At 44.4% G+C, this 250772-nt stretch overlaps 3 protein-coding genes and 1 long non-coding RNA gene across 5 annotated transcripts; 2 read left to right on the forward strand and 2 right to left on the reverse strand.

Moving 5' to 3' along the window:
• Window positions 1-28946: 28946 nt before the first annotated feature.
• On the reverse strand, window positions 28947-230711 carry LOC142663916 (uncharacterized). The gene is made up of 6 exons (XM_075842760.1): window positions 230618-230711; window positions 227312-227390; window positions 222694-222791; window positions 222427-222541; window positions 210663-212076; window positions 28947-30650 (listed from the first exon to the last, which is right to left on the reverse strand). Exons 2-6 carry the CDS (start codon window positions 227325-227327, stop codon window positions 29579-29581), a joined length of 2715 nt encoding a protein of 904 aa, XP_075698875.1. The 5' UTR covers window positions 227328-227390; window positions 230618-230711; the 3' UTR covers window positions 28947-29578.
• Window positions 33040-71718, reverse strand: LOC142665157 (oocyte zinc finger protein XlCOF7.1-like). Its single transcript, XM_075844728.1, has 7 exons — window positions 71424-71718; window positions 57201-57355; window positions 56547-56720; window positions 56339-56462; window positions 42515-42612; window positions 39229-39307; window positions 33040-33080 (listed from the first exon to the last, which is right to left on the reverse strand). Exons 2-7 carry the CDS (start codon window positions 57276-57278, stop codon window positions 33040-33042), a joined length of 594 nt encoding a protein of 197 aa, XP_075700843.1. The 5' UTR covers window positions 57279-57355; window positions 71424-71718.
• LOC142664260 (uncharacterized) lies at window positions 72110-127605 on the forward strand. Of its 2 annotated transcripts, none has more exons than XR_012851245.1 (5): window positions 72110-72215; window positions 126516-126649; window positions 126738-126965; window positions 127060-127294; window positions 127391-127605. It is a non-coding gene; the product is annotated as an uncharacterized LOC142664260 (long non-coding RNA). The 2 variants fall into 2 exon arrangements; XR_012851247.1 differs by lacking the exon at window positions 72110-72215 and adding an exon at window positions 125500-126415.
• Window positions 116962-118377, forward strand: LOC142664156 (uncharacterized). Its single transcript, XM_075843166.1, has 5 exons — window positions 116962-117066; window positions 117156-117468; window positions 117551-117852; window positions 117973-118181; window positions 118259-118377. The coding sequence occupies exons 2-4, from the start codon at window positions 117205-117207 to the stop codon at window positions 118160-118162; spliced, it is 756 nt and encodes a 251-aa protein (XP_075699281.1). The 5' UTR covers window positions 116962-117066; window positions 117156-117204; the 3' UTR covers window positions 118163-118181; window positions 118259-118377.
• Window positions 230712-250772: the final 20061 nt, after the last annotated feature.

Consider the following 250772-nt stretch of genomic DNA (forward strand, 5'->3'; position numbering starts at 1 on the left):
CACGAGTGGGACTTTGCATTGGAGAATACGGGCAACTTAATAAGCAGTGATATTAACAAACCTGTGCCGTACTGGGGACTGGATCAGCGTAGAAATAGCATAGGTAGCGCTGCTAGCAATTAGATATGGCGACTTACCGCTCTTCAGGGCGCTATCAAACCCTAATTATTTGCTACCTGAAGTACACTACAGGGGGGAGCACCTATGAGTAAGAGCGTTCCTGATAGTTTGGAACGCACCGGTCAAGATGGCCGTGCGTTCCACCGTAGAGCGAATGTGAGGCGTGGAATGCATGCGCATGCGCAGATCACATATGGAGTCTACGAGGTCGCGGTGTTCACTGAGACTCGGTAAGGGGACGCAGTGTCCTAGAAACAACGATTAGTACCAAATGATATGTGCCATTGTCGAGGGTAAACTATAAAAAAACTCTATGTCAGGGTATGTATTTGGTAGTGGACGAAATTAAGCTCATATGGTAAGTGTAGATCGTAACATATGGATTAGTTGGCTCTAGTTCGCCCTATGATAAAAAGGATACCATGTCAATAGAAGTTGTACGCTGGTCAAGAAAGCAGTCCCCATGGTGGTACATTATAGGTTCAGACGGATTCATCGTGTCTATAGTGAAAAAGAAGATGCAGATTATACTGTTGTCAATCTATTAAATAACTGTACATCAATTTATACATGGACATAAACCAAAGAATTGCAGTTTAGGTATATCGTCGTAGTATTCCAAGTAGTGCGTAACTCAATGCCACAGTCCTGGTAGTATTAGATGAAACTGCGGATCTCATACTCCCTATTTAGACCCCTAGGTTCCAGTGTCTGGAGTTTGTGTATCCAGTAGGCCTCCCTGCGTTTAAGTTGATTTATCCTATCGCCCCCTCTTCTCGGTGCTGGGACGTGTTCTATGACCTGGAACATTAACTGAGATATGTTGTGTTTGTACAGGGCAAAATGTGCGGGAATGGGAAGTAATGTTTTCCCGCAACGTATGTTGGACTTGTGTTGTCCAATTCTTTCTTTAATCCGCTGGGTGGTTTCGCCTATGTAAGCCAACCCACAGGGACATTTGATCATATAGACCACGTAATTGGTATTACAATCGAAATGGTCTCGAATCTGGATGCTCTGACCAGAAAGGGGATGATGAATTTTGTCTCCCCTAATGATATGCAAGCATTGAAGACAGCATCTACATGGAAAGGTGCCCATCTTAGGTGTACTCAAGAATGTCTGTCTAGACTTTCTTATGGATGATCCAATGTCTGCCCTGACAATCTTGTCTCTGAGGTTTTTAGGTTTTTTAGAACAGGGTAGGAAGGGGGATTTGAATTCTGTTATTTGTGGGTAGGCCTCTTCCAATAAGGGCCAGTGTTTCCTGATAATATGATGGATCTTATACGCACATGGGTGGTAAACGTGCACGAAGGGGATCCGTTTAGGTTTTGGTTGGGTACGAGGGGAGCTAGGTAGTTGAGCTCATTCTAAGACTCTTTTAGGGTAACCTCTTTCCAGGAACTTTGACGTCATACTATCTGTCCTTTCCTTGCATAGTGACGGATTGTCCACAATACGGTTGACACGTGTGTATTGTGATCTCGGGAGGGAGTTTCTGGTAGCTAGTAGATGGCAGCTAGAGTAGTGTAAAAGGCTGTTTTTGTCTGTATCCTTGGTGAAAAGATCAGTGCTGAGTTTGCCATGTATGTCTTTCACGACTGTTGTGTCAAGAAAATTTATTTTGGATCTATCATGGCTCAAGGTAAATTGTAACTCTGGCCAGATACTATTGAGGTAAGTCGTGAAGTTATGGAGGCTAGCAGGTGTACCCTCCCAGAGGCAGAAGATGTCATCTATATATCTTTTCCACAATCGGGCATGTTGTTTGAAAAGGATGTTCGGATAGATGTAGTGTTCCTCAAAGAAAGCCATGTAACAGTTAGCATATGGGGGGGGCAACGTTGCAGCCCATTGCCGTGCCCTGTAGCTGTATATAGAATCTATCCTCAAAGAGAAAATAGTTGTCAGTCAATACTAGATTGAGTAGATCCTCACAGAGCTTCATTATGTCTGGATGTGTGACAGCGTTGGTCAGCATTTCGTGTACTGCTCTTGTACCCTTGGTGTGTTAGATGGATGTATAAAGACTACAGACATCAAATGTTACCAATATGGTTTCCGTAGGTAGTTGGTCTATTCTTCTAATGTATGTAAGGAATTCAGAGGTGTCAAGAAGAAATTATTTTGTTTTTCTGACCAGAGGTGTTAATAGTTTTTCAAGGAATTTGGAGATAGGTGAAAAGATAGAATCAGTGGATGCTACTATTGGGCGGCATGGGGGCTTGTCGAGTTTTTTATGGATCTTTGGAACATTGGACTTTACTGGCAAAATTTGCTCGATACATTAAGTATTTAATTGTGAAAAACAGCAACATTTTGCGAAAAATTGCAAGAATTTGCATTTTTCTTAATTTAAATGTATCTGCTTGTAAGACAGATACTAATACCACACAAAATTGTTGCTAATTAACATCACCCATATGTCTATTTTAGATTGGCATTGTTTTTTGAACATCCTTTTATTTTTCTAGGACGTTACATGGCTTAGAACTTTAGCAGCAATTTCTCACATTTTCAAGAAAATTTCAAAAGGTTATTTTTACAGGGGCCAGTTCAGTTGTGAAACGGATTTTAGGGCCTTATATATTATAAACCCCCCGATAAGTAACCCCATTTTAAAAACTTCACCCCTCAAAGTATTCAAAACAGCATTTAGTAAGTTTCCAAATCCTTTAGACGTTTCACAGGAATTAAGGCAAAGTAGATGTGAAATTTTCAAATTTCTTCTTTTTTTTTTGCAGAAATTCATTTTTCATCTATTTTTTTTGTAACACAGAAAGTTTTACCAGAGAAACACAACTCAATATCTATTGCCCTGATTCTGCAGTCTTTAGAAATACCCCACATCTGGCCCTAGTGCACTTATTGACTGAAGCACAGGCCTCAGTAGCAAAGGAGCACCTAGAGGATTTTGGGGCCTCCTTTTTATTAGAAAATATTTTAGGCACCATGTCAGGTTTGAAAGGCTCTTGTAGTGCCAAAACAGTGGAAATCCCCCAAAAGTGACCCCATTTTGGAAACTATACCCCTTTAGGAAATTATCTAGGGGTATAGTGAGCATTTTGACCCGCAGGTCTTTTGCAGAAATTATTGGAAGTAGGCCGTGAAAATGAAACTCTACATTCCTTCAAAGAAAATGTAGTTTAGCTTATTTTTTCTAATTTCCACAAGGACTAAAGGAGAAAATGCACCACTATATTTGTAAAGCAATTTCTCCCGAGTAAAACAATACCCCACATGTGGTCATAAAAGGCTGTTTGGACACACGGCAGGGCTTAGAACGGAAAGAGCGCCACTTGGCTTTTGGAGCTCAAATTTAGCAGGAATGGTTTGCGGAGACTACGTCGTATTTGCAAAACCCCTAAGGGACCAAAACAGTGAAAACGACAAAAAAGTTACTCCATTTAGGAAACTACACCCCTTTAAGAATCCATCTAGGGGTGTAGTGAGCATTTTGACCTAACATGTGTTTCATAGATTTCATTAGAATTGGGCAGTGAAGATAAAAAAAATCATTTTTTTCCAATAAGACGTAGCTTTAGCTCAAAATTTTTCATTTTCTCAACAAATAAAGGAATTAAAGAACCCCAACATTTGTAAAGCAACTTCTCTGGAGTACGGCAATACCCTATTTGTGGTCATAAACTGCTGTTTGAGCACACGGCAAGGATCAGAAGGAAAGGAGCGCCATTTGGCTTTTGGAGCACAAATTTTGCTGGATTGGTTTCTTGACACCATGTCGCTTTTGCAAAGCTCCTAAGGTACCAGTACAGTGGAAACACCCCAAAAGTGACTCGATTCACGAAACTACACCCCTTGAGGAATTTATCTAGGGGTGTAGTGAGCATTTTGACCCCACAGGTGTTTCATAGATTTTATTAGAATTGGGCAGTGAAAATAAAAAAAAAATCATTTTTCTTCAATAAGACGTAGTTTTAACTGAACATTTTTCATTTTCTTAACAAATAAATGAAAAAAAGCACACCAACACTTGTAAAGCAACTTTTCCTGTGTACGGCAATACCCCATATGTGGTCATAAACGGCTGTTTGGGCGCAGAGTAGGGCTCAGAAGGGAAGGAGCGCCATTTGCTTTTGGAGTACAGATTTTGCTGGATTGGTTTCAAGGCGCTATGTCGCATTTGCAAAGTCGCTGTGGGACCAAAACAGTGGATTCCCCCCAGAAGTGACCCCATTTTGGAAACTGAGCATATTAACCCCGCAGGTGATTGCCAGAAATTGGTGTGCACTCGATGTTGCAGAGTGAAAATGGGATTATTTCCATAGACATGCCAATATGTGGTGCCCAGCTTGTGCCACCATAACAAGACCGCTCTCTTATTATTATGCTGTGTTTCCTGGTTTTAGAATCACCCTACATGTGGCCCTAATCTTTTGCCTGGACATTCAACCAGGCTCAGGAGTGAAAGAGTACCATGTAAAATTAAGGCCTAATTTGGCAATTTACAAAGTATTGGATCACAATTGCAGAGGCTCTGATGTGAAATAATAAAAGAATCAGCTGAGAAGTGACCCCATTTTGGAAACTGCACCGCTCAAGGCATTTATTAAGGGGAGTAGGCCGCATTTTCACCCCACAGGCCTTTTCCATGAATGATTGCGCTGCGGAAGGTGCAAAGTAAAAATTTTAATTTTTCCCTAGATATGCTATTTCAGTGGCAAATATGTCGTGCCCAGCTTGTGCCACTGGAGACACCCACCCCAAAAATTGGTAAAAGGGTTCTCCCGGGTATGGCAATGCCATTTATGTGGAAGTAAACTGCTGTTTGGGCACACTGTAGGGTTCAGAAGGGAGGTAGCACCATTTGGCGTTTGGAGCGTGGATTTTGCTTGGTAGTAGTTTTGTTTGGAGTCTTACTGGTGTTTCAGTTTATAATGTGGGGATACATGTAAGCCGGGCGGAGTATATAAGGGGCATAGTCAGGTGGTATAATAATGGGGTAAAAAAAAAACAACATTAAAATAATGCATAGAAATTTGTTACGCTGTGACACAATCCTTTCTGCACAGGCCGGTGTCGCACTAATAAATGGTTCTTACTTATTTCCCATTTGGTCCACTCTCAGCATCTTTGCAGTTTGGGGAATTTTGCTAGGAAAGTGTTGTCCTGGTATAAAACGGACGCCCTCACTTCCAGCAGATATGTTTGGGCCCTCCCCTTACTGGTTCCCTAATGTTAGGGGCCTTGATAATTCACCACTTGAAACAGAAGAAATGTTCCCCTCGGGTCGGCACAACTGCATATTATTTCTTTCCTGACTTATTGGAGCCTTAACTAATTTTATTTTTTCATAGACGTAGTGGTATGGGGGCTGTTTTTTTGCGGGACGACCTATAGTTTTTATTGGTACCATTTTGGGAAACATGCGACTTTTTGATCACTTGTTATCCTTTTTTATTTGGGAGGCAAGGTGACCAAAAATAATGCAATTCTGGCGTATTTTTTTTAGTTGTTTTTATACAGCGTTCACCACGCATTATAAATTACATGTTACCTTTATTCTGCGGGTCAGTCCGATTCTGGCGATACCTAATTTATAGCACTTTTTTATGTTTTCCAACTTTTTGCACAATAAAATAACTTTTGTAAAGAGAATGGATTTTTTTTCTGTTGCCAAGTTGTGAGAGGCATAACTTTTTAATTTTTTAGTCGACGGAGCTGTATGAGGGCTTGTTTTTTGTGAGACGAGTTATAGTTTTTATAGGTACCATTTTTGGGTACATGCGACTTTTTTGATCACTTTTTGTTTCAATTTTTGGAAGAGAAAGTGACCAAAAAATAGCAATTATGTCAGTATTTTATTTTTATTTTTTACAGCGTTCACTTTGCGGAATAAATAACATAATATTTTTATAGTTCAGGTCGTTATGGTCGCTGCGATACCAAATATGTATGGCTTTATTATTTTTTTCAATAATAAATGACTTCATAAGGGAAAAAGGGTGATTGTGTTTTATTTTAATACTTGAAACTTTTATCGTATTTTTTACAACTTTTATTTTTACTTTTTTTACACTTTTCTTTAGTCCCACTTGGGGACTGAAAGGTCCAACTTTTTGTTTGATGTTCGAATATATTGCACTACCTATGGAGTGCAATGTATTAGAACTGTCAGTTGTTCACGGGGCCTAATCGGCTTCCGTAATGGCAGATATGAAGCCATTGTTAGGCCTCCTGTTGCCATAGTAGCAGTCGCCAGCCTTACCATCGCATGGCAGGCTGCCGATTTGATACAAACCACTTTGATGCAGTGATCGGATTGTATCGCTGCATTGAAGGGGTTAATGGCAGGAATCGGAGCTAGCTCCGGTTCCTGCCTTTACAGTGGGATGTTCGCTGTAACATACAGCGGACACCCACTTCTGATGACGCAGGCTCAGCTTCTGAGCCGGAAGCTGAGCCCGCGCCATCTTGCCGATGGTACCGGAAGCCTTTTGGGCCCCGCCGACGACGGGGCATAGGAGGATTTAGTTGCTGGCAGACCGGGAGGTAAGTATTAGGCCTCCGATCGCCTTTGCAGACACCAGCAACCCAGCGATCACGTTGCTCGGGTGACGGTGGCTATAAACTCCTCACATGATGCGATCACTATTGAACGCAGCATATGAGGGGTTAATCGGTTGAATCGGAGGCTAGCTCCGGTCCTGGACGATACCTTAGGGTGCCAGCTGTAACATACAGCTGTCACCCGGTGGTTATGTCGCTGGCTCAGCTCCTGAGCCAGCTCCATCTCCTTCACGTACAGTTACGTGGAATTGCCTGAAAACACCAACTCCCATCACGTATCTGTACGTGAAAATGCGGGAAGGGGTTTACTGTATTGAGACATAGCTTCTGTGTAAGGCACAGACAATGTATATACCCTGCCCCAAGGAGGTGTAGAATTGGTTACCAGGTCAATGGCACAATGGTACCATCTATTTGCATCCCAGCATTTGAAACACAATCCTGCCAGAGATAGGAAGAGGTGGGGAGAGCAGGAAGCAGTGGAAATAAGAGCCATATAATGTATGATATCATATTTTTTAGAGAGCTTAGTTCAGTTATTTCTGTCCCCCTCTTCATAATATTTAGAGATTCTCTAGTGATATAGTGCCAAGGGAATCGGGCAGGGCGAATGTGGTGCCTATTTTCAAAAAGGGCTCTAGGTTTTCCCCTGGTAATTAAAGACCAGTTAACTTAACATCCATCATCGGGAAAATGTTTGAGGGGCTATTGAGGGACTATATACAAGATTATGTGGAAAAAAAACAGTATTATAAGTGACAGCCAGCACGGTTTTACTAAGGACAGAAGCTGTCAAACTAACCTGATATGTTTTTATGAAGAGGTGAGCAGAAGCCTAGACAGAGGGGCCACTGTGGATATAGTGTTTTTGGACTTTGCAAAGGCATTTGACACTGCATAGACATCTAATGGGTAAATTAAGGACTATAGGTTTAGAAAGTATAGTTTGAAATTGGATTGAGAATTGGCTCAAGGACCGTATCCAGGGAGTTGTGGTCAATGATTCCTACTCTGAATGGTCCACAGTTATAAGTGTTGAACCACACGGTTCCGTGCTGGGACCACTACTATTTAACTTATTTATTAATGATATAGAGCAGGAGTCTCAAACTCGGCCGGTTAAGTGGGCCACATATAGAAAAAATGGGAAGTTGATGGGCCACATTACTTTCAAATTTGATACAATACAAAATTATTGTTAATCAATTAGTTATTTGAACTACTATAAACAATATTACATTACTATAATAATACCGCTAGGTTTAAAATTTGAGAGATTTCTCCACGTGCTTATTTCAACAATCCAGTTTTCCAGTTTAAGTGTCGCTAAATGCAGTCCGGCAGCTCAGTTGGCAGCGTTTGGCAGACACACAAATTACAAGATTGGGCAGCCCTTTTTTTGATAGTGCCACAGAGTCCTCTGCAGATAGTGCCACAGGGTCCTCTGTATATAATGCCACAGTGCCCTCTGTAGATACTGCCACAGTGCCCTCTGTAGATACTGCCACAGTACCCTCTGTAGATAATGCCACAATGCCCTATGTAGATAATGCCACAGTGCCCTCTGTAGATAATGCCACAGTGCCCACTGTAGATAATGCCACAGTGCCCTCTGTAGATAATGCCACACCCTGCCCTCTGTAGATAATGCCACACCCTGCTCTCTGTAGATAATGCCACACTCTGCACTCTGTAAATAATGCCACAGTGCCCTCTGTAGATTGTGTCACAGTGCCCTCTGTAGATAATGCCACTATCCTCTGTAGATAATGCCACACACTGCCCTCTGTAGATAATGTCACAGTGCCCTCTGTAGATAATGCCACACACTGAACTCTGTAGATAATGCCACACCCTGCCCTCTGTAGATAATGCCACACACTGCCCTCTGTAGATAATGCCACACACTGCCCTCTGTAGATAATGCCACACACTGCCCTCTGTAGATAATGCCACAGTGCCCTCTGTAGATTGTGTCACAGTGCCCTTTGTAGATAATGCCACTATCCTCTGTAGATAATGCCACACACTGCCCTCTGTAGATAATGCCAAACACTGCCCTCTGTAGATAATGTCACAGTGCCCTCTGTAGATAATGCCACAGTGCCCTCTGTAGATAATGCCACACACTGAACTCTGTAGATAATGCCACACACTGAACTCTGTAGATAATGCCACACACTGCCCTCTGTAGATAATGCCACACCCTGCCCTCTGTAGATAATGCCACACACTGCCCTGTGTAGATACTGCCACACACTGCCCTCTATCTACAGAGGGCACTGTGACACTATCTACAGAGGGCAGTGTGTGACAGTATCTATACAGGGAAGTGTGTGGCATTATCTACAGAGGGCAGGGTGTGGCATTATCTACAGAGGGCAGTGTGGCACTATCTACAGAGGGCAGTGTGGTACTATCTACAATGCCACATACTGCCCTCTGTAAATAGTGTCACAGTGCCCTGTGTAGATAGAGCCACAGTGCCCTCTGTAGTGCCATACTGCCCTCTGTAGATACTGCCACACACCCACTTGTAGATAATGCCACAGTGCCCTCTGTAGATGCTGCCACAGTGCCCTCTGTAGATAATGCCACAGTGCCCTCTGTAGATAATGCCACACACTGAACTCTGTAGATAATGCCACACACTGCCCTCTGTAGATAATGCCACACCCTGCCCTCTGTAGATAATGCCACACTCTGCACTCTGTAAATAATGCCACAGTGCTCTCTGTAGATAATGCCACTATCCTCTGTAGATAATGCCACACTCTGCCCTCTGTAGATAATGCCAAACACTGCCCTCTATAGATAATGTCACAGTGCCCTCTGTAGATGATGCCACAGTGCCCTCAGTAGATAATGCCACATACTGAACTCTGTAGATAATGCCACACACTGCCCTCTGTAGATAATGCCACACCCTGCCCTCTGTAGATAATGCCACACACTGCCCTGTGTAGATACTGCCACACACTGCCCTCTATCTACAGAGGGCAGTGTGGTACTATCTACAATGCCACACACTGCCCTCTGTAGATAGTGTCACAGTGCCCTGTGTAGATAGTGCCACAGTGCCCTCTGTAGTGCCATACTGCCCTCTGTAGATAGTGTCACAAACCACTGTAGATCATCACACATAAACACCCCCTATAGATAGTATCACATCCCCCCTATAGGAGTGGAATCCCAAGTCAGAGCATGCCGATGCACTGGCCTGGAATTCCTTTTCTGTAGAATGGGCCCAACACACCCCACCCTGCTGACAGCGCCACACGCCACCTCCATGTAGGTAGCTCCATTGAGACTCCCTCCTCGACTGGGGTGTGTAGAACTGTCAAAAGTGGGGTGTGTGGGCGCTACTACAGGGGGTTTCCACTACATGGGACATTCGGGCCACTGCCAGGGGCGTAACTAGGAAAGACTGGGCCCCATAGCAAACTCTTTTCCAGGGCCCCCCCACCCGGGTGCCACAAGCAGCCCCTCTTATAAATAGTGCCATACAGCCCCCCTGTAGACAGTCCTATATAGCCCCACCTATGGACAGTGTCACACCCCATTTGTAGATAGTGCCCCACCCCCCCTTCTGGATAGTGCCATACAGCCCCACGGTGGATATCACCATAAAGCCCCCACTGTATATAGCGCTATTCAGCTCCCACTGTATATAATGACACACAGCCCCCCTCCCTTGTATATAGTGCCAGACAGCCCCCCTTAGTAGAAAGTGCAGCACAGCCCCCCCTTTAGTAGAAAGTGCCACACACAGACCCCTGTAGACTGCGCCATACTCAGCCCCCTGTAGATAGAGCCACAGCCCTCCCCCTTGTAAATAGTGCCATACAGTTCCCACTTGTGTATAGTGCCACACAGCTCCCCCTTGTGTATAGTGCCACACAGCTTCACCTTGTGTATAGTGCCACAAGGCAATGGTGCATCCGAGAAAGTTGTTTCAGCCAGGGAGATGTCACTAAAACATGGAAAGGTGGGTTTGGAGGCAGTACTATGTGACTCCTCAGGATAGCGGCACCACCCCATGACCCTCTAATGAGTAATTAGCATATAGTGTGCACCATTTTAAAAGTTGATTTTAAGAATTTTGCTGCATCTGAAAAAAACATACAAGGGAATGTTTGGAAATATTGTCAGGTCATGTATTACCGCATGGTGGTGGTTCAAGGGGTTAAAACTACCTGACAGATTCCCATTAAATATACAATGAATCGAGAACAATTCCATCTGCCCTGCAATTTTGTTATTATAAATATATCCTATATAACTACAGATCCAGAACCAAGCTCTGACATATATACAGTACCACAACCAAGCTCAATACATAAATACAGCACCAGAACAAAGCTCAGTACATAAATGCAGTACCATAATAAGATCAGTACATAAATACAGCACTAGAACAAAGCTCTGACATATATACAGCACCAGAACAAAGCTCAGTACATATATACAGCACCAGAACCAACCTCAGTACATAAATACAGCACCAGAACAAACCTCAATACATAAATACATCCCCAGAACCAAGCTCAGTACATATATACAACACCAGAACCAAACTCATTACATATATACAGCATCAGAACCAAGATCAGTACATATATACAACACCAGAAAAAATACAGCTCAATCTAGTGCAAGCCCTGACGTATAGGTTTGTACGGTGTAAAACTACAGCTCCCAGCATGGCCCGAACAACGGTGAGGATATGCTGGGAGATGCTTTCACAAAAAAATATCATATCATAATCATCTCGTTGCAGATCTTACAGTGACTGCAGTGCTGATTAGAGGCAGAATAAACATTTACATTAAGTGACTCACCGGTGACGTCTCAGATTCTAGTTCTTTTCTTCTCCCTCTGGTCCAGACATCTATGATGGATTTCTACCGGCCATGACCCATTTCTGCATTTTTCCGCTCAGATGTCTTCAGCTTCTCACTTTTAAAACATTTATGCACCTATAAACAAAGTTAAAATTCTCAACACCTCTTACACCTCTAACTATAATAGCGCCATACACTGTGTCCCTGATTATAATAGTACCATACACTGTCTCACACACACACACACACACACACACACACTCCGTGCCCCCTGTAGATAGTGCCCCCATAGCCCCCTGTAGCTAGTGACCCCCATAGAGCCTCTGTAGATAGTGGCATACATAGAAGCCCCTGTAGATAGTGTCCCACATACAGCCCCTGTAGATAGTGCCCACATATGCACTCCAGAGCTGCAAGGCAATAGTGCTAACCGCTGAGCCACCATGCTGCCCTAAATATAGCTTCCCCTATAGATAGTGCTCCACGTATAGCTCACCGCTGTAGACAGTGCCCTACATATAGCCACCCTGTTGCTACTGCCCCACAAGTAACCCACCCCTGTATATAGTGTCCCACATATAGCCCACCCCTATAGAAAGTGCCCTAAAAAATAGCTCCCCTATAGATAGTGCTCTACATATAGCCCACCCCTATATATTGTCTCACATATAGCTCCCCTGTATATAGTGCCCCACATATAGACCACCCTGTAGATAGTGCCCTACATCCCCACATATAGACCCCCCTGAAGATAGTGGCCCACATATAGACCCCCCTGTATATAGTGGCCCACATCCCCAAATATAGAGCCCCCCTGTAGATTGTGCTCCGCATTCCCACATACAGACCACTACTGTATCTAGTGCCCCACATATAGACCCCCCTGTATATAGTGGCCCACATATAGAAGACCCCCCTGTAGATAGAGCCCCCACTATAAATAATGCCATTAACAGTTTTATGAGAAAAAAACAAAAACCTTTACATACTCACATGATCCCGCTCCCACGCTGTTCGCTAGCAATGTAGACAAGCTCTCTTCTGAGCGGGTCTGCAGGAGCTGAATGAGCGTCATCCAATGGCGCTGATTGGCGGGGCAGAATGACTTGCCCCGACAATCAGAGCCTTTCAAGCGTGGAAGCGGCGCGATGATGTCATCGCGCCGTTAGCCAATCAGAGTCAATGTAAGGTGCTGATGCATGTATTTGGCTGTCGCTACCACCGGGGCCCCCTCCGGTGCTAGCGACACCTACAGGCATTTGAGGGCCTTTGTTGCGCGGCCCATACTTGTTGAAGGGTCGGCGGCGCGGGCCCCATACTAGCGGCGCTACCGCTGTAGCAGTCATAACGGTTGCTGGCGGCGCCACCGAGCATATGGGGGGGCGTGTCGGCTGGCGGCACGGGCCCCCTCAAGCCGCAGGCCCCCCGCTACGGCTGCTACCGCGGTAGTTTCGCCACTGGCCACTGCTCACCAATGAGTTCGCAGTGCGGGAGGACTGACGTCATGAAGGAGCGCTCCTCCTTCCGACCGCTCTATCCTCTCCCTGCGGGCTCACCAATGCGTTCGCAACGCCGGAGGACTCACGTCATGAAGGAGCGCTACTCCTTCCAAACACTCTCTCCCCGTGGGTTGCAGGCCGCAGATGACTGCCTCAGGGGCCGCCTGCGGCCCGCTTGACTGAGACCCCTGATATAGAGGATGGGATTAATAGCACTATTTCTATTTTTGAAGATGAGACCAAGCTATGTAGTAACGTTCAGTCTATGGAATACGTTCGTGAATTGCAAGCGGATTTGGACACACTGAGTGTTTGAGCGTCCACTTGTCAAATGAGGTTTAATGTAGATAAATGTAAAGTTATGCATCTGGGTACTGTAACGTCCGCTGTCGCAGACCGCAGACTCTTCTCATCCTGCCGACGCCTTCCTCCCCAGAAATGCCAGCAAATGCGGCTGTCCTGGCCTGCAGTGACCACTAGGGTGTGCACGCGAGCTCAGTCCCGGACTTAAAGGGCCAGCGCGCACACATGTTTAGAATTGTCTAATCAACCCATAATCACTCTGGACTATAATAAGGGACCTGACCCTTCATCCATTGCCTGAGCGTTGTTGTGTTTTCCCGTGTCAGTCTAGCAAATGGTCCCTTAGTGTTTTCCTGTTCCCAGTGTTTCCCTTCCTGCTACCTGTATCCTGTGCTACCTTGTTCCTGTGCCTTAAAAGAGTTGGAGTCATGTTGTGTTACACAACGCCTGGTGTCTGCTGCCAAGGTCCCATCTGAGCCTAGTCATCACTACTCTCTGTACTACCACAGGTACCTTTGCTCGGACTATAGACTTTACTTGGTACACTGTTTGGCCAGCTGCTATCTCACTATGGAGGTACGGCCCAGTGGGTCCACATACCCACAGCTCGTGACAGTATGCTCAGGCCATGGACCCCGCTGGTCAACCCAAGACCGTGACGACATCACAAGCCATGCAGGCGGATATGCTAGTCTGCCAATTACAACAGGACCAGCACCTCTAGGCGGTGAACTCCATTACACAGCAATTGGATGCGCAAGCTGCAGCCATCAAGGAACCTGTTCCGATTACCCCGGCTGTTCCTCCTGCTACACCTCCTGGCAGTGCTGACCTCCCAACTACACCTCCTGGCAGTGCTAGCCCACGATTTTCTCTGCCACTACCTCATCAAATGATGGAGATGTAAGGACCTGCAGGTGATTTCTGTGCCAGATCCACTTCAGCCTACATGCCACAGCATTTTCTACTGACGGCGCAAGGATCGCTTTCATCGTCTCTCTCCTTACTGGCAAGGCCCTAGCATGGGCGAATCCTATCTGGGAACATCAGGGACCAGAGACCCGGGACTTCCAGTGTTTCCAATAGATTTTTATCAGGGTGTTTGCGGAGCCTGGACGAGTCTCCTCAGCAGCTGCATCTCTGCTGACCCTTCAGAGCTGCCCTGGAACAACGAGGCCTTGGTGGCTACATTCTTGCAGGGACTGTCTCCTAAAATTAAAGATGAGTGTAATGACGGGGGTAGAGAAACAGACAAGTGAGCCCTAATCTACTCGCCACTCAGTCCCTGCCAACTTGCAACGACCCGCCCTAGGCGATGGGGTACAACTTGGCGACGGTCCCTACGCTCAATAAGTGCACGACAGACAAAAAGAAGAGGGTACACAGAAGCTGAGGGAAATGGGGCAGTTGCCCACGGCAACACCGTGAGCAACAAGAGTGGTGAACGAGCCGAGTCAAACCAGGAGTGTACGAGGTACCAAACGCAGAGCAGGAGAGTAGTGAACAAGCCGAGTCAAACCAGGAGTGTACGAAGTACCAAACGCAGAGCAGGAGAGTAGTGAACAAGCCGAGTCAAACCAGGAGTGTACGAAGTACCAAACGCAGAGCAGGAGAGTAGTCAGTAAGCCAGGGTCAATATGAAGCAGGGTCAAATAGTACAAGAAGCTGCAGCAGGGCCAGGAAACCAAACGAGAAGAATCACAAGCAAGGAGGAACAGGAAAGGCAGGTATAAATAGACAGAGGGCGGGAGCTAGCTCCGTCTGGCCAGGCTGCGATAGGCTCTCCCACTCCTAAGCCTGCCATTCTGAGTGGTGGAAGATGGAGTCAGTCTCACAGACATAGAAGCAGGTGCAGACTGATTACCTATGGGCGTAGACACAGAACCTGTGCCCGGCAGATCCTTTACAATGAGCTTGCCGCTCGTGATCTGCCACCTACCCTGGATGACCTCATACTTCTTGCCACCCGGATTGACATGAGGATCCGGGAGCGATCCCAAGTAGTTCGCCGGGAGGCAAGATTCCCACCAGAGGAGCCTATGCAGGTGGACCTGTTTAAACTGTAAGCCCAGGAGAGACACCGCAGACATACTTCAGGACTTTGTCTGTATTGCGGCCTTGGAGGCCATGTTGTGCATTGGTGTCCGCAGAAGCAAACGAAATTCCCGTGCCTAGGATTGGTTGGAGAGACAACCCTAGGTGGAACGGCGCTAGAGAGAAATTTCTCCTCGAGACTATTCATTCCCGTGGCCATAGTGTCTGTTGAAAAGACGCACCGGCTCTCTACATATCTGGACTCAGGGTTTGCAGCAAACTTCATACGGAAAGACCTAGTGGATCTTCTTTAGTTGCCCACAGTTCCCCTGGCGACATCTTTGGCTGTTGCCTCGGTCAAGGAACTGCCTCTGCCCGACTCAATCATAGCGGATACTAAACTGCTGAAACTCCAAGTTGGAGCCCTTCATTCGAAGCTAATCTCATTTCTTGTTCTGCCCATCAACCCTGTGCTGCTGGATCTACCTTGGCTTCGACTACATGCCCCAGTTCTGGACTGGAGTTCCGGAGAGGTTCTCCAATGGGGTCCCAAGTGTCGCAATCGTTGTCTGTTGCAGATCCATCTGGCCCAGTTTCCTTTGCCTCAGTCGTCGGCAGGATTGCCTCCTCAGTACTCTGAATTTGCGGATGTCTTCAGCAAGAAGGAGGCTGAGACTTTACCTCCAGACCCGGCTTATGACTGCCCCATTGAACTGGTTCCAGAAGCGTCCCCTCCCCGTGGCTGGTTATACCCTCTCTCCTTGCCAGAGACTCAGTCCATGTCGATCTACATCAAGGAGAATCTGGAGAGGGGTTTCATACGGAAGTCTTTCTCCCCGGCTGGAGCCAGGTTCTTCTGCATTGACTATTGTGGTCTCAATCAAGTCACGGTCAAAAACAAATATCCGTTACCCCTAATCTCTGAACTATTTGACTGCATACTAGGAGCCAAGATCTTCTCTAAACTAGACTTGCGTGGGGTTTACAACTTGATTCAAATCCGTCAAGGTGATAAGTGGAAGATGGCGTTTAACACCCAAGATGGGCACTAAGAATAGCTGGTGATGCCCTTCCGTCTGTGTAATACTCCAGCGGTCTTCCAGGAATTCATCAATGATATCTTCCGAGACCTTCTCTATGTCTGTGTTGTGGTGTATCTATATGACATTTTAATTTTTTCTCCAGATCAGACGACTCATTGGAGACATGTCCGTCAAGTTCCGCTGCGACTAAGGGAGAATTGCCTCTATGCCAAGCTGGAGAAGTGCGTGTTTGAGAAAAATACTCTACCCTACATCATCTCAGATCAAGGAAAAGCCCGTCTTGAAATTGCCATGTCCTCAAGGCTTGAGGTCCATACATTGGTTTATGGAATTCGCTAAATTCCACAGTTTATCCCACACTTCCTTTCACTAATGGCTCCCATCTCCACCCTCACCAAGAAAGGTATGAACGCCAAGGTGTGGACTCCAGAGGCAGAATCTGCATTTAATAGCCTTAAGAGTGCCTTCACGTCAGCCTCAACCCTCCATGATCCCGATGTATCTCTACAGTTTTCTTTGGAGGTGGACGCCTCCTCTGTTGGTGCAGGCGCACTTCTGTTCCAGAGAGGTTCTAAAGGGAAGGCAGTGGTATATGGCTATTATTCTAGACTTTTTTTTTTCCGCAGAGCACAATTACTTTATTGGGGATTGGGAGTTATTGGCCATCAAATTGGCTCTGGAGAAGAGGAAACATCTACTAGAGGGTGCAGTTCACCCCATCCTGATATATACTGACCACAAGAACCTCACCTATCTCCAGTCGGCCCAACGGCTGAACCCCCGTCAATCCAGGTGGTCGCTGTTCTTTGCTCGCTTCTAGCTTGTGCTCCACTACTGCCCAGCCAACAAAAATGTGAGGGCTGATGCCTTGTCCAGGTCGTTCGAACAGAGCACACTGTGAAGTCTCCGCAAAATATCATTGATCCGTCTAGTGGATTGGAAGGGATTTGGTCCAGAGGAGAGGTCCTGGGAGCCAGAGGAGAACCTCAATGCACCTACCCTCATTAGGAAGTTCCTCTCTTGCTATGGTCCCAAGAAGAAGAAGGGTGTAAGATGGGGGATACTGTAAAGTCCGTGGTCGCAGACTCCTCTCCCGTGCTACCTTGTTCCTGTGTCTTAAAAGAGTTGGAGTCGTGTTGTGTTACACCACGCCTGGTGTCTGCTGCCAAGGTCCCATCTGAGCCTAGTCATCGCTACTGTCTGTACTACCACAGGTACCCTTGCTCGGACTATAGACTTTACTTGGTAGACTGTTTGGCCAGCTGCTATCCCGCTACAGTGGTACGGCCCAGTGGGTCCACATACCCACAGATCGTGACAGGTACCATACAGCTGCATGCATCATCTGTCCTAGGAAGAGCTATGCTGGGGGAGTCACTTGTTGAGAAGGGTCTAGGTGTACTTGTAGAAAATAAACAAAATAACAGAATGCAATGTCAATCAGCTGCTTCAAAGTCCAGCAAGATATTGTTGTGTATTAAAAGAGGCATGGACTCGCGAGACAGGGATGTAATATTACCACTTTACAAAGCATTAGTGAGGCCTCATCTAGAATATGCAGTTAAGTTCTGGGCTCCAGTCATAGAAAGGATGCCCTGGAGTTGGAAAAAATACAAAGAAGTGCAACGAAGCTAATAAGCGACTTGGAGAATCTAAGTTATGAGGAAAGATTGAAAGAATTACACCTATTCAGCCTTGAAAAGAGACGACTAAGGGGTGGGGGGGAGCATTATTAACTTCTATAAATATATGAATGGCACATACAACAAAAATATGGTGAAATCATGTTCCATATAAAACCCCCACAAAAAACAAGGAGGCGCACCCTCCGTCTGGAGAAAAAAAAATTTCAATCTGCAGAGGCGACAAGTCTTCTTTAAGCCGGATTCACACGAGCGTGTGCGTTCTGCGCACGCAAAAAACGCAGTGTTTTGCGTGCGCAAAAGGCACTTGACAGCTCCGTGTGGCATCAGCATATGATGCGCGGCTGCGTGGTTTTCGCGCAGCCGCCATCATTATGACACTCCGTTTGGATGTTTGTAAACAGAAAAGCACGTGGTGCATTTCTGTTTTCATTCATCCTTTTCACAGCTGTTGCGCGAATCACGCTTGTCCCACGGAAGTGTTTCCGTGTGGCATGTGTGATTTTCACGCACCCATTGACTTCAATGGGTGCGTGATGCGCAAAATACGCCCAAAGAACGAACATGTCGTGACTTTTTCGCAGCGGACTCACGCTGCGGAAAAATCACGCAACTGTCTGCACTGCCCCATAGACTAATATAGGTCCGTGCGACGCGCGTGAAAATCACGCACGTTGCACGGACGTATATCCCGTTCGTCTGAATAAGCCCTTGCTGTGAGAACTGGGAATCTATGGAATAGTCTACCACAGGAGCTGGTCACAGTAACTACAGTAGATGGCTGCAAAAAAGGCTTAGATAATTTCCTAGAACAAAAAAAACTATTAGCTCCTATGTGTAGAAATTTTTCTCTTCCCTTTTCCCATCCCTTGGTTGAACTTGATGGACATTTGTCTTTTTTCAAACGTACTAACTATGTAACTATATTCTAAAGGGAGGTGGAGGGGAGATAACCAAGTGTTCTGTGTACAAAATATCACACTAGTCAGAGATAAACACCGTAGTCATGGTCATGTGCACACAAGACCCAAAAAGCCTTTATCCACTTGTCCAACACAGATATTACCCCATTTTTTTCTGATGTCTTTTGGGAAAATGAGTTCAGGGTCAGGGCTTAAAATGTAGGATCCGGCTTCTGATTAGTGACAGAGCTCTCTGAGCAGTAAATTGCTTTACAGAAAGAGACAGGTTTGATATAAGTTTTCTGAGAAGGATGACAGAAATTGTTCTTTTCTTGGAAAAGTTGCAGCATGATTAATTTTAATTATTTTACAGTTTTAATAAGTTTATGAGGCAGGAGACACTCAAAGTGAAACTAAAGGAGTTTTTGTTCTTTGACAAGTCTGTTTCTCTCTCTTTATAAAAAGCTTCGCTGTTAACAAGTTAGAGACATCCCTCCGGGGAGGACTTTTGTAAGCCTGGTAGACAGCAGGCGAATCCTTCGCTGCGGACACCGCTCCAAACTGGCAGGGCACGTGCGTGCCCATAAAACCCGAGATCTGATTGCCCATCAGTTCTGGTGACCCACGCTGCCCAAAGACATCGTGGACTTTGTCTCATCCTGCACGGTGTGCGCAGCTAACAAGGTTGCTCACTCCAGGCCTGCTGGTCTGTTCCAGCCGCTGCCTGTGCCCAATGCCCCTTGGCAGCATATAGAAATGGACTTTGTCACAGACCTGCTTCCCACTGCTGGATGCAGTACAGTCTGGGTGGTGGTGGATCGATTCTCAAAAATGGCTCATTTTGTTCTGCTGACTGGCCTACCATCTGCTTCTTGACTGGCCAACCTCACATTTGAACCTGTGCGGGGAGACCCCATTGGATTTCAAGTCCAACGCCTTAACCTCTCGGCAATCACAGGTTACAACTTGTTCCTTTTCTTGGAAATCTTCTGGGAATATTCACGGGCAAGGCCTCAAATATTGGATCAGGCTTTTGATTGTTGAAGGTGACCCTATGAATGTCAAGGAGACCTCTTTTGTCTACATTTTTCTTGAAGTGACTTATAATTGGGGTACCCCAAGATAAAACAAATCAAATTGCCCCCCCCCCCCAAGATACGTTTTTCAGGGTCTTACCCGGAAATCACTAACATCACATTTTTAGGCCCCATGCGCGGTCTGCGATTACGGGCACGTCTGGCCACGGACATCCTCTTGCATTTTTAGCCCGTGCTCCCATACAAAGTATGGGAGCATGGCCCGTAAAAGGAAAAATATAGGACATGTCCTATCTTTTGCCGAGGCTTTTTACAGGCCGGACATCTTCCCGTAAATATACGGGAAGGTGTCGGTGGTAAATAGAAATTAATGGGTCCATAATTGCGGACCGTAATTATGGTCTGCAATTACGGACGAATTCTATGGTCGTGTGCATAGGGCCTAAATCTTTATCTTTAAATTAAAACAGAAAATCTAAATCCGAAGTTGGCAAAATGTGAACTCTTTTTCAAGAAGACACTATTAACACCTTAGTGACCAGCCGATTTTAAACCTTGATGACCAAGCTATTTTTTTACGTTTTTCCATCGTCGCATTCCAAGAGCTATAACTTTTTTATTTTTGAGTTGACATAGCTGCATAAGGACTTGTTTTTTGCAGCACAAGTTGTATTTTTTTAATAGCACCATTTTGGGGTACATATAATTTATTGATTAACTTTTATTAACTTTTTTGGGGCATAAAATAAAAAAATCCAGCAATTTTGCCACTTTTTTTGCGTCTTTAATTTACGCCATTTACCGTGTGGTATGAATAACAGAACTTTATTCAGCGGGTCATTACGATTGCGACAATACCATATACCAAGTTTTCTTATGTTTTACTACTTTTACACAGTAAAAATGTTTTTGTCTCCATATTTGAAGAGCAAGAACGTTTTTATTTTTCCGCCGATGCAGCTGTATGACGTCTTTTATGTTGCAGGACAACTTGTAGTTTATATCAGTACCATTTTGGAGTACATGAAACTTTTTGATCACTTTATATCACATATTTCTGACGGCAGGATGAACAGAAAACAGCAATTTCGGCATTATTTGTTATTTTATTTTTTACAGCGTTCGCCGAGTGGGTTAAATAACATAATAGCTTTATAGTTGGGGTTGTTATGGACGCGGCGATACCAAATAAGTGTAACTTTTTAACTTTTATTTATTTTTTCATAATAAAGCATTTTGGAAGGGGAAAAAGTGTTTTTTATTATTTTTTTTCCACTTATTTATTAATAACTTTATGAAACTTTTTTTTACTAGTCCCACTAGGGGACTTTACTATGCGATCGATTTTATAATACGGTGAAATACTTCTGTATTGCAGTGTATTACTGCCTGTCCGTTTACAACAGACCGGCATCTGCTAGACCATGACAGAGGCATCCACTACAGGCAGACCTGGGGGCCTTTATTAGGCCCACGGCTGCCATAGAAGACACCGGCAGCCTGCGATCACATGCAGAGTGCCGGTGGGGTGAGAGAGGGAGCTCCCTCCAACTCTGCAAAACCACTTAGATGTGGAGAACACTATTGAGCGCCGCATCTAACGTGTTAAACGGGCGGATTTCTATCCGCCTGCTTGAGCAGCGATGCCCCAAGTTCTCAGCTACCGGAGGAAGCTGAGAACAGGGAGTTTTAACTGCTCCCGGCGTTGCAGATTTATTCTGATGCAGCGCCGTGAAAAGGCAAATGCATCAGTATAAAGCCCGTTAGTGGCCGCCGTGAAAAGGTGTATTGGCGGTCACTAACGGGTTAAATAAGGGTTTATATTACACGTGTGCAGATAAATCTTTACTACAATTTAGTAGAACTGTAGACGTCACCTGAATAAGTAGTGAAACGTCTTTATGATTTCTAATACAATTCCAGTAGGGTTTTCCCCGTTACATGATTTTTTTGGCAGACAATGAACCTGTGACATGTAAACATTGATCTGACAAATGTCACCTGACACCAATATAAATCTATTTACTAGAACATCTTCACCATATGGAAAGGACAAGGCACTGCTGAGTAGGGATGTGACGATACCAGAATTTGGACTTCGATACCGATACTTCGTTTAGTATTGCGATTTCGATACCAATTTCGATACTTTGCCAACAGTAATAAAAAAAAAATCTTCAGTTTTCTGATGTGAGGCGCGACGTGTGACGAATTTTGAATGCGCCTCACATTAATAGTAATTAATCCCATCCTGTTTCTCAGTCATAATGGGTTAATGTGCGAGGTACATGATGGGGTTAATTACTATTAATGTGAGGAAGATGAAGGTTAAATTCATCGCACCTCGCGCCTCACATTAATAAGTGATAGAAAGCAGTGTTTATTTCATTTTTTTACAGCGCACACATCACAAATGATGCAAAAAAATTGTTGTGCGCGCCATTACTGAATGTGAATATTTTATGTATTGAGACTTATTTTAATGTTTATTGTAAAAAAGGTGAATGTGTATTTTTTTTTAAATTTAACAATACTTTGTTTTTACTTTATTTTTAAACTTTAATGTACTGACATATATCAGATATATGCCAGTACATTAGCCGGTGTATGTATAGCACACAGGCAGTTGTTAGGACATACTTGGGTATGTCCTAACAACATGAAATATGGTAAGACAGCCCTGGGGTCCGTCAATAGGCCCTGCGTTGTCTGCCCATATATGGTATGGCCCTCGATCGCGTCACAGGAATTCCCTGTGACGCGATCCAGGGGCATCCCCCCTTCTCATTTTCTCCTGAATGCTGCAGTTCGCTGTGATCCCAGCATTCAGGGGAATAACGGCGGAGATGAGAGGTTTCTCTGATCTCCGCCGTTATAGAGCGGGGCTGCGGCTGTGTAATACAGCCATTGCCCCGCTCCTGACAGGAAGTGCGCGCGCGGTCAGCATGAAGTGATGCGGCCGGCACTGCACTAATGAGCGGCAGTTCAGGCACTGGAGACAGAACATGGGGGTGTTTTGTAGTGCGCCCATGTTCTGTCTTCATTGCCGGCACTCATTAGTGCAGCGGCGGCCGCATCATCCTGACCCTGCGCACTTATCATGACTCAGGAGCGGGGCTGTGGCTGAATTACACAGCCGCAGCCGCGCTCCCATACATTCATGTATTACTATACTGAGCTGTGCGGATGCGCAGCTCAGTATCGAAATACAGGAAATAGCGGTATCGAACCGTTTAGGGATGCACAGTATCGAAACAGTATCGAAGTTTCGATGCACCGTGCATCCCTACTGCTGAGACATGAACTCGGGATCCTGTGTACTAGACCGGCGCTTTATCCAGGTCACAGCTCCAATATAAGGGTATGTTCACACGACAGCACAAAATACGTCTGAAATTACGGTGCTGTTTTCTGGAGAAAACAGCTCCCGAATTTCCGATGTTTTTGCATGTACTCGCGTTTTTCACGGCGTCTCTTACGGACGTAATTGGAGCTGTTCTTCAGTGGAGTCAATGAAAAACGGCTCCAAATACGTCCCAAGAAGTGTCCTGCACTTCTTTGACGCGGGCGTAATTTTACGCGCCGTCTTTTGACAGTGACTCGTAAAATTACACCTCGTCTGCACAGAACATCGTAAAACCCATTGCAGGCAATGGGCAGATTACGTCTGAAAATAGGTCGTGTGCACATACCCTAAGAGCCCGGGAGTCTTAATTTTCTGTTTTTCCACTTCTATTTTTCTAATGAAAGTCATATGTAGCTACAATGTTTGTGTCAGTTCCTCAACTTCAGGCATTTATCAAACTTTGTTTTTATTATCAAAACCCACATGGGTTTTGCTTCATTAAGTTTTTCTGTATTTTTCAATAAAAGACATTACATATCAAATCAGACATATAAAATGCCCTAACACCCCACCCCCAATACCAGTGGAGCTTTAATAAAGATAAATAATTTTTATATATGTATATATATATATATATATATATATATATATATATATATATATATATATATGTAGATAGATAAATAAATAGATAGAGAGAGAGACATAGGACAAAGGAACGGCACCAGGACTTCAATGAAGATGAAAAACGGTTGCTTTATTCACCTCAAGTGAGAGACGTTTCGGTTCAAGACAGAACCTTTCTCAAGCTACCACATAATGCAAAGTGTCAAGTTTATATAGGAAGTACATACAATAATTAATCACAATCCAAGAGAAGAGGCAGCACTCAAATGTAGTAGAAAAATCCAAAAAGTGCAGCTCCTATAACTTGTTTGTTCCGTACACTAATTGATCAATACTTATTATATGTATAATTAGTGAATAAAAATACAAAATCTTTACATTTTTAACCCATCCACAGAGTCAGTGAGATGAAGTGTACAAAATACACAATAAAACACCATATGACAATTGAATCATATATATATACTGTCAACAACTGTAAAAGTGTATAATCAGCTATCAGGACATAATTGGAAAGGGGCAGAGGCCAATTAATATACATAAATAATTTCAGAATAGTACAGTACCGAGTTGCAATGCTCCAAATTCGTGGCGTCTGTGCGCATCCACCGCGCATTCTCCAAGATGGCGCCCAAACCGGAAGGTCGACTGAATGGACCGCATCAGGTCATAGGAGAACCACCGCGCATGTGCACGACGGCGCTTGCGTTCCAGCACTAAATATGACGCTAATTCCCTAATTCTACATACATAATTGAGAGAGGACAATCACTGCAAAGAAATGTCATACTCCATTGAAATCGGTGGAGCATGACATATATATCACAGCTAGGACCAAAGTGTTTGTAAAAATTACAAAACACAGTGGGGATAATCCCAAAAGGCAAAACCAATGAAGATAAAGATACATAACAGAAACTATGTCCCAAACCAGGTTGTCCATCCAAACTGTTAAATACAGTGGTGTGATAAAATCCTAAAGAATTTAAGGGTTAAACGTAAAGTCAATTCCGCTGGTATGTATCATAACCTCATTGGTTGCCACATATACTTGTTCAAGGAAATAAACCTCTCTATGCACAGCAATCATATTTCCTAATGATAAATAAACATGTGTCCTCAAAATTTAGGGAAGGGGAAGTGAAAAGAAATGGATATTGACATAATACCCCACTTTTTGGAGAATACCATACAAAGAAATCAACGGCCTCTGCTCCCTTGCAACTAACGTCCAATTTGCTTCATAATAAGTGAATATCTGTGGAAAAATAGATAAAAAAGACCAGTGATTAATCCACAAAATGTATGGATGAATTACATACGGGATATACCATAAAAATACACCTGGAAAAAAGTCAATATAAGACTCAAATTCCTACATGTATATAAACTAACTATACTACAACGATCAGATACAAACCATAATCCCCAGCCAGTGCTTGTTCAGTGAGCTCTAAACTCCTCTCCAGGTTTACAATGCTCCTAACTGCTGCATGTTGAATATTTAGATCCAATACCTGGGCTGCCAAATACACAACATGCCGCATCTAGTGCACAGATATTCACCCTCAAACGGCTGTTCAAGGCACACATACATGCACAAGACACACCTGGTAGCATTGTCCATGGAGCACAATTTTAAATGGGATAAACAGTATAGTAACACAAATAATTAACTTCTGTTTTATACAGAACACAAAACAATGCACAAAGAAAATTGACCAAACCATAATAATCAGCAAAATCGCACTTTACTAGTGGATTCTAGGAGGATGAGCTGCCCAGGTCCTGATGCAGTTTAGCAGTCTCAAACCATAACATTTCCTCCACCATGATCTCAAGGAATTTACAGGTTTCTTTCTCGTGAAACCCAGTCTATAATTTATAATATTCATAATTTAACATGTCTTCTGATACTGGGGGACAAATTACTTTTTGATTCTTCTTTCCATAGCAGACTGTTCCAGAAGTCATGTTATTTGCCTAGCTGTTCACGAGCAAACTAAAGTCTAGATCTGATGTTTTTTTTCTGGATAACTAAGGTTTTGCTTTGGAGCACCCCATGTAGCTTTAATTTTTCCCGCATTTTTGGAATGGTAGGCATCAAGAGAATCAAAATCTGCAGTAGATCTTTAAAAAAATTCTGGGGTTCTCAGAAACTTCTCTCAGAATCTTGTGTTCTGCTCTCAGGCTGATCTTACTGAGACAGACTGGCCTGGACAAATTGGCAGTTGTCTGAAATTTCCACATGCAGATCGTTTTCTGGACAGTGGAATGATTGACATCTAATAGTTTTGCCATTTTCCCTTTCCTGAATCATAGACATCCATAACCTTTCTGAAGGCCTCAGAGCGCTACGGTTCTCGGCATAGTGATACCAGACATTTCAATAACAAAGGGAAACCAAACATCAGGGGATTAACCCCTTAACGCCGAATATATCCATCCTCAGCAGATGCTAGTTCGCGCAGGAGAACGGATATATCCGTCCTGTGATGGTGCGGGTGCTGACAGTGTACCCACGCGATCAGCGGCAGGAGCACGGCTGTTATACACAGCCTGGCTCCTGCTGCAACTGCCGGAATCGAAGCACGCTCCGATTCCGGCAGTTTAACCCATTAAATGCCGCTGTCAATAGTGACAGCGACATCTAATGTGTTTGACAGAGGGAGCACCCTCTGTCACCCCATCGTTGCCCCGGCAAAGAAATCACGGGTCACCGTCGGGTTACCATGGCAGCCGGGGTCTAACAAAGACCCCCAGGTCTGCCTTCAGCAAATGCCTGTGAGGCGATGCCGGAGGCATGCCCTAATAGATTGCCTGTCAGTTTTACACGGACAGGCAATAATGCTTTGGTGTACTAAAGTATACCAAAGCATTATATATGCGATCGGCAGATTGCATAGTGAAGTCCCCTGGTGGGATTAAAAAAAAAAAAATATGTAAAATCAGTTAAATAAAGTTCGTGAAAAAAAATAATAAAATTGTGAAAATCAAGTGTCAAAACAAATAACACATACACATATATGGTATCCCCGCGATCGTAACAACTTGAACAATAAAATTAACACATTAATTAAACCGCCGGATGAACGGCGTAAAAAAAAACGCAAAAAACTCTTTTCTCCCATTCCCCCCATAAAAAATTAAATAAAAATTAATCTATAAGTCCTATGTACCCCAAAATAGTACTAATGAAAACTACACATTGGTCCGCAAAAATAAAGCCCACATACGACCACATTGACGGAAAAATAAAAAAGAATTACGTCTCTTGGAATTCGGCGATGCAAAAACAAGTTATTTTTTTCTAAAAGGCTTATTGTGCAAACGTAGGAAAACATATAAAACCTTTACATATTTGGTATCCCCGTAATCGTGCCGACCCATAGAATAAAGTTAACATTTTTTTTATGCTGCATAGTAAACGGCGTAAATTTATAATGTGAAAATCAATGCTGGAATAGCTGCTTATTTTCAATTCTCTCCTAAAATAAAGTTAATAAAAGTTAATCAATATGTTATAAGCATCTAAAAACTGTGTCGACGGAATAAAAAAAAAAGTTACGACTCTTGGAATGCGACGGTGAAAAAACAAAAAATAATCCTTGGTCATTAACATGCAAAATGGCCTGGTAATTAAGGGGTTAAATGAGACACGTTCCTCCTGGATCCTGTCTAAGGCTGGAATCACACAGGTTTTTTTTAGGCAAATTAAAAAGTGTATGAAAAGAATTGGGAAATATAAATGAAGGACTTTTCTTTCCGGCTGGATCCACTTCTGGCTTTGAGATGCAGTTGGATGCTACAGAAACAACCCACTTAGATGTATGGAACTATTTACAGTTTCAGAAATTTATACTAGAAATCTGCCACAAGTGAATCTACCCTGAGGGTAAGAACAGACGGAAAGGCAACCACAACATAGCCACATAGGTGGCGAATGGACACGCGATTTAGCCGGTAAATTATTCAATTAGATAGTTACTTTGTTAGTGTTTTTTTCTTCTATTCCATCACCTTCATCTTTTTATGCTGTTTTAATGAAAGTCAAATATAAAATGTCCATATATGTTAAAAACAAAAACGTTTACATTGTCCTTACGGTCACTCTGGATTCTCCTTCAGTGTGGGGGAATTTATGAATACAGTAATAAGAAGCGAGATTCATGGTGGCAATTCAGCTTCTCTGCTTTGTAAGTAAACCAGGCACTTCTTTTCTTCTTTATATCCACAGTACTTTTTCTTCATAGATTCCGGTCACAGTTGAGCACAGGTAAATATAATTTGGGTGTTTGGCAGATCCAGGCTAATTCCAGCCAAAAAATAAACAAACACTCTTATTGGCTGTTTAACCCGTTACTGAACGCCAATACGCCTTTTCACTATCCCTGCTCGAACGGGTCAGATCGATATCAGTTTAACCCCCTCAGATACGTCACCCAAAAAGCGAGCACCGTATCCGAGTGTTTTTGGAGAGAGGGAGGGAGCTCCCTCTCCCACCCCACCAGCACCCTGCGCATGATAGCAGAGTGACGGTGTCTTCTATATCAGCCGGGGGGCCCAATAAAGGCCCCGAGGTCTGCCTGTAGCGTATACCTGAAAAAAATTAAAAAAACACCTTTTCCCCATACAAAATGTTTTATTATTAAAAGGACAAAACAAAAAAAGTTCAAAAGCTACATATATTTGGTATTGCCGCGTCCATAACGACCCCAACTATAAAGTTATTACATTATTTAACCCACACAGTGAACGTCATAAAAAAATATAATAAAAAAAACATGCAAAAATCCGTTTTCTATGAATCCTGCCTTAAAAAAAAATTTGATAAAAAGTGATCAAAAAGTCGCATGTACTCCAAAATGGTGCCGATAAAAACTACAAGTCTTCCCGCAAAAAAAAGCCCTCATACAACTGCATCGGCGGAAAAAAAAAAAAAAAAAAAAAAGACATCGCTCTTCAAATATGGAGACACAAGCACAAATAATTTTAAAAAAATAAAAATAAATTGTTTTTTACTGTGTAAACATAGTAAAACCTACAAAATCGATATAAATTTGGTATTGTTGCCATCATAACAACCCGCTGAATAAAGTTATTGTGTTATTTATACCACACGATAAATGGCGTAAATTTAGGATGCAAAAAAGTGTGGCGGAATTGTTTTTTTTGATTCCCCCCAAAAATGCTTTTTTAGAAAAGTTATTCAATAAAATTCCATGTACCCCAAAATGGCGCTGTTACAAAATACAACTTGTCCTTACAAAAGACAAGATCTAATACAGCTATGTCGACTAAAACAAAAAAGTTATAGCTGTTTGAATGAGACGATGGAAAAAACGTAATAAATAGCTTGGTCATTAAGGCCTAAAATAGGCGGGTCACTAAGGGGTTAAAGTCTGTGAATAATTTGAGGTGTTTCAAATATTTTTTTTTTATCTTATAGCATTTCCCACATTCTAAACGAGATTATGGTTTCTACTTCATGTGAATTCTCTGCAAAGTTCCAAAATGTAAATTTATTTTAAAAAACAAATATCTTCCACATATAGATCATCAAAATGGCTTCTCCCCTGTATGGTTTCTCCGATGAGCCCTCAGCTTTGCTTTAGTAGTAAAACATTTCCCACATTCTGAACACTACTATAATTTCTCTCCTGTGTGACTTCTCTTATGTATAACAAGACTTGATTTATCTGTAAGACATTTCCCACATTCTGGACATGAATATGGCTTCTCTCCTGTGTGACTTCTCTCATGTCTAACAAGATACGATTTATTTGTAAAACATTTCCCACATTCTGAACATGAATATGGCTTCTCTCCTGTGTGACTTCTCTCATGTATAACAAGATACGATTTATTTGTAAAACATTTCCCACATTCTGAACATGAATATGGCTTCTCTCCTGTGTGACTTCTCTTATGTACAATAAGACCTGATATATCTGTAAAACATTTCCCACATTCTGGACATGAATATGGCTTCTCTCCCGTGTGACTTCTCTTATGTACAATAAGACCTGATTTATCTGTAAAACATTTCCCACATTCTGAACATGAATATGGCTTCTCTCCTGTGTGAATTCTCTTATGTTTAACAACATAGGATTTTTTTATAAAACATTTCCCACATTCTGAACATGAATACAGCTTCTCACCTCTGTGAATTTTCTCATGTGTAACAAGAGCTGATTTATTTGTAAAACATTTCCCACATTCTGAACATGAATATGGCTTCTCTCCTGTGTGACTTCTCTCATGTCTAACAAGATGAGATTTATTTGTAAAACATTTCCCACATTCTGAACATGAATACGGCTTCTCACCTGTGTGACTTCTCTCATGTATAACAAGATGTGATTTATTTGTAAAACATTTCCCACATTCTGAACATGAATATGGCTTCTCCCCTGTGTGAATTCTCTCATGTCTAACAAGATTTGATTTCAATTTAAAACTTTTCCCACATTCTGCACATGAATACGGCTTCTCACCTGTGTGACTTCTCTCATGTATAACAAGATGTGATTTATGTGTAAAACATTTCCCACTTTCTGAACATGAATATGGCTTATCTCCTGTATGAAGTCTCTCATGTATAACAAGATTTGATTTATCTGTAAAACATTTCGCACATTCTGGACATGAATATGGCTTCTCTCCTGTGTGACTTCTCTCGTGTCTAACAAGATTTGATTTAAATGTAAAACATGTCCCACATTCTGCACATGAATACGGATTCTCTCCTGTGTGAATTCTTCTGTTTGTTAAAAGACCTGAGATTTTTTTGAACGGTTTACTACATTGAAACCTTTTACCCCCTTTCTGGGCTGTACTTGTGGTAACAATCTGTGATTGGGTAGAAGGTTCCTCATTATTAGTGAAATTATATGATAGGTCTTTACTGTGAAGTCCTGGATGTATATTAAGGGTAATGAGGTTTTCTCCTGAAGAGCGCTGGATGATATCTTCATCTTCTACTTTATAATTTAGCAATAACGTGAAGTTTCCCTCAGAGTTCTTACTGGGATTTTCTGTTAGGATTGAAAAAACAAACTGTGATTTTGTTTCACAATAAAAAAGTTGACAAATTTATAACATTTGTATTAGGCTGGAAACACACATGCCGTGTTTTGAGCCAAAGTCAGAAGTGTATCAAGCAGGAAGAAGTTTAAGCCAAGCCTTTTGACTCCATTCCAGCCGTATAACAATCCATGACAGTCCAGGATTCTGGTCTACACTCAGTTCTCCACTATTAATTTATTACATAAAGCTCGACATAATAAAATAATTTTTGGGAAAAAGCAGAACCTTGTCTGGTAATGAAGCCTGTTCTCTGCTAACACATTTGGACTTTTAAATACTAATAAGGCATACACAATCTTAACTTAATATTGTTACAGTCTAATATTGCCCACAGTCTACATTTAACAAGATAATGTGTCATGAGACAAATCACAGGATGAATTCATGGACATGATAATGAGGTCTGCATATCCAAATGGCTGAACAGTCACCGGATCTCAATTTTATAGATCATCTTTGGGATGTAGTGGAATAGACAGAGTGAAGTTAATAATCAGAATCTGTAATACAGGTTTCAAGTACATAGTAATATCATTCCACTAAGAATTCAGGCTGTTGTAAGGGGAAAGAGTGTCCTATCAAGTACTGATAATGTGAACCTAATGAAATGAAGTGGCCTCATTCAAGTTTTAGTCATGTGACAACTTAATAGCAAATTGTCGTTCTATTTCTCTCCAACCTATATGTATTTGGTCTTGTTTTTCTCAAAACATATAGGGCTTCGACGTTGTGTAATACAATAAGTGATATATTTAACTGTGATGGAGTGGGAGAGTCGGAGAGGAGAAAACTCAGCAGGATGTTTTAAAATGTCCATGCAGAGATAGGTGTGGACCACCAGGACATTTATAATCTATGGGCAGTCAGCAACTGGTTAAAATAGGTGCTTTCTAATAATCATGGATATATTTTTTAATCCAATATAAAAACCACATCTTTAAACCCACTTTGAAAACTTCTTAAAGACCTTTAAAGCGTACCTAATTTTAAGACGACTTTTCAGAATAATCTGTTATATGTGTGTACAGGAGGAATAACACTATTTCTGGCCATTACATGACTTGTATATGGCATTCTTTTAGCAGTTTTCCCTCTGCAGGCTCGATCTATAATTCTCAGTTTTCCCTGAGGTAGTGGGTGTAGCTTAACTGCCATCATGTCTTCTATACACTGCACACAGAGCAGAGAGCCACCCTGGTCTACTATCTCTCTGTAGCACACCCTCAGAAGCTGCAGCAGCATGGAGCACATCATACAGCAGTAAGGAGCAGTGTAGTGGAAAATCCAGCACAGAGGTGACATATAACTCTTACCAGAGGCCTATGTCAACTCTCTCTGCTTCTGCTCCCCCTCTCCTGTTCAAAGTCCTTTATTGACAACAGCATCTGTGTCTATGTGCTCCTGCTCCCTCATTCTGCTTCCCCTTCCTTTCCCATAGACTTCTATAAGCAGCAGCGTCTGTGTGTCTCTCACCTAGTGGCACTAACTTCACATAAAATTTTCATGGATAAAACAGCTAAACTATAACAGTAAGTGAATTACAAAGTTGATATATATCAGGAATACTATTAGATACCACAAGTTGTTTGAAAAGTTAGGGTCCATTTAAAGAAAACATGTTCCAAAAAGTGTATAGTAGATTACAGTGGAGATCTGATTGCTTGATATTGCAGCCTAAGGTTGTACTACGGAAATATCCTGAAGACAACATGCCCCCTTGTGACATGTGTGCAGATTTGTTATGGGGACCTTGTGTGTTTTCGAATAGCTCCTCAATTATTGTCCCAGGCTCATATTAAATATAGAACTATAATGAGGATCTTTCTTCTCAGCGGTTATTATTACAAGATTTGTAATGGAAGAACCAAATAAATAACAAAAGTATAAAGGAAATGACCAAAATGTATGTGTTTTTTCATTTCTATTGACTCTTAAAATGATGTTTAACCAGTTGAGGACTGCCCACTGTGTACGTATGCTGCTGGTTTAAGTTTGCTGCCTGAGTGATTGAGCAGCTAAATGTCGCGTGCCCGGTCGTCAGAGACAGCCAGGGACCCTGAAAAGAAGACAAAAATTGTTTTTTACCACTTGTCTTCTCTGCACTCATGTACACAACGCTCAATGAGCGCTGCGGCCTCTTTTGATCCCGGTGGTCATGTGACTAGTCACATGAGCGCCGAGATGCCGGTAGTAGGCGGCTGCTGCTGTATCTAACTAGACCCAGCACAGCCCTATCAGTGACAATAGTCACTATAACAGGGTTGATCTCCCCTGCTGTAAAGCGCCAGTTACAGAGGAAAAGTATAGTGTAAAAAAATAAAATGAAATAATAAAAGTTCCCCAAATGTCTTTTCTGATGGAAAGGCCATAAAAATAAAAGTTAAAAAATAAACAAAAATGAAGAAAAAATGACACATAAACCCCTACCCTAACGCATGGTCACCTACATGTACGTAAAAAGCGTTAAGGGGAAGTATGGAGCGCGCTCACGGGCAGAGCACGCTCCATACTCAACGGGTGTCGGCTGTGTAATACAGCCGACACCTTACTGCAACGGGTAGAATCCAAGATCAGTTGATTTCGCCCGTTTAGCCCCTTAGATGCCGCAGTCAATTGCGACTGCAGCATCTAAGGCATTAGAAAAAGGGTCCGGCCAGCTCAAAAACCTCATCGGTCTTCCCGAAACGTGATTGCACGAAGCTGATGGTTGTCATGGCAGCCTGGGGGCCTAATGAAGGCGCCCAGGTCTGCCATTTCTGTACTCCCACTAAGTCCTGCCAGATGCCTGTAAGAATAAATGATATACTGCTATACATTATCGTTGCAGTATACAGAGCAAGTGATCGCTAGTTCAAGTTCCCTGGAGGGGGGCTAATGAAAAAACAAAAAAAACAAAAAAAAAACTGTAAAAAATAAAACAAAGTTACAAAAGACCAAAACCTTTTCCCACCTGTTCTCTAAAGTAATGTTAACAAAAATGAAAATTAACATAACTGGTATTACCACATCCATAAAAATGTAATCTATTACAATCTAATGTTATTTAACCCGCACGGTGAACGCAGTACGAAGAATAAAAAAATGTAATTAAAGACGCCATAATTGTTGTTTTTTTGTCACCCCAAGAAATCTAATAGAAACTGAAAAAAAATTCACATGTATCCCAGAATGGTATTAATAAAAACTATCGCCCCACAAAAAATAAGCAATCACACCATCCAATCAAGCACATTTTTTCCAATAAGATGTAGTTTTATCTCGAAATTGTTCATTTTCTTAACAAATAAAGGAGAAAAAGCACCCCAACATTTGTAAGGAAAATTCTCCAGAGTACGGAAATACCCAATATGTGCTCATAAACTGCTCAGAAGGGAAGGAGCACAGATTTTGATGGATTAGTTTCCTAGCCCCATGTTGCATTTGCAAAACACCTTTGGGACCAAAACAGTGGAAACACCCTAAAAGTGACCCCATTTTGGAAACGACACCGCTTAAGACATTTATCAGAGGTTAGGGATGTCACGATACCTGAATTTGGACTTCGATACCGATACCAAAACGATACTTTGCCAAGAGTAATTAAAAAAATAAAAAATTCTTCCATTTTCTGTTGTGAGGCATGAGGTGTTATTGAATTTTGAATGTGCCTCACATTAATAGTAATTAACCCCATCATGTTTCGCAGTCATAATTGCTTAATATGTGAGGTACATGATGGAGTTAATTACTAGTAATGTGAGGCACATGGAGGTTAAATTCATCACACCTCGTGCCCCACAATAAGTGAAAGAAAGCAGTTTTTATTTTATTTTTTTACAGCGTACACATAATAAATGACGGAATTTTTTTTTGCGGAGGTTATTACGGCCGCGCTAATACCGAATATGTGTATTTTATGTATTGAGACTTAGTTGAATGTTTATTGTAAAAATAATGTATGTATTTTTTTTTATTTAATATTACTTTATGTTTTTACTTTATTTTTTAAACTTTAATGTACTGGCATATATCTATATGCCAGTACATTAGCCTGTGTACGGATAGTACACAGGCAGTTGTTAGGGCATACTGAGGTATGTCCTAACAACAGGAAATATGGTAAGATAGCCCTGGGGTCCTTCAATGGACCCTGGGCTGTCTGCCTATATATGGTATGGCCCTCAATCTCGTCACAGGAATTCCCTGTGACGCGATCGAAAGTGCATCCCCCCTGCTCATTTTTCCCTGAATGCTGCAGTCAGCTTTGATTGCAGCATTCAGGTGAATAACGGTGCAGATAAGAGGTTTCTCTGATCTCCGCCGGCGGGGCTGTGTAATACAGCATTGCCCCGCTCCTGACATTAAATGCATGTGCGGTCAGCATGAAGTGATGCGGCAGGCGCTGCACTAATGAGCGACGGTGCAGGCACTCAAGATAGAACATAGGGGTGTTTTGCAGTGCGCCCGCCATGTTCGGTCTTCATTGACAGCAATCATTAGTACAGCGCCGGCAGCATCACATCATCCTGACGGCGCGCAGAGCTTAGTATCGAAATACACGAAATAACGGTATCGAACCGTTTGGGGATGAACAGTATCGAAGTTTCGATGCATCGTGCATCCCTATTAGGGGTGTAGAGCATTTTGACCCCACAGGTGTTTTCCTGAAATGAATGTGCTCCGGATGGTAAAAAGTGAAAATTGCAATTGTTCCACAGATATGCCATTTCAGAGTCCAATATGTTGTGCCCAGCTTGTGCCACTAGAGAAACACACCCCAAAAATTGTTAAAAGGTTCTCCTGGTTATAGCAATACCATATATGTGGTAGTAAACTGCTGTTTGGGCACACTGTAGGGCTCAGTATTGAGGCAGCGTCTTTTGGCGCCTGGATTTGGCTTGGTAGTAGTATGGTATATGTAATATGTGAGGATTACATCAGGGTATATGTAATCTATGCCGAGTACATCAGGGTATATGTAATCTGTGCAGAGTACATAAGGGCATATGTAAACCGTGTGGAGTACATCAGGGTATATGTAATCTGTGAGGAGTACATCAGGATATATGTAATATGTGAGGAGTACATCAGGGTATATGTAATCTGTGAGGAGTACATCAGGTATATGTAATATGTGAGGAGTACATCAGGGTATATGTAATATGTGCGGAGTACATCAGGATATATGTAATATGTGAGGAGTACATCAGGGTATATGTAATATGTGAGGAGTACATCAGGGTATATGTAATCTGTGAGGAGTACATCAGGTATATGTAATATTTGAGGAATACATCAGGATATATGTAAATTGAGAGGAGTACATGAGGGTATATGTAATATGTGAGGAGTACATCAGGATATATGTAAATTGAGAGGAGTACATCAGGGTATATGTAATCTGTGAGGAGTACATCAGGATATATGTAAATTGAGAGGAGTACATCAGGGTATATGTAATATGTGAGGAGTACATCAGGATATATGTAAATTGAGAGGAGTACATCAGGGTATATGTAATCTGTGAGGAGTACATCAGGATATATGTAAATTGAGAGGAGTACATCAGGGTATATGTAATATGTGAGGAGTACATCAGGGTATATGTAATATGTGAGGAGTACATCAGGATATATGTAATATGTGAGGAGTACATCAGGGTATATGTAATATGTGCGGAGTACATCAGGATATATGTAATCTGTGAGGAGTACATCAGGATATATGTAATCTGTGAGGAGTACATCAGGGTATATGTAATCTGAGGAGTACATCAGGGTATATGTAATATGTGAGGAGTACATCAGGGTATATGTAATCTGTGAGGAGTACATCAGGGTATATGTAATATGTGAGGAGTACATCAGGGTATATGTAATCTGTGAGGAGTACATCAGGGTATATGTAATATGTGTGGAGTACATCAGGATATATGTAATATGTGAGGAGTACATCAGGGTATATGTAATATGTGAGGAGTACATCAGGGTATATGTAATACGTGAGGAGTACATCAGGATATATGTAATATGTGAGGAGTACATCAGGGTATATGTAATATGTGAGGAGTACATCAGAGTATATGTAATCTGTGAGGAGTACATCAGGGTATATGTAATACGTGAGGAGTACATCGGGGCATATGTAATACGTGAGGAGTACATCAGGGTATATGTAATCTGTGAGGAGTACATCAGGAGATATGTAATCTGTGAGGAGTACATCAGGATATATGTAAGCTGTGAGGAGTACATCAGGGTATATGTAATCTGTGAGGAGTACATCAGGATATATGTAATATGTGAGGAGTACATCAGGGTATATGTAAGATGTGAGGAGTACATCAGGGTATATGTAATATGTGAGGAGTACATCAGGGTATATGTAATATGTGAGGAGTACATCAGGGTATATGTAATATGTGAGGAGTACATCAGGATATATGTAATATGTGAGGAGTACATCAGGATATATGTAAGCTGTGAGGAGTACATCAGGGTATATGTAATATGTGAGGAGTACATCAGGGTATATGTAATCTGTGAGGAGTACATCAGGGTATATGTAATCTTTGAGGAGTACATCAGGGTATATGTAATCTGTGAGGAGTACATCAGGATACATGTAATATGTGAGGAGTACATCAGGATATATATATAATCTGTGCAGAGTACATCAGGGTATATATAAACTGTGTGGAGTACATCAGGGTATAACAAGAGGGTATAATAATGGGGTAAATAATACAATTATCCATAGATGTGGGTTACGCTGTGATGCAATCCTTTATGCACAGGCCGGTGTCGCACTGATAAATGGTGTCCTTACTTATCCCCCTCTGCGTAGTTTGGGGAATTTTGCTGGGAAAGTGTTGTCCTGGTAGAATACGGGCGCCCTCGCTTCCAGCAGATATGTTTGGGCCCTTCTCTTTGTGGTTCCCAAATATTAGAGCCCTGATAATCTCCTCCTGAAACAGAAGGAAAGTTCCCATCGGACCGGTTCATCTGCATATTTTTTCATCTTCGACTAATGGGAGCCATATCTTTATTTTTTCATAGGACGTAGTGGTTTGGGGGCTTTTTATTAATATCATTGAGGGGTACATGCAACTTTTTAAACACATTTTATTTGTGTGTGCACTGTTCTGTATAAATCACGTTACCTTTATCCTGCGGGTTATTTTTATTTTATTTTGTTGATTGAGCAGAGTAAAGGCTTATTTTTCGTGGGCGAGCTGTAGTTTTTATTGGCACATACGACTTTTTGATCACTTTTTATTACATTATTTTTTAGCGCTAAAGTGACCAAAAAAGAGAGATTCTGGCGGTTTCACGTTTTTTTTTTTTACGGTGTTCACCATGTGATTTAAATAATGTTATATTGTAATAATTCAGACTTTTTACGGATGCGATGATACCAATTTTGTTTATTTTTTACAATACTTTAAAAGGAAAAGTGGGAAAAGTATTTTTTTATTTTTGTACACCACTAAAAAAAATGTACTATTTTTAACACTTTTTATTAGTCCCTGCTGCCCCTCCCAAAATCTGACACTAAGCCTAGTGCATGACCGGATCCATAGATCACCTTGTAGAGAACTTCTATGTGCAGTCACAGCTCCCTCAGGTCCTGCACTATGTATAACACATTGTCTGACGTGTTACTGTAATGTAGAACTAAGGAGGAACCTCACCTTAACAAACCTCCCAATTCACTTTCTAATATCATTATTACTGACCTGTGGTAACACCTCCTGGAATTTCCTCCTCCACTTCACTCTTACATGGTTGATCGCCCCTCACCCGCTCTTCTTCTGCTTCATGCTCGGCTTTACTATTAGTCAGATCTTCCCCCTGATTTCACATTTGTAACAATTCAGTACAATACAGCAGAGAGTGCGAAGAATCTAACAGATCAACATAACAAACCACCAAAATCTATGACCCCATGACCAAAAAGCTCCACACCCCCTATATAGATCTGATATAGGGCTCAGCTTCATCTACCTGATGATTCTCTGGGACATTGTGATTTTCCTCTGGACAGTCCTGGGAATACAGAGGACTGGGACATCTCTCTGGTGGATTTCTCCTACTGGATCCATCTGTAGGAAACACGCAGTGGCGGAATAGATTATTTACATGGGATGATATGAGAGTAGTATCTAGGTGACCCTCAAAACAGGTTTGTCTTTACAACGAATGAAAGTCCCCCCCCCCTCTTACACTGCTGATCAGCCATTACATCCGTCTCCTCTTGTGCTTCATCTTTAACTTCAACCTTAATATGAATCAGATCTTCACCCTAAACAGACAAAAAAGAAAAAATTTAAAATGAAACTGGGTTCAATGACTTTATAGCAGAGGTGTAGTTTGGTTCTGCAGCACACGGGGCAAAGATTCAGTTTGCCCCCCCCCCCCCCCCAACATCTCTTTCTACCTCGCCATCTTTGCTTTCTCTACCAATCAATGAGGTGTCATTTTTATAAGTAACTCGAGTATTTTACATCGTACATTTTACAAGCGATATAAATTCTAGAAGGGAGTTACCAGAACAATAAATGAAAATAGAATAATTTAAAGAGGTCAGTGCCGGACTACAACAGATTGTATAACGGAGGCTAACGAGACTACATGGTGACATAATGAATAGCCTTCTCTCGTAGATAGTGTCACCCACCCCTGTAGTTACAAGGTTCGGACAGACTTAGGTAATGGTGTGGGTGCATTAGTAGGGGGCTAACCCGATCCAATAGAGAAAAAGTACTATGCACACCAATATGGAGTTATTTATCCAAACAAATAATTTATTTATTTATAGCCAGTGACAGTGCGACGTTTCGGTCAATACCATGACCTTCCTCAGGCACTATAGAATTAACAAAATTTATATAAGTATAGATTCCGTAATAAGTGGTACAGAATGTCCTCAGTAACAATAAAATCAATTATGTACAGATCACAGATGTATATAAATCTTCATATGAAGCAATATCAGTAGTAAGTGAGTACTGTAAGATCTATGTGACACAGGTTACCGTAGTTCAAACAAATAATGAAAACAAGAAAGAAAAAAGTAACGTTTTCACTGAGTAAAACACACATTGTAGATATTCAGCTATGCATAGAACAGTGCGTTTTGTACAGAAAAAAAATCTTACATTGCAAGGAGAGGTTGCCGGTCATCAGACAAGACATAAATGTTCAATAACAAAATGCTGGTGGTAAATGTGTAATAATTAGCAATGTATAGTAATCATCTGAAAAGGTGGAAAAGGAAAATACAGGCAGACCAAGAGATATATAGACCAGTATATATAGTTGACAAGTAACAGTGGATGGATCTAGGTATAGAAAGTCTGGTCCATAGTATAGAGATGTGTTATCAAATGAACCACATAATTATGTATAGGGAATTTACCTTTCGTCAATGCTTTATCCTGCGTGGATGGCGCTGTAAGCTTGGCGGGTAACCGCTATAGTGTGGCGCTACAGGAATGTCAGAAAACCCCTCTGTTATGTATCCAGCTGTGCAGTCACATGGCGTGCTTGGAACGCACATGTGAAACGCACCATGACCGGATGTTGTCTTTCAGACCGGAAGTTGTCATAGCTATATGCAACGTGCTGCTCGTAGCCTGTGTGTGTACACATGGCTAATTTTCATATTGCCTATGTTAGAACGGGGAGAAGAAAACCACAGTGCTGGGAGTACCAGCTGACTAGAAGGTAAGACAAATTAATGTCAGTTCAAACATGTTGTTGCTAAATGTTTGTTTGTGTAGTAGAGAGATAATAGTGCAGGAGTGAGTGCATGGAAGTATTAGATCTATTCAGAGATGATTGGAGGGATATAGAATCGGACTGTACGTCATCTAGGAGGAACCATGTCAGGTTGAAAGGATACATGGGTATGTAGTGTATTTTTCTTCCAGAGAAACCTTGAACAATGATTTTAAGTCTGCAAAAAAATTCTAGCTATATCATCTATACTAACTACTACCAATTTTTTTGCAGACTTAAAAATAATTATGTGGTTCATTTGATAACACATCTCTACATCTCTATACTATCAACCAGACTTTCTATACCTAGATCCATCCACTGTTACTTGTCAACTATATATACTGGTCTATATATCTCTTAGTTTGCCTGTATTTTCCTTTACCACCTTTTCAGATGATTACTATACACATCTACAATGTGTGTTTTACTCAGTGAAAACTTTACTTTTTTCTTTCTTGTTTTCATTATTTGTTTGAACTACGGTAACCTGTGTCACATAGATCTTACAGTACTCACTTACTACTGATATTGCTTCATATGAAGATTTATATACATCTGTGATCTGTACATAATTGATTTTATTGTTACTGAGGACATTCTGTACCACTTATTACAAAATCTATACTTATATAAATGTTGTTAATTCTATAGTTCCTGAGGAAGGTCATGGTATTGACCAAAGTGTCGCACTGTCACTGGCTATAAATAAATAATTTGTTTGGATAAATAACTCCATATTGGTGTGCAAAGTACTTTTTTTCTACCCCCCCCCCCTGTAGATACTGCCACACCCCCCCTTGTAGATACTGCTATAAAAACAGCCCCTACTTGCAGATCCTACCACACCGCTCCCCTTGTAGATACTGCCAGACACCCCTAGTAGATAGTACTACACCCCCCTTGTAGATAGTGCCAAACACCCCCCCTGTAGATAATGCCACACCCCCGTTGTAGATACTGCCACAGCCTCCCTTGTAGATACTACCACACAGCTCCTCTGTAGATACTGCCACACAGCTCCTCTGTAGATAATGCCACACAGCTCCTCTGTAGATAATGCCACACAGCTCCTCTGTAGATAATGCCACACAGCTCCTCTGTAGATAATGCCACACTCCCCACTGTAGATAGTGCCAAACACCTCCCTTGTAGATAGTGCTATACTCCCTCCCTGTAGATAGCGCCATTGGGGCTCCCTTTAGTAGTGGAATCCCTGCTCTGTCTGGAGGAGCCCCTGACGTCACTGTCCATATATGGATAGTGACGTCAGGGGCTTCTCCAAGAGCGGAATCCTTGGCCAGAGTGTTTTCAACGATCTGGCCGGGGTTTTTACTCCAGGAGGAGTCCCTAATGTCACTGTCCATATATGGACAGGGGTGTCAGGGGCTCCCTTTAGGAGCGGAATACCTGGCCAAAGCATTGGCAACTCTCTGGCCAGGAATTCCGCTCCAGGAGTAGTGAATGGCAGAGCAGGGATAGATTCCTGCTCTGCCATAATATTCAATTGTATCTGCGCCCTGAGGACGCAGATACAATTGAACATGGCAGTTGCCGGGACACGTCTCGGTAAATCTGGGACTCTCCCGGCAAATTCAGGATTGATGGCAACTATGCCCGTGCTGCCCAGCCCGGCGCCCCCCTACCTTCTTTCCTATTTGTGCCCAGGGCACATGCCCCCCCCCGCAGCTTTATAGATATATTTTAAAGAAAGCTTAGCGCCATCTACCTGATGATTCTCTGGGGCATTGTGACTTTCCTCTGGACAGTCCTGGGAATACAGAGGACAGGGACATCTCTCTGGTGGATTTCTTCTACTGGATTCATCTGTTGGAAACACACAGTGACTGAATACATGACTACTGTATATCTGTCTATATATCACACACTTCCCTCTACATCTGCAATTCCATGTTTAAATAATCAAAGTCTAAAAGGTCGCGTCCTGAGAATTGCAGATACAGTTTAAAGGATATTTGCAGAGGATATTTATTAAGAGCTCCCTGCCAACCAAAGAAAAAAGTGCCCTGGTACGCCATGGAACAATGACACCTCTGCTTATTAGGGAATTCTATATTTCAAGAGAGGGAACCCACAGTGAAGACACTTATCTTTTATTAGTCATACAAAGTACCTGTATTAAGGAAAACAACTACTCCAAGTTTTCTCTCCACAAGGGGTGGGAAACCACTGAGGTGTTGGAGGAAGCTCTACGGTTTTATAACACCAAGTTTCCTTTTACCTGGTGCAGTTATGAAGAATGAGAAAATAAAAATATATGATTACATTTAGTTAAAGAGGCTCTGTCACCAGAATTTGCAACCCCTATCTGCTATTGCAGCAGATCGGCGCTGCAATGTAGATTACAGTAACGTTTTTATTTTTTAAAAACGAGCATTTTTGGCCAAGTTATGACCATTTTTGTATTTATGCAAATGAGGCTTGCAAAAGTCCAAGTGGGCGTGTTTAAAGTAAAAGTCCAACTGGGCGTGTATTATGTGCGTACATCGGGGCGTTTTTACTTCTTTTACTAGCTGGGCGTTCTGACGAGAAGTATCATCCACTTCTCTTCAGAACGCCCAGCTTCTGGCAGTGCAGACACAGCGTGTTCTCGAGAGATCACGCTGTGTCGTCACTCACTTCCTGCCCCAGGTCCTGCATCGTGTTGGCCACATCAGCACCAGAGGCTACAGTTGATTCTGCAGCAGCATCAGCGTTTGCAGGTAAATAGCTACATCGACTTACCTGCAAACGCTGATGCTGCTGCAGAATCAACTGTAGCCTCTGGTGCCGATGTGTCCTCGCTCGTCCGACACAATGCAGGACCTGTGAGTGACGTCACAGCGTGATCTCTCGAGAACACGCTGTGTCTGCACTGCCAGAATCTGGGCGTTCTGAAGAGAAGTGGATGATACTTCTCATCAGAACGCCCAGCTAGTAAAAGTAGTAAAAACGCCCCGATGTACGCACATAATACACGCCGACTTGGACTTTTACTTTAAACACACCCACTTGGACTTTTGCAAGCCTCATTTGCATAACTACAAGAATGGTCATAACTTGGCCAAAAATGCTCGTTTTTAAAAAATGAAAACGTTACTGTAATCTACATTGCAGCGCCGATCTGCTGCAATAGCAGATAGAAGTTGCAAAATCTGGTGACAGAGCCTCTTTAATGACCAAGCTATTTTTTACGTTTTTCCATCGTCGCATTCCAAGAGCTATAACTTTTTTATTTTTGCGTCTACATAGCTGTATAAGGTCTTGTTTTTTGCGGGACAAGTTGTATTTTTTAATAGCACCATTTTGAGGTACATATTATTTATTGATTAACATTATTTAACTTTTTTTTGGGTGGGAATAGAAAAAAAAAAAAAATCGGAAATTTTGCCACTCTTTTTTGCGTCCTAAATCTACGCAGTTTACCGTAGATTTTGTATGTTTTACTACTTTTACACAGTAAAAACGCTTTTTTTTCAAAATTATTTGGTTTTGTGTCTCCATATTTGAAGAGCTGTAACGTTTTTATTTTTTCGCCGATGCAGTTGTATGAGGGCTTTTTTTGCGGGAAGACTTGTAGTTTTTATTGGTAACATTTTGGAGTAGATGCGACTTTTTGATCACTTTTTAATCACATTTTTTTAAAGTCGGGATTCACAGAAAACAGCAATTTTTCCATCGTTTTTTATTACATTTTTTACGGCGTTCACCGTGCGGATTAAGTAATGTAATAGCTTTATAGTCGGGGTCGTTATGGACGCGGCGATACCAAATATGCGTAACTTTTTTACTTTATTTTGTTTTTTGTAAGAGGAAAAAGTGGGTTTTTCATTTATTTTTTTTCAGTAACTTCATTAAACTTTTTTGAAACTTTTTTACTAGTCTCACTACGGGACTTTAATATGCGATCATCCGATCGCTATTATAATACACTGCAATACTTTTGTATTGCAGTGTATTACTGCCTGTCCGTTTAACACGGGCAGGCATCTGCTAGGTCATGCCTGCGGCATGATCTAGCAGGCATTCGCTACAGGCAGACCTGGGGGCCTTTATTAGGCCCCCGGCTGCCGTTGGAGACAGACACTCGGCGATCTTATCGCCGGGTGTCAGTGGGATGAGAGGGAGCTCCCTCCCTCTCTCCAAAAACCACTCAGATGCGGTGCACGCTATTGCGCACCGCTTCTGAAGGGTTAAACGGGTGAGATCGATACTAATATCGATCTCACCCAACAGAGCAGGGACGCCCCCAACCCTCAGCTGCCTCTGGCAGCTGAGAGCAGGGAGATTTGACAGCTCCCTGCTCTGTTTACTTTATTCTGATGCAGTGCCGTAAAAAGGAATATGCATCAGAATAAAGCCCGTTAGTGGCCGCCGTGAAAAGGCGTATTGGCGGTCACTAACGGGTTAAATGAAGACGATTCACACTGTTCTCCTCAATATATACAATAATCAGCCATAACATTAAAACCACTGACAGGTAAAGTGAAGCACATTGATGATCTTGTGACAATGGCGCCTGACAAGGGAGGAGATATTTGGAAGAAAATTAACAGTTTTAAAAGTTAATGTGTTGGAAACATGGGCAGGCAAAAGAATCTGGGCGACTTTGACAAGAGCCAAATTGTGATGGCTAGACGACTGGGTCAGAGCATCTCCAAAATGGAAGGTCTTGTGGGGTGTTCCTAGTATGCAGTGGTTAGTACCTATCAAAAATGGTCCAAGAAAGGACAACTGGTGACACGGTCATTGATCTGCGTGGGGAAGAAAGGCCAGCCCGGCTGGTCCGGTCCCACAGGAGAACTACTGCAGAATAAACTGTTCAAAAACATAATGCTGGCTATGATTGAAAGGTGTCGGAACACACAGAGCGCCTCTCATTGTGGCCAGCCGCGTCTACACAAGCACCATTTTGCAAAAGCGCCTCTCATTGCGTCCAGAGCATCTACACAAGCACCATTTCACAGGAACCAGCATACTACAGTGCCTGAGGAAGGTCAAGGATATGACCGAAACGCTACTGGCAAATAATAAATGTCCTTGAACCTTGAAAATTACTCCCGTTGGTGTGTATTGTACCTTCTTCATACCATACTGGGTTGGGCCCCTACGTATGCACCCACCTGAGGACCTGGTGCTATCTAGCCCTCGATAAACTGGAACACAAAGAGCATTTCAGCTCACTGTATTTAGGGCTGCATCACTGCGGACTAGTCCTAGTGCTGATACCTGTCCTCTGGCAAAAGCTTCTACAATTGGCATCAGAAATGGACCATAAAGCAATGGAAGAAAGTTGCATGATCTGATCACGTTAACTTTTACATCAAACAAATGGCCGGGTGCGTGTGCGTCGCTTCCTGGGGAAGAGATGGCACCAGGATGCATTATGGGAAGAACTACTATAGAACAAATTGCAGATTGGCTAGCGGCTGAGGAAGTGAGAAGCTTTGGGCAATGTTCTGCTGGTAAAGCTTCGATCCTGGCATTCATGTAGATGTTATTTTGAAACATACCACCTACCTAAACATGGTCATATATAGGGTAGACCCCTTCATGGCAGCAGTATTGTCAAGTGGCAGGGACCTCTTTCAACAGGATAATGTGCCCTGCCACACCGCAAAGATTATTCAGGAACGGTTTGAAGAACATGACAAAGAGTTCACGAACTTCATAGTGTTCAGTGCTCAAGGTGTTGACAAATTCCCCAGATTTCAATCCGATCGATCCTCTGTAGGACGCGCTGGTAAAACAAGTCCAATCCTTGGAGGACTCACAATTTACAGGACTTAAAGGATCTGCTGCTAACGTCTTGGTGCCAGATACAACAGAAATCTTCAGAGGTCTTGTGGAGTTCTATGCCTCGATGAATCAGAGCTGTTTTGTTGGCACGAAGGGGAAATACACAATATTAGGAAGGTGGTTTTAATGTCATGGCTGATGGGTGTATATCTTAGGCTCTGTTCAAAACTAGTTTTGAGCCTTCTGTCAGAGTTACACGTCAGTAGGACTCCCAACATATACCTTCCACGGAAGGCTGCAACGTATCTCACTGTATAGACTTACAATGAGACACGTTGCCTATGCAGCCCCTTTCCCCCCGCAGGCAGCGCTTCACTGAACAATACACGGTATAGGGGAAAAAGGGTGATTTTTACTACTCCCATGCGGAAGATGCAGTCAGTGTAACAGAGGTAAACAGTGATCACCGCACCTCGCCTTCACCTCTTCCATACTCCTCCTTGTTCCCCATATACTATGTATAGTTCATAGAAACAATGCCTATTATGCTGTATGTATTGTCGTTTGTTCCCCTCTTGCAGCCACCTCATTCGGGGAGTATGTATTGTGCCCAGCTATGAGGTACAGGCCGGAAGTGGGGAGTGTTCTTGTCTGCGGCACGAGCACACCTAGGTGGACATGACTAAGCATGAGTCGGGGGCACGATATATACTGCTGTGCTGGTGTGGCGAGGAGAAAGGGATCACATCCACCATGCACACTGCAGGCTCTATTGCCTCTGTTCTAGAGAAGGTTATTCAAGGAGCAAGCTCAGGTCAAGCCTATCCCTCTTCCGATCCTTGGAGGCAGAGATACACAGTATTGCAAGGATTGAGTTCTCCCAGGGAAGCTGCAGTGAGAACTGTTCAGTTAAATCACTGGATCTTCTCACCTTATCCGTTTAACAGAGTCCTGTGACGGATGGCATATAGTGCCATCTGCCAGCTATAGGCTCCCATTGCAAAAAAAGTATATGTTTAGGGTACATGTTTTTTACTGGACCCCGCTGGAAGGAATAGTGTAGTGTACTACGCTATTCTATACGAAGGATAAAAAGATGGTTCAGTGAGACTCCTCAGGTAATGGTTCACGGTTTGGCCATAAGATTTCTGATATACAAAAGTATTAAAATAATCCTATGGGCCAGTAAAAGATGTGTATCAACTATGAATAATACGGTGCCAATGTATATGGCAGATAATACAATAATGTTTATTTATCCAAATACACCCTCAAAGAGGAAGAGACAAACCTCTTTGCCAAAGGATTATCATTCTGCCCAACGCAACAAGCAGATGAATTCCAATTATTTTTAGACCTCAATAATTTTTATTAGAAAAGTCACATTACAACGTCATTTTGCCATCGAAGCTGGGAAGCCTAAACAGATGGAAAATAGAATCAATTCAGAAGATCCCTACACACACCACGCAGTAAAGGGCAAATCAAGTTTTTATCCATTACACCACAGAGGCAATTTCCTCGAAACATTCTATACATTAGTTTCAAATGATATGAAAAACATTAATAGGAAAATAGTACCCAGTCAAAGTAATCTCAACAAAGTGGAGGAAAAAAAAAATAAATCACTGAAAGATTTGCAAAACAACAAAAACATAGGAATAAAATCAGCAGATAAGGGAGGAGGAATTGTGATACAAGACCGAGAGGTTTATGTTCAAGAAGCAGATAGAATACTATCTGACACAAAATATTATGAAACATTAAAGTCTGATCCTACAGATCGATACGAGAAGGAATTCCTAAATCTAATAAAAATACATTTCGAAGAAGGTATTATAAATAAAACAGAAAAATCATTTCTAACAACAACAAATCCTGAAATACTATTCTATCACTTGCCCAAAATTATAATATCGGGCATAAATTCACTTACTAGCCAACTTTCACATTATATTGATTTACACCTGCAAAACCTTGTTATCAAATTACCATCCTATCTCAAAGACTCCACGAGTTTAATTAGAGATCTTCAAAAGTACAATTGAAAATAAAACTACATCCTGATGACCCTAGACGTAACTTCTCTGTATTCCAATATAGATCATACCCTTGGAATAAAGGCGACTCAATTCTTTTTAGAAAATAACGGCATGCTACCAAAGAAACAAAATGCCTTTCTACTGAAAGGACTACATTTTATTCTCACCCACAATATCTTCAAACACAACTCAAAACTGTACAAGCATATAAGGGGCACGGCAATGGGGACACGAGTAGCCCCAAGCTACGCCAATTTGTTTATGCGGCATTTTGAATCCCAAAATATAGAGAACGAGCACTTGTATAGAAACAACATAGTCTACTATCGTAGATATATTGACGATCTCTTTTTTTATATGGTCTGGTACGCATGAAGAAGCCAACTGCTTTGTAAACACTTTAAATAACAACACATGGGGAATTCAATTCACCCCGAGCATATCTAAAGAAAATATTGTATTTTTAGATCTAGAAATCAGTCATTTTATTAACAAATTTACAACAAAAACACATTTCAAGGATGTATACAAAAACAGTTTCTTGAATTTCAAAAGTGCACACTATTTAAGATGGACAACAAACATTCCACATAGCCAGTACAGAAGGATAAGAAAGAATTGTTCATCGACAGAAGCATATAAATATCTATCAAAAATTCTCAAAGAAAGATTTGAAGAGAAAGGTTATCCTTCAAACCTCATCAAACACGCGTTTCAGAAAAATTTAGTTACCTCCCCTGAAACATGTCTCATAGAAAAAGATCATTTAATAACACAATAAAGGAGCCCCGATGAAGGACTATTCCAGCAATTTCATAACAATTTATAATTATGATCACAACATCATTCGAGGTTCTTTACAAAAACACTGGGGTATCCTCCAAAGTGACATAATTTTGAATAAGATCATTCCTTCAAATGCAGGCATAACATTTCGTCGAGGGAGAACGATCAAAAATATATTGGCACCGAGTAGATTGAGGACAAAAACCTCCAACTCCATCTCTAGCCATCTTCCGAAACCAACAGGTATTTTCAAATGTGGAAAAAGAAACGGCTTATGTTGTTTAAGTATAAATGCAGGAAAAAAAGAAGTTATGTCTAATGTAACAAAAGAAACATTCCAAACAGATACTTTTATGAACTGTGAAACCGATCATGTAATATATATATATGATTGAATGTGAATGTGGACTACAATATATTGTCAGAACTAAACAGACACTGAGAAGTAGATTGAATGATCACCGTTTTAATACCAAAAACGGATTTCTGAAACACAGCCTATCGAGACATTTGCTACAAAACCATAAATCAAATTTCAATAACATAAAAATTTCTCCAGTCGAACAAATAAATTCAAAAATAAATAATAGAATTTCTACTTTGAACAAACGTGAATCCTTTTGGATCTTCAAATTTGAATCTCGGAGTCCAAATGGACTCAACGAGAAAATAGATTCAGTCTAAATTAATATAGTAAAATAAAGAAAATTAACTAAAAAATGGAAGATCTGAACAAAAACAATCTGAACCTACGAATTGTTCAAAATAAGGCAAAAGTCATAGACTGATACACAAATTACCAGTGACACAAGTACCGTCTCTTAAAGGCATTGTGTTGCCAGAAAAAAATGTTTTGTTTTTTTTAATTAAACATTTAGTGTGTGGGTGATTAAACATTGTTCAAATTTTTTTCACGAGTCAGGAAATATTATAAATTAATTCTAATTTATAATACTACCCATTTTTGGTCACTAGATGGAGCTATTCCCAAAATTGCAGCATTGCAACATTGGGTTAAAAGCCCTCGCTCTAGTGAGCTCTCAGCATCCCCCCCTCCTTTATCCTGGCTAGTGCCGGGATAAACGAGGGGTTTGAACGGTGTAACCTCCTACACTGTGTGTCGCCATTTTTGGAGCTAACACACAGTGTAGTAGGTTTACAAACAGTAGTAAACACACACAAACACGAACATACATTGAAATCTCTTACCTGCTCCTGCCGCCGCGGCTCCCTCCGGCCCGTCCGCTCCGTTTGCTGCCGCTGGTCCAAGTGCACAAATCCGGAAGCCGCGACCGGAAGTAGTAATATTACTGTCCGGCCGCGACTTCCGGTCCACAGGAAAATGGCGCCGGACGGCGCCAATTTCGAATTGGACTGTGTGGGAGCGGCGCATGCGCAGTTCCCACACAGACGCCGTACACGGAAGTCAATGGGACGGGAGCCGTTCGCAGTCCCTATGGGACTGTGGCTGCCGTATTCCATGTCTGTATGTGTCGTTAATCGACACAGACAGAAATGGAACAAAAAATGGCAGCCCCCATAGGGAAGAAAAAGTGTAAAAATAAGAAAAAGTAAAACACAAACACACAAATGAATATAAACGTTTTTAATAAAGCACTAACATCTTTAACATATAAAAAAATAATTTGTGATGACACTGTTCCTTTAAAGAAAACAATGTAATAATATTCATCTAATATATCCCCAATGGAGGGTAAATCTAACTAAACGAATCAGTAGAGACAAATTATGAAACCAGATACAGAATCTCTAATCAAAAATACCTTTTCCGACGTGCAGTCAAATGCCGGAGCTATATTTCCGGCGATTTAAAACCTATGAAGGTGAACCAGCAAGATTAAATGACAGTTGCGATCCCAATAGCGACATAAAAATGTAATCTATCGCAACATAAAATACAGAGATTACACAATATAAAATCACATGATAGAAATGAGATACCAACGGAGAAGAAATACGTACATTTTTGCAGACATCTAGCCATTTCCGTATTTACATAAATTTTTATTTAAAAAAAAAATGCATTATTTATCTAAACAAATACTGCTAATTGAACACCATCATCGGCATCAGTACAGGTTTAAAACTAAACAAAATGAAATAAAATGAAGTATTAAACATAGAAACTTCATAATACAAAAAAGAAAAATAAACAATGCATACGTACCTGTAATGAAACTCCCACAACGAACTCTAAACTAAAAATAAGAAAGGGGGAGGGAGAGTGGTTGAGTCAGCCGCCAGCAGCAGAGTGAGGGATTTGAGTTAGAATTTGCAGGAGACCAGCTGTCCACAGGAGTTACACAGACTCTACAGCAGCCAAGTGGTAGGACCTTTTTAATGAAGACTATTTAGAAAGTTGCTTAATTTTACATTTGGGAACCAAATAAACAATAAAAATAATTAGGTTGAAAGGTGTACATAGCCTGTAAGTAGTACAACATTAAATGACACCCGCTCATGATTAATAGCCAGTAAATTATATGATCCTACATTACTTCTTTTTTATTTTCAATGTCTGAAACTAAAGATAACAAGAAGTTGTGGCCCCATATCCTCAGTGCATTAGATCCAAACACAGATAATATCCAACAAAAGCTCCACCCAAAATGAAATGTGTTGAGAAAGCAAAATATTCTAATCCAAAAATTCAATAATAATTCTGAAGATAATTTAATTATTCAAAATTCAGGCAAAATGGACCAAGTGGCCCTTCCATAGTGAAGTTCTCCTACATTTCCCTCCTCCCATGATTCTATCACTTCATAAAAAAAGGTTTAGTAAACAACAAAGAGAAATTCTTCTCTTCTACTAACATTATTGCTTGATAAACAAAAAAAAAGAAAAAAAAAAAAAAAGGAGGAGGGAAATGTAGGAGAACTTCACTATGGAATAGCCACATAGCAGGTCAGAGTATAGAGAAAGCACCTTGATAGCCTGTGAGCTCTCCTCCTTATCTTCACTACGATACTAACAGCTTGTGGGATCACAACCCTCCGCTGCCATCTCTAACACTGAAAGAATGGAGGTGGAAGAGCACTTGAGTCAGCCACCAGGAGCAGTGCACTGACGGATTTAAGTTAGAATTTGCAGCAGATTAACTGTCTACAGGAGTTATACAAACACTACAGCAGCCAAATGGCAGGAAATTTTAAAAAGGACTATTTAGAAAGTTGCTTAATTTTGCATTGAGAAAGAAAATTAACAATAAAAAAAATAAAAAATTACTTAAAAAAGCTGTACATAGCATTTAAAAGGAACCGGTTAGTAGGTTTGAAGTTGCTAAAACACCAATATGCCATCATGAAGCAGGAGTTTAGCGCTCTAAACCTGCCTACCTAAGAAAAAAAAAGGACATTTAGGGAATGGTTAGTAAAGTAAATTACAACTTACCGGAAGAAGTCCAGCAGCATCGGGTGCATGCACATATGAAGCCGAGGAGACTACACCTCACTTTACTGTGCATGCGCAGTGAACAGTCCTCTGCTTCCTATGCGCCTGATGCCGCTCCCGAGCTCCTTTCGGTAAGTTGTAAATTACTTTACTAACTATTCCCCAACGTCTATTTATGAGGTAGGCAGGTATTGAACACTAGACCCGGTTGTATAACGGTATGCTGGTGGCTTAGTGGTTAAGTTCAAACTTACTGACAGGTTCCCTTAGTTATTATTTGTTGATCAAGGTTTCTTAGAAGGTGTGAACCTCTACTGTTTCGATATCAATGTATTTCTATGTTATTAATTATGGTATAAAATCAACTGCACGTCCCGAATATGTTATAGAATCACTGGTTGCACAATTCCAAAAAGTCTGCTGGAGACCGTCGGGAGTAAGCATGCAAATAAAACCGCAACCCCAAATCCGTCACAACACTGATCGACAGAATCTAAGGCTACTCTGAGGTATTCGGCAGAGCCCACCGCAAGGCTGGATGGTTTTTGATGTGCAGAACCCAGGTTGTTCTAACAGAGTTCAGTGTTGGATAAGGAGTGCAATGCAGGCTACACCTGAGCAGGTAACCAGACAGCCAGAGGGTAAACAGCAAGTCCAAAACAGAGCTAGTGGAAATCAGGTACACCAGAGGTAAGAACCAGCCGGGAGCAGATAATCAAAACCGGTAAAACAAGGGGTTAACGAGAGACAAGCCGAGGTCAGTTTCCAAGAAGTCCAAAACTCTAGTGCCCAGGGTAAGTGAGAGCTTGATCACAACACCTAAGAAAGGAGAAAATTCACAAGCAAAGAAAGAGGGAGGAGGCCAGGTATAAATACCCCACCCTACACCTGACAGGAAGAAGACAGAGAAGTGGGATAGACTCCGGAAGTAAATAGAACCCCCCAGAAGCTACATCAGTAGTCATGGCAATCTTAAAGACACAGACACTTCCTAACAGAATACAGTTAAGTCAGAACAGAATCTTAAGGGCATCTGGTCTCCTTACACAAGGTTAGAAGCTCATACCGCAAATGACAGGGGGCCGATATTAACCCCTTCCAGCATCGCTCCTTACATGTTCAGCACAGACAGGAGGTAAAGTAAGGAACGTCTGTTTGAAGCTCAGGCATTAACCCCATCAGGAACGTCTGTCAAACTCTCAGATTTTATGAGCAGGATGACAAAGGAAAATCATTCTGTGTGGGCGGGGGAAGCAGGACTCACAGCTTTTCTCTAGAAGTCCTGGCAGCATTTATACCGTTCTTTAGATGAAAATACTGAATGATATCATTGAAAACATTATATCCCAGATCTCAGCGTCTACCCACCCGATCCTATGCTGCCCTCTGATAGGGGAACATAAGAGACCTGACACATCCACACTAAATGGATCCTTCTAACTGGACAAATCTTCTCAAAAAGGAGGCTGGTCCAGAGAGTAGCCGTACGCCATGGGTCCTGCTGCTGAAAGATCCAAGAATCAGCTCATATCACCGAACTGCGGGCGGTCACATAATTAATATGTAAAGGATCTGCCAGACACAGCTTCTGTGTCGACGCCCGTGGTTAATCAGTCTGCACCTGCTCCTAAGTCTGATAGAGTTACTCAATCATCTACCACTCGGGCTGGGAGGCTGAGAAGTGGGAGAGCCTATCACAGCCTGGCCAGACGGAGCTAGCTCCCGCCCTCTGTCTATTTATACCTTCATTTCCTGCTCCTCCTTTGCCTGTGATTCTGCCCGTTTCCTGGCTCTGCTGCTGCTTGTACTATTGTACTGCTTCATATTGACCCTGGCTTTACTGACTACTCTCCTGCTCTGCGTTGGTACCTCGTACACTCCTGGTTTGACTCGGCTTGTTCACCTCTCTTGTTGCTCACGGTGTTGCCGTGGGCAACTGCCCCATTTCCCTTAGCTTCTGTGTACCCTTGTCTGTTTGTCTGTCGTGCACATATTGAGCGTAGGGACCGTCACCCAGTTGTACGCCGTCGCCTAGGACGGGCCGTGCAAGTAGGCAGGGACTGAGTGGCGGGTAGATTACGGCTCACCTGTCTGTCTCCCTACCCCGTCATTACATAATATGTATGTAATATTACACAACTCCCAATCACATGAACCCCAACAATATAATACAAGGGAAGTCTCTCTTTAACCCTCTCACTGCTTGTCCGGATCTGTGTTCATGCAGGGGGAAAAGTACTGCGCACAGCTCGGACAGTAGTGTTACTGCACGGAGAATGGCTTGTAATGAGCGGCAGCTTCTCTCTGCACAGTAAGGCTGGGTTCACACACACTATATACGGACGTAATGCGGGCATTTTAGCCCCGAACTACGTCCGAAAATGCGGCTCAAATGCGTCGGCAAACATCTGACCATTCATTTGAATGGGTTTTATGATGTACTGTGCCGACGGTCATTTTTTTTACGCGACGCTGTCAAAAGGCGGCACGTAAAAAAAGACGCCCGCATCAAAGAAGTGTCTGTCACTTCTTCAGACGTAAATGGAGCCATTTTCCATGGACTCCATGGAAAAACAGCTCCAATTACGCCAGTAATGGACGCAGCGAAAGACTCCTGCACATGCCATTACGGCTGAAATTACGGTGCTGTTTTCTCCTGAAAACAGCACCGTTATTTCAGCCGTAACGGATGCTGCCGTGTGAACATACCCTAACAGTAAAGTTTGACGGTCCATGACCACCCTGACCAGGTCTTCTACATTTCTAGCGTCCTGCTGCTGGATTCCTCTTGTTCTTGAGTTCGATTCCCCTGAAACTCTATTCCAATAAAATGTTTAAAATAAAATGTAACGGAGTGTAAAATAAATAAAGAAATATATCTCCACACACACATTGTTCAACCTGTTTTACTTACAATCGGACAGATCCCTGGATCCACATTCCTCATTACTACCAGTAACCCTGTGTATTGTGTCTTACAAGGAAGATCTTTAACCCTTTCTTATATCTCTCTGCACTGTACCATTACCAAATACTGTGGGAGCAGGTTCCATGACTTTACGGTTCGGACAGTGATGTGCGGCTTTAGGACTTTGTGATGAAATTGCACTTCCTTTATTTGTAAGCAGTGACCCCGTGTTCTCTGCGGGCCCATGAAAATAATAATTTATTACATTGTTTTACAGGGACGTTTCCACATTTATATAAAGATATCCCCTCCCCCTGAGCCTTCTCTTCTCTACAGGAAATACATTTAGTTTTGATGGTCTTTCTTCATAACCGAGATCTTCCATACCTTGTATTATCCCCAAATGGAGAAATGGTGGCAGAAATTTCTGTGATTGTCCAACTTATCTGAACGTGGTTACTAAAAATTCATGTACCAACTGCAGAAAGAACCACATTCAGATATATGGAAACTTCTGCGTGTGAACATAACCTAGTGCAGCACTGCAGCAAAGCGAGGAACGTATGATCAGAGATCAGGAATCCCATGTCTGTATATACTGCACATTACGAAATTAACACTTCAAAAAATAAACAAACAAAATATAATATCTATATCTTCTTACCTTGTGATGTGCGCGGCCGGTAGTTCTCCATCATGACCTCCTCGTACAGATCCTTGTTTCCTTCTAGATACTCCCACTCCTCCATGGAGAAATAGACCGCGACATCCTGACACCTTATAGGAACCTGACACACACAATGATACAGTCATCACCCAGACACCTCCAGTGCTGTTACTGTAGAATTTCCCAGCATTCCCAGCAGTGTCACCTCTCCAGTCAGCAGCTCAGTCATCTTGTAGATCAGTTCTAAGATCTTCTTCTCATGTATCCAGGAGTGAGGGGGAGGCTCTGTGATGGGGCTCTGACTACTGCTCCATCCTCCTGACTCATGGATGATGGGAGTCGTACAGTCACCCGATGTCTTCTTCACTATTGTGTACTCCTGTGTATGGGGAGAGACACTTAGAGAACTGAACACAGTATTCCCCCCTCAGTAGAGAGGGAGATTGTGACCCCGCTGTATAGAGCTCTAGTGACCCCCCCATCTGTAATACTGGAGACCTCACCTACAAAAAGACAATGAGAATATAGAACAAGGCCAAAACTAAAAAGTAAATAATATTGGGGGGACTAGATGGACCATGTGCTCTCCTCCTGCCGTCATCTTCTATGTTTCTATATAGATGTAGTCCTGATCCTCCTGGTTCCTGGTCATTCTCATTGCTCTACAACATTACTATTGCTGCATTGGTGACATGACACATAACTGACCATATTGGTGGCTGATCTTCAGCTTTTCTGCTGGTGGCTTCTTGATGTCACTTGGAAGGTCTGGACGCTGTTATACAGGACACCGGATTCTTCCTATTATGTATTGTCCCTTCCCTATGTGTGACTTGTTCTATAATGTAGAAAAGTTTACCTCTCCGCTCAACAGGTAGATGATCTCCAAGGTGAAGTCTAATATTCTTCTGCTCATCTCATTCCTGTCCTTGTCCATCCTTGGTGGGTCATTCAGGAGAAGGAACGTTATGGGGGAGAAGATGAGAAAACTGGAGGATCTAGTACTGCAGACGTCTTTATGAAGAAAGGAGAAGATGGAGATCATACAGTGGACAACATCATGTGTGACATACAGAACCTCACTTATTGATCATTGAGGGAAACATCTTCTCAGAGCCGTCACCACATGGAATAAAGGGGTATTCCCAACACGGACATTTCTCCCCAGGATATGCCAGAAACGTCTGATAGATGCGGCTCCACCTCTGGCCGTGCTCGGCTGTTTCTGGAACTCCTATACAAGTGAATGGAGAGAGTCGTGCACATGTGTGGTCACCTCTCCATTCATTCTCCACCTGGATGTAGTCATCACCTCACCAGGCGGGCTGGGGGACCCCCGTTCTCCACATAGAGGTGGGACCCCCATATATCAGACATTTATGGCAAATCTCTCAGGTGAGAAGAGTAAAATGAAGAAATTCCCCCCCAGACAATGAAGACCTGACTCCGGACAACCTGACACATGGCGGATACTGCGGAGACATTGCTGACATCTCACAAGACGTGGTGCACACTATGCAGTCAGTGTTTGATATGAGGTGTGAGGTTCTGCAGCAACTGAGGTGACATTATATATAGGGAACATGCAGTGTGATCTCTTTTCATCATATTACAGCGCAGGTGGAGCGGAGCAGAGTAATACATTGTTTTGTGGAATAAGATTCAGTATAAACTTGTATTTTACTCATTTAACCCCTTCCTGCACAGGACATTTACCGCTCAGGACTTGTTCACATGACATAGGGAAGACCTGACACCTGCTGCAAAGGCCGGAGACCTGAGGGAACGCCGACCCCGGGCATTTAACTACTTAGATGCCGTGGTCAATATCGACTGCAGAATCTAAGCTGTAAGAAAGAGGGGGGGGGGGGGGTCCTCTCTGACAGATCATCAGCCCCTCGCGACACGATCACGGGGTATGGATGGTTGTCATCGCAGCCTGGGGGGTAATGAAGTTCTGCCATATTTCTGCTCCTATTAACCCCTTCATCTTAATCACGATATACTGCGATACATTAGTGTTACAGTGTATTGTACCAGCGATCTAATCATCACTAGTTCACGTCCCCCAGGGGAGTAATACAATTTGCTAAAAATATTCAAATAAAGCGTTTAGTTCTCTACAAAATATTAAATATAAAATAAAACCTTTTCCCAATTTGTCTTTAACCCCTTCAGGACCATTTTTTAAAATCTGACATATTTCACTTTATGTGGTAATAACTCCGGAATGCTTTTACCTATCAAAGCGATTCTGAAATTGTTTTCTCGTGAGACATTGGACTTTATGATAGTGGAAAAATTTGGTCGCTAAATTCAATTTTTATCAGTGAAAAACTCCAAAATTTGGTGAAAAATTGCAAACATTAGCATTTTTCTAAATGTAAATGTATCTGCTTGTAAGACAGGCAGTTATACCACACAAAATTGTTGCTAATTAACATCACCCATATGTCTACTTTAGATTGCCATAGTTTTTTGAACGTCCTTTTATTTTTCTATGACGTCACAAGGTTTAGAACTTTAGCAGCAATTTCTCACATTTCCAAGAAAATTTCAAAAGGCTATTTTTACAGGGGCCAGTTCAGTTGTGAAGCGGCTTTTAGGGCCTTATATATTAGAAACGGCCAAAAAGTCACCCCATTTTAAAATCTTCACCCCTCAAAGTATTCAAAACAGCATTTAGAAAGTTTCTTAACCCTTTAAACGTTTCACAGGAATTAAATCAACGTAGAGGTGAAATTTTCAAATTTCATTTTATTTTTGCAGAAATTCATTTTTAATCTTTTTTTTCCTGTAACACAGAAGTTTTTACCAGAGAAATGCAACTCAATATTTATTGGCCAGATTTTGCAGTTTTTAGAAATATCCCACATGTGGCCCTAGTGTGGTAATGGACTGAAGCACAGGCCTCAGCAGCAAAGGAGCACATAGTGGATTTTGGGCCTCCTTTTTATTAGAAAAGATTTTAGGCACCATGTCAGGTTTGTAGGGCTCTTTCGGTGCCAAAACAGTGGAAATCCACCAAAAGTGACCCCATTTGGGAAACTACACACCTTGAGGAAATTATCTAGAGGTGTAGTGAGCATTTTGACCCCGCAGGTTTTTTGCAGAAATTATTGGAAGTAGGCCGTGAAAATTAAAGTCTACATTCTTTCAAAGAAAATGTAAGTTTAGCAAATTTTTTCTAATTTCCACAAGGACTAAAGGAGAAAAAGCACTGCAACATTTGTAAAGCAATTTCTCCCGAGTAAAACATTACCCCACATGTGGTAATAAATGGCTGTTTGTACCCACGGCAGGGCTTAGAATGGAAAGAGCGCTATTTGGCTTTTGGAGCTCAAATTTAGCAGGAATGGTTTGCGGAGGCCATGTCGCATTTGCAAAGCCCCTAAGTGACCAAAACAGTGAAAACGCCAAAAAAAGTGACTCCATTGAGAAAACTACACCCCTTGAGGAATCCATCTAGGGGTGTAGTGAGCATTTTGACCCCACAGGTGTTTCATAGATTTTATTAGAATTGGGCAGTGAAAATAAAAAAAATCCTTTTTCTTCAATAAGACGTAGCTTTAGCTCCAAATTTTTACGTTTCTCAACAAATAAAGGAAAAAAAGAACCCCAACATTTGTAAAGCAACTTCTCTGGAGTGCGGCAATACCCCACACGTGGTCATAAACTGCTGTTTGGGCATACGGCAGGGCTCAGAAGGGAAGGTGCGCCATTTGCTTTTGGTGTACAGATTTTGCTGCATTTGGTGTCTGGTAGCTATGTTGCATTTGCAAAGTCCATGTGGAACCAAAACAGTGGTTCCCCCTCAGAAGTGACCCCATTTTGGAAACAACACCCTCAAGGTATTCTCCTAGCGGTGTAGTGAGCATGTTAACCCCACAGGTGTTTTGCAGAAATTAGTGTGCACTCGATGTTGCAGAGTGAAAATGGGATTTTTTTCCATAGATATGCCAATATGTGGTGCCCAGCTTGTGCCACCATAACAAGACAGCTCTCTAATTATTATGCGGTGTTTCCTGGTTTTAGAAACACCCTACGTGTGGCCCTAAGCTTTTGCCTGGACATTCGACAGGGCTCAGGAGTGAAAGAGTACCATGTAAAATTGAGGCCTAATTTGGCGACATATAAAGTATTGGTTCACAATTGCAGAGGCTTTGATGTGAAATAAAAGAAACCCCTGAGAAGTGACCCCATTTTGGAAACTTCACCCCTCAAGGCATTTATTAAGGGGTGTAGTGAGAATTTTCACCCCACGTGTCTTTTCCATAAATGATTGCGCTGCCGAAGGTACAAATTAAAATTTTTCCCTAGATATGCCAATTCATTGTCAAATATGTCATGCTCAGCTTATGCCACTGGGGACACACACCTCAAAAATTGTTAAAAGGGTTCTCCCGGGTATGGCGATGCCATATATGTGGACGTAAACTGCTGTTTGGGCACACTGTAGGGCTCAGATGGGTGGAATTTGCTTGGTAATAGTTTTGTTTGGAGTATCACTGGTGTTTCCGTTTATAATGTGGGGGTACATGTGAGCTCGGCAGAGTACATCAGGGGCATAGTTAGGTGGTATAATAATGGGTAAAAAAAAGAATAAAATGATCCATAGATGTGTGTTACGCTGTGATCGATCCTTTCTGCACAGGCCGGTGTCGCACTGATAAATGTCCTTCCTTATCCTTTTGGTCCACACTCTGCACCTTTGCAGCATGGGGAATTGTGCCGGGAAAGTGTTGTCCTGGTATAATACAGGCACCCTCCCTAATTTTAGTGCCTTGATACATCGCCTTTTGAAACAGAAGAAATGTTCCCCTCAGGCCGGCAAAACTGGATATTTTTCTTTCCTGACTTATTGGAGCCTTAACTTATTTAATTTTTTCATAGACGTAGTGGTATGAGCTGTAGATTTTATTGGTACCATATTGGGGTACATGCAACTTTTTGATCACTTGTTATCCTTTTTTTGGGAGGCAAGGTGACAAAAAAACAGCAATTCTGCCATCGTTTTTTAGTTATTTTTTTTAATATACAACGTTCACCATGCGTTATAAATTACATGTTACATTTTATTCTGCGGGTCAGTACGATTCCAGCGATACCTAATTTATAGAACTTTTTGCACAATAAAATTACTTTTGGAAAGAGAATGAATTTTTTCTGTCGCCAAGTTGTGAGAGCCATAACTTTTCAATTTTTTTGTCGATGGAGCTGTGTGAGGGTTTGTTTTTTGCGAGACGAGGTATAGATACCATTTTTGGATACATGCGACTTTTTGATCACTTTTTATTTCAATTTTTGGAAGACAGTGACCAAAAAAAACAGTAATTATGGCAGTGTTTTTGAGGGTTGTTTTTTTACGGCGTTCACTGCGCTGGATAAATAACATAATATTTTTATAGTTTAGGTCGTTACGGTCGCAGCGATACCAAATATGTATGGCTTTATTATTTTTTTCAATAATAAATGACTTGATAAGGGAAAAAGGGCGATTGTGTTTTATTTTATTACTTGAAACTTTTATTGTATGTTTTACAACTTTTATTTTTACTTTTTTTACACTTTTCTTTAGTCCCACTAGGGGACTTGAAGGTCCAACTGTTTGTTTGATGTTCTAATACATTGCACTACCTATGTAGTGAAATGTATTGGAACTGTCAGTTGTTCACTGACAGCAAGCCGATCAGGCTCCGCCTCTGGGCGGTGCCTAATCAGCTTACGTAATGGCAGACAGGAGTCCATTGTTAGGGCTCCTGTTGCCATAGTAGCAGTCGCCAGCCTTGCCATCGCGTGGCAAGGCTGCCGATTTGCTACAAACCTCTAGGATGCAGCGATCACAATGGATCGCTGCATCGAAGGGGTTAATGCCAGGAATCGGAGCTAGCTCCGGTTCCTGGCGATAGATCGGGGTGTTCGCTGTAACATAGAGCGGACACCCACTGCTGATGACGCTGGCTCAGCTTCTGAGCCGGAAGCTGAGCCGGCGCCATCTTGCCGATGGTACCGGAAGCCTCCTGGGCCCGCCGACGACGGGGCATAGGAGGATTCCATTACTGGCAGACCGGGAAGTAAGTATTAGCCCTCCGATCGCCTTTGCAGCCACCGGCAACCCAGCGATCACGTTTCTTGGGTGCCAGTGGCTATAAACTCCTCACATGCTGCGATCTCTATTGAACGCAGCATGTGAGGGGTTAATCGGCCGGATCGGATGCTAGCTCCGGTCCTGGCCGATACCTCAGTGTGACAGCTGTAACATACAGCTGTCACCCGGCGGTGATGTCGCTGGCTCGGCTCCTGAGCCAGCTTCATCTCCGTCACGTACAGTTACGTGAAAAGGCGGTAAGACACCAGTTTTAATCACGTAACTGTACGTGATTGGGCGGGAAGGGGTTAAAGGAACGTAAAGAACACAAAAATAAATATAACTGGTATCACCGCATCCATAAACATAATGATTATAATAAAAGGTTATTTACCCGAACGGTGAACGATGCAAGAAAAAACAAAAACAAAACACTAGAAGCGCAAAAAAAAAAAAAGTCTTAAAAAGTGATCAAAAAATTCCAACTCGTCCTACAAAAAATAAGCCCTCACTCCGCTCCATCCACGGAAAAATAAAAAAGTTCTGGCTCTGTATACATATTTGCCAACATTTTTTTCCCCAGGGACACTTAGGGTGTGGCTTCTTTGGTGGGTGTGGCTTATGGGCATGACTTATCTGGTGGATGTGGGTTATGGGGCGTGGCTTCCCAGAATTTCTCCATATTAATAAACAGACAAAATATTCTGCACTAGTTTGGCTGACAACCATTATGGTGGCCGGTATCTCTCTCTGGGTATGTGGTTGTTTAGAGGCAGGTGATGTCTCACTTTATCACTATATGTGCTGACCACTACTGGCAGCGTAAAAACCAGCGTAGATAGTGCCACACTGAGTGCCACACTGAGTGCCCCTTGTAAATAGCGCCACTCACTGTTTCCTGTAGATAGCGCCACAACCCCCTGTAGATATTACCACACACAACCCCCTGTACATAGTGCCACACACAACTCCCTGTACATAGTGCCACACACAACCCCCTGTCCATGGTGCCACACACCCCCCACTGTAGATAGTGCCGAACACATACACACACCCCTGTAGATAATGCCAAACTCACACCCTGTAGATAGTGCCACACCCCCCCTGTAGATAGACAGCCCTCCGTAGATAGTGCCACACACACCCCTGTAGATAGCGCCGCACACCCCACTGTAGATAATGCCACACACCGCCTTTTAGACAGGCCACGCACACACCCTCCTGTAGATAGCGCCGAACACCCCACTGTAGATACACACACACACCCCTCTGTAGATAGTGCCACACACTCCCCTGTAAATAGTGCCACACACACCCCCTGTAAATGGTGCCAAGCATACAGACCTCCATAGTGTCGCACACCCCACTGTAGATGGTGCCACACACTCCCCCTGAAGATAGTGCCAAACACACATACACACCCTATAGATAGCGCCGAACACCCCACTGTAGATAACGCCACACCACCCCCTTTAGATAGCGCCACACACAAAATCCCCTGTAGATAGTGCCACAAATTCCTATAGATAATACCACACACCCCTGCAGAGTGCCACACACACCCCTGTAGTTAGCGCCACACAAAACCCCCGTAGATAGTGCCGCACACACAACCACCTGTGCCACGCAAACACCCCTGTAGATAGCGACACACATTGCCCTGCAGATAGCGACACACACCGCACTGTAGATAATGCCACACACACATCCTTTAGATAGAGCCATCAAATAGAAGATAGCAAAAACTCACACAATTTAAAACCGTTTTTTTTATCCCTTGCAGATTCGTTCCAGATGACCAGCTGACTAGGGGGAAGGGGTTAACTGGACACATGTGGTATAAATTAGTCAGCAGACCTCATTTTGAGCTTGCTCTTTCTGAGCTTGGTGGTTTATGTGGCTTGTGATCTAAGTGGAGTTCGAAAAGAGGAGTTCGAAAAGAGGAGTTGAAGCCCCAGTAAGTACTCTTCTTTTCTTTTACTTTGACAATTTTTCACTGTTTTGTTGTAATTTGGATAATGGATAGCAAGAGTGGAGCTTTTCTTCAGTGCACAGTTTGTCATATGTATACACGACTGGAGCCGGAGTTCCAGGGTGAATACCTCTGTGGCAGATGTGAGCATGTTGGTTACGGGGAAGCTCGCATTAGAGATCTGGAGGAGCAGAATGCAACACTGAGGGCGATAGACAATCTTGAGCTGAGCTTGCTGCTCACGGAGCATGCAGTTAGTGGGTTAGAACTGGAGGGTGAAGACATGGGTGAGCAGGATCAGGTAAGTAACTGGGTTAATGTAGTTAGGGGCAGTAGAAAGGGGTCAAAGAAAAGGAAGGCCAATCCGGTTTCTGACATTCCAAGCAAAATTGCCAAGTTGGGTGATGATGCGAGGGTGTCAGTCTCAGAAATGGCAGCCCTAGTGGATACTGATCTCCCTAACAGCCGGGAGAACAGCCCAGCTAGTAGTCGGCGGGATGGTAATGCAGGTAAGGCAAGACAAATGATAGTTGTAGGGGATTCTATAAATCAGGAAGACGGATAGAATAATTTGTCGCCAAGACCGTCTCAACCGAATGGTTTGTTGTCTCCCTGGTGCCAGGGTTCGGCATGTGGTGGAACGGGTGGACAAATTGCTGGGAGGGGCTGGTGATGATCCAGCTGTTGTGGTCCATGTCGGTACCAACGACAGAATAAATGGTAGATGGAGGAGCCTTAAGAATAATTTTAAAGAACTAGGCTACAAGCTGAAGGGAAGGACCTCCAAAGTAGTATTCTCAGGAATACTGCCTGTGCCATGCGCATCACAGGAAAGACAGCGGGAGCTCAGGGAGTTAAATGCATGGCTTAAGTCTTGGTGTAGAGGAGAAGGCTTTGGGTTCCTAAAGCACTGGGCTGACTTTTCATTGGGGTACTAACTGTATTCTGAAGATGATTTGCACCTAAATGGAAGGGGGTCCGTTGTTCTGGGGGAGAGAATTCTAGCTGGGGTGGCAGAGTATTTAAAGAGGCTCTGTCACCAGATTTTGCAGCCCCTATCTGCTATTGCAGCAGATCGGCGCTGCAATGTAGATTACAGTAACGTTTTTATTTTTTAAAAACGAGAATTTTTGGCCAAGTTATGACCATTTTCGTATTTATGCAAATGAGGCTTGCAAAAGTACAACTGGGCGTGTTGAAAAGTAAAAGTACAACTGGGCGTGTATTATGTGTGTACATCGGGGCGTGTTTACTAATTTTACTAGCTGGGCGTTCTGATGAGAAGTATCATCCACTTCTCTTCACAACGCCCAGCTTCTGGCAGTGCAGATCTGTGACGTCACTCACAGGTCCTGCATCGTGTCGGCACCAGAGGCTACAGTTGATTCTGCATCAGCGTTTGCAGGTAAGTAGCTACATCGACTTACCTGCAAACGCCGATGCTGCTGCAGAATCATCTGTATCCTCTGGTGCCGATGTGTCCTCGCTCGTCCGACACGATGCAGGACCTGTGAGTGACGACACAGCGTGATCTCTGGAGAACACGGCTGTGTCTGCACTGCCAGAAGCTGGGCGTTGTGAAGAGAAGTGGATGATACTTCTCATCAGAACGCCCAGCTAGTAAAAGAAGTAAAAACGCCCCGATGTACGCACCTAATACACGCCCACTTGGACTTTTACTGTAAACACACCCACTTGTACTTTTGCAAGCCTCATTTGCATAAATACGAAAATGGTCATAACTTGGCCAAAAATGCTCGTTTTTTAAAAATAAAAACGTTACTGTAATCTACATTGCAGCGCCGATCTGCTGCAATAGCAGATAGGGGTTGCAAAATCTGGTGACAGAGCCTCTTTAAACTAGGACTGAGGAGGGAGGCCAATGTAGAAAATAAAGGGGTAGTTAGGTTAGAGAGGGGTCAGACTATATTGGTGGGGGGAGAAACAGACGGTGAGGAGAGGACTAGACAACAAGATAAGGAGATCCTTTCGTTACAAAACAGCAGTGAAAATAAAAAAGGCCTAAATGTCAAATAATCACATTTCTGATAGTGAAAGTGAAACATTTAAAGGCAAGTTAAAGTGTATGTTCACAAATGCCAGAAGTCTAGCAAGCAAAATGGGGGAGCTGGAGGCCTTAATACTGGAAGAAAATATAGATATAGTTGGTGTTGCTGAAACATGGCTGGACTCTTCACATGACTGGGCTGTAAATCTACAGGGTTTTACACTTTTTCGGAAAGACAGGACAAATAGGAAAGGTGGTGGTGTATGTCTGTATGTGAGAAGCGATATGAAGGCGAGTCTGAAAGAGACAATAGTGGGTGAATACTGTGAGGAGGTTGAAACCTTGTGGGTGGAACTAGAAAGGGAGGTAAACACTGAAAAAATTACTTTTGGTGTAATCTATAGACCCCCAATATAACTGAGGAGATGGAAGGTCAGCTATATAAACAGATGGAGCGGGCTGCACAGGCGGGCACTGTAGTGATAATGGGAGATTTTAATTACCGGGATATTAATTGGTGTCATGGTTCGGCTTCAACTGCAAAGGGGAGACATTTCCTCAACCTGTTGCAGGAAAATTTTATGGGCCAGTTTGTGGAAGACCCGACTAGAGGTGAAGCTCTGTTGGATCTGGTCATTTCTAATAATGCAGAGCTTGTTGGGAATGTCAATGTTCGTGAAAACCTCGGTAACAGTGATCACAATATAGTTATATTTTACCTATACTGTAAAAAACAAACGCAGGCTGGGAGGGCAAAAACATTTAATTTTAGGAAAGCCAATTTCCCCAGGATGAGGACTGAAATTCAAGATATAGACTGGGAAGAACTAATGTCAAATAATGGAACAAATGATAAATGGGAGATTTTCAAATCTACTTTGGGTAATTATAGTGCAAAATGTATTCCTACAGGTAACAAGTATAAACGACTCAAATTAAACCCCACATGGCTTACACCTTCTGTGAAAGGGGCAATACATGACAAAAAAAAGGGCATTTAAAAAATACAAATCTGAGGGTACAGAAAAATACAAAATGAAAGGCAGGTGGCCAAGGATAGTAAAACAAATCCCAAAAAATTCTTCAAGCATATAAATGCAAAAAAGCCAAGGTCTGAACATGTAGGACCCCTAGATAATGGTAATGGGGAGTTGATCACAGGGGATCAAGAGAAGGCAGAGTTACTAAATGGGTTCTTTAGCTCTGTATATACAACAGAAGAAAGAGCAGCTGATGTAGCCGGTGCCAGTGCTGTTAATATATCAGTTGATATACTGAATTGGATGAATGTAGAGATGGTCCAAGCTAAATTAAATAAAATAAATGTGCACATGGCTCCGGGACCAGATGGGTTACACCCTAGAATTCTTAAAGAGCTTAGGCCTCATGCACACGACCGTAGCCGTGTGCACGGCCGTGATTTTCGGGTCGGCCGGCTGCGGACTGTCAGCGGACTGTCAGCCGCAGGCCGCCCGCACATGCACATGGCCGCGGCCATTGTTTTCAATGAGCCCGGACCGCAGAACCGGGCCGTAATAAGACATGCCCGTTCTTTCTGCGGTCCGGGCTCCCGGGCCGTGCACGGACCGCAAAAACTACGGTCGTGTGCACGGCCCCATAGAAAAGAATGGGGCCGCAATTCTCCCGTGGATTTTCGGGGGAATTGCGGCCGCAAAAACACGGTCGTGTGCATGAGGCCTTAGTTCAGTTATTTCTGTCCTCCTCGTCATAATATTCATAGAGTCTCTCATGAGTGGTATAGTGCCAAGGGACTGGCGCAGCGCAAATGTGGTGCCGATTTTCAATAAGGGCTCTAGGTCTTCGCCGGGTAATTATAGACCAGTAAGCTTAACATCCATCGTGGGGAAAATGTTTGAGGGGCTATTGAGGGACTATATACAGGATTATGTGACAATAAATAGCATTATAAGTGACAGCCAGCACGGTTTTACTAAGGACAGAAGTTGTCAAACTAACCTAATCTGTTTTTATGAAGAGGTGAGCAGAAGTCTAGACAGAGGGGCCGCTGTGGATTTAGTGTTTTTGGACTTTGCAAAGGCATTTGACTCGGTCCCTCATAGACGTCTAATGGGTAAATTAAGGACTATAGGTTTAGAAAATATAGTTTGTAATTGGATTGAGAATTGGCTCAAGGACCGTATCCAGAGGGTTGTGGTCAATGATTCCTTCTCTGAATGGTCACCGGTTATAAGTGGTGTACCCCAGGGTTCAGTGCTGGGACCACTATTATTCAACTTATTTATTAATGATATAGAGGAAGGGATTAATAGCACTATTTCTATTTTTGCAGATGACACCAAGCTATGTAATATAGTTCAGACTATGGAAGATGTTCATGAATTACAGGCGGATTTAAACAAACTAAGTGTTTGGGCGTCCACTTGGCAGATGAAGTTTAATGTAGATAAATGTAAAGTTATGCATCTTGGTACCAACAACCTGCATGCATCATATGTCCTAGGGGGAGCTACACTGGGGAGTCACTTGTTGAGAAGGATCTGGGTGTACTTGTAGATCATAAACTCAATAACAGCATGCAGTGTCAATCAGCTGCTTCAAAGGCCAGCAGGATATTGTCGTGTATTAAAAGAGGCATGGACTCGCGGGACAGGGATGTAATAATGCCACTTTACAAAGCATTAGTGAGGCCTCATCTAGAATATGCAGTTCAGTTCTGGGCTCCAGTTCATAGAAAGGATGCCCTGGAGTTGGAAAAAATACAAAGAAGAGCAACGAAGCTAATTAGGGGCATGGAGAATCTAAGTTATGAGGAAAGATTAAAAGAATTAAACCTATTTAGCCTTGAAAAACGACGACTAAGGGGGGACATGATTAACTTATATAAATATATGAATGGCGCATACAAAAAATATGGTGAAATCCTGTTCCATGTAAAACCCCCTCAAAAAACAAGGGGGCACTCCCTCCGTCTGGAGAAAAAAAGGTTCAACCTGCAGAGGCGACAAGGCTTCTTTACTGTGAGAACTGTGAATCTATGGAATAGCCTACCGCAGGAGCTGTCACAGCAGGGACAGTAGATGGCTTTAAAAAAGGGTTAGATAATTTCCTAGAACAAAAAAATATTAGCTCCTATGTGTAGAAATTTTTCCTTCCCTTTTCCCATCCCTTGGTTGAACTTGATGGACATGTGTCTTTTTTCAACCGTACAAACTATGTAACTATGTAAAACAGCCCCCTGTAGATAGTGCCACACACTCCCCCTGTAGATAGTGCCACACACTCCCCCTGTAGATAGTGCCACACACTGCTCCCTGTAGATATTACCACACACTCCCCCTGTAGATAGTGCCACACACTCCCCCTGTAGATTGTGGCACAAACACTACTCCCTGTAGATAACGCCACACCACCCCCTTTAGAGAGCGCCACACCCCCCCTGCAGAGCGCCACACACACAACCCCCTGTAGATAGTGCCATACATACTCCACTGTACGTAGCGCCACACACAGCCCTCCTGTAGATAGTGCCACACACTGCCCCCTGTAGATAGTGACACACACTGCCCCCTGTAGATAGTGACACACACTGCCCCCTGTAGATAGTGACACACACTGCCCCCTGTAGATAGTGACACACACTGCCCCCTGTAGATAGTGACACACACAGCCCCCCTGTAGATAGTGACACACACAGCCCTCCTGTAGATAGTGACACACACTGCCCCCTGTAGATAGTGACACACTGCCCCCTGTAGATAGTGACACACTGCCCCCTGTAGATAGTGACACACACAGCCCCCTGTAGATGGTGACACACACAGCCCTCCCTATAAGAGTAGAATGCCCAGCCAGCGTGATGCCGACGCTCTGGCCGGGGATTCCACCCCAGAAGGAGTGAATGGCAGAGCAGGGAGCGGATAGTTTCCTGCTCCACCATAGTATTTAACTGTATCAGTGTCCTGAGGATGCAGATACAATTGTATATGGCCGGGACACGTCCAGTACAGTAATTTGCCGGGACTGTCTCTGTAAATCCAGGACTGTTGGCAACTATGAGAATCTGGCAACAGAAAAAAAAAAAGAAAATGAAACCAAAATGTTATTTTGTAAATGTCGCACATCATGAAAAACTCTAGAAATTTGTTATCACGGTAACCGCACGGTCCTGGGGAATAATGTTACGTGGACGTTTTTACAACACAGTGATCGCCGTAAAAATAAGACCGAAAAACTTTGGAGGAATCTCAGATTTTCCCCATTTCCCTCACATAGAAGTTTTGCAGTTGCAGTGACATTATGTGATACTTTATACGACGCCCTGAAAATCTACAACTCGTCCCGCAGAATCTAATCCTCGCACCGCGGCACCGACAGAAAACACAGAAGTTATAGATCCGAGAAGACGGAGAGGGAAAAACGGAAACAGAACCTGGCCTGGTGGTTAAGGGGTTAACCTGCGGTGCGGATTATAAACACGCAGGATATCGGATTTATAACGCGGATTCGCTGCGCATTTGTTGCAGAATTTCCCCATTAAGTTCAATGAGAAAGTCAAGTTCCGCAACAAACGCCATTGTTCCCAGAATCCTCTGCGGCTCCACCGCGTGTTCACAGCAACGCTGCAGGTTACACATGTATAGAAAGAAGGCGTCATGTGACCCCTGCAGCCAATCACAGGCCGGAGAGGTCACGTCATTATAGGGGTCCCCTGGACACGGCCGGAAGAGCAGGGACGTGTTGCTATGGTAACGCTGGGAGAGGTGAGGATCGGCCTTGTTGTATTTCTGGAGTAGATATTCGGGAGGATTATACGTCCACCATTTGGGGTGAATATTCGGGGTGATTTCCTTGCGTGTTGTGGGTCGTATTCGCTACGTGTGAACATTGCCTTAAACCGCACGGTGAACGACATTAACAAGAAATGTATAAAAGTCAGTGAATAAGTTGTATGTCCCGAATATTATGTCATTACAAAACACGACTCGTCCCACAAAACATCCGACCACTACAAAGACCAGAAATAACCACTTACCCCAAAGAGGCCGGCACTGGAGGGGTTAAATCCCGGCTAGGAGTCCAGTGGGCGGGGTCATTCAATGATTGACAGCTCTCTGTATACACACTCATACAGAGGGGACTGATAACAGAGAGAACACCCGACCAGCGCTGCTCCCTACCTCATACACGGAAATAGCTGAAGGACCTGAGAAGACGTCACTACCACGTGACCAAGGAGGAGGGGCGGAGCTTATCAGAGGAGAGAGGAGGCGTGGTGGATAAAGGACATTTGATATTAAAAGCACGTGACCGCGGTATCAGGGGGAGGAGCTACAGGGGTTACAGATAACAGAGAGAACACCCGACCAGCGCTGCTCTCTTTCTAATACACCGAAATAGCGAAAGGACCTGAGATGACGTTACTACCACGTGACCAAGGAGGAGGGGCGGAGCTTATCAGAGGAGAGGGGGCGTGGTGTATGAAGGACCTTTGATATTAAAAGCACGTGACCGCGGTATCAGGGGGAGGAGCTGTTAAAATGTGACTAATAAGCGATGGACGGATGACCTGTGATGATGATCACGTGACATCAGGCGCAGATCTCTGAGGGAGTGGTACTCATGCGCTGTGGAAAGGGGATGATCACGTGACATGAGGGGCGTCCCTCCCCGGTCACATGGTGGTGACGTCATCACAGGTCCTTCAGCTGTTGTCGCGTATGAGGTAAAGCAGCACTTGTAGGGTGTACATGACTTCCGGTCACCGCTGTTTTCTTAGTGTTCTCTCTGTTATCAGTCAGGAGATTTCCCATGATGCAGTAGTAAGGTAAGGTTACATGAGGTCGTTTCTTTGCGGTTTTGGTGCGTTTTTGTCTGGCACAGTGCTGGTGATTATTATTATTTATTATTAGTGCTGTAAATATGAAATACAGGAGGTTTAACCCCTTGGTGACATCAGATCTATAGTATTATGTTGGACATACGGCGTCACACTAGAAGGAGCGGAGCCTGCGCCGTACACGACTTCTGACCGCCGCCAAGACCGCCAAGATCAGAGACAGCGCAATCCCGGACGTTTAACCCCTCAGATGCCGTGATTAATAGCGACCGCGGCATCTGATCAGTTAGAAATAGCCGCTTCCTCTGTCCTCCGAAGAAACTGCGCGATGCCGACCGGTTACCATAGTAATACATTGTAATATGTTTTTTAGTTGTTTTTTTTTTTCACTCACAAAACCCCTCACACGCGCAATCACCGGAAATATAAAACCCCCCACACCGAGCAATCACAGAAATATAAACCCCTCACACCGCGCAATCACCGGAAATATAAAACCCCTCACACCGCGCAATCACCAGAAATATAAAACCCCCCACACCGCGCAATCACCGGAAATATAAAACCTCTCACACCGGGCAATCACCGGAAATATAAACCCCCTCACACCGCGCAATCACCGGAAATATAAAACCCTCACACCGGGCAATCACCGGAAATATAAAACCCCCCACACCGCGCAATCACCGGAAATATAAACCCCCCCACACCACGCAATCACCGGAAATATAAAACCCCCCACACCACGCAATCACCGGAAATATAAACCCCCTCACACCGCGCAATCACCGGAAATATAAAACCCTCACACCGGGCAATCACCGGAAATATAAACCCCCCCTCACACTGCGCAATCACCGGAAATATAAACCCCTCACACCGCGCAATCACCGGGAATATAAACCCCCACACACCGCGCAATCACCGGAAATATAAAACCCTCACACCGGGCAATCACCGGAAATATAAACCCCTCACACCGCGCAATCACCGGAAATATAAACCCCTCACACCGCGCAATCACCGGAAATATAAACCCCTCACACCGCGCAATCACCGGAAATATAAAACCCCTCACACCGCGCAATCACCGGAAATATAAAACCCCTCACACCGCGCAATCACCGGAAATATAAACCCCCCTCACACCGCGCAATCACCGGAAATATAAAACCCCACACCGCGCAATCACCGGAAATATAAAGCCCCTCACACCGCGCAATCACCGGAAATATAAAACCCCTCACACCGCGCAATCACCGGAAATATAAAACCCCTCACACCACGCAATCACCAGAAATATAAACCCCTCACACCGCGCAATCACCGGAAATATAACCCCTCACACCGCGCAATCACCGGAAATATAAAAACCCCCCACACACCGCGCAATCACCGGAAATATAAACCCCCCCCCACACCGCGCAATCACCGGAAATATAAACCCCTCACACCGCGCAATCACCGGAAATATAAAGCCCCTCACACCGCGCAATCACCGGAAATATAAAACCCCTCACACCGCGCAATCACCGGAGATATAAAACCCCTCACACCGCGCAATCACCGGAAATATAAAACCTCTCACACCGCGCAATCACCGGAAATATAAACCCCTCACACCGCGCAATCACCGGAAATATAAAACCCCTCACACCGCGCAATCACCGGAAATATAAAACCCCTCACACCGCGCAATCACCGGAAATATAAAAACCCCCCACACACCGCGCAATCACCGGAAATATAAACCCCCCCCCACACCGCGCAATCACCGGAAATATAAACCCCTCACACCGCGCAATCACCGGAAATATAAACCCCTCACACCGCGCAATCACCGGAAATATAAAACCCCTCACACCGCGCAATCACCGGAAATATAAACCCCTCACACCGCGCAATCACCGGAAATATAAAACCCCTCACACCGCGCAATCACCGGAAATATAAAACCCCTCACACCGCGCAATCACCGGAAATATAAAACCCCTCACACCGCGCAATCACCGGAAATATAACCCCTCACACCGCGCAATCACCGGAAATATAAAAACCCCCCACACACCGCGCAATCACCGGAAATATAAACCCCCCCCCACACCGCGCAATCACCGGAAATATAAACCCCTCACACCGCGCAATCACCGGAAATATAAAGCCCCTCACACCGCGCAATCACCGGAAATATAAAACCCCTCACACCGCGCAATCACCGGAGATATAAAACCCCTCACACCGCGCAATCACCGGAAATATAAAACCTCTCACACCGCGCAATCACCGGAAATATAAACCCCTCACACCGCGCAATCACCGGAAATATAAAACCCCTCACACCGCGCAATCACCGGAAATATAAAACCCCTCACACCGCGCAATCACCGGAAATATAAAAACCCCCCACACACCGCGCAATCACCGGAAATATAAACCCCCCCCCACACCGCGCAATCACCGGAAATATAAACCCCTCACACCGCGCAATCACCGGAAATATAAACCCCTCACACCGCGCAATCACCGGAAATATAAAACCCCTCACACCGCGCAATCACCGGAAATATAAACCCCTCACACCGCGCAATCACCGGAAATATAAAACCCCTCACACCGCGCAATCACCGGAAATATAAAACCCCTCACACCGCGCAATCACCGGAAATATAAAACCCCTCACACCGCGCAATCACCGGAAATATAAAACCCCTCACACTGCGCAATCACCGGAAATATAAACCCCCCCACACCGCGCAATCACCGGAAATATAAACCCCTCACACCGCGCAATCACCGGAAATATAAAACCCCTCACACCGCGCAATCACCGGAAATATAAACCCCTCACACCGCGCAATCATCGGAAATATAAAACCCCCCACACCGCGCAATCACCGGAAATATAAACCCCTCACACCGCGCAATCACCGGAAATATAAACCCCTCACACCGCGCAATCACCGGAAATATAAACCCCTCCACACCGCGCAATCACCGGAAATATAACCCCCACACCGCGCAATCACCGGAAATATAAAACCCCCCCACACCGCGCAATCACCGGAAATATAAAACCCCCCCACACCGCGCAATCACCGGAAATATAAACCCCCCACACCGCGCAATCACCGGAAATATAAAACCCCTCACACCGCGCAATCACCGGAAATATAAAACCCCTCACACCGTGCAATCACCGGAAATATAACCCCCACACCGCGCAATCACCGGAAATATAAAACCCCCCCACACCGCGCAATCACCGGAAATATAAAACCCCCCCACACCGCGCAATCACCGGAAATATAAACCCCCCACACCGCGCAATCACCGGAAATATAAAACCCCCTCACACCGCGCAATCACCGGAAATATAAAACCCCCCCACACCGCGCAATCACCGGAAATATAAACCCCCTCACACCGCGCAATCACCGGAAATATAAACCCCCTCACACCGCGCAATCACCGGAAATATAAAACCCCCTCACACCGCGCAATAACCGGAAATATAAAACCCCCTCACACCGCGCAATCACCGGAAATATAAAACCCCTCACACCGCGCAATCACCGGAAATATAAAACCCCCTCACACCGCGCAATAACCGGAAATATAAACCCCCCCACACCGCGCAATCACAGGAAATATAAAACCCCTCACACCGCGCAATCACCGGAAATATAAAACCCCTCACACGCGCAATCACCGCAAATATAAAACCCCCCACACCGCGCAATCACCGCAAATATAAAACCCCTCACACCGCGCAATCACCGGAAATATAAACCCCTCACACCGCGCAATCACCGGAAATATAAAACCCCTCACACCGCGCAATCACCGGAAATATAAAACCCCCCACACCGCGCAATCACCGGAAATATAAACCCCCTCACACCGCGCAATCACCGGAAATATAAACCCCCTCACACCGCGCAATCACCGGAAATATAAAACCCCTCACACCGCGCAATCACCGGAGATATATACCCCTCACACCGCACAATCGCCGGAAATATAAACCTCCTCACACCGCGCAATCACCGGAAATATATACCCCTCACACCGCGCAATGACCGGAAATATAAACCCCTCACACCGCGCAATCACCGGAAATATAAACCCCTCACACCGCGCAATCACCGGAAATATAAAACCCCTCACACCGCGCAATCACTGGAAATATAAAACCCCTCACACCGCGCAATCACCGGAAATATAAAACCCCTCACACCGCGCAATCACCGGAAATATAAACCCCTCACACCGCGCAATCACCGGAAATATAAAACCCCTCACACCGCGCAATCACCGGAAATATAAACCCCCTCACACCGCGCAATCACCGGAAATATAAAACCCCTCACACCGCGCAATCGCCGGAAATATAAACCTCCTCACACCGCGCAATCACCGGAAATATATACCCCTCACACCGCGCAATGACCGGAAATATAAACCCCTCACACCGCGCAATCACCGGAAATATAAACCCCTCACACCGCGCAATCACCGGAAATATAAAACCCCTCACACCGCGCAATCACTGGAAATATAAAACCCCTCACACCGCGCAATCACCGGAAATATAAAACCCCTCACACCGCGCAATCACCGGAAATATAAACCCCTCACACCGCGCAATCACCGGAAATATAAAACCCCTCACACCGCGCAATCACCGGAAATATAAACCCCCTCACACCGCGCAATCACCGGAAATATAAAACCCCTCACACCGCGCAATCACCGGAGATATATACCCCTCACACCGCACAATCACCGGAAATATAAACCTCCTCACACCGCACAATCACCGAAAATATAAACCCCTCACACCGCGCAATCACCGGAAATATAAACCCCTCACACCGCGCAATCACCGGAAATATAAACCCCCTCACACCGCGCAATCACCGGAAATATAAAACCCCTCACACCGCGCAATCACTGGAAATATAAACCCCTCACACCGCGCAATCACCGGAAATATAAAACCCCTCACACCGCGCAATCACAGGAAATATAAACCCCCCACACCGCGCAATCACCGGAAATATAAAACCCCTCACACCGCGCAATCACAGGAAATATAAACCCCCCACACCGCGCAATCACCGGAAATATAAACCTCCTCACACCGCGCAATCACCGGAAATATAAAACCTCTCACACCGCGCAATCACCGGAAATATAAACCCCTCACACCGCGCAATCACCGGAAATATAACCCCCCCCCCCCACACCGCGCAATCACCGGAAATATAAAACACCCCACACCGCGCAATCACTGGAAATATAAAACCCCTCACACCGCGCAATCACCGGAAATATAAAACCCCCTCACACCGCGCGATCACCGGAAATATAAACCCCCCACACCGCTCAATCACTGGAAATATAAAACCCCTCACAGCACGCAATCACCGGAAATATAAACCCCTCACACCGCGCAATCACCGGAAATATAAAACCCCTCACACCGCGCGATCACCGGAAATATAAAGCCCCGCACACCGCGCAATCACCGGAAAGATCGACCCCCCCCCCACACCGCGCAATCACTGGAAATATAAACCCCCCACACCGCGCAATCACCGGAAATATAAAACCCCTCACACCGCGCAATCACCGGAAATATAAAACCCCTCACACCGCGCGATCACCGGAAATATAAAGCCCCGCACACCGCGCAATCACCGGAAAGATCGACCCCCCCCCCCCACACCGCGCAATCACTGGAAATATAAAACCCCTCACACCGCGCAATGGGCGGAAATATAAAACCCCTCACACCGCGCAATCACCGGAAATATAAAACCCCTCACACCGCGCAATCACCGGAAATATAAACCCCTCACACCGCGCAGTCACCGGAAATATAAAACCCCTCACACCGCGCAATCACCGGAAATATAAAACCCCTCACACCGCGCAATCACCGGAAATATAAAACCCCTCACACCGCGCAATCACCGGAAATATAAACCCCCTCACACCGCGCAATCACGGGAAATATAAACCCCCTCACACCGCGCAATCACCGGAAATATAAAACCCCTCACACCGCGCAATCACGGGAAATATAAAACCCCTCACACCGCGCAATCATCGGAAATATAAAACCCCTCACACCGCGCAATCACCGGAAATATAAAACCCCTCACACCGCGCAATCACCGGAAATATAAAACCCCTCACACCGCGCAATCACCGGAAATATAAAGCCCCGCACACCGCGCAATCACCGGAAAGATCGACCCCCCCCCCCACACCGCGCAATCACTGGAAATATAAAACCCCCCCCACACCGCGCAATCACCGGAAATATAAAACCCCACACCGCGCAATCACCGGAAATATAAAGCCCCTCACACCGCGCAATCACCGGAAATATAAAGCCCCTCACACCGCGCAATCACCGGAAATATAAAACCCCCCACACCGCGCAATCACCGGAAATATAAAACCCCTCACACCGCGCAATCACCAGAAATATAAACCCCCCACACCGCGCAATCACCGGGAATATAAAACCCCTCACACCGCGCAATCACCGGAAATATAAAACCCCTCACACCGCGCAATCACCGGAAATATAAACCCCTCACACCGCGCAATCACCGGAAATATAAAACCCCTCACACCGCGCAATCACTGGAAATATAAACCCCCCACACCGCGCAATCACCGGAAATATAAAACCCCTCACACCGCGCAATCACCGGAAATATAAAGCCCCTCACACCGCGCAATCACCGGAAATATAAAGCCCCTCACACCGCGCAATCACCGGAAATATAAAACCTCCCACACTGCGCAATCACTGGAAATATAAAACCATCACCCCGCGCAATCACCGGAAATATAAAACCCCTCACACTGCGCAATCACCGGAAATATAAAACCCCTCACACCGCGCAATCACCGGAAATATAAAACCCCTCACACCGCGCAATCACCGGAAATATAAAACCCCTCACACCGCGCAATCACCGGAAATATAAACCCCCTCACACCGCGCAATCACCGGAAATATAAAACCCCTCACACCGCGCAATCACCGGAAATATAAAGCCCCTCACACCGCGCAATCACCGGAAATATAAAGCCCCTCACACCGCGCAATCACCGGAAATATAAAACCCCCCACACTGCGAAATCACTGGAAATATAAAACCATCACCCCGCGCAATCACCGGAAATATAAAACCCCTCACACTGCGCAATCACCGGAAATATAAAACCCCTCACACCGCGCAATCACCGGAAATATAAAACCCCTCACACCGCGCAATCACCGGAAATATAAAACCCCTCACACCGCGCAATCACCGGAAATATAAACCCCCCTCACACCGCGCAATCACCGGAAATATAAAACCCCTCACACCGCGCAATCACCGGAAATATAAACCCCTCACACCGCACAATCACCGGAAATATAAACCCCTCACACCGCGCAATCACCAGAAATATAAACCCCCCACACCGCTCAATCACTGGAAATATAAAACCCCTCACAGCACGCAATCACCGGAAATATAAACCCCTCACACCGCGCAATCACCGGAAATATAAAACCCCTCACACCGCGCGATCACCGGAAATATAAAGCCCCGCACACCGCGCAATCACCGGAAAGATCGACCCCCCCCCCCACACCGCACAATCACTGGAAATATAAACCCCCCACACCGCGCAATCACCGGAAATATAAAACCCCTCACACCGCGCAATCACCGGAAATATAAAACCCCTCACACCGCGCGATCACCGGAAATATAAAGCCCCGCACACCGCGCAATCACCGGAAAGATCGACCCCCCCCCACACCGCGCAATCACTGGAAATATAAAACCCCTCACACCGCGCAATGGGCGGAAATATAAAACCCCTCACACCGCGCAATCACCGGAAATATAAAACCCCTCACACCGCGCAATCACCGGAAATATAAACCCCTCACACCGCGCAGTCACCGGAAATATAAAACCCCTCACACCGCGCAATCACCGGAAATATAAAACCCCTCACACCGCGCAATCACCGGAAATATAAAACCCCTCACACCGCGCAATCACCGGAAATATAAACCCCCTCACACCGCGCAATCACGGGAAATATAAACCCCCTCACACCGCGCAATCACCGGAAATATAAAACCCCTCACACCGCGCAATCACGGGAAATATAAAACCCCTCACACCGCGCAATCACCGGAAATATAAAACCCCTCACACCGCGCAATCACCGGAAATATAAAACCCCTCACACCGCGCAATCACCGGAAATATAAACCCCCTCACACCGTGCAATCACGGGAAATATAAACCCCCTCACACCGCGCAATCACCGGAAATATAAAACCCCTCACACCGCGCAATCACGGGAAATATAAAACCCCTCACACCGCGCAATCACCGGAAATATAAAACCCTCACACCGGGCAATCACCGGAAATATAAACCCCTCACACCGCGCAATCACCGGAAATATAAAACCCCTCACACCGCGCAATCACCGGAAATATAAAACCGCGCAATCACCGGAAATATAAACCCCCTCACACCGCGCAATCACCGGAAATATAAAACCCTCACACCGGGCAATCACCGGAAATATAAAACCCCTCACACCGCGCAATCACCGGAAATATAAAACCCTCACACCGCGCAATCACCGGAAATATAAAACCCCTCACACCGCGCAATCACCGGAAATATAAAACCCCTCACACCGCGCAATCACCGGAAATATAAACCCCCCCCCACACCGCGCAATCACCGGAAATATAAAACCCCACACCGCGCAATCACCGGAAATATAAAGCCCCTCACACCGCGCAATCACCGGAAATATAAAGCCCCTCACACCGCGCAATCACCGGAAATATAAAACCCCTCACACCGCGCAATCACCGGAAATATAAAACCCCTCACACCGCTCAATCACTGGAAATATAAAACCCCTCACAGCACGCAATCACCGGAAATATAAACCCCTCACACCGCGCAATCACCGGAAATATAAAACCCCTCACACCGCGCGATCACCGGAAATATAAAGCCCCGCACACCGCGCAATCACCGGAAAGATCGACCCCCCCACACCGCGCAATCACTGGAAATATAAACCCCCCACACCGCGCAATCACCGGAAATATAAAACCCCTCACACCGTGCAATCACCGGAAATATAAAACCCCTCACACCGCGCGCTGGGCGGAAATATAAAACCCCTCACACCGCGCAATCACCGGAAATATAAAACCCCTCACACCGCGCAATCACCGGAAATATAAACCCCTCACACCGCGCAGTCACCGGAAATATAAAACCCCTCACACCGCGCAATCACCGGAAATATAAAACCCCTCACACCGCGCAATCACCGGAAATATAAAACCCCTCACACCGCGCAATCACCGGAAATATAAAACCCCTCACACCGCGCAATCACGGGAAATATAAACCCCCTCACACCGCGCAATCACCGGAAATATAAAACCCCCCACACCGCGCAATCACGGGAAATATAAAACCCCTCACACCGCGCAATCACCGGAAATATAAAACCCCTCACACCGCGCAATCACCGGAAATATAAAACCCCTCACACCGCGCAATCACCGGAAATATAAAACCCCTCACACCGCGCAATCACCGGAAATATAAACCCCCTCACACCGCGCAATCACGGGAAATATAAACCCCCTCACACCGCGCAATCACCGGAAATATAAAACCCCTCACACCGCGCAATCACGGGAAATATAAAACCCCTCACACCGCGCAATCACCGGAAATATAAAACCCTCACACCGGGCAATCACCGGAAATATAAACCCCTCACACCGCGCAATCACCGGAAATATAAAACCCCTCACACCGCGCAATCACCGGAAATATAAAACCGCGCAATCACCGGAAATATAAACCCCCTCACACCGCGCAATCACCGGAAATATAAAACCCTCACACCGGGCAATCACCGGAAATATAAAACCCCTCACACCGCGCAATCACCGGAAATATAAAACCCTCACACCGCGCAATCACCGGAAATATAAAACCCCTCACACCGCGCAATCACCGGAAATATAAAACCCCTCACACCGCGCAATCACCGGAAATATAAAACCCCCCCCACACCGCGCAATCACCGGAAATATAAAACCCCACACCGCGCAATCACCGGAAATATAAAGCCCCTCACACCGCGCAATCACCGGAAATATAAAGCCCCTCACACCGCGCAATCACCGGAAATATAAAACCCCCCACACTGCGCAATCACTGGAAATATAAAACCATCACCCCGCGCAATCACCGGAAATATAAAACCCCTCACACTGCGCAATCACCGGAAATATAAACCCCCTCACACCGCGCAATCACCGGAAATATAAAACCCCCCCACACCTCGCAATCACCGGAAATATAAAACCCCTCACACCGCGCAATCACCGGAAATATAAAACCCCTCACACCGCGCAATCACCGGAAATATAAAACCCCTCACACCGCGCAATCACCAGAAATATAAAACCCCTCACACCGCGCAATCACCGGAAATATAAAACCCCTCACACCGCGCAATCACCGGAAATATAAAACCCCCCCACACCTCGCAATCACCGGAAATATAAAACCCTCACACCGCGCAATCACCGGAAATATAAAACCCCTCACACCGCGCAATCACCGGAAATATAAAACCCCTCACACCGCGCAATCACCGGAAATATAAAACCCCTCACACTGCGCAATCACCGGAAATATAAAACCCCTCACACCACGCAGTCACCGGAAATATAAAACCCCCCACACTGCGCAATCACCGGAAATATAAACCCCCTCACACCGCGCAATCACCGGAAATATAAACCCCCCCACACCGCGCAATCACCGGAAATATAAACCCCTCACACCGCGCAATCACCGGAAATATAAAACCCCTCACACCGCCCAATCACCGGAAATATAAAACCCCTCACACCGCGCAATCACCGGAAATATAAAACCCCTCACACTGCGCAATCACCGGAAATATAAAACCCCTCACACAGCGCAATCACCGGAAATATAAAACCCGCACACCGCGCAATCACCGGAAATATAAAACCCCTCACACCGCGCAATCACCGGAAATATAAAACCCGCACACCGCGCAATCACCGGAAATATAAACCCCCCCCCCACACCGCGCAATCACCGGAAATATAAAAGCCCTCACACCGCGCAATCACCGGAAATATAAACCCCTCACACCACGCAATCACCGGAAATATAAACCCCTCACACCACGCAATCACCGGAAATATAAACCCCTCCACACCGCGCAATCACCGGAAATATAAACCCCCCCCACACCGCGCAATCACCGGAAATATAAAACCCCTCACACTGGAAATATAAAACCCCTCACACCGCGCAATCACCAGAAATATAAAACCCCTCACACCGCGCAATCACTGGAAATATAAACCCCTCACACCGCGCAATCACCAGAAATATAAAACCCCTCACACCGCGCAATCACTTGAAATATAACCCCCCCACACCGTGCAATCACCGGAAATATAAACCCCCCACACCGTGCAATCACCGGAAATATAAACCCCCCACACCGCGCAATCACCGGAAATATAAACCCCCTCACACCGCGCAATCACCGGAAATATAAAACCCCTCACACCGCGCAATCACCGGAAATTTAAACCCCCCACACCACGCAATCACTGTAAGTATAAACCCCCCACACCACGCAATCACTGGAAATATAAACCCCCCCACACCACGCAATCACTGGAAATATAAAACCCCTCACACCGCGCAATCACCGGAAATTTAAACCCCCCACACCACGCAATCACTGGAAATATAAACCCCCCACACCACGCAATCACTGGAAATATAAACCACCCACACCACGCAATCACCGGAAATATAAACCCCCCACACCATGCAATCACCGGAAATATAAAACCCCTCACACCGCGCAATCACCGGAAATTTAAACCCCCACACCACGCAATCACTGGAAATATAAACCCCCCACACCACGCAATCACCGTAAATATAAACCCCCCACACCACGCAATCACTGGAAATATAAACCCCTCACACCGCGCAATCACCGGAAATATAAACCCCTCACACCGCGCAATCACCGGAAATATAAAACCCCTCACACCGCGCAATCACCAGAAATATAAACCCCCTCACACCGCGCAATCACCGGAAATATAAACCCCCTCACACCGCGCAATCACTGGAAATATAAAACCCCTCACACCGCGCAATCACCGGAAATATAAACCCCCTCACACCGCGTAATCACCGGAAATATAAAACCCCTCACACCGCGCAATCACTGGAAATATAAAACCCCTCACACCGCGTAATCACCGGATATATAAAACCCCCCACACTGTGCAATCATAGGAAATATAAACCCCCTCACACCGCGCAATCACTGGAAATATAAAACCCCTCACACCGCGCAATCACCGGAAATATAAAACCCCCCCACACCGCGCAATCACCGGAAATATAAAACCCCTCACACCGCGCAATCACCGGAAATATAAAACCCCTCACACGCGCAATCACCGGAAATATAAAACCCCTCACACCGCGCAATCACCGGAAATATAAAACCCCCCACACCACGCAATCACCGGAAATATAAACCCCCCCACACCGCGCAATCACAGGAAATATAAAACCCCTCACACCGCGCAATCACCGGAAATATAAACCCCCCCCACACCGCGCAATCACCGGAAATATAAACCCCCTCACACCGCGCAATCACCGGAAATATAAACCCCCCTCACACCGCGCAATCACCGGAAATATAAAACCCCTCACACCGCGCAATCACTGGAAATATAAAACCCCTCACACCGCGCAATCACCGGAAATATAAAACCCCCCCACACCGCGCAATCACCGGAAATATAAAACCCCTCACACCGCGCAATCACCGGAAATATAAAACCCCTCACACGCGCAATCACCGGAAATATAAAACCCCTCACACCGCGCAATCACCGGAAATATAAAACCCCCCACACCACGCAATCACCGGAAATATAAACCCCCCCACACCGCGCAATCACAGGAAATATAAAACCCCTCACACCGCGCAATCACCGGAAATATAAACCCCCCCCACACCGCGCAATCACCGGAAATATAAACCCCCTCACACCGCGCAATCACCGGAAATATAAACCCCCCTCACACCGCGCAATCACCGGAAATATAAAACCCCTCACACCGCGCAATCACTGGAAATATAAAACCCCTCACACCGCGCAATCACCGGAAATATAAAACCCCTCACACCGCGCAATCACCGGAAATATAAAACCCCTCACACCGCGCAATCACCGGAAATATAAAACCCCTCACACCGCGCAATCACCGGAAATATAAAACCCCCACACCGCGCAATCACCGGAAATATAAAACCCCTCACACCGCGCAATCACCGGAAATATAAAACCCCCCACACCGCGCAATCACCGGAAATATAAAACCCCTCACACCGCGCAATCACGGGAAATATAAAACCCCTCACACCGCGCAATCACGGGAAATATAAAACCCCTCACACCGCGCAATCACCGGAAATATAAAACCCTCACACCGCGCAATCACCGGAAATATAAAACCCCTCACACCGCGCTATCACCGGAAATATAAAACCGCGCAATCACCGGAAATATAAACCCCCTCACACCGCGCAATCACCGGAAATATAAAACCCTCACACCGGGCAATCACCGGAAATATAAAACCCCTCACACCGCGCAATCACCGGAAATATAAAACCCCTCACACCGCGCAATCACGGGAAATATAAAACCCTCACACCGCGCAATCACCGGAAATATAAAACCCCTCACACCGCGCAATCACCGGAAATATAAAACCCCCCACACTGCGCAATCACCGGAAATATAAACCCACTCACACCGCGCAATCACCGGAAATATAAAACCCCTCACACAGTGCAATCACCGGAAATATAAAACCCGCACACCGCGCAATCACCGGAAATATAAAACCCCTCACACAGTGCAATCACCGGAAATATAAAACCCGCACACCGCGCAATCACCGGAAATATAAACCCCCCCCCCACACCGCGCAATCACCGGAAATATAAAAGCCCTCACACCGCGCAATCACCGGAAATATAAACCCCTCACACCACGCAATCACCGGAAATATAAACCTCTCACACCACGCAATCACCGGAAATATAAAACCCCTCACACCGCGCAATCACTGGAAATATAAACCCCCCACACCGCGCAATCACCGGAAATATAAAACCCCTCACACCGCGCAATCACTGGAAATATAAAACCCCTCACACCGCGCCATCACCGGAAATATAAAACCCCTCACACCGCGCCATCACCGGAAATATAAAACCCCTCACACCGCGCAATCACCGGAAATATAAAACCCCCCACACCGCGCAATCACCGGAAATATAAAACCCCTCACACCGCGCCATCACCGGAAATATAAAACCCCCCACACCGCGCAATCACCGGAAATATAAACCCCTCCACACCGCGCAATCACCGGAAATATAAACCCCTCACACCGGGCAATCACCGGAAATATAAACCCCCCCCACACCGCGCAATCACCGGAAATATAAAACCCCTCACACTGGAAATATAAAACCCCTCACACCGCGCAATCACCAGAAATATAAAACCCCTCACACCGCGCAATCACCAGAAATATAAAACCCCTCACACCGCGCAATCACTGGAAATATAAAACCCCTCACACCGCGCAATCACCGGAAATATAAAACCCCCCCACACCGCGCAATCACCGGAAATATAAAACCCCTCACACCGCGCAATCACCGGAAATATAAAACCCCTTACACCGCGCAATCACCGGAAATATAAAACCCCTCACACCGCGCAATCACCGGAAATATAAAACCCCCCACACCACGCAATCACCGGAAATATAAACCCCCCCCACACCGCGCAATCACAGGAAATATAAACCCCCCCCCCACACCGCGCAATCACCGGAAATATAAACCCCCTCACACCGCGCAATCACCGGAAATATAAACCCCCCTCACACCGCGCAATCACCGGAAATATAAAACCCCTCACACCGCGCAATCACCGGAAATATAAAACCCCTCACACCGCGCAATCACCGGAAATATAAAACCCCCCACACCGCGCAATCACCGGAAATATAAACCCCTCACACCGCGCAATCACCGGAAATATAAAACCCCTCACACCGCGCAATCACTGGAAATATAAAACCCCCCACACCGCGCAATCACCGGAAATATAAACCCCCCCCCCCCACACCGCGCAAACGCCGGAAATATAAAACCCCCCACACCTCGCAATCGCCGGAAATATAAACCCCCCCCCCACACCGCGCAAACGCCGGAAATATAAAAGCCCCCACACCCCGCGATCACCGGAAATATAAAAGCCCCCACACCCCGCGATCACCGGAAATATAAAACCCCTCACACCTCGCAATCACCGGAAATATAAAACCCCTCACACCGCGCAATCACCGGAAATATAAAACCCCTCACACCGCGCAATCACCGGAAATATAAACTCCCCCTCCCCACACCGCGCATTCACCGGAAATATCACACCGCGCAATAACCGGAAATATAAACCCCCTCACACAGCGCAATCACCGGAAATGTAAACCCCCTCACACCGTGCAATCACCGGAAATATAAACCCCTCACACCGCGCAATCACCGGAAATATAAACCCCTCACACCGCGCAATCACTGGAAATATAAAACCCCTCACACCGCGCAATCACCGGAAATATAAACCCCTCACACCGCGCAATCACCGGAAATATAAAACCCCTTACACCGCGCAATCACCGGAAATATAAACCCCCCCCACACCGCGCAATCACCGGAAATGTAAAACCCCTCACACCGCGCAATCACCGGAAATATAAAACCCTCACACCGCGCAATCACCGGAAATATAAAACCCCTCACACCGCGCAATCACCGGAAATATAAAACCGCGCAATCACCGGAAATATAAACCCCCTCACACCGCGCAATCACCGGAAATATAAAACCCTCACACCGGGCAATCACCGGAAATATAAAACCCCTCACACCGCGCAATCACCGGAAATATAAAACCCCTCACACCGCGCAATCACCGGAAATATAAAACCCCTCACACCGCGCAATCACCGGAAATATAAAACCCCTCACACCGCGCAATCACCGGAAATATAAAACCCCTCACACCGTGCAATCATCGGAAATATAAAACCCTCACACCGCGCAATCACCGGAAATATAAAACCCCTCACACCGCGCAATCACCGGAAATATAAAACCCCTCACACCGCGCAATCACCGGAAATATAAAACCCCTCACACCGCGCAATCACCGGAAATATAAAACCGCGCAATCACCGGAAATATAAACCCCCTCACACCGCGCAATCACCGGAAATATAAAACCCTCACACCGGGCAATCACCGGAAATATAAAACCCTCACACCGCGCAATCACCGGAAATATAAACCCCCTCACACCGCGCAATCACCGGAAATATAAAACCCCTCACACCGCGCAATCACCGGAAATATAAAACCCCTCACACCGCGCAATCACCGGAAATATAAAACCCCTCACACTGCGCAATCACCGGAAATATAAAACCCCTCACACCGCGCAATCACCGGAAATATAAAACCCCCCACACTGCGCAATCACCGGAAATATAAACCCCCTCACACCGCGCAATCACCGGAAATATAAAACCCCTCACACAGCGCAATCACCGGAAATATAAAACCCGCACACCGCGCAATCACCGGAAATATAAAACCCCTCACACCGCGCAATCACCGGAAATATAAAACCCGCACACCGCGCAATCACCGGAAATATAAACCCCCCCCACCGCGCAATCACCGGAAATATAAAAGCCCTCACACCGCGCAATCACCGGAAATATAAACCCCTCACACCACGCAATCACCGGAAATATAAACCCCTCACACCACGCAATCACCGGAAATATAAAACCCCTCACACCGCGCAATCACTGGAAATATAAACCCCCCACACCGCGCAATCACCGGAAATATAAAACCCCTCACACCGCGCAATCACCGGAAATATAAAACCCCTCACACCGCGCCATCACTGGAAATATAAACCCCCCACACCGCGCAATCACCGTCAATATAAAACCCCTCACACCGCGCAATCACTGGAAATATAAAACCCCTCACACCGCGCAATCACCGGAAATATAAAACCCCTCACACCGCGCAATCACCGGAAATATAAAACCGCGCAATCACAGGAAATATAATCCCCCTCACACCGCGCAATCACCGGAAATATAAAACCCTCACACCGGGCAATCACCGGAAATATAAAACACCTCACACCGCGCAATCACCGGAAATATAAAACCCCTCACACCGCGCAATCACCGGAAATATAAAACCCTCACACCGCGCAATCACCGGAAATATAAAACCCCTCACACCGCGCAATCACCGGAAATATAAAACCCCTCACACCGCGCAATCACCGGAAATATAAAACCCCTCACACCGCGCAATCACCGGAAATATAAAACCCCCACACTGCGCAATCACTGGAAATATAAAACCCCCCACACCGCGCAATCACCGGAAATATAAAACCCCTCACACCGCGCAATCACCGGAAATATAAAACCCCTCACACCGCGCAATCACCGGAAATATAAAACCCCTCACACTGGAAATATAAAACCCCTCACACCGCGCAATCACCAGAAATATAAAACCCCTCACACCGCGCAATCACCAGAAATATAAAACCCCTCACACCGCGCAATCACCTGAAATATAACCCCCCCACACCGTGCAATCACCGGAAATATAAACCCCCCACACCGTGTAATCACCGGAAATATAAACCCCCCACACCGCGCAATCACCGGAAATATAAACCCCCTCACACCGCGCAATCACCGGAAATATAAACCCCTCACACCGCGCAATCACCGGAAATATAAACCCCCCACACCACGCAATCACCGGAAATATAAACCCCTCACACCGCGCAATCACCGGAAATATAAAACCCCTCACACCGCGCAATCACCGGAAATATAAAACCCCCCACACCACGTAATCACCGGAAATATAAACCCCCCCACACCGCGCAATCACAGGAAATATAAAACCCCTCACACCGCGCAATCACCGGAAATATAACCCCCCCCCCCACACCGCGCAATCACCGGAAATATAAACCCCCTCACACCGAGCAATCACCGGAAATATAAACCCCCCTCACACCGCGCAATCACCGGAAATATAAAACCCCTCACACCGCGCAATCACCGGAAATATAAAACCCCTCACACCGCGCAATCACCGGAAATATAAAACCCCCCACACCGCGCAATCACCGGAAATATAAACCCCCCACACCGCGCAATCACCGGAAATATAAAACCCCTCACACCGCGCAATCACCGGAAATATAAAACCCCCCACACCGCGCAATCACCGGAAATATAAAACCCCTCACACCGCGCCATCACCGGAAATATAAAACCCCCCACACCGCGCAATCACCGGAAATATAAACCCCTCCACACCGCGCAATCACCGGAAATATAAACCCCTCACACCGGGCAATCACCGGAAATATAAACCCCCCCCACACCGCGCAATCACCGGAAATATAAAACCCCTCACACTGGAAATATAAAACCCCTCACACCGCGCAATCACCAGAAATATAAAACCCCTCACACCGCGCAATCACCAGAAATATAAAACCCCTCACACCGCGCAATCACTGGAAATATAAAACCCCTCACACCGCGCAATCACCGGAAATATAAAACCCCCCACACCGCGCAATCACCGGAAATATAAAACCCCTCACACCGCGCAATCACCGGAAATATAAAACCCCTTACACCGCGCAATCACCGGAAATATAAAACCCCTCACACCGCGCAATCACCGGAAATATAAAACCCCCCACACCACGCAATCACCGGAAATATAAACCCCCCCCACACCGCGCAATCACAGGAAATATAAACCCCCCCCCACACCGCGCAATCACCGGAAATATAAACCCCCTCACACCGCGCAATCACCGGAAATATAAACCCCCCTCACACCGCGCAATCACCGGAAATATAAAACCCCTCACACCGCGCAATCACCGGAAATATAAAACCCCTCACACCGCGCAATCACCGGAAATATAAAACCCCCCACACCGCGCAATCACCGGAAATATAAACCCCTCACACCGCGCAATCACCGGAAATATAAAACCCCTCACACCGCGCAATCACTGGAAATATAAAACCCCCCACACCGCGCAATCACCGGAAATATAAACCCCCCCCCCACACCGCGCAAACGCCGGAAATATAAAACCCCCCACACCTCGCAATCGCCGGAAATATAAACCCCCCCCCCCACACCGCGCAAACGCCGGAAATATAAAACCCCCCACACCGCGCAATCACCGGAAATATAAAAGCCCCCACACCCCGCGATCACCGGAAATATAAAACCCCTCACACCTCGCAATCACCGGAAATATAAAACCCCTCACACCGCGCAATCACCGGAAATATAAAACCCCTCACACCGCGCAATCACCGGAAATATAAACTCCCCCTCCCCACACCGCGCATTCACCGGAAATATCACACCGCGCAATAACCGGAAATATAAACCCCCTCACACAGCGCAATCACCGGAAATGTAAACCCCCTCACACCGTGCAATCACCGGAAATATAAACCCCTCACACCGCGCAATCACTGGAAATATAAACCCCTCACACCGCGCAATCACTGGAAATATAAAACCCCTCACACCGCGCAATCACCGGAAATATAAACCCCTCACACCGCGCAATCACCGGAAATATAAAACCCCTTACACCGCGCAATCACCGGAAATATAAACCCCCCCCCACACCGCGCAATCACCGGAAATGTAAAACCCCTCACACCGCGCAATCACCGGAAATATAAAACCCTCACACCGCGCAATCACCGGAAATATAAAACCCCTCACACCGCGCAATCACCGGAAATATAAAACCGCGCAATCACCGGAAATATAAACCCCCTCACACCGCGCAATCACCGGAAATATAAAACCCTCACACCGGGCAATCACCGGAAATATAAAACCCCTCACACCGCGCAATCACCGGAAATATAAAACCCCTCACACCGCGCAATCACCGGAAATATAAAACCCCTCACACCGCGCAATCACCGGAAATATAAAACCCCTCACACCGTGCAATCATCGGAAATATAAAACCCTCACACCGCGCAATCACCGGAAATATAAAACCCCTCACACCGCGCAATCACCGGAAATATAAAACCCCTCACACCGCGCAATCACCGGAAATATAAACCCCCTCACACCGCGCAATCACCGGAAATATAAAACCCTCACACCGGGCAATCACCGGAAATATAAAACCCCTCACACCGCGCAATCACGGAAATATAAAACCCCTCACACCGCGCAATCACCGGAAATATAAAACCCTCACACCGCGCAATCACCGGAAATATAAAACCCCTCACACCGCGCAATCACCGGAAATATAAAACCCCTCACACCGCGCAATCACCGGAAATATAAAACCCCTCACACCGCGCAATCACCGGAAATATAAAACCCCACACCGCGCAATCACCGGAAATATAAAGCCCCTCACACCGCGCAATCACCGGAAATATAAAGCCCCTCACACCGCGCAATCACCGGAAATATAAAACCCCCCACACTGCGCAATCACTGGAAATATAAAACCATCACCCCGCGCAATCACCGGAAATATAAAACCCCTCACACCGCGCAATCACCGGAAATATAAACCCCCTCACACCGCGCAATCACCGGAAATATAAAACCCCCCCACACCTCGCAATCACCGGAAATATAAAACCCCTCACACCGCGCAATCACCGGAAATATAAAACCCCTCACACCGCGCAATCACCAGAAATATAAAACCCCTCACACCGCGCAATCACCGGAAATATAAACCCCCTCACACCGCGCAATCACCGGAAATATAAAACCCCTCACACCGCGCAATCACCGGAAATATAAAACCCCCCCACACCTCGCAATCACCGGAAATTTAAAACCCTCACACCGCGCAATCACCGGAAATATAAAACCCCTCACACCGCGCAATCACCGGAAATATAAAACCCCTCACACCGCGCAATCACCGGAAATATAAAACCCCTCACACTGCGCAATCACCGGAAATATAAAACCCCTCACACCGCGCAATCACCGGAAATATAAAACCCCCCACACTGCGCAATCACCGGAAATATAAACCCCCTCACACCGCGCAATCACCGGAAATATAAAACCCCTCACACAGCGCAATCACCGGAAATATAAAACCCGCACACCGCGCAATCACCGGAAATATAAAACCCCTCACACCGCGCAATCACCGGAAATATAAAACCCGCACACCGCGCAATCACCGGAAATATAAACCCCCCCCCCACCGCGCAATCACCGGAAATATAAAAGCCCTCACACCGCGCAATCACCGGAAATATAAACCCCTCACACCACGCAATCACCGGAAATATAAACCCCTCACACCACGCAATCACCGGAAATATAAAACCCCTCACACCGCGCAATCACTGGAAATATAAACCCCCCACACCGCGCAATCACCGGAAATATAAAACCCCTCACACCGCGCAATCACCGGAAATATAAAACCCCTCACACCGCGCCATCACTGGAAATATAAACCCCCCACACCGCGCAATCACCGTCAATATAAAACCCCTCACACCGCGCAATCACTGGAAATATAAAACCCCTCACACCGCGCAATCACCGGAAATATAAAACCCCTCACACCGCGCAATCACCGGAAATATAAAACCGCGCAATCACAGGAAATATAATCCCCCTCACACCGCGCAATCACCGGAAATATAAAACCCTCACACCGGGCAATCACCGGAAATATAAAACCCCTCACACCGCGCAATCACCGGAAATATAAAACCCCTCACACCGCGCAATCACCGGAAATATAAAACCCTCACACCGCGCAATCACCGGAAATATAAAACCCCTCACACCGCGCAATCACCGGAAATATAAAACCCCTCACACCGCGCAATCACCGGAAATATAAAACCCCTCACACCGCGCAATCACCGGAAATATAAAACCCCCCACACTGCGCAATCACTGGAAATATAAAACCCCCCACACCGCGCAATCACCGGAAATATAAAACCCCTCACACCGCGCAATCACCGGAAATATAAAACCCCTCACACCGCGCCATCACTGGAAATATAAACCCCCCACACCGCGCAATCACCGGAAATATAAAACCCCTCACACCGCGCAATCACTGGAAATATAAAACCCCTCACACCGCGCAATCACCGGAAATATAAAACCCCTCACACCGCGCCATCACCGGAAATATAAAACCCCTCACACCGCGCAATTACCGGAAATATAAAACCCCTCACACCGCGCCATCACCGGAAATATAAAACCCCCCACACCGCGCAATCACCGGAAATATAAACCCCTCCACACTGCGCAATCACCGGAAATATAAACCCCTCACACCGGGCAATCACCGGAAATATAAACCCCCCCCCACACCGCGCAATCACCGGAAATATAAAACCCCTCACACTGGAAATATAAAACCCCTCACACCGCGCAATCACCAGAAATATAAAACCCCTCACACCGCGCAATCACCAGAAATATAAAACCCCTCACACCGCGCAATCACCTGAAATATAACCCCCCCACACCGTGCAATCACCGGAAATATAAACCCCCCACACCGTGTAATCACCGGAAATATAAACCCCCCACACCGCGCAATCACCGGAAATATAAACCCCCTCACACCGCGCAATCACCGGAAATATAAAACCCCTCACACCGCGCAATCACCGGAAATATAAACCCCCCACACCACGCAATCACTGGAAATATAAACCCCTCACACCGCGCAATCACCGGAAATATAAACCCCTCACACCGCGCAATCACCGGAAATATAAAACCCCTCACACCGCGCAATTACCAGAAATATAAACCCCCTCACACCGCGCAATCACTGGAAATATAAAACCCCTCACACCGCGCAATCACCGGAAATATAAACCCCCTCACACCGCGCAATCACCGGAAATATAAAACCCCTCACACCGCGCAATCACCGGAAATATAAAACCCCCCACACCGCGCAATCACCGGAAATATAAACCCCCCACACCGCGCAATCACCGGAAATATAAAACCCCTCACACCGCGCAATCACCGGAAATATAAAACCCCCCACACCGCGCAATCACCGGAAATATAAAACCCCTCACACCGCGCCATCACCGGAAATATAAAACCCCCCACACCGCGCAATCACCGGAAATATAAACCCCTCCACACCGCGCAATCACCGGAAATATAAACCCCTCACACCGGGCAATCACCGGAAATATAAACCCCCCCCACACCGCGCAATCACCGGAAATATAAAACCCCTCACACTGGAAATATAAAACCCCTCACACCGCGCAATCACCAGAAATATAAAACCCCTCACACCGCGCAATCACCAGAAATATAAAACCCCTCACACCGCGCAATCACTGGAAATATAAAACCCCTCACACCGCGCAATCACCGGAAATATAAAACCCCCCCACACCGCGCAATCACCGGAAATATAAAACCCCTCACACCGCGCAATCACCGGAAATATAAAACCCCTTACACCGCGCAATCACCGGAAATATAAAACCCCTCACACCGCGCAATCACCGGAAATATAAAACCCCCCACACCACGCAATCACCGGAAATATAAACCCCCCCCCACACCGCGCAATCACAGGAAATATAAACCCCCCCCCACACCGCGCAATCACCGGAAATATAAACCCCCTCACACCGCGCAATCACCGGAAATATAAACCCCCCTCACACCGCGCAATCACCGGAAATATAAAACCCCTCACACCGCGCAATCACCGGAAATATAAAACCCCTCACACCGCGCAATCACCGGAAATATAAAACCCCCCACACCGCGCAATCACCGGAAATATAAACCCCTCACACCGCGCAATCACCGGAAATATAAAACCCCTCACACCGCGCAATCACTGGAAATATAAAACCCCCCACACCGCGCAATCACCGGAAATATAAACCCCCCCCCCACACCGCGCAAACGCCGGAAATATAAAACCCCCCACACCTCGCAATCGCCGGAAATATAAACCCCCCCCCCACACCGCGCAAACGCCGGAAATATAAAACCCCCCACACCGCGCAATCACCGGAAATATAAAAGCCCCCACACCCCGCGATCACCGGAAATATAAAACCCCTCACACCTCGCAATCACCGGAAATATAAAACCCCTCACACCGCGCAATCACCGGAAATATAAAACCCCTCACACCGCGCAATCACCGGAAATATAAACTCCCCCTCCCCACACCGCGCATTCACCGGAAATATCACACCGCGCAATAACCGGAAATATAAACCCCCTCACACAGCGCAATCACCGGAAATGTAAACCCCCTCACACCGTGCAATCACCGGAAATATAAACCCCTCACACCGCGCAATCACTGGAAATATAAACCCCTCACACCGCGCAATCACTGGAAATATAAAACCCCTCACACCGCGCAATCACCGGAAATATAAACCCCTCACACCGCGCAATCACCGGAAATATAAAACCCCTTACACCGCGCAATCACCGGAAATATAAACCCCCCCCCACACCGCGCAATCACCGGAAATGTAAAACCCCTCACACCGCGCAATCACCGGAAATATAAAACCCTCACACCGCGCAATCACCGGAAATATAAAACCCCTCACACCGCGCAATCACCGGAAATATAAAACCGCGCAATCACCGGAAATATAAACCCCCTCACACCGCGCAATCACCGGAAATATAAAACCCTCACACCGGGCAATCACCGGAAATATAAAACCCCTCACACCGCGCAATCACCGGAAATATAAAACCCCTCACACCGCGCAATCACCGGAAATATAAAACCCCTCACACCGCGCAATCACCGGAAATATAAAACCCCTCACACCGTGCAATCATCGGAAATATAAAACCCTCACACCGCGCAATCACCGGAAATATAAAACCCCTCACACCGCGCAATCACCGGAAATATAAAACCCCTCACACCGCGCAATCACCGGAAATATAAAACCGCGCAATCACCGGAAATATAAACCCCCTCACACCGCGCAATCACCGGAAATATAAAACCCTCACACCGGGCAATCACCGGAAATATAAAACCCCTCACACCGCGCAATCACCGGAAATATAAAACCCCTCACACCGCGCAATCACCGGAAATATAAAACCCTCACACCGCGCAATCACCGGAAATATAAAACCCCTCACACCGCGCAATCACCGGAAATATAAAACCCCTCACACCGCGCAATCACCGGAAATATAAAACCCCTCACACCGCGCAATCACCGGAAATATAAAACCCCACACCGCGCAATCACCGGAAATATAAAGCCCCTCACACCGCGCAATCACCGGAAATATAAAGCCCCTCACACCGCGCAATCACCGGAAATATAAAACCCCCCACACTGCGCAATCACTGGAAATATAAAACCATCACCCCGCGCAATCACCGGAAATATAAAACCCCTCACACCGCGCAATCACCGGAAATATAAACCCCCTCACACCGCGCAATCACCGGAAATATAAAACCCCCCCACACCTCGCAATCACCGGAAATATAAAACCCCTCACACCGCGCAATCACCGGAAATATAAAACCCCTCACACCGCGCAATCACCAGAAATATAAAACCCCTCACACCGCGCAATCACCGGAAATATAAACCCCCTCACACCGCGCAATCACCGGAAATATAAAACCCCTCACACCGCGCAATCACCGGAAATATAAAACCCCCCCACACCTCGCAATCACCGGAAATTTAAAACCCTCACACCGCGCAATCACCGGAAATATAAAACCCCTCACACCGCGCAATCACCGGAAATATAAAACCCCTCACACCGCGCAATCACCGGAAATATAAAACCCCTCACACTGCGCAATCACCGGAAATATAAAACCCCTCACACCGCGCAATCACCGGAAATATAAAACCCCCCACACTGCGCAATCACCGGAAATATAAACCCCCTCACACCGCGCAATCACCGGAAATATAAAACCCCTCACACAGCGCAATCACCGGAAATATAAAACCCGCACACCGCGCAATCACCGGAAATATAAAACCCCTCACACCGCGCAATCACCGGAAATATAAAACCCGCACACCGCGCAATCACCGGAAATATAAACCCCCCCCCACCGCGCAATCACCGGAAATATAAAAGCCCTCACACCGCGCAATCACCGGAAATATAAACCCCTCACACCACGCAATCACCGGAAATATAAACCCCTCACACCACGCAATCACCGGAAATATAAAACCCCTCACACCGCGCAATCACTGGAAATATAAACCCCCCACACCGCGCAATCACCGGAAATATAAAACCCCTCACACCGCGCAATCACCGGAAATATAAAACCCCTCACACCGCGCCATCACTGGAAATATAAACCCCCCACACCGCGCAATCACCGTCAATATAAAACCCCTCACACCGCGCAATCACTGGAAATATAAAACCCCTCACACCGCGCAATCACCGGAAATATAAAACCCCTCACACCGCGCAATCACCGGAAATATAAAACCGCGCAATCACAGGAAATATAATCCCCCTCACACCGCGCAATCACCGGAAATATAAAACCCTCACACCGGGCAATCACCGGAAATATAAAACCCCTCACACCGCGCAATCACCGGAAATATAAAACCCCTCACACCGCGCAATCACCGGAAATATAAAACCCTCACACCGCGCAATCACCGGAAATATAAAACCCCTCACACCGCGCAATCACCGGAAATATAAAACCCCTCACACCGCGCAATCACCGGAAATATAAAACCCCTCACACCGCGCAATCACCGGAAATATAAAACCCCCCACACTGCGCAATCACTGGAAATATAAAACCCCCCACACCGCGCAATCACCGGAAATATAAAACCCCTCACACCGCGCAATCACCGGAAATATAAAACCCCTCACACCGCGCAATCACCGGAAATATAAAACCCCTCACACCGCGCCATCACTGGAAATATAAACCCCCCACACCGCGCAATCACCGGAAATATAAAACCCCTCACACCGCGCAATCACTGGAAATATAAAACCCCTCACACCGCGCAATCACCGGAAATATAAAACCCCTCACACCGCGCCATCACCGGAAATATAAAACCCCTCACACCGCGCAATCACCGGAAATATAAAACCCCTCACACCGCGCCATCACCGGAAATATAAAACCCCCCACACCGCGCAATCACCGGAAATATAAACCCCTCCACACCGCGCAATCACCGGAAATATAAACCCCTCACACCGGGCAATCACCGGAAATATAAACCCCCCCCACACCGCGCAATCACCGGAAATATAAAACCCCTCACACTGGAAATATAAAACCCCTCACACCGCGCAATCACCAGAAATATAAAACCCCTCACACCGCGCAATCACCAGAAATATAAAACCCCTCACACCGCGCAATCACCTGAAATATAACCCCCCCACACCGTGCAATCACCGGAAATATAAACCCCCCACACCGTGTAATCACCGGAAATATAAACCCCCCACACCGCGCAATCACCGGAAATATAAACCCCCTCACACCGCGCAATCACCGGAAATATAAAACCCCTCACACCGCGCAATCACCGGAAATATAAACCCCCCACACCACGCAATCACTGGAAATATAAACCCCTCACACCGCGCAATCACCGGAAATATAAACCCCTCACACCGCGCAATCACCGGAAATATAAAACCCCTCACACCGCGCAATTACCAGAAATATAAACCCCCTCACACCGCGCAATCACTGGAAATATAAAACCCCTCACACCGCGCAATCACCGGAAATATAAACCCCCTCACACCGCGCAATCACCGGAATATAAAACCCCTCACACCGCGCAATCACTGGAAATATAAAACCCCTCACACCGCGCAATCACCGGAAATATAAAACCCCCCCACACCGCGCAATCACCGGAAATATAAACCCCTCACACCGCGCAATCACCGGAAATATAAAACCCCTCACACCGCGCAATCACCGGAAATATAAAACCCCTCACACCGCGCAATCACCGGAAATATAAAACCCCCCACACCACGCAATCACCGGAAATATAAACCCCCCCACACCGCGCAATCACAGGAAATATAAAACCCCTCACACCGCGCAATCACCGGAAATATAACCCCCCCCCCCACACCGCGCAATCACCGGAAATATAAACCCCCTCACACCGAGCAATCACCGGAAATATAAACCCCCCTCACACCGCGCAATCACGGAAATATAAAACCCCTCACACCGCGCAATCACCGGAAATATAAAACCCCTCACACCGCGCAATCACCGGAAATATAAAACCCCCCACACCGCGCAATCACCGGAAATATAAACCCCTCACACCGCGCAATCACCGGAAATATAAAACCTCACACCGCGCAATCACTGGAAATATAAAACCCTCACACCGCGCAATCACTGGAAATATAAAACCCCTCACACCGCGCAATCACCGGAAATAAAACCCCCCCACACCGAGCAATCACCGGAAATATAAAACCCCTCACACCGCGCAATCACCGGAAATATAAAACCCCTCACACCGCGCAATCACCAAAAATATAAAACCCCTCACACCGCGCAATCACCGGAAATATAAAACCCCCCACACCGCGCAATCACCGGAAATATAAAACCCCTCACACCGCGCAATCACCGGAAATATAAACCCCCCCCACACCGCGCAATCACAGGAAATATAAAACCCCTCACACCGCGCAATCACCGGAAATATAAACCCCCCCCACACCGCGCAATCACCGGAAATATAAACCCCCTCACACCGCGCAATCACCGGAAATATAAAACCCCTCACACCGCGCAATCACCGGAAATATAAAACCCCTCACACCTCGCAATCACCGGAAATATAAAACCCCTCACACCGCGCAATCACCAGAAATATAAAACCCCTCACACCGCGCAATCAGCGGAAATATAAACCCCTCACACCTCGCAATCACCGGAAATATAAAACCCCTCACACCGCGTAATCACCGGAAATATAAACCCCTCACACCGCGCAATCACCGGAAATATAACCCCCCCCACACCGCGCAATCACCGGAAATATAAACCCCCTCACACCGCGCAATCACCGGAAATATAAAACCCCTCACACCGCGCAATCACCGGAAAATAAAACCCCTCACACCGCGCAATCACCGGAAATATAAACCCCCTCACACCGCGCAATCACCGGAAATATAAAACCCGTCCACCGCGCAATCACCGGAATATATAACCCCCCCTCACACCGCGCAATCACCGGAAATATAAACCCCTCACACCGCGCAATGACCGGAAATATAAACCTCTCACCCGCGCAATCACCGGAAATATAAACCCCCACACCGCGCAATCACCGGAAATATAAAACCCTCACACCGCGCAATCACCGGAAATATAAAACCCCTCACACCGCGCAATCACCGGAAATATAAACCCCCCCCCCCCCCACACCGCGTAATCACCGGAAATATCAAACCCCTCACACCGGAAATATAAAACCCCTCACACCGCGCAATCACCGGAAATATAAACCCCCCCACACCGCGCAATCACCGGAAATATAAACCCCCCACACCGCGTAATCACCGGAAATATAAAACCCCTCACACCGGAAATATAAAACCCCTCACACCGCGCAATCACCGGAAATATAAACCCCTCACACCGCGCAATCACCGGAAATATAAACCCCTCACACCGCGCAATCACCGGAAAGATAAAACCCCTCAAACCGCGCAATCACCGGAAATATAAAACCCCCTCACACAGCGCAATCACCGGAAATATAAACCCCCTCACACAGCACAATCACCGGAAATATAAAACCCCTCACACCGCGCAATCACCGGAAATATAAAACCCCTCACACCGCGCAATCACCGGAAATATAAAACCCCCCCACACCGCGCAATCACCGGAATATAAAACCCCTCACACCGCGCAATCACCGGAAATATAAAACCCCTCACACCGCGCAATCACCGGAAATATAAAACCCTCACACCGCGCAATCACCGGAAATATAAAACCCCTCACACCGCGCAATCACCGGAAATATAAAACCCCTCACACCGCGCAATCACCGGAAATATAAAACCCTCACACCGCGCAATCACCGGAAATATAAAACCCCCCACACTGCGCAATCACTGGAAATATAAAACCCCCCACACCGCGCAATCACCGGAAATATAAAACCCCTCACACCGCGCAATCACCGGAAATATAAAACCCCTCACACCGCGCAATCACGGAAATATAAAACCCCTCACACCGCGCCATCACTGGAAATATAAACCCCCCACACCGCGCAATCACCGGAAATATAAAACCCCTCACACCGCGCAATCACTGGAAATATAAAACCCCTCACACCGCGCAATCACCGGAAATATAAAACCCCTCACACCGCGCCATCACCGGAAATATAAAACCCCTCACACCGCGCAATCACCGGAAATATAAAACCCCTCACACCGCGCCATCACCGGAAATATAAAACCCCCCACACCGCGCAATCACCGGAAATATAAACCCCTCCACACCGCGCAATCACCGGAAATATAAACCCCTCACACCGGGCAATCACCGGAAATATAAACCCCCCCCACACCGCGCAATCACCGGAAATATAAAACCCCTCACACTGGAAATATAAAACCCCTCACACCGCGCAATCACCAGAAATATAAAACCCCTCACACCGCGCAATCACCAGAAATATAAAACCCCTCACACCGCGCAATCACCTGAAATATAACCCCCCCACACCGTGCAATCACCGGAAATATAAACCCCCCACACCGTGTAATCACCGGAAATATAAACCCCCCACACCGCGCAATCACCGGAAATATAAACCCCCTCACACCGCGCAATCACCGGAAATATAAAACCCCTCACACCGCGCAATCACCGGAAATATAAACCCCCCACACCACGCAATCACTGGAAATATAAACCCCTCACACCGCGCAATCACCGGAAATATAAACCCCTCACACCGCGCAATCACCGGAAATATAAAACCCCTCACACCGCGCAATTACCAGAAATATAAACCCCCTCACACCGCGCAATCACTGGAAATATAAAACCCCTCACACCGCGCAATCACCGGAAATATAAACCCCCTCACACCGCGCAATCACCGGAAATATAAAACCCCTCACACCGCGCAATCACTGGAAATATAAAACCCCTCACACCGCGCAATCACCGGAAATATAAAACCCCCCCACACCGCGCAATCACCGGAAATATAAAACCCCTCACACCGCGCAATCACCGGAAATATAAAACCCCTCACACCGCGCAATCACCGGAAATATAAAACCCCTCACACCGCGCAATCACCGGAAATATAAAACCCCCCACACCACGCAATCACCGGAAATATAAACCCCCCCACACCGCGCAATCACAGGAAATATAAAACCCTCACACCGCGCAATCACCGGAAATATAACCCCCCCCCCCACACCGCGCAATCACCGGAAATATAAACCCCCTCACACCGAGCAATCACCGGAAATATAAACCCCCTCACACCGCGCAATCACCGGAAATATAAAACCCCTCACACCGCGCAATCACCGGAAATATAAAACCCCTCACACCGCGCAATCACCGGAAATATAAAACCCCCCACACCGCGCAATCACCGGAAATATAAACCCCTCACACCGCGCAATCACCGGAAATATAAAACCCCTCACACCGCGCAATCACTGGAAATATAAAACCCCTCACACCGCGCAATCACTGGAAATATAAAACCCCTCACACCGCGCAATCACCGGAAATATAAAACCCCCCCACACCGCGCAATCACCGGAAATATAAACCCTCACACCGCGCAATCACCGGAAATATAAACCCCTCACACCGCGCAATCACCAAAAATATAAAACCCCTCACACCGCGCAATCACCGGAAATATAAAACCCCCCACACCGCGCAATCACCGGAAATATAAAACCCCTCACACCGCGCAATCACCGGAAATATAAACCCCCCCCACACCGCGCAATCACAGGAAATATAAAACCCCTCACACCGCGCAATCACCAGAAATATAAAACCCCTCACACCGCGCAATCAGCGGAAATATAAACCCCTCACACCTCGCAATCACCGGAAATATAAAACCCCTCACACCGCGTAATCACCGGAAATATAAACCCCTCACACCGCGCAATCACCGGAAATATAAACCCCCCCACACCGCGCAATCACCGGAAATATAAACCCCCTCACACCGCGCAATCACCGGAAATATAAAACCCCTCACACCGCGCAATCACCGGAAATATAAAACCCCTCACACCGCGCAATCACCGGAAATATAAACCCCCTCACACCGCGCAATCACCGGAAATATAAAACCCCTCACACCGCGCAATCACCGGAAATATAAACCCCCCCTCACACCGCGCAATCACCGGAAATATAAACCCCTCACACCGCGCAATGACCGGAAATATAAAACCTCTCACACCGCGCAATCACCGGAAATATAAACCCCCCACACCGCGCAATCACCGGAAATATAAAACCCCTCACACCGCGCAATCACCGGAAATATAAAACCCCTCACACCGCGCAATCACCGGAAATATAAACCCCCCCCCCCCACACCGCGTAATCACCGGAAATATCAAACCCCTCACACCGGAAATATAAAACCCCTCACACCGCGCAATCACCGGAAATATAAACCCCCCCACACCGCGCAATCACCGGAAATATAAACCCCCCACACCGCGTAATCACCGGAAATATAAAACCCCTCACACCGGAAATATAAAACCCCTCACACCGCGCAATCACCGGAAATATAAACCCCTCACACCGCGCAATCACCGGAAATATAAACCCCTCACACCGCGCAATCACCGGAAATATAAAACCCCCCACACCGCGCAATCACCGGAAAGATAAAACCCCTCAAACCGCGCAATCACCGGAAATATAACCCCCTCACACAGCGCAATCACCGGAAATATAAACCCCCTCACACAGCACAATCACCGGAAATATAAAACCCCTCACACCGCGCAATCACCGGAAATATAAAACCCCTCACACCGCGCAATCACCGGAAATATAAAACCCCCCGCACCGCGCAATCACCGGAAATATAAAACCCCCCACACCGCGCAATCACCGGAAATATAAAACCCCTCACACCGCGCAATCACCAGAAATATAAAACCCCTCACACCGCACAATCACTGGAAATATAAACCCCCTCATACCGCGCAATCACCTGAAATATAGAACCCCTGACACCGCGCAATCACCGGAAATATAAACCCCCTCACACCGCGCAATCACCGGAAATATAAACCCCTCACACCGCGCAATCACCGGAAATATAACACCCCTCACACCGCGCAATCACCGGAAATATAAACCCCCCACACCGCGCAATCACCGGAAATATAAAACCCCTCACACCACGCAATCACCGGAAATATAAACCCCCCCACACCGCGCAATAGCCGGAAATATAAACCCCTCACACCGCGCAATCACCGGAAATATAAAACCCCTCACACAGCGCATTAACCGAAAATATAAAACCTCGCACACCGCGCAATCACCGGAAATATAAAACCCCCCACACTGCGCAGTCACCGGAAATATAAAACCCCCTCACACCGCGCAGTCACCGGAAATATAAAACCCCCCACACCGCGCAATCACCGGAAATATAAACCCCCCCCCCCCACACCGCGCAAACGCCGGAAATATAAAACCCCCCACACCGCGCAATCACCGGAAATATAAAAGCCCCCACACCCCGCGATCACCGGAAATATAAAACCCCTCACACCTCGCAATCACCGGAAATATAAAACCCCTCACACCGCGCAATCACCGGAAATATAAAACCCCTCACACCGCGCAATCACCGGAAATATAAACTCCCCCTCCCCACACCGCGCATTCACCGGAAATATCACACCGCGCAATAACCGGAAATATAGTCCCCCTCACACAGCGCAATCACCGGAAATGTAAACCCCCTCACACCGTGCAATCACCGGAAATATAAACCCCTCACACCGCGCAATCACCGGAAATATAAACCCCTCACACCGCGCAATCACTGGAAATATAAAACCCCTCACACCGCGCAATCACCGGAAATATAAACCCCTCACACCGCGCAATCACCGGAAATATAAAACCCCTTACACCGCGCAATCACCGGAAATATAAACCCCCCCCCACACACCGCGCAATCACCGGAAATATAAAACCCCTCACACCGCGCAATCACCGGAAATATAAAACCCCTCACACCGCGCAATCACCGGAAATATAAAACCCCTCACACCGCGCAATCATCGGAAATATAAAACCCCCTCACACCGTGCAATCACCGGAAATATAAAACCCCCCACACCACGCAGTCACCGGAAATATAAAACCCCCCACACCGCGCAATCACTGGAAATATAAACCCCCCCCCCCACACCGCGCAATCAACGGAAATATAAAACCCCTCACACCGCGCAATCACCGGAAATATAAAACTCCTCACACCGCGCAAACACCGGAAATATAAAACCCCTCACACCGCGCAATCACCGGAAATATAAAACCCCTCACACCGTGCAATTACCGGAAATATAAAACCCCTCACACCGCGCAATCACCGGAAATATAAAACCCCTCACACCGTGCAATTACCGGAAATATAAAACCCCTCACACCGCGCAATCACCAGAAATATAAAACCCCTCACACCACGCAATCACCGGAAATATAAACCCCTCACACCGCGCAATCACCGGAAATATAAAACCCCCTCACACCGCGCAATCACCGGAAATATAAAACCCCTCACACCGCGCAATCACCGGAAATATAAAACCTCTCACACCGCGCAATCACCGGAAATATAAAACCCCCCACACCGCGCAATCACTGGAAATATAAAACCCCTCACACCGCGCAATCACCGGAAATATAAAACCTCTCACACCGCGCAATCACCGGAAATATAAACCCCCCACACTGCGCAATCACCGGAAATATAAACCCTTCACACCGAGCAATCACCGGAAATATAAAACCCCTCACACCGCGCAATCACCGGAAATATAAAACCACTCACACCGCGCAATCACCGGAAATATAAACCCCTCACACCGTGCAATCACCGGAAATATAAAACCCCTCACACCTCGCAATCACCGGAAATATAAAACCCCTCACACCGCGCAATTACCGGAAATATAAACCCCTCACACCGCGCAATTACCGGAAATATAAAACCCCTCACACCGCGCAATCACCGGAAATATAAAACCCCCCACACCGCGCAATCACCGGAAATATAAAACCCCCCACACCGCGCAATCACCGGAAATATAAAACCCCTCACACCGCGCAATCATCGGAAATATAAAACCCCTCACACTGGAAATATAAAACCCCTCACACCGCGCAATCACCGGAAATATAAAACCTCTCACCGCGCAATCACCGGAATTATAAATCCCCCCACACCGCGCAATCACCGGAAATATAAAACCCCTCACACCGCGCAATCACCGGAAATATAAAACCCCCCACACCGCGCCATCACCGGAAAGATAAAACCCCTCAAACCGCGCAATCACCAGAAATATAAAACCTCTCACACCGCGCAATCACCGGGAATATAAACCCCTCACACCGCGCAATTACCGGAAATATAAAACCCCTCACACCGCGCAATTACCGTAAATATAAAACCCCTCACACAGCGCAATCACCGGAAATATAAAACTCCTTACACCGCTCATTAACCGGAAATATAAAACCCCTCACACCGCTCAATCACCGGAAATATAAAACCCCTCATACCGCGCATTAACCGAAAATATAAAACCTTGCACACCACGCAATCACAGGAAATATGAAACCTCTCACACCGCGCAATCACCGGAAATATAAAACCCCCCACACTGCGCAGTCACCGGAAATATAAAACCCCCCACACCGCGCAATCACCGGAAATATAAAACCCCCCACACCGCGCAATCACAGGAAATATAAAAGCCCTCACACCGCGCAATTACCGGAAATATAAAACCCCTCACACCGCGCAATCACCGGAAATATAAAATCCCTCACACCGCGCAATCACCGGAAATATAAAACCCCTCACATCGCGCTATCACAGGATATATAAAACCACTCACACCGCGCAATCACCGGAAATATAAAACCCCTCACACCGCGCAAAACGGGAAATATTAAACCCCCCACACTGCGCAGTCACCGGAAATATAAAACCCCCCACACCGCGCAATCACCGGAAATATAAAACCCCCCACACCGCGCAATCACAGGAAATATAAAAGCCCTCACACCGCGCAATTACCGGAAATATAAAACCCCTCACACCGCGCAATCACCGGAAATATAAAACCCCTCACACCGCGCAATCACCGGATATATAAAACCCCTCACACCGCGCAATCACCGGAAATATAAAACCCCTCACACCGCGCAATCACCGGAAATATAAAACCTCTCACACCGCGCAATTTCCGGAAATATAAAACCCCTCACCGCGCAATCACCGGAAATATAAACCCCTCACACCGCGCAATCACCGGAAATATAAACCCCTCACACCGCGCAATCACTGGAAATAGAAAACCCCTCACACCGTGCAATCACCGGAAATATAAACCCCTCACACCGCGCAATCACCGGAAATATAAACCCCTCACACCGCGCAATCACCGGAAATATAAAACCCTCACACCGCGCTATGACCGGAAATATAAAACCCCTCACACCGCGCAATCACCGGAAATATAAAACCCCCCACACCGCGCAATCACCGGAAATATAAAACCCTCCCACACCGCGCAATCGCCGGAAATATAAAACCCCCCACACCGCGCATTCACCGGAAATATAACACCGCGCAATCACCGGAAATATAAAAGCCCCCACACCCCGCGATCACCGGAAATATAAAACCCCTCACACCGAGCAATCACCGGAAATATAACCCCCCCCCCCCCCCCCCCCACACCGCGCAATCGCCGGAAATATAAAACCCCTCACACCGCGCAATCACCGGAAATATAAACCCCCCCTCCCCACACCGCGCATTCACCGGAAATATCACACCGCGCAATAACCGGAAATATAAAAGCCCTCACACCGCGCAATCACCGGAAATATAAACCCCCTCACACAGCGCAATCACCGGAAATGTAAAACCCCTCACACCGCGCAATCGCCGGAAATATAAAACCCCTCACACCGCGCAATCACCGGAAATATAAACCCCCCACACCTCGCAATCACAGGAAATATAAAACCCCCCACACCGCGCAATCACCGGAAATATAAAACCCCTCACACCGCGCAATCACCGGAAATATAAAACCCCTCACACCGTGCAATCACCGGAAATATAAAACCCCTCACACCGCGCAATTACCGGAAATATAAAACCCCTCACACCGCGCAATTACCGGAAATATAAAACCCCTCACACCGCGCAATTACCGGAAATATAAAACCCCTCACACCGCGAAATCACCGGAAATATAAACCCCTCACACTGCGCAATCACCGGAAATATAAAACCCCCTCACACCGCGCAATCACCGGAAATATAAAACCCCCCACACCGCGCAATCACCGGAAATATAAAACCCCCCACACCGCGCAATCACCGGAAATATAAAACCCCCCACACCGCGCAATCACCGGAAATATAAAACCCCTCACACCGCGCAATCACCGGAAATATAAAACCCCTCACACTGGAAATATAAAACCCCTCACATTGCGCAATCACCGGAAATATAAAACCCCCCACACCGCGCAATCACCGGAGATATAAACCCCCCACACCGCGCAATCACCGGAAATATAAAACCCCCCACACCGCGCAATCACCGGAAATATAAAACCCTTCACACCGCGCAATCACCGGAAATATAAAACCTCTTACACCACGCAATCACCGGAAATATAAAACCTCTTACACCACGCAATCACCGGAAATATAAAACCCTCACACCGCGCAATCACCGGAAATATAAAACCCCTCACACCGCGCAATCACCAGAAATATAAAACCTCTTACACCACGCAATCACCGGAAATATAAAACCCCCTCACACCGCGCTATCACCGGTAATATAAACCCCTCACACCGTGCAATCACCGGAAATATAAAACCCCTCACACCGCGCAATCACCGGAAATATAAAACCCCTCACACCCCGCAATCACCGGAAATATAAAACCCCTCACACCGCGCAATCACCGGAAATATAAAACCCTCCACACCGCGCAATCACCGGAGATATAAAACCCCTCACACCGCGCAATCACCGGAAATATAAAACCCCTCACACCGCGCAATCACCGGAAATATAAAACCCTCCACACCGCGTAATCACCGGAGATATATGTTAGAGGAATTTTATATTCTTATCAAGGAAGAGTCAAGAAGTCACCTGAATAGAGATGATGCGCGTCTTTATTCTTATCGATAAGGAGACATTATGGCAGAATGTCTGCCTCCATCCTGAATGACAGAGTTTTTATACATATTCTGAGAATAACATGTCCGGACTAGTTCTTGTTACATTTTACTTCATATATCACAATTGGCAACTAATTAAAAGTTAAACTTTTGTCCGGAAATTCTAATCTCCCTTTTTAGGAATTCCGCTACCCCCTCCTCATATATAATATCAGTTATCTTAACAATAAAACATACTAGACATTTTGTTAGTCAAGGTTTTACAGATACACAGTTTTAGTCTTCATTAGATAAAGTAATCATAAATGTAAAACTTTTCTATCATTCCTCCCTGTTGTAAATTTATGAAGGAATGTCATGTGACACATCCAAAACAGAGTTTCCACCTATTTTTTCATACATCTATAATCCTTAATCTATAGGAGATCCTCCAAATCTCCAAGTACTTTATCTTTTACGTGCTGCACGGAGTTATTTATTACCTGTAGTCTTCTCACACAGGCTATGGACTACTAACCTCGTGAACCGTTATTCCCAGGTTTTTATATTAAGACCTGTGCTTAATATAACTAAGACCCAGTCTTAGTACCGAAGGACCACTTAGGTTTTTTTTTGTTTCCTTTTCTTTTTTGTTTTTTTTTATCACATAACCTTATAACATCTAAATATGAAAAATAATAAAAACAAAATTATATTACCTTTTATTCAGATGAAAACTCGAATCCTCAATTCCTCTCTATACGTTCTTTTAGAATCCTTCACTCCAGCCCCCATAAGTCCCATAAGACTGGCCTCTATTTGACAGCAATTAGCTGGAGGTCTTTCTTTTAGTGAGCTCATAGAATAACTCACCCCGTTCACGGTAAGCAGTCCTCTGGAAGACGAGGGGTCAGGAGATGTTGGATTCCCGGCTTCGAAGGACCAAATGTTAGAGGAATTTTATATTATCAAGGAAGAGTCAAGAAGTCACCTGAATAGAGATTATTCACGTCTTTATTCTTATCGATAAGGAGACATTATGGCAGAATGTCTGCCTCCATCCTGAATAACAGAGTTTTTATACATATTCTAAGAATAACATGTCTGGACTAGTTCTTTTTACATTTTACTTCATATATCACAATTGACAACTAATTAAAAGTTAAACCTTTGTCCGGAAATTCTAATCTCCCTTTTTAGGAATTCCGCTACCCCCTCCTCATATATAATATCAGTTATCTTAACAATAAAACATACTAGACATTTTGTTAGTCAAGGTTTGACAGATACACAGTTTTAGTCTTCATTAGATAATGTAATCATAAATTTAAAACTTTTCTATCAAGCAGCTGCTCCCAGTCATCATGCTGCCTGGAGGTAAAGTGCCACAGATAGTTCTTCATAATCTGATTAACCCTCTCGACTTGACCATTGGACTGGGGATGGTAGGCCGAGGAGGAGCCAACTTTACACCGAGGAGACCGCAGAGTGCTCTCCAGATCTTTATTCAGAGGCAAGCCGTGCAGACAGAAGATGTGTTGGACGTAGAGGCCGGCCAGTCGGGAAGTAGAAGGCAGACCAGTCAGTGGAACAAAATGAGCCATCTGGGAAAATCAATCCACCACCACCCAGACCACACTGCATCCAGCAGAGAGAGGCAGATCTGTGATAAAGTCCATTGCAATATGTCACCAGGGGGCATCGGGCACAGGCAGTGGTTGGAGCAGACCAGCTGGTTGGAGTGGGCAACTTTAGTTGCTGCGCACACCGTACAGGAGGAGACAAAGTCTGTGACGTCTTTGGGCAGCATGGGTCACCAGAACTGACGGGCAATTAGGTCTCGGGTCTTACGGGTACCCGTGTGACCTGCCAGCTTGGAACTGTGTCCCCAGCGAAGGATTCTTCCTCTGTCTGCCAGACGTACAAAGGTCCTTCCCAGAGGAATGTCTCTAACTTGCAGAGGGTTGACAGAGATGATGCAGGAAGGGTCAATGATATTCTGTGGGTACTCCACAGTGTCCTCTGTTTCAAACGACCTACACAAGGCATCGGCCCTCACATTCTTGTCGGTAGTGGAGCTCAAACTGGAACTGAGCGAAGAACAGCGACCACCTAGCTTGACGAGGATTCAGCCGTTGAGCCGTCTGAAAATAGGTGAGTTTCTTGTGGTCCATGAAGACCAGGATTGGATGAGCTGCGCCTTCTAGTAGGTGTCTCCACTCCTGCAGAGCCAGCTTGATGGCCAGTAACTCCCGATCCCCAATTGAGTAGTTGCGCTCTGCGGGAGAAAACAGCTTATAGAAGTAGCCACATACCGCTCTCTTGCCTTTGGAACCTCTCTGGAACAGAAGTGCGCCAGCACCAACAGAGGAGACGTCCACCTCCAACGAAAACTGTAGGGACACATCAGGATGATAAAGAATTGAGGCTGACGTGAAGGCCTTCTTTAACCCCTTCCCGCTCCTGGACGTACTAGTAGGTCATGGTAGCTGTATCGTTCGTGCTCCATGACCTAATAGTACGTCACGGGAGTAACGGTCATTTCTGCCGTCCTCCCGACACATACAGGAGCTGTGACAGCTGCTGTCTCGTACAGCAGCTGCCGCAGCTCCTACACCGGGGACCGATCGCTGTGTCCCCGCTGATTAACCCCTAAAAGCCGCGTTAAATAGGGATCGCGGCTTTTTAGGGGTTAAGCTACAATCGCCGGCCTGCTACACGATAGCGGCCGGCGATTGTAACTATGGCAACCGGACACCAAACAATGGTGTCCGGCTATGCCATCGACAGAAGCCTAGTGGGTCCTAACAAAGTCTGGACCCACTATGCTTGCTGTCAGTGAGTAGCTGACATTCTAATACACTGCACTACGCATGTAGTGCAGTGTATTAGAATAGCGATCAGGGCCTCCTGCCCTCAAGTCCCTTAGTGGGACAAAGTAATAAATTTAAAAAAAAGATGTGTAAAAATAAGAAAATAAAAGTTTTAAAAGTAATAAAAGTAAAAATCACCCTTTTTCCCTTATAAGTCCTTTATTATTAATAAAAATAGATAAATAAACAAACTATATATAATTGGTATCGCCGTGTCCGTAACGGCCTGAACTACAAAATTATTTTGTTATTTATCCCGCGTGGTGAACGCCGTAAAAGAAAATAATAATAAACCGTACCACAATCACAATTGTTTGGTCACTTCACCTCCCAAAAAATGGAATAAAAAGAGATCAAAAAAGTCGCATGTACATAAAAATGGTAATGATTGAAACTACAGTTCGTTACGCAAAAAAAAGGCCCCGCACGGAATTATTGATGGAAAAATAAAAAAGTTATGGCTCTTAGAATATGGTAACACAAAAAGTGAATGATTTTTTACAAAACGTATTTTATTGTGCAAACGCCATAAGACATAAAAAAAATTATAAACATCTGATATCGCCATAATCGTATCACCCCGCAGAATAAAGTGAATATGTCATTTATAGCGCACGGTGAACGCTGTAAAAAAAAATAGAATAAAAAACAATAGTAGAATTGCTGTTTTTTTAGTCACCACGCCACCTAAAAATAGAATAAAAACTGATCAAAAAGCCGCATGCACCCCATGAAAAATACAATTAATTCCTCAAGGGGTCTAGTTTCCAAAATGGGGTCACTTTTGGGGGGGGGTTTCCACTGTTTTGGCACCACAAGACCTCTTCAAACCGGACATGGTGCCTAATAAAAAAGTGGACTCAAAATCCACTAGGTGCTCCTTTGCTTCTGAGGCCGGTGCTTCAGTCCATTACTGCACTAGGGCCACATGTGGGATATTTCTCAAAACTGCAGAATCTGGGCAATAAGTTTTAAGTTGCGTTTCTCTGGTAAAACCTTTTGTGTTATAGAAAAAAAATGGTATAAAAAGGATTTTCTGACAAAAATAAATATGTAAATTTCACCTCTACTTTGCTCTAAATTCCTGTGAAACACCTAAAGAGTTCATAAACTTTCTAAATGCTGTTGTGAATACTTTGAGGGGTCTAGTTTCTAAAATGGGGTGTTTCATAGGGGTGTCTAATATATAGGTCCCTCAAAGCAACTTCAGAACTGAACTGGAACCTAAAAAAAAATAAAAATGAGGCAATACTTCGCTTCTCCTAATGATCATTGCCTACTCGAAGACGACCCCAGTTTTGACCGTTTGTATAAACGGAGACCCCTATTCGACCGTTTCAGTGCCTGGTTTTCCCAAGCATACACCACCGAGACGTGTATTTCTATTGATGAGTCCTTGGTACATTTTAAAGGGAGGCTTCAATTACGCCATTACCTGCCGAGTAAGAGGGCAAGGTATGGTGTGAAGATGTATAAGCGGTGCGAGAGTGCATCAGGGCATACCTACAAATTTAGGATATATGAAGGGAAGGACACCAGTATTCAGCCCCCAGAATGCCCCCCTTACTGGGAGTGATTTTGTTTGAATTGCCAGCCCAATTCAAATAAGTTATGTGAAAAAACTATGGGGTCAAAATGGTCACAACACCAATAAATTAATTCCTTGAGGCGTGTAGTTTCCAAAATGGGGTCACTTCTGGTGGGTTTCCATTTCTTTGATACCTCTGGCATGGCACCCGAAAACCAATCCAGCAAAATCTGCACTCCAAAGAACACACAGCGCTCCTTCCCTTCTGAGGCCTCCCATGAGCTCAAACGGCAGTTTATCGCCACAAATGGGGTATTGCTGCACTCAGGAGAAATTGGGCAACAAAATGGGGTATTTTGTTCCCTGTGAAAAGAAGAAATTTTTATCAAAAATGACATCTTATTGGAAAAAATTTCATTTTTTTAATTTCACAGCCCAATTCAAATGCGTGCTGTGTAAAACCTGTGTGGTCAAAATTAATTAATTCCTTGACTGGTGTAGTTTCCGAAATGGGGTCACTTTTGTGGGATTCCTACTGTTTTGGCACCTCAACACCTCTTCAAACCTGGCATGCTGCCTAAAATATATTCTAATAAAAAAGAGGCCTCAAAATGCACTAGGTGCTTCTTTGCTTCTAGGGCTTGTGTTTTGGTCCACGAGCACACTAGAGCCACATGTGGGACATTTCTAAAAACTGCAGAATCTGGACAATACATATTTAGTAGTGTTTCTCTGGTAAAACCTTCTGTGTTACAGAATTTTTTTTAATACAATTGAAATTCAGCAAGAAAAATTAAATTAGCAAATTTCACCTCTACTTTGCTTTCATTTCTGTGAAATGCCTGAAGGGTTAAATAAACTTTCTAAATGCTGTTTTGAATACTTTGAGGGGTCTAGTTTTCAAAAGGTTAATGGTAGCTGAGTGAAATCGGATATTTGTCTGTAACAACAGATTGGAGAATCTATGTAAAAACATTACAGCTGGCTGGAGCCAGAAATTAGGCTGAAAAAAACAGAGGCATGTGTATTGAAAAAAAATCACAACTGGCTGGGCATAGGATTGAGCTAAAACAATACTGTGGTATGTGCATTAGAAAATCTCACACATAGCTGGGCCAGGGGTTGGGCTGAAACAATACAGTGGCATTTGCATTCCGGGCACAGAGGCAGAGAGGAGAAGGGAGCTCCATTGGGTAATAATATAATGAATGGAAAACCTCCTTGGGTTCCTCAGTGGTCGTGGGTTCACAATCATCAACACTCCTCCTGTGCCAAGGTATGCACTATTACAACTAGAGTATTGGTCTTTTATAAAAATTAGTATTTGTTTTATATTTTTGTATGTATGTTTCTAATATCATTCATTTTGTCTTTACACTTTTAAGGTGTAATCCAGTCAGAAATTATAATTCTGAAGTTGAGATGACAAAAGCCCCGGAAACGAAAGAATGTCAGCCAGCGGTCGAAGAAAAAAACTAAAAATGTCCACACAAAAGGTGAGAAATGTTTTGTCTCCAAGCTTTATACATGTTGTGGAAACATTTTCCTTGCATGTGATATTAATATATAATGTTTTGTTTAATAGCTGTCAACAGTCAGAGGATGTCATAAAGGAGGAGGAAGAAGAAGTCATCATGATAAGCGACTCTGACAAGGAAAATGATGAAGGCACTGTGGAAGAGAAGTATGAACGGCAAGAAAATGAGTTAAAAGAAGAGGATGATGTGATGGACCAAGAAGCACTGACTGACGATCCCAAGATATCCTGGAACAACCCACTGAGGAAGAAAATGTCAGAAGCTGGATTGTACAAGAGGCATTCTCTGAACTCAGAGTTGATCGTTGGTTTTGATAACTATCTTGCAACAACCTTAAGCGTTGTCAGAAACAAGCAGGAGGTAAGCACCAAATCATCATGTAAATAACATACATCTATGTAAGATTCTGTTCCTTTTAATTTATCCCATTTCATCATTATAGGTAGAGAACGTTGCTCGCTTCCTGTATTTCATGGAGAGCAAGAAGCCATCTGTGAAATTTGTCTACGACATTGAGAAGACAAACGAGTACTTTGCCAAGTTGCTGGCAATCGGAAACACTCATCAGACCGTCTTCAATCATCTGAAGAATTTGAAGCGTTTAGTCTTTTACCTGATGAATGCCAGATGTCTAGGTGACAAAGACAAGAAGACCTACAATGCAGCCAAAATCTACCTCGGCAAGCTTGCAGTTTTTCAAAAGAGTCTGAGCAAAGGAAGTTCCAAGGAGAATGTTGCAAAGAAGTAAGTCTAAGAATAGTTTTACGAGGTCTTAGAATAGATTGACAAGAACATAATTTAATATGTATTAATTTTTTCTTCTGCCTTTTCATTTCTTAAATTTCATTTCTTTTCTTTCAACAGCCATAAGCGCTTATCGGAGACCGTTTCAAAGCCTGACGACTTGAGAACGGTGTTGAAAGTTGCTGGACCCACTTTGCAAAGGGTGTTGAAGATGGCTGAAAATGGCGATGAACTCCTTGATAGCGAAAAATTAACAGTTGTCAATTATTTGGAGTCCCTCATTATCTTAAAAAAAAATGCAACGACCTAGGGTGGTCCAAAATATGACAGTAAGTAACCTTTGTTTTTTATTGCTGTCTTTGAACATTTGTGTAGTGCTGGTTTTCACAATATATTTATCTTGTAGGTCAATGAATGGAAAGAAAGAACACAAAAAAACTACAGCAACGTGGTAATATCGATCCAGGAACACAAGACTTCAACAAAACAAATAGCAGTATTGGTTCTAAATAAAGAAGAGGATATCACTGCCTTTATGAACGATTACAATTAAATTTTATTATAGATATCAATAACTAAAAAACGGCTAAATAGCCATAGAACTATTTTAAGGCAAAAGCAGGGGGACCAGTAGGGGAACGCAGGTGGATACTGTACTTATCCACATACACTTCCACTTGCATATAGGATTTATGTCCCTTTAAATTATAATATAAACTTGATCATCCCTGCCACTAGAGCTGTGTCCCAACGCGTTTCAGCACTCCCAATTGGTAGGGTGCGTCATCATGGGTCACAGTATTTGTTTATGAATTTGAAACACAAATAGGCCGGTTAGCACATGTTGCCTGCTCTAACATTCACCCGGCTCGTGCACGACACTAGTCAGCTGGTCGAACACGAGCCGAGTGAACGCCGATCTGATATAGTCCTGGCCCCTCCCACTATCTGGAGGCACGGCGCCCGGTTGACCAATCCCACCAAGGTACACAAGATTGACGTCACCTGCACGAAACGGGCCTCCGCAAGCGCCGTGATGTCGACGATGAGAGAAGAGAAAGCGTCCCTAGAATCCAGGGATACAAAGGCGGCCATTTAGAAACCTGGCAAGGAATGTTTGGCGGAAGATGGCTTTATAAATAGGCGGAAGCATTAACTGACTGTGTTATACAGGAGCTGCGGGACTGTTAGATTGAATGATGGAATTAAAAATGACCATAGTTAAATGGCATATGACTCGTAGTGTGGCATAGAGCTGGAGTGTACGATGACTCATATAATAGGGATCAGGTCATGCAAAAGGGAACATAGAATAGAATGATCGACTTGCATGTGGTACACCTTAGGTGGCATATGACTCATATCATGGCATTAAAGAGAGGTATGTAATTAGTAGAGATCAGATCAGACCAGGAGCACTAATGTGGAAAACGGGTTATAAAAAACAATTAAAGAACAATTGTTCGTTGAGGCCCGCAGGTTTCACAGTTTGCATACGGAAAATCCATTGGGCCTTTTTTTGTAAAATCCTCTTATCCAGTTCACCCCCCCCCCCCCTGGCCGACGGTCGTATATGCTCAATCCCCTGAAATAGAATCGCATTGGTGTTACCAGCATGGCATTCCCATACATGTCTTGCCACCGGAGTATCCTCATTTCTGCGAATGTCCCCTAGGTGGTCCCTGATCCTCCTCCTGAATTCCCTTGATGTCTTACCAATATATTGCAGCCCACACACACACAAAATAAGATATACAACTCCTCTTGTTTTACAGTTAATGAATGATCTATTGTCAAAAGTCCTCCCTGTAGTATGACTCTGAAAGGTTTTGCGGCACAGTATGGAATCACACGCCTTGCATGAGCCACATCTAAAAGTGCCCTTAATGTCATGTGTTAACCATGATGTAGATGAGGTAGATTGCAGGTGGCTATGTACCAAACGGGCCCTTATGTTTCTACCCCTCCTATATGTCACCAATGGTCTATCACCCATCATACTTCCAATATACGGATCTGCTTTGAGAATACCCCAATAGGCTTGGAGTACACTCATCACTTCCCTATTGGAGGAATCAAATGTCCCTATGATGCGTATCTGCTCATCAATCGACCGCTTCCTAGGAGTAAGTAGATCACTGCTATTGCTGTTTAGAGCATGTTGATACGATGATCTCAAGACTTTATGAGGATAACCTCTACGGCGGAATCTATTTTGTAGGTCTGTTGCAGCTATTTTGAAGTCTGTAATGGTGGAGCAATTCCTACACACCCTCAAGTACTGCCCCTTAGGTATTCTCCTTTTCAAGGGTACAGGATGCCAGCTCTCCCACTTAAGTAGACTATTGGTCGCTGTGTTCTTCCTAAACACACTGGCCTGGATACATCCTTGTTCGGTCTTGAATATACTGATATCAAGGAACATTATTTTGTTGTCATGAATCTCAGAGGTGAAGAAGAGCCCCATCTCGTTGACATTAAGGATGGCTACAAATTCGCTAAACTGTTCCCTGGTTCCCGTCCAGAGAATTAAAACATCGTCAATGAATCTTAGCCACAAGAGGATCATAGATGTCCATCTCTCCATGTCCTCATTAAACACAACCTTTTAGATGTGGCTCATGCAAGGAGTGTGATTCCATACTATGCCGCAAAACTCTTCAGAGTCATACTACAGGGAGGACTTTTGACAATAGATCATTCATTAACTGTAAAACAAGAGGAGTTGTATATCTTTTTTTCGTGTGTGTGTGTGTGTGTGCTGCAATATATTGGTAAGACATCAAGGGAATTCAGGAGGAGGATCAGGGACCACATAGGGGACATTCGCAGAAATGATACTCCAGTGGCAAGACATGTATGGGAATGCCATGCTGGTAACACCAATGTGATTCTATTTCAGGGGATTGAGCATATACGACCATAGGCCAGGGGGGGTGATCTGGATAAGAGGATTTTACAAAAAGAGGCCCAATGGATTTTCTGTATGCAAACTGTGAAACCTGCGGGCCTCAACGAACAATTGTCCTTTAATTGTTTTTTATAACCCGTTTTCCACAATAGTGCTCCAGGTCTGATCTGATCTCTACTAATTACATACCTCTCTTTAATGCCATGATATGAGTCATATTCCACCTAAGGTGTGCCACATGCAAGTCGATCATTCTATTCTATGTTCCCTTTTGCATGACCTGATCCCTATTATTTGAGTCATCGTACACTTCAGCTCTATGCCACACTACGAATCATATGCCATTTAACTATGGTCATTTTTAATTCCATCATTCAATCTAACAGTCCCGCAGCTCCTGTATAACACAGTCAGTTAATGCTTCCGCCTATTTATAAAGCCATCTATCGCCAAACAATCCTTGCCAGGTTTCTAAATGGCCGCCTTTGTATCCCTGGTTTCTAGGGACGCTTTTTTTCCTCCCATCGTCGGCATCATGGCGCTTGCGGAGGCCCGTTTGGTGCAGGTGACGTCATTCTTGCGTACCTGCGTGGGATTTGTCAACCGGACGCCGTGCCTCCAGATAGTGGGAGGGGCCAGGACTATATCAGGTCGGCGTTCGACCAGCTGACTAGTGTTGTGCACGAGCCGGGTGGATGTTAGAGCATGCAACATGTGCTAACCGGCCTATTTGTGTTTCAAATTCATAAACAAATACTGTGACCCCTGATGACGCACCCTACCAATTGGGGGTGCTGAAACGCGTTTGGACACAGCTCTGGGGACACAGCTCTAGTGGCAGGGATGACCAGATTTATACTATAATTTAAAGGGACCTAAATCCTATATGCAAGTGGAGGTGTATGTGGATAAGTACAGTATCCACCTGCGTTCCCCTACTGGTCTCCTTGCTTTTGCCTTAAAATAGTTCTATGGCTATTTAGGAGTTTTTAGTTTTGGATATCTAAAATAACATCTAATTTTAATCGTTCATAAAGGCAGTGATATCCAATTTGCAATATAAGTGAACATACATCTAGCAATATCAGCACAACGTTATATGTGCAGTGTGAATCCTTTATTGATCTTTCAGTATTACAGTGGGGATGGCAGGCTTCCTTACTGGTGAGATTAATGTGGCTAAATGGATGAGCGATGCAAAGGAAGTATTTTCTAAAAATGAATTGGCGTCTCAAATACAACACCTCAGGATTAGTGCCTCTTTTAGTAAACTCACAAAAATCTATAAGGATCATATTAGATCTTGGTGGGAGATTCAAACCCTAGATACCTACCTGAAAAATAAGATCGTACCTCGAGGCCTACGTATTACCCTCATTCCAGCAGCAAGGGTAAGGTCACCTTACCTCCTAAAAAAATGGGAGAAGGAATCTATTGATTCATCTTTAAGGTTCATGGGGATTCTATTAGAGGAAGAGAAAGTTCTATTGGCCCGCAGTTCTAATGAACTAAAAGAGGGGATTGAAGCAGTTAGGAAATTCTCCAGTAATCCAGACTTTGAAAGAAAAGAAGTTGTACTCCAGCAGGGCATAGAGAAATTCACGGGACACATTAAAGAACGGAAGCATTTTCAATTTGTCCGTGATACCGCTGACTTTAAGGAGGGCAAAATCTTTGATTACAGTACAAAGAATGTGGGGGGTCAAGAACAGGATACGGAACTCTCTTCCTCCGAACAAGAACAATCTGATTCAGATAACCCTAGACTCACTAATAGAAGGCTCAGGGGCAATCACTATCAGGAGAGGAACCCTACCCTTATGAACCAACGGGGTAGAGGTAGAGGAAAGAACTCCAACAGAGAGGGTTTTTTAGCCAGGAACCATCTTATCTCAGAGTACCTCCTACGAGATCGGAGAGAAGTATGATCTCTAGTCATAAGGAGGGTGACTTGCAGATAATGAATCTCTCATCACGTATCTGGACTACAGAAGAGACCAGCATCTTAAAGAAGGGGTTGTCATTTGTGCCCACAAATAGATTTGACCTATTCACATGGGTCAAGGATCTCAATCTCTTTGGGCGCAAGCTTAAATGGAATTTTTTTTTTTTTTAAACTCCTGACAGGCGACAATGCATGGAATTAGGGATTGTAGAGGAGGACCTACCACATCTTAGAATACTTGATCAACTACTGCAAGAGGGTCAAAGAAATATGGGGGATGGACCATTTACTAATTTGAGGCTTCCATCAACAAGAAATGCACCCGTTAATGATAATACACCGATTGACGTATTTTTAGAGGTAGTGGTTGATCAATTGAGGAAAATGGATTCTAGTATTCCAATTAAGTTTAATACTTCGACAGATGAGATGGTTGCTCTACAAGCACTTGAACAAGATGAGACCATTGTCATAAAGCCCTCTGATAAAGGGGGCAACATTGTGGTGATGGATCGGAGGTAATATACAACAATGTGCCATCGTATTTTGAGAGATTCAAATTGCTATCGTATTTTACCAAGTGACCCAATGAGGACCTTTGGCAACATCCTCAAGGAACTAATAAATCAAGGTAAATCATTGAATCTGCTCAGTATTGATGAACAACGATTCATCCTTGTCGATCATCCATAATATGCCACCTTTTATAGCTAACCGAAGGTGCATAAAGGTACATCTCCCCTCAAGGGTCGCCCCATTGTCTCAGTGGTAGATAATCTGACCCAAAATGCTGGTCTCTATATTGATTAAATTCTTAAACCCCTTGTGTCGACTCTCCCATCCTACATTAGAGATACTATGGATGTATTGAGAAGACTTGATGGTATCAGATGTGATACCGGGGTACACTTGGCTTCACTGGATGTGGAGGCCCTCTACAGCTCTATACCCCATGAATCTTGGTGTAGGGGACTTCCTCAATGAAAGGGGAATACACTTTCAGGCACACAATGAGTTTGTAGTTGACTTACTTAGATTTGTCCTTGAACATAACTTCTTCTTGTTCGATGGTAAATACTATCAGCAGCTCAGGGGGGTGGCGATGGGTTGTCCCTGCGCCTCCTCATATGCCAATTTATACTTGGGCTGGTGGGAGAGGAAGATTGTGTTTAATGAGGACATGGAGAGATGGACATCTATGATACTCTTGTGGCTAAGATTCATTGACGATGTTTTAATTCTCTGGACGGGAACCAGGGAACAGTTTAGCGAATTTGTAGCCATCCTTAATGTCAATGAGATGGGGCTCTTCTTCACCTCTGAGATTCATGACAACAAAATAACATTCCTTGGTATCAGTATATTCAAGACCGAACAAGGATGTATCCAGACCAGTGTGTTTAGGAAGAACACAGTGACCAATAGTCTACTTAAGTGGGAGAGCTGGCACCCTGTACCCTTGAAAAGGGGAATACCTAAGGGGCAGTACTTGAGGGTGTGTAGGAATTGCTCCACCATTACAGACTTCAAAATAGCTGCAACAGACCTACAAAATAGATTCCGCCGTAGAGGTTATCCTCATAAAGTCTTGAGATCATCGTATCAGCATGCTCTAAACATCAATAGAAGTGATCTACTTACTCCTAGGAAGCGGTCGATTGATGAGCAGATACGCATCATAGGGACATTTGATTCCTCCAATTGGGAAGTGATGAGTGTACTCCAAGCCTATTGGGGTATTCTCAAAGCAGATCCGGATATTGGAAGTATGATGGGTGATAGACCATTGGTGACATATAGGAGGGGTAGAAAGATAAGGGACCGTTTGGTACATAGCCACCTGCAATCTACCTCATCTACATCATGGTTAACACATGACATTAAGGGCACTTTTAGATGTGGCTCATGCAAGGCGTGTGATTCCATTCTATGCCTCAAAAATTTTCAGAGTCATACTACAGGGAGGACTTTTGACAATAGATCATTCATTAACTGTAAAACAGGAGGAGTTGTATATCTTATTTTGTGTGTGTGTGTGGGCTGCAATATATTGATTGGTAAGACATCAAGGGAATTCAGGAGGAGGATCAGGGACCACTTAGGGGACATTCGCAGAAATGAGGATACTCCGGTGGCAAGACATGTATGGGAATGCCATGCTGGTAACACCAATGTGATTCTATTTCAGGGGATTGAGCATATACGATCGTTGGCCAGGGGGGGTGATCTGAAAAAGAGGATTTTACAAAAACAGACCCAATGGATTTTCCGTATGCAAACTGTGAAACCTGCGGGCCTCAACAAACAATTGTCCTTTAAGGGTATGTTCACACGGCCTATTTACGGACGTAATTCGGGCGTTTTTGCCCCGAATTACGTCTGAAAATAGCGCCTCAATAGCGCTGACAAACATCTGCCCATTGAAAGCAATGGGCAGACGTTTGTCTGTTCACACGAGGCGTAAATTTACGCGCCGCTGTCAAATGACGGCGCGTAAATAGACGCCCGCGTCAAAGAAGTGACCTGTCACTTCTTTGGCCGTAATTGGAGCCGTTATTCATTGACTCCAATGAATAGCAGCGCTAATTACGGCCGTAATTGACGCGGCGTTCAAGCGCCTGCACATGCCGGTACGGCTGAAATTACGGGGATGTTTTCAGGCTGAAACATCCCCGTAATTTCAGCCGTTACGGACCCCCGCCGTGTGAACATACCCTTATTGTTTTTTATAACCCGTTTTCCACAATAGTGCTCCTGATCTGATCTGATCTCTACTAATTACATACCTTTCTTTAATGCCATGATATGAGGTGTACCACATGCAAGTCGATCATTCTATTCTATGTTCCCTTTTGCATGACCTGATCCCTATTATATGAGTCATCGTACACTCCAGCTCTATGCCACACTACGAGTCATATGCCATTTAACTATGGTCATTTTTAATTCCATTATTCAATCTAACAGTCCCGCAGCTCCTGTATAACACAGTCAGTCAATGCTTCCGTCTATTTATAAAGCCATCTATCGCCAAACAATCCTTGCCAGGTTTCTAAATGGCCGCCTTTGTATCCCTGGTTTCTAGGGATGCTTTCTCTCGTCCCATCGTCGGCATCACGGTGCTTGCGGAGGCCCATTTCGTGCAGGTGACGTAATTCTTGCGTGCCTGCGTGGGATTGGTAAACCGGGCGCCGTGCCTCCAGACAGTGGGAGGGGCCAGGACTATATCAGGTCGGCGTGCGACCAGCTGACTAGTGTCGTGCACGAGCCGGGTGGATGTTAGAGCACGCAACATGTGCTAACCGGCCTATTTGTGTTTCAAATTCATAAACAAATACTGTGACCCCTGATGACGCACCCTACCAATTGGGGGTGCTGAAACGCGTTGGGACACAGCTCTAGTGGCAGGGACGACCAGGTTTATACTATAATTTAAAGGGACCTAAATCCTATATGCAAGTGGAGGTATATGTGGATAAGTACAGTATCCACCTGCGTTCCCCTACTGGTCCCCCTGCTTTTGCCTTAAAATAGTTCTATGACTATTTAGCCGTTTTTTTTGTTTTTGATATCTATAATAAAATTTAATTTTAATCGTTCATAAAGGCAGTCATATCCAATTTGCAATATAAGTGAACGTACATCTAGCAATATCAGGACAACGTTATATGTGCAGTGTGAATCCCCTAAATAAAGAAGAGGAAATGGTATGAATCTTACAGTACAAGGTCATCTACTGCATCTGTCATCTATCAATCTTTCATTCATCAATCTAACAACTATGTATTTTTTTATTAATTTTTTCAGTGGTTTGAAATATATCACAACATAGTGAGGCCTCTGCTTGTGAAGGCGAACAAAAAGATCGGCAACTTCTTTATTTCCACCTCCAGAGAAAGGTTACACAATGTTTCAACCAATCTAGCAAGACTTCATACAAAGTAAGTTCTTATTAGTGACGGTTAGATTTCCATTCTACATGCCAACGTAATAAACTTTTTTTTAATAATTATTTCTTCTATTGTATAGATTTGAATTAAAGCCAGTGACCAGCCAGGCGGTCAGGAGAATGTCAGAAGCCTATGTGTCCTCAAATTGCTTGAAAACCATCGAGACACAATTATTTGCAAAATACCAGGCACATTCAAACGACCCGGCTTAGTGTGTTTATCGGGAGAAGACCATGAACAACATGATAAAAGCATCATCGTTACCGGACAGGATTCAAGAATTGCAAGAGCAGCCTTCCACCTCAAAGTAAGTACCTGGGCAGCAATATGTTCATATTATTGACCCTTTGTTTTGCTGTTTTCTATTATCTCTTTGACTAAAATAATTGTGTCTTTTGCAGAGCTGCGATGGAAGAGAATCTAAAAATGGGTAGAGCACAAGACCAGAAACCACCCGTAATCTGGTCTGGTCTAAGGAGGAAGCATTTGAAAGGTTTACTAAAAAGTATCCCCTCACTGTGGAGAAGGATTTACCAACACTTAAAAGATGCAATGCAGTGTCCACAATCCATGGACAACGTCTGTATGATCGGTGGAGGAAACTGCAGAACAGAATGCGAGTGGACTACATAATAGGTAAGAATGATGTTCTCTCTTTTTTTCTTCTCTCTTTCATAATAAAATATTAATACTAATTAATAATAATAATAATCTATGATCTTTTAATCATAGGATTGCTTCAAGACCATTGGCCGGAAGAAGAGGAAATAAAGAGGACTTTAGGACATCAGCTCTGGGGAAAAAACTGTCACAGAGTAAAAGACATTTTAGACCAGTGGAAGAAGGAATAAGAAGCTTAAAGATATGGACATTTAATGGACATTGAAATGCACAGGGAATAATAGCACTTTTATTTGTTGGGTTCTGGGATGTTTGGATTTATTCAATAAATGTATAATTCTTTTTAATCTACATGTCTAGCCCATGGCTCACTCACCGACTGACGCCCACAAGCCATGGATCTGTGAGCGCTGGCCCCAGTCTCCTCCTCAGGAGACGCCAGCGCTCACTTCCGCTCACCTCGGCCGGGTCCCATAAGCACCCTGGACTATAAGAAGGGCCCAGCCCCTTCCTCCCACGCCTGCGCATTGTTGTCGTACCCTAAGTTTGTATATGCAAATGGTCTCCTAGTGTTTTCCAGTTCCCAGTGTTTCCCGTACCTGTATCCCGTTCTATCCTGGTCAAGTGCCATGCTGAGCTGAAGTCGTGCTATGCCGTATACCACGCCTGTCCTGCTACACCACGCCTGATGTCTGCCTGCTGCCTAGTCCCAGCCCGCCTTGCTACTGTCCGAGCTGCCACAGGTACCCTATACGAACTATAGACTGTAACCTATGTCCTGTTGGCCAGCTGCCATACCGCCAAGGCTGTACAGCCCAGTGGTTTCACGAACCCAATGTGACAGTACGCTCAGGCCATGGACCCCGCTGCTCGATCCAAGATGACATCACAAGAGATATGGACGGATATGCTGGACCTCCGGTCTCGACAGGACCAACTCCTCCAGGCCTTGAACATTCTCACACGTTGGCAAGAGGCACAAGCTGCCGTTCCTCCTACTACTCCTGGCGGTGTTGATCCCTGTTTTTCTTTGCCACTTCCTGACCGCTATGATGACGAGACGCAGGTACCTGTCGTGGATTTTGGAACCAGTGACAGATCCACTTCAGCCTGTATGCAAGGGAATTTTTGTCTGATGGTGCAAGGGTTGCTTTAATCATCTCTCTCCCCACTGGCAAGGCTCTTTCAGGGGCGAATCCTATTTGGGAGAGACTAGGACCAGAGACCCGTGACTTCCAGGGCTTCCTCTGGACTTTTTGCATGGTGTTTGAGGAGCCTGGATGAGTCTCATCTGCAGCAGCTTCCTTGTTAAACCTACACCAAGGAGACACCTCCGTGAGCGAGTACGCCATCCACTTCCGCACCCTGGTGGGAGAACTGTTGTGGAACAATGAGGCCCTGGTAGCTACATTCTGGCATGGTCTGTCTCCTAAAAATAAGGACGAACTTCCTGCTCGAGATCTACCGTTTACCCTGGATGACCTCATCCTTCTGTCCACCCGGATTGATCTGAGGATCCGAGAACGGGTCCAAGAGGCTCATCGGGAGGGAAGCCTTCCTAGTTTGGTACCATCCTTGCAGCAACCTCTGCTGTCCTCAGGTGCCGATCCTCCTAAGGCGTCTGTGAGGATGGACCAGTGTAAGCTATCCACCCAGGAGAAACAACACAGATGCACTTCGGGACTCTGTTTATATTGTGACCTTGGAGGCCATCTTGTGCGTCTGTGTCCCCAAAGGTCCCAAAGCCTAGGGTTGGTAGGAGAGACAACCTTGGGCAAAGAAGGAGTCCCGTCTAAGTTGTTCATACCCATGACCATAGTGTCCGGCGAAAAAACTTATAGGGTCTCTGCGTATCTGGACTCTGCATCTGCTGCTAATTTCATTTGTAGAGACTTGGTGGATCTTCTTCAATTACCCACTACCCCTCTGGAGAGGTCGTTGACGGTTGAATCGGTAAATGGACTACCACTGCCAGATCCAGTTATTGCTGTGACCAAGCGACTGAGTCTCCAAGTGGGAGCTCTCCACTCCGAGCTGTTATCATTCTTTGTCTTGTCCAAGGCCGTTAACCCCGTGCTGCTGGGCCTGCCTTGGCTCTGATTACATGCCCCAGTCCTGGACTGGAACTCTGGAGAAGTTCTCCAGTGGGGCCCCGAGTGTCACAACTGTTGCCTGGGACAGATTAGTTTGGCTCAACCTCCTCTGCCTCAGTCATTGGATTGCCTGGTCATTATGCTGCATTTTCGGATGTCTTCAGCAAGAGGGAGGCGGAGACGCTGTCCCCACACCGGTGGTATAACTGCCCTATCGAGCTGATTCCTGGTGCATCCCTTCCCCGTGGTAGGGTATATCCTGTCTCCTTACCAGAGACTCTGTGAATGTCTGCCTATGTTAAAGAGAACTTGGAGATGGGCTTCATATGGAAATCTTCCTCCCCGGCAGGAGCCGGGTTCTTCTTCGTCAAGAAAAAGGATGGTTCTCTGCGTCCCTATATCGACTACCGTGGTCTCAACCAGATTACGGTGTAAAATAAGTATCCGTTGCCATTGATGTCAGAACTATTTGATCGTATATGTAGTGCCAAGATTTTTTCCAAACTAGACCTGCGTGGGGCTTACAATCTAATTTGGATTCGCCGGGGTGACGAATGGAAGACTGCATTTAACACCCGTGATGGACACTAAGAATATCTTGTAGTGCCCTTCAGCCTGCGTAATGCTCCCGCGGTCTTCTAGGAGTTTGTTAATGACATCTTCCGTGACCTCCTCTATGTTTGTGTAGTAGTCTATCTTGATGACATCTTGATTTTTTCTCCAGATCCTATGACTTATCAGAGACCGTCAAGTTTTGCTGCGGTTAAGGGAGAATCGTCTGTACGCTATGTTGGAGAAGTGCGTGTTTGAGAAAGATGCTCTACCCTTCCTGGGCTACATCATCTCGAATCGAGGACTGGAGATGGGACCTGAAAAGGTAAATTCCGTCCTGGAATGGCCACGCCCTCAAGGCTTGATTGCCATACAGTGCTTTCTGGGATTCACAGACAGTTCATACCAAACTTCTCCTATCTCTAACCTCACCAAGAAGGGCATGAACATCAAGGTGTGGACTCCTGAGGCATTCAATAGCCTGAAGAATGCCTTCACGTCAGCCTCTATCCTCCATCATCCAGATGTTTCCCTACAATTCTCGTTGGAGGTGGACGCCTCCTCTGTCGGTGCTGGTGCACTCCTGTTCCAGAGAGGTTCCAAGGGCAAGTCAATGGTATGTGGATATTTCTCTAAGCTCTTCTCTTCCACAGAATGCAACTACTCGATTGGGGATCGGAAGTTACTGGCCATCAAATTTGCTCTGGAGGTGTGGAGACATCTACTAGAGGGTGCAGCTCATCCCATCCTCATTTTTACCGGCCACAAGAATCTCAGCTATCTCCAGACGGCCCAAAGGCTGAATCCTTGTCAGGCCAGGTGGCCGCTGTTCTTTACCAGGTTCCAGTTTAAGCTCCATTATCGCCCGGCTGACCAAAATGTGAGGGCCGATGCCTTGTCCAGGTCTTTTGAGACAGAAGACACCATGGAGATTCCACAGAACATTATTGATCCGTCTTGTATTGTCTCTGTCAACCCCCTGCTAGTTGGGGACATTCCTCCAGGGAGTACTTTTGTGTGCCTGGCTGACAGAGGGAGAATTCTCCTCTGGCGACACGCCTCTAGATTGGCAGGTCACACGGGGACCCGTAAGACCTGGGATTTGATTGCCCATCATTTCTGGTGGCCCACGCTGCCCAAGGATATTATGGACTTTGTTTCCCCCTGCAGTGTGTGCAGCTAACAAGGTCGCTCACTCCAGACCTGCTGGCCTGCTCCAGCCATTGCCTGTGCCCAATGCTCCCTGGCAGCATATAGCTATGGACTTTATCACTGACCTGCCTCTCTCTGCTGGATACAGTACCTTCTGGGTGGTGGTGTATCGATTTTCGAAGATGGCCCACTTCGTTCCTCTTCCTACTGCTCCTCAACTGGCCAAGCCTTTCATCCAACACATCTTCCGCCTGCACGGCTTGCCGTAGCATATTGTGTCTGATTGAGGGGTTCAGTTCACCTCGAAGTTCTGGAGAGCCCTCTGCGGACTCCTAGGTATAATGTTGGACTTTTCCTCGGCCTACCATCCTCAGTCCAATGGTCAGGTCAAGAGAATCAATCAGATCTTGGAGAACTACCTACGCCACTTTATCTCCAAGCAGCATGATGACTGGGTGCAGTTTCTCCCATGGTCTGAATTCTCCTACAAAAATCACACCAGCGAGTCCATAAGGAATACATCGTTCTTTTATTGTCTATGGCCAACACCCACGAATTCCTCTCCCGGTGCCTGAAACTTCCGAGGTACCAGCTGCTGACACTGCTTTTAGGGACTTTCTGCAGATCTGGCAGCAGACTTGATCCTCCATCCTGCTGGCAGTCGAACGCATGAAACGGAAGATGTAGTCGTGCTGTGCTGTATTCCACGCCTGTCCTGCTACTCTACGCCTGATGTCTACCTGCTGCCTAGTCCCAGCCGAGCCTGCCTTGCTACTGTCCGAGCTGCCACAGGTACCCTATACGAACTATAGACTGTGACCTGTTGGCCAGCTGCCATACTGCCAAGGCGGTATGGCCCAGTGGGTCCACGAACCCAAAGTGACAGTGCTATTATAATTAGAGGTGCCGTGTATGGCGCCATTGACGGGCTAAGGTTGGATGGCGCCCTGTGCGGGCTACCCTACACAAACCAAAAATTCCCACATATGTAGACACGCACATACTGGAACATATATACTGTACATACATAAAGGCAGATATTTAGATATACAGGCAAATATATATATATATATATATATATGTACACACACACTCATTCTGGAATATACAAACAGGTAAATATATAGACATACAGACACATATACACACACACGTGTGTGTGTGTGTGTGTGTGTGTGTGTGTGTGTGTGTGTGTGTGTGTGTGTGTGTGTATCATGCAGTGCACTTCCAAACTGGAGGTACATTTTGAAAAGATTATTTCTATTAATGAATTCCCATGTATTGGTTAAAGATTATAGATTAGCATATATGAAAATGTGGTGTTTCCCTTAAGGGCGGCAGAGTATATAAGGGGCAGCAGAGTAAGGGGCAGCAGAATATATAAGGGGCAGCAGGGTATATAAGGGGCAGCAGGGTAAATAAGGTGCAGCAGGGTATATAAGGGGCATCAGGGTATATACGGTGCATCAGAGTATATAAGTGTCAGCAGGGTATATAAGGGACAGCAGAGTATATAAAGGGCAGAATCGTATATAGAGGTAGCAGGGTACATAAGGGGCAGCAGGGTATATAATGGACAGCAGAATATATAGGGGCAGGAGGGTATATAAGGGCCAGCAGGGTATATAAATGGCAGCAGGGTATTTAGGGGCAGCAGGGCATATAAGGGGCAGTACGGTATATAGGGGGCAGCAAGGTATATAAGGGGCAGCACAGATATCTTCATTTTGCCAGTTCTACTTTAATATTGAACACACACATTTACAAAGAGACATAAACAAATGCAGACACGTATATACACACACATACTGTAACATATACAATCACAGAGACACATACTGTATACACATACTGTATACACATATACACAAACATACTGGAATATTTACACACAGTTACCATCTATCCTTGCTGACAGGATCTGTAATGTCGGGGTAGGGAGACAGACAGGTGAGCCATAATCTACCCGCCACTCAGTCCCTGCCTACTTGCACGGCCTGTCCTAGGCGACGGCGTACAACTGGGAGACGGTCCCTACGCTCCATAATTGCATGACAGACGAGGGTACACAGAAGCTAAGGGAAATGGGGCAGTTGCCCACGGCAACACCGTGAGCAACCAGAGTAGTGATCGAGCCGAGTCAAACCAGGAGTGAACGAGGTACCAAACGCAAAGCAGGAGAGTAGTCAGTAAAGCCAGGGTCAAATTGAAGCAGAGGACAGCAGAGCCAGGAAACCAGACAGAATCACAGGCAAAGGAAAAGCAGGAAATGAAGGTACAAATAGACCAAGGGCGGGAGCTAGCTCCATCTGGCCAGGCTGTGATAGGTTCTCCCACTCCTCAGCCTACCAGCCTGAGTGGTAGCAGATCGAGTCACTCTATCAGACCTAGGAGCAGATGCAGACTGATTAATCACGGGTGTCGACACAGAAGCTGTGTCTGGTAAATCCTTTACAGGATCACAGGCTTCTTGCAGGGCGGGCTGTGGGCGGAGATTCCTCCACTGCTTTTGGTCCTCGGCTCTTATTTACTCCATGTGTGTAACTAAGATCAGAGCGCAGAGTAGAGGCGTAGCCCAGTGGCACCCCTACATGCTGGGAGGGTACAGCGTCTTGTGCACTCGCACAGGTCACACACCCCTAAGGCCAACCCTGTATGGCGCTATTATATTTAGGGGTTCAGTGTGTGGCATCATGAAAACTTTATCTTCGTTTATAGGTGAGTGAGAAGCTGAAGACATCTGAGCAGCAAACTGCAGAAATGGGCTGTGGCTGAGAGAAGTCATCATAGAGGTCTGGACCGAATGGAAAGGAAAAGAGAAAAATAACAACTAGATTCTGACGTCACCTGTGAGTCACTTAATGTAAATGTTTATTCTGCCTCTAATCTGTACTGTAGTCACTGAATGATCTGCAGCGAGATGATGGGTGGTATGATTTTTTTTTTTTGTGAAACAGCATCTCCCACATATCCTTACTATTACAAATACATAAACTCCTAGAATAGTATCACAGCGGGCTAAGTCATGTCCACACGGGACACCTTCCCTTATATAAGATTTGGGCCACTCCTAAATTAATGTCATACGGAAGGAACGGAGTACAAAGCCATATATATATATAAAAAAATAACAATTTTATTCACATATAGGTTAGACAAACAATTAAAAAGGTATCAAAACAGAGAAGACTCTAGAAATGTTCACATAACCATAGCAAATTAGCAGATCTGTAATTTGACGTTGTATTAATTTCTACATATAAGTGCTGTAGGTATAGCAGTGGCCTGAAAGTAGCAATATCCTATCCCAAAGAAAGTGCAAGTGCATATATTTAGGACAAAAAACCGTCCATATGAAAAGGGAGAGGCAAATGCTATCAGGAGTACATCAGCACCTTACCTATCTCAGTAGTCCTGCAAGTCTCCATGTCATGTGTTTAGGACCCCAATGCGCGTTTCGCGTAGTGCTTCCTCAGGGGGTGTGTATGTGTCCTGTTACAGCAATTGCTATTTATATACTAAATACCTCAGATGTTTGAAATTAGTGAGACCTCAATGAATAGCTGGCGCATGTCTATCGTCGAAACCGGAAGCGAGTCATGCCCCACTTCCGGCCCCCTGTGCTGGAGCGCACATCCGGGTTCCTGACGCGTACCAGGAATTCCGGACATGCGCAATGCACTACAGGAGGCAGGAACGGGGCAGACACCATCCCGGCCACAGCCGACAGAGTGCGCACTTCATTGGTCAACACAGAAAGGTACGTAACAAATGTAATACTCGCAAATCCAGCCTTTCTCCTAACTCCTCCCTATAGATAAAAAAAAAACATATTGCATTCGTGTCATAGTGTATCTTAGGATGGAAGACAATAGAAGTTATATATAAAAAATGTCTCCCACGCAGTATTGTGAATGTGATTTGTTTGGAAACAGAGGATATATGAAGTTATATATAAAAAATGTCTCCCACGCAGTATTGTGAATGTGATTTGTTTGGAAACAGGATATATGAAGTTATATATAAAAAATGTCTTCCACGCAATATTGTGAATGTGATTTGTTAGGAAACAGAGGATATATGAAGTGATGATGCATCAAAGTGTACATTGACATGTCATTTTCCAAAGTTGTGCAAGACGCTACATTTAAATTGCAAAACAGTCATGCCGCGCAATGTCCACAAGAACTATTTCTATAAATGGGCATACCATCGTGATAAATATCATTCCATAAACAGCAAAGTCGAGTGATGAAAACATAAGAAAACAATAATAATGTGAAAAATTAAAAAACAGCAAACAAATAACAAACAAACAAAAAGCAAAAACACAAAGTGCTATTGTGAAAGTAACAATGCAAAACAAGGTTCATTGTTAAGGGGAGGATAAAAGCAGGAAGAAACAGTAAACCGACATATCGAATATAATGGCAAGGTTGTTATAAGCAGCATATATACATATATGTATCGATGATCCTGATCTTGATACGTAGGGGAAGAAAAATTTGCCGTTACCGTACCAAATCTATTTCATGTATATTTCAAATGTTAGTGTATATCATATTTTGAAGCAATCGAGCTGGAAAAAGTTGGTACCTAGTAAAACATATAAGACAAGACACATAAAAATAATTTTAAAAAACATGCTTTTTAGTGATAGGGATATACTATTGTAGTACTATAAAAATGGGGCAAAGCTGAGTTTTTCATCTGCACTCTCTGTGCCAAGACCTTTTTCAAGTCCCCCCCCCTCTGATGCCACAATGTATGCGGTCCCTATGATTTTTAGGGACTTAGGGTTGCAGCCATGGTATAACTTAAAGTGCCATGGTAACGTTTTTAATTGAGTAGGGTCATCTATGGCATTGGCTCCTCTAATGTCCCGCACATATTCTCTCGTGCGTACCCTGAGTTCTCTGGAAGTCAGGCCTACATAGACCTTAGAGCAACCGCACACCGCATTATAAATTACATGGGTCGTACTACAAGAGATGTAGTCTCTTATTTTTTTTTATTTTTTTTATTGAAGTTTTTTATTTTCTGCAAGTTATACAAAACCACACAACAAATAAGAGCGCGCAGGCTCAAACATATTAAACAGTATTACCACAAAGTGTAATATAACAAATAAAGAGATTGCACATTAGTTTGTATCAAAAATTTAAAAAATAAGAATATTCATGAAGCAGTAATAAGGAAAAAAGGGGACAAACCCCTCCCACCTTCTCGGGAAGAGAAAATCCTAGTTTAGTTTGGTAAGAAATTCAGCTGTCCCGCAAATGCAGACGACCCAGCGTACCCTTTAAGACTTCCAACAAGTACCATTTGGTGAGCGTGAAGGGAGACACCGCCTGTTTAAGTTCTGATTCAGATAAATGCCGTATCATGAATGCCTTCCATTTTATGAAAAATCCTTTAGTGTGTTTGGTTTTCATACGTTCCGAATCTAATCGTTCTATGTGTAAACATTGCTTTAGTTGGTTCACTATATTTTGCATAGTTGGTATTGTTGATACCAACCATTGTTGTAGCAGTAGTCGTTTAACTACCAAACAGATCAGATGAAACAGTTGGGGCAGGTGTCTCCCTTCCGCTCTGCCACCATCCGTCTCCTCCTCCCAATAGTGGAAAAGGAAAAGGACATGCGACATTGGCAGGGTCAATCCCCATAGTGTATCCATCATGTCACGGACCTGAGACCACAAGGGCTGAATTGCCGAGCACTGCCATAAACCATGGAACAGATCTGTTTTTTGGACATGACATTTAGGACAGGCCACCAGGCGGTCAGGCATAGCAGTGCTCGGCGGTATATTAAAACCTAAGATTGCCCTGTGCATTATGCGAAACTGAGTATCTCTCCACACCTCTCTCATCACATGTTTCCGAACTGAATCCCATCCTATCAGAATTTTGTCCCTGAGGTCCCCGTCTCCTAACTGTTCTTCCCATTTTATGAAAAATTGTTCTGGCGGAGTAACAATCAAACTATCCCTAATTTTGCAGTAGATATGTGATACAGACAGCATTCCCGTATGTTGAAAAATTGCTTTATCCATTTTGTTTGCGATCACCTCTCGACCCACCTCCCTTAGCGCATTCCTAAAGAAATGCTGGACCTGAGCATATTGGATACTTTGGAAAGGTCTCAACCCAAATTTGTCTATCAATTCTTGACCCGTCAACTATCTCGGATCCGTGTCATGGAGTAGATGTTCCACCCTTAGAATGCCCCTCGCCCTCCATTCTGCAAAGAGACTACTATGTCTTCCTTGAGCGAATTCCGGATGATTCCATAGGGGAAGATATTTGGAAACTCGAAAAGATAAACCATAACTCCGTCTCATCGCCCTCCACGTCATGAAAGTATCTCTACAGATCACCGATTGCTTTATGTACCCAGGCATGGCTGATAGGGACGAATGCAGGAGCGTGCAGAGGTCCCATGGGGCACAAAAATGTGATTCAAGCGTGTGATCTGAATGATAACTAGTAGACGCCACCCAGTCTATAACATGTCTTGCTAGACAGGCCAAATTGTACCCTCGTATATTAGGTAAGTTAATACCCCCCCTCTCCTTAGTGGCCATGAGCTTGTCTATACGGATTCGAGGCCTCCTCCCTTTCCATAAAAAGTGACCAAAAGCCGACTGTAGTCTTGAGACATCTGTATGCTTTAAAAGAAGTGGCAGGGTTTGTAAAGGGTATAATAGCTTCGAGAAGCTCATCATCTTAAGAAGGTGATTCCTACACAATAGAGAGAGTGGTAAACCATGCCACCTTTTCAAGTCATGTAAGATCTTCGTAAATAAGGGGAGATAGTTCAAACGATAAAGTGAGTCGGCTGTGCGCCCAATATGTATCCCCAAGTATTTGATGGATCGTTTGGCCACTGGAATATTGTGCAACTGAGTGGGTAACCCCTCCCCCCCCCCCCCCCGTGGGTCTGTGGTGCACAGAAACAGAGCCTCACATTTAGACACATTCAGTTTGAATCCCGAAAAAACGCCAAAATCCGATATGACATCCAGTACTTTGGGCAGCTCTGTATCCGGGTGAGCCATAAATAAGAGGATATCATCCGCAAAAAGAGCCAGCCTCAGAGTCGCCCCCCCAATCGAAATACCCTGAAATGTCAGGTCTGTATCCAGGGACCGGGCCAAGGGCTCTAAAGCCAGATCAAATAGTAAAGGGGACAACGGACATCCCTGTCTCATCCCCTTTAGCAAAGGAAAGGACGGGGAGATAAATCCAGGCGTGTGTACACTAGCTTTAGGTTGTGTGTAAAGAACTCTCAGAAATCGTCTAAAAGCCCCCTGAAAACCCATGGCATCCAGCACCTGACCCAACCACCCCCATCTCAAATTGTCAAATGCTTTTTCTACATCTAGGGTGATCAGGGCAGGCGGTTCTCCCCCCGGCCATCTCCAACCTTATCCATTGCCAATAAAACTCTTCGGATGTTCGTCACAGCTGAACGGCCCTTTGCGAAACCCACCTGTGATGGGCCTATCAGTGAGGGCAATATCAAAGCCAAACGGTTGGCCATGAGCTTAGCCAATATCTTGAGGTCCTGATCGATCAGCGAAATCGGCCGGTAAGAGGAGGGACAATCAAGATCTCGACCCTCTTTAGGTATTAGCTTGATGTAGGCTAGATTAGTTCGGAAAGCCCGATCCTGTCCTGACAATACGTTGTTAAACAGGCTAGTCAAGATGGGCGCCACTTGTGTCCCCAGAACCTTATAAAATTCACCTGGGTATCCATCAGGCCCAGGAGACTTCCCCGAGGGCAAGGCCATAATTACACTTCGCACCTCCTCCGCGGTTATCTGCGCGTTAAGCGCGTGTAATTGTTCCTCAGAGATTTGAGGTAAAGAGAGGTTTTGCATAAAGGTCTCGCCCTCCGGCAGTTCCCCCGGGTCGTCCCGATACAGCGAAGCATAATAATTCCCCAGTAATGCGTTAATGGACTTTGGGTCTTCTGTAACAGTGCCTCCCGGGGATCTCAGGCGTTGGATACAGTGAAAAGGTCTCTTTCCCCTAGCCAGGTTTGCTAACAATTTCCCAGGTTTATCTCCAAAACGTCTATAGCTTACTTCCTGTTGGGTCCTAATAAAATCTTCCCGACGCTCAGCCCATATATCAAAGTCTCCCCTGGCTGATATCCATAAGGCTTTAGAGAGTGGGGTCTGCTTTACTAAAAATTCGTTATATGCCTGTCTCAACGCTGCACTAGTCTTCTCGTATTGTGACCGTACCACTTTTTTAAGTTTACTAACATGTGCTATAATGCGTCCCCTCAAAACTGCTTTTGCCGTGTTCCAAAATAGCTGAGGATCGGATACATGCTGCTCATTCGTAGCCCCGTATTCAAGCCACCAACCCTTCAGAAGCGTCAGAAAACTTTCATCCTTGGCCAAAAAGGATGGAAAGCGCCACAAATAAGCGTCTCCCTTAGGGTGAGTATCAAGCAGGTCTATTAAGACAGGTGTGTGATCTGAAATAACTAGGTCTGTAATTGAGACCTCTTTGACCTTGGGAATTAATGCACGACTAAGTAATACGTAGTCAATACGCGACCAAGAAGAGTGGGGGTGAGAAAAATGAGTCTACTCCCGGTCACCAGGATGAACATGTCTCCAACCATCAATCAATGATGCAACCGACAAAAGACCCACCAAATTAGAGCCCGCGACAGGGGTCGTCAGATCTGTAGCTAGTCTGGACGATCTATCTTCCTGCTGCGACACTACCCCATTGAAGTCCCCTCCCACCACTATTTCCGGAGATGAATCAAGGAGTAAGGTGGCACGAAACTTATCATAAAAGGGTTTCTGTGAGCTGTTCGGAACATACACATTATATAACCTCATCGTACCCTGAGGACTGTTGAGTTGGAGGTGTATCATCCTGCCCTCGTCATCTGTAACTACATCAGTGACCGTATGAGGAAATGCCCTACGAATCAGTACTAAAACCCCTGCCTTCCGCTCTACTGCAGGGGACCCATAAACCTCCCCAACCCATAATTTGAGCATGCGCGGGAAATCTTCTTTAAGGAGATGGGTCTCCTGCAGTAGGGCGACATCTACACGAAGTCTTTTCAAATGGCGCAAGACCATCATACATTTGGCTGGGGACCTAAGCCCTTTAACATTCCAAGTTACGATTTTCAGGTCACAGGTGTACTATAAATATGAGCAACTGGATAGGTCATTAATACGCAGGCGCCAATCCCTATTGAGGGGCCAAGATGGTGACAGCTAAAATATATCTCCCGAGTTAGTAACTGCAGTCTAAAAGTGCAACAGTAGATTCCAATGGGAACTAATGCAGTAAAAGGCACATTAAACAAAGTGCAACAGTGCATAGGAACAAGTAACAAGTATATCCAACAATATATGTCTAGGACTCCCATTATTCTGGTACTTAACGTTACACATCTACTCCCCTCCCTATTGTACAGTTAAGAACAAGGGGGCACGACCTCAGAAGGCAAACCCCAAGACCTGACTTTTTGGGGGACCAGACTCATATCCTTCCCTCCCGCAGCAGTGTAACCCATATTGACAATTAACTAGGTATACTCAAGTAAGTCCCAGTGTTGCGACACAAGACCATCCCGCTCAGGTACAGTCCTCAGTCTGGCAGTCGCGATCCGCTTTGATGTCCTCGGTGTGTAGTGCGCTGTGACTTCGGACTACATGGGGACCCCTTTGCTTCGGTCAAAGAAGGAGAGCTTCGCGTCGACTGGGCCGACAAGGGTGGCCTGCGTCTAGGTGAGGAGATGGATGTCCCTGCCTCCGAGATCACTGATGTAGTAGGCGAAGATTCAGAAGCTAGGAATCGATCCGCTGCCACCGGATCTCTGAACGTCTGGAAAGTTCCATCTGGGTGTTTAATGCGAAGAATAGCAGGATACAGGAGTTGAAATCGAATGTTCTTCCAAAACAGCAAGGAACACGTGGCACTGAAAGCTCGTCGTTGTCTTGTCACATCTGCTGAGTAATCTCCGAAGAGGAGTATACGTGCACCTTGAAAGGTAAGTGGTTCCTTTCGGGTACGGTAAGCATGAAGGATGTCTTCTTTATCCACAAAATTCAAATATCGCATTATGACTTGTCGGGGCCGCTCAGTATTGCCAACATTATGGTCAGAGGCAGGCGGTTTGGGTCCCACCCTGTGAGCTCGTTCCACCCGTCTGATCCCTGATAAGCCCAGGGCCTGTGGTAAATCACACTCACACAGCTTTCTAAGAGCCTTAACTGGTATGGACTCCGGCAAACCGACCAGTCTCAAGTTGTTCCGGCGGGACCGATTTTCAAGGTCTTCAATGCGGTCGTAAAACTGTTTAACGGTCTGATGCAGATCACTTGTCTGGGACACCACCGCAATCAACTCGTCCTCAGCATTAGAAATCCTCTGTTCAGATTCGTTTATGCGGCCCTCATGCTGGGTAATGCTCTCTTGTAGGCGGTTTAAGGTGGATTGCACCGTCGATACCAGAGTGCTGGACAAATCCGGAGCTATAAGGTCGGCCACTGCTTTAGCCAAAAATGTGTAATCCAAAGTTTCTTGCAAGGTATGAAGTTGCGTGGGAGGAGGCTGAGTCGGCAAGTCAGCGCTGTCCCGTCTCACATCTAACGGCGCCATCTTGGGCGGCTGTTCCTCCATAGCGTCGTCCCCTATGTCTTCCAAATCCGGTTTTCTGCTGCTCCTCAGCAAGTAGCGCTCCTTATAGGTAATGCCAGTCGTTTAGATGTTAGGTCTTCTCCACCCCAGTGTATCTTGAGGAGAGATTTGTAAGAGCAAACAGCTTTGTTAGGTCTGGAGGAGCAGGAGCGATGCTACACGCGTCTTCACATACCAGCGCCGGAATCGGAAGTCAGTCTCTTATTTTAAAAGATTTCTTACCATCAACTGACGTGAAATCTGTTGCTCTAATGAGGTTAGGGCACGAGATGCAGTCACCACAGGGGTAGCAACCTATTCTCAGTCCTCGAGATCCAAAAGGGTTCGGGGCTTTAGGTACGTAATGGCTCTTAACCAGGAGGTCTCTGATATTCTTACTCCTCTTGGCCGTCAACATGGGTCTCACAGGTAAGTTCAAGCTGGGCTCGGATCTTAAAATTGCCCAATGACGCTTCCAAGATTGTCCTCATTCTCTCCCATTGGCCATTATATGTGTATGGTTGTGTTCAGATAGCACCGGTATCTTTGGGTTCTCGAGGTAGGGTCCCAACCCGGATGTAGGTTAAGAATTGTAGTCGGCACACCTTGCTTGTGTTTCAAAAATTATATTTATTATATTCTCAGGATAAATGCCAGAGGCTATATGTGTGACGTCAACATTTCGGTCGTAAGACCTTCGTCGGGCACTGGAAAAATATGTACACATAATTATAGCATATCATGAGTTTGGAGAGCTGTCACATAATTCACATTATTACATCACATAATATGTCATATATATACACACTAGATGTAGTATAGAATATATAACTGGGTCAATCTTAACACAGTTATTCTTTACAAAAATAAGACTATGAAATTGACATGAAGATTAAAAACAATGGGAGGAGACAGTTGCATATACCCCAGGTACATTCACCACACCAGGGGGAGCGCCAGATGACAATAGGGAGATAGCTGATGTTCTAGGTAGTCATATACATTCAGATATGTATAATTTCGTGAGCATATTGGATAGGCAGGGTACCATTTGTCAATGATGATCTACGTCACTTGTTAAGGCATAAATATAAATACAGCGGGATGGTAGAGGAGAGCTTATTGTGGTGGAGTAGCAATAGTGGAAGCAATGGGTGCACATGTCTTTATGGAACCCATGATTGTGTAATCATGAGTACCGTCATTGAGCGCCTCTCCAGGTGGTGGTCCCTTTAAAAGAACATTGTGGAGGTACATTTTATAAATCTTATAAATCATAGACAACGCAGACTAGAAAGCATCACTGAAATGGGTTCAAGGCATACAGAATAAATATGATAAACGAAACAGACAAAGATTATGTTAGGGATCTGCCAGGTACTACGTCTAGGTATACTCCTGGGATTAATCAATCCACACCTGAGGCCAGACCTGTTCGACTGGCACCATCTCCCACCAACCAGGGTGGCAGGCTCAGGAGTGGGAGAGCCTATCGCGGCCTGGTCTCTCGGAGTTAGCTCCGCCCCCTGCCCTTTATTACCTGCCCTGTGCTCTCCCTCAGTGCTTGTAATTCTTTTGGATTCCTGGCCCCACTGCTGCTTGCTCCAGCCTGCTTCTGCCGTGCTTCTGCCTTGCTGCAGTTCTGCTTGACCTGCTTTGCTTGCCCTGGCTTGCTTCTGTCTCCGTGCCCGCTCGGGTGTACTCACTTCGTCCTGGTCCTGACTGTTCGTTCGCCGCCCCGTTTCCTCGTGGCGTTCCGTGCTACTGCCCCTTCCCCTGCATGTTCCTTGTTTGTCTTCCTGTGCACTTAGCCAGCGTAGGGACCGCCGCCCAGTTGTACCTCGTCGCCTAGGGCGGGTCGTTGCAAGTAGGCAGGGACAGGGCGGTGGGTAGATTAGGGCTCACTTTCCCTTCACCTCCTTCCTGCCATTACATAATTACAAGCCCTTACCTAGTCTACCATTTCTCCTACGCTGACGCTATCATGGACCCCCTTGAGACCCTGACCCAGCAGATGCAGGGCCTCTCCCTACAGGTCCAGGCCCTGGCCCAAAGGGTCAATCAGGGTGACGCTGCTTTAGTAGTACCCCTCACCTCACCTCTAGAACCCGACCTCAAGTTACCTGACCGGTTTTCAGGGGACCGTAAGACGTTTCTCTCCTTCCGGGAGAGTTGCAGACTGTATTTCCGCCTAAAGCCCCACTCCTCAGGTTCCGAGAACCAGCGGGTGGGTATCATCATATCCCGACTCCAGGAAGGGCCCCAAGAGTGGGCCTTCTCCTTGGCTCCTGACGCCCCTGAACTTTCCTCTGTTGATCGTTTTTTCTCTGCCCTCGGACTCATTTACGACGAGACTGACAGGACTGCTTTAGCCGAGAGGCAGCTGGTGACCTTACGTCAGGGTAGGAGACCGGTTGAGGAATACTGTTCTGATTTTAGGAAGTGGTGCGTAGCTTCTCAGTGGAACGATCCGGCCCTCAGGTGCCAGTTTAGGTTAGGATTATCTGACGCCCTGAAGGATCTGCTGGTTAGCTACCCCTCGCCTGACTCCCTTGACCAGGTTATGGCCCTAGCAGTACGACTTGACCGACGTCTCAGGGAACGTCAGCTAGAACGCTTCAGTGTGCTCCCCTCTGACTTTTCTGCGATTCCCCCCGAGGTCCCGTCTCCTCGCCCCTCCACGGAGGACTCGGAGGTACCTATGCAACTCGGGGCCTCCATGTCCCCTCGACAACGTAGGGAGTTTCGCAGAATGAATGGTCTCTGCTTCTACTGTGGGGACGACAAGCATCTACTGAACACCTGCCCCAGGCGCAAGAATAAGAAGCCGGAAAACTTCCGCGCCTAAGTGATCATCGGGGAGGTCACTTGGGCGCACAGGTATTTCCCGTTAATGTGAAACGCAATAAAATTTTGCTTCCCTTTCAGGTCTCGTTTGCTGGCCGGTCTGCCACTGGCAGTGCTTTCGTGGATTCTGGCTCATCTGCTAATATCATGTCTGTGGAATTTGCTATGTCTCTAAAGATGCCTTGTATTGATTTACCTTATCCTATCCCTGTAGTAGGAATCGACTCAACCCCCCTTGCTAATGGTTATTTTACTCAGCATACCCCTGTTTTTGAACTCCTGGTTGGCTCCATGCATTTGGAGCAGTGCTCTGTACTGGTGATGCAGGGATTATCGTCCGATTTGGTATTAGGTCTTCCCTGGTTGCAGTTGCATAATCCCACGTTTGATTGGAATACTGGGGATCTCACCAAATGGGGTAATGAATGTCTTATGTCATGTCTTTCTGTTAACTCTATTTCTCCCCGGGAGGAGGTAAACACGCTTCCTGAGTTTGTTCAGGACTTCGCTGATGTGTTTTCTAAGGATGCCTCCGAGGTGTTGCCCCCCCATAGAGATTACGATTGCGCTATCGATTTGGTGCCTGGTGCCAAGCTTCCTAAGGGTAGGATATTTAATCTTTCATGTCCTGAACGTGAAGCGATGAGGGTGTATATCCAAGAATGCCTGGCCAAGGGTTTCATTCGCCCCTCGACTTCTCCTGTAGGTGCTGGCTTCTTCTTCGTGGGGAAGAAGGATGGTGGTCTTAGGCCGTGCATTGATTATCGTAACCTGAATAAGGTCACCGTAAGGAACCAGTACCCACTTCCTTTGATTCCGGATCTTTTTAATCAGGTTCAGGGAGCCCAATGGTTTTCTAAGTTCGATCTACGGGGGGCATATAACCTTATCCGCATCAAAGAGGGGGATGAGTGGAAAACTGCGTTCAACACACCCGAGGGTCATTTCGAATACCTGGTCATGCCCTTTGGGTTGTGTAATGCCCCTGCTGTCTTCCAGAATTTTATTAATGAAATCCTGAGAGAGTACCTAGGTAATTTTCTTGTTGTGTACCTTGATGACATACTGGTGTTTTCCAAGGACTGGTCCTCCCACGTGGAGCATGTCAGGAAGGTGCTCCAGGTCCTTCGGGAGAATAATCTGTTTGCTAAGACTGAAAAATGTGTCTTTGGGGTACAGGAGATACCATTTTTAGGGCAAATCCTCACTCCTCATGAATTCCGCATGGACCCTGCCAAGGTTCAAGCTGTGGCGGAATGGGTCCAACCTGCCTCCCTTAAGGCGTTACAGTGTTTTTTAGGGTTCGCCAACTATTACAGGAGATTTATTGCCAACTTCTCAGTCGTCGCTAAGCCTCTTACGGACCTTACCCGCAAGGGTGCCGATGTCCTCCATTGGCCCCCTGAGGCCGTCCAGGCCTTTGAGACTCTCAAGAAGTGCTTTATCTCGGCCCCCGTGCTGATTCAGCCCAACCAAGAGGAGCCATTTATTGTGGAGGTTGACGCTTCCGAGGTGGGAGTGGGGGCCGTCTTGTCCCAGGGTACCAGCTCCCTCACCCATCTCCGCCCCTGTGCTTACTTCTCTAGGAAGTTTTCGCCCACGGAGAGTAACTATGATATTGGCAACCGCGAACTTCTAGCCATTAAATGGGCTTTTGAGGAGTGGCGGCACTTCCTGGAGGGGGCCAGACACCAGGTAACGGTCCTTACGGATCACAAGAATCTGGTTTTCCTAGAATCGGCCCGGAGGCTTAATCCTAGACAAGCTCGGTGGGCACTATTCTTTACCAGATTTAATTTCTTGGTTACCTATAGGGCTGGGTCCAAGAATATTAAGGCTGACGCTCTGTCACGTAGTTTCATGGCCAATCCTCCTTCCGAGAAGGATCCCGCTTGTATTTTACCCCCTGGTATAATCGTCTCTGCCACGGATTCTGATTTAGCTTCTGATATCGCGGCTGATCAGGGTGCAGCTCCCGGGAACGTCCCTGGGGACAAACTGTTTGTTCCCCTGCAATACCGGCTGAGGGTACTCAGGGAAAACCATGACTCCGCTCTATCTGGTCATCCTGGCATCTTGGGCACCAAACACCTCATTACCAGAAACTATTGGTGGCCTGGGTTGCCTAAAGATGTTAGGGCTTACGTCGCCGCCTGTGAGGTTTGCGCTAGGTCCAAAACCCCTAGGTCCCGACCTGCGGGCCTACTACGTTCCTTGCCCATTCCCCAGAGACCTTGGACCCATATCTCCATGGATTTTATCACCGATTTGCCTCCATCTCAGGGCAAGTCGGTGGTGTGGGTGGTAGTCGACCGCTTCAGCAAGATGTGCCACTTTGTGCCCCTTAAGAAGCTACCTAACGCCAAGACGTTAGCTTCTTTGTTTGTGAAACACATCCTGCGTCTCCATGGGGCCCCAGTCAATATCGTTTCTGACAGAGGGGTACAATTTGTTTCCTTATTTTGGAGAGCTTTTTGTAAAAAGTTGGAGATTGATCTGTCCTTCTCCTCCGCCTTCCATCCCGAAACTAATGGCCAAACGGAAAGGACCAACCAATCCCTGGAACAATATTTAAGGTGTTTCATCTCTGACTGTCAATTCGATTGGGTCTCATTCCTTCCCCTTGCTGAATTTTCCCTGAATAACAGGGTCAGTAACTCGTCAGGGGTCTCCCCGTTTTTCTGTAATTTCGGGTTTAACCCAAGGTTCTCCTCCGTCTCCCCTGGTTGTTCCAATAATCCTGAGGTAGAGGAGGTTCATCGGGAACTGTGCACTGTCTGGGCCCAGGTTCAGAAGAACCTAGAGGCGTCCCAGAGCGCACAAAAGATTCAGGCGGATAGTAGACGTTCTGCTAACCCCCGGTTTGTCGTCGGGGATTTGGTCTGGTTGTCGTCCAGGAACTTGCGCCTTAAGGTCCCATCCAGGAAGTTTGCTCCCCGATTTATTGGACCTTATAAGATCATTGAAGTCCTCAACCCTGTATCCTTCCGTCTGGAGCTCCCCCCATCCTTTCGCATACATGACGTCTTCCATGCCTCCCTCCTTAAACGCTGCTCCCCGTCCTGGTCCCCCTCGAGGATACCTCCTGTTCCCGTTCTCACCCCTGAGGGGGTGGAATTCGAGGTGGCCAAGATTATGGACAGTAGGATGGTCCAGGGCTCCCTCCAGTACCTGGTCCATTGGAGAGGATACGGGCCGGAGGAGAGGACTTGGGTACCTGCCCGTGATGTTCACGCTGGGGTATTGATCAGGAGGTTCCACCTCCTCTTCCCCACTAAACCGGGTCCCCTTAGTAAGGGTCCGGTGGCCCCTCATAAAAGGGGGAGTACTGTTAGGGATCTGCCAGGTACTACGTCTAGGTATACTCCTGGGATTAATCAATCCACACCTGAGGCCAGACCTGTTCGACTGGCACCATCTCCCACCAACCAGGGTGGCAGGCTCAGGAGTGGGAGAGCCTATCGCGGCCTGGTCTCTCGGAGTTAGCTCCGCCCCCTGCCCTTTATTACCTGCCCTGTGCTCTCCCTCAGTGCTTGTAATTCTTTTGGATTCCTGGCCCCACTGCTGCTTGCTCCAGCCTGCTTCTGCCGTGCTTCTGCCTTGCTGCAGTTCTGCTTGACCTGCTTTGCTTGCCCTGGCTTGCTTCTGTCTCCGTGCCCGCTCGGGTGTACTCACTTCGTCCTGGTCCTGACTGTTCGTTCGCCGCCCCGTTTCCTCGTGGCGTTCCGTGCTACTGCCCCTTCCCCTGCATGTTCCTTGTTTGTCTTCCTGTGCACTTAGCCAGCGTAGGGACCGCCGCCCAGTTGTACCTCGTCGCCTAGGGCGGGTCGTTGCAAGTAGGCAGGGACAGGGCGGTGGGTAGATTAGGGCTCACTTTCCCTTCACCTCCTTCCTGCCATTACAGATTAGCTGTACAAGCGAAGTTCCACTGGTCCAAGGAAGGGGGGGGTTATACAATGGAGTGTAGACACCTCCATCAACTCTGATGATATGTTCCTTACTTGAGCCGTACTGGGGATTGGATCGATATCAATCTATAATGCGTTGTGGCGCTGCTATGAATCGTATTCGGCGGCTTACCGCTCTTCATGGGCGCTGATAATCCCTGGTCACTTCCTGGTTTTAAGTGCTGTGAGGGGGGGGGGGGCGTGTCTATTTGGGTGGAACGCATCGGTCAAGATGGCCGTGCGTTCCACCGCGTGTTATTAGCAAGGCGTGGAACGCACGCGCATGCCCAGAGTGGATGGATATCTCAAATGAAGGGAGATCGCTGCCTCCTTTCTGGGCACATTAAAGATATCAAAAGTCATGTCGTGGACTAGATAGTAGAAGGACTCGTAGGTGGGGGTCTTTATAATCATAAATGACTATCTTACGAAATGTTCAGCAGAGAAATGCTGAATTGTACTATGGCTCCATCTTGTGTATGTGCCTGGTAGTGCAGTTTTAGACAGATAGTGCAATTTTTAGTATTAGGTAAATCATGAACTGGTTGGCTCTAGTACGCCCTATTGTAAAAGGATACCGTGTCAATAGAGATGATGCGTAGGTAGTTGGAGTAAGGATCCCTTGAAGTACATGCAGGCTCAGAGGGAATCATCGAGTCTGGGATAAAAACAGATGCAGGTTGTGTTAATGTCAATTATAAAATAACTGTATAATACATTTATACCTGGACAATGGGATATATACATAGAATCAGGAAGGGTGACACATTGAGATGGATAAGCAGAGTTACAGTTGAGGTATAACACCATAGTTAACTAACTAGTAGGTGGTGAAACGGCAAGTTTTCTAATACTGTTTATAGGAAGCTGCTGATCTCGTACTCCCTGTTCAGACCCCTTGGTTCTAGTGTCTGGAGTTTATGTATCCTGTAGGCCTCTCTGCGTTTCAGTAGGTTGATCCTGTCGCCCCCTCTTCTATGTGCTGGAACGTGTTAAAATGACTTGGAACATGAGTTGGGAAATATTGTGTTTGTGATGGGCAAAGTGTGCAGGGATGGGAAGTAGTATTTTGCCGCATCTAATATTGGACTTGTGTTGGCTGATTCTGTCTTTGATCCGTTGCGTGGTCTCACCTATGTAGGCTAATCCACAGGGACATTTGATCATATAGACCACGTAATTCGTATTGCAATCAAAATATTCTCTAATCGGGATACTCTGACCGGATGATGGATGGTGGATTTTATCCCCTTTAATAATATGGGAACATTGGAGACAGCTTCTGCAGGGGAAGGTACCCCTCTTAGGTGTGCTCAGGAACGTCTGTCTAGATATTTTTCTGGATGATCCAATATCTGCCCTCACAATCTTGTCTTTTAGATTTTTTGTTTTTTTTTAACAGGGTAAGAAGGGGGATTTAAATTCCGTGATTTGTGGGTAGGCTTCTTGTAATAAGGGCCAATGCTTCCTGATGACGTGATGGATCTTATAGGTACAAGGGTGATAGACATGTACGAACGGGATGCGTTTTGGTTTGGCCCAGGTGTGGGGAACACTCGGTATTTGGGCTGACTCCAAGACTCTACTGGGATAGCCTCTTTCTAAAAACTTCTTAGTCATGATCTCAGTGATGAGTTGTCTACAATACGGTTTACCCGTGTATACTGCGATCTAGGTAGAGAATTTCTGGTTGCCAGTGGATGGCAGCTGGAGTAGTGCAAGAGGCCATTCTTGTCCGTCTCTTTGGTGTAAAGATCACTGCTGAGTTTGCCATGTGTATCTTTTATAATGGTTGTGTCGAGGAAGTTAATTTTTAATTTGTCATGGCTCAGAGTAAATTGTAACTCTGGCCAGATGTTATTCAGATATGTCGTGAAGTTGAGAAGGCTAGTGGTTGTGCCTTCCCAGAGGCAAAAGATGTCATCTATGTACCTTTTCCACATTCGGGCGTGTTGTCTGAAGAGGTTATTAGGATAAATGTAATGTTCTTCCAGATGGGCCATGTAGCAATTGGCGTATGGGGGGGGGGGGCAACATTAGAGCCCATTGCCGTGCCTTGTAACTGTATGTAAAATTGGTCCTCAAAGAGGAAGAAGTTATCAAACAGTACAAGATTGAGTAGGTCGTCACAGAGGTTTACGACGTCCGAATTTGTATTCGTATTATATAATATATTATAAAAAGATACACATGGCAAACTCAGCAGTGATCTTTACACCAAAGAGACGGACAAGAATGGCCACTTGCACTACTCCAGCTGCCATCCACTGGCAACCAGAAATTCTCTACCTAGATCGCAGTATACACGGGTAAACCGTATTGTAGACAACCCATCACTGCTGAGAGAGAGAACTGAGAACATGACTAAGAAGTTTTTAGAAAGAGGCTATCCCAGTAGAGTCTTGGAGTCAGCCCAAATACCGAGTGTTCCCCACACCCGGGCCAAACCAAAACGCATCCCCTTCGTACATGTCTATCACCCTTGTACCTATAAGATCCATCACGTCATCAGGAAGCATTGGCCCTTATTACAAGAAGCCTACCCACAAATCACGGAATTTAAATCCCCCTTCTTACCCTGTTTAAAAAAAACTACAAATCTAAAAGACAAGATTGTGAGGGCAGATATTGGATCATCCAGAAAAATATCTAGACAGACGTTCCTGAGCACACCTAAGAGGGGTACCTTCCCCTGCAGAAGCTGTCTCCAATGTTCCCATATTATTAAAGGGGATAAAATCCACCATCCATCATCCGGTCAGAGTATCCCGATTAGAGAATATTTTGATTGCAATACGAATTACGTGGTCTATATGACCAAATGTCCCTGTGGATTAGCCTACGTAGGTGAGACCACGCAACGGATCAAAGACAGAATCAGCCAACACAAGTCCAATATTAGATGCGGCAAAATACTACTTCCCATCCCTGCACACTTTGCCCATCACAAACACAATATTTCCCAACTCATGTTCCAAGTCATTTTAACACGTTCCAGCACATAGAAGAGGGGGCGACAGGATCAACCTACTGAAACGCAGAGAGGCCTACAGGATACATAAACTCCAGACACTAGAACCAAGGGGGTCTGAACAGGGAGTACGAGATCAGCAGCTTCCTATAAACAGTATTAGAAAACTTGCCGTTTCACCACCTACTAGTTAGTTAACTATGGTGTTATACCTCAACTGTAACTCTGCTTATCCATCTCAATGTGTCACCCTTCCTGATTCTATGTATATATCCCATTGTCCAGGTATAAATGTATTATACAGTTATTTTATAATTGACATTAACACAACCTGCATCTGTTTTTATCCCAGACTCGATGATTCCCTCTGAGCCTGCATGTACTTCAAGGGATCCTTACTTCAACTACCTACGCATCATCTCTATTGACACGGTATCCTTTTACAATAGGGCGTACTAGAGCCAACCAGTTCATGATTTACCTAATACTAAAAATTGCACTATCTGTCTAAAACTGCACTACCAGGCACATACACAAGATGGAGCCATAGTACAATTCAGCATTTCTCTGCTGAACATTTCGTAAGATAGAGTCATTTATGATTATAAAGACCCCCACCTACGAGTCCTTCTACTATCTAGTCCACGACATCACTTTTGATATCTTTAATGTGCCCAGAAAGGAGGCAGCGATCTCCCTTCATTTGAGATATCCATCCACTCTGGGCATGCGCGTGCGTTCCACGCCTTGCTAATAACACGCGGTGGAACGCACGGCCATCTTGACCGATGCGTTCCACCCAAATAGACACGCCCCCCCCCTCACAGCACTTAAAACCAGGAAGTGACCAGGAAGTGACCAGGGATTATCAGAGCCCATGAAGAGCGGTAAGCTGCTGAATACGATTCAGAGCAGCGCTATAACGCATTATCGATTGATATCGATCCAATCCCCAGTACGGCTCAGGTAAGGAACATATCATCAGAGTTGATGGAGGTGTCTACACTCCATTGTATAACCCCCCCCCCCCCCTTCCTTGGACCAGTGGAACTTCGCTTGTACAGCTAATCTTTGTCTGTTTCGTTTATCATATTTATTCTGTATGCCTTGAACCCATTTCAGTGATGCTTTCTAGTCTGCGTTGTCTATGATTTATAAGATTTGTAAAATGTACCTCCACAATGTTCTTTTAAAGGGACCACCAAGTGACGTAGATCATCATTGACAAATGGTACCCTGCCTATCAAATATGCTCACGAAATTATACATACCTGAATGTATATGACTACCTAGAACAGCAGCTATCTCCCTATAGTCATCTGGCGCTCCCCCTAATGTGGTGAATGTACCTGGGGTATATGCAACTGTCTCCTCCCATTGTTTTTAATCTTCATGTCAATTTCATAGTCTTATTTTTGTAAAGAATAACTATGTTAAGATTGACCCAGTTATATATTCTATACTACATCTAGTGTGTATATATATATGACATATTATGTGATGTAATAATGTGAATTATGTGACAGCTCTCCAAACTCATGATATGCTATAATTATGTGTACATATTTTTCCAGTGCCCGACGAAGGTCTTACGACCGAAACGTTGACGTCGCACATATAGCCTCTGGCATTTATCCTGAGAATCTAATAAATATAATTTTTGAAACACAAGCAAGGTGTGCCGACTACAATTCTTGGCCATTATATGTGGTTATGAAGCGTACATCAGGAGTTCCACTTTTACGGGGCTTGCATCTCAGTAAATCACTGCAAGATGTTGTTTTAGCTCTCATATATCCTGCCTGTATTGTCCTTTTGCTATAACTCCTATCCTCAAATCTGGACCGCAGGTCCTCTGACTGTTTTTCAAACAGACCATTCGTGGAACAGATCCGCCTCATCCTGAGGAATTGACCAACCGGGATGGCTTTAATGGTGGGTCGTGTATGAGATGATGAGGCATGCAATAATGAATTCACAGATGTAGATTTTCGAAAAACATCTGTTTGAAGATATCCACATTGATCAGTGAAGATCCGTATATCCAGAAATTCGATTGTATGTCTGTGGAAAGTATACGTCAATTTGACATTGAATTGGTTTGAATTCAAATATTGCATGAAACCTGCCAAATCAGACTCTGATCCTTGCCACACAAAGAGACAGTCATCTATGTAGCGCAGCCAGCATTGCACGTGGTCAGCGGCATGGGCGCCGTCCCCCTGAAAAACCTGTCTCTCCCAAAACCCGAGTAACAGGTTCGCATAAGATGGCGCGCATGCCGCACCCATGGTAGTGCCCTGTGTCTGAAGGCAAAAATTATCCTTGTACACAAAAAAATTATGGCTTAGGATGTATTGTAATAGTTCTAAAATTAATTCACACATCTCGCCATCCCGGTTGTTAGTCCTCAGGAAGAAGCGGACCGCCTCAATGCCATCATGATGTTGTATACATGTATACAATGATTCCACATCAGCTGTAACAGTATTTGGCGCCCGATATTTAAATAACCCCATGACATGTCAATGGGGAGGTAATTGGCCAGGGGGCGTGTAACATTGCTGTGACACTGTCCAATCAGCAACGGACAGCGTCACAGCAAGAGCTGGAGAGAGAGCACGTGCGCGGGAGCGCGCAGCTCCCCCACCACTACGGAACAGAAGAGGAGAAGAAGAGCGTGAATTCTTCTTCTGTTTCATGGCATTGGAGCTGTGCGTGCACGCACGCTCTTACTCTTTAGCTCTCGGCCGACAAGACTGATCTCTCGCGAGAGATCACACAGTCTTGTACTTGCCTGCCGAGAGCTGAAGATAGAGAGAGCGTGTGCGCACGCACATGCTCTCCTCTCTCCAGCTCTTGCTGTTGACATTGTCCGTAGCAGATTGGACAGAGTCACAGTGATGTTACACGTTTATTTAAATATCGGGCGCCAAATATTATGGCACCGATATCTAAGTAAGGAAAGAGGGTACAAGAAAAAATGTGAAAAAAAGCTCACCTTGTCACAAGAAGGGTATAGGAATCGGCACACGGATCCTCGTGTCGGCACACGCAGGAGATACAGCAAAAACAGGGGAATTGGATCCAGTGCTGAAAGGTGCAATTTCTATTAAAACGGGAATCTGTTCCCAAGTTTTATTTAGTCTTGGTTAAAATCGCAGCAACTACGAGACAGCAGTTAGTGACGGGTAGGTATAGTCCAAAGTAACAGAGAGAAAAGGAGGATAGGCGGTAGCCTACGCGTTTCAGACCTTCACTAGGTCCTTAGTCATGGCTTATGGACCTAGTGAAGGTCTGAAACGCGTAGGCTACCGCGTAGGCTACCGCCTATCCTCCTTTTCTCTCTGTTACTTTGGACTATACCTACCCGTCACTAACTGCTGTCTCGTAGTTGCTGCGATTTTAACCAAGACTAAATAAAACTTGGGAACAGATTCCCGTTTTAATAGAAATTGCACCTTTCAGCGCTGGATCCAATTCCCCTGTTTTTGCTGTAAGGAAAGAGGGTGTTTGTGCAGCCCTGACCATTACATGCTGCACTCAAATGCACATCTATGGGCAGGTGAAAGGTTCTCTTTAAAGTGTAACAACCTTTTTAAAAACTTTTGACATGTCAGAAGTTCTGATCAGTGGGGTCCGAACACTGAGACCCCTCACTAGTCGCTAAAACGAAGCAGCAGAAGTGCTCGGGTGAGCGGTGTGCCGCTTCAATTCTGTTTGGCTTTCCTTGGAGCAGTGTACAGGCACAATAGAAAGTATATGAGTCCGTACACCGCTCACTCGGCTGAAAGTCGATCATAAATGAAGCAGCACAGCGCTCACCCGAGCACTTCTGCTGCTTCGTTTTAGCGATCGGTGGGGGTCTCAGTGCCCGGTCCCCCACCGATGAAAACTTCGGACATGTCACTATGACTGTAAAGGATTTGCCAGACACAGTTTCTGTGTCGACGCCCGTGGGCAATCAGTCTGCACCTGCTCCTATGTCTGTGAGACTGACTCCATCTTCCACCACTCAGGATGGCAGGCTTAGGAGTGGGAGAGCCTATCACAGCATGGCCAGACGGAGCTAGCTCCCGCCCACTGTCTATTTATACCTGTCTTTCCTGTTCCTCCTTTGCCTGTGATTCTTCTATGCTTGTTTCCTGGCTTGCTGCTGCTGCTTGTACTACTCATCCTCTGCTTGTTATTGACCTTGGCTTTCTGACCACTCTCCTGCTCAGCGTTTTGTACTTCGTTCTCTCCTGGTTTGACTCGGCTCGTTCACTACTCTTGTTGCTAACGGTGTCTCCGTGGGCAGCTGCCCCGTTTCCCTAGCTTCTGTGTACCCTTGTCTGTTTGTCTGTCTTGCACTTACTGAGCGTAGGGACCATCGCCCAGTTGTATCCCGTCGCTTAGGACGGGTCGTTGCAAATAGGCAGGGACTGAGTGGCGGGTAGATTAGGGCTCACCTGTCTGTCTCCCTACCCTGTCATTACATAATCACAGGCCCATATACCTAGTCTACCCTGGTCCCTGACACATCTATGGACCCCCTTGAGACCCTGGCTCAGCAGATGCAGGGCCTCTCCCTACAGGTCCAGGCCCTGGCTCAGAGGGACAACCTGCGTGATGCTTCCCTGGTAGTGCCCCCCACCTCACCTCTTGAACCCCACCTCAAGTTGCCTGACCGGTTCTCAGGGGACCGGAAGACTTTTTTCTCCTTTCGGGAGAGTTGTAGGCTCTATTTTCGCTTAAAGCCCCACTCCTCAGGTTCTGAGAGCCAGCGGGTGGGTATAATTATGTCCCGACTCCTTGACGGGCCCCAAGAATGGGCCTTCTCCTTGGCTCCTGACGCCCCTGAACTTTCCTCCGTTGATCTTTTCTTTTCTGCTCTCGGGCTCATTTAGACTGACAAGACTGCCTTTGCCGAGAGTCAGCTGGTGACCTTACGTCAGGGTAAGAGACCTGTAGAGGAGTATTGTTCTGACTTTAGAAAGTGGTGTGTAGCTTCTCGGTGGAATGACCCTGCCTTGAGGTGCCAGTTTAGATTGGGTCTGTCGAACGCCCTGAAAGACCTGCTAGTTAGCTATCCCTCTGCTGACTCCCTAGATCAGGTTATGGCTTTAGCGGTACGACTTGACCGACGTCTCAGGGAACGACGACTTGAACGTTTTTGTGCCTTCTCCTCGGACTCCCCCATGATGCCTCCCGAGGTTCCGTTGCTTCGTTCTTCCACGTAAGACTCGGATGTACCTATGCAACTCGGGGCCTCCGTGTCCCCCCAACAACGTAGAGAGTTCCGCAGGAAGAATGGTCTCTGCTTCTACTGTGGGGATGACAAGCATCAAGTGAACAACTGTCCTAGGCGTAAGAATAAGCAGCCGGAAAACGTCCGCGCCTAAGTGATCATCGGGGAGGTCACTTGGGCGCACAGGTATTTCCCGTGAAGATGAAACCTAATAAAATCTTGCTTCCCTTTCAAGTCTCTTTTGGTGGTTGGTCTGCTACCGGCAGTGCCTTTGTGGATTCAGGGTCTTCTACTAATATTATGTCCGTGGAATTTGCTATGTCTCTAGCTATGCCATTGATTGATTTGCCTAAACTGTCCCGGTAGTGGGTATCGACTCCACTCCTCTTGCTAATGGTTATTTTACACAGCATACCCCTGTTTTTGAACACCTTGTTGGCTCCATGCATTTGGAGCAGTGCTCTGTACTGGTGATGCAGGGATTATCGTCTGATTTGGTTTTAGGCCTTCCCTGGTTGCAGTTGCTGTTAGAAGAATTTTCCATACTTATCAATAATGATTCAAGTTTTCATCCCAATAAGAGTTTTATTCTCATCGATGAGGAGACAAGTCAAAATCAGCAGTTGTCTGCCTTCATTACATAAGCATAGGTTTATATACACATATACCAAATGAAAACCGTTTGTGGCTTTCTTGTCATATGAAACGTTACACTTCAGAATGAGATTAGGCCACGTTGGACTTCCTCTGGAGATTGCAATCTTTATTAAGAAGTCCAACTGCCTCATACACTTAAGAATATAACATATTTAACCCTTTGTCAACTAAAGCATTTTCTGAGAACCCTGCATGCACATTTAATATCTATTTCATGAAGTAACAATAAATTTAAAATAAAACTTGTCTAACATTCCCTCCTCTTATAAATTTATGTAGACATGTTCTGTAAGATTATCCAGGACAGGTTCTCTTCTTTTGAATCTCTTGGCACATTGTCTTTGTTACTGAGGTCTCAATTAATCTTTGGATCAATACTCTTATGTAGAGTGTCGCATCGACAAACAGTCAATATACTGGCAACAACGGCAATGGTCATGAGTACAGATGTTACCAGGCCAGTCCATTTTCCAAACTATCCCTCACTCCATGAGGTGAAGATGTCATTTATTATAACATTTTGCCCTGTCTCCTCCCAGGCTCTGGATGTTTTCTTCGCTGAAGTTTGAGACCAGTCACTTCTAACAAATGACCACCCTTTGTAATCAGTCTCTTATAGCCTAGGAGGATAGTGGCAATTCCCTAACTACCTTACAGTGTTATAAATGTATAATTATACGTTCAGCTATCTGTACGGCCGTAGGTGTGGTAAGCAGAACCTGATATGATCTTTTTCAATGAAAATAATATCCAATTTCCTGGCTTCACAGGTTCAGGTTCAGGTATAGTTACACCTGGAATACAAGTAGAGATAGAAACTTCCTTGTTGGTTAGCATTTTTGCCATAAATTCAGCAAGTGTAAAATCAAACTCTTCATCCATCCTAGAGAATGGATGTAACTGCGGTATTACAAATAGTCTACCCATTTGGTGAATACATCAATAATCACTAAACAATAATTCTTCCCTTTGAGTTTCGCATAAGAACTAAGGTCAAAAATAACTATTTTAATAACATGCGAAATCAGCATTAATATAATTGTCTTAAAGGAACAATGTCTTTCTTATTCACTAAATAAGAACAAGATGGGGTTTCCAGACAAGATGGCTGCTGCACAAAATAAATTAATCTAAACATTATTTTAATCACTTTCATTTTTCCCACCTTTTGTTTATTTTAGGACATTTTGTACCCAAGCCAGGTACTTAAAATAGGGCTTATCCCCCTTATGGACTTTATTTTCTTAGCTTGCTCTATCCTGCATAAGGCCAAAAAGGTCTATACAGTGGCAACAGGTTGAGACAACTACTTGGCAAATGCCCCTTTGGGCAGAATTCAAAACATAAAACACGTAATCTGTGCCAGTTTCCAATCTGTTGGCCACTTTCTCTATATTATGAGCATTCTTTACTGCTAAACCTACTAATATTGGCAATAATCCAAACTTCTCCTCCACGGTACATATTGGTCATAATTGTCGCACTGTCACTTACTGTTCTAATTCGACTTTTACCCCTGCAGATATAACAGGTCGTGGGCAGCATCTTCCTCAAACCTAAAGACACCCAGGTCACATGACCTCCGGGCTCTCATTGCTGCCATGTACTTCTTACATATGAGTGACAACAACCAGTGACCTTCACCTCACACCTCCACATAAAACACCTCAAGTTGTTATTCACAATACCGTGGCATACATTATAATTATAAACCTCAGACAATATAAACAATAGGGTCTCAACTAAGAAAATAATTCTATCACCAATCTCATGCTATCACCCCTCATGTTTGGGTCTCATCAGTTCATTGACAAGTCTTGTACATCAAATCAAACAAACACCTTTATAAGAAAAACTTCTCTGTCCCTCTGGACAGGGCACATAGATAATATGTAGTTACTGGGTACATTTTATGTCACACTTGTTGTTACCCTTTTCAGCAGGATTTGTACCTTAATCTGAGCTTATTACCTGTAACATCTACTCACAGAAATATTTATAGATACCATAGATACCATAATATTCACAGATAGTTTATCTGACAAGTGTCTCAAGCCAAATTTTTTCAAATCAACACCCTTATACATATACCTAATATCTTAGGAAGCAAAAACAACTTCAATGAAATCCATACAAATGTGTTAGAATGGATATTGTGGATTTGGGAACTGTTCTCTTTTTGGTCTTACATTCCCCTGTGAATTATATTTGGCGCATGTTAAACAAAATTTTTTTTTAGAGTAGTTAGTAAAGCCATATGCCGTGAACACTTTATATATGATCTCTACCATCCCCCCTGTTGAGACATGGCTTGTCCCATGGCTCAATATAACTGCACATCTGAATAAGTTGCTGGGTAGGATGTATTTGTTCTTACAAGATCCATCTACAAACAGTATGAGATCACTATCTAGTAGTGGAATATCTTTAAGATCTGATCTTGGTAACACTCTTTCTGCTATGGAGGATCGGCAATCAAGTGGTTCACCATCCTCCGCAGTAGACATCAAGGTCGAAAAATTAAAAGTGGTACATCTTTCTATCATAAATAACATTAATGTAACGGAAGCTCTTATAGCTTCTGCGGCGGCTACAACTTATTGAACACAGGGAGGTAAGGCTCTAGCTACAGGGTCGAGTTTTGATGAGTAGTAAGCTAGAGGTCTATCCTTTCCCCCATACTCCTGTGTTAGCACTGAAGTCATGTATCCATTTTTACAATCTATTGTTTGAATTAAAAAAAAAAATCTTTGTTGTTTTTATTAAATAATCAGTTAGTCCAAGCACTGAAGATCCTACAAGAACCTGTTTTATCTGGAAAAAAAAAATGCCTCTTCATAAATCAAAGACATCAATGGTCCCGTAATAGTAGCCTAATTGGCTATCCAACTCCTGCAGAAGTTAGTCATACCCAAAAAGGACATCATTTGTCTTTTTGTCAGAGGTTTCGGTGCTTGGAGTATTGCTGACTTTCTTCCTTCATCTAGATGTTTACCTTCATGGATAATATGGTGTATGGAATGCCTGCGTGATGCCGAGGCTAGTAAGTATATGCCCTAATACTTCTCCTATGAAGTGGGTTCTTCTGTCACTCTCGATTACTTCAGGACCTCCATAGCGGCATACTACTTCACTGAGTATTTTCCTAGCAGTGTTTTTAGCTATGTTTTTTGGTTACTGGCCATGCCTCAGGCCAATTTGAAAACATTTCAATAGATACAAGGACATATTCATATACACTCACCTCGGGTAGCTGTATGTAGTCCACCTGCAGTCGCTGGAAGAGGTAATCAAGGCAAGGCGTGCGCTTACTGGGTGTTTTTATCATTTTACCGGGGTTGTGTCTGACGCATGTCAGGCCACCCTCTACATGTTAAGCATCTGCGTTCTGAAATCCAGGTGCAAACCAGTGTTGTATTGGTTTGCCTGCTGCAGTCAGAAAGCCTCTTACTCGCCATATTGTGTCATAATCGTGTGAGACTCCAAAGGTGTACCTCGAGTCTATATAGACGTTCACCCTTTTACCTGTGCCCAACTTACATGCTTCTGCGAGTGCCATGAGTTCTGCCTCCTGGGCAGAGCTGCTGGAGGGCAGTGACTTTTTCAGCACTGTCTTACCTTCCTGGACTACTGCATACCCAGTGGTGAAATGTCCTGTCTGCTCATTCCAGTATCTGGATCCGTCTACAAAATACTGAACATCATAGTTAGTCAAAGGTTCATCAGTGACACCTGGTAACCCTTGGGCGTCAAGTTACATTAAACTGTGACAATCAGACTCATGTTCCATATCAAACAAGACATTGTCATTTGCAAATTCGTACATTAAAGAAACTGTATTTATAACTTTAAAACTTGATTTTACACAGCTAACTTAATTAACTTCTTAAAAAGTCAGTCTATTTACACAATCTTGTACTTTAGTTCAATGTTCTAGGACTTTTTACACACTAATTTTACATATAATAATAATTTGAAATTCAATTAATTCAGTTCTTAATCTGGATTGAGAAACACATCTCACATCAAACAGTACACAATTTCATTTCCTCCTCAGACTAGTCTGCAACAAACACCCTGTATACACGGGGACACACACTGTATACATGTCTACATCATACTTCTTGTTATCATCCACCTTACTCATTGCAATGTACCTATCTGTATTACTCTTTATCACTACTACAGTCACTATTATTGAATGCTATTATTTTATGCACATGCTATACATATCAACATTTATTGACACACTCTTCTATAGTTCTGCTTTTCCAATCATTTCATGGTCTTTCAACCAGCCAGCATTTTGTTCTATGAAAGTTTTTCATCTTGAACTATATAAACAACCTTCTTTAACATTCCTTATCATTTTAACATTCTGTCAACCTTCTACCTTGTTCTCCTTTGTGAGATTCTTCCAACCGTCGTCTTACACAATCAAAACCACACTTCTCTTTTTCCTTCACTAAATTATAGCATTCAATTACCCTCAAAGTCCTTTTAAATCCAAATTTGCCAGACCTTTATCATCATCATCATTGTACATTCACATCTAATTTGTGCATATACTTAACATCCCTTTCTAAAGGAATATTTTAATACTTTTTAACACAAACAACCACATGTTGAAGCTGTTCCTGATACGTTACACATGTTACGAGCAGTGTCCTTTTGAAAGGAAATCTAATTTAGCAATTTTAGTATATGTCTCTCTATTTATTTAATGGACACCTAAAAAGTTTCTTTTTTCTTTTTTCTAGAATAGGAGTCTTACGAGCACTTTTAATATGAAAAGATTTGATTAACTTTGTATCCTTTATCAATTATTTTGACTATTCTATGATCTGACTCTAATTTGATCTCATTCAAAGAGTCTTGTAGAATTTTGATGGTCATTTGGGAATATTGAATAACAGTGTTTGCTGCACCAAAACGTTCTTCTCCCTGGACTGTAGGACTCGCTGCACTCTACACGCCTAGAGCTGCTTACGAAAACACAGTCCCAAGACAGTAATGTCGCTCACCCAAGGTGACCACGACACGAAAATGTGAAACACTGTCTCAACTCTCACTTTTATCACATTTAGACAAGACACATGATTAACAAACAGACAAATTCGATATGAATAACAAAACCTACTATCATATTCTATATTTCTGTATACCTCGTATATCTTGACCACAAGGTATTTTCACCAAAGTTTCACAGTACACACACAAAACACAACAATATTTACAAGTATTATGCTGATCAGTCATATACTTCATGTTCCTGGGTGTTTTACAGTATTTTTCCTACTGATTTGTCCTTGTAACAATTTTACAAAGGACGATTCCTAATTGGACTCCCTTATACACACAGGGTTTTATTTATTTAACCCTCATACATTCATTCTTCACAGTCAAGGAGTCTCATATATGTTTCATCTATAACAACCATTTTTTTCAACTGCACCAAAGAAATACTTGATTACCTTAAAACTTCTGGTGTCAGGGGCGTCCAGAGACAATAAGAGGCTGGTCAGACCAGCAGCAGATGTCCTGGATGTGTCTTTACACCACAGTTTGAAAGTCTTTATCTTTCTTTAACTTTGGATTTAGTTTATCTCAATCATTCAATACTTTTAGTCACAATCATAAACTTTATAAAACAAATAATCCTAATACTCTATAAGAAACAATCATAATACTCTATAAGAAATAATCATAATACTTATTCTATAGGAGATCCTCCAAATCTCCAAGTACTTTATCTTTTACGTGCTGCACGGAGTTATTTATTACCTGTAGCCTTCTCACACAGGCTATGGACTACTAACCTCGAGAACCGCTATTCCCAGGTTTTTATATTAAGACCTCTGCTTAATATAACTAAGACCCAGTCTTAGTACCTAAGTTCCAACTCAGGTTTTTTACGTTATCTTTTTTTTTGGTTTTTTTATCACATAACCTTATAACATCTAAATATGAAAAATAATAAAAACACATATATACAAAATTATATTACCGTTATTCAGATGAAAACTCGAATCCTCAATTCTCCTTACTATGTTCTTTTAAAAACCGTCATTCCACACCTCGTCCCTCCGTCTGACTGGCCTCTTTTTAACGGTAATTTAACCGGAGGTCTTTGAATTAAGTGAGTATTTTGATGACTCACCCCGTGCACGGTGTACAGTCCTCGGGTGGACGAGGGTCTGGAAATATTGGTTTCCGGCTTCGAAGGACCAAGATGTTAGAAGAATTTTCCATACTTATCAATAATGATTCAAGTTTTCATCCCAATAAGAGTTTTATTCTCATCGATGAGGAGACAAGTCAAAATCAGCAGTTGTCTGCCTTCATTACATAAGCATAGGTTTATATACACATATACCAAATGAAAACCGTTTGTGGCTTTCCTGTCATATGAAACGTTACACTTCAGAATGAGATTAGGCCACGTTGGACTTCCTCTGGAGATTGCAATCTTTATTAAGAAGTCCAACCGCCTCATACACTTAAGAATATAACATATTTAACCCTTTGTCAACTAAAGCATTTTCTGAGAACCCTGCATGCACATTTAATATCTATTTCATGAAGTAACAATAAATTTAAAATAAAACTTGTCTAATCCCATGTTTAACTGGAATACTGGGGATCTTACCAAATGGGGTAATGAATGCATGACGTCATGTTTTTCTGTTAATTCTATTTCTCTCCCTGAGGAGGTGAACACTCTACCTGAGTTTGTTCTTGACTTCGCTGATGTTTTCTCTAAAGAGGCCTCCGAAGTGTTACCTCCTCATAGAGAATACGATTGCGCAATCGATTTGGTACCAGGATCTAAGCTCCCTAAGGGTAGGATATTCAATCTCTCTTCTCCCGAACGCGAAGCCATGAGAGAGTATATCCAGGAATGCCTGGCCAAGGGTTACATTCGGCCCTCTACTTCTCCGGTAGGTGCTGGCTTCTTCTTCGTAGGGAAGAAGGATGGTGGTCTTAAGCCGTGCATCGACTACCGGAACTTGAATAAGGTCACTGTAAGGAACCAGTACCCCCTTCCTTTGATTCCTGATCTCTTCAATCAGGTTCAGGGGGCCCAATGGTTCTCTAAGTTTTATCTACGGGGGGCTTATAACCTTATCCGCATCAAAGAGGGGGATGGGTGGAAGACTGCGTTTAACACGCCCGAAGGTCATTTCGAAAACCTCGTCATGCCCTTTGGGTTGTGTAATGCTCCCGCGGTCTTCCAGAATTTCATAAATGAGATTTTAAGAGACTACCTGGGGGTATTTCCTGTAGTGTACATTGATGACATACTTGTGTTTTCCAAGGACTGGTCCTCCCACATTGAGCATGTCAGGAAGGTGCTCCAGGTCCTTCGGGAAAACAAACTGTTTGCTAAGACCGAAAAATGTGTGTTTGGGGTGCAAGAGATACCATTTTTGAGTCAAATCCTCACTCCTCATGAATTCCGCATGGACCCCGCCAAGGTCCAGGCTGTGGCGGAATGGGTCCAACCTGCCTCCCTGAAGGTGTTACAGTGCTTCCTGGGATTCGCTAATTATTACAGGAGCTTTATTGCTAACTTCTCGGTCATCGCTAAGCCTCTTACGGATCTCACTCGCAAAGGGGCTGATCTCCTCCACTGGCCTCCTGAGGCTGTCCAGGCTTTTGAGGTCCTTAAGAAGTGCTTTATCTCGGCCCCAGTGCTGGTTCAGCCCAACCAAATGGAGCCATTCATCGTGGAGGTTGACGCCTCCGAGGTGGGAGTGGGTGCAGTCTTGTCCCAGGGTACCAGGTCCCTCACCCATTTCCGTCCCTGTGCCTACTTCTCCAGGAAGTTTTCGCCCACTGAGAGTAACTATGATATTGGCAACCGCGAACTCTTAGCCATTAAATGGGCATTTGAAGAGTGGCGCCACTTCCTGGAGGGGGCTAGGCACCAGGTAACGGTCCTTACCGACCACAAGAATCTGGTTTTCTTAAAATCTGCCCGGAGGCTAAACCCGAGACAAGCTCGATGGGCGTTATTTTTTACCAGATTCAACTTTTTGGTCACCTATAGGGCTGGGATAAAAATATTAAGGCTGACGCACTGTCGCGTAGCTTCATGGCCAGCCCTCCTTCGGAGGAAGATCCTGCTTGTATTTTGACTCCAGGTATAATCATTTCCTCTATTGATTCTCATTTAGGCTCCGAGACTGCGGCTGATCAAGGTTCAGCTCCCAGGAACCTTCCTGAGAACAAGCTGTTTGTTCCCCTGCAACTCCGGCTAAGGGTACTTAGGGAAAATCATGACTCTGCACTATCTGGCCATCCAGGCATCCTGGGTACCAAGCACCTTATTGCCAGAAACTACTGGTGGCCTGGGTTGCTTAAAGACGTTAAGGCCTACGTCGCCGCTTGTGAGGTTTGTGCTAGGTCCAAGACTCCCAGGTCCCGACCAGCGGGCTTACTATGTTCTTTGCCCATTCCCCAGAGACCTTGGACCCATATCTCCATGGATTTTATCACCGATTTGCCTCCATCTCAAGGCAAGTCGGTGGTGTGGGTGGTAGTAGACCGCTTCAGTAAGATGTGCCACTTTGTGCCCCTCAAAAAACTACCCAATGCTAAGACGTTAGCTACCTTGTTTGTCAAACACATCCTGCGTCTCCATGGGGTTCCTGTCAATATTGTTTCTGACAGAGGGGTACAATTTGTTTCATTGTTTTGGAGAGCCTTCTGTTAAAATTTGGAGATTGATCTGTCCTTCTCCTCGGCTTTCCATCCTGAAACTAATGGCCAAACGGAGAGGACTAATCAGTCTCTAGAACAATATTTAAGGTGTTTTATCTCTGACTGTCAACATGATTGGGTCTCATTCATTCCCCTCGCCGAATTTTCCCTTAATAACCGGGTCAGTAACTCGTCAGGGGTCTCCCCCTTTTTCTGTAATTTTGGGTTTAATCCACGGTTCTCCTCCGTTTCACCTGGTAGTTCCAACAATCCCGAGGTAGAGGTCGTTCATCGGGAACTGTGTACAGTCTGGGCCCAGGCTCAGAAGAACCTAGAGGCGTCCCAGAGCGTACAAAAGACTCAGGCAGATAGAAGACGTTCTGCTAACCCCTTGTTTGTGGTCGGGGATCTGGTGTGGCTATCTTCTAAAAATTTGCGCCTTAATGTCCCGTCCAAGAAGTTTGCTCCCCGGTTTATAGGGCCGTACAAGGTCATTGAAGTCCTTAACCCTGTCTCCTTCCGACTGGACTTGCCCCCGTCTTTTCGAGTGCACGACGTCTTTCATGCCTCCCTCCTTAAACGCTGCTCCCCGTCCTTGGCTCCCTCGAGGGAACCTCCGGTCCCTGTTCTCACCCCTGAGGGGGTAGAATTCGAGGTGGCCAAGATTGTGGACAACAGGATGGTCCAAGGCTCCCTCCAGTACCTGGTCCATTGGAGAGGATACGGGCCTGAGGAGAGGACTTTGGTACCCGCCCGGGATGTTCACGCTGGGGTATTGCTCAGGAGGTTCCACCTTCGTTTCCCCAATAAACCAGGTCCACCTAGAAAGGGTCCGGTGGTCCCTCATAAAAGGGGGGGTACTGTAAAGGATTTGCCAGACACAGCTTCTGTGTCGACGCCCGGGGGCAATCAGTCTGCACCTGCTCCTATGTCTGTGAGACTGACTCCATCTTCCACCACTCAGGATGGCAGGCTTAGGAGTGGGAGAGCCTATCACAGCCTGGCCAGACGGAGCTAGCTCCCGCCCTCTGTCTATTTATACCTGCCTTTCCTGTTCCTCCTTTGCCTGTGATTCTTCTATGCTTTGTTTCCTGGCTTGCTGCTGCTACTTCTACTACTCATCCTCTGCTTGTTATTGACCTTGGCTTTCTGACCACTCTCCTGCTCAGCATTTTGTACTTCGTTCTCTCCTGGTTTGACTCGGCTCGTTCACTACTCTTGTTGCTTGCGGTGTCTCCGTGGGCAGCTGCCCCATTTCTCTAGCTTCTGTGTACCCTTGTCTGTTTGTCTGTCTTGCACTTACTGAGCGTAGTGACCGTCGCCCAGTTGTACCCCGTCGCTTAGGACGGGTCGTTGCAAGTAGGCAGGGACTGAGTGGCGGGTAGATTAGGGCTCACCTGTCTGTCTCCCTACCCTGTCATTACAATGACATGATAAAAGTTTAGTTACAGTTTAAAGGCTATGTACACCTTTAAAAACATATTTTATATATATATATATATATATATATATATATATATATATATATATATATATATATACATACAGGGGCGGATTATAATGAGGGCAATATGGGCAAATGCCCGGGCCCGAGGCTGGAAGTGGGCCCAGTTCGCCCCGGTTCCCCCTTACCGGCTGTTAAAATTACAGCCGGTTTGGAGAACCGGAGTCAAGCGGGACTGCTCACCCAACCAGTGGCGTAGCTAGAGGGGCCGCACTACACAGTAAAAAGTTACTAAAGTAACGGGAGCCGCGGGCCCGTTACTATAGTAACTACAGTACTTACCTTCCTGTTTCCGGTGCGCAGCGCATGACGTCACCACCATCATGTAGTTCAGAGTCAGGACATCCGCCGCAGCTGAAGAGCAGGGCAAGTTTCATATTCTGCTTAAAGCTGATTGGCGGGGTCCAACTCCCAGGACCGCCGCCAATCACCTATTTTGAAGGGGACGCAGCGCTCGTACGAGAGCTGGTGCTTCCCCTTCATTCCGGTCACTTGCTCACATTGTGAATCCATGTCGGCGATACACAGCGTGAGCGACTAAGTGACATGAAGGGGAAGCAGCTGTCGTAACAGTGCTGCGGCCCCTTCAAAACAGGTGAGAGGCGGGGGTCCTGGGAGACGGACCCCAAGTCATCAGCTATTGATGGCCTATCCTGAGGATAGGCCATCAATGTTTAGGGACTGGACAATTCCTTTTAAGCCTACGATGTTGCAGGCTTAGAGGGCCCATGAGACAGGATCACAGATTGTGTGATGCTGTCTGCTGGGCCCTGTATCTAAGCCAATCACATGGTAGGTTAGATACAAGGCCCATGTGTGATCCTGTCTGCTGGGCCCTGTATCTAAGCATCTTACATAAGCACATGGTAGGCTTAGATACAAGGCCCATGTGTGATCCTGTTTGCTGGGCCCTGTATCTAAGCATCTTACGTAAGCACATGGTAGGCTTAGATACATGGCCCATGTGTGATCCTGTCTGATGGGCCCTGTATCTAAGCGTCTTACATAAGCACATGGTAGGCTTAGATACATGGCGCATGTGTGACCCTGTCTGATGGGCCCTGTATATAAGCATCTTACATAAGCACATGGTAGGCTTAGATACAGGGCCCATGTGTAACCCTGTCTGATGGGCCCTGTATATAAGCCTACCACATGTACTGTATAAGATTACTGTCTGCTGGACCCTGTATTTTGACAGACAGTATCACACATGGGCCCTGTACCTAAGCCTACCACATGTGTTACTAATCATTTTTGTTGTGTTTGTGTTTTTTACAGGTTTGGTCGTTGGACTACGTCGGATTCGAGGACTACTTTGATGATTGCGTTTTTATTATCAATAAAATGGTTAATGAGGGTTGTCTGGGTGTTTTCTATTTCAATAAAATATTTTTTCTATGTCTTTGTTTGTTTTTTAAACTTTATTACTACCGCCTTAGTAATGGACGCCGGCTGATTGACAGCGTCCATTACTAAGGCGAGGCTTAGTGTTAGCCGGTACAGAGGCTAACACTAACCCCCATTATTACCCCGGTACCCACCGCCACCAGGGGTGTCGGGAAAAGGCGGGTATGATCCAGTATCTGACCATCTGTAGTGATGGTCGGACAATGGGGCGGCCGCAAGATGGTATTATTAGGCTGGGAAAGGCCAAAAACGGTGGCCCTTCACCCTGGTAATGTTAACCTGCTGCTGCTTTCTTGAATCTGGCTGGTTATGAAAAATGGGGGGGACCCCACCGGATACAACAGCAGCAGCCTAGCATTACCAGGGGGGGTGGAAGCGTCACTGTTTTTGGCCTTTCCCAGGCTGATATTATCGTCGTACCCGGCTCTTCCCTGTACCACTGGTGGCGGTGGGTACCGGGGTAATGGGGGTTAGTGTTAGCCTCTCTGCCTGCTAATATTAAGCCTCGCCTTAGTAATGGATGTTGTCAATCAGCCAGCAGCTGTTAAGGCGATAATAATATATTTTAAAAACATACAAGGACATAGAAAAAATATTATATTGAAATAAAAGAACAAACACAACCCTCATTAACCATTTTAGTGAGAATAAAAAAACGCTACTAGTGAAGTAGTCCTCGAATCCGACGTAGTCCAACAACCGAACCTGTAAAATAATACAAACACACAAAAATAATTAGTAACACATAAAAAAGCAAAACAATTCTTATACTTACCTTTTCTGGGTCCAGCGCTGGAACCGCAATGTCAGCGAGCTGGTCCCTATATCTAATCCTATCATGTGTGATACTGTCTGTTGAGCTACTGTATCTAATCCTATAATGTGTGATACAGTCTGTTGAGTCACTGTATCTAATTCTATCCATAGTTTGTAGGGTCGTAGTACAATAGATATGCTGTCTCCTATACACACACACACACATTCAGGGGCACAGTGTATAGTACTATTATATTCAGGAGTACAGTGTATAGTACTATTATATTAAGGAGCACAGTGTATAGTACTATTATATTCAGGGGCGCAGTGTATAGTACTATTATATTCAAGAGCGCAGTGTATACAGTGTAATACATCCCCAGAACCAATGTACTGAGCTTGGGTCTGGGGATGTATACATGTACTGAGCTTGGTTCTGGTGCTGTATATATACTGAGCTTGGTTCTAGCATTATATATATATATATATATATATATATATATATATATATATATATATATACTGAGCTTGGTTCTAGCATTGTATATATGTACTGAGTTTGGTTCTGGGGATGTATATATGTATTGAGCTTTGTTCTAGTGCTGTATATATGTACTGAGCTTTGTTCTGGTGCTGTATTAATGTACTGAGCTTGCTTCTGGGGCTGTATTAATGTACTGAGCTTGGTTCTAGTGCTGTATATATGTACTGTGCTTGGTTCTGGTGTTGTATATATGTACTGAGCTTGGTTCTGGGGCTGTATATATGTGCTGAGCTTGGTTCTGGGTCTGTATATATTTACCTTCTCTTAAGTTAAAAGTATATATGTTAAATCTACTTTTACCTTAACTACTTAATGACCAGCCTATTTTAAACCTTAATGACCAAGCCATTTTTTAAGTTTTTCCATCGTCGCATTCCAAGAGCTATAACTCTTTTATTTTTGCGTCGACATAGCTGTATAAGGTCTTGTTTTTTGCGGGACAAGTTGTATTTTTTAATAGCACCATTTCAAGGTACATATTATTTATTGATTAACTTTTATAAAACTTTTTTTTGGGGGGGAATAGAAAAAACCCTGAAATTTCGCCATGCTTTTTCGCGTCTTAAATCTACGCCATTTACCGTGTGATATAAATAACACAATAACTTTATTCAGCGGGTCGTTATGATTGCAACGATACCAAATTTGTATAGTTTTTGTATGTTTTACTACTTTTACACAGTAAAAACGCTTTTTTTTTCAAAATTATTTGTTTTTGTGTCTCCATGTTTGAAGAGCCGTAACGTTTTTATTGTTCCGCCGATGCAGTTGCATGAGGGCTTTTTTTTTGCGGGAAGACTTGTCGTTTTTGTTGGTACCATTTTGGAGTAGATGCGACTTTTTGATCACTTTTTATAACATTTTTTTTAAGTCAGGATTCACAGAAAACAGCAATTTTTCCATAGTTTTTTTATTAAATTTTTTACAGCGTTCACCGTGCGGGTTAAATAATGTAATAGATTTATAGTCGGGGTCGTTACGGACACGGCGATACTAAATATGCTTAACTTTTTTAATTTATTTTGGATTTTAAAAATAAAGCATTTTGTAAGGGGAAAAGCTGGGTTTTTCATTTTTTTTCACATTTTTTTTTTAAATTAACTTTATTAAACTTTCTTTTAACTTTTTTACTAGTCCCACTAGGGGACTTCACTATGCGATTCTCCGATCGCTATTATAATACACTGCAATACTCCTGTATTGCAGTGTATTACTGCCTGTCCGTTTAAAACGGACAGGCATCTGCTAGGTCATGCCAGAGGCATGATCTAGCAGGCATTCATGACAGGCAGACCTGGGGGCCTTTATTAGGCCCCCGGCTGCCATATAAGACACTGACACTCGGCGATCTTATCGCCAGGTGTCGGTGGGAGGGAGAGGGAGCTCCGTCCCTCTCTCCAAAACCACTCAGATGCGGTGCTCGCTATTGCGCACCGCATCTGAGGGGTTAAACATGTGAGATCGATACTTATATCGATCTCACACGGCAGAGCAGGGACGCCCCCAGCCCTCAGCTACCTGACGGCTCCCTGCTCTGTTTACTTTATCCTGATGCAGTGCCGTAAAAAGGCATATGCATCAGAATAAAGCCCGTTAGTGGCCGCTGTTAAAAGGCGTATTGGCGGTCACTAACGGGTTAAGAGAAGGTAAATATATACAGTAAAAACTAAATCAAAAAAACCATGAAGGAATCTCAGTTATTTCAAATTCACCCATTATATGGTACTTTACATGGTGCCACTAAAAACTATAACTCCTCCCGCAAAAAAAAAGTCCTGCACACATCCCTCCATTAACGTAAAAATAAAAAAGTTATAAAGCTCCTGACCACTTCAGTGTCTCAAAGTATTTTGGTTTCTTTATTCTATATAACTCATTCTGCTTTTACAGCTAAATTAAAACCATGTCAGGTCTGTGGCCGCCTAAACAGAAATCTGCAAATATATACGGTACAGGGTCTTCGGAGTCCGCGGCTGGGGGGGGGGCAGACCTGAAAAAGTGCCCGAGGCCCATGGTACCCTTAATCCGCCCCTGTATATATATATATATATATATATATATATATATATATACACACACATATACATACACCAAATTCCAAATTATTATGCAAATGTTATTTTTCGCAGATTTTCCTAAATAGTCGATGCAAATGACAGTCAGTATAATCTTCAAGCCATCAATCGTTGGAGTATAATGTGAATTTTATTGGACAAATCTAATGATAACAGGTTTTTTTTTAGAAGTAAAAAACTCAAAATGCACTATTTCAAATTATTATGCACAACAGAGATCAAAACATTTTAAAGGTTGTAAAGAGAACTGAAATGGTAATTTGTTGAATTTGCAGCATCAGGAGGTCATATTTGCAGAAATCAAAAGCTCTTTTAAATAAAAAAAAACATAGTAGGCCAAGTTACATGTTAACATAGGACCCCTTCTCTGATGTCACCTTCACAATTCTTGCATCCATTGAATTTGTGAGTATTTGGACAGTTTCTGCTTGAATATCTTTGCAGGATGTCAGAATAGCCTCCCAGAGCTTCTGTTTTGATGTGAACAGCCTCCCACCCTCATAGATATTTTGCTTGAGGATGCTTCAAAGGTTCTCAATAGGGTTGAGGTCAGGGGAACATGGGGGCCACACCATGAGTTTCTCTCCTTTTATGCCCATAGCAGCCAATGACACAGAGGTATTCTTTGCAGCATGAGATGGTGCATTGTCATGCCTGAAGATAATTTTGCTATGGAAGGCACGGTTCTTCTTTTTGTACCACGGAAGAAAGTGGTCAGTCATAAACTCTACGTACTTTGCAGAGGTCATTTTCACACCGTCAGGGACCCTAAAGGGGCCTACCACCTCTCTCCCCATGATTCCAGCCCAAAACATTACTCCGTCACCTCCTTGCTGGCGTCGCAGCCTTGTTGGGACATGGTGGCCATTCACCAACCATCCATCTGAACCATCCAGGGTTGCACAGTACTCTTCAGTAAACAACACAGTTTGAAAATTAGTCTTCATGTATTTCTGAGCCCACTACAACCGTTTCTGCTCGTGAGCATTGTTTAGGGGTGGCCAAATAATAGCTTTATGCACACTTGCAAACCTCTGGAGGATCCTACACCTTGAGGTTCGCGGGACTCCAGAGGCACCAGCGGCTTCAAATACCTGTTTGCTGCTGTGCAATGGCATTTTAGCAGCTGCTCTCCTAATCCTATTCATTTGTCTTGCAGAAACCTTCCTCATTATGCCTTTATCAGAACGAACCTGTCTGTGCTCTGAATCAGCCACAAATCTTTTCACAGTACGATGATCACGCTTAAGGTTTCTTGAAATATCCAATGTTTTCATACCTTGTCCAAGGTATTGCACTATTTCACACTTTTCGGCAGCAGAGAGATCCTTTTTCTTTCCCATATTGCTTGAAACCTGTGGCCTGCTTAATAATGTGGAACGTCCTTCTTAAGTAGTTTTCCTTTGATTGGGCACACCTGGAAAACTAATTATCACAGGTGTCTGAGATTGATTACAATGATCCAAAGAGCCCTAAGACACAATACCATCCATGAGTTTAATTGAAAAACTAATAATTAAATGTTTGACACTTAAATCCAATGTGCATAATAATTTTGAACACGGTGTATTTTGTGTGGTATTACTATCTGTTTTACAAGCAGATACATTTACATTTCGAAAAATGCTAATTTTTGCAAATTTTCTCTAAATTTTGGTGTTTTTCACATTTGTTGATTTTTTTTTCAGAAATCTTTTGGGAACGGTAATTCAGGGGCAAGGCCTCAAATATTGGATCAGGCTTTTGATTAGTGAAGGAGAACATATGAATGTCAATGAGTTTTTATAAGAAGTAAGTCAGATACAAAGTAATCTGACCTTATTTGCCAAAGCTTTAAAGCTTAGACATATCCAGTAAGACAGCAGTACGAAAGTGGAGAAAGAAGTAAGTTTTTGTCAGCTGGAGTAGAGCATTTACAGATGAAATCCTTCTCTAGGTTTTCCTTAATGTATGAGACGTAGCTTCTGTCTCAGGAACAGACAAAGGGTATACCCTGTCCCGAGGAGGAGCAGAATCGGTTACCAGGTCAATGGCACAATGGCACGATTTATTTGCGTCTCAGCATTTGAAACACAATCCTGACAGAGAGGTGGGGGGAGCAAGAAGCAGTGGAAATAAGAGGCATATAATGTATGACATCATATTCTACAGGAAGGTGGAGTGGAGATAACCAAATCCGAGATAAACACCGGAAGCATGGTCATAGGACTACATGTGGGACAGGCCTTTATCCACTTGTCCAACACAGATTTTACCCTTGCTGCTTTTTTCTGACGTCTTTTGGGAAAATCAGTTCAGGGTCAGGGTTTAAAATGTAGGATCTGGCTTCTGATTAGTGACAGAGCTGTGGGGTAGGGCTCTATGAGCAGCAAATTGCCTTACAGAAAGAGACAGGTCTGATCTTAGTTTTCTGATGAGGAGGATGGAAATTTTTCTTTAAATGGAAAAACTGCAGCATGATTCATTTTAGTTATTTTACAGTTTTAATAGGTTTATTAGACAGGAATGGCTTAAAGTGAAACTAAAAGAGTTGATGTTTCTTGGGAAGTTTTTTTTAATCTCTCTTTATAAAATGCTCCGCTGTGTTGAAGGACCTGTAGGTGACGTCACGCTGTGTGTCTGCAGTGAAATAAGCTGGGTGGGAACGATGAGGTCACCCACAGGTCCTTCAACCTTGGCGTCGGAAGAGAGTAGATACATCAGCTCCAGGCGTCAGAGGGTACAGTGCAGGGTATGTGCAGGTAAGCATAGCAAACTCCCTAGAGACGAGCATATTAACCTTTTGGACGCCTGGAGCTGATTTATCTTCTTTGTCCGACAACAAGGTTGAAGGACCTGTGGGTGACGACACGCTGTGTGTCTGCAGTGAAAGAAGCTGGGTGGGAACGATGAGAAGTGTATGATGCTGATTTGTCAGCGTCATACACTTCTCAGCATTGTGAGAAACTAGACATGGACCGCACAATCCACAATATATACGTTGATCTGAGCCGCTAGGCATAATTTAGAAACATGAACGTGAGGTTCTTTGTAAACATTTTGATCAAACTGTATAAGCCCACTTGCCACTTCACGGCGACCTCTTTTAAGTGGGTCCCTACTCTATCGGCTGCAGCACCGCATGGCGGCCCCCGCCACCGCAGCACCGCTCCCACAGAGGGAGCAACCCATTGGTCCAAAAGCACTTCTATTCACAACGCCCAGTTGGTAAAAACACAATACACGCCCAGTTGGTAAAAACACAATACACGCCCAGTTGGTAAAAACACAATACACGCCCAGTTGGTAAAATGAGAAAACACGCCCAGTTGTCCATTGAAAAGCTCATTTGCATAAATATAAAATTGCTCATAACTTGGGCAAAAATGATAGTTTTTTAAAAAAAACAACAACTTTGCTGTTATCTACATTGCAGCGCCGATCACATTCAATAGGAGATAGGGATTTTATAATCTGGTGACAGAGCCTCTTTGACCCCTAAAGGACGCAGCCTGTTTTGACCTTCAGGACACAGCCAATTTTTTAAAATCTGACATGTTTCACTTTATGTGGTAATAACTTGGGAATGCTTTTACCTATCCAAGCGATTCTGAGATTGGTTTCTCGTGACACATTGGACTTTATGTTACTGGCAAAATTTGCTCGATACATTAAGTATTTAATTGTGAAAAACACCAACATTTTGCGAAAAATTGCAAGAATTAGCATTTTTCTTAATTTAAATGTATCTGCTTGTAAGACAGATACTAATACCACACAAAGTTGTTGCTAATTAACATCACCCATATGTCTACTTTAGATTGGCATTGTTTTTTGAACATCCTTTTATTTTTCTAGGACGTTACATGGCTTAGAACTTTAGCAGCAATTTCTCACATTTTCAAGAAAATTTCAAAAGGCTATTTTTACAGGGGCCAGTTCAATTGTGAATTGGATTTTAGGGCCTTATATTTTATAAACCCCCGATAAGTCACCCCATTTTAAAAACGTCACCACTCAAAGTATTCAAAACAGCATTTAGAAAGTTTCCAAACCCTTTAGACGTTTCAGAGGAATTAAGGCAAAGTAGATGTGAAATTTTCAAATTTCTTCTTTTTTTTTTTGCAGAAATTCATTTTTCATCTATTTTTTTTGTAACACAGAAAGTTTTACCAGAGAAACACAACTCAATATCTATTGCCCTGATTCTGCAGTTTTTAGAAATACCCCACATGTGGCCCTAGTGCACTTATTGACTGAAGCACAGGCCTCAGTAGCAAAGGAGCACCTAGAGGATTTTGGGGCCTCCTTTTTATTAGAAAATATTTTAGGCACCATGTCAGGTTTGAAAGGCTCTTGTGGTGCCAAAACAGTGGAAATCCCCCAAAGGTGACCCCATTTTGGAAACTATACCCCTTGGGGAAATTATCTAGGGGTATAGTGAGCATTTTGACCCGCAGTTTTTTTGCAGAAATTATTGGAAGTATGCCGTGAAAATGAAACTACATTCCTTCAAAGAAAATGTAGTTTTAGCTAATTTTTTCTATTTTCCACAAGGACTAAAGGAGAAAATGCACCACTACATTTGTAAAGCAATTTCTCCCGAGTAAAACAATACCCCACATCTGGTCATAAATGGCTGTTTGGACACACGGCAGGGCTTAGAACGGAAAGAGCGCCACTTGGCTTTTGGAGCTGAAATTTAGCAGGAATGATTTGCGGAGACTACGTCGTATTTGCAAAACCCCTAAGGGACCAGAACAGTGAAAACGAGAAAAAAGTGACTCCATTTAGGAAACTACACCCCTTTAAGAATCCATTTAGGGGTGTAGTGAGCATTTTGACCCCACATGTGTGTCATAGATTTCATTAGAATTGGGCAGTGAAGATAAATAAAATCCTTTTTTTCCAATAAGACGTAGCTTTAGCTCAAAATTTTTCATTTTCTCAACAAATAAAGGAATAAAACAACCCCAACATTTGTAAAGCAACTTCTCTGGAGTACGGCAATACCCCATTTGTGGTCATAAACTGCTGTTTGGGCACACGGCAAGGATCAGAAGGAAAGGAGCGCCATTTGGCTTTTGGAGCACACATTTTGCTGGATTGGTTTCTTGACACCATGTCACTTTTGCAAAGCTCCTAAGGTACCAGTACAGTGGAAACTCCCCAAAAGTGACTCGATTCACAAAACTACACCCCTTGAGGAATTAATCTAGGGGTGTAGTGAGCATTTTGACCACACAGGTGTTTCATAGATTTTATTAGAATTGGGCAGTGAAAATAAAAAAAATCCTTTTTCTTCAATAAGACGTAGCTTCAGCTGAACATTTTTCATTTTCTTAATAAATAAATGAAAAAAAGCACTCCAACACTTGTAAAGCAACTTTTCCTGTGTACGGCAATACCCCATATGTGGTCATAAACGGCTGTTTGGGCACAGAGTAGGGCTCAGAAGGGAAGGAGCGCCATTTGCTTTTGGAGTACAGATTTTGCTGGATTGGTTTCAAGGCGCTATGTCGCATTTGCAAAGTCCCTGTGGGACCAAAACAGTGGATTCCCCCCAGAAGTGACCCCATTTTGGAAACTACACCCCTCTAGGGGTCTAGTGAGCATATTAACCCCGCAGGTGATTGGCAGAAATTGGTGTGCACTCGATGTTGCAGAGTGAAAATGGGTTTATTTCCATAGACATGCCAATATGTGGTGCCCGGCTTGTGCCACCATAACAAGACCGCTCTCTTATTATTATGCTGTGTTTCTCGGTTTTAGAATCACCCTACATGTGGCCCTAATCTTTTGCCTGGACATTCGACAAGGCTCAGGAGTGAAAGAGTACCATGTAAAATTAAGGCCTAATTTGGCAATTTACAAAGTATTGGATCACAATTGCAGAGGCTCTGATGTGAAATAATAAAAGAAACGGCTGAGAAGTGACCCCATTTTGGAAACTGCACCGCTCAAGGCATTTATTAAGGGGTGTAGTCCGCATTTTCACCCCACAGGCCTTTTCCATGAATGATTGCGCTGCGGAAGGTGCAAAGTAAAAATTTTAATTTTTCCCTAGATATGCTATTTCAGTGGCAAATATGTCGTGCCCAGCTTGTGCCACTGGAGACACCCACCCCAAAAATTGGTAAAAGGGTTCTCCCGGGTATGGCAATGCCATTTATGTGGAAGTAAACTGCTGTTTTGGCACACTGTAGGGTTCAGAAGGTAGGTAGCACCATTTGGCGTTTGGAGCGTGGATTTTGCTTGGTAGTAGTTTTGTTTGGAGTCTTACTGGTGTTTCAGTTTATAATGTGGGGGTACATGTAAGCTGGGCGGAGTATATAAGGGGCATAGTCAGGTGGTATAATAATGGGGTAAAAAAAAACAATAAAATAATGCATAGATATTTGTTACGCTGTGACACAATCCTTTCTGCATAGGCCGGTGTCGCACTAATAAATGGTTCTTACTTCTTTTCCTTTTGGTCCACTCTCAGCATCTTTGCAGTTTGGGGAATTTTGCTGGGAAAGTGTTGTCCCGGTATAAAACGGACGCCCTCGCTTCCAGCAGATATGTTTGGGCCCTCCCCTTACTGGTTCCCTAATGTTAGGGGCCTTGATAATTCACCACTTGAAACAGAAGAAATGTTTCCCTCGGCTCGGCACAACTGCATATTATTTCTTTCCAGAGTAATTGGAGCCTTAACTAATTTTATTTTTTCATAGACGTATTGGTATGTGGGCTGTTTTTTTGCGGGACGAGCTGTAGTTTTTATTGGTACCATTTTGGGAAACATGCGACTTTTTGATCACTTGTTATCCTTTTTTATTTGGGAGGCAAGGTGACCAAAAATAATGCAATTCTTGCATATTTTTTTAGTTGTTTTTATACAGCGTTCACCACGCGTTATAAATTACATGTTACCTTTATTCTGCAGGTCAGTCCGATTCTGGCGATTCCTAATTTATAGAACTTTATGTCTTCCAACTTTTTGCACAATAAAATAACTTTTGTAAAGAGAATGGATTTTTTCTGTTGCCAAGTTGTGAGAGGCATAACTTTTTTATTTTTTCGTCGACGGAGCTGTATGAGGGCTTGTTTTTTGTGAGACGAGCTATAGTTTTTATAGGTACCATTTTTGGGTACATGCGACTTTTTTGATCACTTTTTGTTTCAATTTTTGGAAGAGAAAGTGACCAAAAATAGCAATTATGTCAGTATTTTTTAGTTTTTTTTTTTACAGCGTTAACTTTGCGGAATAAATAACATAATATTTTTATATTTCAGGTCGTTACGGTCGCAGCGATACCAAATATGTATGGCTTTATTATTTTTTTCAATAATAAATGACTTGATAAGGGAAAAAGGGCGATTGTGTTTTATTTTAATACTTGAAACTTTTATCGTATTTTTTACAACTTTTATTTTTACTTTTTTTACACTTTTCTTTAGTCCCACTTGGGGACTTGAAGGTCCAACTTTTTGTTTTATGTTCGAATATATTGCACTACCTATGTAGTTCAATGTATTAAAACTGTCAGTTGTTCACGGGGCCTAATCGGCTTCCGTAATGGCAGATACGAAGCAATTGTTAGGCCTCCTGTTGCCATAGTAGCAGTCACCAGCCTTACCATCGCATGGCAGGCTGCCGATTTGATACAAACCACTTTGATGCAGCGATCGGATTGGATCGCTGCATTGAAGGGGTTAATGGCAGGAATCGGAGCTAGCTCCGGTTCCTGCCTTTACAGTCGGATGTACACTGTAACATACAGCGGACACCCACTTCTGATGATGCCGGCTCAGCTTCTGAGCCGGCGCCATCTTGCCGATGGTACCGGAAGCCTTTTGGGCCCCGCCAACGACGGGGCATAGGAGGATTTAGTTGCTGGCAGACCGGGAGGTAAGTATTAGGCCTCCGATCGCCTTTGCAGACACCAGCAACCCAGCGATCACGTTGCTCGGGTGCCGGTGGCTATAAACTCCTCACATGCTGCGATTACTATTGAACGCAGCATATGAGGGGTTAATCGGTCGGATCGGAGGCTAGCTCCGGTCTTGGACGATACCTTAGGGTGCCAGCTGTAACATATAGCTGTCATCCGGCGGTTATGTCGCTGGCTCAGCTCCTGAGCCAGCTCCATCTCCTTCACGTACAGTTACGTGGAATTGCCTGAAAACACCAGCTCCAATCACGTAACTGTACGTGAAAATGCGGGAAGGGGTTAATGTATTGAGACATAGCTTCTGTGTAAGGCACAGACAATGTATATACCCTGCCCCAAGGAGGAGTAGAATTGGCTACCAGGTCAATGGCACAATGGTACCATCTATTTGCATCCCAGCATTTGAAACACAATCCTGCCAGAGATAGGAAGAGGTGGGCAGAGCAGGAAGCAGTGGAAATAAGAGGCATATAATGTATGATATCATATTTCTTAGAGAGCTTAGTTCAGTTATTTCTGTCCCCCTCTTCATAATATTTAGAGATTCTCTAGTGATATAGTGCCAAGGGAATGGCGCAGGGCGAATGTGGTGCCTATTTTCAAAAAGGGCTCTAGGTTTTCCCCTGGTAATTAAAGACCAGTTAACTTAACATCCATCATCGGGAAAATGTTTGAGGGGCTATTGAGGGACTATATACAAGATTATGTGGAAAAAAAACAGTATTATAAGTGACAGCCAGCACGGTTTTACTAAGGACAGAAGCTGTCAAACTAACCTGATATGTTTTTATGAAGAGGTGAGCAGAAGCCTAGACAGAGGGGCCCACTGTGGATATAGTGTTTTTGGACTTTGCAAAGGCATTTGACACTGCATAGACATCTAATGGGTAAATTAAGGACTATAGGTTTAGAAAGTATAGTTTGAAATTGGATTGAGAATTGGCTCAAGGACCGTATCCAGGGAGTTGTGGTCAATGATTCCTACTCTGAATGGTCCACAGTTATAAGTGTTGTACCCCACGGTTCCGTGCTAGGACCACTACTATTTAACTTATTTATTAATGATATAGAGCAGGGGTCTCAAACTCGGCCGGTTAATTGGGCCACATATAGAAAAAATGGGAAGTTGATGGGCCACATTACTTTCAAATTTGATACAATACAAAATTATTGTTAATCAATTAGTTATTTGAACTACTATAAACAATATTACATTACTATAATAATACCGCTAGGTTTAAAATTTGAGAGATTTCTCCACGTGCTTATTTCAACAATCCAGTTTTCCAGTTTAAGTGTCGCTAAATGCAGTCCGGCAGCTCAGTTGGCAGCGTTTGGCAGACACACAAATTACAAGATTGGGCAGCCCTTTTTTTGATAGTGCCACAGAGTCCTCTGCAGATAGTGCCACAGGGTCCTCTGTAGATACTGCCACAGTACCCTCTGTAGATAATGCCACAATGCCCTCTGTAGATAATGCCACAATGCCCTCTGTAGATAATGCCACAGTGCCCTCTGCAGATGCTGCCACAGTGCCCACTGTAGATGCTGCCACAGTGCCCTCTGTAGATGTTGCCAGTGCCCTCCATAGATATGGCCACACTGCCCTCTATAGATATGGCCACACTGCCCTCTGTAGATAATGCCAAACACTGCACTCTGTAGATAATGTCACAGTGCCCTCTGTAGATAATGCCACACACTGAACTCTGTAGATAATGCCACACACTGCCCTCTGTAGATAATGCCACACCCTGCACTCTGTAGATAATGCCACACACTGCCCTGTGTAGATAATGCCACACACTGCCCTCTATCTACAGAGGGCACTGTGACACTATCTACAGAGGGCTGTATCTACACAGGGAAGTGTATGGCATTATCTACAGAGGGCAGTGTGGCACTATCTACAGAGGGCAGTGTGGTACTATCTACAATGCCACACACTGCCCTCTGTAGATAGTGTCACAGTGCCCTGTGTAGATAGTGCCACAGTGCCCTCTGTAGTGCCATACTGCCCTCTGTAGATAGTGTCACAAACCACTGTAGATCATCACACACACACACACACACACACACACACACACACACACACACACACACACACACACACACACACACACACACACCCTATAGATAGTACCACATCCCCCCTATAGGAGTGGAATCCCAAGTCAGAGCATGCCGATGCACTGGCCTGGGATTCCTTTTCTGTAGAATGGGCCCAACACACCCCACCCTGCTGACAGCGCCACACGCCACCTCCATGTAGGTAGCTCCATTAAGACGCCCTCCTCGACTGGGGTGTGTAGAACTGTCAAAAGTGGGGTGTGTGGGGCGCTACTACAGGGGGTTTCCACTACATGGGACATTTGGGCCACTGCCAGGGGCGTAACTAGGAAAGACTGGGTCCCATAGCAAACTCTTGACCAGGGCCCCCCCCACCCGGGTGCCACAAGCAGCCCCCCTTATAAATAGTGCCCCCTGTAGAATGTGCCATACAGCCCCCCTGTAGACAGTCCTATATAGCCCCGCCTATAGACAGTGTCACACCCCATTTGTAGATAGCGCCCCCCCCCTCTAGATAGTGCCATACAGCCCCACGGTGGATAACACCATAAAGCCCCCACTGTATATAGCGCTATACAGCTCCCACTGTATATAGTGACACACAGCCACCCTCCCTTGTATATAGTGCCAGACAGCCCCCCCCCCTTAGTAGAAAGTGCAGCACAGCCCCCACAAGACAATGGCGCATCCGAGAAAGTTGTTTCGGCCAGGGAGATGTCACTAAAACATGGAAAAGTGGGTTTGGAGGCAGGACTATGTAACTCCTCAGGATAGCGGCACCACCCCATGACCCTCTAATGAGTAATTAGCATATAGTGTGCGCCGTTTTAAAAGTTGATTTTAAGAATTTTGCTGCATCTGAAAAAAAAATACAAGGGAATTGTAAAGGATCTGCCAGGCACAACTTCTGTGTATACGCCCATAGGTAATCAGTCTGCACCTGAGTCTATGTCTCTGAGACTGACTCCATCTTCCACCACTCAGGATGGCAGGCTTAGGAGTGGGAGAGCCTATCGCAGCCTGGCCAGACGGAGCTAGCTCCCGCCCTCTGTCTATTTATACCTGCCTTTCCTGTTCCTCCTTTGCTTGTGATTCTTCTCGTGTGGTTTCCTGGCCCAGCTACAGCTTCTAAGTATTTGATCCTGCTCTATACTGACCCTGGCTTACTGACTACTCTCCTGCTCTGCGTTTGGTACCTCGTACACTCCTGGTTTGACTCGGCTCGTTCACCACTCTTGTTGCTCACGGTGTTGCCGTGGGCAACTGCCCCATTTCCCTTAGCTTTGTTTACCCTTGTCTGTTTGTCTCGTGCACTTACTGAGTGTAGGGACCGCCGCCCAGTTGTACCCCGTCGCCTAGGGCGGGTCGTTGCAAGTAGGCAGGGACAGAGTGGCGGGTAGATTAGGGCTCACTTGTCCGTTTCCCTACCCCCATCATTACATAATCACAAGCCCATATACCTAGTCTACCCTGGTCCCTGACACTACTATGGACCCCCTTTAGACCCTGGCCCAGCAAATGCAGGGTCTCTCCCTACAGGTCCAGGCCCTGGCTCAGAGGGTCAACCAGCCTGATGCTACCTTGGTAGTGCCCCTCACCTCACCTCTTGAACCCCACCTCAAGTTGCCTGATCAGTTCTCAGGGGACCGGAGTACTTTTCTCTCCTTTCGGGAGAGTTGTAGGTGCTCCTTTCGCTTAAAGCCTCACTCCTCAGGTTCTGAGAGCCAGCGGGTGGGTATAATTATGTCCCGGCTCCAGGAAGGGCCCCAAGAATGGGCCTTCTCCTTGGCTCCTGACGCCCCTGAACTTTCCTCCGTTGATCTTTTCTTTTCTGCTCTCGGACTCATTTATGACGAGACTGACAGGACTGCCTTTGCCGAGAGTCAGCTGGTGACCTTACGTCAGGGTAAGAGACCTGTTGAGGAGTATTGTTCTGACTTTAGGAAGTGGTGCGTAGCTTCTCGGTGGAATGACCCTGCCTTAAGGTGCCAGTTTAGGTTGGGTCTGTCGAACGCCCTGAAAGACCTGCTAGTTAGCTATCCCTCTTCTGACTCCCTAGACCAGGTTATGGCTTTAGCGGTACAACTTGACCGACGTCTCAGGGAACGACAACTTGAAAGTTTTTGTGTTTTCCCCTCTGACTCCCCCATGATGCCTCCCGAGGTCCCGTTGCTTCACACTTCCATGGAAGACTCGGAGGTACCTATGCAACTCGGGGCATCCGTGTCCCCCCGACAACGTAGAGAATGGTCTCTGCTTCTATTGTGGGGATGACAAGCATCAAGTGAACACCTGTCCTAGGCGTAAGAATAAGCAGCCGGAAAACTTCCGCGCCTAAGTGATCATTGGGGAGGTCACTTGGGCGCACAGGTATTTCCCGTAAATATGAAACGTAATAAAATCTTGCTTCCCTTCCGGTCTCTTTTGGTGGTAGGTCTGCTACCGGCAGTGCCTTCGTGGATTCAGGGTCTTCTGCTAATATCATGTCTGTGGAATTTGCTATGTCTCTAGCTATGCCTTTGATTGATTTGCCTAAACTGTCCCGGTAGTGGGTATCGACTCCACTCCTCTTGCTAATGGTTATTTTACTCAGCATACCCCTGTTTTTGAACTCCTTGTTGGCTCCATGCATTTGGAGCAGTGCTCTGTACTGTTGATGCAGGGATTATCGTCCGATTTGGTTTTAGGCCTTCCCTGGTTGCAGTTGCATAATCCCACATTTGACTGGAATACTGGGGAGCTTACCAAATGGGGTAATGAATGCTTGACGTCATGTTTTTCTGTTAATTCTATTTCTCCCCCTGAGGAGGTGAACACGCTACCTGAGTTTGTTCAGGACTTCGCTGATGTTTTCTCTAAGGAGGAATCCGAAGCGTTACCTCCTCATAGAGAATACGATTGCGCTATCGAATTGGTACCAGGAGCTAAGCTCCCTAAGGGTAGGATATTTAATCTTTCTTGTCCCGAACGTGAAGCCATGAGAGAGTATATCCAGGAATGCCTGGCCAAGGGTTACATTCGCCCCTCTACTTCTCCGGTAGGTGCTGGCTTCCTCTTCGTAGGGAACAAGGATGGTGGTCTTAGGCCATGCATTGACTACCGTAACTTGAATAAGGTCACTGTAAGGAACCAGTATCCCCTTCCTTTGATTCCTGATCTCTTTAATCAGGTTCAGGGGGCCCAATGGTTCTCTAAGTTTGATCTACGGGGGGCGTATAACCTTATCCGCATCAAAGAGGGGGATGAGTGGAAGACTGCGTTTAACACGCCCGAAGGTCATTTCGAATACCTCGTCATGCCCTTTGGGTTGTGTAATGCTCATGCGGTCTTCCAGAATTTCATAAATGAGATTTTAAGAGATTACCTGGGGGTATTTCTTGTAGTGTACCTTGATGACATACTGGTGTTTTCCAAGGACTTGTCCTCCCACATTGAGCATGTCAGGAAGGTGCTCCAGGTCCTTCGGGAAAACAAACGGTTTGCGAAAACCGAAAAATGTGTGTTTGGGGTACAGGAGATACCATTTTTGGGTCAAATCCTCACTCCTCATGAATTCCGCATGGACCCCGCCAAGGTCCAGGCTGTGGCGGAATGGGTCCAACCTGCCTCCCTGAAGGTGTTACAGTGTTTCTTAGGGTTCGCTAATTATTACAGGAGATTTATTGCTAACTTCTCGGTCATCACTAAGCCTCTTACGGACCTCACTCGCAAAGGTGCTGATCTCCTCCACTGGCCTCCTGAGGCTGTCCAGGCTTTTGAGGTCCTTAAGAAGTGCTTTATCTCGGCCCCGGTGCTGGTTCAGCCCAACCAAATGGAGCCATTTATCGTGGAAGTTGACGCATTCGAGGTGGGAGTGGGGGCTGTCTTGTCCCAGGGTACCAGGTCCCTCACCCATCTCCGTCCCTGTGCCTACTTCTCCAGGAAGTTTTCGCCCACTGAGAGTAACTATGATATTGGCAACCGCGAACTCTTATCCATTAAATGGGCATTTGAATAGTGGCGCCACTTCCTGGAGGGGGCTAGGCACCAGGTAACGGTCCTTACCGACCACAAGAATCTGGTTTTCCTAGAATCTGCCCGGAGGCTAAACCCGAGACAAGCTCGATGGGCGCTATTTTTTACCAGATTCAACTTTTTGGTTACCTATAGGGCTGGGTCTAAAAATATTAAGGCCGATGCACTGTCGCGTAGCTTCATGGCCAGCCCTCCTTCGGAGGAAGATCCTGCTTGTATTTTGCCTCCTGGTATAATCATTTCTTCTATTGATACTGATTTAGTCTCTGAAATTGCGGCTGATCAAGGTTCAGCTCTCGGGAACCTTCCTGAGGACAAGCTGTATGTTCCCCTGCAATTCCGGCTAAGGGTACTTAGGGAAAATCATAACTCCGCACTATCTGGTCATCCAGGCGTCCTGGGTACCAAACACCTCATTGCCAGGAACTATTGGTGGCCTGGGTTGCCTAAAGACGTTAAGGCCTACGTCGCCGCTTGTGAGGTTTGTGCTAGGTCAAAGACTCCCAGGTCCCGACCAGCGGGCTTACTATGTTCTTTGCCCATTCCCCAGAGACCTTGGACCCATATCTCCATGGATTTTATCACCGATTTGCCCCCATCTCAAGGCAAGTCGGTGGTGTGGGTTGTAGTAGACCGCTTCAGTAAGATGTGCCACTTTGTGCCCCTCAAGAAACTACCCAATGCCAAGACGTTAGCTACCTTGTTTGTCAAACACATCCTGCGTCTCCATGGGGTCCCTGTCAATATTGTTTCGGACAGAGGGGTACAATTTGTTTCATTGTTTTGGAGAGCCTTCTGTATGAAGTTGGAGATTGATCTGTCCTTCTCCTCTGCCTTCCATCCTGAAACTAATGGCCAAACTGAGAGGACTAATCAATCTCTAGAACAATATTTAAGGTGTTTTATCTCTGACTGTCAATATGATTGGGTCTCATTCATTCCCCTCGCCGAATTTTCCCTTAATAACCGGGTCAGTAACTCGTCAGGGGTCTCCCCCTTTTTCTGTAATTTTGGGTTTAATCCACGGTTCTCCTCCGTTTCACCTGGTAGTTCCAACAATCCCGAGGTAGAGGTCGTTCATCGGGAACTGTGCACAGTCTGGGCCCAGGTTCAGAAGAACCTAGAGGCATCCCAGAGCATACAAAAAACTCAGGCTGATAGAAGACGTTCTGCTAACCCCTTGTTTATGGTCGGGGATCTGGTGTGGTTATCGTCTAGGAACTTGCGCCTTAAGGTCCCGTCCAAGAAGTTTGCGCCCCGGTTTATTGGGCCGTATAAGGTCATTGAAGTCCTCAATCCTGTCTCCTTCCTACTGGAGTTGCCCCCATCTTTTCAAATACACGACGTGTTTCATGCCTCCCTCCTTAAACGCTGCTCCCCGTCCTTGGCTCCCTCGAGGAAACCTCCTGTTCCCATTCTCACCCACGAGGGGGTGGAATTCGAGGTGGCCAAGATTGTGGACAGCAAGATGGTCCAAGGCTCCCTCCAGTACCTGGTCCATTGGAGAGGATACGGGCCTGAGGAGAGGACTTGGGTACCAGCCCGGGATGTTCCCGCTGGGGTATTGGTCAGGAAGTTCCACCTTTGTTTCCCCAGTAAACCAGGTCCACTTAGAAAGGGTCCGGTGGCCCCTCATAAAAGGGGGGGTACTGTAAAGGATCTGCCAGGCACAACTTCTGTGTATACGCCCATAGGTAATAAGTCTGCACCTGAGTCTATGTCTCTGAGACTGACTCCATCTTCCACCACTCAGGATGGCAGGCTTAGGAGTGGGAGAGCCTATCGCAGCCTGGCCAGACGGAGCTAGCTCCCGCCCTCTGTCTATTTAAACCTGCCTTTCCTGTTCCTCCTTTGCTTGTGATTTTTCTCGTGTGGTTTCCTGGCCCAGCTACAGCTTCTAAGTATTTGATCCTGCTCCATACTGACCCTGGCTTACTGACTACTCTCCTGCTCTGCGTTTGGTACCTCGTACACTCCTGGTTTGACTCGGCTCGTTCACCACTCTTGTTGCTCACGGTGTTGCCGTGGGCAACTGCCCCATTTCCCTTAGCTTTGTGTACCCTTGTCTGTTTGTCTCGTGCACTTACTGAGCGTAGGGACCGCCGCCCAGTTGTACGCCGTCGCCTAGGGCGTGTCGTTGCAAGTAGGCAGGGACAGAGTGGCGGGTAGATTAGGGCTCACTTGTCCGTTTCCCTACCCCCATCATTACAGGAATGTTTGGAAATATTGTCAGGTCATGTATTACCGCATGGTGGTGGTCCAAGGGGTTAAAACTACCTGACAGATTCCCATTAAATATACAATGAATCGAGAACAATTCCATCTGCCCTGCAATTTTGTTATTATAAATATATCCTATATAACCACAGATCCAGAACCAACCTCTGACATATATACAGTACCACAACCAAGCTCAGTACATAAATACAGCACCAGAACAAAGCTCAGTACATAAATACAGCACCAGAACAAAGCTCAGTACATATATACAGCACCAGAACAAAGCTCAGTACATATATACAGCACCAGAACCAAGATCAGTACATATATACAGCACCAGAACAAAACTTATTACAAATATACACAGCACCAAAACCAATCTCATACGTATATGCAGCACCAGAACCAAGCTCAGTACTTACATACAGCATCAGAACCAAGATCAGTACATATATACAACACCAGAAAAAATACAGCTCAATTTAGTGCAACCTCTGCCGTATAGGCTTGTACGGCGTAAAACCACAGCTCCCAGCATGGCCCGAACAACGGTGAGGATATGCTGGGAGATGCTTTAACAAAAACAAATCATATCATAATCATCTCGTTGCAGATCTTACAGTGACTACAGTGCTGATTAGAGGCAGAATAAACATTTACATTAAGTGACTCACCGGTGACGTCTCAGATTCTAGTTCTTTTCTTCTCCCTCCGGTCCAGACATCTATGATGGATTTCTACCGGCCATGACCCATTTCTGCATTTTTCCGCTCAGATGTCTTCAGCTTCTCACTTTTAAAACTTTTCTGCACCTATAAACAAAAGTTAAAATTCTCAACACCTCTTGCACCTCTAACTATAATAGCGCCATACACTGTGTCCCTGATTATAATAGTACCATACACTGTCACACACACACACACACACACACACACACACACACCGTGCCCCCTGTATGTAGTGCCCCCATAGCCCCCTGTAGCTAGTGACCCCCATAGAGCCTCTGTAGATAGTGGCATACATAGAAGCCCCTGTAGATAGTGTCCCACATACAGCCCCTGTAGATAGTGCCCATATATGCACTCCAGAGCTGCAAGGCAATAGTGCTAACTGCTGAGCCACCGTGCTGCCCTACATATAGCTTCCCCTATAGATAGTGCTCCACGTATAGCTCACCTCTGTAGACAGTGCCCTACATATAGCCACCCTATTGCTAGTGCCCCACAAGTAACCCACCCCTGTATATAGTGTCCCACATATAGCCCACCATTATAGAAAGTGCCCTAAAAAATAGCTCCCCTATAGTGCTCTACATATAGCCCACCCCTGTATAGTGCCTCACATATAGCTCCCCTGTATATAGTGCCCCACATATAGACCACCCTGTAGATAGTGCCCTACATCCCCACATATAGATCCCCCTGTAGATAGTGGCCCACATATAGACCCCCCTGTATATAGTGGCCCACATCCCCACATATGGAGCCCCCCTGTAGATTGTGCTCCACATTCCCACATACAGACCACTACTGTATCTAGTGCCCCACATATAGACCCCCCTGTATATAGTGGCCCACATATAGAAGACCCCCCTGTAGATAGAGCCCCCACTATAGATAATGCCATTAACAGTTTTATGAGAAAAAAAACCAAAAAACTTTAAATACTCACATGATCCCGCTCCAACGCTGTTGGCTGGCAATGTAGACATGCTCTCTTCTGAGCGGGTCTGCAGGAGCTGAATGAGCGTCGTCCAATGGCGCTGATTGGCGGGGCAGAATGACTTGCCCCGACAATCAGAGCCTTTCAAGCGTGGAAGCGGCGCGATGATGTCATCGCGCCGTTAGCCAATCAGAGTCAATGTAAGGTGCTGATGCATGTATTTGGCTGTTGCTACCACAGGGGCCCCCTCCGGTGCTAGCGACACCTACAGGCATGAGAGGGCCTTTGTCGCCCGGCCCATACTTGTTGGAGGGTCGGCGGCGCGGGCCCCATAGTAGCGGCGCTTCCGCTGTAGCAGTCATAACGGCTGCTGGCGGCGCCACCGAGCATATGGGGGGGCGTGTCGGCTGGCGGCACGGGCCCCCTCAAGCTGCGGGCCCCCCGCTACGGCTGCTACCGCGGTAGTTTCGCCACTGGCCACTGCTCACCAATGAGTTCGCAGTGCGGGAGGACTGATGTCATGAAGGAGCACTCATCCTTCCGACCGCTCTATCCTCTCCCCGCGAGCTCACCAATGCGTTCGCATTGCCGGAGGACTGACGTCATGAAGGAGCGCTCCTCCTTCCAAACACTCTCTCCCCGTGGGTTGCAGGCTGCAGATGACTGCCTCAGGGGCCGCATGCGGCCCGCTTGACTGAGACCCCTGATATAGAGGATGGGATTAATAACACTATTTCTATTTTTGAAGATGAGACCAAGCTATGTAGTAACGTTCAGTCTATGGAATACGTTCGTGAATTGCAAGCGGATTTGGACACACTGAGTGTTTGAGCGTCCACTTGTCAAATGAGGTTTAATGTAGATAAATGTAAAGTTATGCATCTGGGTACTGTAACGTCCGCTGTCGCAGACCGCAGACTCCTCTCATCCTGCCGACGCCTTCCTCCCCAGAAATGCCAGCAAATGCGGCCGTCCTGGCCTGTAGTGACCACTAGGGTGCGCACGCGAGCTCAGTCCCGGACTTAAAGGGCCAGCGTGCACACATGTTTAGAATTGTCCAATCAACCCATAATCACTCTGGACTATAATAAGGGACCTGCCCCTTCATCCATTGCCTGAGCGTTGTTGTGTTTTCCCGTGTCAGTCTAGCAAATGGTCCCTTAGTGTTTTCCTGTTCCCAGGGTTTCCCTTCCTGCTACCTGTATCCTGTGCTACCTTGTTCCTGTGCCTTAAAAGAGTTGGAGTCATGTTGTGTTACACAACGCCTGGTGTCTGCTGCCAAGGTCCCATCTGAGCCTAGTCATCACTACTCTCTGTACTACCACAGGTACCTTTGCTCGGACTATAGACTTTACTTGGTACACTGTTTGGCCAGCTGCTATCTCACTATGGAGGTACGGCCCAGTGGGTCCACATACCCACAGCTCGTGACAGTACGCTCAGGCCATGGACCCCGCTGGTCAACCCAAGACCGTGACGACATCACAAGCCATGCAGGCGGATATGCTAGTCTGCCAATTACAACAGGACCAGCACCTCTAGGCGGTGAACTCCATTACACAGCAATTGGATGCGCAAGCTGCAGCCATCAAGGAACCTGTTCCGATTACCCCGGCTGTTCCTCCTGCTACACCTCCTGGCAGTGCTGACCCCGCAACTACACCTCCTGGCAGCGCTAGCCCACGATTTTCTCTGCCACTACCTCATCAAATGATGGAGATGTAAGGACCTGCAGGTGATTTCTGTGCCAGATCCACTTCAGCCTACATGCCACAGCATTTTCTACTGACGGCGCAAGGATCGCTTTCATTGTCTCTCTCCTTACAGGCAAGGCCCTAGCATGGGCGAATCCTATCTGGGAACATCAGGGACCAGAGACCCAGGACTTCCAGTGTTTCCTATAGATTTTTAGCAGGGTCTTTGAGGAACCTGGACGAGTCTCCTCAGCAGCTGCATCTCTGCTGACCCTTCAGAGCTGTCCTGAAACAATGAGGCCTTGGTGGCTACATTCTTGCAGGGACTGTCTCCTAAAATTAAAGATGAGCTTGCCGCTCATGATCTGTCACCTACCCTGGATGACCTCATACTTCTAGCCACCCGGATTGACATGAGGATCCGGGAGCGATCCCAAGTAGTTCGCCGGGAGGCAAGATTCCCACCAGAGGAGCCTATGCAGGTGGACCTGTTTAAACTGTAAGCCCAGGAGAGACACCGCAGACAGACTTCAGGACTTTGTCTGTATTGCGGCCTTTGAGGCCATGTTGTGCATTGGTGACCGCAGAAGCAAACGAAATTCCCGTGCCTAGGATTGGTTGAAGAGACAACCCTAGGTGGAACGGCGCTAGAGAGAAATTTATCCTCGAGACTATTCATTCCTGTGACCATAGTGTCTTTTGAAAAGATGCACCGCTCTCTGCGTATCTGGACTCAGGGTTTGCAGCAAACTTCATACGGAAAGACTTAGTGGATCTTCTTTAGTTGCCCACAGTCCCCCTGGCGACATCTTTGGCTGTTGCCTCGGTCAAGGAACTGCCTCTGCCCGACTCAATCATAGCGGATACTAAACTGCTGAAACTCCAAGTTGGAGCCCTTCATTCGGAGCTAATCTCATTTCTTGTTCTGCCCAAAGCCGGCTCTACCTTGACTTCGACTACATGCCCCAGTTACATAGTTACATAGTTACATAGTTACATAGTTAGTACGGCTGAAAAAAGACACATGTCCATCAAGTTCAACCAAGGGAAGGGATAAGGGAAGGAAAAATTTCTACACATAGGAGCTAATATTTTTTTGTTCTAGGAAATTATCTAACCCTTTTTTAAAGCCATCTACTGTCCCTGCTGTGACCAGCTCCTGCGGTAGGCTATTCCATAAATTCACAGTTCTCACTGTAAAGAAGCCTTGTCGCCTCTGCAGCTTGAACCTTTTTTTCTCCAGACGGAGGGAGTGCCCCCTTGTTTTTTGAGGGGGTTTTACAAGGAACAGGATTTCACCATATTTTTTGTATGTGCCATTAATATATTTATATAAGTTAATCATGTCCCCCCTTAGTCGTCTTTTTTCAAGGCTAAATAGGTTTAATTCTTTCAATCTTTCCTCATAACTTAAATTCTCCATGCCCCTTATTAGCTTCGTTGCTCTTCTTTGTATTTTTTCCAACTCCAGGGCATCCTTTCTATGAACTGGAGCCCAGAACTGAACTGCATATTCTAGATGAGGCCTCACTAATGCTTTGTAAAGTGGCATTATTACATCCCTGTCCCGCGAGTCCATGCCTCTTTTAATACACGACAATATCCTGCTGGCCTTTGAAGCAGCTGATTGACACTGCATGCTGTTATTGAGTTTATGATTTACAAGTACACCCAGATCCTTCTCAACAAGTGAATCCGCCAGTGTAGCGCCCCCTAGGACATATGATGCATGCAGGTTGTTGGTACCAAGATGCATAACTTTACATTTATCTACATTAAACTTCATTTGCCAAGTGGACGCCCAAACACTTAGTTTGTTTAAATCTGCCTGTAATTCATGAACATCTTCCATAGTCTGAACTATATTACATAGCTTGGTGTCATCTGCAAAAATAGAAATAGTGCTATTAATCCCTTCCTCTATATCATTAATAAATAAGTTGAATAATAGTGGTCCCAGCACTGAACCCTGGGGTACACCACTTATAACCGGGGACCATTCAGAGAAGGAATCATTGACCACAACCCTCTGGATACGGTCCTTGAGCCAATTCTCAATCCAATTACAAACTATATTTTCTAAACCTATAGTCCTTAATTTACCCATTAGGCGTCTATGGGGGACAGTGTCAAATGCCTTTGCAAAGTCCAAAAACACTAAATCCACAGCGGCCCCTCTGTCTAGACTTCTGCTCACCTCTTCATAAAAACAGATTAGGTTAGTTTGACAACTTCTGTCCTTAGTAAAACCGTGCTGGCTGTCACTTATAATGCTATTTATTGTCACATAATCCTGTATATAGTCCCTCAATAGCCCCTCAAACATTTTCCCCACGATGGATGTTAAGCTTACTGGTCTATAATTACCCGGGGAAGACCTAGAGCCCTTTTTGAAAATAGGCACCACATTTGCCCTGCGCCAGTCCCTTGGCACTATACCAGTCACTAGAGATTCTCTGAATATTATGAAAAGGGGGACAGAAATAACTGAACTAAGCTCTTTAAGAATTCTAGGGTGTAACCCATCTGGTCCCGGAGCCTTGTGCACATTTATTTTATTTAATTTAGCTTGGACCATCTCTACATTCATCCAATTCAGTATATCAACTGATATATTAACAGCACTGGCACCGGCTACATCAGCTGCTCTTTCTTCTGTTGTATATACAGAGCTAAAGAACCCATTTAGTAACTCTGCCTTCTCTTGATCCCCTGTGATCAACTCCCCATTACCATTATCTAGGGGTCCTACATGTTCAGACCTTGGCTTTTTTGCATTTATATGCTTGAAGAATTTTTTAGGATTTGTTTTACTATCCTTGGCCACCTGCCTTTCATTTTGTATTTTTGCTAATTTTATTACATTTTTACAGATTTTATTAAGCTCTTTATATTTTACAAAGGCTACAGCTGTACCCTCAGATTTGTATTTTTTAAATGCCCTTTTTTTGTCATGTATTGCCCCTTTCACAGAAGGTGTAAGCCATGTGGGGTTTAATTTGAGTCGTTTATACTTATTACCTGTAGGAATAAATTTTGCACTATAATAACTCAAAGTAGATTTGAAAATCTCCCATTTATCATTTGTTCCATTATTTGACATTAGTTCTTCCCAGTCTATATCCTGAATTGCAGCCCTCATCCTGGGGAAATTGGCTTTCTTAAAATTAAATGTTTTTGCCCTCCCAGCCTGCGTTTGTTTTTTACAGTATAGGTAAAATGTAACTATATTATGATCACTGTTACCGAGGTTTTCACGAACATTGACATTCCCAACAAGATCTGCATTATTAGAAATGACCAGATCCAACAGAGCTTCACCTCTAGTCGGGTCTTCCACAAACTGGCCCATAAAATTTTCCTGCAACAGGTTGAGGAAATGTCTCCCCTTTGCAGTTGAAGCCGAACCATGACACCAATTAATATCCCGGAAATTAAAATCTCCCATTATCACTACAGTACCCGCCTGTGCAGCCCGCTCCATCTGTTTATATATCTGACCTTCCATCTCCTCAGTTATATTGGGGGGTCTATAGATTACACCAAAAGTAATTTTTTCAGTGTTTACCTCCCTTTCTAGTTCCACCCACAAGGTTTCAACCTCCTCACAGTCTTGACCCACTATTGTCTCTTTCACACTCGCCTTCATATCACTTCTCACATACAGACATACACCACCACCTTTCCTATTTGTCCTGTCTTTACGAAAAAGTGTAAAACCCTGTAGATTTACAGCCCAGTCATGTGAAGAGTCCAGCCATGTTTCAGCAACACCAACTATATCTATATTTTCTTCCAGTATCAAGGCCTCCAGCTCCCCCATTTTGCTTGCTAGACTTCTGGCATTTTTGAACATACACTTTAACTTGCCTGTCAGTTTTTCACTTTTATTATTGGAAATGTGATTTGACATTAATCGGTCCTTTTTATTTACACTGATGTTTTGTAACGAAAGGATCTCCTTATCTTGTTGTCTAGCCCTCTCCCCACATTCTGTTTCTCCCCCCACCAATATAGTCTGACCCCTCTCTAACCTGGCTACCCCTTTTTTTTTCTACATTGACCTCCCTCCTCAGCCCTAGTTTAAATACTCCGCCACCCCAGCTAGAATTCTCTCCCCCAGCACAGCGGACCCCCTTCCATTTAGGTGCAAATCATCTGCAGAATACAGTTTGTACCCCAATGAAAAGTCAGCCCAGTGCTCTAGGAACCCAAATCCTTCTCCTCTACACCAAGACTTCAGCCATGCATTTAACTCCCTAAGCTCCCGCTGTCTTTCCTGTGATGCGCATGGCACAGGCAGTATTCCTGAGAATACAACCTTGGAGGTCCTTCCCTTCAGCTTGTAGCCTAGTTCTTTAAAATTATTCTTAAGGCTCCTCCACCTACCATTTATTCTGTCGTTGGTACCGACATGGACCACGACAGCTGGATCATCACCAGCCCCTCCCAGCAATTTGTCCACCCGTTCCACCACATGCCGAACCCTGGCACCAGGGAGACAGCAAACCATTCGGTTGAGGCGGTCTTGGCGACAAATTATTCTATCTGTCTTCCTGATTATAGAATCCCCTACAACTATCAATTGTCTTGGCTTGCCTGCATTACCATCCCGCCGACTACTAGCTGGGCTGTTCTCCCGGCTGTTAGGGAGATCAGTATCCACTAGGGCTGCCTTTTCTGAGACTGACACCCTCGCATCATCACCCAACCTGGCAATTTTGCTTGGAATGCCAGAAACCGGATCGGCCTTCCTTGTCTTTGACCCCTTTCTACTGCCCCTAACTACATTAACCCAGCTACTTACCTGATCCTGCTCACCCATGTCTTCACCCTCCAGTTCTAACCCACTAACTGCATGCTCTGTGAGCAGCAAGCTCCGCTCAAAATTGTCTATCCTCCTCAGTGTTGCATTCTGCTCCTCCAGATCTCTAATACGAGCTTCCAGGTGAACAACATGCTCACATCTGCCACAGAGATATTCACCCTGGAACTCCGGCTCCAGTCGTGTATACATATGACAAACTGTGCACTGAAGAAAACCTCCAATCTTGCTATCCATTATCCAAGTTACACCAAAACAGCGAACAATTGTCAAAGAAAAAGAAGAGTACTTACTGGGGCTTCAACTCCTCTTTTCAACTCCGGTTTTAGAACTCCACTTAGTTCACAAGCCACTTAAACCACCAAGCTCAGAAAGAGCAAGCTCAAAATGAGGTCTGATGACTAATTTATACCACCTGTGTCCAGTTAACCCCTTCCCCCTCGTCAACTGCTCAGCTGGAACGAATCTGCAAGGGAAAAAAAAAAAAAAAAATTTACAATTTTTTTTTTAAATTGTGTGAGTTTTTGCTATCTTCTATTTGCTAGCAATCAAAACAGATTCACAAACACAGAAATACAGCAACACAATACAGAAGTACAGCAACACAATCCGGTTTTAGAACTCCACTTAGTTCACAAGCCACTTAAACCACCAAGCTGGACTGGAGTTCCGGAGAGGTTCTCCAATGGGGTCCCAAGTGTCGCAATCGCTGTCTGTTGCAGATCCATCTGGCCCAGTTTCCTTTGCCTCAGTCGTCGGCAGGATTGCCTCCTCAGTACTCTGAATTTGCGGATGTCTTCAGCAAGAAGGAGGCTGAGACTTTACCTCCAGACCCGGCTTATGACTGCCCCATTGAACTGGTTCATGAAGCGTCCCCTCCCCGTGGCTGGGTATACCCTCTCTCCTTGCCAGAGACTCAGTCCATGTCGATCTACATCAAGGAGAATCTGGAGAGGGGTTTCATACGGAAGTCTTCCTCCCCGGCTGGAGCCGGGTTCTTCTGCATTGACTATTGTGGTCTCAATCAAGTCACGGTCAAAAACAAATATCCGTTACACCTAATCTCTGAACTATTTGACTGCATACGAGGAGCCAAGATCTTCTCTAGACTTGCGTGGGGTTTACAACTTGATTCAAATCCGTCAAGGTGATAAGTGGAAGATGGCGTTTAACACTCAAGATGGGCACTAAGAATACCTGGTGATGCCCTTCCGTCTGTGTAATACTTCAGCGGTCTTCCAGGAATTCATCAATGATACCTTCCGAGACCTTCTCTATGTTTGTGTTAGGGTGTATCTATATGACATTTTAATTTTTTCTCCAGATCAGACGACTCATTGGAGACATGTCCGTCAAGTTCTGCTGCGACTAAGGGAGAATTGCCTCTATGCCAAGCTGAAGAAGTGCGTGTTTGAGAAAAATACTCTACCCTACATCATCTCGGATCAAGGAAAAGCCCGTCTTGAAATTGCCATGTCCTCAAGGCTTGAGGTCCATACAGCGCTTTTTGGAATTCGCCACACTTCCTTTCACTAATGGCTCCCATCTCCACCCTCACCAAGAAAGGTATGAACGCCAAGGTGTGGACTCCAGAGGCAGAATCTGTATTTAATAGCCTTAAGAGTGCCTTCACGTCAGCCTCAACCCTCCCTCAACCAGATGTATCTCTACACTTTTCTTTGGAGGTGGACGCCTCCTCTGTTGGTGCAGGCACACTTCTGTTCCAGAGAGGTTCTAAAGGGAAGGCAGTGGTATATGGCTATTATTCTAACCTTTTTTTTTCCGCAGAGCACAATTACTTTATTGGGGATTAGGAGTTATGAGCCATCAAATTGGCTCTGGAGAAGTGGAAACATCTACTAGAGTGTGCAGTTCACCCCATCCTGATATATAATGACCACAAGAACCTCACCTATCTCCAGTCGGCCCAACGGCTGAACCCCCGTCAAGCCAGGTGGTCACTGTTCTTTGCTCGCTTCTAGCTTGTGCTCCACTACTGCCCAGCCAACAAAAATGTGAGGGCTGATGCCTTGTCCAAGTCGTTCGAACAGAGGACACCGTGGAGTCTCCGCAAAATATCATTGATCCGTCCTGCACCATCTCTGTTAATCCCCTGCAAGTTAGAGACAACCCTTCCGGGGAGGACTTTTGTAAGCCTGGTAGACAGGAGGAGAATCCTTCGCTGCGGACACAGCTCCAAACTGGCAGGGCACGTGCCTGCCCGTAAAACCCGAGATCTGATTGCCCATCAGTTCTGGTGACCCATGCTGCCCAAAGACATCATGGACTTTGTCTCGTCCTGCACGGTGTGCGCATCTAACAAGGTTGCTCACTCCAGGCCTGCTGGTCTGCTCCAGCCGCTGCCTGTGCCCAATGCCCCCTGGCAGCATATAGAAATGGACTTTGTCACAGACCTGCCGCCCTCTGCTGGATGCAGTACGGTCTGGGTGGTGGTGGATTGATTCTCAAAAATGGCTCATTTTGTTCTGCTGACTGGCCTACCTTCTGCTTCTTGACTGGCCAACCTCTTCATCCAACACATCTTCCGCCTGCACGGCTTACCCCTGCATATCGTGTCTGATCGGGAGGTTCAGTTCACCTCAAAGTTCTGGAGAGCCCTCTGTAAACTCTTTGATGTAAAGTTGGACTTCTCCTCAGCCTACGACCCCCAGTCCAATGGTCAAGCTGAGAGGATCAATCAGATCATGGAAAACTACCTACGACACTTCATCTCCAGGCAGCATGATGACTGGGTGCAGCTTCTTCCTTGGGCCAAGTTCTCTTATAACAACCACACAAGCGAGTCCACTGCTGCCACACCGTTCTTCATAGTTTACGGCCAACACCCACGAATTTCTCACCCGGTGTCAGTTACATCCCAGGTGCCCGCAGCTGACTCTGCAGATCTGGCAGCAAACCAGATACTCTATTCTGCTGGCGGTCGACCGCATGAAGCGTAAGTTGGACACAAAGAGAAGAGAGCCACCTCAGTTTCTTCCAGGTACCAAGGTCTGGCTGTCCTCTAGGAATATCCGGCTGAAGGTGCCGTCACACAAGTTTGCTCCCAGGTTCCTTGGACCCTTCGAGATCCTGCAACAGATCAACCCTGTCTCCTACAAGCTTTGGCTGCCTCCTAGCCTCAAGATCCCCAACTCCTCTCATTTTTCCCTCCTGAAGCCTGTGGTCTTGAACCGCTACTCCAGGACTGCTGGTCCTTCAGTTACCTCCTGCGGTTCATCAGATACATTTGAAGTTAAGGAGATCCTGGACACCAAAAATGTAGGAGGAAGAACCTTCCATCTAGTGGATTGGAAGGGATTTGGTCCAGAGGAGAGGTCCTGGGAGCCAGAGGAGAACCTCAATGCACCTACCCTCATTAAGAAGTTCCTCTCTCGCTATGGTCCCAAGAAGAAGAAGGGTGTAAGAGGGGGGATACTGTAAAGTCCGCGGTCGCAGACTCCTCTCAACCTGCTGACGCCTTCCTCCACGGAGATGCCAGCATTTGCGCCCGTCCTGGCCTGCTGTGACCACTAGGGAGCGTGCGAGAGATCAGTCCCGGCTGACCATGATCACCCTGGACTATAAGAAGGGCCCTGCCCCTTCACTCATTGCCTGAGTATCTGCCGTCAACAAGAAGTCGTCTAGATATGGGATAATTACTATGCCCTGACTTCTTACGAATGCTATGATCTCTGCCATAATTTTTGTAAAAATTCTGGGGGCGGAGGAAATGCCGAAAGGGAGGCAGACAAACTGGAAGTGGAGAATGGAAGGACCGTTCTGAATCGCGAATCTGAGGAATCTCTGGTAAGTGGGGTGGATAGGAACGTGATAATACGCATCCTTTAAAATCGATCGTACACATTGATGCCTCTTCCCTTATTAGAGGAATAGTCGATCTGATAGACTCCATCTTGAATTTTCGATATTTCACCCACTTGTTTAGGACCTTCAGGTTGATTATTGTCCTGTAGGAACCGTTTGGTTTTTTGACTAAGAAGATTTTTGAATAGTCGCCTTTGAATTTTTCGTTGTGGGGAACTGGAGTAATGGCTCTCAATTTGAGTAGTTTCTGGACGTCCCGGATAAGGATCTGATGAAGGTCTTTTGCTTGGTATTGGGTTATTAGAAATTTCTCTGGAGGAATGGAGGAAAATTCTATTTTGTACCCTTCTTCTATGATCTTTAGAACCCAGGGGTTCTGGGTTATTCCCGACCATTTGGGATAAAATTGTAGGAGTCTTCCTCCCACGCTCTTGGCGTCATTGCTTTGAGGGCTGAAATGAATTATTGAGGTTAAGGAGATATCCTCGACCCCTTCTTCCTTTGGGGTAACTCCAGCGACCGGACTTCACTTTCCCGCTGTAGTTCTGTAAGGTAGGTTCCCTCTGTTGGCGAAACCTCCCAAACTGAGGGTTTTTTTTTTGGTTTCTCTTCAGGAAACCCCTTTTTCCTATCTGCTGCATTCTCCAGCATGTTATCCAGGAGAGGACCGAACATCAGAGACCCTGTGAACGGGATAGAACATAATTTGTTCTTGGACTTCGTATCTACTGACCACATTTTGAGCCATAATGCTCTTCTAGAAGCATTTGAGAGAGCCCCATTCCTGGCAGCAAATCTAATAGATTCCGCTGAAACGTCTATCAAGAGTCCGGTTGCAGTCTTTAGTAAGGGTAGAGAAGATTCTAATAGGTCTTGTCGTGATGTCTTCATCATCAAATGGGTCTCCAGCTGGTTTAACCATATAAACATTGCTCTTGCTACTGATGTGGCTGCGATATTAGTCGAGATCAAAGCAGAGGAAGATTCCCACGCTATTTTCAGTAGCCCGTCTGCCTTTCGGTCCATGGCGTCCTTCAACTGCGAGGAATCTTCAAATGGGATTGCGTTTTTTTTTTTAGCAACCCTGGCTACTGGGACATCTACTTTTGGGATCTCATCCCAAGGTTTAGTGTCTTCTGGATCAAAGAGAAGTCTGTTTTTAAAATCTCTTGAAATGAAGAGCCTTTTTTCTGAATCTTCCCATTCAGTTGTCACCATTCTTTTGAGTTTTTCGTTTACCGGAAAAACCTTCGTTTTCTTTTCCGTTAGAACTCCAAACATCTCATCCTGGATGGTATGTGGTTGGTCTTCTTCGGGAATATCCATGGTTTCCCGTATTGCCTGAATTAAGGTATCAGACATCTCGGAAGAGAAGAATTTTTTTTTCTCTTGAGTGGAAGAAGTTGAAGGCAAGAGTTCCTCTCTTTCTTCTAACTCACCCTCTGATAGGTAATAACACTCCTGCTCCGAGTCAGACCCCTGAGAGGGAGAACAATATTTTTGATCCACTTCCATCCGTAGTCTTTTTGCCCGGGAGTGTGAGGGAGTTTCTTGAGGAGGGGCGAGGGAGGCTACTGACTGACTCACTTCTTCACGAATCATAGCCCTAAGTTCAGACATAAACGTTGGTTGTTCCTCTTTTAGTATTTTTGCAATACAATCCTGACACAATTGTTTCCTATGTGACTCTGCCAATTTTTTTGCACAAGTCACACATTTTTTAACCTTCTTTTTATCAGTTCGTCTCTGAGAGGAATCTTTATCCTAGAGAAAACAGAAGGTAGGTAAAGTATGGTGTGCATACATAAGGAGTCATAACCCTTACCCCAAGGGTGAGACTCACGTGACCCTGGGACATATCTGGAGTTCCTTCAGGACGAGGAAGTTCCATACCGCGACAGGTAACAGGCAATGCAATATGCAATCCACAAAATCAATCCAAGTTAGAGGTATCAGCTCTAACTACATACCTGTGCGTGTCCCTTTAAATGCGGGCGTTTTGAATTTCCCGCCTTCCAAGATGGCCGCGGACTGGAAGTAGCCCGACGTCATTTGCGGTCGGCTATTCGATGAGGTGCAGCCGCTCATAGCCGGCGACTGAGGCTTGCTATGCGACGCAGCGAGGATCCCTGCCGGTGCGTCCAAACCTATGAAGCTGCCGGTCCCCGCCTGGTCACGCGGCCAGGCCGAAGCCTGCTTGGGAATCCCGAACCCTACACACTACCGGAACCCTGCCTAGGATTCCTCCGGTAGGTGTCTTAGGTTGGGAGCTAAGGGACCTCTTGTTCCAGGGGTGTTAGCCTAGGCTTTAGGCGGAAGAGAAGGGGGAGTGCACGGACACCCCGATCTTGCCCCCTGCCCGAGTTTTTTCCTGCAGTAACACAGGAGCGACGTCTCTCTGCTCCTGACCCTGTAGGGACAGGAAGAATACTGGCAAGTGGGTGGTGGCAGGGGCCTCTTAACCTCTCTGTCTTCCTGTCCCTACAGAGGTCAATAGGGCAACCTCCTGTGGTGCGGTCATGAGGGATGTACTGGAAAACAGTAATTCCGGCATTATTTGTTTTTTTATTTTTTACAGTGTTCGCCAAGTGGCTTAAATAACATAATAGCGTTATAGTTGGGGTTGTTATGGAAGCGGCGATACCAAATAAGTGTAACTTTTTAACTTTTATTTATTTTTTCATAATAAAGCATTTTGGAAGGGGAAAAAGTGTTTTTTCATTTTTTTTTTCCACTTATTTATTAATAACTTTATTAAACTTTTTTTTACTAGTCCCACTAGGGGACTTTACTATGCGATCGTCCGATCGATTTTATAATACGGTGCAATACTTCTGTATTGCAGTGTATTACCGCCTGTCCGTTTACAACAAACAGGCATCTGCTAGACCATGACAGAGGCATCCACTACAGGCAGACCTGGGGGCCTTTATTAGGCCCCCGGATGCCATAGAAGACACCAGCAGCCTGCGATCACATGTAGGGTGCCGGTGGGGTGAGAGAGGGAGCTCCCTCCAACTCTGCATAACCACTTAGATGCGGAGCACACTATTGAGCGCCGCATCTAAGGTGTTAAACGGGCGGATTTCTATCCGCCTGCTTGAGCAGCGATGCCCCAAGTTCTCAGCTACCGGAGGAAGCTGAGAACAGGGAGTTTTAACAGCTCCCGGTGTTGCAGATTTATTCTGATGCAGCGCCGTGAAAAGGCGTATGCATCAGTATAAAGCCCGTTAGTGGCCGCCGTGAAAAGGTGTATTGGCGGTCACTAACGGGTTAAATAAGGGTTTATATTACACGTGTGCAGATAAATCTTTACTACAATTTAGTAGAACTGAAGACGTCACCTGAATAAGTAGTGAAACGTCTTTATGATTTCTAATACAATTCCAGTAGGGTTTTCCCCGTTACATGATTTTTTGGCAGACAATGAACCTGTCACATGTAAACATTGATCTGACAAATGTCACCTGACACCAATATAAATCTATTTACTAGAACATCTTCACCATATGGAAAGGACAAGGCACTGCTGAGACATGAACTCAGGATCCTGTGTACTAGACCGGCGCTATATCCAGGTCACAGTTCCAATATAAGGGTATGTTCACATGACAGTGCAAAATACGTCTGAAATTACGGAGCTGTATTCTGGAGAAAACAGCTCCTGAATTTCAGACGTTTTTGCATGTACTCGCGTTTTTCGCAGCGTCTCTTACGGACGTAATTGGAGCTGTTCTTCAGTGGAGTCAATGAAAAAACGGCTCCAAATACGTCCCAAGAAGTGTCCTGCACTTCTTTGACGCGGGCGTAATTTTACGCGCCGTCTTTTGACAGTGACTCGTAAAATTACACCTCGTCTGCACAGAACATCGTAAAAACCATTGCAGGCAATGGGCAGATGTATTGGAGCCGTCTTTTCAGGCGTAATTCGAGGCGTAAAACGCCTCCATTACGTCTGAAAATAGGTCGTGTGCACATACCCTAAGAGCCCGGGAGTCTTAATTGTCTGTTTTTCCACTTCTATTTTTCTAATGAAAGTCATATGTAGCTACAATGTTTGTGTCAGTTCCTCAACTTCAGGCATTTATCAAACTTTGTTTTTATTATCAAAACCCACATGGGTTTTGCTTCATTAAGTTTTTCTGTATTTTTCAATAAAAGACATTACATATCAAATCAGACATATAAAATGCCCTAACACCCCACCCCCAATACCAGTGGAGCTTTAATAAAGATAAATAATTTTTATATATATATATATATATATATATATATATATATATATATATGTATATATATATATATATATATAGGTAGATAGATAAATAGATAGAGAGAGAGACATAGGACAAAGGAACGGCACCAGGACTTCAATGAAGATGAAAAACGGTTGCTTTATTCACCTCAAGTGAGAGACGTTTCGGTTCAAGACAGAACCTTTCTCAAGCTACCACATAATGCAAAGTGTCAAGTTTATATAGGAAGTACATACAATAATTAATCACAATCCAAGAGAAGAGGCAGCACTCAAATGTAGTAGAAAAATCCAAAAAGTGCAGCTCCTATAACTTGTTTGTTCCGTACACTAATTGATCAATACTTATTATATGTATAATTAGTGAATAAAAATACAAAATCTTTACATTTTTAACCCATCCACAGAGTCAGTGAGATGAAGTGTACAAAATACACAATAAAACACCATATGACAATTGAATCATATATATATATATATATATATATACTGTCAACAACTGTAAAAGTGTATAATCAGCTATCAGGACATAATTGGAAAGGGGCAGAGGCCAATTAATATACATAAATAATTTCAGAATAGTACAGTACCGAGTTGCAATGCTCCAAATTCGTGGCGTCTGTGCGCATCCACCGCGCATTCTCCAAGATGGCGCCCAAACCGGAAGGTCGACTGAATGGACCGCATCAGGTCATAGGAGAACCACCGCGCATGTGCACGACGGCGCTTGCGTTCCAGCACTAAATATGACGCTAATTCCCTAATTCTACATACATAATTGAGAGAGGACAATCACTGCAAAGAAATGTCATACTCCATTGAAATCGGTGGAGCATGACATATATATCACAGCTAGGACCAAAGTGTTTGTAAAAATTACAAAACACAGTGGGGATAATCCCAAAAGGCAAAACCAATGAAGATAAAGATACATAACAGAAACTATGTCCCAAACCAGGTTGTCCATCCAAACTGTCAAATACGGTGGTGTGACAACAACTAGGAACAATATCAGCTCTAAACCTAGAGATTTCAATAGTACAAAATCCTAAAGAATTTAAGGTTTAAACGTAAAGTCAATTCCGCTGGTATGTATCATAACCTCATTGGTTGCCACATATACTTGTTCAAGGAAATAAACCTCTCTATGCACAGCAATCATATTTCCTAATGATAAATAAACATGTGTCCTCAAAATTTAGGGAAGGGGAAGTGAAAAGAAATGGATATTGACATAATACCCCACTTTTTGGAGAATACCATACAAAGAAATCAACGGCCTCTGCTCCCTTGCAACTAACGTCCAATTTGCTTCACAGTAAGTGAATATCTGTGGAAAAATAGATAAAAAAGACCAGTGATTAATCCACAAAATGTATGGATGAATTACATACGGGATATACCATAAAAATACACCTGGAAAAAAGTCAATATAAGACTCAAATTCCTACATGTATATAAACTAACTATACTACAACGATCAGATACAAACCATAATCCCCAGCCAGTGCTTGCTCAGTGAGCTCTAAACTCCTCTCCAGGTTTACAATGCTCCTAACTGCTGCACGTTGAATATTTAGATCCAATACCTGGGCTGCCAAATACACAACATGCCGCATCTAGTGCACAGATATTCACCCTCAAACGGCTGTTCAAGGCACACATACATGCACAAGACACACCTGGTAGCATTGTCCATGGAGCACAATTTTAAATGGGATAAACAGTATAGTAACACAAATAATTAACTTCTGTTTTATACAGAACACAAAACAATGCACAAAGAAAATTGACCAAACCATAATAATCAGCAAAATCGCACTTTACTAGTGGACTCGAGGAGGATGAGCTGCCCAGGTCCTGATGCAGTTTAGCAGTCTCAAACCATAACATTTCCTCCACCGTGATCTCAAGGAATTTACAGGTTTCTTTCTCGTGAAACCCAGTCTATAATTTATAATATTCATAATTTAACATGTCTTCTGATACTGGGGGACAAATTACTTTTTGATTCTTCTTTCCATAGCAGACTGTTCCAGAAGTCATGTTATTTGCCTAGCTGTTCACGAGCAAACTAAAGTCTAGATCTGATGTTTTTTTTCTGGATAACTAAGGTTTTGCTTTGGAGCACCCCATGTAGCTTTAATTTTTGCCGCATTTTTGGAATGGTAGACATCAAGAGAATCAAAATCTGCAGTAGATCTTTAAAGAAATTCTGGGGTTCTCAGAAACTTCTCTCAGAATCTTGTGTTCTGCTCTCAGGCTGATCTTACTGAGACAGACTGGCCTGGACAAATTGGCAGTTGTCTGAAATTTCCACATGCAGATTGTTTTCTGGACAGTGGAATGATTGACATCTAATAGTTTTGCCATTTTCCCTTTCCTGAATCATAGACATCCATAACCTTTCTGAAGGCCTCAGAGCGCTACGGTTCTCGGCATAGTGATACCAGACATTTCAATAACAAAGGGAAACCAAACATCAGGGGATTAACCCCTTAACGCCGAATATATCCGTCCTCAGCAGATGCTAGTTCGCGCAGGAGAACGGATATATCCGTCCTGTGATGGTGCGGGTGCTGACAGTGTACCCACGCGATCAGCGGCAGGAGCACGGCTGTTATACACAGCCTGGCTCCTGCTGCAGCTGCCGGAATCGAAGCACGCTCCGATTCCGGCAGTTTAACCCATTAAATGCCGCTGTCAATAGTGACAGCGACATCTAATGTGTTTGACAGAGGGAGCACCCTCTGTCACCCCATCGTTGCCCCGGCAAAGAAATCACGGGTCACCGTCGGGTTACCATGGCAGCCGGGGTCTAACAAAGACCCCCAGGTCTGCCTTCAGCAAATGCCTGTGAGGCGATGCCGGAGGCATGCCCTAATAGATTGCCTGTCAGTTTTACACGGACAGGCAATAATGCTTTGGTGTACTAAAGTATACCAAAGCATTATATATGCGATTGGCAGATCGCATAGTGAAGTCCCCTAGTGGGATTAAAAAAAAAAAAATATGTAAAATCAGTTAAATAAAGTTCGTGAAAAAAAAAATTAAATTAGTGAAAATCAAAAGTGTCAAAACAAATAACACATACACATATATGGTATCCCCGCGATCGTAACAACTTGAACAATAAAATGAACACATTAATTAAACCGCCGGATGAACGGCGTAAAAAAAAAACGCAAAAAACTCTTTTCTCCCATTCCCCCCATAAAAAATTAAATAAAAATTAATCTATAAGTCCTATGTACCCCAAAATAGTACTAATGAAAACTACACATTGGTCCGCAAAAATAAAGCCCACATACGACCACATTGACGGAAAAATAAAAAAGAATTACGTCTCTTGGAATTCGGCGATGCAAAAACAAGTTATTTTTTTCTAAAAGGCTTATTGTGCAAACGTAGGAAAACATATAAAACCTTTACATATTTGGTATCCCCGTAATCGTGCCGACCCATAGAATAAAGTTAACATGTTATTTACGCTGCATAGTAAACGGCGTAAATTTATAACGTGAAAATCAATGCTGGAATAGCTGCTTATTTTCAATTCTCTCCTAAAATAAAGTTAATAAAAGTTAATCAATATGTTATAAGCATCTAAAAACTGTGTCGACGGAATAAAAAAAAAAGTTACGACTCTTGGAATGCGACGGTGAAAAAACAAAAAATAATCCTTGGTCATTAACATGCAAAATGGCCTGGTAATTAAGGGGTTAAATGAGACACGTTCCTCCTGGATCCTGTCTAAGGCTGGAATCACACAGGTTTTTTTTAGGCAAATTAAAAAGTGTATGAAAAGAATTGGGAAATATAAATGAAGGACTTTTCTTTCCGGCTGGATCCACTTCTGGCTTTGAGATGCAGTTGGATGCTACAGAAACAACCCACTTAGATGTATGGAACTATTTACAGTTTCAGAAATTTATACTAGAAATCTGCCACAAGTGAATCTACCCTGAGGGTAAGAACAGACGGAAAGGCAACCACAACATAGCCACATAGGTGGCGAATGGACACGCGATTTAGCCGGTAAATTATTCAATTAGATAGTTACTTTGTTAGTGTTTTTTTCTTCTATTCCATCACCTTCATCTTTTTATGCTGTTTTAATGAAAGTCAAATATAAAATGTCCATATATGTTAAAAACAAAAACGTTTACATTGTCCTTACGGTCACTCTGGATTCTCCTTCAGTGTGGGGGAATTTATGAATACAGTAATAAGAAGCGAGATTCATGGTGGCAATTCAGCTTCTCTGCTTTGTAAGTAAACCAGGCACTTCTTTTCTTCTTTATATCCACAGTACTTTTTCTTCATAGATTCCGGTCACAGTTGAGCACAGGTAAATATAATTTGGGTGTTTGGCAGATCCAGGCTAATTCCAGCCAAAAAATAAACAAACACTCTTATTGGCTGTTTAACCCGTTACTGAACGCCAATACGCCTTTTCACGATCCCTGCTCGAACGGGTCAGATCGATATCAGTTTAACCCCCTCAGATACGTCACCCAAAAAGCGAGCACCGTATCTGAGTGTTTTTGGAGAGAGGGAGGGAGCTCCCTCTCCCACCCCACCAGCACCCTGCGCATGATAGCAGAGTGCCGGTGTCTTCTATATCAGCCGGGGGGCCCAATAAAGGCCCCGAGGTCTGCCTGTAGCGTATACCTGAAAAAAATTAAAAAAACACCTTTTCCCCATACAAAATGTTTTATTATTAAAAGGACAAAACAAAAAAAGTTCAAAAGCTACATATATTTGGTATTGCCACGTCCATAACGACCCCAACTATAAAGTTATTACATTATTTAACCCACACAGTGAACGTCATAAAAAAATAAAATAAAAAAAACATGCAAAAATCCGTTTTCTATGAATCCTGCCTTAAAAAAAAATTTGATAAAAAGTGATCAAAAAGTCGCATGTACTCCAAAATGGTGCCGATAAAAACTACAAGTCTTCCCGCAAAAAAAAGCTCTCATACAACTGCATCGGCGGAAAAAAAAAAAAAAAAGAAAAGACATCGCTCTTCAAATATGGAGACACAAGCACAAATAATTTAAAAAAAAAAAAAATACATTGTTTTTTACTGTGTAACCATAGTAAAACCTACAAAATCAATATAAATTTGGTATTGTTGCCATCATAACAACCCGCTGAATAAAGTTATTGTGTTATTTATACCACACGATAAATGGCGTAAATTTAGGATGCAAAAAAGTGTGGCGGAATTGTTTTTTTTGATTCCCCCCAAAAATGCTTTTTTAGAAAAGTTATTCAATAAAATTCCATGTACCACAAAATGGCGCTGTTACAAAATACAACTTGTCCTTACAAAAGACAAGATCTAATACAGCTATGTCGACTAAAACAAAAAAGTTATAGCTGTTTGAATGAGACGATGGAAAAAACGTAATAAATAGCTTGGTCATTAAGGCCTAAAATAGGCGGGTCACTAAGGGGTTAAAGTCTGTGAATAATTTGATGTGTTTCAAATATTTTTTTTTTTATCTTATAGCATTTCCCACATTCTAAACGAGATTATGGTTTCTACTTCATGTGAATTCTCTGCAAAGTTCCAAAATGTAAATTTATTTTAAAAAACAAATATCTTCCACATATAGATCATCAAAATGGCTTCTCCCCTGTATGGTTTCTCCGATGAGCCCTCAGCTTTGCTTTAGTAGTAAAACATTTCCCACATTCTGAACACTACTATAATTTCTCTCCTGTGTGACTTCTCTTATGTACAACAAGACTTGATTTATCTGTAAGACATTTCCCACATTCTGGACATGAATATGGCTTCTCTCCTGTGTGACTTCTCTCATGTCTAACAAGACCTGATTTATCTGTAAAACATTTCCCACATTCTGAACATGAATACGGCTTCTCTCCTGTATGACTTCTCTCATGTATAACAAGATGGGATTTATATGTAAAACATTTCCCACATTCTGAACATGAATATGGCTTCTCTCCTGTGTGACTTCTCTTATGTACAATAAGACCTGATATATCTGTAAAACATTTCCCACATTCTGGACATGAATATGGCTTCTCTCCTGTGTGACTTCTCTTATGTACAATAAGACCTGATTTATCTGTAAAACATTTCCCACATTCTGAACATGAATATGGCTTCTCTCCTGTGTGAATTCTCTTATGTTTAACAACATAGGATTTTGTTATAAAACATTTCTCACATTCTGAACATGAATACAGCTTCTCACCTCTGTGAATTTTCTCATGTGTAACAAGAGCTGATTTATTTGTAAAACATTTCCCACATTCTGAACATGAATATGGCTTCTCTCCTGTGTGACTTCTCTCATGTCTAACAAGATGTGATTTATTTGTAAAACATTTCCCACATTCTGAACATGAATACGGCTTCTCTCCTGTGTGACTTCTCTCATGTATAACAAGATGTGATTTATTTGTAAAACATTTCCCACATTCTGAACATGAATATGGCTTCTCCCCTGTGTGAATTCTCTCATGTCTAACAAGATTTGTTTTCAATTTAAAACTTTTCCCACATTCTGCACATGAATACGGCTTCTCACCTGTGTGACTTCTCTCATGTATAACAAGATGTGATTTATGTGTAAAACATTTCCCACTTTCTGAACATGAATATGGCTTCTCTCCTGTATGAAGTCTCTCATGTATAACAAGACCTGATTTATCTGTAAAACATTTCGCACATTCTGGACATGAATACGGCTTCTCTACTGTGTGAATTCTCTCATGTCTAACAAGATTTGATTTAAATTTAAAACATTTCCCACATTCTGAACATGAATACGGTTTCTCTCCTGTGTGACTTCTCTCATGTATAACAAGATTTGATTTATCTGTAAAACATTTCCCACATTCTGCACATGAATACGGATTCTCTCCTGTGTGAATTCTTCTGTTTGTTAAAAGACCTGAGATTTTTTTGAACGGTTTACCACATTGAAACCTTTTACCCCCTTTCTGGGCTGTACTTGTGGTAACAATCTGTGATTGGGTAGAAGGTTCCTCATTATTAGTGAAATTATATGATAGGTCTTTACTGTGAAGTCCTGGATGTATATTAAGGGTAATGAGGTTTTCTCCTGAAGAGCGCTGGATGATATCTTCATCGTCTACTTTATAATTTAGCAATAACGTGAAGTTTCCCTCAGAGTTCTTACTGGGATTTTCTGTTAGGATTAAAAAAACAAACTGTGATTTTGTTTCACAATAGAAAAGTTGACAAATTTATAACATTTGTGTTAGGCTGGAAACACACATGCCGTGTTTTGAGCCAAAGTCAGAAGTGTATCAAGCAGGAAGAAGTTTAAGCCAAGCCTTTTGACTCCATTCCAGCCTTATAACGCTTTGTATAACAATACATGACAGTCCAGGATTCTGGTCTACACTCAGTTCTCCACTATTAATTTATTACATAAAGCTCGACATAATAAAATAATTTTTGGGAAAAAGCAGAACCTTGTCTGGTAATGAAGCCTGTTCTCTGCTAACACATTTGGACTTTTAAATACTAATAAGGCATACACAATCTTAACTTAATATTGTTACAGTCTAATATTGCCCACAGTCTACATTTAACAAGATAATGTGTCATGAGACAAATCAAAGGATGAATTCATGGACATGATAATGAGGTCTGCATATCCAAATGGCTGAACAGTCACCGGATCTCAATTTTATAGATCATCTTTGGGATGTAGTGGAATAGACAGAGTGAAGTTAATAATCAGAATCTGTAATACAGGTTTCCAGTACATAGTAATATCATTCCACTAAGAATTCAGGCTGTTGTAAGGGGAAAGAGTGTCCTATCAAGTACTGATAATGTGAACCTAATGAAATGAAGTGGCCTCATTCAAGTTTTAGTCATGTGACAACTTAATAGCAAATTGTCGTTCTATTTCTCTCCAACCTATATGTATTTGGTCTTGTTTTTCTCAAAACATATAGGGCTTCGACGTTGTGTAATACAATAAGTGATATATTTAACTCTGATGGAGTGGGAGAGTCGGAGAGGAGAAAACTCAGCAGGATGTTTTAAAATGTCCTTGCAGAGATAGGTGTGGACCACCAGGACATTTATAATCTATGGGCAGTCAGCAACTGGTTAAAATAGGTGCTTTCTAATAATCATGGATATATTTTTTAATCCAATATAAAAACCACATCTTTAAACCCACTTTGAAAACTTCTTAAAGACCTTTAAAGCGTACCTAATTTTAAGACGACTTTTCAGAATAATCTGTTATATGTGTGTACAGGAGGAATAACACTATTTCTGGCCATTACATGACTTGTATATGGCATTCTTTTAGCAGTTTTCCCTCTGCAGGCTCGATCTATAATTCTCAGTTTTCCCTGAGGTAGTGGGTGTAGCTTAACTGCCATCATGTCTTCTATACACTGCACACAGAGCAGAGAGCCACCCTGGTCTACTATCTCTCTGTAGCACACCCTTAGAAGCTGCAGCAGCATGGAGCACATCATACAGCAAGCAGTAAGGAGCAGTGTAGTGGAAAATCCAGCACAGAGGTGACATATAACTCTTACCAGAGGCCTATGTCAACTCTCTCTGCTTCTGCTCCCCCTCTCCTGTTCAAAGTCCTTTATTGACAACAGCATCTGTGTCTATGTGCTCCTGCTCCCTCATTCTGCTTCCCCTTCCTTTCCCATAGACTTCTATAAGCAGCAGCGTCTGTGTGTCTCTCACCTAGTGGCACTAACTTCACATAAAATTTTCATGGATAAAACAGCTAAACTATAACAGTAAGTGAATTACAAAGTTGATATATATCAGGAATACTATTAGATACCACAAGTTGTTTGAAAAGTTAGGGTCCATTTAAAGAAAACATGTTCCAAAAAGTGTATAGTAGATTACAGTGGAGATCTGATTGCTTGATATTGCAGCCTAAGGTTGTACTACGGAAATATCCTGAAGACAACATGCCCCCTTGTGACATGTGTGCAGATTTGTCATGGGGACCTTGTGTGTTTTCTAATAGCTCCTCAATTATTGTCCCAGGCTCATATTAAATATAGAACTATAATGAGGATCTTTCTTCTCAGCGGTTATTATTACAAGATTTGTAATGGAAGAACCAAATAAATAACAAAAGTATAAAGGAAATGACCAAAATGTATGTGTTTTTTCATTTCGATTGACTCTTAAAATGATGTTTAACCAGTTGAGGACTGCCCACTGTGTACGTATGCTGCAGGTTTAAGTTTGCTGCCTGAGTGATTGAGCAGCTAAATGTCGCGTGCCCGGTCGTCAGAGACAGCCAGGGACCCTGAAAAGAAGACAAAAATTGTTTTTTACCACTTGTCTTCTCTGCACTCATGTACACAACGCTCAATGAGCGCTGCGGCCTCTTTTGATGCCGGTGGTCATGTGACTAGTCACATGAGCGCCGAGATGCCGGTAGTAGGAGGCTGCTGCTGTATCTAACTAGACCCAGCACAGCCCTATCAGTGACAATAGTCACGATAACAGGGTTGATCTCCCCTGCTGTAAAGCGCCAGTTACAGAGGAAAAGTATAGTGTAAAAAAAATAAAATGAAATAATAAAAGTTCCCCAAATGTCTTTTCTGATGGAAAGGCCATAAAAATAAAAGTTAAAAAATAAACAAAAATGAAGAAAAAATGACACATAAACCCCTACCCTAACGCATGGTCACCTACATGTACGTAAAAAGCGTTAAGGGGAAGTATGGAGCGCGCTCACGGGCAGAGCACGCTCCATACTCAACGGGTGTCGGCTGTGTAATACAGCCGACACCTTACTGCAACGGGTAGAATCCAAGATCAGTTGATTCCGCCCGTTTAGCCCCTTAGATGCCGCAGTCAATTGCGACTGCAGCATCTAAGGCATTAGAAAAAGGGTCCGGCCAGCTCAAAAACCTCATCGGTCTTCCCGAAACGCGATTGCACGAAGCTGATGGTTGTCATGGCAGCCTGGGGGCCTAATGAAGGCGCCCAGGTCTGCCATTTCTGTACTCCCACGAAGTCCTGCCAGATGCCTGTAAGAATAAATGATATACTGCTATACATTATCGTTGCAGTATACACAGCAAGTGATCGCTAGTTCAAGTTCCCTGGAGGGGGGCGGGGTGGCTAATGAAAAAAAAAAAAAAAAAAAAATAAACTGTAAAAAATAAAACTAAAAGTTACAAAAAACCAAAACCTTTTCCCACCTGTTCTCTAAAGTAATGTTAACAAAAATGAAAATGAACATAACTGGTATTACCACATCCGTAAAAATGTAATCTATTACAATCTAATGTTATTTAACCCGCACGGTGAACGCAGTACGAAGAATAAAAAATTGTAATTAAAGACGCCATAATTGTTGTCTTTTTGTCACCCCAAGAAATCTAATAGAAAGTGAAAAAAAATACACATGTATCCCAGAAAGGTATTAATAAAAACTATCGCCCCACAAAAAATAAGCAATCACACCACCCAATCAAGCACATTTTTTCCAATAAGATGTAGTTTTATCTCGAAATTGTTCATTTTCTTAACAAATAAAGGAGAAAAAGCACCCCAACATTTGTAAGGAAAATTCTCCAGAGTACGGAAATACCCAATATGTGCTCATAAACTGCTCAGAAGGGAAGGAGCACAGATTTTGATGGATTAGTTTCCTAGCCCCATGTTGCATTTGCAAAACACCTTTGGGACCAAAACAGTGGAAACACCCTAAAAGTGACCCCATTTTGGAAACGACACCGCTTAAGACATTTATCAGAGGTTAGGGATGTCACGATACCTGAATTTGGACTTCGATACCGATACCAAAACGATACTTTGCCAACAGTAATTAAAAAAATAAAAAATTCTTCCATTTTCTGTTGTGAGGCATGAGGTGTTATTGAATTTTGAATGTGCCTCACATTAATAGTAATTAACCCCATCATGTTTCGCAGTCATAATTGGTTAATATGTGAGGTACATGATGGGGTTAATTACTAGTAATGTGAGGAACATGGAGGTTAAATTCATCACACCTCGTGCCCCACAATAAGTGAAAGAAAGCAGTTTTTATTTTATTTTTTTACAGCGTACACATAATAAATGACGGAATTTTTTTTTGAGGAGGTTATTACGGCCGCGCTAATACCGAATATGTGTATTTTATGTATTGAGACTTAGTTGAATGTTTATTGTAAAAATAATGTATGTATTTTTTTTTATTTAATATTACTTTATGTTTTTACTTTATTTTTTAAACTTTAATGTACTGGCATATATCTATATGCCAGTACATTAGCCTGTGTACGGATAGTACACAGGCAGTTGTTAGGGCATACTGAGGTATGTCCTAACAACAGGAAATATGGTAAGATAGCCCTGGGGTCCTTCAATGGACCCTGGGCTGTCTGCCTATATATGGTATGTCCCTCAATCTCGTCACAGGAATTCCCTGTGACGCGATCCAAAGTGCATCCCCCCTGCTCATTTTTCCCTGAATGCTGCAGTCAGCTTTGATTGCAGCATTCAGGTGAATAACGGTGCAGATAAGAGGTTTCCCTGATCTCCGCCGGCGGGGATGTGTAATACAGCATTGACCCGCTCCTGACATTAAAAGCATCTGCGGTCAGCATGAAGTGATGCGGCAGGCGCTGCACTAATGAGCGACGGTGCAGGCACTCAAGATAGAACATAGGGGTGTTTTGCAGTGCGCCCGCCATGTTCGGTCTTCATTGACGGCAATCATTAGTACAGCGCCGGCAGCATCACATCATCCTGACGGCGCGCACTTGTTGTCAGGACTCAAAGCGGGGCGATGGCTGTATTACACAGCCGCAGCCCCGCTCTCATACATTCATGTATTACTATACTGAGCTGTGCGGCCGCAGAGCTTAGTATCGAAATACACGAAATAACGGTATCGAACCGTTTGGGGATGAACGGTATCGAAGTTTCTATGCATCGTGCATCCCTATTAGGAGTGTAGAGCATTTTGACCCCACAGGTGTTTTCCTGAAATGAATGTGCTCCGGATGGTAAAAAGTGAAAATTGCAATTGTTCCACAGATATGCCATTTCAGAGTCCAATATGTTGTGCCCAGCTTGTGCCACTAGAGAAACACACCCCAAAAATTGTTAAAAGGTTCTCCTGGTTATAGCAATACCATATATGTGGTAGTAAACTGCTGTTTGGGCACACTGTAGGGCTCAGTATTGAGGCAGCGTCTTTTGGCGCCTGGATTTGGCTTGGTAGTAGTATGGTATATGTAATATGTGAGGATTACATCAGGGTATATGTAATCTGTGAGGAGTACATCAGGGTATATGTAATCTATGCAGAGTACATCAGGGTATATGTAATATGTGAGGAGTACATCAGGGTATATGTAATCTGTGAGGAGTACATCAGGATATATGTAATCTGTGTGAAGTACATCAGGGTATATGTAATCTGTGAGGAGTACATCAGGATATATGTAATCTGTGAGGAGTACATCAGGATATATGTAATCTGTGAGGAGTATATCAGGGTATATGTAATCTGTGTGAAGTACATCAGGGTATATGTAATCTGTGAGGAGTACATCAGGATATATGTAATCTGTGAGGAGTACATCAGGATATATGTAATCTGTGCGGAGTACATCAGGGTACATGTAATATGTGAGGAGTACATCAGGGTATATATAATATGTGAGGAGTACATCAGGGTATATGTAATATGTGCGGAGTACATCAGGGTATATGTAATATGTGAGGAGTACATCAGGGTATATGTAATATGTGAGGAGTACATCAGGGTATATGTAATATGTGCGGAGTACATCAGGATATATGTAATATGTGAGGATTACATCAGGGTATATGTAATCTGTGCAGTACATAAGGGCATATGTAAACCGTGTGGAGTACATCAGGGCATATGTAATATGTGCGGAGTACATCAGGTATATGTAATATGTGAGGAGTACATCAGGATATATGAAATCTGTGAGGAGTACATCAGGATATATGTAATCTGTGAGGAGTACATCAGGGTATATGTAATATGTGAGGAGTACATCAGGATATATGTAATATGTGAGGAGTACATCAGGTATATGTAATATGTGAGGAGTACATCAGGGTGTATGTAATATGTGAGGAGTGCATCAGGATATATGTAATCTGTGAGGAGTACATCAGGGTATATGTAATATGTGAGGAGTACATCAGGGTATATGTAATATGTGCGGAGTACATCAGGGTATATGTAATGTCAGGAGTACATCAGGATATATGTAATCTGTGAGCAGTACATCAGGGTATATGTAATCTGTGAGGAATACATCAGGGTATATGTAATATGTGAGGAGTACATCAGGGTATATGTAATACGTGAGGAGTACATCAGGGTATATGTAATATGTGAGGAGTACATCAGGATATATGTAATATGTGAGGAGTACATCAGGGTATATGTAATATGTGAGGAGTACATCAGGGTATATGTAATATGTGAGGAGTACATCAGGGTATATGTAATATGTGAGGAGTACATCAGGGTATATGTGATATGTGAGGAGTACATCAGGGTATATGTAATATGTGAGGAGTACATCAGGGTATATGTAATATGTGAGGAGTACATCAGGGTATATGTAATATGTGAGGAGTACATCAGGATATATGTAATCTGTGAGGAGTACATCAGGGTATATATGTAATATGTGAGGAGTACATCAGGGTATATGTAAGATGTGAGGAGTACATCAGGGTATATGTAATATGGGTGGAGTACATCAGGGTATATGTAATATGTGAGGAGTACATCAGGGTATATGTAATCTGTGAGGAGTACATCAGGGTATATGTAATCTGTGAGGAGTACATCAGGGTATATGTAATATGTGAGGAGTACATCAGGGTATATGTAATATGTGAGGAGTACATCAGGATATATGTAATATGTGAGGAGTACATCAGGATATATGTAATATGTGAGGAGTACATCAGGATATATGTAATATGTGAGGAGTACATCAGGGTATATGTAAGATGTGAGGAGTACATCAGGGTATATGTAATATGGGTGGAGTACATCAGGGTATATGTAATATGTGAGGAGTACATCAGGGTATATGTAATCTGAGGAGTACATCAGGATATATGTAAACTGTGAGGAGTACATCAGGGTATATGTAATATGTGAGGAGTACATCAGGGTATATGTAATATGTGAGGAGAACATCAGGGTATATGTAATATGTGAGGAGTACATCAGGGTATATGTACTATGTGAGGAGTACATCAGGGTATATGTAATCTGTGAGGAGTACACCAGGGTATATGTAATACGTGAGGAGTACATCAGGGTATATGTAATACGTGAGGAGTACATCAGGATATATGTAATACGTGAGGAGTACATCAGGGTATATGTAATATGTGAGGAGTACATCAGGGTATATGTAATCTGTGAGGAGTACATCAGGGTATATGTAATACGTGAGGAGTACATCAGGGTATATGTAATATGTGCGGAGTACATCAGGTATATGTAATATGTGAGGAGTACATCAGGATATATGAAATCTGTGAGGAGTACATCAGGATATATGTAATCTGTGAGGAGTACATCAGGGTATATGTAATATGTGAGGAGTACATCAGGATATATGTAATATGTGAGGAGTACATCAGGTATATGTAATATGTGAGGAGTACATCAGGGTGTATGTAATATGTGAGGAGTGCATCAGGATATATGTAATCTGTGAGGAGTACATCAGGGTATATGTAATATGTGAGGAGTACATCAGGGTATATGTAATATGTGCGGAGTACATCAGGGTATATGTAATGTCAGGAGTACATCAGGATATATGTAAACTGTGAGCAGTACATCAGGGTATATGTAATATGTGAGGAGTACATCAGGATATATGTAATATGTGAGGAGTACATCAGGTATATGTAATATGTGAGGAGTACATCAGGTATATGTAATATGTGAGGAGTACATCAGGGTGTATGTAATATGTGAGGAGTGCATCAGGATATATGTAATCTGTGAGGAGTACATCAGGGTATATGTAATATGTGAGGAGTACATCAGGGTATATGTAATATGTGCGGAGTACATCAGGGTATATGTAATGTCAGGAGTACATCAGGATATATGTAATCTGTGAGCAGTACATCAGGGTATATGTAATATGTGAGGAGTACATCAGGATATATGTAATATGTGAGGAGTACATCAGGGTATATGTAATATGTGAGGAGTACATCAGGGTATATGTAATATGTGAGGAGTACATCAGGATATATGTAATATGTGAGGAGTACATCAGGGTATATGTAATATGTGAGGAGTACATCAGGGTATATGTAATCTGTGAGGAGTACATCAGGATATATGTAATATGTGAGGAGTACATCAGGGTATATGTAATCTGTGAGGAGTACATCAGGGTATATGTAATATGTGAGGAGTACATCAGGGTATATGTAATCTGTGAGGAGTACATCAGGGTATATGTGATATGTGAGGAGTACATCAGGGTATATGTAATATGTGAGGAGTACATCAGGGTATATGTAATATGTGAGGAGTACATCAGGATATATGTAATCTGTGAGGAGTACATCAGGGTATATGTAATATGTGAGGAGTACATCAGGGTATATGTAATATGTGAGGAGTACATCAGGATATATGTAATCTGTGAGGAGTACATCAGGGTATATGTAATCTGTGAGGAGTACATCAGGGTATATGTAATATGTGAGGAGTACATCAGGATATATGTAATATGTGAGGAGTACATCAGGGTATATGTAAGATGTGAGGAGTACATCAGGGTATATGTAATATGGGTGGAGTACATCAGGGTATATGTAATATGTGAGGAGTACATCAGGGTATATGTAATCTGTGAGGAGTACATCAGGGTATATGTAATCTGTGAGGAGTACATCAGGGTATATGTAATATGTGAGGAGTACATCAGGGTATATGTAATATGTGAGGAGTACATCAGGGTATATGTAATATGTGAGGAGTACATCAGAGTATATGTAATATGTGAGGAGTACATCAGGGTATATGTAATATGTGAGGAGTACATCAGGATATATGTAAGCTGTGAGGAGTACATCAGGGTATATGTAATCTGTGAGGAGTACATCAGGGTATATGTAATATGTGAGGAGTACATCAGGGTATATGTAATATGTGAGGAGTACATCAGGGTATATGTAATCTGTGAGGAGTACATCAGGGTATATGTAATCTGTGAGGAGTACATCAGGGTATATGTAATATGTGAGGAGTACATCAGGGTATATGTAATATGTGAGGAGTACATCAGGATATATATATATATAATCTGTGCAGAGTACATCAGGGTATATATAAACTGTGTGGAGTACATCAGGGTATAATAAGAGGGTATAATAATGGGGTAAATAATACAATTATCCATAGATGTGGGTTACGCTGTGATGCAATCCTTTATGCACAGGCCGGTGTCGCACTGATAAATGGTGTCCTTACTTATCCCCCTCTGCGTAGTTTGGGGAATTTTGCTGGGAAAGTTTTGTCCTGGTATAATACGGGCGCCCTCGCTTCCAGCAGATATGTTTGGGCCCTTCTCTTTGTGGTTCCCAAATATTAGAGCCCTGATAATCACCTCCTGATACAGAAGGAAAGTTCCCATCGGACCGGTTCATCTGCATATTTTTTCATCTTCGACTAATGGGAGCCATATCTTTATTTTTTCATAGGACGTAGTGGTTTGGGGGCTTTTTAGTAATACCATTGTGGGGTACATGCAACTTTTTAAACACATTTTATTCCATTTGTTTTAGGCAAACTGATCAAAAAACAGCAATTTTGTTTTAAATGTGTGTTCACTGTTCTGTATAAATCACGTTATCTTTATCCTGCGGGTTATTTTTATTTTATTTTGTTGATTGAGCAGAGTAAAGGCTTATTTTTCGTGGGCGAGCTGTAGTTTTTATTGGCACATACGACTTTTTGATCACTTTTTATTACATTATTTTTTAGCGCTAAAGTGACCAAATAAACAGCGATTCTGGCGGTTTCATTCATTTTTTTTACGGTGTTCACCATGTGATTTAAATAATGTTATATTGTAATAATTCAGACTTTTTACGGATGCGGTGATACCAATTTTGTTTATTTTTTACAATACTTTAAGAGGAAAAGTGGGAAAAGGTTTTTTTTTATTTTTGTACACCACTAAAAAAAATTTACTATTTTTAACACTTTTTATTAGTCCCTGCATGGGGTTTGGACCAGCGATCGTCAGACATACTAATGTATTGAATTATTGTCATTTTTACAGGCTCTAAGTCTAGTGTATGACCAAATTCATACATCACCTTGTAGAGAACTTCTATGTGCAGTCACAGCTCCCTCAGGTCCTGCACTATGTATAACACATTGTCTGACGTGTTACTGTAATGTAGAACTAAGGAGGAACCCCACCTTAACAAACCTCCCAATTCACTTTCTAATATCATTATTACTGACCTGTGGTAACACCTCCTGGAATTTCCTCCTCCACTTCACTCTTACATGGTTGATCGCCCCTCACCCGCTCTTCTTCTGCTTCATGCTCGGCTTTACTATTAGTCAGATCTTCCCCCTGATTTCACATATGGAACAATTCAGTACAATACAGCAGAGTGCGAAGAATCTAACAGATCAACATAAGAAACCACCAAAATCTATGACCCCATGACCAAAAAGCTCCACACCCCCCTATATAGATCTGGTATAGGGCTCAGCTTCATCTACCTGATGATTCTCTGGCACATTGTGATTTTCCTCTGGACAGTCCTGGGAATACAGAGGACTGGGACATTTCTCTGGTGGATTTCTCCTACTGGATCCATCTGTAGGAAACACGCAGTGGCGGAATAGATTATTTACATGGGATGATATGAGAGTAGTATCTAGGTGATTCACTGTGTATAAGATAGCAAATGTAGTTCAAAAATGTAAATATATATTCACCGCCTGATAGAACGATTAAAAATAAATTTTATTATTAAATTGATAAAAGATATGGCTCAACCAGCCATTATTTCCAGAAGCAGGCAAAAGCAAGTGATTGGCGACAGTAGAGGTGTACCAGAGTGAACGAAGTTTCTCAAACACTCCAGGACCACCCTCCCTGCTTATTGTATAGTATTTCGCTACACCCTTGCCAATAGATAACAATCTATCCAGATCCAACGCGTTTCAGCAACACATCAAGAGTGATGCCTCATCAGGGATTACTAGATAGCAAGTTCAATTAGAATTGTTAGATTTCAAAAAGCTGGATAGCACTGTATATGTGCAGATTTTAGCCTCCAGACGCGTGAACGGCTCTGATACAATGACCGCACACGCGCCCGGGAAGCTGCAGGCTTATACGATTGAGAGCCCGCCCTCATTCCAATCGTCACCGGGGCACCCGCCAATCCGCATGTAACACGCACATTGTGACGTGCCGGAGGCGGCGCCTCACGATACAGACGACCAATGAGGGTATCTGGACGACAAGCGTCCATAGTTACTTAGGGGACGCTAGACGCGGCTCCTAAACTGCTGTCAACATCAAAAAACAAGGAATGGATCAAGAACGAATGTCCCTCCTATCACACATAGCACTGTCCCCAAACAAGCGGGGCAGTGTGAGGTGGAAGAGATATGTATCACGGGAGTCGTCAAGAGGAGACTGACCCCCAGTAATTCCATAGTTGCCTAGCAACTTATCGTTACCCTCCTAGCCAGGGATCAGACTCAGATAGAGGATGGATATAGCCCATTATCCCAAGGATTCTGCATAGCAGTCCTATACGAGCATCCTCCCAAAAACGGAGGATGCCCGGCAGAGGAGAAACTCCCATACATGGTTGCTCCCTTGATCTCAAGGCGCATACAAAGTGAATAGAAAGGAAAAAAGTCAGCAAGTGGAGAACAATGCAGCCACAAATCGCAATAGAAACCGCATAGTGTGAACAGGGACTGAAATACCATTTATCAGTCAAAATATAATATATTGATATATTCACAGAGACATCCCAAATTCTCAGAGATGCCATTGTCAGTCAAAATACTATATGTTGGTATATTCTCAGGGAAAACTGGGAGTAACCAAAATCACAACTTGTCACAACTAGGCACACATAGCTCGACAGAGAGGAATGAGAAATAAGAGGCACAAAGTAACTAGAGAAAACAAGAATAGGAGATTTGTTCATTCAGTCCATGGGGATTAATGGTCTGCATCCTAAAAATCCATTCAGCCTCCTTTTGTAGAATTTTCTTGTCCAGATCCCCCCCTCTCGCGAGCGGTCTGACATATTCAATTCCCTGAAAGCCAAGAGCAGTAGCATCCCCATCGTGACAGGACCATACGTGTCTTGATACCGGGGTGTCCACCTTCCTTCTGACATCCCCAATGTGGTCACGGATCCTTCTCCTAAACTCCCTTTTTGTTTTACCCACGTACTGTAGACCACATCTACAAGTAATCATGTATACAATGCCTTTCGTTTTACAGTTGATGTATGATCTGTTGTCAAATGTTTTACCAGTTTTCGTGCTTTTGAAACTACTGCTACATATAATGGACACACATGCTTTGCATGTTCCACATCTATAGGTACCTTTTAGACTGTTCTCCAACCAAGTACTGCATTGTGCCTGTGATAGTAGATGACTATGAACCAATCGGTCCCTAAGGTTCCGTCCCCTCCTGTATGTAATAAGCGGGGAGTCTCCTACCAGGTCCCCCACATCGGGGTCTGCCTTAAGGATGCCCCAGAACCGCTTAAGGACTTCCCTCACCTCTCTACTGGCAGAGTCAAAAGTACCGATCACTCTGATCGACTCTTCCTCCACTATCTTTGGTTTAGGGTTCAGGAGATCGTTCCTGTTGCAACCCAAGGCATTTTGATATGCCCCTTTCAGTACATCCCTGGGGTACCCCCTATGTCTGAATCTATTCTCGAGGTCACGTGCAGATACCCTAAAGTCCGAAATGGTGGAACAATTTCTCCGTGCCCTGAGATACTGGCCCTTCGGTATTCCTCTCTTCAGGCTAATTGGGTGCCAGCTTTCCCAGCGCAGTAAGCTATTGGTCGCAGTCTCTTTGCGGTACATATTCGTCTGTAACATCCCTGTGTCAGTTTTGGAGATCAGAATATCCAAAAATTTAATTTTGGTGTCTTGGATTTCAGATGTAAAAAATAGACCCAATTCATTGGCGTTCAGTATCTCCACAAACTCCTGAAAATCCCGCCTGGTCCCTGTCCACAAAATCAGAATGTCATCTATAAATCTAATCCAAAGTAAGATAGATGATGACCATTTATCCATAAGGTCACTGAACACAACCTCTTTTTCCCACCACCCCAGGTAAAGATTGGCAAAGGTAGGTGCACAGGGACTACCCATGGCCACTCCTCTGAGCTGGTGGTAAATCTTCTGATCAAATAAAAAGAAGTTGTGTTCTAGACCAAATCTCAACTGTTCAATGGTAAATTTATTATGGGCCTGATATTGTATCCCTTTATCCATTAGGAAATATTCAATGGCTCTACAACCCTGATTATGTGGGATGGAGCTATACAGGGACTCAACATCTAAAGATGCCAACAAAACATCGCCATCGCAGCGTATACCCTCCAGTCTTCTCAGTACATCCATGGTGTCCCTCACGTATGATGGCAGGGACACCACGAACGGCCTGAGGACCTGGTCCAGGTACAAACTCGCATTCTGCGTAAGGCTGTCAATCCCCGATACAATGGGGCGACCTTTCAAGGGATTCACCCCCTTGTGTATCTTGGGCAGGCTATAAAATGTTGCCATTTGAGGGTGCTCCTTAAGTATAAAATTCATCTCTCTGTCATTAATGAGATTGGCTGATTTCGCTGGACCAAGGATGTTCAAAAGTTTACCTTTAAAGTTTGCAGTAGGATTGCTGGTAAGTACCCCATAACAATTGCGATCATCAAGGATGTCATGGCACATCTTTCTATATTGTGGTCGATTCATCACCACAATATTCCCCCCTTTGTCAGAGGGTTTTATAATGATATTATCATCTCTTTCTAGAGATAGTAGGCCAGCCATCTCATTGCTAGAAATGTTAGAACAGTGTTCTCTTTGGTTGATCAATTTTAGCTGATCCTCAACCACCTTCACAAAGACATCAAATCGGTGTGTTGTCACTTAGGGGTGCATATTTTGTAGATGGAACCCGTAATTCGGTAAATGGGCCCTTGCCCTCCTCCCTGTGACCCTCCTCCCACAAACCCTCCAATAGTCTAAAATGTGGGAGATCTTCCTCCATGATGCCCAGCTCAAGACATTGTCGTTTATTATGCATTTTAAAAAACTTTTTCCATTTCAATTTTCTAGCAAAAAGATTCAAGTCCTTGACCCAAGTAAAGGGAGCGACCATGTATGGGAGTTTCTCCTCTGCCGGGCATCCTCCGTTTTTGGGAGGATGCTCGTATAGGACTGCTATGCAGAATCCTTGGGATAATGGGCTATATCCATCCTCTATCTGAGTCTGATCCCTGGCTAGTAGGGTAACGATAAGTTGCTAGGCAACTATGGAATTACTGGGGGTCAGTCTCCTCTTGACGACTCCCGTGATACATATCTCTTCCACCTCACACTGCCCCGCTTGTTTGGGGACGGTGCTATGTGTGATAGGAGGGACATTCGTTCTTGATCCATTCCTTGTTTTTTGATGTTGACAGCAGTTTAGGAGCCGCGTCTAGCGTCCCCTAAGTAACTATGGACGCTTGTCGTCCAGATACCCTCATTGGTCGTCTGTATCGTGAGGCGCCGCCTCCGGCACGTCACAATGTGCGTGTTACATGCGGATTGGCGGGTGCCCCGGTGACGATTGGAATGAGGGCGGGCTCTCAATCGTATAAGCCTGCAGCTTCCCGGGCGCGTGTGCGGTCATTGTATCAGAGCCGTTCACGCGTCTGGAGGCTAAAATCTGCACATATACAGTGCTATCCAGCTTTTTGAAATCTAACAATTCTAATTGAACTTGCTATCTAGTAATCCCTGATGAGGCATCACTCTTGATGTGTTGCTGAAACGCGTTGGATCTGGATAGATTGTTATCTATTGGCAAGGGTGTAGCGAAATACTATACAATAAGCAGGGAGGGTGGTCCTGGAGTGTTTGAGAAACTTCGTTCACTCTGGTACACCTCTACTGTCGCCAATCACTTGCTTTTGCCTGTTTCTGGAATAATGGCTGGTTGAGCCATATCTTTTATCAATTTAATAATAAAATTTATTTTTAATCGTTCTATCAGGCAGTGAATAGTATCTAGGTGACCCTCAAAACAGGTTTGTCTTTACAACGAATGAAAGTCCCCCCCCCCTCTTACACTGCTGATCAGCCATTACATCCGTCTCCTCTTGTGCTTCATCTTTAACTTCAACCTTAATATGAATCAGATCTTCACCCTAAACAGACAAAAAAGAAAAAATGTAAAATGAAACTGGGTTCAATGACTTTATAGCAGAGTTGTAGTTTGGTTCTCCAGCACACGGGGCAAAGATTCAGTTTGCCCCCCCCGCCCCCAACATCTCTTTCTACCTCGCCATCATTGCTTTCTCTACCAATCAGTGAGGTGTCATTTATATAAGTAACTCGAGTATTTTACATCGTACATTTTACAAGCGATATAAATTCTAGAAGGGAGTTACCAGAACAATAAATGAAAATAGAATAATTTAAAGAGGTCAGTGCCGGACTACAACAGATTGTATAACGGAGGCTAATGAGACTACATGGTGACATAATGAACAGCCTTCTCTCGTAGATAGTGTCACCCACCCCTGTAGTTACAAGGTTCGGATAGACTTAGGTAATGGTGTGGGTGCATTAGTAGGGGGCTAACCCGATCCAATAGAGAAAAAGTACTATGCACACCAATATGGAGTTATTTATCCAAACAAATAATTTATTTATTTATAGCCAGTGACAGTGCGACGTTTCGGTCAATACCATGACCTTCCTCAGGCACTATAGAATTAACAAAATTTATAGAAGTATAGATTCCGTAATAAGTGGTACAGAATGTCATCAGTAACAATAAAATCAATTATGTACAGATCACAGATGTATATAAATCTTCATATGAAGCAATATCAGTAGTAAGTGAGTACTGTAAGATCTATGTGACACAGGTTACTGTAGTTCAAACAAATAATGAAAACAAGAAAGAAAAAAGTAACGTTTTCACTGAGTAAAACACACATTGTAGATTTTCAGCTATGCATAGAACAGTGCGTTTTGTACAGAAAAAAAATCTTACATTGCAAGGAGAGGTTGCCGGTCATCAGACAAGACATAAATGTTCAATAACAAAATGCTGGTGGTAAATGTGTAATAATTAGCAATGTATAGTAATCATCTGAAAAGGTGGAAAAGGAAAATACAGGCAAACCAAGAGATATATAGACCAGTATATATAGTTGACAAGTAACAGTGGATGGATCTAGGTATAGAAAGTCTGGTCCATAGTATAGAGATGTGTTATCAAATGAACCACATAATTATGTATAGGGAATTTACCTTTCGTCAATGCTTTATCCTGCGTGGATGGCGCTGTAAGCTTGGCGGGTAACCGCTATAGTGTGGCGCTACAGGAATGTCAGAAAACCCCTCTGTTATGTATCCAGCTGTGCAGTCACATGGCGTGCTTGGAACGCACATGTGAAACGCACCATGACCGGATGTTGTCTTTCAGACCGGAAGTTGTCATAGCTATATGCAACGTGCTGCTCGTAGCCGGTGTGTGTACACATGGCTAATTTTCATATTGCCTATGTTAGAACGGGGAGAAGAAAACCACAGTGCTGGGAGTACCAGCTGACTAGAAGGTAAGACAAATTAATGTCAGTTCAAACATGTTGTTGCTAAATGTTTGTTTGTGTAGTAGAGAGATAATAGTGCAGGAGTGAGTGCATGGAAGTATTAGATCTATTCAGAGATGATTGGAGGGATATAGAATCGGACTGTACGTCATCTAGGAGGAACCATGTCAGGTTGAAAGGATACATGGGTATGTAGTGTATTTTTCTTCCAGAGAAACCTTGAACAATGATTTTAAGTCTGCAAAAAAATTCTAGCTATATCATCTATACTAACTACTACCAATTTTTTTGCAGACTTAAAAATAATTATGTGGTTCATTTGATAACACATCTCTACATCTCTATACTATCAACCAGACTTTCTATACCTAGATCCATCCACTGTTACTTGTCAACTATATATACTGGTCTATATATCTCTTAGTTTGCCTGTATTTTCCTTTACCACCTTTTCAGATGATTACTATACACATCTACAATGTGTGTTTTACTCAGTGAAAACTTTACTTTTTTCTTTCTTGTTTTCATTATTTGTTTGAACTACAGTAACCTGTGTCACATAGATCTTACAGTACTCACTTACTACTGATATTGCTTCATATGAAGATTTATATACATCTGTGATCTGTACATAATTGATTTTATTGTTACTGAGGACATTCGGTACCACTTATTACAAAATCTATACTTATATAAATGTTGTTAATTCTATAGTTCTTGAGGAAGGTCATGGTATTGACCAAAGTGTCGCACTGTCACTGGCTATAAATAAATAATTTGTTTGGATAAATAACTCCATATTGGTGTGCATAGTACTTTTTTTCTACCCCCCCTGTAGATACTGCCACACCCCGCCTTGTAGATACTGCTATAAAAACAGCCCCTACTTGCAGATCCTACCACACCGCTCCCTTTGTAGATACTGCCAGACACCCCTAGTAGATAGTACTACACCCCCCTTGTAGATAGTGCCAAACACCCCCCCTGTAGATAATGCCACACCCCCGTTGTAGATACTGCCACACAGCCTCCCTTGTAGATACTGCCACACAACTCCTCTGTAGATACTGCCACACAGCTCCTCTGTAGATAATGCCACACAGCTCCTCTGTAGATAATGCCACACAGCTCCTCTGTAGATAATGCCACACAGCTCCTCTGTAGATAATGCCACACAGCTCCTCTGTAGATAATGCCACACTCCCCACTGTAGATAGTGCCAAACACCTCCCTTGTAGATAGTGCTATACTCCCTCCCTGTAGATAGCGCCATTGGGGCTCCCTTTAGTAGTGGAATCCCTGCTCTGTCTGGAGGAGCCCCTGACGTCACTGTCCATATATGGATAGTGACGTCAGGGGCTTCTCCAAGAGCGGAATCCTTGGCCAGAGTGTTTTCAACAATCTGGCCGGGGTTTTTACTCCAGGAGGAGTCCCTAATGTCACTGTCCATATATGGACAGGGGTGTCAGGGGCTCCCTTTAGGAGCGGAATACCTGGCCAAAGCATCGGCAACTCTCTGGCCAGGAATTCCGCTCCAGGAGTAGTGAATGGCAGAGCAGGGATAGATTCCTGCTCTGCCATAATATTCAATTGTATCTGCGCCCTGAGGACGCAGATACAATTGAACATGGCAGTTGCCGGGACACGTCTCGGTAAATCTGGGACTCTCCCGGCAAATTCAGGATTGATGGCAACTATGCCCGTGCTGCCTAGCCCGGCGCCCCCCTACCTTCTTTCCTATTTGTGCCCAGGGCACATGCCCCCCCCGCAGCTTTATAGATATATTTTAAAGAAAGCTTAGCGCCATCTACCTGATGATTCTCTGGCACATTGTGATTTTCCTCTGGACAGTCCTGGGAATACAGAGGACAGGGACATCTCTCTGGTGGATTTCTTCTACTGGATTCATCTGTTGGAAACACACAGTGACTGAATACATGACTACTGTATATCTGTCTATATATCACCCACTTCCCTCTACATCTGCAATTCCATGTTTAAATAATCAAAGTCTAAAAGGTCGCGTCCTGAGAATTGCAGATACAGTTTAAAGGATATTTGCAGAGGATATTTATTAAGAGCTCCCTGCCAACCAAAGAAAAAAGTGCCCTGGTACGCCCTGGAACAATGACACCTCTGCTTATTAGGGAATTCTATATTTCAAGAGAGGGAACCCACAGTGAAGACACTTATCTTTTATTAGTCATACAAAGTACCTGTATTAAGGAAAACAACTACTCCAAGTTTTCTCTCCACAAGGGGTGGGAAACCACTGAGGTGTTGGAGGAAGCTCTACGGTTTTATAACACCAAGTTTCCTTTTACCTGGTGCAGTTATGAAGAATGAGAAAATAAAAATATATGATTACATTTAGTTAAAGAGGCTCTGTCACCAGAATTTGCAACCCCTATCTGCTATTGCAGCAGATCGGCGCTGCAATGTAGATTACAGTAACGTTTTTATTTTTTAAAAACGAGCATTTTTGGCCAAGTTATGACCATTTTTGTATTTATGCAAATGAGGCTTGCAAAAGTCCAAGTGGGCGTGTTTAAAGTAAAAGTCCAACGGGGCGTTTTTACTTCTTTTACTAGCTGGGCGTTCTGACGAGAAGTATCATCCACTTCTCTTCAGAACGCCCAGCTTCTGGCAGTGCAGATCTGCCACATCAGCACCAGAGGCTACAGTTGATTCTGCAGCAGCATCAGCGTTTGCAGGTAAATAGCTACATCGACTTACCTGCAAACGCTGATGCTGCTGCAGAATCAACTGTAGCCTCTGGTGCCGATGTGTCCTCGCTCGTCCGACACAATGCAGGACCTGTGAGTGACGTCACAGCGTGATCTCTCGAGAACACGCTGTGTCTGCACTGCCAGAATCTGGGCGTTCTGAAGAGAAGTGGATGATACTTCTCATCAGAACGCCCAGCTAGTAAAAGTATTAAAAACGCCCCGATGTACGCACATAATACACGCCGACTTGGACTTTTACTTTTAAACACACCCACTTGGACTTTTGCAAGCCTCATTTGCATAACTACAAAAATGGTCATAACTTGGCCAAAAATGCTCGTTTTTAAAAAATGAAAACGTTACTGTAATCTACATTGCAGCGCCGATCTGCTGCAATAGCAGATAGGGGTTGCAAAATCTGGTGACAGAGCCTCTTTAATGACCAAGCTATTTTTTACGTTTTTCCATCGTCGCATTCCAAGAGCTATAACTTTTTTATTTTTGCGTCTACATAGCTGTATAAGGTCTTGTTTTTTGCGGGACAAGTTGTATTTTTTAATAGCACCATTTTGAGGTACATATTATTTATTGATTAACATTATTTAACTTTTTTTTGGGTGGGAATAGAAAAAAAAAAAATATAAAAAAAAAAAAATAAAAAATCTGAAATTTTGCCACTCTTTTTTGCGTCCTAAATCTACGCCGTTTACCGTAGATTTTGTATGTTTTCTACTTTTACACAGTAAAAACGCTTTTTTTTCAAAATTATTTGGTTTTGTGTCTCCATATTTGAAGAGCTGTAACGTTTTTATTTTTTCGCCGATACAGTTGTATGAGGGCTTTTTTTGCGGGAAGACTTGTAGTTTTTATTGGTAACATTTTGGAGTAGATGCGACTTTTTGATCACTTTTTAATCACATTTTTTTAAAGTCGGGATTCACAGAAAACAGCAATTTTTCCATCGTTTTTTATTACATTTTTTACGGCGTTCACCGTGCGGATTAAGTAATGTAATAGCTTTATAGTCGGGGTCGTTATGGACACGGCGATACCAAATATGCGTAACTTTTTTACTTTATTTTGTTTTTTGTAAGAGGAAAAAGTGGGTTTTTCATTTTTTTTTTTTCAGTAACTTCATTAAACTTTTTTGAAACTTTTTTACTAGTCTCACTACGGGACTTTAATATGCGATCATCCGATCGCTATTATAATACACTGCAATACTTTTGTATTGCAGTGTATTACTGCCTGTCCGTTTAACACGGGCAGGCATCTGCTAGGTCATGCCTGCGGCATGATCTAGCAGGCATTCGCTACAGGCAGACCTGGGGGCCTTTATTAGGCCCCCGGCTGCCGTTGGAGACAGACACTCGGCGATCTTATCGCCGGGTGTCAGTGGGATGAGAGGGAGCTCCCTCCCTCTCTCCAAAAACCACTCAGATGCGGTGCACGCTATTGCGCACCGCATCTGAAGGGTTAAACGGGTGAGATCGATACTAATATCGATCTCACCCAACAGAGCAGGGACGCCCCCAACCCTCAGCTGCCTCTGGCAGCTGAGAGCAGGGAGATTTGACAGCTCCCTGCTCTGTTTACTTTATTCTGATGCAGTGCCGTAAAAAGGAATATGCATCAGAATAAAGCCCGTTAGTGGCCGCCGTGAAAAGGCGTATTGGCGGTCACTAACGGGTTAAATGAAGACGATTCACACTGTTCTCCTCAATATATACAATAATCAGCCATAACATTAAAACCACTGACAGGTAAAGTGAAGCACATTGATGATCTTGTGACAATGGCGCCTGACAAGGGAGGAGATATTTGGAAGAAAATTAACAGTTTTAAAAGTTAATGTGTTGGAAACATGGGCAGGCAAAAGAATCTGGGCGACTTTGACAAGAGCCAAATTGTGATGGCTAGACGACTGGGTCAGAGCATCTCCAAAATGGAAGGTCTTGTGGGGTGTTCCTAGTATGCAGTGGTTAGTACCTATCAAAAATGGTCCAAGAAAGGACAACTGGTGACACGGTCATTGATCTGCGTGGGGAAGAAAGGCCAGCCCGGCTGGTCCGGTCCCACAGGAGAACTACTGCAGAATAAACTGTTCAAAAACATAATGCTGGCTATGATTGAAAGGTGTCGGAACACACAGAGCGCCTCTCATTGTGGCCAGCCGCGTCTACACAAGCACCATTTTGCAAAAGCGCCTCTCATTGCGTCCAGAGCATCTACACAAGCACCATTTCACAGGAACCAGCATACTACAGTGCCTGAGGAAGGTCAAGGATATGACCGAAACGCTACTGGCAAATAATAAATGTCCTTGAACCTTGAAAATTACTCCCGTTGGTGTGTATTGTACCTTCTTCATACCATACTGGGTTGGGCCCCTACGTATGCACCCACCTGAGGACCTGGTGCTATCTAGCCCTCGATAAACTGGAACACAAAGAGCATTTCAGCTCACTGTATTTAGGGCTGCATCACTGCGGACTAGTCCTAGTGCTGATACCTGTCCTCTGGCAAAAGCTTCTACAATTGGCATCAGAAATGGACCATAAAGCAATGGAAGAAAGTTGCATGATCTGATCACGTTAACTTTTACATCAAACGAATGGCCGGGTGCGTGTGCGTCGCTTCCTGGGGAAGAGATGGCACCAGGATGCATTATGGGAAGAACTACTATAGAACAAATTGCAGATTGGCTAGCGGCTGAGGAAGTGAGAAGCTTTGGGCAATGTTCTGCTGGTAAAGCTTCGATCCTGGCATTCATGTAGATGTTATTTTGAAACATACCACCTACCTAAACATGGTCATATATCAAGTAAACCCCTTCATGGCAGCAATATTGTCAAGTGGCAGGGACCTCTTTCAACAGGATAATGTGCCCTGCCACACCGCAAAGATTATTCAGGAACGGTTTGAAGAACATGACAAAGAGTTCACGAACTTCATAGTGTTCAGTGCTCAAGGTGTTGACAAATTCCCCAGATTTCAATCCGATCGATCCTCTGTAGGACGCGCTGGTAAAACAAGTCCAATCCTTGGAGGACTCACAATTTACAGGACTTCAAGGATCTGCTGCTAACGTCTTGGTGCCAGATACAACAGAAATCTTCAGAGGTCTTGTGGAGTTCTATGCCTCGATGAATCAGAGCTGTTTTGTTGGCACGAAGGGGAAATACACAATATTAGGAAGGTGGTTTTAATGTCATGGCTGATGGGTGTATATCTTAGGCTCTGTTCAAAACTAGTTTTGAGCCTTCTGTCAGAGTTACACGTCAGTAGGACTCCCAACATATACCTTCCACGGAAGGCTGCAACGTATCTCACTGTATAGACTTACAATGAGACACGTTGCCTATGCAGCCCCTTTCCCCCCGCAGGCAGCGCTTCACTGAACAATACACGGTATAGGGGGAAAAGGGTGATTTTTACTACTCCCATGCGGAAGATGCAGTCAGTGTAACAGAGGTAAACAGTGATCACCGCACCTCGCCTTCACCTCTTCCATACTCCTCCTTGTTCCCCATATACTATGTATAGTTCATAGAAACAATGCCTGTTATGCTGTATGTATTGTCGTTTGTTCCCCTCTTGCAGCCACCTCATTCGGGGAGTATGTATTGTGCCCAGCTATGAGGTACAGGCTGGAAGTGGGGAGTGTTCTTGTCTGCGGCACGAGCACACCTAGGTGGACATGACTAAGCATGAGTCGGGGGCACGATATATACTGCTGTGCTGGTGTGGCGAGGAGAAAGGGATCACATCCACCATGCACACTGCAGGCTCTACTGCCTCTGTTCTAGAGAAGGTTATTCAAGGAGCAAGCTCAGGTCAAGCCTATCCCTCTTCCGATCCTTGGAGGCAGAGATACACAGTATTGCAAGGACTGAGTTCTCCCAGGGAAGCTGCAGTGATAACTGTTCAGTTAAATCACTGGATCTTCTCACCTTATCCGTTTAACAGAGTCCTGTGACGGATGGCATATAGTGCCATCTGCCAGCTATAGGCTCCCATTGCAAAAAAAGTATATGTTTAGGGTACATGTTTTTTACTGGACCCCGCTGGAAGGAATAGTGTAGTGTACTACGCTATTCTATACGAAGGATAAAAAGATGGTTCAGTGAGACTCCTCAGGTAATGGTTCACGGTTTGGCCATAAGATTTCTGATATACAAAAGTATTAAAATAATCCTATGAGCCAGTAAAAGATGTGTATCAACTATGAATAATACGGTGCCAATGTATATGGCAGATAATACAATAATGTTTATTTATCCAAATACACCCTCAAAGAGGAAGAGACAAACCTCTTTGCCAAAGGATTATCATTCTGCCCAACGCAACAAGCAGATGAATTCCAATTATTTTTAGACCTCAATAATTTTTATTAGAAAAGTCACATTACAACGTCATTTTGCCATCGAAGCTGGGAAGCCTAAACAGATGGAAAATAGAATCAATTCAGAAGATCCCTACACACACCACGCAGTAAAGGGCAAATCAAGTTTTTATCCATTACACCACAGAGGCAATTTCCTCGAAACATTCTATACATTAGTTTCAAATGATATGAAAAACATTAATAGGAAAATAGTACCCAGTGAAAGTAATCTCAACAAAGTGGAGGAAAAAAAAAATAAATCACTGAAAGATTTGCAAAACAACAAAAACATAGGAATAAAATCAGCAGATAAGGGAGGAGGAATTGTGATACAAGACCGAGAGGTTTATGTTCAAGAAGCAGATAGAATACTATCTGACACAAAATATTATGAAACATTAAAGTCTGATCCTACAGATCGATACGAGAAGGAATTCCTAAATCTAATAAAAATACATTTCGAAGAAGGTATTATAAATAAAACAGAAAAATAATTTCTAACAACAACAAATCCGGAAATACTATTCTTCTATCACTTGCCCAAAATTATAATATCGGGCATAAATTCACTTACTAGCCAACTTTCACATTATATTGATTTACACCTGCAAAACCTGGTTATCAAATTACCATCCTATCTCAAAGACTCCACGAGTTTAATTAGAGATCTTCAAAAGTACAATTGAAAAGAAAACTACATCCTGATGACCCTAGACGTAACTTCTCTGTATTCCAATATAGATCATACCCTTGGAATAAAGGCGACTCAATTCTTTTTAGAAAATAACGGCATGCTACCAAAGAAACAAAATGCCTTTCTACTGAAAGGACTAAATTTTTTTCTCACCCACAATATCTTCAAACACAACTCAAAACTGTACAAGCATATAAGGGGCACGGCAATGGGGACACGAGTAGCCCCAAGCTACGCCAATTTGTTTATGCGGCATTTTGAATCCCAAAATATAGAGAACGAGCACTTGTATAGAAACAACATAGTCTACTATCGTAGATATATTGACGATCTCTTTTTTTATATGGTCTGGTACGCATGAAGAAGCCAACTGCTTTGTAAACACTTTAAATAACAACACATGGGGAATTCAATTCACCCCGAGCATATCTAAAGAAAATATTGTATTTTTAGATCTAGAAATCAGTCATTTTATTAACAAATTTACAACAAAAACACATTTCAAGGATGTATACAAAAACAGTTTCTTGAATTTCAAAAGTGCACACTATTTAAGATGGACAACAAACATTCCACATAGCCAGTACAGAAGGATAAGAAAGAATTGTTCATCGACAGAAGCATATAAATATCTATCAAAAATTCTCAAAGAAAGATTTGAAGAGAAAGGTTATCCTTCAAACCTCATCAAACACGCGTTTCAGAAAAATTTAGTTACCTCCCCTGAAACATGTCTCATAGAAAAAGATCATTTAATAACACAATAAAGGAGCCCCGATGAAGGACTATTCCAGCAATTTCATAACAATTTATAATTATGATCACAACATCATTCGAGGTTCTTTACAAAAACACTGGGGTATCCTCCAAAGTGACATAATTTTGAATAAGATCATTCCTTCAAATGCAGGCATAACATTTCGTCGAGGGAGAACGATCAAAAATATATTGGCACCGAGTAGATTGAGGACAAAAACCTCCAACTCCATCTCTAGCCATCTTCCGAAACCAACAGGTATTTTCAAATGTGGAAAAAGAAACGGCTTATGTTGTTTAAGTATAAATGCAGGAAAAAAAGAAGTTATGTCTAATGTAACAAAAGAAACATTCCAAACAGATACTTTTATGAACTGTGAAACCGATCATGTAATATATATATATGATTGAATGTGAATGTGGACTACAATATATTATCAGAACTAAACAGACACTGAGAAGTAGATTGAATGATCACCGTTTTAATACCAAAAACGGATTTCTGAAACACAGCCTATCGAGACATTTGCTACAAAACCATAAATCAAATTTCAATAACATAAAAATTTCTCCAATAAATAATAGAATTTCTACTTTGAACAAACGTGAATCCTTTTGGATCTTCAAATTTGAATCTCGGAGTCCAAATGGACTCAACGAGAAAATAGATTCAGTCTAAATTAATATAGTAAAATAAAGAAAATTAACTAAAAAATGGAAGATCTGAACAAAAACAATCTGAACCTACGAATTGTTCAAAATAAGGCAAAAGTCATAGACTGATACACAAATTACCAGTGACACAAGTACCGTCTCTTAAAGGCATTGTGTTGCCAGAAAAAAATGTTTGTTTTTTTTAAATTAAACATTTAGTGTGTGGGTGATTAAACATTGTTCAAATTTTTTTCACGAGTCAGGAAATATTATAAATTAATTCTAATTTATAATACTACCCATTTTTGGTCACTAGATGGAGCTATTCCCAAAATTGCAGAATTGCAACATTGGGTTAAAAGCCCTCGCTCTAGTGAGCTCTCAGCATCCCCCCCTCCTTTATCCTGGCTAGTGCCGGGATAAACGAGGGGTTTGAACGGTGTAACCTCCTACACTGTGTGTCGCCATTTTTGGAGCTAACACACAGTGTAGTAGGTTTACATACAGTAGTAAACACACACAAACACGAACATACATTGAAATCTCTTACCTGCTTCTGCCGCCGCGGCTCCCTCCAGCCCGTCCGCTCCGTTTGCTGCCGCTGGTCCAAGTGCACAAATCCGGAAGCCGCGACCGGAAGTAGTAATATTACTGTCCGGCCGCGACTTCCGGTCCACAGGAAAATGGCGCCGGACGGCGCCAATTTCGAATTGGACTGTGTGGGAGCGGCGCGAATGCGCAGTTCCCACACAGACGCCGTACACGGAAGTCAATGGGACGGGAGCCGTTCGCAGTCCCTATGGGACTGTGGCTGCCGTATTCCATGTCTGTATGTGTCGTTAATCGACACAGACAGAAATGGAACAAAAAATGGCAGCCCCCATAGGGAAGAAAAAGTGTAAAAATAAGAAAAAGTAAAACACAAACACACAAATGAATATAAACGTTTTTAATAAAGCACTAACATCTTTAACATATAAAAAAATAATTTGTGATGACACTGTTCCTTTAAAGAAAACAATGTAATAATATTCATCTAATATATCCCCAATGGAGGGTAAATCTAACTAAACGAATCAGTAGAGACAAATTATGAAACCAGATACAGAATCTCTAATCAAAAATACCTTTTCCGACGTGCAGTCAAATGCCGGAGCTATATTTCCGGCGATTTAAAACCTATGAAGGTGAACCAGCAAGATTAAATGACAGTTGCGATCCCAATAGCGACATAAAAATGTAATCTATCGCAACATAAAATACAGAGATTACACAATATAAAATCACATGATAGAAATGAGATACCAACGGAGAAGAAATACGTACATTTTTGCAGACATCTAGCCATTTCCGTATTTACATAAATTTTTATTTAAAAAAAAAATGCATTATTTATCTAAACAAATACTGCTAATTGAACACCATCATCGGCATCAGTACAGGTTTAAAACTAAACAAAATGAAATAAAATGAAGTATTAAACATAGAAACTTCATAATACAAAAAAGAAAAATAAACAATGCATACGTACCTGTAATGAAACTCCCACAACGAACTCTAAACTAAAAATAAGAAAGGGGGAGGGAGAGTGGTTGAGTCAGCCGCCAGCAGCAGAGTGAGGGATTTGAGTTAGAATTTGCAGGAGACCAGCTGTCCACAGGAGTTACACAGACTCTACAGCAGCCAAGTGGTAGGACCTTTTTAATGAAGACTATTTAGAAAGTTGCTTAATTTTACATTTGGGAACCAAATAAACAATAAAAATAATTAGGTTGAAAGGTGTACATAGCCTGTAAGTAGTACAACATTATTTCAAAACTGTTTTTATTGATTTTTCTCCTAACATTACATACAAAAATATGTCATTCAAAATGATAACATGTTGTACAGAAAATTCACATCCATCAGGAATCACATTTGGATTTTCATCATTGCAGGAAATGAGTGTGATAACATATCTTGAGCAGTGTAAATTCCATTAAGAATGTGGAACATATATTGATTTACATATCTTCTGATCAACAAGAAGGGAGGGAAAGGGGAGGTACAGGGGGGGGGGGTAGGAAGGTGGACTGGTGTTGTTGAGTTTAGCTAACATAGATGTTATTTATGATATTGATGAAGGCAAAGTATTCTAATCCCATTGTGTATGATATAGAAACTACTTTCCTACAATTACTCTTACCTAGTTCAAATTGAGGTTGCCCGGTCTTTCCATGGTCCCCATATTTTAAGATACTTCTTTCTAGTTAGCAGTTCCCAATGTGCCAGTTCCTCTAGTCTTTCTAATTCTGATACCTTGTTCACCCAATTACTCAACTGTGGGGGTTCTGTTGATCTCCAGCAACTTGGTATTAATAGCTTAGCTGCTGTGAGCAACAGGGTTGGAAGACAATGCTTCTTGGGGGTAAAACTGGGTGTCGGTTTCCACAGTAGGATTAACTCAGGTGTTAAGTGTAAGTTTGTAGAGCAAATGTTATTAATTTTCTGTTCTATTTGCTGCCAAAAAGGCACAATAAGGGGGCATGTCCACCATATGTGTAAATAAGTACCTCTTGAGGTGTTACATCTCCAACACCGGTCCGTAACTTCTTGATCAATAGCATGTAGGACCACAGGCGTCTTATACCACCTAGTTAACAGTTTGTAGGAGCTTTCCTGTATTCTAGTACACCTAGAGAAACCTAATGCGTTAGACAGTATGAATCTAATTTCGGGCTCGGTCAATGATATATGGAGGTCTGTCGACCACTTTTCCATATAGCTTGGAGTCGGTGGGCAAGTCAGTGAGATCAGATGATTATATGAGGTAGATAGTATCTTACGCTGGGGTATAGAGCTCATGAGCATCTTATCTAACCAATTCTGAGAAGATGTTTGGATGGGTAGGGAGTTAAGCATAGCCGTGCAGCATTTAATAAAAGTGTGTTTAAAGAGGAAATCACGAGACTTTATTCCTAATTTATCAAATACCGTGGGGACACTTCTCTGCGGAGTATCAGTCATCAGGACGGAAACTTTCATGTGGTGTGGTATGTCCCACGGATCTGGTATTAGTGTAGAATCCCGATGTACATAGCAAGGCACTAAACGTAAAGGCATATGTGGTGAAGGCATCCCGAGCAAGTTCAATCTATTATGTGTGTCTTGCCACACTAGGATGGTTCCCTTTAAAAGAATGCTAGAGTATTGGTCAAGGTGTGAACTTTTGGCGAGACTCCACAGGGCCCTCTGTTCCCAGCTAAGCATAAGAGTATTCTCTACTTCCGTATAAAGAGAAGTCTGAGAGGGATGTTGCAGCTCAACCCATCTATTCAAGTGATTAGCAATATAATATGTGTGTATGTCGGACAGTCCCATACCTCCCATTTTAACCGAGTTAATCAGTTGTGTGTGCCTCTGTCTTGGTCTGTTCTTGTTCCATAGAAAATTCGAGAATATACGCTTTAGGGAGAGGAAGAATGATTTTGGTAGCCACAGCGGTAACGTCTGAATCAGGTATAAAATTTTTGGGACTATAAAAGTCTTTAGGAAATTTTTCCGCCCCATCCATGACATAAACGGGAACTTCAAGGAATCTAGTTGACGTTTAATAGCCGCTACCAGAGGTATATAGTTGAGGGTATACAATTGTGATGGGCAATTAGAAATGGTAATGCCTAGGTACGAGATTGATGTAGAAATCCATCGAAACTGAGATGTTCCCGTCACCGCAGCAACTACCTGTTGAGGTACAGAGACATTAAGGATCTCAGATTTACTATAGTTAATTTTAAAATTAGATATTGCACCAAATTCCGTAAAAGCTTGTGTTATGTTCCGAAGGGAGACAGACGGCTTAGTCACCAACAGTAGCAGATCGTCCGCAAAGGCAGCCGTTTTATGCGTGAATTGACCTATCTTCAGGCCAGCTATATTGTCATCTTGGCGGATCCTTTGTATCAAGGTCTCCATCACCATCACAAACAGTGTAGGTGATAGAGGGCATCCCTGCCTAGTACCATTTGAAATTTGAAAGGAATCCGACAATATGCCATTTACTCTGACTTTAGCACTCGGATTATGATAGAGTGTCAATATAGCTTGTATGAATTCAACAGGGATCCCAAATTTTGACAAGGTAGCTACCATATATTGCCAGCTCACCCTGTCAAAAGCCTTTTCGGCATCTGTGCTAAGTAGTGCCATTGGGGTGTGTGTCGAGCGAGCGTGTTGAACTAACCGAACTACTCTTGTAGTATTATCCTTACCCTGACGCCCTCCCACAAATCCAGTTTGTTCTGGGCCAATGAGTTTGGGCAGAAGCTTCCCCAATCTAGTCGCCAAAGCCTTTGCCCACCATTTCAGATCCGTGTTTAGTAAAGATATAGGTCTATAGCTACCACATAGTGCTGGATCCTTCCCGTCCTTTGGGAGGACTGTGATGTGAGCTTCCAAAGATTGGCGAGTCAATTGGGCTCCCCCCATCAATGAGTTACACATAGATGTGAAATGGGGCAACAGAATACCGATAAATGTCTTATAGTACTGAATCGTATAACCATCTGGGCCAGGACTTTTCCCGGATGGTATTGTTTTAAGAATTTTATGAAGTTCTGTGGTAAAGGGTGCAGTAAGCGCTAGTTGATCTTCCTGTGTGAGTTGAGGTAAGCTAAGTTTATCTAGAAACTTTCTAGTGCTATCCCCCAGGTTACCCTGCTGACTATCCCCACCTTTAAGATTATATAGGCCATGGTAGAAATGAGTAAAGGCCTGTGCTATGTCCTTCGATTCAGTAGCTCTAACACCTGAAGAAGTCAGGATCTCAGAGATAAAAGATTTCTCATGTTGTTGTTTAAGCAGTGCAGCCATGATTCTGTTGCCCCTTTCCCCATGCGCATAGTGTTTAAATTTGGTATAGTGAAATGTTTTAGCAGCTTTTATATTCGAGGCATTTTTAACCTCTTCCCTTAACTCCCCAAGCTCAACCTGGGCTGCGGCTGCTTTCGTACGTTTGTGAATAGTCTCAAGCGTAGATATTCTCGAGAACAGATCGTTCAATATTGCTGACCGTTGTTTTTTGATATGTGAGCATAGCGATATCAGTTCTCCTCGTATTACTACTTTATGCGCTTCCCATCTAATAACATCCGATAAATCCGGAGAGGAATTTATATCAAAATATTTCTGAATATTATCCTGTATCGCAGAGGAATGTTGGGGGTCACTCAAAATCGTATTGTTCAACCTCCACAGTCTGTCTCCCCTCGGAACACTATTTAGCTTCATAGATACAAACACTGGTGCATGATCAGAAAGGAGAAGGTTTCCTATTCCTGCCGACAGAACCATCGGGAGGAGACTATCCGACAACAGAACATAGTCTAATCTAGTATATACATTATGTGCTGCAGAGTAATAAGAGAAATCCTTTGTGGTGGGATATAGAAGTCTCCACGCATCAGTGACCTGTAGGTCTCTAAGTACCCTGTGGAGTCTCGATCCAGCTCGATGGGATATTTTAAAGGAACAGTGTCATCACAAATATTTTATTAATATGTTAAAGATGTTAGTGCCTTAATATAAACGTTTATTTTCATTTGTGTGTTTGTGTTTTACTGTTTCTTTTTTTCACACTTTTTTTTCCCTATGGGGGCTGCCATTTTTTGTTCCATTTCTGTGTGTGTCGATTAACGACACACACAGACATGGAATACGGCAGCCACAGTCCCATAGGGACTGCGAACGGCTCCCGTCCCATTGACTGCCGTGTACGGCGTCTGTGTGGGAACTGCGCATGCGCCGCTCCCACACAGTCCTATTCGAAATTGGCGCCGTCCGGCGCCATTTTCCTGTGGACCGGAAGTCGCGGCCGGACAGTAATATTACTACTTCCGGTCGCGGCTTCCGGACAAGTGCACATGGAACAGCGGCAGCAAAGGGAGCGGACGGGCCGCGGCGGCAGGAGCAGGTAAGCGATTTCAATGTATGTTAGTGTTTGTGTGTGTTTACTACTGCATGTAAACCTACTACACTGTGGGTTACCTCAAAAAATGGCGACGCACAGTGTAGCAGGTTAAACCTTTCAAACCCCTCGTTTATCCCGGCACTAGCCAGGATAAAGGAGGGGGGGATGCTGAGCGCTCACTAGAGCGATAGCTTTTAACCCAATGTTGCAATGCTGCAATTTTGGGAACTAGCTCCAAACAGCTCCATCTAGTGACCAAAAATGGGTAGTATTATAAATTTGAAAAAATTTATAATATTTCCTGACTCGCGAAAAAAATAAAAAAAATTTGAACAATGTTTTATCACCCACACACTAAATGTTTAAATTTAAAAAAAAAAACATGTTTTTGGGGCGACACCATGCCTTTAACCTTGCCAGTGGAATCTATAATGGGATTAAGTGGGATGTTAAAGTCCCCGCCTATAATTCTAGCACCTTCCGCAAACAACTTAAAATTCTCTAAGGTCTGAATAATCCACGATATCTGATCCGTATTGGGTGCGTATAAGTTGGCTATAGAGAACAAATCTGTACCAATGTGAGCTTTTATAAAAAGATATCGACCGTCAGGGTCTTTCTGCATTGACAGTAATTTAAAAGGTAAGTTTTTCCGTATCAAAATACTCACTCCTCTGCTAGCAGTAGAGTAGGTGCTATGAAAGGCATTTGAGAAGATAGCCCTAGATAGTTCCATAGTTTTATTATGCTTGTGATGTGTTTCCTGGAGAAGGGCTATATCAGTATTATCTTTTTTCAATTGTTGGGCAATCTGGTATCGTTTACGTGGAGTATTCAGACCTCGAACATTATACGATGTTATCTTAATATCAGACATGGTGAAAGATAGTATACATCAGCATATATGTCATCACAGTATTCAGAACACCAGTAGGAGGGGGGGGGGTTGTAATACAGGGAAGAGTGAGATTAAAGTAAAGGTATGTACTGCCCCAATGTATAGAGCATGTACCTGGGGAGGGGGGGGGGAGTTAACTGTTAACAACAGTTGTGTAGTTGGCATAACCCGCATGCCAGCCAAAACCCAAGTAAGAACAGTGCAAAACAATAAGAAGCGATAGGATAGAATCGCCCACAATAGCAACAATAAAGTCACATCAAAGTATACTCTATTTCTTGATCTTCTCCAGCTACAGTGACTAGCTCCTACTCACGAATCCAATTCGAAAAGAGAGGTGACGTCCGTCAATCCGAATGCTGGAGCCGTGTGGAGAACAGTCCCCGCAATATTGGCAGTACCTTTCAATTTTCCATCGCTCCAGATCTTAGCGCCGGCTTTTTATTCTTAGGCGATTTCAGTTTCCCCACCACTTTCCACGGCATAAGTTCCAGCAATGGAGGTAATTTCAGCTCCGGAGGTACCATCATCCACGGCGAGATTTCCATAGGCGGTATACCCAGGGTTTCCCATGCATGGGTCAGGTCCTCGTGTTTCCTGATGGTGATTTGGCGGCCATCTTTTTGTATCGCCAGGCCAAACGGATATAGCCAGCGAAAAGGCGTCTTGGAGGCACGTAGCGCATCAAGGAGAGGTCGGAAAACTTTCCGTTTTTGTAGTGTGGAGGATGCTATATCTTGATAGAGGTATATTGTTGTTCCTTCAAATTCAATAGTACCTTTCATCCTTGCAGCCTTTAGAATCTCCGCTGTATCAGTGTAGCTCAGCAGACCACATATAATGTCGCGGGGGGGATCATTAGAGCGAGGTTTTGGGCGGAGTGCTCTATGGACACGTTCTATCCGAACTGTATCATGGCTGTTTACTCCTAGAACTGAAGAGAATATGTCATGAGCAAGTTTGCCCAAAGTCTCATGTGCGTATGACTCAGGTACTCCCCGCAGCCGGATATTCTTCCTCCGACTCCTATTTTCTTGGTCTTCTGTCCGCATAAACATCTCATTCAATTGATCTTGTTGTGAATGTAGAATGTCCCGCACTTTGTCATGATAAACTCTCATGTCTGTCTGTGCCGCTTCAAGCGTCTCCACCCGTGATCCTATCTGACGTAAATCAGTGCTTATCTCTGACAGTTCTTTAGTAAGAGGAGTCAAGGCTTTGTATAAGATCCTCTTCATAAACCCCCGTAACACTGGTGCTAAATCATTAGTGTCTCCCGACTCAGATTGCTCACCTCCACTCTCCTCATCTGAATCGTCATCTCGGCACTGTGGAGCAGCATGCACGGTGGCCATCTTAGATTTCCGGGCCGGAGATTCTTCATGCCTTTTATGGAGAAATTTCTCCATGTCTGCTTGTGCTTTCCCCGGTTTGGGTGTGCCAGTGTGATCTTTAAGTTTCTCCTTTGCCGGTTTAACCATTTTCCAACGATGTGGGTCGATATAGCTCGGGTTTTGGCTGGTATCAGTGAGGAGCTCTGGTCTCAAGCTGCCATCACACTGCACGGCTACGCTCCGCCCCAGTAGTACAACATTAAATGACACCCGCTCATGATTAATAGCCAGTAAATTATATGATCCTACATTACTTCTTTTTTATTTTCAATGTCTGAAACTAAAGATAACAAGAAGTTGTGGCCCCATATCCTCAGTGCATTAGATCCAAACACAGATAATATCCAACAAAAGCTCCACCCAAAATGAAATGTGTTGAGAAAGCAAAATATTCTAATCCAAAAATTCAATAATAATTCTGAAGATAATTTAATTATTCAAAATTCAGGCAAAATGGACCAAGTGGCCCTTCCATAGTGAAGTTCTCCTACATTTCCCTCCTCCCATGATTCTATCACTTCATAAAAAAAGGTTTAGTAAACAACAAAGAGAAATTCTTCTCTTCTACTAACATTATTGCTTGATAAACAAAAAAAAAGAAAAAAAAAAAAAAGGAGGAGGGAAATGTAGGAGAACTTCACTATGGAATAGCCACATAGCAGGTCAGAGTATAGAGAAAGCACCTTGATAGCCTGTGAGCTCTCCTCCTTATCTTCACTACGATACTAACAGCTTGTGGGATCACAACCCTCCGCTGCCATCTCTAACACTGAAAGAATGGAGGTGGAAGAGCACTTGAGTCAGCCACCAGGAGCAGTGCACTGACGGATTTAAGTTAGAATTTGCAGCAGATTAACTGTCTACAGGAGTTATACAAACACTACAGCAGCCAAATGGCAGGAAATTTTAAAAAGGACTATTTAGAAAGTTGCTTAATTTTGCATTGAGAAAGAAAATTAACAATAAAAAAAATAAAAAATTACTTAAAAAAGCTGTACATAGCATTTAAAAGGAACCGGTTAGTAGGTTTCAAGTTGCTAAAACACCAATATGCCATCATGAAGCTGGAGTTTAGCGCTCTAAACCTGCCTACCTAAGAAAAAAAAAGGACATTTAGGGAATGGTTAGTAAAGTAAATTACAACTTACCGGAAGAAGTCCAGCAGCATCGGGTGTATGCACATATGAAGCCGAGGACACTACACCTCACTTTACTGTGCATGCGCAGTGAACAGTCCTCTGCTTCCTATGCGCCTGATGCCGCTCCCGAGCTCCTTTCGGTAAGTTGTAAATTACTTTAGTAACTATTCCCCAACGTCTATTTATGAGGTAGGCAGGTATTGAACACTAGACCCGGTTGTATAACGGTATGCTGGTGGCTTAGTGGTTAAGTTCAAACTTACTGACAGGTTCCCTTAGTTATTATTTGTTGATCAAGGTTTCTTAGAAGGTGTGAACCTCTACTGTTTCGATATCAATGTATTTCTATGTTATTAATTATGGTATAAAATCAACTGCACGTCCCGAATATGTTATAGAATCACTGGTTGCACAATTCCAAAAAGTCTGCTGGAGACCGTCGGGAGTAAGCATGCAAATAAAACCGCAACCCCAAATCCGTCACAACACTGATCGACAGAATCTAAGGCTACTCTGAGGTATTCGGCAGAGCCCACCGCAAGGCTGAATGGTTTTTGATGTACAGAACCCAGGTTGTTCTAACAGAGTTCAGTGTTGGATAAGGAGTGCAATGCAGGCTACACCTGAGCAGGTAACCAGACAGCCAGAGGGTAAACAGCAAGTCCAAAACAGAGCTAGTGGAAATCAGGTACACCAGAGGTAAGAACCAGCCGGGAGCAGATAATCAAAACCGGTAAAACAAGGGGTTAACGAGAGACAAGCCGAGGTCAGTTTCCAAGAAGTCCAAAACTCTAGTGCCCAGGGTAAGTGAGAGCTTGATCACAACACCTAAGAAAGGAGAAAATTCACAAGCAAAGAAAGAGGGAGGAGGCCAGGTATAAATACCCCACCCTACACCTGACAGGAAGAAGACAGAGAAGTGGGATAGACTCCGGAAGTAAATAGAACCCCCCAGAAGCTACATCAGTAGTCATGGCAATCTTAAAGACACAGACACTTCCTAACAGAATACAGTTAAGTCAGAACAGAATCTTAAGGGCATCTGGTCTCCTTACACAAGGTTAGAAGCTCATACCGCAAATGACAGGGGGCCGATATTAACCCCTTCCAGTATCGCTCCTTACATGTTCAGCACAGACAGGAGGTAAAGTAAGGAACGTCTGTTTGAAGCTCAGGCATTAACCCCATCAGGAACGTCTGTCAAACTCTCAGATTTTATGAGCAGGATGACAAAGGAAAATCATTCTGTGTGGGCGGGGGAAGCAGGACTCACAGCTTTTCTCTAGAAGTCCTGGCAGCATTTATACCGTTCTTTAGATGAAAATACTGAATGATATCATTGAAAACATTATATCCCAGATCTCAGCGTCTACCCACCCGATCCTATGCTGCCCTCTGATAGGGGAACATAAGAGACCTGACACATCCACACTAAATGGATCCTTCTAACTGGACAAATCTTCTCAAAAAGGAGGCTGGTCCAGAGAGTAGCCGTACGCCATGGGTCCTGCTGCTGAAAGATCCAAGAATCAGCTCATATCACCGAACTGCGGGCGGTCACATAATTAATATGTAAAGGATCTGCCAGACACAGCTTCTGTGTCGACGCCCGTGGTTAATCAGTCTGCACCTGCTCCTAAGTCTGATAGAGTTACTCGATCATCTACCACTCGGGCTGGGAGGCTGAGAAGTGGGAGAGCCTATCACAGCCTGGCCAGACGGAGCTAGCTCCCGCTCTCTGTCTATTTATACCTTCATTTCCTGCTCCTCCTTTGCCTGTGATTCTGCCCGTTTCCTGGCTCTGCTGCTGCTTGTACTATTGACCTCTGCTTCATATTGACCCTGGCTTTACTGACTACTCTCCTGCTCTGCGTTGGTACCTCGTACACTCCTGGTTTGACTCGGCTTGTTCACCTCTCTTGTTGCTCACGGTGTTGCCGTGGGCAACTGCCCCATTTCCCTTAGCTTCTGTGTACCCTTGTCTGTTTGTCTGTCGTGCACATATTGAGCGTAGGGACCGTCACCCAGTTGTACGCCGTCGCCTAGGACGGGCCGTGCAAGTAGGCAGGGACTGAGTGGCGGGTAGATTACGGCTCACCTGTCTGTCTCCCTACCCCGTCATTACATAATATGTAATATTACACAACTCCCAATCACATGAACCCCAACAATATAATACAAGGGAAGTCTCTCTTTAACCCTCTCACTGCTTGTCCGGATCTGTGTTCATGCAGGGGGAAAAGTACTGCGCACAGCTCGGACAGTAGTGTTACTGCACGGAGAATGGCTTGTAATGAGCGGCAGCTTCTCTCTGCACAGTAAGGCTGGGTTCACACACACTATATACGGACGTAATGCGGGCATTTTAGCCCCGAACTACGTCCGAAAATGCGGCTCAAATGCGTCGGCAAACATCTGACCATTCATTTGATTGGGTTTTATGATGTACTGTGCCGACGGTCATTTTTTTTACGCGACGCTGTCAAAAGGCGGCACGTAAAAAAAAAGACGCCCGCATCAAAGAAGTGTCTGTCACTTCTTCAGACGTAAATGGAGCCATTTTCCATGGACTCCATGGAAAAACAGCTCCAATTACGCCAGTAATGGACGCAGCGAAAGACTCCTGCACATGCCATTACGGCTGAAATTACGGTGCTGTTTTCTCCTGAAAACAGCACCGTTATTTCAGCCGTAACGGATGCTGCCGTGTGAACATACCCTAACAGTAAAGTTTGACGGTCCATGACCACCCTGACCAGGTCTTCTACATTTCTAGCGTCCTGCTGCTGGATTCCTCTTGTTCTTGAGTTCGATTCCCCTGAAACTCTATTCCAATAAAATGTTTAAAATAAAATGTAACGGAGTGTAAAATAAATAAAGAAATATATCTCCACACACACATTGTTCAACCTGTTTTACTTACAATCGGACAGATCCCTGGATCCACATTCCTCATTACTACCAGTAACCCTGTGTATTGTGTCTTACAAGGAAGATCTTTAACCCTTTCTTATATCTCTCTGCACTGTACCATTACCAAATCCTGTGGGAGCAGGTTCCATGACTTTACGGTTCGGACAGTGATGTGCGGCTTTAGGACTTTGTGATGAAATTGCACTTCCTTTATTTGTAAGCAGTGACCCCGTGTTCTCTGCGGGTCCATGAAAATAATAATTTATTACATTGTTTTACAGGGACGTTTCCACATTTATATAAAGATATCCCCTCCCCCTGAGCCTTCTCTTCTCTACAGGAAATACATTTAGTTTTGATGGTCTTTCTTCATAACCGAGATCTTCCATACCTTGTATTATCCCCAAATGGAGAAATGGTGGCAGAAATTTCTGTGATTGTCCAACTTATCTGAA

This window comes from Rhinoderma darwinii, chromosome 1 (genome assembly GCF_050947455.1).
Source record: "Rhinoderma darwinii isolate aRhiDar2 chromosome 1, aRhiDar2.hap1, whole genome shotgun sequence".
In the NCBI taxonomy this organism is placed as follows: Eukaryota; Metazoa; Chordata; class Amphibia; order Anura; family Rhinodermatidae; genus Rhinoderma; species Rhinoderma darwinii.

Bases quoted from the DNA above. Each gene is read 5' to 3' on its own strand.
- LOC142665157 (XM_075844728.1), bottom strand. From the start codon at position 57,278: ATGGACAAGGACAGGAATGAGATGAGCAGAAGAATATTAGACTTCACC. The intron at 56,463-56,546 runs GTGACACTGCTG...TGTGTGTGTCAG, and splicing joins CTGAGCTGCTGACTGGAGAG to GTTCCTATAAGGTGTCAGGA. The intron at 33,081-39,228 runs GTAAGAGGGGGG...TCTTCTTTTCAG, and splicing joins TGTAATGGCTGATCAGCAGT to GGTCCCTGGCTGTCTCTGAC.
- LOC142664156 (XM_075843166.1), top strand. From the start codon at position 117,205: ATGATAAGCGACTCTGACAAGGAAAATGATGAAGGCACTGTGGAAGAG. The intron at 117,469-117,550 runs GTAAGCACCAAA...TCATCATTATAG, and splicing joins TTGTCAGAAACAAGCAGGAG to GTAGAGAACGTTGCTCGCTT. The intron at 117,853-117,972 runs GTAAGTCTAAGA...TTCTTTCAACAG, and splicing joins AAGGAGAATGTTGCAAAGAA to CCATAAGCGCTTATCGGAGA.
- LOC142663916 (XM_075842760.1), bottom strand. The intron at 222,542-222,693 runs GTAGATGAAGCT...ATGTGAAATCAG, and splicing joins ATGTGCCAGAGAATCATCAG to GGGGAAGATCTGACTAATAG. The intron at 212,077-222,426 runs GTCAGTAATAAT...TAATCCTAACAG, and splicing joins TCCAGGAGGTGTTACCACAG to AAAATCCCAGTAAGAACTCT.